The sequence below is a fragment of the Sarcophilus harrisii genome, chromosome 5, assembly GCF_902635505.1.
Source record: "Sarcophilus harrisii chromosome 5, mSarHar1.11, whole genome shotgun sequence".
NCBI lineage: Eukaryota > Metazoa > Chordata > Mammalia > Dasyuromorphia > Dasyuridae > Sarcophilus > Sarcophilus harrisii.
The window spans coordinates 107,582,333-107,870,690 of record NC_045430.1 but is presented as its reverse complement, the minus strand read 5'-3'; the positions used below and the strand labels follow the sequence as shown (position 1 = coordinate 107,870,690).

Below are 288,358 nucleotides of genomic sequence, written 5' to 3'. Positions count from 1 at the left end.
AAAGCAGCAACTATCCTCTAACTCCTACATTTGGCACCCATTCACTGCATCTGCCAAGTATTTAATTAGCATTAGGAACGTCTGTTTGGAAGTAATCAAGGCAAGAGGGTAGGAAGGTGGGTCTCCTTGTTCTCGCACTTGAGACCAAAAGGAAGCCAAACAGCTGGGGCAGGTCTCTGTCCAGATCCTTTCCCAGCAGGTGGAATTTGTATCAGTCCAACTTTCTCCTGGGAAGGGCCTGAACATCAGATGAAGCAGAAACCCCTGTCTGTAGAAGATGACCTCTCCCAATCCCAACTTCCCTTTCCAGTGGATAAGAAACCCATGCCAAGGGAGGCTACCATGGCGGGGAGCAACTGTGAGCAGGAAGTAACAAGAGCAGATTCAACCTGGAAAGATGTAGTGGCTGTATCTGGGGATAAATAATCAGAACACAAATATTCAGGTGGGAGGGAGATCCCTGGAACAGGAAGCAGCCGGACAGCAAATTGGACAGGAGCATGCAATGTGATCTGGTGACAAAGAAATTGCTAGGGGATTCAGGGGCTGGATGCATGGAGGTGATACCCTAAGGTGAAGGAGAAGGAAGTGGGGGTGGGGGCAAGCAGCTGTTCTCCATTTCCCTAGAAGCCAGGAATGGCTGGAATAAGGGTCCAAAACAACAGCAAGAGAGATTCTGGTCAGACACTGGAAGGAACTTCATTGCCAAAAAATACTAGGAGTCGTTACTTGGAGAGACTGAGAAATATCTGGAAAGGCTTTTGAAAATACAGGCCAAATGCTTTCTGGCCCAGGTGAAAGGGAGTAGACAAGATGAGCTCCTGACATCCTTTGTAAAAATCACCCAGGAGGCTACAGAATATTATGCATTATCCTGACCTGGCCCCAGATATAGGAATCAGTATATGGAAGAACCCACTCTGGAGGAAAATATTGAAATTTAATATCTAGGAGAAGTCACCTGATCCATTCTGAGTCAGAAATGGAATTAGAGAAGAACACAAGTCTTTAAGGCCTATTTCCCTCTCCTCCATCTCATAAAGCTAACTTTCCCTCCCAAAATCCTCCAACCCCCACCCAGGTTTGATCCTGGAACTGCACAAGGAAATGAAATTATAAACAAATCCTTCCATTAGAATTGAGGGGGTCAATCAGGCCATCCAACGAGCACTAATTGGTGAACGGTGGTGAATGAGCAATAGAAAGAAGCTATCTTCCTGGAAAAATCCTGGCTAGAGCTGCCTTTTATGTGCACAAGTCAACCCTCCACCCCAACCACATCATAGCTTCTATGACACATGGATGAACAACTTCAAAGAAATTTAATTTATGAAAATCCAGATAAATTACCTAGGGACTCTTGATGGGATTCTTTTAAATAGTTCCCAGAGTGCTTAAGGAAGAGTTATCTGATTTACAAAAATCGAGTTTCCTACAACCTTCCAGGCACCCACAAAGTCCTGTCTGTAGCCCCACCTAGGGATGAAATGACTTCTGAACATTTCTTCCCAAGCCCCAAAATTCTTTGATTCTGGTAATGGCCTCAGACACCAAGAGTTTGTTTACAGGGAATTTACTTTCCATAGTTATTTTAGAGGCGTCACATCAAAAATATGAAACGTCCCATGTCCCCATGATTATTCTTCTACAAGAAGAAAATGAACTCTAACACCAAAAACCAAACCAAACAACCACTGAGAGCATCAAAATTAAACCACATAGAAATGAATTCTGTGTGGTAGAGACAATGACTAGAATATCGAAGTATCCACGTAGAAAGCAACTGAGGTCAAGAAAAATTGCTAGTGGTGGAAAAACTAGAACTCTTCTGAATGATGGTAAAATACTCTTTCCTAGAATTTAGTGCTGGAAGGCACTTTCACAATTAAAAAAAGTTCATATGTTGCAGTGGAAAAGACACTGAACTTGGAGTCAGGAGAACAAATTTCAAATCCCACCTCAGTTACTTGACTGTATGATTTTGGACAAGTCCTTTAATCTCCCTGGTCCTGAATTTCTTCATTGAACTAGACAACCTCAAATTCCATTCCCATTCTAAAACTGTGAACCCATAAGGGAGGGAATAGTAGGATTGGGAAAGGAATTTCCCTTACACTTAATCTGGGTGGACTTCCTAGAAGAATTAAGATTTTAAAAGTTTCTCAAATAACAGAAGAAAAATAATGCATAGAATACAATGGAAACTCACATCATTAAAGTATACAAGGCCTATAGAATAAATAATGGAAATGTAGGGAAAAGGAAATATAACTTTTTTCTTTAGTTTTTTTTCTTTACAATTTTTTAAATTATGAAAACAGAACAATTCCATATAAAAGGACAGAAAAATAGAGTTGTAAGAGATGATGAATTTCTATTATGTAAAGTTTTAAATGTATATTTAATTTAACATGTTTATGTCTCCTCTGAACCTCCTTCTGTATATAGTTTACAGGGATGTTTCATTGATAATCTTTTTCTTTCCTTTTCTTTTTTTGTTATCACTATCACTGATTCCCTTCATTATCTCTATAACTTTCCCCACCAAAAAATACTCTTCTTTGTTGACAGAGAGACAAAGAGACAGAGACAGACAGACAGAGAGACAGAGAGAGGGGAGAAGGGAGGGAGGGAGGGAAAGGAGACCAAAAGAACTACACTTTGGCTATGTTTGAAAATGTGCATTTCATTCTGGGTCTCAATCTCTAATCCACTCAGATCTCTGTCAAGAGGTGAGATGCATGATTCATCATCTATCTTCTAGCTGTTATAATTGGTGGTTATATTATTTGGTCTCCTTTGAGTCCTTGTGTGATCTAGCTTCCAAGCCTAGAATTTGTTATACTTGTCACTATTCCCTCCTTGACTCTACCTTTCTTAACTTTTTTCTTTCTCTGTCCCTATTTTCCTGTAGAATTTAATTAATTCTGCACCAAACTCTTGAGGATATGTGGGTGCATGCTGGATATGTGTGTTCAACCTTCCGTTGACTCAAATAAAAAATTCATGGAACATTTCTTTCCAACCCTTTTCCTCCATGTTTGTATTCTTTCTTCCATGTACTACAATTATGATAAACAATAAGTTCTAATTCCTCATTTCTTTTATATTATATTCCTTCTTTCTTTTCTTTCCTCTCTTAAAACCAAAAATCCCTTACTAAGACTTTATATTTATTGCTTTCTAAAATCTTTGAAGAAATAAAATTCTAAAGGGACATCTATCTCTTCTCTTAAGCACTTCATCATTTATCCCCTTTAAAATAATCAAATGCATTTGTCTTTCTAAATTTCTTTTGTCTCCTACTTAATTTCAAATATTCTGTCTCATTGTGGTCTCTTTCACTGGGAATTCATGAAAAGTCCTCTACTTTCTAAAAATATTTTTCTTTTCTTTTTAGGATTCTACTCAGTTTTGCAAAGGACATTTCTTGGGTATAAGCATTTATCTTTTATTATCTGAAATATTATATTCTAGGATTTTCTCTCATTTGTGGTCAATGTTATAGAATTCTGTGATCATGGTCAAGATTCCTTGGTACTTGAATTCTTCCTTTCCATATTGTTATTTGATCTAAAAGCTCTGAATTTTGGCTATGGCATTGCTAGATGTGTTCAATTTGAGATTTCTTTCAAGATGTGGCCAGAAATTCTATTTTCTATTTTGTCCTTTGTTTCTAATACTTCTGAATTTTCTTTTGTGAGTTTTTTAAAAATATGCTATCTAGTAGTATTTTTTTTAATTTGGTCATGGTTTTCAAAGAATATGAAGAATCTTAAGTGGTATTTCTTCAATATGTTTCAATATCAGAAACAATCAGTTGTTTTTGATGATAGATAAGCATGTTCTATTTTTTTACAATCCTCTGAATTTGTTCTAGCATTTTTTGTTGCCTCACCGGATCATTGAGTTCTCCTTGCTTCATTCTATTTTTCAGGTAGTCTACTTAAGCAAAGTTTTATACCTTCTAATCTAAACTATTTATTCCCTGACATTATGTTATTTCCTTCAAAGACTTAACTTTCACTGTTAACCTTGTGCTTTTTTTCTTCCTCTCTTTCATTACTTTCTTCTTTACTTTCATTACTTTCTTCTGCTCTTGGAATGCTTTTGGCTAGAACATTTTCTTCCCTGAGACTCTACTTGTTCTTGCTGCAGAGTTATATGTCTCCTGTGGGTTAATCTCTTGGGTTTTTCTTAACCCATAGTATTTTTTCATTGTGTTCAACTTTTCTGTTTGCTTTTATCTCCAGTTATAGTTTCACATTTGGAACTTTATGCTACCGTCAGACTCTGCCCACTTCCATGCTCTTAGATGAGAGGGACAGACTCCGTTGGTTCTGTCACCTGTGTTCTCTAGAACAATACTCTGTAATAGGAATCTTTTCATTGACAAAAGATGCTAAAGTCAGACATGACAAAGTGTGATTATGATCACCAAAACATCAGGATTTCATAATCTCAAGTACAAAAAGTTTTAAATTTGAGGCACTAAGTTGCAGTACATCAGTATATAGATTACTGTTTTTTCTTTTAATAAATTGCCAATAGAACAATGTTAAATTTTTTTCATCCATAATATGCTACTAACTTTCATTTCCTTGTTTGCAAATAAAACAAAACAAAAATTAACTATTCACATGATAGAATCACATCACCTTGAAAGCGTTCCTCATAATAGGAACTCTACTTTTAAGTTCTTTGTGCTCAAATTTTTAATATTTCCATGGACTACTCAAAAGTTTTCTTGCATTCTTATGTCTATTACTGCTTTTTTTGAATGAAATTTATGTAGCCATCCTGTTCAAAGTACCATAATAATTTCTAAAAGGAAGTTATATTGAAATTTTTGCAGTCCCTCTTTGTAGTGGCTAGAAACTGGAAAATAAGTGGATTTAGGGTTAGGGTTAGGGTTGAGTGGCTGAATAAATTATGGTATATGAATATTATGGAATATTATTGTTCTGTAAGAAATGATCAACAGGAAGATTTTAGAAAGGCCTGGAGAGACTTACATGAACTGATGCTGAGTGAAACAAGCAGGGCCAAGAGATCATTATATACTTCAACAACAATACTATATGATGACCAATTCTGATGGACTTGGCCATCCTCAGAAATGAGATCAACCAAATCATTTCCAATGGAGCAGTAATGAACTGAACCAGCTACGCCCAGTGAAAGAACTCTGGGAGATGACTAAGAACCATTACATTGAATTTCCAATCCCCATATTTTTGCCCACCTGCATTTTTGATTTCCTTCACAGGCTAATTGTACAATATTTCAGAGTCTGATTCTTTTTGTACAGCAAAATAACGGTTTGGTCATGTATACTTATTGTGTATCTAATTTATATTTTAATATATTTAACATCTACTGGTCATCTTGCCATCTGGGGGAGGGGGTGGGAGAAAGAGAGGAAAAATTGGAACAAGAGGTTTGGCAATTGTCAATGCTGTAAAGTTACCCATACATATAAACTGTAAATAAAAGGCTATTAAATAAAAAAAAAACACAAAAAAAATTGTAGAAGATGGAAAAAATAAAAAGAAAGAAATTTCTGCAGTAGGATTGAGGGGATTAGAACAGCAAGTGTTAGTGGGAATTGGATGAATCACACAAAGTCCATCTTATGACTCAATTTTGGAGCTAGCTCAATTCTTTTCCAATTCATTTATGGAACTAGTTCAATTTCTGTCTTGTGAGAGAACTTTATTCAGTTGTGGGAATTGTGAGAAAACCTTATTTCACTGCTTGAATCTACCTTGGTGTGGCTGGGAAGTTGGACCACTTTTACCTATTTCTTAGAGACTTTTAACTAAGGATCTAGGTTATGCTGACCAAAAATCCAGTCAGATCCATACAAGGAGTTTTCTCACAAATATGTATCTTAAGCAAAATGTATGTCTTATCTGAAAATTGGCTTCGTACTGGTCAATCATGTCCCTTTGATTAAAAACACACTTGGGAAGAGTGGGGAGAAAGATACTTGGGGAAAGTGGTACATCTCTTTTTCTGATTTCAGAGCATTGCACCTGTTTGCTTTCCTCGTTCCACCTTGGAAAGTCCCTAACCTTTCCTTCAATTGAAAAAAGATTACCTAATTTTATATCCTGGTTAATTGCTCTCTTTTAATTAACTGCTCTTATTTGATTAATTTTTTAAATATTATACTATATAAAAACCTGTCTCTTCTTATATTCAAGAGCCAGTGCCAAAGCTGAGTAGCTCTGGTCCCAATTTATTGAGCTACTGGCATGTATTGTTTAATAAATCAATATGCTCAGAAGTTCAAACCATTGTTTCCACAGTCATTTCACAATGACCACAAGAAACAAGTTCTGGATGCTACTTTCATTGCATTGTGGGTGTGGTGACTAGAATCAGGTCCCACTGCCTTTCACAATTCTTGGCTTCTCCCTACTCTCCTAAAAACCCAATTTAGATGGGTGTGGCCTCTGCCCTTCCTGTTTTGTCTTCCTTGTAGCATCCTCAGCCAAGAGTTGGTTCCATCTTCTTCTATGAGCCTGATAGGATCTAATAAAATCTAATCAAAAAGTTAGAGATCACATTGGATTCAGGCTACCTGCAAGTCCCCAAAGCAGATGAACTAGATCCTTATATTAGCCTTTTTTCTTACTGAGGCTCGGAGTACTCAATAATGAACCATAATTCCAGAAGACTAATGATGAAGAATGAAACCTGCCTCCTAAGAGAGAAATAATGGGAATGAAACACATGTTTTAGGGTATGGTCAATATATGGTCAATGTAGAAATTTGTTTTACTTGACCATGGATTTTCATTACAAAGATTCTGTTTTTCTTATTTCCCAGTGCTTAGGGGTAAGAATTTAGAAGACAGGAGGGAAAAGTATATATTCAATGATAGAGAAAAGCTTTTTTAATAAAACTCTTAAATTCTTATGCCCTCCATTCCAAAAATTAACATTTAATGATTAAACTTCTTGTAATGGGCCTCAAGGAACTAAGTTGGACTGATCCTCAGACAAAAGACAGAAAGTACATTTCTGGGCCAACCGTTGGAGGGAGAAAAAGAAAGGAGGGAATAAAGGAAAAAAAATAGATTAAATGCTTGCTATATGCCAAGTCTTCCTGATTCCAAGCCCAGTTGCTCTATCTGCCATATACCTGCCCTTAAGAGGATCATTTAGAACTTGGGCTGTACTATCATATATCATAGTCTTTGAGGTTCTATACACAGTGGTTCTCAAAGTATGGTTTAGATTGCAGGGTCCTCAAACTTTTTAAATAGGGGACCAGTTCACTGTCCCTCAGACTGTTGGAGGGCCGGACTATAGTAAAAACAAAAACTTTGTTTTGTGGGCCTTTAAATAAAGAAAGGTCATAGCCCTGGGTGATGGGGATAAACGTCCTCAGCTACTGCTTCTGGCCCGTGGGCCATAGTTTGAGGACCCCTGGTCTAGAGAATCCTGGGGATCTCTGAAACCCTTTTAGAGGGCCTACAAATTCAAAAATAGTTTTTATTTCCAATATGGTAAATGTCTATAAATATAACCCAGATAAACAAAAACGCTTTGGAGAGATCCTCAATAATTTTTAATAGGATAAAGATACTGAAAACAAAAGTTTGAGAACCACTGGTATGGTCAATGCAGAACTTTAACAGAAGCCTCTGTAAAATTAGATGGAGAATTCTCTATAAAATGAGGATCTAATCTACCTAAGACTGAATCAGACAATTTATAGGTTCCTCAAACTCAAAAATCTAAATTAATAAATCTATAATTTACTTTTCCATAAGGGATGGGCAGGAATGGCTGACAACCCCCTAGAAATTCTAGATTGTGGTTTGGGGCCCTAGTAATTTATACATTATGTATAAATACATTGGGTAAGACTATCTTACCCAAATGAGAGGTCAGCCACATCCAGACCCAGGTTCTTCAGCCTCATGCCCTGATCAGAAGTTATAAATCATGATCCAGGCTGCTGTCACCATGTTTTGTTTGTGAAGAACCTCATTACTAAAGACAAGAGGCCCCAAAGGGAAATGGATCTCACTTAGAGACTGCTGCAGAACGACTGGGGCTAACACCAAACATTGCAAGAGACAGCCCAGTCCCTGGAAACCTAGAAGTTGCCTTGCCTATATGATTTATGACAAGTTTCTCAAACGCTCTGGGCCTCTCAGGAGCAATCTTAAGAGCATTGCAGTAACATAAGATAATGAAACATAAAATCAACAAATGTTGAAGGTAGAAGGGTTCTCTGAGAGGTCAACTCTAAGTCCTTTCATTTTAAAATTGAGGAAATTGAGATCCAGACAGTGATATACAGGAATGCTTCATAGTAACTCCAAAGAGATTAAAAGAAATAAATCAGATAATTCACTGACATTAGTCATCACGGAACATCTCTTTTAGAAGTTTCACAGGAATCAAAGTCAAACTCATCAGCCTATAGAGTATAAATAACATTCTTTTCCATCCTAACTCCCACTTTATTCTGACTGACTCTTAGAGAGTACGAGAAACAATGGGTGGAAGACCCAGGAAAGCAGCTTTAGGCCTCTCTATAAAGGAAAGCATCCTAATAATTAGAGCTATGTCAAAGTGGACTAGGCCGTAGGCTACCCCTTACTAGACATATTCAAGTAAAGGTTGCCTGACCACTAGTTGGGAAAATGGGAGAAAAGATTCTTGTCCTAGCAGGCCTTTAAGATTTTCCCTCCTAAAGGAATCCACATGTGCAAAAATGTTTGTGGCAGCCCTTTTTGTGGTGGCAAGAAACTGGAAACTGAGTGGATGCTCATCAATTGGAGAATGGCTGAATAAATTGTGGTATGTGAATATTATGGAATATTATTATTCTGTAAGAAATGACCAGCAGGATGATTTCAAAAAGGCCTGGGGAGACTTAAACGAACTGATGCTGAGTGAAATGAGCAGGACCAGATCATTATATACTTCAACAATAATACTATATTAGGATCAATTCTGATGGACATGGGTCTCTTCAACAATGAGATGATTCAAACTAGTTCCAGTTGTTCAATGATGAAGAGAGCCGTCTACACCCAGAGAGAGGACCATGGGAACTGAGTATGAATCACAACATAGCATTTTCACTTCTTCTCTTGTGTGCTTGAATTTTATTCTCTCTCTTTTCCTTTTTCATCTGATTTTTTCTTGTACAGCAAGATAATTGTATAAATATATATGTCTAATTGGATTTATATATATATTTTACCATATTTAACATATATTGTATTACTTGCCATCTAGGGAAAGGGGTGGGGGGGAAAAGGGGGAAAATTGGAACACAAGGTTTTGCAAGGGCTAATGTTGAAAAATTATCCATGCCTCATGGATAATTTTCCAAACTAAAAAGCTTTAATAAAAAATAATTTTTAAAAAGATTCTTCCTCCTAAATTCAAAAAAATTTTTTTTGCCTTTTGGGCAAGTATTCCCAAGTAGGCCCCCCAGGTTTATGCCTCTACCTTCTCCAGAATCTGGTCAAAAATCTCTTTTTCTGTCTCTTGGAATTTCCTCAGGGTAAGCCATCTCTACCCAAAGGCTACCATTGGCCTATTTTTCAGAATGACTTCCTGGACAGCCTTCTTGGGCTCTGTTGTTCTTGCAATGTCATCACGCTGGCTCCAGGGACTCTACTACCCTAGCTCAAGCCTCAGGCCTTCCCAAAACAGTCTCTGAGGCTTTCAGGAACAGATTAATAACTGCTGCAAACAAAGCCCATTGATAATTTAAAATGTTTCTAGGGAGCCAAGATCCAGCTGCCTGAGTAGCCTACAGCTGCCCGAGTAGGTTGGCCAATGTAGAGAGAAAAGAAGTTTGGTTTTATTTTACTTTTCCAAAGAATGGCTTTTAATTCAGTTCTACTTCAGAGTACTCTATCCCCACTGACTCAGTTTTAAAAACTGCTGACTATTAAAGAAATTGTTTTATCCCAAATTGTAACTAACTATCTGTGGGACTTTGGGCAAATTATTTCATGTTTCTAAACCTTAGTTCCTTCCTCTTTTAAAGGAATATTTCATATTTTATAATGAAGGGATAGGATCAAGTGATCTTTAAGAACCCTTGAAGTTCTAACATTTTTATGTCACTAATAACTTAAGCAAAACACCTTCTAGATAGAAGAGCAAATGCTCACTGATCCAGAGTCAATGAGCAGAGTAGTGTCCAATACCTAGGTAACTGATCATCCTTCCTCCTAGAAATGGGGAGGAAGTATATGTTTCCCCCACAGAACACCAGACAGAAACCAGATCCTGTCCTTTCACAGTTTCTGCCCACATTCATCTTTCTACAAACAAAACTTCTTTCTGCCCTTTCCTCTCTGTGGAAGAGATCTGAAGGTTGCCATGGCAACTCATCTCTCTTCCCCGGGTGGGAAATGAGGAGCTATTATTCCCTTTCTGCTTCACCCCACCTCCCAAGGGCAGAACAAAAGTAGGAAGAAAAAGATGCTACTACTAGGGAAGAAGAGTAGAGAATAGTGGTGTGAAAAGTAAGAAAGAGAAACAAATTTGTTCTAGAATGAAAAAGGGAAAGATGAGGCAAATGGCAATAGGTTTCCAAGGAGGAGGGGAAAGATAGAAGCTAGGAAAATTCTACTTCCTCAATGAAGTTTTCCTTGACTACTAAAGTTAATTCTCCCTCCCTAGAATTCTTGTGACCCTCATCTGGCACCTTTCTCATACTTGTGTTTTATGTATCCATATGTCAAGGAATCCTAGAATAATATGGAGCTATAAAGACTGGAAGATTGTGTCTACCCTCCTCAATTAACAGGTGAAAAAACTGAGATCCAGAGAATGATCTTCTTGACTTGAGTAAAGAGCCCAAACCTCTGTAACCCCAGTTTAGTCCTCTTTCCATCATGTCAGGACTCTGGAACTTACATATACCTAACAAAATTTAAAGAAATTCAAATCCCTGATTGGACTAGGGAATGCGTGTGAGTTATGCAGATTCTTTACTGGGTTCCAGCACCCTTCCCAGTATCCTGGGCAATCTCCAATCATTTTGATCTATATCTAGCCACTGGATAAAGATAGCTCAGGAGGGAAAATGAGGCAGGTGACTTTGCAAAGTCCTTCCTCACTTAAATCCAATTCATTTGTATGTCAGGGCACCACCTCCCTGATGTCATGGGCTTCTCCAAGAATGAAGGACAAACAATAACAGTAAGTGAAATAATTCTCCTAGTACCTGGCACATAGTAGGTGCTCACTAAGTGTTTATTGACTGAGAGTTTGACATTTATCTTCCAGCCAGAAGATCTAGCACTGACTCTAAGCTTTGACATATTATCTCAGTGATCTTGGGCAAATCATTAACCACTCCTCAATAGCAATTTACTCATCAGTCAAATAGCAATAATAATAATCCTCATCCCTCACTGAGTTGCTCTGAGGAAAGCCCTTGGTAAACTACTTTGCACACAGAAATGACAGATTTGTTTTTTTTAATTATCAGAGTTTCCAAACAGCAGTGATAGGAGTCTGTACCTGCCCTGTCCCCTTCCCCACCCCCCAGCCCTATTCCCTCCCATCCTTCTCCTGGGTCTGTGATGATTTGAACAACTCTCCAAATGTACTGTGAACAGTGAAAACCTAGCAACAAGTACAACATGATTTCTCAGGAGTAGTGGGCTGTGCTGGGCGTCAGAATTAGAATCCACACAAACTCCTGGAGACTGGAAAGCCTTGTGGGGCAGGGGGAGAAGAGGGAGTAGAGCCTGCTGACAACTGACCAGAGATTGCATATGGACAAACCCAACAAAATTCAATCCTTAAACAGCTTCCTGTTCCTAAGAAGGTGTTAAAACCCTATGCGCCTACTTCCAGGCCTGGGATAGCGCTGATCTCCAAACTGTCTATTCATGAGCTACGTGTAAGTGAGACCCACATGCAGAGAGGATTTGTTGTAGAAACATATAAATAAGGTGGGGAAAGTTCCTTAAGCGAAAGGAAAACATGGGTTTGGTAGAAAAACCCACACTGTACATAGCATAGGAAGGTCCCTAAAGCATTTAGAAACTCAGAAACATTTAACTTCCATTTCTTTCAGTTTCCTCAATTATAAAATGGGGATAATAACAGCACCTATCTCCCTTGGTTTTTATGAGCATCAAATGTGATAATACTTGTAAAGTACTTAATACATTGTAGGCACTTAATAACTGCTTATTTCCTTCTTTCTGTCCTTCCTCTGGGTAAGGTGATAACTAGGTGAACCCAGAACATGGCTTCTACTTGTTAAAGTCCTCCAGAAAGGAATTTTGATCTTTCAGCAATCCATTTTCTTTGTTAAATTCATCTTCATGTCTAAATCTACTAGACTAAGTCTTGTTCTTCATGTTTTATTCAATGGAGGTTGTAACTAACTGATATCTACCATTTATAGAACCATCTCACTGAGAGAACTGTTCCTCTACTTTTTCTTTTTTTTTTTATGGTCAAAAATACTCACTCTTCTAAACTCTCATTGTTACTAAAAGGTCCTTTCCTAAAATTCACTCTTGAGTGAGAAGTGAAAAACTGCCTACCTGGCCTTTTCTGCTACGTCAGGTTTAGACGTCTTAAATTACCTTATTACCAACTCAGAGGCAAGAAACCTCAAAAACCATTTGGTTCCCTCTGTAGCCAAATAGGAAATTTCTTCCATAACATAACAAGTGCTTGTTTACTGAATAATTAATAACCAACCAATGGTCATCTAGCCTCTGCTTTAATTCATCAGAGACTACCTCCACTTCCATTAATTACATTTCTGAATGAATCTAATTGGAGAATTTTTTCCTTCACAAAGTGGAAATCTGCATCAAGGGACTAAATATATGTGTTATGCACACAAATGTATTTATATACTTATTATTTATATATGTTATGCACATATACTATATATATCTATCTATAGATAGATGTGATAGATGGTATAGATAGATAAAATCCTTCCCCTCTTCCTTCTTCTCCCAACTCAGTCTCCTATTACCACCACCATCTCACCTTTGTGGCCATCATCAAATCTAACTAATTAGAGAAGAAAACCCCCAAACTTAATTACCGAGAAAACTATATTGTATGAATAGCCACCCAGAGAAAACCAAAATGCTGAGACAAGCTCAGCCCTTGTTTATGGTCTGTTTGAAATTAATTTTCCATTTTCCCCTTAACTCCCTGGTTCCCACCTCTAAAGGAAGTAGTTTATCCTAGTGAGAAAAAAGTTGTTTCTTTTAGATTAATAGAACCAAGGTATTGGATTAAGTTAGAACCCCTGGATTCCATTTCTAGTTCTACCCCTGGGTCTTTGCCCTAAATGACAAGAGACAGAATGTCATAATGAAATAAGCCCAAACTTACAATTTGAAGAACCGAACTGAAGTCCTGTCTCATAGATTCTATAAATATTTTACTGTATCCAAAATCTCTGATGATCTCTTAACTTTTCTTTCAGTCCTCATCGCTCAGTGTTCCCTCCTCTCTGGATGTTCATAACACATATAATCCTACCTCTCTGTTCCTTCTCAATCTCCTTCATTAGATTATTATCCATCTGTGATCACTTAAGTATGGGTGTACCCCACAGCTCCACAGCTCTATCCCGACCCCTCATTTTTCTTACTCTGTAACTTCATCAGCTCCAATGTTCAATAATCACCTATATGCAGACAGTTTTCATCTATTTATCTTTGTGTATGCATCTATATCCATATATCCAACCCCAGGCTCTTTTGAAGTTCATTTCCATATCAGCAACTATTAGATATTTCAAATTGTATACATCTCAAACTCTTGTCCAGAATAGAAATCATCAACTTCTTGTAATCTCCAAGCCTATCTCTCTTCCTAATTTTCCCTTTCCTAAAAGGATATCACCAATCTTCTCAGTCACTAGGGTTCCCAACTTTAGTATCATTTTCAACTTTCATTCTCCTTCATCCAGAATAATCAGTCGCTAAATCCTTTTGGTTCTAATGATCCAACATCTCACCAACCAATCCATTTTGCTCCACTCATGCAGCCATCACCCTAGTTCAGTTCCTCCATCTCTTGCCCTCTTTATATAGTTTTTTAAGGTTTGCTATATGCTTTATAGATATTATCTTATTTTATCTTCAGATAAAATCCCTTGGGGATGGGTGCTTTTATCCCCATTTTACAAATAAGCCAGCTAAGGCAGATGGAGGTTATATGACAATCCCTACTGTATTCATTGTACCATCTAGCTACTTACTAGTCTCTCTCTCTCTTTCTCTAGTTCAGTCCTTCTCCATACATATGCTAAAGTGATTTCCTCAAGTAGAAGTCTGACCATAGTGCTCCTGTACTCAGTAAACTCTAATGATACCTTGTTACTTCTAGGATCCAATATAACTCCTCTTTGGCATTTGAAGTCCTTCACAAACTGGATCTAGCATACTTTTCCAATCTTATTACACATTGCTTCTTTTCATGTACCCTAGTACAGCCAAAATGGTCTACTTTTTGTTCTTCATCTACCATACCCTAGCTTCTATCTCTATGCCTTTGGCTGTGACTGTTTCCATAGAGATGATACTAGCCAAAGCAAAAAACCTATTTTCAAACCAAAGATGATTTAAGAATTGGGAGATCAAAGAATCAAATATGGAAGTCAAGGCTGATCAAGAATCTAAGAGACTACTCCTCCTAGAACCCCTCCAATAATAAACTGGGGTCTCTCCCCAGCTTCATCCACTCAAGTGTTTTCGGAAAGAAGATAGGTGGTTTAGCAGAACACCTGCCCTTGTTCAGTAAAGAGGTGCAGGGCAAGAATCCTTAATAGTACTCTTAGTAAAATCTATAAACTATTCTTCCTGTAAACAGCAGCTTACTTTCACTCATGACTATAAAGATTAGGACAACTGACATTCAGTTTACCATGTCCTACTGCTATTGTTCAATTGTTCATTTGCTCTGAATATAGATTAAACGTCTAAAAGTAAACAGCATTAAACTTTGTAAAAGAATCACCACCTGCTAATAAAAAAAAATTAAAGTATAGCATTTTTATTTGACCTCGAGGCTTGGCTTTTAATAACTATTTGACAAAGGGTAAGTGACTTAACCTGCCCTGAGCCTCAATTTTGTCATCCACAAAATGAGAAAAATAATATAATACAAAAACACAATTTCTAGTTGGGGTAGAACTTTAGTGTCCATGTCTTCCTATCTATAGCTGAAAAAAAAAAGGAATGCAATGAGTAGTCCTCTAGTCTTTTCTCAAAAAACTCCAATGGAAACCAACTATCTCCAGGGGCAACCCACTACATTTATGATAGCTCTAATTTAGGAAGTTTCTCCTCATATTAAATCTATTTTGGCTTTTTTGCACATCTACCCATGACTCCTCAGTCTTCCTTCTGGGACTAAACAGAATATAGCATTTGGATTCTTGAAGATGGCTATCATGTCTTCCCCAAGTCATACCTTCTCCAAACAACTCCAATCCCTTCATCAATGTTCCTATGATATGAATCCCAGATCTGTCTTTCAGTATCTGGTTGACTTTTCTGGACAGCCTTCAGTTTATCACTATCCTTTCTAGAGTATGAAACAGTATCCCAGATATGTTTTAACTAAGTTGCAGTACAATGGTTCTCTCACTTCCTTATTCCTAGATACTGTTCTCTCTCAATATCAATTAATGGTATATAAGCTTCCTTAATGTCAAATAAGTAAAATCAGTAGGAACACAGGGAGACCTGGATTCAAGTATACAACCTCTGGATAACTACTAGTTATGCAATCATGTTCATGTCATTTTCTTGTAGAAAAGAGGCTGATCTGCATTGGTAATGGGTTTTTTATGCTGAGGAAACCACTGATTTAGACAAAAAAAAAAAATCAAATACCAATTTCTTTAGTATTACTGCATGGAAAGGAATTCAAGCCAACTTTGATTTTAGATACATGTTTCTGACCATATTAAACAAGGAGTCTTCCAAGCCCATATGTTTAAATAATTTTACATAAATGAATACTGTATTTCACTGAGACTTCTTTCTCCATCTATTGATATAATCATGGGTTGTTTTCTAACTAAGCTTTTAAGCATGATGTGGCTTTCCTGCTTGTCTCTCTTAACAGCAATCAATTTTCTTCTGTCTGAATAACACATTTTACCCTTTTATGTATCAGAGGAAAGATTTGCTATTGTCATACCTAAAATCATGATTGTAAGTCATGCTTTTTTAGAATTATCTGAAGAATAATTAATTTTGTCATTCCCTCATGATATCATTTTAGTTGTCTTTATGTTTCATCTACATGACTTATATGTTACAGATTCTTGAATTTGGTTTTCTTGTCCATTTTGCTATTTTCTTCTATTTTATTTGTGAATATAATCTGCTCACATTCATGGTTAAAATTGTTTATGTTGGGGTTTCTCCACCAAATTCTTACACACACACACACACACACATATTCCCTCCTGGTTTAAATCAGTACTAGGACCATATTGTTTGTTTTGTTCACACTAATCTGATTTCAGTCTTCTAGAAATCTCCCCCACCTTCCCTTACTCAAGCTTAGCCAAAAATGCTTTGAATTTTCTTTTATTAAGATACACATCCAACATCATATTTTGTGTGCTTTCCTGAGTTCTCTTAACCACTAGTTCCTTCCCTCCCAAACTACTTTGTATTTAACTACAATATCTGTGTGTATCATTTCTCTTATTTTTTTTACTTATTTCATTTACCTTAAAATTTTGCTGTATATATTTTTGAATGTGCTTATCTCCCCCAGGATATAAGCTCATTTTGTGTAGGGATTCACTCTATATTTGTGGCCTTAGTACATAACTTAGTACTTGGTACAAATTAGGATAGAGGGGGAGAGTAGGCAAACAAGGTTAAGTGATGTGCCCATAGTCATACAGCTAGTAAGAATCAAGTGTATTAGGCTGAATTGAACTCAGGTCCTCCTGATTCCAGGACTAGTGATCTATCCACTATTCCACCCAGCTGTCCCTACAAATTAGTATCTTAACAGATATTTATTGATATTGTACTTTCTTCTTTCAATCCTCTCTCAGCACTCTCTTACTCATATCACATAAGAGTACTAAAGAATCATCTCTATCCACATAGCTACAACAATTTCATCTCATTTCATGTAACATTCATCCATGGTATCTCTTTCTGAAAAAGGTTTTCTTAATTAATCCCATTCTTTCTTTCTGCATTCAAGAGTACTCCAAAATATTCTTGGGCTTTAAATAGTGATACAATGACTAAAAGGAGAGCATGGAATCAGGAAGACTTGGGTTCAAGTCCTACCTTTAACACATGCTAGCTAAGCTGTAAGAGCATGCTAGTCAACTATATGAAAAAAAATGCTCTAAATAACTAAAAACAAGACAGCTGAAAATCTAAACAACATGGTTTTACCTTATCTCCGTTAGCTAGGCAAAGACAAAAATGGTAAATTTTTAAGGGATTGTAGGAAGATATATCTATTGATAGAAATATGAATTGATCCAACCATTCCAAAAAACATTTGAGAATTATATTAGTGCCAAATTGTATATATTCTTTTACTCAGTGATAACACAAGGTAACATATACCTCCAGGGAGGTCAAAGACAGAGAATAAAGTTTACATATATACAAAAATATTTATAGATGCATTTTTGTACTAGCAAGAATGTAGAAACAACATTGGCATCCATCAATTTGGAAATGGCTAAACAAACCATTGTTTATGAATGTAAAGAAGAATTATGGAACTTTATAAAATTATGGACATAAATGATGGAAGGAAAATTGGTAAAAAAAAAAAAAAAAAACTTATATAAACTGAGTAAATGAACCAAGTAAAATTTAAAGTAAATAGGACCAAGAAAACTACTTACACTATGACCACAGTACATGTCCAAAAATCTTCTCCTATTCCTCATTTCCTTATTACTTTTAAGGGTAGCACCCTCTATCCAGTCATCTAGGCATTATCCTAAAATCCTTATTTTCTCTCATCCTCCATTTCTGATCTGTAACTAAGTCTTATCAATCTTACCTTCATAAGCTGTCCCTCCCACTTCCATTCTTTATATGTTATACTGCTCATCTCCATATAGTCTTTAGTCCAGGGACACTAACCTTTCTTTTCCTTGAATAAGGCACTACTACTCAAGATTCTGAGTATTTTCATTGGCTATTCCCTATACCTAGAATGCTCTCCCCACCTCATCTTTATCTCCTGGCTTTCCTGACCTCTTCCCAGTCTCAGTTAAAATACCCTCAGTGATTAAATGGGTGAATGAGTATAATTTGTTCCAATGACCATGAAGGCAGCTGAAGCAGACTCCATGGCAACCTTAGAGCTTGGTCAGGCATCAAAGTCACCAAGGTAATCCACTGTCTACTGGGCTACCATTAAGTCTTAGAGTTGTCCTGACTTTTCTTCTGCCAGTGAACTAAAGTCACTCGGGAAGAGTGAGAACAATGACTTTGTGTAACTCTGTCTCTTTTAAATCCAAATTCACACACAAGGCAAGACATCACCACAGCAATAAAATGCCACCTCCTACAAGAAAGCTGTTCCCAGTTCTCCTTAATCTTAGTTCCTGCCAGAGAGAATAAGAGAAAGAGACAGAGAGAAAGACAAAGAAACAGAGACAGGGATACAGAGAGAGAGACAGAGACAGAAACAGAAATAGAAATAAAGACAGAGACAGAGAGAGGAGAAAGGCAGGGTCTGAGAGAGATAGAAACAGAAAGAGACAGAGAGCCTCATTACCAGAAACTAATAATAACTGGAATTATATAGTATTTCAAGATTTGCAAAATACTTTATTTCCAGGATTTCATTTAAATCTCAATGCTCCCCTGCATAAAACAAATATCTCTCCTACAAATCAGTCCAATAAGTAGTTGGTGATATGGGACTAGAGTTCAAGTGAGAGAGGACAAGGCCTGAAAATATAGATTTAGTAGTCAGAAATGGTAACTGAATACATGGAATCTTATGAAATTGCTCAGAAAGAATATATAAACAAGAGTATCTAGGATAGAGTCTTAGGGTCTATCTATGACTCATTGGGGGAGGGGATGGTTAAAGGATGGAGATACAGAGAAGGAAACTGAGAAGTGAACACAATCAAGAGAACAATTACAAAAACCTAGAGAGGAGAGTATCTAGGAAGAGAGCGTAATCAACATTGTCAAATGTTGCAGAGAGATCAAGAAGGATGATTGGAAAAAGGCATTCATCCGATTTGACAATTAAGAGATATTTCAAATAACTGGGGGTTGTCTTTTTTTTTTTTTGGTCAATTCTCTTCACTATAGGTCCCATTTCCATCATTTATAAAATGAGTGGCTTAGACTAGGTGACCCTTAAGGTGCCTTGTAATTCTAATATCCTATGGTCTTAAGTGGAAATAAATTAATTTTTCAGACAAAATTATTGTTCATCTCTAAATCACTTTTATTTGACAGTCTCTTAAAGTTCCTCCAATAGCCTCTCTTGAACATTTACTAAGGACCAGAAAGTCTCTCAGGTTACTATATCCCACACCATGAGTGTCACAGCCCTCTTCTATTTTTTTCTTTCATTCTTTATAACACCGAGATCTCTTTCAGAGATAAAGATAAAGTGCTTATCTCTTTTCTTTTCCCATGAGAGATCACAGGCACTAGTTCCTTACCTTGTAAAATAATATAATCCTACTTACTAAATCATTAAGCTATGTCATTTTATTAACTCAGACAAGTAGAGACTCAATTCCCCAAGTACTGCCTCAATAACATTTCAAAGGGCATTTTATGAGGGATCTTGAGCAATTCAGATGGCCAGCTGATCAACAACAAAACAAAACAAAAAAAAAAATCAAGGCCTAATTTGTAATAAATGCCAAATTCTGAAATTACCCTAAAAATTTAACAATCAGCTCTAGAAATGGGTCTGGTATATCCCTCATTTTGTGCAAGTGATGAAAGTTTCCATTTAAAGGGACAAGCATTTCATCTTCACAGTTTTATTGGCTCAGAGAAATAAGGTTTGGATCACTAGAATTATTTCCTTGTCAGCTGAAGTAAAGAAATCCCAACAAATGGACTGCTGTACTGAGATTTAGTGAAATTCCTGCTGATTTATGGAGACATCTTTCTGAACTCATATTGTGATATCAGAGACAGAGAGCTGCAATTGTGACCATTTGAATTAGTCAATTGTGTCTTTTTTTTTTAATTTTTTTATTGTAAATAGATTTGATTTTTGTGGCATATAAGCCTGGCCAAGAACAAGAACATTTTAAATTGGAAGTCTTAAAGCTATCTAACTAAAACTCAATTATCAAAACCAGAACTTGTTATATATATAGCCACCCTCTTCTAAACTTAACTATTTCTGTTAAGGACACCAACAACCTTCTAAGTATCAGGTTTGCAACCTTTCAGTTGTCTTCAGCAACTTACTTTCCTTCACCTCATATGTCCAATCAGTTGCCAAATTGCATCTGTAGTCACATTCCTCATCTTTCTTTCTTTCTCTCCATTCACATGACCACTACCCTAAGTTAAACTTTTACCATCTTTTGCTTAGACTGTTGTCCTGATTGTTTTCCCTGCCTTTAATCTTTCCCTTCTTTAATCTATCTTCCAAATAGCTGCTAAAGTGATATTCCTACAGCACAGGACCCTTATAAACTTCAGAGCCCTCTTGTTTTCTCCAGGACCAAATACAGGTTTTCAGTTTGGCATTTCATGTCCTTTACAAGCCTGGTTCCAACACATCGTTCTAGCTTTATGAAATATTACTCCACTTCCATAGTTTGTTCATACTGCCCATTTTATTGTTCTCTCTATACAATATTTCATCTAGTGCTTTTTTCCTTCCCTTTCCTCCTCCCCACCTCTTCTTCTAGAACTATGAATCATGATCAAATTCACTCTCCTCATGTTGTAGAATATCTATATGTATACATGCACACATTATGTATGCATGTGTATATGCATAAGTTGATGTGTGCACATGTATGTATGTTTGTGTGTATATGTATGTGTGTGCACATCATGTATAAAATGTGTGCACACAGAAACATATATAACTTATACATCTATACATCTTATACATAATTATACATCTATACATATACCCATACATGTATATAGGATATATATACATAGGATGTTTGTATATATGTGTGTATGTCAATCTACTTCCGCTTAGTTCCTCATCATCCCTGTAATTTTCCTGATCAGACTACCATCCTTTTAAATTATTTATTAAATTAAATATATTAATTATTAAAATATAAGCTTCTTGATGTATATATATATGTGCATTTATGAATGTATGTATACAAGACTTTAGTAAAAGTAATTAATCATTTGACTAAAAACCATTACATTGAATTCCCAATCCCTATATTTATGCCCACCTGCATTTTTGATTTCCTTCACAAGCTAATTGTACAATATTTCAGTGTCTGATTCTTTTTGTACAGCAAAATAACGTTTTGGTCATGTATACTTATTGTGTATCTAATTTATATTTTAATGTATTTAACATCTACTGGTCATCCTGCCATCTAGGGGAGGGGGTGGGGGGGTAAGAGGTGAAAAATTGGAACAAGAGGTTTGGCAATTGTTAATGCTGTAAAGTTATCCATGCATATAATCTGTAAATAAAAGGCTATTAAATAAAAAAAAATTTAAAAAAAAGTAATTAATCATTGACGACATCTACATGAATAAGAAGAACATTGCTTTATCATTCGATTTTTTGAGGATAAGTAAAAATTTTAAAATAGAACATAACAAAAAAGAATTTAAGCTTCTTGAGGGTCATGATTGCCTTTGCTTTTGTATTTGCTTTCTTAAGTGTTTACTACAGTGTTTGCCAGTTGTCAGTATTTAATAAGTACTTTTCATGCATTCCTTCATTCAAATGCCATCTCCTTCTTGAGGTCTATCTTGATTCTAAGAATGATTAATGCCTCCCATAAGATTACCTCAAATTTATTTGATATCTATTTATATATGTTTGTATGTTGATATCCTGAAAGAGGATAAATTCTTTGAAAGAAGGGGCCATTTCTTTTCTGTTTTAGTATCTTCAGGACCTAGCACAGTATCTGGCAAATATCAGGGTATTGGTAATAACAGGTAGGTGGGCCAATGAAGTCAAGAAGATTCATCTTCATGAGTGTAAATCTGGTCTCAGACACTTAATAGCAGTGTGACCTTGGACAAATCACTTAACCCTGTTTGCCTCAGTTTTCTCATCTGTAAAATGAACTAGAAAAGGAAATGGTAGATCATTCTGGTATCTTTGCCAAGAAAATACTAAATCCTACAAAGAGTCGGGCATGATACAAAATGACTCAACAAAAGGTTGATTATTGCTAATTAATAAATACTTATATTTATTGATGGATTATAAGAACTCAATTCCTCATAGAGCCAATAAAGAATAAGAATTTAGCTGTTTGTCCCAGTTTCCTCAACTGAAAAATGAGGTTGTTATGGAATCAAATGAGATAATATTTGTAAAAAGCCAAGCACATAGTTGTTTTGTCCCTTTGCTTCAAAGAGAACCAATGTAACATGGGATGATTTGGATTTGGATTTAATTGAGGCAGAGTTGCACAAAGTCATCAGCTTCACTCTCACTTCCTGAGTCATAGAAGAGTCCAGTGGAAAGAGAAAAGTTAACATGGCCAGTGATGGCAAGTACAGTTCTAAGCCCCCCATAGCCTTGGCATCTTTGGTGTATAACCAAGTTCTAAGAACTCCACAGCACCTGCTTCAGCTTACTTCATGACCATGAACATTGAAACAAATTATTCTATCGGTCCATTTTGTCAGGGGAAATCCTCACATGCTTAGGGTAGACATCCCCCTAACTCACCAATAGGTTTGAGGGCTGTCAGTTACCCTCAGCCTGGTCTGGTCTATCAAGACCATTTTACTGAAGAGTGACCCCCATGCATGCTACACTTCAGAGTCACAGAATTTGAGCAAAAATAGTTCAAGAGCAATAAAAATAAACCAGGAATTAAGTTGCTAATTTCATGTAATTCAGGGATGATGCAAAGAGAGATAAGACTATTTTGAAGCCAATAAAATCATAATCTTTTCTCTCATAATTAGTCTCTCTCTTCTGGTGTTTCACTAAGTCACTTGCAACAAAAAGCCAGTTTCTCTCTCGTCCCCCATATATCCATTCAATTGCCAGTTTTGTTGATTCTATATGCACATCTTTTGTGTGTTCTTTTTTCTTTATTCTAACAGCCATCCATCTGGTTCAGGGCTAGATTTTGGATTCTGGAACTGTGCTGAGAGGTACAAGCCAAAAGTGTATAGAGAATATTTACACTAGAATTCCATTCCCTGTCAACTCTCAATTAGATATACTAACACAGTGTAGATGAACCAAAAGAACAAAATCCAAAAATCATTGTAATCTGGCTTTGGGATATTATGCAACATATTAAATTATGTTACAGACTTATCACCCTAATTGCTTCATTTGGTATTGCATTAGATCTTGAAGGTTTCTTCAGCTCTAAATTCTATGATCTTAAAAAAGAGCCTGACTGCCTTGGATTTGCCCTAAGAACAGTAAGGGGCAAATGTAACTTTTTCCATGAAAGTATATATTGTCATTTCATCTTTTCCAATGACCTCAAATGAATGTAAACATTCCTATATACAAATATTAATATCATAATCCCTATTTTGTAGGTAAAGAAACTGAGGCTGGGGAGGGGGAAGTATTTCCCCAACCTATACAATTAATAAATCATAGAATCAGGTCACACATCCAGGTTTTTTGATTCCGGGACTATTTCTTCTATACAACACAACTGATTTTGTTCATCCTGCTTTCAGTCAAATTGATCTACATGATATCTCCTATTCCTGATTTTCTCAAAATATTTAAAATGGGAGGGAACCTGAGATATCATCTAACATGATACTGCTTTTAGAGTACCACTTTCTACACAGAATCTTCTTAACTATTCCAACTACAAATGATCTCTTCTTTGTCAAATTTCTCCTAGCATTTCAACTCTTTCCTTAATTACTCATCATGGTCTACCTTTATCTACCTATTAACATATGTATATAATTACCTCATTAAACTACAAATTCCCGAGGGCAGGTTCTATGTCTGGGTCTCCCTCACTTGATAAATGAGGGAAGAGAATTTTGTCTAAAATCACAGAGCTAATGAGTAAAAGAGCTTGCATTTAAACCCAAGGTTTATATCTCAAAATTTGGGCTCATTGTACTTCATCATGCTGCTTACACTCATACTATTCCCTATGTATGAAACTGACTCCTCTTTATCTCTTGGAATAGCCACCATAGGAATTGCTTTCTCCTTCCTTCACCCATCTCTTAAAACTTAATAGGGAAAGTAATCAAATCAATCCTATTATTGTACTGGATGGAGAAAAAACTTGACAAGTGACTGCCCACTCACAATCCTTGTCCATACTTATATTTATTTATCCCCTTTTGAGAAATGTAAATTCCTAGAGGACAGAGGCTATCAAACTTTCCTATTTGTATTTACAGGACTTAGCCCAGTGTCTGACATAGAGTTGGTGCTTAATAAACTTTTTAAATCATTCATTCATTCCACTTTATTAAAAAGTCTCCCTTCTTTCAGAGCTCTGTAATGATAATACCAATATTGCAATAGTATTTTAAGTTTTGGAAAGTGCTGTCCATATTATCCCATTCATTCTTTACAACTAAGTTACGTAAACTAAGTATTATGATTTGTCTCCATTTTACACATAAGAAAACTGAGGCTGAGAGGTTAAGTGATTTGTTCAGGGCAAGTGTCTGCAGTAGCATTTAAAGGTCAGCCTTCCTGACTTCAGGTCTAACATTTTTATCTGCCATCCTATATTACCTACCAGGTGCTATTTCCTCCACAGAATTTTCCTTGACTGTTCCAACTATAAATGATCTCTATCTCCCTCAAATTTCTCCTAGCACTTTAGATCTCTCCTTTCTTACTTAACAGTCTGCTTTTATCATGGTTATTATATATACATAACTTCCCCATTAGACTAGAAACTCCTTGAGGGCAGGATTTATCTAATATTTTTCTTTGTATCCAGAGACCCTGAGCATTTTATATACATAATAGGAATTTAATCACTGCTTACTGAATTAAATTAAAATGAATTTGTGGTGAAGGCAAGAGAACAACAAGATATAAGGAGAGCAAATTTATGGAATGTTATTGAATTAAAAATGAGCACCTACTCCCTCCCATCAATGAACATCTCAAGTCAGTCATCCTTCATTCTCCTCCTGGCACTGTTTCTGACTCTGAACTTTGGTACCATGCCCCTAGAAGAAATATTTCCTCCCTCTCCCAATTTGTGGGAGTTGTTGTCTTTCCTCATTAGATTGTAAGCTCCTTAAGGGCACAGACCCTCTTTGTTGTAGCACCAGATCATTACACATTGAACACTACATAGTAACATTAATAAGTAGCCTCTCTTCCCACAAATCATCCCCTTCCCCAACCTTACCTCCAAGTCCTTCTCCAGCTCCAGCCCAGCTTCCATAAGGTTACGCTCAAACTCCTCTCTCTGCTCCTTTCTTTCCTCCTCCAAGGCATCCAGGGGTCCCATTTCAATCATCATGTCGCCCTGCCCACCAGCATTGGGCTCTTTGCCCATCTCCCCATTGGAGATGACAGCCAGGGGAGGTCTGTGAGGATCAGGGGACCCATGGCCAGGGTGGGCTCCTCGCTTCCGGTAGTGATAGGCAAGGACATAATCAACCTTCCTCTGGTTGTCATAGAAATGCATGCGGCTCTGACGGGCCTCGGATAATGTTGGCTCATTGGGATTCAGGAAATTGTTAATAACCTGGCAGGAGTAAAAATTTGACAATAGTAACAGGTGAGTCAAGAGTGCAAATCAGAGTAGGGGTCCTGAATAGGAGATAGTTAAATGCATAAGAGACATGGAACGTATGCCCAAAGAGAGCCCCTTGGGTAAAAATCATATATCCAATATACCAAAGTGAAATTCAAGACTGACAATCCAATCATCTACTCCTCATCTCTATCCCACACTGACCTACTCCAGACTCCATCCTACATACAAACCCTATATATAAATGCACACAAAAACACACCTATATCTGTGTGCACATGGGCACTTACACAATCACACACACATATCAGAATTCAATCAATACGTACCATATGCCAGACACTACACTAAGCACAAGTGGTACAAAGTCAAAAATGAAGATTTCAAAAAGCTTACATTAAAAGAAAACACAAACATATCAGTATAGATAAAGCATATATGATATACAAATTCATATGCACATATATATTCATGCATATGCAAATATATCAAATAAATAGGAGCTTATTTTGTAGAAAGAATATTAGCAATATGGGGATCAGATAGGGCTTCATGTAGAAGACTATTTGAAGGAAATGAGAAGGTCTGAGAACCAGATAGAGATTATAAATGACAGATATCCTGCATGTACATCCAAGCACACCCATCTGCATACTCACACATCCCTGCATCAGTCTACACACCAACTTTTACAAACATCTGAGTGTACACACAGCCACCTTTGCCATGTACGTGCACAGAATACTTACAGGCAGGTTCTCTGGATCCATTTGAGTAAAAATCAATCCCTAGCCTTATGTGGCCTACTGCTCTGTGCCCCTCCTCCCCAACCCACCGGTATTTACTTCCCACTGTGCTCCTCACAGCCCCACACCATCCTCATCATCCTCTGCTTGCTAATAATGAAGACCCTAGTCCTCAGAACTGACACCTGCTTCTCTCACCCCGCCCCCTTGTTGCAGGAAGGTTCAGAAAGGAGGAGGAGGAGGAAGGTGGAAGCAGGGGATAGACCCGCCTCTCTGCCTTTGGGTGTTTCCCTGTTTATTATTGTGGGCTTGGTACCCAGCTGCTTCTGCAGTCACCTGAGAGGTCACCTGGGCAACCAGAAGAAGCTCTGAGCACAGGGGAGAGGTATGAGAGAGCCATAGAGGCACCAGTATAAAAAGAAAAAGAAGGAGAGAAAGACAGACAAAGAGAGACAGAGAGAGACAGAAACAGAGAGAGGCAGAGACAGAAAGAGGGAAAGAAAGAACGAAGGAAAGAGGGAAAGAAAGAACGAAGGAAAGAGGGAAAGAAGGAAGGAAGGAAAGAGGGAAAGAAGGAAGGAAGGAAGGAAGGAAGGAAGGGAAGAAGGGAGGGAAGAAGGAAGGAAGGAAGGGAAGAAGGGAGGGAAGAAGGAAGGAAGGAAGGGAAGAAGGGAGGGAAGAAGGAAGGAAGGAAGGGAAGAAGGGAGGGAAGAAGGAAGGAAGGAAGGGAAGAAGGGAGGGAAGAAGGAAGGAAGGAAGGGAAGAAGGGAGGGAGGAAGGAAGGAAGGAAGGGAAGAAGGGAGGGAAGAAGGAAGGAAGGAAGGGAAGAAGGGAGGGAAGAAGGAAGGAAGGAAGGGAAGAAGGGAGGGAAGAAGGAAGGAAGGAAGGGAAGAAGGGAGGGAAGAAGGAAGGAAGAAAGGAAAGAAGGAAGGAAGGAAGGAAGGAAGGAAGGAAGGAAGGAAGGAAGCGAGGGAGGGAGGAAAGAAGGGAAGGAGGGAGGGAGGGAAAGAACCCTGTCATCTTGAACATAAGAAAAGGGAACTAAAGGGTCCCCAGATGTGAGATTACTTGTTTGGCCTTTTAATTTCTCTCCCTCTTTCTCCTTCTTCATTCTCCTTTGAAAGGAATGCACCTATCCAAAAGAAAACGATGGGACAGACAGAAGAAATGATGGTCCCAAACAATCTGGACTGAAATACCAGCATCTTTAGGAAGGAGAGAACAATCCTTGAGCCCCTTCCCCTAGGGTCATTAGCTAAGTAATTCTCCTGCAGGTTAAGAAGAGGGGCCTATGATCTTCCTAATTCACTGTTTCTCCCTCCCTATTAAAGAATGGGCGCCTGCAGCTCTCCCCATCCCCAAACAAATACTCACAGAGCTGCTGATGGGATTCCCAGCATGAGAGTCATGTTGCTCAGGGGCTCTGTTGATTCGGTTTGACTGGCCAGGGGACAGAGCAGGAGGCATTGTGAGGTACCGTCCACTGTGCTTTGGGCAAGGGGTCCCTCTGGCTATTGTTCGGGAAGACAGCCGTCGTGGGGAGCGGTGGAGCCTGGGAATGTCTAAGAGAGGGGAGAAACCTGTGCAAAGTGGAGAGAAAGTTAGATGGATGAAAAATCCTAGGAATTCTGAGAGGGGATATCTCAAGTCACACAGGGTGTCTTTGTTAGATATCCTAGAGAAAAAAAAAAAAAAAAAAAAAAAAACCCTAATCTTTACTTCTACTTGGTTTGCCTGTCACCATCTCCTTAGTAAAGTATGCTTACATTTTGAGGTATCTGACACACAGAAAAACGTTTAGTGATTGGTTGGTTGTTAACTGATTGCTGGGGGGGGGGAAGGGGGGGAAGGGACAATGTTAAAGGAATTGATTGAAGGGTAAAGGGTGAAAAAGAATAGGGACCTTCTGGATTCCTAATGCCTGCAGCCCTCCCTACTCCAGGGCTAACACTTTAACCCTGACCCCAGAAGCTCTTTCACGTTTCCAGTTCTCACTAAGGCTATTATCCTTGTATAGGAGGAGAGTAGTGATTTCATGCCAGGGAGGGGTTAGCTGGAAATCCAGTTGAAGAGGCACTTGAATTAGCTGCCCAGGGATTAGACTTTAAACCCAACCCCCACAGGAACAGGCTAACTAGTTTGGAGCTCCTCCCCCTATATTCTAGCCCCTCTGTACCCCAAACTCTGCTTAGATTAGGCCAGCAGCTATAAGAAAAACTCCAATAAGGCTCTCTACTCCCAAGTAGAAATAGGCACCTAGGCAAATAGACAGGCAGACTAGCAGACAGGCAAAAGGGGTCAGTCTGAGATATCTAAGAGATATTAGGGCTTACCCTGAAGCATAGGAGAGGAATATTAAACAAACAAATAAATAAATTACTCCAAATCTCTTTTAACTTTACTAACATTTCAGCAATATTAGCCCATCTTTTAAAACTCTTCCCACACAGTTCATAAGCTCCCCACTGAACACTACCATTTCAGAAAATTCAGGCATATAGGGAAGAAGGAGGGGAGCCTATAGGTTGAAAAATCATAATTTTAGAGCTAGAAAAGATGTCCTGAGGAATAGCAGTGTCCCATCCAAACTACCAACCCTTCTCTTAGCCTGACCCATAAAGCCACAGCAGCCCTAATCCTGACAGTACCAATAACAATCATCAATCCAACCACAAACCAATAAGGTTGGCAAGCCAGTTTAGCTTAAGCAGCAAAGTATCCTGAGCAAGAGACAGGGAGCAGCATACCCCATGCAAGTCAAATAGCTTCCACCAAACTTGACTATCATCTCCATCAGGAATAGAGACAGCCCAGAACTCTGTGCTCAAGAGCCCTGAGAATATTAACATTCCTCAGAGTACCAGCCTTGCTTGCAGCCTACCACCTACCACCATCACTTTAGGGGAGCAACCCTAGTAAAGATTTAAACTTTGGCATCTGCAAATGCTATAGCCCCTACCCCCTCAGCCTCCACAGCTATGGAAGATCCTAAAAAGGAAGTTCTTAGAACGAAAATCTAGTTTACACCATCAAATGGTTCAATGTTACAAACTTTTATCCATAGAAATGAAATTAAGGACGAGGAATTACCATGTGTTTTTCACTGCCCTAAGAACCACTGGGGCTTTACATTTGACCATGTGGCAAATCCCCCTGTTAAAATGTGACCGTCTCAAGAACAAGAATTGTCTTGCAGTTTTTATGTGCTTAGTACAATATTTTATTCAAAATAAGAGCTGAGTAAATATGATTTAATTAATTCATTTACTCTAAACCCCTCAATTACACACAAGAACACGAAGGGTCAGAGAAAAATGACTTGCCCAGGATGGGTCATATCATCCCTCTAGACTGGACTTCCCTTTCATCTCTCCCATGTCCCATTATTCCTTGGGAGGAATGTCTCCCAGGTCTTCTGTTATTTAAGAACTTTTCTTAAAAAAAAAACTTGAAAACTCTGGTCAAAGCATAGAGCAACCTTGACTTCAAAGAACTAAGTAACAAAAGCTTCTATAGTCTTTTCTTATTATTCTTTGAATATTGACATGTTTTTTGCTTGTTGATGGTTGTTAAACACACAATATGATTTTTTTTTTAATTTAACCAATATTGGAGACAATTTTAATGCATGTTTTCCGGATTCTGTCTTAATTAGGGATTTTAGTAAAATTTGAAATTGAAAATTTTGTTGGGATGAGGAGAGGGCTGACTCCAGGAAATCTGATTGGGGAAGAAACCCTAGGCATCTTCTCTATGAATAAGAGAAATGTTACAAGTACACCCTGTCAAAAGTAAAGCCTGGTCCCCCAGGGTGATCTTTCTAGATCAGGTATAGTCATGCTTAGCAAATGGTTAAAAGCAGTGGTTCTCAAAGTCTGGTCCAGTGCATCCTCAGAATCTCTGAAATCCTTTCAGAGAGTCTACAAATTCATAATTGGTTTTTATTTTTAATGTGATCAAAATCTATAACTATAACCCACATAAACAAAAACTCTTTGGACAGATCCTCAATCATTTTTAATAGGATAAAGATAATGAGAACAAAAGTTTGAGGACCACTGGTTAAGACTATTGCTTGTAGCATCTAGCCCTCAAAGCCTTGACATGGGCAGAGACTGACCACCAACTCTCAGGAAGAGAAAGAAAGTTGACAGAAGTAAGAGTACGAATAAGAGTACACAGAAAGGCAAGGAGGGAAGCAGTACCTAATGAAAAGACCTGGGAGCTAAGCAAAACTAGGAACAGGGGAATTGAACCTCTAAAATATATAAATAGCTGTGGATGGAGACAGGGACAGGGATTGGGATGCTTTAACCAAATAGGGATGGACATCAGTTTGGAGAGGTGGAGATGGAGATGGGAGAGGATAAAGGAAAAATGATAGAGATAGAGACATAAGATTTATGGTTCTCTGAGGATTAGTTACAGTCTGATGGGGAATTTTTGACAGTAATCCAAGGCAAATGATATAAGGGAGAATGAGCTAAGTAGGAGGGAAGAGTCCATGCAGAGGCCTAACCAGGAATGGTGAGTGGCCCTTTACTCCAAGCAGGGGCTGAAAATAAAGGGTGTTAAACTGGCCTGTAAATAAGAATGACAGGAAGGGGCAGAACCATCAATACTACAAATTCCTCCGGTAAATGCTCTAACCCTAATAATTCCATCAGGAACTGGGGTATCTGGAGTCAGCTGACTATCTTTCCTTCAGGATATCTCAGTTCTAATACCCTAGGTGACTCCCACATAAGCTAAATCCAGGTGGGAGCATGGAGACAGATGTAGCAGATGGCTTCTAATCTTTAAGTGGTGAATAGTGTTGTTCTTCTACTTAACTGTGGAATCCAAACTCGACCTGGAACCTTTTGACCTCCCAGTGATCAATTCAAGGTAGGAGATTGCAGTAAGAGGGGGGCAGTAGGAGCAACAAACATGACTATAGGACCCAGGAAGTTAGTTAAATTTTAGAAAATTCAGACCTGGGCTAAGGTGGTACAGTGTAGAAAGTCCCAGACCTGAAATCAGGAAAATCTAATTTTCAAATCTGCCCCTGGATACTTACTAGCTATAACACTGGCAGATCATTTAACTTCTGTTTGCCTCAGTTTCCTTGACTACCAGGTGGGAATAATAGTAAAACCTAGCCCTCAGGATTGTTGTAAGGATCAAATGAAATAATATTTGGAAAATAGCACATAGTAAGCTGGTGTTTAATACACTTTAATACTTTCTACCTTTCCATTAAAAAAAGATGAAACCCTGTGGATTCTGAGAAACATACCTAGAAATAGGGGAAAACAAACTACTTGGGCACCAGTTCTTAGTTTTAAGAACTACAATCAGCTCTCAGTTATTTATGCTGCTAAAAGAAAGAGTTACCAAAGAGGTGTGTAGCACACATTCCCCAGGGATCAACTCACTGGTTTATTTTTCCTAAGGTTTCAGGACTATAAAATATTCTGGGCTTCTAGGAGCCAAAGCAAGTAGAGGGCTAGCACTGGTTTTATTTATCATATTAATTTATTTAAGATAGTAGGAGTTCTCATTAACTTACCAATTCTCATATGGAAAGGTTCTTTGTCAGCTTCTGCTCTCCCATCTCTTTTATCCAGATTCATAGCTGATGCAAACATTTTTGCCTTCTTCTACCCCTCTCTTTATTCTCATTTCTGCCTCTTTAGCCCTGTCCTTCCAGAGCCTCTTCTATCCTATCAGTCAATTGTTTTCTCTGGGATTACTACTTTATTGTTTATAAATTCTCTTTTATCTTTTGTCTCTTTATTTTACACCTTTGCAAGCTTCTTGATCTAAGAGAAGATCCTGGATCTTAGTCAATCTCTCAAATATTAAATAATACTTCTATGTGCCTTGAAGCAATGTGCCAGGAGGAGCAAAGACATGCCTTGTTCTTTATTCCCATTTCCAAACTGTCCCTTTGTCACCACTTCTCACCAACTCCTCCACTAAGGTCAGAATCAGCTAACCCAAACTTTGTTGAAGTCATTTACCAATCCCTTAATCAATCTCCCTTCTTTTTTAACACCCATTTTACTGTCTTTCTTCTACCCCAATTCCTTCTCTTATACTTTGGAGCTTTAATATGCAGGTTGGTTCCTTCTTTCCTGGTCTGCCAATTTATCAATCTCTTATACTCCTATGATCTCCACCTTTGTTCTACTCCTACCATGCACAAGGATCATCACCTATAATAATTTTATCTCCATGATCCTTAACTCTGATATTCTGTGACCACAACCTCCCATCTTTACAACTTTTCTTCTTTCCCACTCCTCCTAAATATATTCTTTATAATTCTAATAATTATTATTATTCTAATAATCTCTTCACCTCTCACTCATCTCCCAGTCCATTCATCACTTCTGCTCTGTCATCACTGTCTCCATTCACAAAGTCAGTCTCATAGCTATCAGCTATGCTCTGTCTTCTACCTTTGAATCCTTGGCCCCATTGCTTACTATGCTTTGCCAAGCCTCTGCCCTAAGTTACCCCTATAATTTACTTTCCCCAGCTCCTACTCATGCTATTGAACAGTACTCAAGAAAATCTCTGGGTTGATAACTCTGTGGTTAGGAGGTAGACACTAACACTTCAGGAAATCAGGGAAATGCTTCTTGAATTAGGAAGCACTTGAGTTGAACCATGAAGAGAGCTAGGAGTTTCTAGAAGTTAAAAGAGATGATAGAGATAGGTACATAAGATATATGGCTCTCTGGGGATTGTAGTCTAATGGTAGTCTATGAGAGTAATCAAAGTTAAATGATACAAGGGAGGATGAGCTAAGTGGGAAGGAAGAGGTTAAGAGATAGGAGATCAAACACCTGAGAACAGCAAGTAAGTCAATTTGTCTTGAGCATGGTGAATTTGGTGGGTTAGGGAAGAAAAGGAATGATATTTAATCATCCTGGAAAAAATAAGCGAAAGCCAGGTTGTGAACAGCCTCAAATGTGAAACAGAAGAGTTTGTTTATCAAAAAGACAATAATGCAAAAATAAGGTCAAAACTTCTTGAGCACAGGAATACATAAGACAGAAAGATAGGAACTCAGGATATTCATAGTTAGTAGAGACCATGATAACCAGCCTGGTTCCTTCAAGCTCAAAAAGTCAAGACAGAAATGCCATGAATATTTGGCTAGGAATCAGCCTTAGCTATAATTCATCAGGGGGAATTGGAGTTTACCCAAGTAGCCAGATGAGTTCTGTATGCAATTGTAATATATTATATGTTGTATATAGCATGCTTTTTTACAGAGTATATTACTATGGTTATTAGACATCACTGATATGCATTATATATGTATGCTTTATTTCTGTATACTAAATTGATATGTCATATGTGTATATACACATACATCTCTCCCCGATGTTTTTATTGCATAAGTGTATTGTGATGTACTATTATCATATGTGCTTTTGATTGTGTATGCAGTATTCTGTCCATTGGGAATGATCCCAACATTTATAATGTGACTATATACAGTTACACATGGGGACAGTTACACAAACTATTATATGTTCGTTTTTGAAGCTTCTTATAGTGATGATAATTGCTTGTTACATCCATATCATTTGCTGGGATTTCATATTATTTACTGAGAAAAGAATGTTGCTGTTGTTTTTCAGTCCTATATGAATCTTGATCACTTCATTAAGGATCTTCTTGGCAAAGGTATTGTAGTAGTTTACTATTTCCTTCTCTAGCTCATTTTACAGATGAGGAAACTCAGACCTGCCCAAGATCACACAGCTAGGAAGTGTCTGAAGCCAGATTTGAACTCAGGAAAATGAGTCCTGACCCTAGGCCCAGCACTCTACCCTCTGTACCATCTAAAGACTCTGTGAAGAAGTCAAGGAGAAACTAGATTGTGCTTTGCCTCCAGGGGGAAATATGACCAAAGGCTTGAACCTTTCCATCATATTCAACATACCGAACCCTTTTAATCTGTATTGAATGGAAGATTATAATGGGTGGATACTGAAAGAAATTTCTCCATCACACTTTGAATCAGCTATTTTTCCCTTGACAAAAGTAGAACTTCCTGAGAATACTTGCCTCTGCCAGGAAAAGTGATGAAAATTAAGACAAAATAAATTTCTGACCAAAAGTTAGATCAAAGTTGAACTGAAGGACAAAAGAAGACAGAAGAAAAGTCAAAGATCAAAAGAAATCTGAACCTGTGTATTTATCACCTTTTGGTGTGACCTTGCTGAGGGAACATTTATATACACATAGTTGTAGGCACATGTACATATATTACACACGTGTCTATAAAATATTTGTTCAGTCATTCAGTTGTGTCTAAAAAGTCTTTGGTTTTCTTTTATATATTTTTCCCAAAGCATATCCACTTATTTCTTTTTAATTTTTTTTTTGCTTTTTATTTTCAAAATACATGCAGTTTTCAATATTCACTATTGCAAAAGCTTGTGTTCCAAATTTTTTTCTCCCTCCCTTCCCCCATCCTCTCCCTTAGACAATAAGTAATCAAATGTATGTTAAACATGTGCAATTCTTATATATATATATATATATATATATATATATATATATATCCACATATAATGCTGCACAAGAAAAATCAGATCAAAAAGGAAAAAAAGTGAAAAAGAAAAATCAAGCAAACAACAAAAAAGGTGAAAATACTATGTTGTGATCCATATTCAGTTCCCATAGCCCTCTATCTGGATGCAGATGGCTCTTTCATGAGGTTTTCTTGACAAAGTTAAAAAGATACTAAAGTGATTTGGCATTTCCTTCTTCAATGGATTAAGGCAAACAGAAGTTAAGTGAAGGGCAAGATGGAGTTGAAGAGAAGAGAGTTTCTTCCATATCCTGACTATCTTCAATGCTCTTCAGTATCTCTGGATTCAAGGACTGGCACATAATAGGCACTCTATAAAGGCTATTCCCCTTCCCTTTCAGACGCCTTAATCACTTCAGGTGCTTCTGGATCCCAGCTTCCAGAGATAAGATAGACAAAGGGTTTGCTAAAGGAAGAATAAGACTCTGGGAAGAAGCTGACATGAAAGAAGCCACAATCTCCATATACCCCTATTCCAGCTTGCTACAGTGGAGCCTTTAGGGAATTTCCCCTTGGATAGGATCTGGGCCTCTCCCTCTTGGTTCAGCTGAGTTACTTCTTCTCCCATTGAGGGAGAACTTCATCACTCTGCACTGTCTATTATCTGTGTACAGTTTCTCTGATTTCTGTTTTGTTAGTGACTTGGATAATGAGTTTCTTTGATATTTGCCACATATACGTTTTTGTATAACTGATACCTGATTTTTTAAAAGGGGGGGGAGGGGGTCAAGTCTTGAATATAGAGCTTAAGATTCTCCCTTCCTCTTTAATGACTACCAATCAGAAGTATACCTTAAACCTGAAAATCACCACTCCTAGACCAATAATATTTATAGTTACAGGTATTATTCCAACTGTCAGAATGGCCAAATTTCTAGACCCAACCTTCCACTTCCCCTCCTAGCAGGAAATAAAATCACCTTTGGAGAAGAGTTGGGAGGAGAAGAGGCTAGACTGATCATTCTGCCCCCTCTTCAAGCTGCACAATAGCATTCACGCGAATCAGGTTAGAGATAGCTTCACTACATAAGAGGTAATGAATGTTTAAGCTAATATTGTGCTGATGGAAGTGGTAAGGAAAATATTAAATAATTAATAAAAAGTACTTTACTTTTTCCCCTTCCTTCATGCTTCTGCCCTCCATTTTTGTTTACCTAAATAATTTCTCATTTTTAAGGACCAACTCAAATATTACTTCTTCTATAAAGCCTTCTCTAATTCCTCCTAGCTAGAAGTTTGTCCCCTCCTTTAATCTCTCTTTACTCTATGAACTCTCCAATGCCATATCATGCACTAATCTATATTGTAATTACTTGAGTACTTGTCCTATTTGTTACTAGATTGTAAAATACCTGGTAAGTGGGAAATAGATTAAAGAATGCTTACTTCTATAAATTCTTAAAGAAGCACAACAAAAAAGATATCACAGCAAAGGAATTATCAAGTATTATCAAGTATTTTGCAAATAAAGGAGATTTATTAAATGTTTAATTAAATTTTGGTAGAATCAATAGAAATTGACAATTAATTGGATGTGGAAGCTATGGGAGAGTGAGAAGTGCAATATAACAATGAGTTTTTAAGTCTGAGAGGTACCAACAAGGGAAATTTGGAAGTTAGGTAGAAAAGGTAGGCTTGGGATGACTGAATCTGAAATAGAATAATAAAACAACCATCGTGTCAGAGAATTCCTCTTGACAAGAAAACTGTAGTACAATTTCAGAGCCCTCCGAAATATTCTGTCTATCATGGCTTCACTGGGGGATACTCTAGGAACTTCAGTATCTGACACTTTTTCTTATCCCAGTGTCGCACAAAGGAATCCTTGGCTCCATTGCTACAGGAAAAATCTAGGTAAAGACATCTAACAGCCAGCTGAAAGTAGAGGACTGGAAACAAAAGGTTGGCTGGAGATGTAGATTCATCTTCAGCCCGGAGGTTCTCATTCAAGTCACTGAAAGTGGATAAGATAACCAAGAGAAAGATTCCAGGGAGAAAAGAGACACTAAGGAAGGAGCTTTGGACAAACCCAAGCAAGAGGGGATTTTTTTTTTAATGATTGAAGTATTTATTAAGCACTTGCTCTATGTAGAGCACTGTGCTGTGTCACATCTTGTTGTTCAATTTTTTTCAGTCATATCCAACTCTCATTTGGGGTTTTCTTGGCAAAGACACTGGAATGTTTTACCATTTCCTTCTCCACCTTATTTCCTTCTCCACCTTATTTTACAGAATTGAAAACTGAGGTAAACAGGGTTAAATGACTTGCCTGAGATCACACAACTAGTAAGTGTCTGGTCTCAGATTTGAACACAGGAAGATATATCTTTCTGACTCCCAGACTGGAACTCTATCCACTGTGCTACCTAGCTGCTCCCAGAGTTCATGCATAGGAATTAATTTGTTGGCTACCAGGCCAGTTTTCCAAAAGTCTTCACATGTCACTACCGATCAGTTGATTGTAATGAAACAGATAATGATGCCATGAGGGAAGTTTCAAGGAAAAGACTGAATGCCTACTAATTCAGCTCTTCCTCAGGAACTTTTCTCTGACATTTCTCCCTTGCAGGGCTGTGGAAATATTCTTATGCTGTGGTAACCTTGCTCAGCTGCTAATTCCAGATGAATCTGTTGATTTGGCACTTCACAATTAGAGGACTCAAAGTAGCAAAACTGAATGAGAATTCCTGGGTTCACTTCTGGACTCTGCTATCTATTAGCTGTATTGGCATTGGTTCCTCATCTGTAAAATGTGTATTATCTACCTCTCAGGACTGATATGAGGAAACCCTCAAGTGCTCCATAATTGGGAGCTCTTTTATTATTCCCCTCCAGGGTTCTGCTTGAGAAGCTTAATTCATTTCCAAGAATTCCTTTCATTACCTTCACAGCAGATGCTGCTATATACATAGGATACACTCAAGAGAGTCCTCCTTTCCCCATCAATCACTTTTTCTACCTAGTGAGCTCAGATGCTCAAAATGACACAATTAGACATTCAAATATTTAAGTAAAGATACTGTTCTCAATTAAAATATATTTCATTATCACCCTTGAGATATAGCAAACCAAACCATTATCTGTCAACCATACCTTGATGTTTGAAAAGTCTTTTCTAAATTGACAGCTAAAGCTAAAAGTTAAGATCAAAGGAAAAGGACCTAGATGCTTTGCTAGTGAGAAGAGGTAAAAATCTAGGCTATAAATGATGGGGTGAACTCTGAACCTACCCCCCTTGATTTTGGGGGTGAGCTCTGAAATTCTCCTCTGACAGAGACCCACCCTTCAGGGAAGTTAAGTGGTTTCATTAAGATCAGCCCAAGACCACTCCCTACTTACCTAGAACTTAAGTGGTCTCATTCAGCTGGAGATCTGAACTTGTTATAACTTAAGTGGTCTCATTCACTAGAAATCTAGGCCTGGGGGCAGTGACTACATTGAAGGAATCTTTTCTTGTAAAATGACCATTTTGAACTCCAAGTTTTGCAGAAGTCCGAAGTAGAAATTAATGCTTTGCCAACAAAGCTCTCTTGGCAAAGCTGCCTACCAGGACTCTTGCCCATTGTGAAGACATTTTCTTCTCGGTGCTAATCTTTATTTCCCTAACAGGACTTCTTGCCACTAAGAAGTCTGTCTTCCTAGCAAAACTGGCTTTTCAGAGCCAACAATAAACTTCTTTTTTGCCATTCAGACTTTTCAGGTTCATGAGTTCTTTCACGTTGGATCTGCATGCACCAGAGGGGATTCCTATAGTTCTTTGCACTGCCACTAACCACATCAAAATCTCCACTTACTCATGTGATTTTGGCACTTAGAGTCTCATTATCCTAATCACCTGAGAGTTGGATTCCCTAGCTATCAAATGGGGGGAATAAGATCTCAATACCAATCAGACCTGTGTCCTAATGCTGTTGTCTCATCTAAGAATTCTTGGTTCATATGAACTGTGTTCAGTCTTGAAGGCTAGACCGAAAGAGTCATTTTCTCTTTCCCATATCCCAGAGTTTTCTGAATAAAGTTTAGGTATAATAACTTTTATCTGTGTTTCTTCATATCTTAGTCACAGAGTCCCAACTCTTGTCCTGTTATTCAACACACAACATGGGTGGGTATTACATTTGGAACATTCTTTATTTCAAAAACCATAGAAAATGCATATGAGAAGCAAAAGGACTCACAGGAGTCCATGAACAAAAACTTAAAACATCCCAATATCTCCCTTTTTCAATGCAAATACACTTTTTTGTTATCCTGGGAGAACTCATTATGTTCCTTTTACATCACGCCTGCATAATTTAAGTAACTCAAGGTAACAATAAGGAAGAGCTGTCAAGGTCCAGATATCCCCTTCCTCTCACCTAGCTGAGAGCCAGGACCAAATGGAAAGAATATAGGATCCAAACAGATTGATAGTGAGAAGACTTGATTCCCAGACAGGATGATGAGAAAAATAATTATTTCTCTAATGTATTTAATAACCAATTATTGCATAGAACTAAGATTTTTCCTTTTTCTATTTTTTCATCCAGAAATCAACCAGTGTGGAAAATCTTGCTCAAAGACCCATTCATCCAGGAAAGCTAAGATCTAATCAAAGATAGTAAAGAAATTTTAAGTTTAGGTAAATGGGAAGATTTCTGCTCTTTGTGTTTATTCAGACAAGTAAGGGAAAATGTAGATTCTCCATTTTGTCAGATGGATGATATGGAAATAAAAAGTTTATTTGACTAAAGTGTGAATGCTCAGTGTCATATACTAGTGTCATCCATAGTATTTTATTTTTACACATAAAGATAGTTTTCAGCATTCATTTTTGTAAGATTTGGAGTTTCAAATTTCCCCCCTCCTCCCCCCCAGGCAATAAACAATGCAATATAGAATCTTGTTAAACATATTTCCATATTAGTCATATTGTGAAGAAGAATCAGAATAAAAAAAGAATCAGAATAAAAGAGGGAAAATCATGAAAAAGGAAAAAACACATTTTTTTAAAAAGTGAAAACACTGTTTCAATCTGTACTCAGCCTCCATAGTTCTTTCTCCAGATATGGATAGCATTTTCCATCAATAGTCTTTTGGAATTGTCTTGTATCATTGTAGCTGCAATAGACTTCCGATGGGCCACCCTGCATCATCATTCACCATTCTACTTCTTCATCTACTGAAACACCAAAGGCATTTTTCTAAAAATAAAGGTGGGATCACACCATCCCACTGCTCACTAAATCTCAGAGGCTCCCTTTTTCTTCCATGATGAACTATAAAAATCTTTGTTTGACACAAAGCTTTTTAAAACCTGGACCTTTCCAATCTTGTTATGCTTTACTACCCTCCATGCATTTTATGATTCAGCATCACTGGAATACTGGGGGAGGGGAGGTGTGTTATTCTTTGCTTGTTTTTTACACAACTTTGCATCTTCATGTTGACTGGCCCCCATCCTAGAATTCTCTGCCTCAGCTTCTCTGACATCCTTTAAGATTCATTTCAAATTCCACATCTGAAGAAGTCATTTGCCAGTCCTACCTTCCCCAATCCCCTTCTTTCCAAAGTACATGCCTTCCCTCTAAGATTGCTTTCCATCTACTCTGTATAAATCCTATATGTATAAAGTGATTTACATGGTATCTCCTCTATCAGAAGGTGCTTAAGAATATTAGACTTATAGAATATCAGACCTCGAAAATCATCTAATCTAATCTTATTTTAAAGATGAAGGCATTGAGAGATAGACTAAGGGAAGTGTGTTAGTTTACAAAGCTACAATGGTTCCCCAGTACATCAATTCCAAACTTTTCTGATTAGCATTAGAGCATTTAGGAATTCTAAAGACCAAAGTACCAGTCAGTAAATCAATAAATTTTTATTTAGCACCTACTATATGCCAGGGACTGTGCTAAAATGATAAGGATACAAATGGGTGTAGGGGGAATCTCTGCCCTTAAGGAACTTAGAATCTAATGGTGAAAGACCACATGCAGAAGAAACTAAAAAGCTGGGAGAGGGGAAGGGGAGAGTAGCAGGAAAGATACCCACAGCAGAGGCATTTTGAAGAAGTCAGAGAAGTCCCAAAGTAATGCAGATGAGAAATGAAATGTTCTGAGCTGAGCTCCCTTCTGAAATGGAAGTTTTGGAATCCAAGGCTTCACTCTCCATAGGAACAGAGGGGTGGGGATGAGTGAAATTGCAAGGCTGATAGGATCTTGTAGGATGATGAAGTTTTCCAAAAATGAGCTTCTTGGAACAGGGTAGAGAAGTCAGAAAAATCTCAAAAGGACCATAGCCAGGTAAGAAGGAAGTGTGTTCCATAGGCAGAAAGGGAAGAGTCATGCAAGAGAGTGGATGAGATCATGTTTATTCATCATTATCCAGGGACAGAGGAATTGGATATGATAACACTAGAAGTGTATACTCTGTATCTGGAATGGGAGCCATTGATCAGGCTTCACCTCGACTCCATTTTGCTTTGAATCCAGAATGAAAGTCATGTACTTGGCAAAGGAAAACAGAAAGGCAGATATGAAGAATTGTGCAGGATATGATGCTAACTAAGCAGCTTTTTGACTCCATGCTAAGTGGCACAGTGGACTTAGAGGCAGGCAAACCAGATTTCATATCAAGCCTGACACTAAGACACTACTAGCTGAGTCATTCTGAGCAAATCACTTAACTCTGTTTGCCTCAGTTTCCTCATCTATAAAAATAAGCTAGAGAAGGAAATGATAAACCATTCTATTATCTTTGGTGAGAAAATCTCCAATGGGGTTGTGAAGAATAAGACAGGAGAGCAGAGAAATTACTAAACAACATTTCCGTGGATCTTCAGTCTTATTGATATGGGTATACTTTTCAGTGGCACAGATCAGAAAACCATCTTTTCCTTTTTTTTTTTAATAGCTTTTTATTTACAAGTTATATGCATGGGTAATTTTACAGCATTGACAATTGCCAAACCTTTTGTTCCAATTTTTCCCCTCCTTTCCCCTACTCCCTCCCCCAGATGTCAGGTTGACCAATACATGTTAAATATATTAAAGTATAAATTAAATATAATATAAGTATACATGTCCAACAGTTATTGTGCTGTACAAAAAGAAATGGACTTTGAAATAGTGTACTATTAGCCTGTGAAGGAAATCAAAAATGCAGGTGGACAAAAATAGAGAGATTGGGAATTCTATGTAGTGGTTCATAATCATCTCCCAGAGTTCTTTTGCTGGGTGTAGCTGGTTCAATTCATTATTGCTCTATTGGTTCATCTCATTGTTGAAGAGAGCCACGCCCATCAGAATTGATCATCATATGTATTTTTGTTGAAGTATATAATGATCTCCTGGTCCTGCTCATTTCACTCAGCATCAGTTCATGTAAGTCTCTCCAGGCCTTTCTGAAATCATCCTGTTGGTCATTTTTTTACAGAACAATAACATTCCATAATATTCATATACCACAATTTATTCAGCCATTCTCCAATTGATGGGCATCCACTCAATTTCCAGTTTCTGGCCACTACAAAGAGGGTTGCCACAAATATTCTTGCATATACAGGTCTCTTTCCTCTTATGGGCCAGAACTTGAAACAGGGTGCTAACTCACTGGAATTGATAAAAACAATGCTTATGTACTTAAGTTCACACCTTTAAGAGTTCACACATTAGTTCACACATTAGCCTTCGAGATTCACAAGTCCAGGAGATTCACAATTCAGGAACCCACAATCCCACTCTCGGAGGAGGAGTCAACCTTTGAGTTCAAACCTTTAAGAGATCATATATAAGAAGCTCTTGGAGCCTCAGCCAGAAGTCAGTTGAGGAGATTGAGAAGCCAAAGACTGCAGTAGGGCAGGAGTGGGGGATTCAGAAGAAGAGAAGCTGAAGCTGGAAGAGGCAAAGGACTAGCAACAAGAGCTCTCAGAACCAAGGAGAGAGATAGGCCTCTAAGAAAGCTAACCAGGCTATTTTGAAGGAGACAATAAAGGACTGAACTTTTAACAGCTGGCTGCATTTGAGGTGATTATTGATTTGAACTGAAACTAAGGCTACCTCCAGAAGCTCCCCAAAAAACCTGCTCCCAGAGAATATTATATATTAGAAAAGAAGAACACTATACTTTCCCTTCTTTAAAATCTCTTTGGGATATAAGCCCAGTAGTAACACTGCTGGATCAAAGGATATGCACAGTTTGACAACTTTTTGAGCATAGTTCCAAATTGCTCTCCAGAATGGCTGGATGTATTCACAATTCCACCAACAATGTATCAGTGTCCCAGTTTTCCCACATCCCCTCCAACATTCTGTATTATCTTTCCCTGTCATTCTAGCCAATCTGATAGATGTGTAGTTATCCTTTCCTTTTTATGATTCATCATGTCCTCCAGTAAATCCTCCAAAGATGGTTGACTCAGTGTTGAGGTCTTTGCTTTCATGGACACCAAGAAAGCATGAGCATTATCTAGGGGGAAAGAGAAATTGTATCTGACAGAAAAAGCAGTCCCAGCATCAAGACTGGTCATCACTGGTAATCCCTGCTCTCAGTATATAACCAGCCTATTTGAATTATCCATCCCCAGTCATCCTTTATTTCATTTCTGTGCATTGGTTACATGTGATAGCCTACTCACATTCACTTCTCTATAGTTCTTGGAGAGCCCCATAATTTTAATTCTCTGAAGAACGTAGTATTTATTCCATAACTCACAGCATATGCCATCAACTAAAGAATAATGATTATAAAAAGATTGTTGTTTCAAGGAAAGGGGAAAGGAAGAAAACAAGCATTTGTTAAGCATTTACTATGTACCAAGCAGTGCTCTAAGGACTGTACAAAGATTATATTTCAGGGAGAAGCTTGCAATCACAAAGCATTATACAATTTTCTAAAAGCAATTCAACCTCTCCTCTTCTTCCTATTCAATTCTGAATTGAGTTCATTGTTCATCTGCAATGATTGTCCAAGTGATATATACTGACAGACTGCCCACTCATCTGGACAACATGGCCAAAGTCATCCGATTATCTTACCTTATCCTAAAAGCAGATAATTAGGATGAATTCATGGGAATTCAATAGAAATACATAAAAGAGAAAGGTAAATGCTAAGGCGATTGGAAAAGTTGGAAAGCTATAGAGACTTGATCAAAATCTACAGAAAAAAATATAGTCAGAAAGACTATAGTCTATTAATACACATAAGAACCATAATTGACCATAAAGAGAAGCTTAGATACAGTCAATGTGACTATAATCTTACCAATGAACAAAGAGATCAAACAGGTGAGGAAAAGTGAAGTCCATCTCTTTATTGTCTCTTGTATTTACAGGAAGAAGACAGAATCTGAAACCTGCTAATTACAAGGTTAGCAGTAAGGGGAGGGAAGCATACAAGCAAATTAGGCGTCTCCCCAGCCTGCCTGGGCCTCCTAGGAAAAATAGAGGTGTCCACAGGGAGGCAAAGATTCCTGAGAAAAAGTCCCTCTTGAGACACAGGAAATCTGTATCCCAAGAGATCTATTGCATGACCTTCCCCTCTTCCCCCCCACCCCCCTAAGGTTGGCCATGCTTCTCTTCCTACCCAAGGTGGTTATCAATTATGCACACTGCAAATGCAAGCAGGTTTCCCATCAAGTGAAAAGGGCAAATGAGCTTAAGGAACATTTCTTTATATTCTAAGTTATTAGAAAGGATTATGGGTTCCTAGATAGGGCAGAAAAAATAAATCCAGAAGGATTGTCAGGGGAAAAAAATTAATCCCTAGGGGAAAAGGGGGATCAAAACAAATGTCACCCAGAGGAAAGATGTAGGGAGGGAGGGAAGTTGGCAAAAAGCCTAGCAAGAAAAGGGAGGGTGGGAGAAAAAGGGAGGGAGAAAGGGATGGAGAGACAGAGACACACACAGAGAGACACACAGACACACACACACACACACACAGACACATAAAGACACACAGATACACACAACACAGACACACAATATACAGACACACACAACACACACACACACACACACACACACACACACAGAAAAAGCACAATATCAAGGCTAAATGATGGGTAAGAAGATGTTACTTTGTATAGGAATTGTAACTTTTCTAGAAAAGCTCCAGCATCCCATACTCCAAAAAACCCTAAGGATAATCTGTAGGTACTAATGGATAGGGAGAAATCCAGGAACTGCCCCCCCCAAAAAAAGAAACTTATGGACAGGATTTGTGACTCCCTGCTAATGTGTAGAAAAGAGGGACAGAGGCTGTCTGCCTTCCTAAAATAAATATATGAAAAATGACATCACAACTAAATCATATAGAGATTTGTCACTTTTCATCTTTTCATCCCCTCTGCCTAGCACAGTGCCTGGAACAGAAGTGTTAGCAGAATTGGGTTGATTTGTTTTAATCAACCAGAGGATTTTTTGAGTAGATGAAACCTGCAATGTGTCAGATGACTTTAAAATGTTGGCTAAGTAATAGAACCTCCTTACCACTACACACCTCTGAAATTGGTTAAGATGACAGGAAAAAAATAATGATAAATGTTAGAGGGGATATGGGAAAACTGGTACACTTGTTGATGGAGTTGTAAACTGATCAACCATTCTGATAGACTTGGCTCTTTTCAACAGCGAAATGATTCACACCAATTCCAATAGACCTTTGATAGAGAGAGCCATCTGAATTCAGAAAAAAGAACATGAGGACTGAGAGTACATCACCTTTTTGTTGTTTACTTGCATTTTTTTTCTTCCTTATTTTTTCCCTTTTGATCTGATTTTTATTGTGCAGCCTGATAAATGTAGAAATATGTATAGAAAAATTGTATAGTTAATCTATATTGGATTACTTGCTGTCTCAGAAGGGAATGGGGGAAGGGAGGAAGAAAATTTGGAATACAAGATTTTGCAAGGGTGGATGTAAAAATTATCTTTACATGTATTTTGAAAACAAAAAGCTATGGGGCGGCCAAGTGGCACAGTGGATAGCACACCAGCCCTGAAGTCAGGAATACCTGAGTTCAAATCTGATCTCAGAGACTTAACTAGCTGTGTGACCCTGGGCAAGTCTCAACTCCAATTGCCTCAAGAAAAATGTTGTTATTAAAAATAATAATAATAGTAAAGAAATAAAACCTCTTGAGACTATGGGGAAAGAGTGAGACTATGGGTGGTGTATATGTATATCTCTTTCCAATTGAAAGCCATGACTTGAAAAGAGAAGGGAGGATTCGAGAAATAAATTTTTGCCTACATCAAAGAATAGGATTTGGTTTGTCTAGCCATAATAATAACAATGATAATTGATATTTCTATTAACATGTAAGGTAGCACAGTATTATCATTCCCATTTGTGTTCAGATTTGTGACTACATCAATTCAATTCAGTAATTTAGTAAATATTTATTGTGTCTACTGTGTATTAAGCACTGTGTTAAGTGTCACTGTAGGAAATCCCAATGTGAAAACTATCTTCACCTTAGTAAACAAGCAACTTGTCTTTAACCTATAGTGTTATAGCCTGGGGTACCAATGGATTAAATGGCCACTTGGGGTCTTACATTCAATATGTGTCAGAAGAAGAAACTGAATGGGAATCTTCCTAACTGCAAAGCTGTCTATCTACTATCAAACTCCCTTTTCCTCAATTACACAGTAGAAAACTGATTCCTGGTCAGATGAAGTGAGATGTCTATAGTCACATAGCTAGTATATGTTAAAGCTGACACCCAAACCTAACACCAAGGCCACTTTTGTTATCATGTCCTCAAGACTGACTAGAATATGTATACTTCACAGAGGCCAAAGACAAGGTAGCTTGGCAAGGCACTTGCAGATTTGCTCACATTAAATTGGTATCTAAGTAAGTGAGGGAGAAAAAATTTTAAGCCAAACTATTAAATCTAATAATATGGAGGAAAACAAATATGGCAGAAAAAAACAAGAACACAGAAGAGATATCTAGTAATATCAAGTAAAAATTCCAGGATAGAGGCTTTGGCTATACTTAAAACTTCAGATGTGTGCATGTTATGTGTATGCAGATATATGTGAAGGTATGTACACAGCTGTGGACAAATTGTATTGTGCATCTATGCATATGTTTGTTGCATGTACACATGTGTAATTTGAGAGTGCATGTATGTCTATGAGTTTGTGTTGTGTGTATACACATGGACACATACATAGCTATAGCTTTATATACATGTCTGTATAAAATAATGCATATATGCATTCTGTTTACATATGTATATGTGCATATTTATATATAATGTCCATGTAAATGCATACATATCTATGTGTATGTGTGTGTATGCCACTGTAAATGTAAAAGAACAAATGATCTCATACGTGTGACTAAAAACATGGGTAATAGAACTCAGAGTAAAATACAAAAATGAGAAGATATAGATTGTTCCAAAGAAATAACTAGCAGAAAAAAAACCACAAAATTCCCATTATACACTAAAATGTATGGAAATCTGTGAAGATCAGGTAATGTTGTTGTAGAAAAATTGTATAGACCAGCTCTCCCTACAGAGGATATAGGCAAAAGTTTTCTTACATACATCACAATACTAGCCCAGAGGTAAAATAATTGTGGGAATACCTTGACTCTTTAGAGATCTCCTTCTGACATGACCCCCCCCCAAAAAAGAGAAAATTCTTGGCCTGCTGTGTTTACCATCTAATCTTACAGATAACAGAAAAAGCAACAAGAGAAACTGCTCCACTAGACTTAATCCTCACCATTAAGGAATAACTGAATTGAATAATTTTTTTTCTTAGAGTTTATAATATTGAAGGAAAGAAATACCAGGCAAGTATCCTAAACTTTAGGAAATGAGATTTCCCCAAAGAAAAAGAAAATCAGAGAAAAAACATACATGGTTCCAGAAGAAGGAGGAAAGGATCGAAGGGAATATGAGGCAAGGCAAGTACTTGGTTTCCTTAGCTCATCCAATAAAAGACTAGATTTGAATGAAATGATCTGTGAAAACTTTAGAGGCTCTGGATATAGTCATAGTAAAATAACTAATGGAGAGGGTAAAGTTGGAAAATATTTCAGAGGTCAACTAGTTCAAAAAATGAAGAGCCTCTACAGAATCTTGACAAGTGTTCAGTCACCACTTGAAAAAAATCTCCATTAATAGATTCAACAAAAACTACTGGGGGAACTGGAAAATAACATATCAGAAACTATATATAAACAAACATCTCACTCCTTATGCTGATATTAGTACCAAAGAGGTACATGATTTAGACTTTAAGAGTGAATCATAAACAAATAGGGAAGAAATTACCTGTCATATCGAGGGACAGGGGAAGAATCCATTATCAAATAAGAGATGGAGAGGATCACAATAGGAAAAAGAGGATAATTTTAATTACATAAAATTAATAAGTTTTTGCATAAACAAAAGCAATAAAGCTAAAATTAAAAGAGTAGGAAGAAATGGGGGATCTTTACAGTAAGTTTTTCTAATAAAGTTCTTATTTCTAAGATATATATGTATATATACATTATATATGTGTGTGTATATGTGCACATTGTGTATATATGTGGAACTGAGTAAAATTTATAAGAATAAGAGCCATTCCCCAACTGATAAATGCTCAGAGAATATGAATAAGTAGTTTTCAGAGGAAGATAGATACACAACCTATCATTAATCATATAAAAATGCACTAAATAATTAATAATTAGAAAAATATAAATTATTACAAATCTGAGGTACCATTTCATAGTCATCATATTAACAAAGTTAATCATCAAAAAAAGAAAAATAACAAATGTGGCAGGGGCAGTGAAAAAATAAGTATATTAAAGCACTGTAGTTGGAGTTGTTAATCGGTCCAACTATTCTGAAAAGCAATTTGGAACCATTTCCAAAACATTGTATATAGTTTTTAAGCCAGATATGCCACTATTATATCCATTTGTGTGAAAATATTTATAATAGCTCTTTTCATGGTGACAACGAGTTGGAATGTAAAGAGATACCCACTAATTGGGGAACAGTTTTGTTTTATGAAAGTAAAAGAGCACCCTTGTGATATAAGAAATGAAAGGGATAATTTTAGAAAAACCTAAAAAGACTTGTATGAATTGATCCAGAGCGAAATGAGAAGAACCAAGAGAATAGAGTATGCAATAACAACATCATAAAGACAAATTATGACTGTGTAACTCTGATCAACAAAATGACCATTGCATTTTAAAAGAACTCAGGATGAAATATGCCATATACCCCTATACAGTAAATTGATGAATTCAGAGTACAGACTGAAGCATTTTTTACATATTTTCTTTTCCCTTTTTGGACATGGCTAACCCTCCAACACTCTGAGGGACAGTGAACTGGCCCCCTATTTAAAAAGTTTGAGGACCTCTGCTTAGACACCTGTCAAGTTCTGTCCTCTTAAACTAACAAAAGTAAATCCCTTCCTATATATTTGTTCGAATCTTCTCAAGTCCATTTGCAAGATCATCTCCTCTTTCCCACACTACAACTATGATTGTTGCCCAAGGATTCTGTCCTAGGATCTTTTCTCTTTTCTCTCTCCTTCTCTCTCTCTCTCCCAGCCCCTTCTCTCTCACGTTCAACTATCATCTTTCTACCGATGATACCCATATTTCCATATCTCATATCTTTGCTGAGTTTTTATCCTATGTCAAAAACTGCCTATAACCTAGATATCCAATGGGTAGCTCAAACACAACATATCCAAAACAAAACACACCATCTCCTTAAATCCACCATACCACTCCTTCAAATATACCTGTTTCTATTCAGGCCACTATCAACCTTCCTTTTCCCCAGTTTCACAACTATCTTCTTTTCATCCCTCTCATTTATCCTCAATACACAATGATTTGCTAAGTCTTGTCAATTCTACTTCCAGAATACCTCTTGCATCCATCCCTTATTCTCCATTCATATGGCCATCACCCTAATTCAAACTCCTATCACTCCTTGCTAGTATTTCCTTATCTGTCTCCCTTTAATTAAACCTTTCCAATCCATCCTGCATGCAGCTGACAAATTCATATTTCTAAAGTATTGGTCTGGCTATATCACATCCATGCTCAAGAAGCTTCATTAAGCCCTTTTGCTTTCAGAATAAAGGACATATAAAGCACTCTCTTTTTACTCTTTCATAGACTCAATGGTAGATGCTCACACATAATAGTGGCTACGTGGGCTTCTTACATAAGCTTGAGTTTGGACTTTAGGAAGCCTCTTCTGCTTGTGGTTCTTTACCTGAGCAAAGATCAATAAATATGGTATTTAGAGCTCCAACAACCTATTTGAGATTAATACCAAATTACTTCCCAGGAGGTACTCCATGTTCCAGCCAAAGGATCTATTTACTATTCCTTAAACTTGATATTCCAGCTCCTATTCCCATGCCTTTGCTCATAAATCTTCTCTCCTATCCTCTGCCTCTTGGAATCCTTCAGAATTCAAGTGTCATTATTATGAGACTTTTTTCTTGATTGTTGTTCAATTGTTTCAATCGTGAATGACTTGTAATGACCACTTTTGGGGTTTTCTTGGCAAAGATCCTGGGGTGGATTCAGCTCATTTTATAGATGAGTGACTAAGGTAAACATGGTTAAATAATTTGCCCGGGGTCACACAGCTAGTGTCTAAGGCCAGATCTGAATTTAGGAATATGAGTCTTCCTGAATTCAGCATCCATACCCTACCCACTGCACCACCTAGTTGCCTTCCTCCTTTTTTTACTGCTCCAGTTTTAGTAATTTCTTCATCATATCACCATAATTCATTTACATTTATTTTGAATATACTTTTGAATCTATTTAAATATTTATAACCTATATGTTGTTTAGTGACCAGTTTTCCCTAAAAGGCTGTTTCTGGAACCTGATTAGCTCTTGCACCCCATGGACACTTCCTGGTCACCTAAGGACTGATTTAGTGGATATCAGAGGAATATAAGAGGCAGCATATCCTGCCCTGCTGAAAAGATATGTTTCCATGTTGTAGACAAAGGACAGAGAGTATAGATATAAGGTGCCACTGTATCCTTGTTATGTTAGAACTAAATGTATCTTTTTGTTAATTGTTTGATGACTTATGAGTACCTCATTCCCTCCCAACACTGAATCTTAATGATCAAGATACTGACATTAGGCCTACTCCAAACACTTTCTCCTTGGAATATAAACTCCTTGAAAACAGACTATTTCATTTCTTTTTCTTTTCTTTTTTTTTTTTTTTTTTTTTTTTGCCTTTCTATCCCCAGAAACTGATACCATGTCTGACATATAATAACAAAATAAATATCAAATAACAAAAGTTTTTCTGGTCCCTCAAGAACTTGAAGACAAGTAAAACATTCCTTATATCTCAATCTGACTCCCTTAAGTACTCTCTTCTCAAAGAGGACAGTCATCTTTAAAAGTGAAAGTATTATAAATAATTGTGAATAATTCCAATGAAGAAGAAAAAGAAGTGATTTAAACATGGTCCCATCAGAGCATAAGCTTTGCCATAAAAGAAATAGTAAAGAATATTCAGCCTCTCTCTAAAATTGCTTCCCCATATCATGACAGATATTATGTTGAGAAGAATGGCTAGTAAGCTGAATCTTAGCAGATCTTAAAAAGAGTATTTTTAGCCTCTGGCACACTCATACTTCCCATCTGCTAAGCATATGAAAATTGTGTAAACTTCTCTTTCATAGTTTCTCTTTCATAGACTCAATGGTAGATGCTCACACATGGTAGTAGCTACATGAGCTTCTTACATAAGCTTGAGCTTGGAATTTGGGAAGCCTCTTCTGCTGCTGGTTCTTTCCCTGAGCAAGAGATGAATAAATAATGATCCTGAAACTGATATGTCCAGCCTCAAAGGCACACTTGTAAGTTCAAGAGTTTGGGAGCATTCAAAGCTTTTGATGATCTAGTGTTCTTCCTATACCCACACCCCTTTCCCCAAACTTTTTACACTTTATACTTCACTACATATGCTTTGACCCAGCGGCTTCCTTACTGTTTGTCAAACAGAACACTATTTCTTGGCTTTGGAAAATGCCTGCAATGTTCTCTTCCTCCTTCTACACCTCCTGGCTTCCTTCAAGTCTTAGGAAAAATCTTCCTTTTTTACAAGGAGCATTTTCTAATCCCTCTAAATCCCAGAGTAGCTCCTATTGGTTATTTTTTATTTCTCTTGCATATGAAGATATGCATATATCTTGATCACATATAGTTGTTTGCTGGTTGTCCCCCCATTAGATGAAGAGTTTCTCAAGAGAACTATCTTTTGCTATTTTGTATCCCTAGTGTTACACAGTGTTTGATACAGAGTAAGCATTTAATGAATATTTGTTGCTATTAAGTCCTTCCTTTTTAAAGAATACTGATGACATCACAGTGGGATGGGGTGATGTCCTGACTTGCACATGAATTGGATTTAAGTGAGGCAGAATTGTCCAAACTCCTCATCCTCTCTTTCAAAGCCACAGAAGTGCAGTTGCAAGACAAAAGTCAAGACAACTGGCAACTGTCCAGGATGTGGTGGATGACCTCAGTGGTTTTCAAGGTCTAACCCAATTGTAAGAGCTTCACACCACCTTCGGCTGATTCATGATCATTGGAAAACTTCACATCCATCTATTCCATGGGGGAAGTTTTCAAATCTTTGGAGTAACTCAATGACAGGTTGTATGTCTGTCAATTATCCTCAATCCAATTTAACCCATATGCCAGGGTGTAGTAGATGTACACGCTACAGCATCTTGGAGCCCCCAGTGAGAGAGTAATAAATTCTTACTGACTGGATGATGGGGGAAAAAAATTTGGAGGTACCCAGTGATAAACGGATATATTTAAGCCAGGTGCTGGTTGGCCATAAAAAAATATATAGACTTTAAGGGAATTCTTCAGTTAGTGCAAAGAGGAAACTAAGGTATCTCGTGCTTTATTATTTTAATTATTAACCTCCCAGGAGATGATAATAGAAGTTATGGGTTATTGTTTGTGATGTGTGTATGCATGTGATTCTTTTGTATAACATTTCTTTTGTGTGGAGAAAATAAAAGGCTATTGTATACTTGATCTACATTGTACATTAATTAAGTACTTTTCTGATCTCATATTTTTATGCAGAGTTAAATTACTAGTCCAAGATCACACAGTAGTAATTGCCTGAGGCTTGATGTGCACTTAATTCCTTCTAACTCTAAAGCAAGTGTTCCATTGCACTATCTAGCTTCCCCATCTACTCCCTTTTAGAAATATTCTAGACATGAGTTAAGTGATCTTCCCTGTGTCATTTAAATAGGCATAAAAAAGGCAGAAGGGTGAGCAAGAATCTGACTCCTCTTTTAGAGACCAAGATCCACTAAGACTGAGCTCAAACCATGTAAACTTATAATGGGACTCCCCATCATGGGAGAATGTGCCCCAATCTCCCTGGGCCACTAAAGGAATCAGTATAACTGAATAGGGAATAGTTCAGATTTTAAAAGAAAAAAAATTCACAAAATGATGAAAGGAGGACCATATAACCAAGAATGAATGTAAAAAAAATTAGCAAAGACACATAAGGATAATGTTTGAAACACTAATGGCCAAAATGTGCTAAGGCTTACCAAAAAAAAAAAAAGGATTTCTTTTAGTTATCTTCTGAGCAAGAAGAAGAAAGGAGTGTACCTACTATCACGTAATGATAGTGTAATGTTAATAAAAGATAGAATTTAGGATTATTCTAATTTTGTTGTTGCTGCTCTTATTTCTATCTTTCATCAAGAAAATTGATCTTCAAACTGGAAAGGTTAGAATAAACATGATTAAACACTGAATCGAAGTCCATTATGGGAGAGAGAAGAGAATAAGAATAAATGTAGTAGTTTAAAATGATTGTCCAGAAGCAAAGAAATTATATTTGAAAATACTTATTCATTCTGGATGCCATATTTTAAAGGAAAATATTGACAAATTTGAATGCATTAAGGGTAAGAAGAATGAGATGCTTGGTAGAAGAATCAGATATGGTACAAGGGAAAGAGTACTGACTCTATAGTATAGGGATTTAAGTTCAAATTCAGCATCTAGCACCTTTTGAACTTTTGTCAAGTCCAACTCTCTAGGCCTCCTCCAAAATGAAGGAACCAAACTAGATGTTCTTTGAGATTCTATCCCATTTTCAAACTAACCTTTTATCTCAAGATCTTGATACTATAATCATTTCATATGAGAAATAGTTGCAAGAACTAAGGCTGTTTTAGCCTGGAGAAGAAAAGACTTAGAGGGCATATAATTGTTATCTTCAAATATTTGAAGGGTTGTAGCATGGAAGAGGATTGGAGCTGACTATGGCTCAGATCATAAGTTTCTTATTGCAAAATTCAGACTTAAATTGAAGAAAATAGGAAAAATCATCAGACTATACTGGTATGATCCAAATAATATTCCTTAAAAGTATGACATAGATATGATAAATACATTTAAGGGATTTGATCTGGTAGATAGATTGCTTGAAGAACTATGGACAGATTTCACAATTTTGCAAAAGAGGTGGCAAGAATACAGAAGAACTATATAAGAAAGATCTTAACATCACCTATAAGCAAAATTACAATGGTATGATTACTGATCTGGAACCAGTCATCTTGAAAAATGAAGCATTACTAAGGCTAGTGGAGGTGATGGAATTCCAATTGAGCTATTTAAAACCCTAAAAAGTGATGCTGTTAAAATATTGCACTCAATTTGCCTGCATGTTTGGCAATTTGAACAATTTTTGGCATTGATCTTCTTTAGGATTGGGCTGTAATTGGGCTGTAAATTGATCTTTTTTAATCCAGTGCCCAATGTTGTTTTTCAAACAATTGCACTCATTTCACATACCAGCTAGATTATGCTTAAGATTCTGCAAGTGAAGTTTTAACAATATGTGAACCAAAAATTACCAAAAGAGTAGACTGGTTTTTGAAGAGAAAGAAAAACTAGAGACCAAATTGCCAACATTCACTAGAATATGGAGAAAGCAAGGGAGTTCCAGAAAAATATCTACTTTTGTTTTATTGATGACACTAAAGTCTCTGACTGGATCACAACAAAATGTGACAACTTCTCAAAGAGAAAGAAGTATCAGATCATCTTCCCTGTTTCCTGAGGAACCTATGTGCTAGCCAAGAAGCAACAGTTAGAACCAAACATGGAAAAACAATTGGTTTAAGACTGGAAGAGGAATATGACAAGGCTATATATTATCACCTTAACTTCCATACCAAGTACATCATGTGAAATGCCAGGTTGGATTAATCAAAAGTCAAGATTAAGATTGCTGCAAGAAATAATAATAATAATCTCCAATATACTGATGATACAACTCTGATGGCAAAAAGTGATGGGGAATTAAGAAACCTTTTGATGAGAGTGAAATGGGAGAGTATAAAAGTTGGCTTAAAGCTTAACATAAAAAACTTTGAGATCTTAATAATGGGTTCCAGTATTTCCTAAGAAATAGAGGGAGAAGAAATGGAAACAGGGTCAGATTTTACATTTTGGGGCTCATCATAGATAGTGACTGCAGTCATGAAATTAAAAGACAGTTGCTCCTTGGAAGGAAAGCAAGTCTGGATAGTATGCTAGACAACAGAGATAAACATAGTCTGTATAGTCAAAACCATGTTGTTGTTGTTTTTTTCTAGTAACAATGTATGGCTGTGAGAATTGGACTATAAGAAAAGCTGAGCACTGCTGAATCAATGCTTTTGAATTGTGGTGCTGGAGAAGACTTCTGAAGGTCCCTTGGACAGCAATACTTGAAAAAATTAATTCACACTTGGAGTCAGAAGGACCTGAATTCCAATCTGACTTCAGACATTTAACACTTCCTAGCTCTATGACCATGGGCAAGTCACTTAACCTCAATTGCCTTGAGAAGAGAAAGAAAGAAAAGAAACTGCCAAACTGCAGAAGCTATATATAGACCAACATTTCAAATATATAGATAGATAGATAGATATAGATATATACACATATATATGCTTATATATACACATTTGAATTTATATATATATATATATATATCCAAATAAACTTCAAGTGGATATGTAACTTAGACATAAAGGGTGACATCAGGAAGAAATTAGAGGAGCAAAGAAAAAATTCCCCTTCAGATCTATGGAAAGGCAACTAGGCAACTAAGAATTCATGATTCCTGAACTATCAAGAGATAGAGATCACTGAACACAAAATGGATAATTTCAATTACATACAATTAAAAAGGTTTTACACAAAGAAACCAATGCAAATGAAACTTTAAAAAAAAAAAAAAAAAACAGAGAACTAGGAGGGGAAATCATTACTAAGTTTCTCGGATAAAGGTCTCTTATCTAAGATTTATACAGAATACCGTAACCAATTTGCCTGCTCCTGGGAAGCTACTCCTTTCTTTCCAGTCATACACTGCTGCCTGAGACAACTTTATTTCCAGATTAAATAAGTATGTATGATAACCTCCTGAACCAATTCCTCAATGATTAATATACTTTCACCCCATCTTGGTGATTCTGGACCCCTAACTGCCATTATTCAAAGCCCATTCTTGTTCCTTCACTGGCTGCTTCGTAATTTTTACCTAGAAGGTGGCCCAACAGATTGAGAACTGGGTCTGGAGTCAGGAAGAATTCAAAGCTAACCTTGGACACTTATTATATGTGTTACCCTGAAGCAAATTACTTAAATCGCTATTTGCTTCAGCTTCCTCTACTCTAAAACATGGGTAATAACAGGACCTCTTAGGTTTATTGTGAAGACCAAATGAAATATTTGTAAAAGTGCTTAGCACAGGCCTGGAACACAGTGGTATTATATAAATGGTTACTACTTTCCCCTTCCCTTCTCCCAATCTTCCCTAATCTAAACCCACCAACTTCCCATTCTAAGGTTACTCATTCTATCCACTTACTCTCTGGAGTCTCTGCTCCATAGGTTAAAAAAAAAAAAAAAAAAAAAAAAAAAAAAACTCATCTTAATTTTTTTTCCTTTTCCTGCTTCTTCTCCCTCCTGGCTCCATTCTGATGACACAGTTTCCCCGTTCTATAACTGTTTGCACTTTCATTCATAACCCCAATTCACAGTTGTGTGGAGATAATTAGAATATTCCTTGCTTCCCATCACCATTTCGATACTTTTCCTTCACCACAAGTACTCAACTTCTCTTCCTCTGCCGTTTATACAATCTATATATATATATCACCCAATCAATATTCTGGTGGTTGCTCCTACTCCTCTCCTTCCTTCATTCTCTCATTACTCCTTTCCTATGATCTACTCCTTCACCTCACCTAAATATACAGAGAGATAGTTCCTTTATCTGATCACAATCATCTTTCATTCTATTTGTCCCCTCTGCCTGGAAATCTGGAAACCTGTTCTTCATCATCAATGGGACCTCGACTACTTTATTTTTCAGTTCTTTCTCCCATCATCATTTCTGCCAATTTTTCTTCCCTTCCCCATTCTGAACCCATAGTGAGCTATATGGTTCTACACTGTCATTACAGAGTCCCATGACTGCGTATCTTATTGAAGATCTTGCCTTGCTAAAATTCAGTCTTGACTTCTCCATCTGCTGACTTTGCTCCTACACAAGTACTGCTAAATAAATATAGATAAAATAATGAAACTGCTAAGTCCACTATAAATTTTTGTTACATGGTCTCCTCTGGGCCCTCACTGAGGCAAGGCAATTTTTTTACATCTCCCTAATCATTTTGCTATTTCACTTACCATTATTTTTTGCAAACTTTTTCATACTTCTCAAATCTCCCATGGCCCCCATATTCTCATCCTCTTAGCTGAGAATTTCATGTAAAAAAAAATTTTTCACCTAGACCTCTCTTTTCTCCCCTCCTCTTACCACCACTAAAGAGGAGTGGTGGTACTCCACCACTACTGCTACTTTGAATGTCTTCACTTCTGTTTCACATAAAGAGATACTCTTCTTTTTGCTTAGGCAAACTCTTTTACATGCACAAGTGATCTTGTTCCATTCCATCTTCCCCAGCTTTTAAAACCTTGTATAATCTGGTCCCTTCTTACCTTTCTAATCTTTTTATACCTTAAAACACCAAACCCTCCAAACATACTCTATGATACAATTAGCACTTACTTCCTTGCTGTTCTTAAACAAGACACTCCCATCTGCCTGGAATTCTCTCCTTCCTCACCCTATTTCTTTCCTTCTTTTGCTTTTTTCAAGTCTCAGAAAAGTAGCATCTCAAGAGGCTATTCCTGATTCTTTTTAATATCAATTGTTGTGTCCTGCTTTCTAGAGCCCCCATTCCAGGATGATTAAAATATATCATCTTAGTGGAGAAGTGATGAGGCGAGACTCCTGAGGATGGTGAAAAAAAATGAAGTCCATTTATTACAAATTCTCTCCCCCTTATATACCCTCATACCCTTATGTAACCAAAACAACACTGGGCATGTGCCCAGTATATACTGCACATGTGGGATCACATGAACAACCTGCTATTGTATGTAGTTTGCCACCTGATATCATTCTGCTTAAATCACAACACAGGTTGTCACACACACCCCCCAGACTTCTTAGGAAGACCAATGCCCCCAAGGGGAGATGAGAATGGAACCAGACATTGTCAGCAGGTTCCCTCTGAGCTGAAGGGTCTTATACCTCACCCAGAGTTCTCCCACTTTCTGTATCTCTCTACAATCAATGTCTTCTTTATGTTGATTTTCCTCAATTTAGCCTGTATGTATCTTATTTGTCTTCCCCAGCAGATTGTAAGAACTTGAGAACAAGTCGTTTCTGACTTTCTTTATATCCTCAACACTTAACACTGTAGCTGGCATGTAGTAAGGATTTAATTAAGCTTAAATAACTGATCGAAATATATATTAGGAGTCATACTCCAAATGATAAATAGCTAAAGAATATGAAGAAGCAGTATTTAGAGGAAGAAATACAACTGATTAATAGTCATATGAAAAAGTTCCAATATCACTAATAATTAGAGAAATACAAATAAAAGCAATTCTGGACTTCTATGTCATACCCAAAAAGAAAATAACAAATAGTAGGGGAACAGTGGGGGAAATAGTATGTTAATGAATTGCTTGTGAAGTTATGAACTGGTCTAGGCATTCTAAAAAACAACCTGAAACTATGCCCAAAATATTATTAAGCATTTTATGCCCCTTGATTTAGCAATACTATTGTTACATCTATGCCACAAAAAGATCTAAGAAAAAGAAAAGGACTTTTATGAATGAAAATATTCACAGAGGTAAAGAACTAAAAACTTTTTGTGGTGGAAAAGAACTAGAAACTAAGTGAATGTCCAACAATTGGAAAATGGCTGAACAAATTAGAGGATATGAACATGATATAACACTACTGAAATGATAAAAAAAAAAAATAAGGAAGAGAAATGTTTCAAAAAAACCTGGTAAAACATGTGTGAACTAATATATATAATGAAGAGAACAAAATTTGTAGAATGACTTGGTACACTGTAAAAATAAACAACTCTAAAGATTTTAGAACTTTGAACAATGAATACAATGACCAGCCTTGATTCTAGAGGACTTATGATGAACATGCTACCCATCTCCTGACAAAGAGGTCATACATAGACTCAGGATAAAGATTAAGGTATAGATAGATAGACAGGCAGCAGAGAGTTTTGGACATGTAGAAATTTGTTTTGTTGTCTATGTATAACAGTTAGTTACATTGATTTTGTTTCTTTTTCTTTTTAATTTTTTTTTTTTTGGCTGAGGCAATTGGGGTTAAGTGACTTGCCCAGGGTCACACAACCAGGAAGTGTTAAGAGTCTTAGGTCAAATTTGAACTCAGGTCCTCCTGACTTCAGGGCTGGTATTCTATCCACTGAACCTCCTAGGTGCCCCAATTTTGTTTCTTTTTTAATTGGAAAAGGTGGATAGGAAAGAATTTTTGTTGATTAAAAATAAATAAATTTTTACAAATGGATTCTTTTGTTAATATAGAGATTAAACAACTGTTCTCACAGTATTTCAAATACCTGGACCCTTTACTCCATTCAAATACCAATGACCCCAGTCCAGTACTTCATTACCTCTCAATTGTACTCCTAACTGGTCTCTGAAGATTTCCCTCTCCTCCCTTCCTCCTTCCAAATCTTCCCCCTAGCTGCTCAAATACTTTCCCTAAGGCACAGGTATAACCACACATGATGGACAACAATCTATCCTGCCTCCCCAGCCATCACTGTGACAACCTTAAGCCAGATAGTCCAAATTTCCAATTCTTTATAGAAAATTCCTACAAAGGTCTACCATGAGGAGTATATGACTTTAAAAAAAGTATTCAAACACTTTATGTAAGGCAATGAGTTACAGCACTTTCCTTGTGGTAGAAAAGATTCAATTATGAGAAAGTCAAGGATTACTTAGCTCTGGACTATGATCCCTAACAGGATCAAGCACCCCTCCAGCTGTAATAGCCCACCTTATACTGCAGCATAGACTTCTTGGGGATGAGCAATTGTGAGATGGTATGACTTTCTCTTGATTTTACACATTCTTTACGAACCTCATCTAAAAAGCAACCATTAGTGCCTCACATGATAATTTTCTTCACCTTCAGAACTTATAATTAGGTACACCAGCACAGGTTATTCATCAAAAACTTTCCATGATTCCCTATTGACTCTAGGATAAAATACAATCTCCTCCTTTCATTTAAGAGCTTCTGCAATATGGGCCATGGGAACTCTGATTTTTGTCTTCATATTTTCCTCAGTGTCTTGTCTATGGAAAGTGTTTAATAAATGGTTGCCTAATTGAATTAGGCTAAGCATACTGCATTTCTTTCAGATGCATTGTCTTATTTTCACCTGGACTTTCAGTTTGGGGAACTATGCTTGCATTCACTTTTAGGAATTTATTCTAGCCCTCACTCACCACTCTTAAAATACAAGAATTTCCCAAAAATATTTAAAATGTATGCATTTTAATAATAGTTTATTTTTACATCACCTCCATTTCTAAATATAGTGCTCTCTTCTTCTTCCCCATCAAGCCAGCTCTTGTAATTACCAATTTTCCTTCCAAAAAAGAGCAGGAGATGGGGGAAGAAAGCAGCTAAAATAATCTACAATCAAAACATCATAAGTCAAACAAGTATGTGATGGTCTGTACTCCTAGTCTCCCACCACTCCAATGAAGGTGGATTATCATTTATTCTTTGTGGACAAGCTTCTCATGGACCTTTGCACTATTCAAGTATTACACGGAATGAGATACTCTGACACTAATCTGGGCCTGGTACTTTCAGGTGCAGATAACCAGCAGAGAAAGTGGGAACCAAACAGAATGAAGAAAAGGATAAAGTAGCAGTCTCTTAAGCCCCTTTATTGGAAAAATGAGAATGAACAAAATTAATCACAACAGCCAGCTCTCCAAATGAGAAATTTTGCAACCTAAAGACACCTACCATCAAAGATAGAAGTGCTGTAGAAAAGCACTGGACTGCCTGTGACCTTGAACATGACACTTTACCTGTATAGGTCAGCAAGTAATCACCAAGAGATGACTTCTAAGATCCTTCTCAGTGCCAACATTCTATGATTCTAGGAGGAGAGTTGTGTGAGGGCATCTTTGTGTATTTTAGGACTAAAAGCAATTACTATGACAAGTCAAAGTGATGTAAGCAGACATCCAGCCTCCAGAGGATGGAGAGTCCTTGGCCTTTAGAATGAAATTAGACCTTTTCCCATTGAGATCTGTCTGGTCTGGCTCAATAAACACCAAAGTACAACATAGTTTACATAGGTTCCTTAGATCTTTTCCCACATAGCACCCCAAAGCACCAAGACTGTAGTGAGAACTGCATCTAAGAAGTACCACATTTCTCATGACATTCTGTCTACCTAAATCATACCAGAGACAGAACAGAAAACAAGGCCACAAAAGCCATGGTCCCCTGCAGGAGCAGCCTTAGCTGGAATGGCTGTCTATGCCTGGGATTTTAGGGATCCTGTACCACAACACACACTTCCTCAGTCTGTCAGTTTGAAGAAATTACTTGAACAGGTGACAAGACCTTCCAATCTGGAAAACAAAGCCTCCACACCAAAGTGTAAACGACTGATATTTTAGGGTCCCTGGGGGAAAAATCCGGGTTGGGGTAGGAGATAAGGAGGCAGTGAATGGAGTAGGATCCTACAACTTCTAAAAGGGAAAGAGGCCCTTAGAGGAGCTTGAAGTAAGCAAGGGGAAAGAGGACTAAAACCTTATCTACTTAACAATTTCCTCCTGGGGTAGGCATAGATCTCCGAGTCTCAAGAACACCACCAGATTCCCAATTCGTTTTTGCCCAAGACAATAGGTTCTCCTTCAAGTTTTCACGGGTCCTGGAGTCCGGCAGGATAGCTCAGAGAACCAAAGGAATTGCTGCCGGGTCCCTGTCCTCCACTCTCCACCCTCACTTCCCCGCAGGGCGCCCTCTCCTTAAAACTTCTCCCCTTGAAATCTTCAAGTGTGCCGGGCAGTGATTCCCTCTTACACCTGCTGAGCCAGGTTTAGCCTCCACCCCAACCCAAAAAGGGGGTCTCCCCCTACCCCCTCCACTCACCAGTCTGCGCTGTGCCCAGCGGACACTCACCATGCGCCCTGGTGGCCATGGTGCTGGACAGCGGGGTCCTGGAGTGAGAAAACCGGACAGCCAAGCTGCTGGCTGGACTGTGCCGGTTTATCTCAGCGAGGTTAATTCCATCGCGGCTCAACCTGCTCAGGACTAACCCGCCCCATCCCCTACCACTGCTGCAGCCGCCTCCTCCACCTCCTCCTCTTTCCCACCCCGCCCCCTTCCCCCTTTTTCCTTCTGTCTTCCTCTTCTCCCTTCCCCTTCCCGGGGCTGCTGGCTCAGAGAGGCCATAGGAAACCCCTCCAGCTCAGCACCCCAGGCGCCAGACTCCGTTAAAGTACGTGGGCAGGGTTAGTGGTCCATGCGGATGCTGACTTCTTTCCCTCTGGATTGAGCACTTAAGTCTGCAGAACAGGAGGGAGAGAAAAGGAAACCTCCAGTCCCCTCTTCCAGGCTAGTTTCCTCTTCCCTCCCCCGCCTCCCCAGGACTCCCCTTTACAAACTCATCCCACTGTGAAATATTCTAACTGATTGTAATCCATCAGAATCATCTGGATCATTGACCGCCTGGAGAGGCATTCCTCCCAAGGGAATAATAGCAGATTACCCTCGTGGGGCCCCTACTCAGATCCAGTCTCTACCCTGGCCTGATCCTCTCTAGTGCTGAATAATGAAGCAGAAGGGGGTGAGGGGAGGGGAGGGAAAGAAGATGAAGAAATTGGGTGAATTATAAGAATAGACAGGAGAGGAAGAGTGCTCCGACTGCAAGAGGGAAATTAGGTATAAGAAAGAACTCAGCTGTAGATTGTCAGTTTCTAAGACACTAAAAGGTTGAAGGAAGAAGGGTAGAACCTTCTCAAAAGTCAATGTTGTCTGTCTCTGTGATGGTTAAAGTGCATTTCTGACCAGAGAACAGGGAAAAGGATGACATTCAGCCAAAGATTCCTTTTAAGCCCATCTAAGAGCTCAAGATGCCCTAATAATGAAATATGCTTCTAAATGAAATAGCATTTCTAGGATCAGCCATCTCATCATTGTGATTATTATTTTTCCCATTGAGGCAATTAGGGTTAAGTGACTTGCCCAAGGTCATACAGCTAGGAAGTGTTAAGTGTGCGACTACATTTGAACTCAGATCCTCCTGACTTCAGGACTGGTGTTCTATCCACTGCCCCACCTAGCTGCCCCTCATTGTGATTATTCTATTCAGGCAGATCAAAAGCCTCCTGTTCTTTAATAGGTGGGTGATATTAGGGATTTGCTGAAGGAGGGTTGGGGTTGGGGGAGTCATAACCTGGTAGATAATTTTAAAGTTATGTACCTCTCTGAATTTCAATAGTTGACACTGATATCAGATCCATCTTTATGTGTTTGCTAAATAGTTTTTACTATAATAGTATAACTGCTGAGAACCCATTATCATTTCTATGTTACCTTGATACATTTGAATAGGACTTGAGGGGAAATTTTTGTAATGGGATCCACAGATCTAGTGGACTGGGATCATCCCACAGAGCATATGTGGAGAGGGCTTTGCATCCTGAATACTTGCTAAAGAACAGACATGATGAAAAGACTCCTTGTGGGTTGCCATGGTCACAATCATTGGGAAGACTATCAAAGAGAACTGGCCTTTGAAGCAGGAGGAGCAGACCACTTAGTAGAGTTCAAAAGGAGTAACTCTGCACTCTGTTGCTCTTTTCTTCTCTTTGGAGTGTATTGCTCGGCACTCAGGCAGCCTGTCCTTTGAACTTCCAACAAGAGGAGAGGGCACCTCTTTCTCTCTCTTATTATCTCCCCAAAGTAGCGGGTGAGAACATGTACTTAAGAATATCAAGTCCTTAAGGTATCTTCTGTTATGTCTTTTCCTGAGCAAAATAGTGGTCCTAAGGATGTTTCTTAGACTTGCTATCTGACTTGGAAATTCAAGATTGGAACCTCCTGGTTCCAGGAGCTACTTGCCTAGCAAGAGGACCGGAGTTGAGGAGATCATGCCAGGAAGATACTAAGGATGAATGAATGAATGATAAGAAAGAGTAAAATATGCCTTAGCTTTCCAAGAGATTCAGACTTATGAATTGAGCAGAAAGTATAGGTCTGAAAGTGATATCTGTTCAACAGAACCAGAAGTCTTTGCCCCTAAGAGAAAATAGAGGTGATGGGCTTCTCTGAGTCCTGTGAATCTCCAATATTTTCTTTCTCTGATTGTGACTCCAGGAGCCTTTGTTATGGGAAAAGAAGAAAAAGGAAAAATAGTAAATACTGCAATGTAAAAACCAAGAACTAGAAGACCTAAAATGGGAAGGAGAATCCTGACCTATGTGTGAAGAATGAAAAGTAGAAGAATATGGAAAAAGAAAAGGACAGGTAGCAACAGATAATTTCTTCCTGTAGATAATAGGTTCTTCCCACAGAAGAGGGAGCTGATTCTGTTGAGGTTGGGAAAGGGACCCCAAAAGTTTGGAGTCCAAGACTGATGTTGTGAGGTGTCTCAAAAGAATTTGCAGGCTTGACCATTTTCCTAATCAAGAGGCAAAGTTTTATTGTAATTATAATGTCATTACAAATAGACTAAATTCCAAGAGAATTTAGCTAGGGATCTGAGAAAAGGGGATAGATTTATACAGAGTTGGATTAGAGCCTCATGTTACTTATTTGCTAATTTAATGGCTTACAAGTAGGTTTGAGGAGTGGTCTCAGGAATCTGGTTATCACTGACCAGCAGATCTAGGACTATCCTAAGGCCAGAACACTTTGAAATCATTCATTGACAGATAGATTGTTAGTACAAGAGCACTCTCAGGTCAGGGGGCTTCAGGATTACTAATACATCTAAGGGAAATATATTATTACATACCTAAGCCAGAGAACTTTTATAATCATTGATAGATAAGAGCACTTTTAGGTCAAAAGGGCTTCAGAATCACTGCTGTCACTGCTACATCAATTCCATGTGGATCAAGATACATCATCAGATAAAAGGTCATCTAGTAATAGTCAGAGGAAGAAAGGATGAGAAATGGTGGTTGATGATTTCTCTAGCAGTAACAAGATAAATGTCTGCTGTCTTTCCAATGTGAGTATCCAAGACATGATAAAGACTCTCCTAAGACTTGCCCAACCTGATGATTGCTATCCATTTCTGATAATACCTCTAGAGACATAAATAATACTGCTCAAAAGAACCTAGAAAGCATTGCTGAAGACTGTGAAATCTTAGACAAGAAATTAATGAACCTATAAACACAAAGAGTGTTTTATTTCATCACTAATGCCAATCAAATTCTAGAATTCCAAATATAAAATGTAGGAAGAGAGACTTCTGGCCAGGAATAAAGAGCATCTAAAGTACTAGAGTTGTTTAAATTCACTTTACCTTGAATCTTGACAATATAACCAAAAGAGCTTTTCAATAGAAAAGTATGGACTAAGTTCAATACCATAAGCATATCTATGATGTTAAAAAAAAATAACAGAGATGACCAGAATTACTGAAAATCAACTCTGAGAAAGAAGCCCCACGATAAAGCCCATGGCTTTATGTCTGCACGCAAAAGCATGCTGTATAACTAACAACCAAGGCTGGATTTTCAACTAACACAAAAAAGTAAATGAGACTGAGAGAGACGTTGTGTTATGAAATCAATAATATATCTCTGGAAAAGTATACCATCTGAAGAAGGAACTACATAGCTAAAGAGCAAAAGAGAGTGCGTTGTATATTGAAAAGATACATACACTCAAGTAAGGAAATCCAGGACTCAGAAAAGTGGAGTATCATGGACAGATGAAAATAAGCAGTGGAAGTAACAGAACTTATCATCAGAATATACCATATTATCTATAAAGTGGAAAGGAAAGGGGTGGGAGCTGAGATGGTAGAACCCAACTGAATTTTCCCACCATTTCTTTCTAAACAACTTTAAAGTAACACTTCAAATCTAATTTTGGAGCAAGAGTGTTAACTGTTACTCCAATAAAAGTTCATAAAGAGATATTTTTCCAGCCTGAGACAACTTAGTGGATCCACAGAAAAGGTTTGCAATACTGGGTTGGGCACAGATGGAAATGCACAACAGGAGCACTAGCAGTAGGTCTTAGATGAGGGCACAACAACAATAGTGGCTTAGAGAGTCCTCAGTCAAGAGACAGTAAGAGGGTCGGATAGCTGGTCAGAAAGAGATTATAGAAAACCCTTTACTGGCACTGATTGGCAACTCTATTGTGCCTACCCAGTTTAAGGATACAGTTCCCAAGCCTAGAAGTGTACTTGTGAAATGCTATTGTAGTAAGAAGCAGGAGCCCTTGTCTCAGTTCCATAAAGAAAAAAATGCTAGCTCTTTTGGTGTCAAGTGACCAGGTACTGGGCAGGAAGGCAATAATCATACTTTTCCCAGGTTTACATCATTTTGGAAACATCAAAAATGTATAGAGCTCCAGAATTACTTCTGAAAATAGTAACACCAAAAACCCTGACACAGGGCCTCCCCACTTCTACTACCCAACTTTAGCATAAAGTTCAGAGTCAAGAAATAGACTGGGAAAATGAGCAAACAACAAAAAGAGAACTTGGTGAAAAAAAGCTACTGCAGTGGCAGAGAAGACCAAAATGGAAACTTTAGAAAAAGTCAACAATTTGAAAACAGCTGCAAGCAAAGCCTCAAAGACAAATGTTAATTGGACACAATCTCAACAAGAATTCCTGGAAGAGTTAGAGAAATAAATAAGATTATTGGGAGAAATTTTAGGGAAATAAATGAGAATGATTCAAGAAAAGTATGAAAAGATAATTAATAGTCTGAAAAAATGAGGCATAAATAATACTTTAAAAATAAAGTTGGCCTAATGATTAAAAAAAGCCACAAAATTTCATTGAAGAAAAGAACTCCTTAAAAAGCAGAATTGACTAAATGTAAAAAGAAGTACAAAAGCTCATTAAATGAAATAATTCCTTAAAAATTAGAACTGGGCAACTGAAAGATAATGATTCCTTGAGACTTCAATAAACAATAAAACAAAGTCAAACAAATGAAAAAATAGAGTGAAATACCTCATTAGAAAAACAACTCATCCAGCCATTCTGGAGAACAGTGAGGGAGTAATGCCCCCAAAACTACAAACCCATAAATATCCTTTTATCTGATGATACCACTACAATGTCTATATCCCCAAAGAGATCAAATAAAAAGGAAATGGATCTATATATTTAATTTTTTATTTAAATATTTTAATTTAAATTTTGTTTAAATGTTTTATAAATATTTATACCAGCTCTTTTTGTGGTGGCAAAAAAAAAATTGGAAAATGGGGGGTGCTCATCAATTGGGAAATGGCTGAACAAATTGTGGCATATGATTGGGATGGAGTGCTATTGTGATAAAAAAAAATGATTATGGAGGAGGAGGAAGAGGAAAGAAAGAAAGAAGATGGCAAGACTTATATAAACATAAAATGAAGTGAGAACTAGAAGATCATTGTGCATAGTAATAGCAATGCTGTAATGATGATCAATTGTGAAAGACTTAGCTACTCTGATCAACATAATGATCCAAGACAAGTGCAAAGGATTCATGATGAAAAATGCTTTCTACTTCCTGAGAGAAAACTGATGAACTCTGGATACAAGTTGAAGTAAAATTTTCTTAATTTTTTTTTTTGCTGTAATGACGAATATGGAAATATGTTTTCCATAATTTCACATTGATAATTCATAGCATATCATTTGCCTTCTTAGTGAGTAGAGAAGTGGTGGGAAGGGAGAAAATCTGAAACAAAATTTTAAAAGAAAAGAATTTTTAAAATAAATAAATAACAATTTTTTTAAAAAATAAAGAGGAAACATGTAAGTTCTAGAAAGAGATTAGAAACCTGACACAGAGGTATGAAATAGCAGTGACAGGGGACCTTAATTATCTAGAAATCTGCTGGAGTACTCTCTCTCTTTGCCAAAAGCAGATCAGCTAATTATTTCCTACTTACCTTAATGATAATTTCATCCTTCAAAAGGTAAAGAAACCAACAAAGGAAACTGGCAGTTGAAGTAGAAATTATGGAAATCTCATAGGGAGGTGACCACACCACCTTAAAGTCTGTGATAGAAAAGGACAAAAAAATGGGCATAGGCTAAAATGCACTATAGATATTTGGTGAACAGATTTAAAAAGCTTAAGAGAAAAAATAGGCAGGAGCCTTAGATCAAATTTCTATACTGAGAATCAACTCAGTAGAAGGGAAAGCTCTCAAGAATGAAATTCTGAAGACACAAAGAAAACAATTTAGATGAGGAAGAAAAAGACGGAAAAGGACACACAGAGAACTTAGAAACTTAAAAAAAGGCATAAATCAAAACAAGAAAAGAAAGCAAGTATCAAAAGATAAATTAAAAAATCATAGTCCCATAAGAATAGTGCAATATGTTCTAAAGCTTAGAATGAACTCAGGCTGGCAAGGAAACTGGAGGAAAACAAAAAGAAGTATTTTTTTCAGTATTGTAGAGAAAAGAGGGAAATCAAAAAGAAAATTTGCTGTCCAGTGTTGATGGGATGATGATAATAGATGACACAGAGAAGACTGAGCTGATGAATTCTTACTTTGCTTTTATTTTCTCTGTCAAAAAGAATAATCTTTGTATTTGGAAAGGACAGAATAACAATGATTAATTGGATGTTGAAACTCCAGATAGCAAAAGAACACTGATCTGCCCTGGATGAGTCCAAGTCACTTGGCCCAGATGAACTCTACTCCAAAGCACTAGAAGACGTGCCAGATGTGACTGCTGAGCCACAATCAATGATTTTGAAAAGATCATAGAGAACAGAAGATCCATAGAGTTAGAAAAAAGCAATTTTCCAAAAAAGAAAAGAAAGCATACTATACATCTCTGGATTTCAATTTACGGAAAAATTCTAAGATGGGTAATTAAAATGATGTTTAATGAACACATAAAAATGATCATGATGATCAGGAAGAGCCTGAATGATTTCATCAAAAACAAAATGCTGCATTAACCTTATTTTCCTTTTTGACTGATTAGGGAATACTAGTTTGTCTAGACAAAGCAATGGACAAAGTCTTTCCGGGCTAGTCTTATCAACCTTATGGATACATCTGAGCTAGAAAATAAAATAGATGAGCCTAGAATTTATTGACTGACTAGATCTAAAAAGCAATCATGAATGGGTTAATGTCAATATAGAAAAAGGTGTCTTATTCAGGACTGCCAGGATTATATTCTTGGGCTTATGCTTCAAACAAAACAATAATAAATGGGCATTATTTGTCAGTTTGTTTATGACACAAAACTGAAAGAGACAGGTAATGGTTGGATGAGAGTATGAGCTTCCAAAAATATCTGGAAAAACTAGAACATTTGGGTCACATGAAATAAGACAAAATTTAATAAAAATAAATGTGAACAATAGGTGAGAGGGAAAGTGAAAGATAAAGGTTAGTGTGAGAGTGTTTAATCCCCTGCTCCCTACCCCAAGTAGGTATAAATGTTTGTATTGGGTTCAAATGTTCATCTAGGTTCAAAAAATCCACTTCAAAAGTATAAGATGGGGAAATCATAACTATACAGAAGCTCATATGAAAAAAGAATTTAAGGGAGAGAGGCAGAAAAAATGGAACTCAAAATCTTACAAAAATGAACGTTATATTTAACATGTATTGAATGACTTGTCATCTAGGGGAGGGGTTTGGGGGAAGGAAGGGAAAATTTGGAACAGAAGGTTTTGCAATGGTCAGTGTTGAAAAATTACCCATGCATATGTTTTATAAATAAAAAGCTTTAATAAAAAAAATGAATCTTTGTAAACTATCTTTGTAAAGACTGAAGGTAAATCAACACATGCTATGTTCATTTTTTTTCTCTTGTGGTTTTTCCCTTTTCTCCTGATTTTTCTCTCTCAACATGATTCATAAAGAAATGTATATTTAAAAAATTTAACATATATGTATAACTAAAAAAAAGAAAACAATAAAAAAGGGTGGAAAGGTTTTAAAAGGAACTATCTTTGTTTCTTTCTGGTAGCTTGTATCAAAGAAGTAAAGAAAAGAAAAAGAAAGAAAAAGAAAACTATTTTTGCATGTAATTAGAAAAATACAAAATACTGTTAAGTGAAAAATAAAGAAAAAGAGTTAAAGGTTTTAGTGAACCTTAAACTCATGAGTTGAAAGAATTAAGAATGTTTAGTATAGAGAAGTTTGAATTGGTAAGGGACATGATTGTTACTTAACCATTTTTCAGTCACAGATGACTCTTTGTGACCCTTTTGGGTATTTTCTTGGAAAAGATATTGAAGTATTGTGCTATTTCCTTCTCTAGCTCATTTTACAGAAGAAGAAACTGAGGCAAACAAGGTTAAGTGATTTATACAATGTCACACAGCTAGTGAGCTGCCCTGAGGGACATGATAGCTATTATTAAGTATTTGAAGGATTATGAAATGGAAACAGATTAGACTAATTGGATGGAGTGGTGGTCTGGAGTCAAACTGACTCATCTTCCTGAGTTCAAATACTTCCTCAAATACAAAAGCTATATGAGATATATATAGGACAAGGCACTTAATCTCTGTTTCAGTTTTTTCGTCTGTAAAAATGGGGATAATAATAATACCTACCTCCTAGGATTGTTTTGAGGATCAAATATGATTGTAAAGCACTTAGCACAGCACCTGGCACATAGTAGGCATGATATAAATGCTAGCTATGATTACTGTTATTTTTATTATTTCTTATTCTTATTATTTCAATTTAACCTCAAATGAACAAAGACCCCCAAAAGCAAGTTACCACACAAACAAATAAATACTTGAATGACCTTTCAGGTCTTAACTTTTGCTACTAAATCACAGAACATTAATATTTTAACCCTAATTTCTTTGCTAAGTGGTAGTAGGTGTAACAGTTTTACCTCTGTTGGGACTGGAGAGAGGGAGAGATACCAGAAATTCCTAATAAGAGAAAAATAGATTAAGGAGATACTGAAAAGTGTCTGGACATAGTCAAGAACATATAGGTTTATAGAACTATTAATTTCTTCTTTTATTGCCCTTAAGAGTCACTGCCTAAAAGTCACTAAGGGCATGAGGAACAGGAAAATACATATAAGCTGAACTGGAGGATCCTTGCTTGACATATGAATCATTAGAAGCAAGATTGGAAAATGGGATTTTGAATTGCTGGTGGGAGCAATTTTTCACTCTCTGTGAAGGATTCACACTCATGTGGTGAAAAGAAAGGTGGGAGAATATGAGAAATATGGGGGTTACCTGCTCAACATATTACCCTTGCATTGCTTTGCCTGTCCTAGTCCATGATCTAGAGCCATAAATCAGCACATTTTCTCTGCCACCCTAGGTTCACAGTCCCATTGCTGAGGTAGGATCCAAGACGTAGCTCCTTCCCCTGATCTTTCTCATGATCCATGGAAGCTGAGTGCTTTGAGACTTTTTTAAGTAACTTGGGAAACAAAGAGTTGGGAGGGCAAGCAGGAGAAAATTTCTAGGGGACAATTAGGTGGAGACTTCCATGTGGATGCCAATTATGAAAGGTTTTTCACATTTTTTCCTATGTCTACTAAGTATGTGGCCACAGTGGACAGAGTGATTTATCCTATGAAAATGCATAGGAAATGGGGAGGGAGAGGAAGGAGAAATACCTAATTGAGAAGAGAAAGGCTGAATGGGTGTTAGAGCAAAGCCATCGATTGATTATCCAATAATTTTCCCATTAATTCTTTATCCTAATTTATCATCTTTTAATCTAGATTCAAATTCTGATCACTGGATTTTAATCTTGCTTTTGCTCCAGCCTACCCCAGCACCCAGAGTTATGCAGTTTGTCAGCATGATTCTACAAACCAATGAGACTGGGACAAATATCACGTGGCTGCTATCTTAAGCAGAACACTTGATGAACATATTACACTTTCTTGCTGGGTAATCAGTATTAACACTGCCTTCCTATAAGTTTAAGGAAGGCAGCACATGAACAAATATGGACTGCTTTTGCTATAACAGCAACTCAAGAGCTACATGTATACCCACCAAGTCCACATACAAATAACAGACGTATCAAGCTCAGGTTTAGTTCCCTCATCCATAACCCAACTTCAATCCTTCCCCAGTCAAGGCAATCCCCTAATGTAACAAGAAGAATCATTAAACTCTTTGCATGACAAGGTATGTGACTTTATTGTGAGGATATGGGGGAAAGGGGACCCCTGTACAGAAAGGCTGAGAAGCAGTCCCAAGGAGGTAATGAGGAACCAAAAGCTTCATTTCTCCAGCAGCAAGCAAATGCAGGTCTCCTCCTCCATTGCTGAAGAGCTTCATGTAGTGCATTTCCGGGGAGAACACTGGCACTTCAAGGCATTGAAAATATCGTGGTATATCACAGAGCCATTGGTGCACTTTAGGGGGACCCTCACAGGCTCTATTTGAGTTGGGGAGCAGCACGAACACTGGTCTTGTACATCCTGGACATCAATGGAGTAGATGGCCTTGCTGGGACATTTACCCTAAAATAGGGAATATATAAAATAAGGAACAAGAAAGGGTCAGGATAATGATTACAGCATCCACAGACAGGATGGGTCTTGTGGCCCATCCTTTTGCTTTCAAGATAATGCCCTTCCCCAGGAAAATTGAAGACATCTATCTTATTTCTAAAGATCTCTGGGGAAAGGCCACAATCCATTTCCATTTTTAATAAGTCTGACCATGTGTCTTACTCAAATCACTCTTGGGACAATATTAACCTTGTTTTATCCTCAAGGGACATGGAAAAGTATGTGCCCCCATTGTCCTTCCATTGATTTCAAGGCAGTTATGAAGCTTTTGCTGTACCCTTCTTTGGGGACTCAAATAATCCTAAATTCCTTTTTCTTTTCTTCAGTTTTCTTCTGCCCTGCTTCCCTTCTTTGGGGACTCAAATAATTCTAATTCATTTTTCTTTTCATTTTTCATCTGCCCTGCTACCCTTCTTTGGGGACTCAAATAATCCTAATTTTCTTTTTCTTTTCTTTAGTTTTTTTTCTGCCCTGCTACCTTTCTTTGGGGACTCAAATAATCCTAATTCATTTTTCTTTTCTTTATTTTTCTTCTGCCCTGCTACCCTTCTTTGGGGATTCAAATAATCCCAATTCCTTTTTCTTTTCTTCATTGGTCTTATTTGCCCAACTTCTCATAGCCATTTTCCACATTCTTCACGAGTTGTAGGCCTTGTTCTCAACAATGGCAGTCAAAGGAGAATATTCTCTCCACCCTACCCTCACCCCTATGATGGGATGGGGAATTACAGCTGGATCTCTGAACATTACAGTCCCCACACATTTACTTTACCTCACAATAATGAATATTGACTTCCACTTCTGACTTGCAAGATCCAATCTTCACATACTGTAATTTAGCAGTGATATCTTTGCATTCACGCTCAATACCTAGAAAACAAAGACAGAGATAGACAGTTAAATCCTTGGCAATAAACGAGGCTGCTTCTGAGAAATTTTGTGCATTTTTCAGACACAATTTCCTGCACATAAAACTCTCTAATCACATAAATGAAGAAAAGAATGAATGGCAGATATGAAGCACTTGCTATGCACAAAGCACTGTTCTAAAGTGCAAGAGTTACAAATAGGAAAACTAAACTGTCTTTTAATAGAAGAAGACAAGAAATATAGATTTCCACCAAGTCAGAGGTCTTCTGGGTACTATGACAAAGCAAATGGTAGCAAATCTTCTTCAGGATTATTTACAATAATAAAAGTGTATTTGTTTCCAGTGTGGAACTCTGGCAATACTGAAAACTTTAGTACTGAAAACTTTCTTCTCCAGGATGGAGGAAACAAAACCAGCATTACACAGGTCACATCTTCACAAGAGTTGTTCCCCTGGATAATGCTTGTGGGAAATAAGCTGGAAAAGTCAGAGGCAAAGTCTCATTGCTTAATTGTTTTCAGTCATGTTTGAATCTTCGTGACCCCTTGGCGGGGGAGGGTTCCTGAGAAAGATGCTGGAGCAGTTTGTCATTTTCTTCTCCAACTCATTTTAGTGATCAAGAAACAGGCAAACAAGGTTAAGGGATTTGCCCAAGATCACATGGTCAGTTCATGTCTGCAGCTGGATTTGAACCTGGGTTTTCCTGACTCTAGACCTTGCACTTTATCCACTACACACATAGATACCCTAGGCAAAGAAAGGAGAAGACAATTTTCTTCCTTCCTTTCCTACAGAAAAGATTAGTCTTCATTTTCTGCAAACCTCATGATTAAATCATTCCTTTCCCATCATACTTTCAGTTGCATTGGGAAGCTAATAAGCAAGAGATATAAACAAGAAATTCACCCTTCTCATAATTAAATTTGGACTTTGCCCCTGAGATTGTAGGCTTTTTAAGGGTCATCTTTTACTTTATCTTGTCCAGAAACAAGCTGCCATTCCACTCCCCAACCATTTTCAAACCATGTTGTTCAGCTTTCCTCTCTAAATCTAGTTCACCTTTAGGTATTATCTATTTTCTTAAGCTGCTTAAACAAATGAAAGGCATTAACTGGCTTATTTTTATACCTATGCCTGACACTTAATAAACATTTGGTAAATGCTTTTTCATTCATTCGTTCATTCATTTTCAATCATTTATTCAATAAATATTCATTACTTTATTAAGCAGATATCATATGATCAGGCACTGTACTGGGTTCTGTTAAAGTAAAGGACTTTATATTCTACTGTATTCAGGGTCTCTAAAGCAATTCAATAATTTGCTTAATAATTACTTATTATCAATAATTAATTATTAATTAATATCAAACCACACACAATATACAATTACATTAATAATTAATGATATTAATTAAATCAATTCATTAATCATTGATAAGCAATTCAGTAATTATTTGTTAAATGCCTTCTTTGATCTAAACCTTGGATTAGGCAATATGGCATATAAGAAGCTCTTAAGGAGCCTTCCTCTTAGGTGGCTGAGCTTTCCAGTCTGCATTTTCTTATGTCTATGACTGCAATAACTAACAATGGCATTCTACCTGCCTTCGAAAAATGCAGGATTTCATACACAATCATGACATATGCATTTGAGAATCTAAGAAGCTGAAATTTAATAGACACTTGTCTCTAGGCTTCGTTTCAATAAAATCAGAAAATCAAAAATTCATTCTAAAAGCATAGAATGAAGGGGCATAGCTAAATATTTGTTTATGCAAAAATATGAGGAGGTATGATGTTGAGGACACTATAAGTTAAATGAATCAAATGTATGATATAGTTACCCCCCCCAAAAGTTAATTGAATTTAAGCTATATTAATAAAAATAATAGGTAGTATTTATATAATGTTATAAGGTTTACAAAGTGTTTTTAAAATATTATTTTATCCTTACAAGAAGGGGAGAATAGGTGCTATTACTAATTGTCGTTATTATAGCATTCATTAGTAATTAATTGGTATTGTTAATAATTAATATTTTATAACAATACAGATGAGGAAAGTGAGAAATAGGGGCTAAGTGATTTTCCCTAATAATATAGTAATTAAATGTCTTGGTCTTCCTGATTCCAGGTCCAAAACTATTCAGTGTGCCATTTAAATTCCTCTAAGAGAAGACTAGTACCCATAGAGACAGGGTGGGAGATGTTTTGGATGATAAGTCTTCTCTACTTTACTCTGGTCAAATCCCATCTGCCACACTTTTAGAAGAACATTGACAAACTAGCACACGTTTACAGCAAGGTAGAAAGGTTGGTAAATGATCTGGACAGTGATCACTCCAGACAAGGTTCTCAGAAGAAACTCAAAATGTCTCAGAGAGAAATAAAAATTTAGCAAAGGAGATGTGATAGTGACCTTCATGTATTTGAAGGGCTGTTACATGGAAGAGGAATTAGACTAATTCTCCTTGGAGAAAGATGGAAAAACTAGAAGCAATGAATAGAAGCCTATTTAGGAAAAAAAATTTCCAAAAAAAATAGCTATTTAATGGTAGAATGTATAGCACCAAACAAGAGTGACTCTTACATCACTAAAAATCTTCTAATACAGACTGGAAGACTAGAGGAGGGACATCATGCTGAAGCACAAGTTTAATTTAATGAACCTTTGAGACGCCTTTCAATTCTGAGATTATATTTCTATTTAATAATTCTAAATACAAGTCTACCCCAACTTATAAAGAATAACCCCCTCATCTTATGTAGAGATGGGAGATTTGTGCCTAGAATCAAGAAGACCTGGATTTGAATTTAGCTTCAGACACTTACTAGTCAAACTTAGAAATTACCTAATCTAAAATCCTCATTTTTTCATATGAGGAAATTGAAATCTAGTTATATTAAGTGAATTGTCTAAGATCATATAGGTAGTGACAAAGACATATATGAACCTCAGTTCTCTTACTATTAATCTAATCTCTTATCATTGTGCTATTTGACAAGACTTTCAAGAGAGTGACTCAGAAAATCTCCATTTACATTCACAGCAATATAATCATCTCCCGTTTTCTGTGACTATGACTTGCTTTCTTTTTTTTTTTCTTTAGTTTTTGTTTGTTTGTTTGTTTTTTGCTAAGGCAATTGGGATTAAGTGACTTGCCCAGAGTCATACAGCCAGGAAGTGTTAAGTGTCTGAGGTCAAATTTGAACTCAGATCCTCCTGACTTCAGGGCTGGTGCTCTATCCAGTGGGCCCCTAGCTGCCCCCTTTCCTTTTAGTTTTGATCTTAAAACAGCATAAACACAAAACTCAATAAAAGTGTCTTGTTTCTGTTGTAAATAATTTCCCCTTTTAACTAAATAAATTATAGGGTTTATCCATGGAGATTTAAATGTTTTTTATGGTTTCCTGACATCCTTTTCTTCATATATGAAACTTCAGGAGAAAAGGGGGAAAATAATAATTTTAAAATTTTATTTCCTCAACTTGGTGTTTGGTTGCAGCATTCCTTAGGACTGTCCCTGAGTTTGCTTTAATTGAAATCTTAATTCAGAATATAATGGCTCTTCATAATCTACAAAGCACTTTCATAATAGTGACTGAGAAGTAGAAAGAGTAGATTACTATCTCTTTTTTGCATGAGTAAACTAAAGCTAGTAAAAATTAAGTGACAACTTTAAGGCACAAAGTTAATCATCAGCAGGATGAAAACCTAGTTCTAAAGCTACTATGAGATATTGAGAATCAGATTAAACACAATATAGCTTCTCATTCAATGAACAGACAAGACCAATGGAGAGATAATCAGCTAAAGCAGTAGGAGTCATACACCACTAGGTGGCACTATAGTGTATAGAGTGCCAGGCTTAGAGTTCAAACCTAACCTGAGACGCTAACTGGGCGTCATTTTACTCTGTTTTCCTCAATTTTCTCATTTGTAAAATGAGATGGAGAAGGAAATGGCAAATCATTCTAGTTCTTTGCCAAAGAAACTCCACTTAGGATCATGAAGAGTCAGACATGACTAAAAATAATTGAACAGCAACAAAAATACAATAAGAACTAAGTGAATTATATAAATGAATGCTATGGGAATAGAAGGAAGGAAGTTACAGTAGGAAATGCTTCTTGGAAGAGGTAGAATTTGATATGGAAAAATAAAATTTCATTAGAAAACACAAAAGATGGAATTGAAAAAACACTGGCTTTGGAATCAGGAAATCTAGATTCAAGTTCAAGTTCTTTCTTTCATGACTTTATGTGACCATCATGGGAATGTAGGAAGTCACTGACTTTTTCATTTAGAATGACCCAGAAGTGACCTTTAAAGGTCTGCCAGCCCTAATTCATGATTTTATGAACATTCATTTCAAAGGAACACATATACCCCACTCCCTGCTTCGTTTTGAAATGTTTTGAAGACTATGGCATTGGGAATAGTCATACTCACATGTATCACAGCAGGTACCTTGAATTTTTACAATTTTACCCTGAAAAGATACCACAAAATCACATATTAGGCACAGAGAGCACATGTCATCCAAATAATCAATTGGAGTTTAAAAAGAATCTTAAAAGAATAAAATGGCAGAGGTCCTTGGGCCCAGGACCCTTCCTCTAAGATCACTCTTCTGAATCCTTTTTCATCAAATTATTTTCCCCATTAGCAAAAGTGAGGGACATAGATATTTTCACAGGATTTGGTTTCACCAATTTGGATTGTTCTGATTTCACTTGGACCATTAAGGCAATTATTCCCAATACAGACTAAAACATTTTTAGCTATCATCCTCTCAACTTAAGAAGCATGGGCACAGTCACCCTCAGAGAAGCTTTTAATATCTGTAAACATTCACACACACACACACACACACACACACACACACACACACACACATATATACATATATATATACTAGGACTTTATATATATATGAAGTTTATATATATATATATATATTTATAAAGTCACAGTCATTTACAATAATAATAGTCTCACATTTATGTATTACTCCAAGTCTTACAAGATTCTTTTGTTTATAGTTAATACATGGCTCTCATTCAAGGTAATTATGATAGTATAAAAATAACTCACATTTGTTACTGCATATATATGAATTATTATATATCCCTCACATTTGTATATTATGTTATTTTCAGATTTACAAAAATACTTTCTTAACAGCCTTCTAAAATAGGCAGTGAACATATTATCAATTTTAGATACCAGAAAATCAAAGATTCAGAAATAAAAGGGAACTAAAATACCTTCTCTTATTTTTTTTAATAGACAGGTAACTTGAGGTCAAGAGAAAGTAGTGACTTGCTCAGGATCACACAGTTTCTAAGTATTACAACAGGGATTCCTTACTCAATAATCTTTTCATTATGCTCCTCTGAAACACTCAGAACCTGAGTTGCCCAGGTTCATATAGCCATTAAGTGTCCAAGATTCAAATCTAGTTTCTTCCATTGTTCCCTCCACTATTGTATGCTGCTTATAAAAAAGCAGAGTTGTTACCTAAATACCCTTAATGCACTTATTTGTTCTTTATAAAATTAAGCCACTATTATTTCTAGGAAATCACATCTAAGTTGTGTTGACTATGATTCAAAGATGGGGCAGGAATGAAGATTTTCTTAAATAGAATATATTTCACCAGTTTCAGTGTTAAGTGCAAATCCAATGTCATTAAGCTGCATGATCTTGAAGACCATCTTCTGAGTTACAGACTACAATCTATGACCAAAATAATGTTAGATCCCTGAAATTTTATATATCTATATATATACATATATATGTATATATATATATATATATATACGTCAGAAAATCCTTCAAAAAGTATTTATTAGGTGCCTACTATGGATTAGACACTGTACTAGGTGTTAAGGAAACAAAGGAAAACAAGATAATTTATTCCCTCAAGGAACTTGAATTCTATTTGTCCTATTTAGAGTTATTACTTACTCCATCAGCTAAACACTTCAGTTGGTTGAAGGGTGGGCACCCGGTGACTCTCCGTTCCCAAATAAACTCTCCTTTCTCAGTGATCCTGCAGTAGTGGTTATCACAGCCATCCTGGAAAGTCTCATTGGCCTAAAAAGAATGATAGGAAGTGAGTAGAGGAAAAATCTGAGAAATACCATTGGGGAAAAGACAGCAGCTCAACCCTGACCCTGGTTACAACTGTATATTGGCTGCAAGAGATAATCCAGTGGAGAAACTTATAAAAATAAACATGGTATAGGTGAATGAGGAGTTCAAGCTTGGAAACCAGAAGACCTATATTGAATTCCCAGTTGTATAACTGATTTGTGATGCAAAGGGCTGTTCAAAGTTATGAAAGCATGGAGATTGTCCTTTCACATTTAACTGGGGTTAAATCAGGCCTGCAGAGCAGGTTAAGTAATGAAGTGAAAACTAGATTGCATGCTCTGGTCACATTAGCTGGTTCTTTTGAAGGGTCTGAAATTGTTCCTTGCAGTTCAACTTTAAACAGACCATCTCAGAATAGGAAAGGACTTCAAACTTTCAAGTTCAAGTTCAAGCAACTTCTTCAAGAATGATCTTTATCATATCCTTTGACCATTTATCAATTGGAGAATGACTTGTATTCTTATACATTTAACTTAGTTCTTTATGTACTTTAGAAATGAGACCTTGATCAGAAACACTGGCTGTAAAGATTCCCAAATTTGTACTTCCCTTTTAAACTTGTTTCTGTTGGTGTTCTTTGTGCAAACCTTTTTAATTTAATATAATAAAAGTGATAATTTTCAAATGATGAAATTAAAGCCATTTATAATTACAAAAAATGCTCTAAATTACTATTGATTGGAGAAATGCAACCACCTCACACTTCTCAAATTGGCAAAGATGGCAGGAAATCATAATGACAAATGCTGGAGAGGATGTGAGAAAACTGGGACACTAATGCATTGTTGGTTGAGTGGTGAAATGATCTCACTGTTCTAGAGACAATCTGAAACTGTGTCCAAAGGGCTATAAAATTGTGCATACTCTGACCCAGAAATGCCATTACTGGGTCTGCATCCCAAGGAAATCATAAAGGAAGGGAAAGGACTCATATATACAAATTTTTGGAGCAGCTCTTTTTATAGTAACAAAAAATTGGAAAATGAGAAGATGCCCATCATTTGGAGAATGGCTGAATAAAGCTGTGGTATATGAAAGTAATGAAATATTATCGTTCTATGAAAAATGATGAACAAGCTGAATTTAGAAAAGCCTAGAAAGATGCTGAGCAAAACAAGCAGAATCAGGAATACATTGTACACAATAACAGCAAGAATGTACAATGATCAACTATGAAAGATTTGGTTCTTCTCAGTGGTTCAGTGATGTAAAGCAATCCCAATAAAAATTGAACAGAAAATCCCATCTATATCTAGAAAAAAGAACTGTGGAGACTGAATGTAAATCAACACATGCTATGCTTACTTCTTTTTTCTGTTTTTTTTTTTCCTCTCCTATGCTTTTTCCCTTTTGTTCTGATTTTTCTCTCCCAACATGATTCATAAAGATATGCGTATTTAAATAAATAAATAAAAGTTTTTAAAATTTAAAAAAAAAAAAGAATGATCTCTATCATACACTTGAAGACCTCCAGATATAGGACACTCACTACATTATAAAGCAATCCACTTCACTCTTAAGCAGCCTGAATTATTGGGAAGTTTTTCCTCATATCAAGCCTAAGCTGTTCTTTTTTCACCTACTACCCATCAATCCTTTGGGGAAGCAAAATAAAGTTTGATATTTCTCTCCTGCATCACATACCCTCAAATACGTGAAGATTCTTATCATTGAGTTACTCATTCAACTTTTCTTTTGTTTTTCTTTTTGGTTTGTTCTTGTTTTTGTTTTTGTTTTGGGAGGCAATGGCAGTAAGTGATTTGTTCAGGGCCACACAACCAATAAGTGTCAAGTGTCTGAGACTGGATTTGAATTCAGGTTCTCCTGACTCCAGGGTCAATGCTATCCACTGCGCCACTCAGCTATCCCTTCAGCTTTCCATAGAGAAGATTTTTAGTGCAAGAACAGAAAGAGCTGGAACAAAGCAATAAGTATTAACTCAGAGATATACCAGTAAATGTCTAACAATCAACTCTTCAGAGGGAAAAATGTACACACAACAAATTTTTAATTTAATCTTCATTAGTAATATTTTCTCTATCAGTTCTTTAAGTCTAGACGATGCACAAGAAAAGAAATAAAGTTCTAATTTGTAGCATTTGCCCATTTCTAAATGTTCATATTGAAAACTTAACAATTTATTCTCATGAATTTCCAATAGGAGCCAGCTTGAATACATTTCTGATTGCACTTTACTCTGCCTTCATCTGAAGTATAATGTTTAGTTTTGGGAGTCACAGTTTAAGAAAAACATTGATAAGTTGGAGTATGTCTAGGATAATGAATTAAGATGATGAAAAGCTTTGAGACTATGTCATAAGAGGATAAGTTGAAAGAACTGGACATGTTGACCCTGGAGAAGAGGTCTGGATTTTGACTGGGAGAGGTGGGGGGAGAAAGGAAAAAAGATGGCAACTGGGTTCAAGTTTAGTCCTATAGGGCAGAATTAAGAGAAATGGACAGAAGCTGTAAAGAGAAAAATTTAAACTCAGTGCAGAGAATTTCTTAATAATTAGAGGTGACATACTTAGAAGGTGAACCAGAGGTGATATATCCCCTCTCCCCGAAGGTCTTCAAGCAGAGGCTGAACAACCACTCATTGGATATGTTACAGTGGAAAGCCTTCATTTATGGATTGGACTAGGTGACTGCTAAGGTGCCTTCCAACTTTCAAATTCTGTGATCTTTTATTGAACTAAGTCCCTACTTGATAAGAAAAGAAAAGAAAAAGAAAGGTCCCAAAGGGGAACTTGATGAAGAATGACACAGAAGTCTCAGGTTAAGTCTGCACTTACCTTTAGTGCCATGATTGTTCCCCTTCTCAGTTGGATGGTACAGGCAACAGGTAGACACTTCCCACAGCAAGAGCCCTCAACTTTCTCCTCCTTGTAACCCTGTACAAAAGAGTAGGGCAGCTATAGTCATATTTCCTTAAATTTCCTAAAAGTAAAGTTGCTTCTACTCAACTGGAAAGTCAAAGGAGCAGGAATCATGTCTCATTGGTTCTGTCATCATGGGCAATTCCTTTGCCCCAAAATGCTTTAGGCCAAGGGTGGGGAAGGTCCAGCCTGTAGGCCATATAAGACCCACAAAGTCATTTAGCCTGGCCCTTCGAAGGCAACCACAAGTGATGATGAGCTGAAAGCTAGGTATAATAACCTCCCAATGCTTACATTTTTAAATTGATAATTTTGTATGGTCCACAAATGATGTATAAATATCCAGAAAAAAGGTTCTCCAACCCTGGTCTAAGTTATTCTCTTAAGACTCTCAGTTATAGTAAAAGTGCAAGTCTTGTTTTGGTAGAGGGAGTTTCTCCATCCAGGACTTCCCTCTACCAATGAAGGTCAATCCCCATCCCTGTCCCCCTGTCTTCCTACATCCAAGCCATCCACCAGGATTCTACCTCTAGCTATGAGAAACACTTCTTTTGGGAAATGAGGAGGCTACACTAATTCACTTCTAAATCCCCTTCTAGCTCAAAATGTATGATCATCTATTTCTCTTTCTATCCAGTATCTAGCTAGCTTCCTAGCCATCTCCTGAATAAGCCAATAATTTGAATTTTAATTGCTGAAGTTTTGTCCTTCTGCTCCATTCCTAGTCCCTGGTAAAAATATATGGGTGAATGAATACATAACACAGACAGGGAGATAAAAGAAATGATAAATAGCACTTAAAAATGTTTGTTTATGCTTGATTAATTAATTATGTATTTGGTGCTAAAGAGGAACTTGAAGATACTTGGTCCCATCCTTTCATTTTATAGATGAGGAAACTGGTTTAGACTCTTTGAATGACTTGCCTTAGCTCATTAAAGATATATCTCAATCCTATGATTTAATCAGGTTACCCACAATTATACCATTAGAGATTAATTCCTAGTGGCCCTAAAAACTTTTTGGTGTTAAAGACCCTATTAATACTTGTTAATTATTGGTGGAGTTGTGAATTGATTCAACCATTCTAGAGAGCAATTTGGAACTATATCCAAAAAGCTACTAAACTGTGCATACTCTTTGATTCAACAGTATCTCCACTGGGTTTATATCCCAAAGAGATCACAAAGGAGGGAAATGGACTCCCATGTGCAAAAATGTTTGTGGCAGCCCTTTTTGTAGAGTCAAAGAACTGGAAACCATCAGTTGGAGAATGGCTGAATAAGTTATGGTATATGAATGTTATGGAATATTATTGATCTAAGAGAAATGATCAGGAGGATAACTTCAGAGAGTTCCAGAGAGACTTGCATGAAATGATGCTAAATGAAGTGAGTGGAACCAAGAAACTATTGTGCACAGCAACAATAAGATTGTATGATGATCAACTGTAATGGACGTGGCTCTTTTCAACAATGAGGTAATTTAGGCCAATTCCAATAGACTTATGATGGAGAGAACCATCTGCATCCAAAAAGAGGACTGCAGGGACTGAGTGTGGATCACAATATATTATTTTCACCTTTTTTGTTGCTATTTGTTGCTTTTTTTTCTTTCTCATTTTTCCTTTTTGATCTGATTTTTCTTGTGCAGCATGATAAAATGTGGAAATATGTATATAAGAATTACAAATGTTTATCCTATATTGGATTGTTTGCTGTCTAGGGGGGGAAGGAAGAAGAAAAACTGAAATACAAGGTTTTGCAAAAAGATGAATGTTGAAAACTATCTTTGCATGAATTTTGAAAAGAAAAAGCTATTATTTAAAATAATTAAAAGATCCTTTTACTATAGAGAGAGATTGTGTGTCTGTTTGTATGTGTAGAATTTTGTATAAAGTTTGATGGCCTTTTGGAATATGATTGTGTTAAAGAGTAGATAAAAAGGGGAGGAGAGGATGGTTTCAGAAAAGCATTTAAATGGCATATATAATAAAAGAAGAAGTGGAAAGGAGGTAAATTGTGGGTCAATTGAGAAGATTAATATAAGTGACTTAAGAGAGGAATAAGAAAGGCAGCAACCGGGAATAAAGCTGGGTTCAAACAGGACTCACCCTCACTGGTTCTCAGACTAAGGACATTACTTGTTGACTATGGGGAGGAGCTGAAGGAACGAACACTTCCTTACCTGACCTGAGAGGGAGGAAAAGGGCTGAAATCTGGAAATGAGGCAGGAGGGAATCAAGAGAGGCCACAGGAACAGAGGGGACAGCTGCTGAATTTGGAAGAGGAAGGCAGAGAGAATTCAAGTCCCTGCCAGAGGGTGGGAAAGTCAAGAACAAGGGCAGAGAGGTGAGGAGAAAAAGAAATTAATTTAAGCAAAATGAAAGATAGAAAGAAAGGAGAGAAGAAAGTGAGAAAAAAGGGAGAAAGAAAGAAAAGGAAGAGATATAGACAACAGAGTAAAAAGACACAAAAGAATATATTTTCAGTCTTGCAAGAAAACAGACACTCCTGCCTTTCTCCTGCTCTGTTAAAGTGAACTCACAGGTGCACACTATGATTGAAGATTTTTTTTTAATCCAAGCTGGATTTCCAGGGTTATTCCTGATAGGGGGTATGTGTTCCATATGCTGCTCTACATGAAATAGGGCAGTACATAATGTGCTCAAACAGGAACCACTAAATCATCAGCAGTTTTATTCTCTTTCCTCTTAGGGGCAGCCATTTCCCCCTCCTGCAGAGCAGTACCCCCAAACCTAAAGAACAAAATATTTTTGTAAAAGTTTACACAATCAAAATAACTGTCCCCTCCCCAACTACACCCATCCAATCCACACAGTATAATCTTCTCACACAAAAAAAAAAAAAAAAAAAAAAAAAAAAAAAAGCTAGGCAGTTTTTGTAGGAAAGCACCTAGTATCTCCCTTTAAGTATAGTCCCACATTATCAACTGACTACTGGACCTTCAAAATGCATTATCTGGAGGTATCTCAAACTCAAACATTGTCTTTCCTAAAAAAATATACTCTTCCCTCTCCCAATTTTCCAATTACTGTCAAAGACACTATCATCCTCCCAATCATTCAGGCTCTCAAATTCAGAATTATCTTAGATTCCTCACCTTCACATGCCCCATATATCCATTAGCAAGTTTCATTGTTTCTGCCTTCACATCTCTCATATATTTTCCCCACCTCACCCTTCCTCTTCATTCACACAACTACCTTCAGGTTCTCATTACCTCTCAAGCTTTCCATTTGGTCTCCATGCCTCAGCCCTTTCCCCACCCTAATCCATTCTCCACACAACTGCCAATATGATTTTCTTTAGGAAAATGGTCTGAATATGTCTCCTCATCACCCACTGATCAACTTCAGTGACTCCTTCTTGTTTCTAGGATCCATATCTTGGTCCTTCCTGCCTTTCTAGTCTTCTTACTTTTTAATCTCTGCTTCCCAGTTTATATCACAGCCATGCTGATCTGCCTCCTGCCTCCATGTCCTTGCATTATTTAGCTATCCCTCATGACTAGAATACAAACCCTTCTCACCTATACTTATTAAAATCTCTAATTTCCTTTAAGACTCCGGTCAAATGAGTTTTTCCTAGTCTTCTCAGTTTTCTAGAGCTCCCCTTACCCAAACTGCCTTGTTTTCATTTTGCATGTATTCTGCATATAAGCATAGTAGTATATATGTTATTTTCTTCAGTAGAATGTAAGCTGCATGAGGATAAGGTCTATTTCACCATTCTTTGTAGCGCCAATACTTAGCACAGTACTTGGACTATAATAAGTTCTTATTAAATACTTATTGATTATTTGTTGGTGACAATGGATTATTATCTAAGCTATAAACTATAGCTATAATTATAAGTGCCCCCATTTTCTTTCATGATATCCCTAATCTACTCCTCTCACCCGGGAACAGGCTGTCTTCTCACTCACAAGACTATTTTTGAAGATGACTAAGAAAGAAGCACGTTTGAAAATATGTGTATTGTAAGACATTTCAATCTGTAGTCTACTCCAATAAGTACTGGTCAAGTTGATAAAATCATATCAAAGTTCTGTGTATAGGGTCCCAGAACTAGGAGCTGCAGATTCTAAACTCACTTGCTTAATTAAAGGAAATTAAGTAAAAACCCTACACTATTGTTTTGCCTTGTCATGGCAATCAAGCCCAGCAGAGCAGGGATAACAGCTACATGAAAAGGACCCGAAAATATTTTGGTACCTTTGGACCAAACACTTATCCACTGGAAGCAGGTGACCATCTTCTGACTACTTAGGTCACTGAATGTGATAGCTTGTACAGTTTTCTCCTTCCCAACCAAAGGAGAAGCCTGTCTATTTTATGTGGAGATATTCCTTGCATCACCCAACTTGTGATCCTGCTGACATATTATTTTGCTTATTTTAGCATATACATCACATGACAATCAATTCTATATTTGGAATAGCTGTTCTTGAATGCCTGGATAGTTAGCCCTACAAAAATAGGGCCTGGAAGGAGGAGGCATCTCAGATCCTGAGGAAAATCTGTGGTCTACTTCATTGGAGGGAACCACTGACCCTTTAACAAAGAGGCATTGATTGGCTCAAAGATCTGTCTCAGTCTCTTTATTATAAATGGATAATTTTAATTCCTTCATTGAATTGGTTACTTTGTGTTCCTGTCTTGTCTTTCACCTAAAGCAGGTAGTTTTCTCACATACTAATTATATTGAAAACTAGGGTCGGTATTGGAGAATGACCATGGATCTTCAGTCCTTACCCAGTTCCAGACCTCCTACACACACATAGAGCACACACAGACATACAACACACAGGTTTCCAGGCCTTCCCTCAAGGTCTCACCTGGGGACAGGGCTGGCAAGTAGTCTTTCCACACACCAATTTATACTTGAGAATGATATCACTCTGTACACTGCAGTGGCAGGTGGTACACTGATCCACCATCAGGCTGCTCCCTGGCTGGAATGAAAAAACAAACAGATATGAGTCTTGGATGTTCTCCCACCCTCTCTTTCTCAGAAACAAATGTTACTCCATCTCTTCCCTACTTTATCTCAATCCTTTGCTCATGTTCCCAATTCCCTTCTCTTATCTCCCTCCAAAAAGAGTGAGGATGGTAAAAGTGAGAATTCCTGTTAGCCCCAACCCTCACAGAGGCAGCTACAGGTGGCAGGACGTCAGGGCTGTCTTGTGGATAGAGACAGAAAAACATCCCACCACGCACTGGGAGAACCCTTGGTGGAGAAAGGATATTAAATGTACATAATGACTTATTCCAGATGATTAATTGCAAGGGGTCCCTGAAATAGTTCCTGAAATAAAAGGCTTAGAACAAGATGACGAGGACAAAAGGAATGTAGGAACAATGGAGTTAAGGGTCAAGAGAATTTAAAAATATAGTCCTGGCCCTAATTTAGAAATACAAAGGAAAGGAAAGAAGCAAGACTGAGACTCACAAGAGAAAGCTTGAGGAATAAGTTCCGGATCCTACTTCCTTCTGTTTCTGATCATATACAACTTTGTTATATGAGATTTCCTATGCCTCCTTTAACCTTCATCCTAGCAGTTATGAAAACCTTTTGCAAGAATAAGCAGCATCTTACCCTAATGATGGTGTCATTGACCAAGCAACCCTGAACAGGTTCTGCAGAATGGAGAGAAAAAGAAGGAAGGCATTAGTGCTCCTTAGCCATAATTCTGCAAGGCAAGTCCTTCCTCCCAAGATAAATTAGTGGGATGCAGCTGGAGATGATGTGAGGGGCAGAGGTGAAGGATCTGACATTTGTCTTCAGTCCTTTTCCATTTCCCCTTTCCATAATTCTCCCACTTCATTTTTTCTTCTGCTTCCCAAATATGGTCATCCTGCCCAATTTCTTTTCTGGTAATGCCCTAAACTTTTCTTTTGTCCCCCCATAAAAAACATTCAAAATACTCATTTTTAGGAGCAATTAGATGATGCTGTGGATAGAACACCAGTCCTGAACCTGAATTCAAATCTGGTCTCAGACACTTAATACTTCCTGACTGAGTGACCCTGGGCAAGTCATTTAACCCCAACTGCCTCAGTAAAAATAAAAAGAAATTAAAAATTTTTAAATACTCATTTTTAGAGGATATATAGGGATATTGTTGTTCAGTCATTCAAGTCATAGCCAACTCTTCATGACCCTGTTTGGAGTTTTCTTGGCAAAGATACTGGAGTAGCTTGCAATTTCTTTCCCTACATTTGAATCCAGATCTTCCTGACTTTGGATCTGGCCCTCTATCCACTTGCCCACCTAGTTACCTTGTAAAGGGTGGAATCAGCAAAATGTCCTGAAGAAAGTGCCTAATTAAACTTAGTCACACGAAAATGTGAATAACTTATATCTCTTCTCAGGGACACTTGCATTTTAAAACATGAGATTTATAAATGTATGTATGTAAATGAAATTCTAATGGTGGAATTTCAGGCATTGTAACAAGGTCAGATAGATTCAGAAAATGTGGACGTTCTTTCTACCATTATACCAATTCTTATGATACCTAGAAAAAGTGAGAGATTTAAAACCAAAAGACCTCTTAGTCCTTGGATAAACTTGAATGAGCTATTTAACTTTTTAAGAACTCAATTTCCTCACTTGTGAAATGAAAAGATTGGACTATATGACCTCTCAGTTTCATTCCAGCTCCTCTATACTTTTAGGAACTATCATGATCATTCCCAGAAAAAAAAATATATAATGGATGATATTCAATTCTGGAGTGCTAGAAGGGTAAAAGATGTGCCATCCAGCAGGGGAAGGAGGAGGAGAAGCCAGAACACTATTTCCAACACACACACACACACCCCACCCAGCCAAAGACTCCCGTGCTCATCCAAACTGACCACAATGGCAGGAAGGACAGCATTCTGCTGCCTGACTACAGCTCAGCTGGAAGCCCAGAGGGCAGGTGGGGACATCCAGCTGAGGGCAGGAGACATTCCTCTGCTGGATAAAGACTTGCTCCTTCACTCGTACACACTCATTGATGAGGCAAGGGTTCTCAGGGGAGCGCCATTGTGAGCCAACCTGTGGAGGAGCAGAGTAGGATGTATCAGTAAGTCTTTATGGTACAGTTTTTCTACCTACAAAATGGCAACAATAATACCTATATGTCATATTTCATAGGATTCTTATAAGGAAAGCACTTTTTAAAACTCAAAGTGATAAATAAATATGAGTTAATGTTATTTCATAATTTTCATGAGTATGTGTGTTATGATTGGGTTCAATCTGACACATCTGGCTGTGGATCTGGCTGTGGAATCCTGGGCAAATCATTTAAGCTATCAATGCTTAAGAAGTCCCAGCTTCTTAAAAATTTTTCCACTTGTGACCCATTTTTGCCCAAGAAATTTTCATGGAACTCTAGGTTTATAGGTATATAAAATATGCATACAAACAAAACATTTACTGGTAATAAATCATGATTTCATGACCCCCCATATTCAGTTACATGATCCCATAGTGGGGTCATAATCCACTGTTTGAGAAGCTTTGCTCTAGGCAACCTACTCAGACTATAAATTGCAGAGAAATTAATGAGTTACATTATTAGATAAAGTTTCTCCATGTTGGCTTTTCCTATATCCATGAAAAATATGACATAAGATGTAGTTTTTATCCTATATTGCTAAAGAGTAGTGGATGATAGCTATTGATCCCATCTTTTTTGATAATAATACTGCTAATTTAGAACTATGCCCAAAATAAAATTGTGCATACCCTTTAATCCAGCAGTGTCACTACTGGGTTTGTATTCCAAAGAGATCATAAAAGAAGGAAAAGGACCCAAATGTGCAAAAATGTTTGTAGCAGCTTTTTTTATGGTGGCAAAGAACTAGAAAATGAGTAGATGATCATCAATTGGGGAATGGCTGAATAAATCATAGTATATTAAAGTAATGAAATATTATTGTTCTATTAAAAATGATGAACAAGGTGATTTTAGAAAGGCCTGGAAAGATTTACATGAATTGATGCTGAGTGAAACAAGTAGAACCAGGAATACAATAACATAATAATACTAAAATTGTGTGATCAGATATGACAGATTTGGTTTTTCTCAGTAGCTCAGTGATCCAAGGAAATATTAATGAATTTTGACTAGAAAATGCTATTCAAATACAGAGAAACAACTATGGAGACTGAATGTAAATCAATACATGCTATGTTCACTTTATTTTTCCTCCTGTTTTTTTTTCTCTTGTGATTTTTCTTTTGTTGTGATTTTTCCCTCCCAACATGATTCATAATCAAATATGTAAAAAAAAAAAAAAAGAATGTACATGTATAACCCATAATACTGCTTGTGGGTTTTTTATTTAAATGTCTTTCTTTCTTTCTTTCTTAAAAATTTACTCTAATGACTAACAGAAAATTGATATCCAAGATAAGTAAGGAGATACTAAAAGAACCTAACTCCCTTAATGAATTCACATCACCTGGCCCAGATAAATTACATTCTCAGGGCCTGAAAGAATCGACAGATGTGATTGCTGAGCACTATAAGTAACAGTGGAAAATGGGAATGGTCCCACAATATTGAAGAGCACAATGTTGTTCCATTTTTGAAGAAATGGAAAACAAGAGTCTATCAACTCTAGCTCAGTGAGTTTGAATTTAACTTCAATTCCTGGAAAACATGCTAGAATAGATGATTTAAAAGATATTTAATGAACATTTTTATGGGAAAATGTAATTCCAATGACCCAGCATGAATTCATCAAGAATGGTTTACATCCATGGTTTACATCAATTATGAGCTATGTAAAAGCAATTCTAATAGACTTGTGATGGAAAGAGCCATCTATAGAGACTGAATATGGATCAAAGTATAGTATTTTCACCTTTTTGTTGTTCTTGTTTATTTGCTTAGGTTTTTTTTTTTCTCTCATGTTTTTCCCCTTTTGCTCTAACTTTTTTGTGTGTGCAGCATGAAAAATATGGAAATATGTTTAGAAGAATAGCACATGTTAAATCTATATTGGATTACTTGCTATCTAAGGAAGAAGGAGAAAGGGGGGAGAGAGAAAATTTTGAAGCACAAGGTTTTGCAAAGATGAATGTTGAAATCTATCTTTGCATATATTTGGAAAAATAAAAAGCTATTATAAGACTAGGTCACATCATGCTAAGTTCATTTCCATTTTTAATCAGACTATTAAGCAAGTAGAGGAGGATGCTGTAAATATAATTTGCCAATATTTTATCAAAATCTTTTACAAAGTATCTCATAATATTGTTGTGGAGATGATGGAAAGACATAGATTAGACAACACAATTAGATGGTTTCAGAGTTGAATGTATGATTGCACACAAAAAGCATTTGTTAATAGTTCAACATGATAGGCAGCATTCAGTATGGGAGCTCATTAACTTGTGCTTGGCCCTGAGCTGTTTCCCATTGTTATTAATGACATGGATATAGGTGTACGTGGTATTCTCATCAGCTTTGCAGATAACAAAAGGCTGAGAGGGAGATCCAGTGGATGATGGAATCAGGATCCAAAAGGATCTTGACAAAGTAAGCCATGAGACTGAATCTAGTAATATGAAATGTAATAAGAATAAATGTAGTCTTGCATGTGGGCACGAAAAGATCAATTCCACAAGTATATTATGGAAGAAACCTGAATATATAACAGTTGTTCTGAAAAAGAAATGGAAGTTTTAGTGGACCATAGATTCAAGTTCAATATGAGTGTGAATCAGTAACTCTCCCCAAAAATAGCTAATATATTTAGCTTTTAGGAATAAGAAAGTACTCTGTCCTTGTTGATTTCTTCTGAGATAGTGTATTCACTACTAAACACCATATTTTAAGAAGGAAATTGATAAATGGGAGAGATTCCCAAAAAGATTGGTAAAGTGCCTTGGAACTATGGTATGGGGTTTGGTAGAAAGCAATGGGCATGTTTAGCCTAGAAAAGGAAAGACTGAAGGAGAACATAAGAGCTATTTTCAAATGTTTGAATTGTTTTTGTTCTATCTGGCCTCAGAAGACAGAAGCAATCAATCAAAATAGTCAACAAGCAGGTTTAGGCTTGAGGTCAGGAAAAAATTCCTAATGATTAAAGATGTCCAAAAATGGAATGAGTTATCTCCAGAGATGGTAAGTTTTTCAAGAAATCCCATCCTCCTTCCTTGGAAGTTTTTGAGCAAAGACTGGATCACCACTGGTCAGGCATGTAAGACAGGGAATTCCTTTCACATATGGGTTGGATTAAATGGAGTCCACTTAACTCCTAAATTTTGTGATTCTATGATTTGTCAAGTAAGAGATCATTTGTAACTTTGGAGATAGAATAATATTTGTTCTGTGTTATGAGACTCAAATAAAAATGGATGTGAAAACAATTTGTTTTGTAATCATAACAAGTTATGGTAAGCTTAATGTAAGCCAGTGGGACCAAACTCAAAAAATAATAATAATAATAATAATAAGGGTGGGCAGCTTATTGATTTAGAAAACTACATATTCACATTATCTATGTTAAATTGTATTTGTATTTATTTTGGTAAATAATTTCCAGTTATAATTTAATTTGTTTGGGCTGCTGCTGCTGGCTCAGATATGACACCTCTGAAAATGAAAAAAATACTAAAATGCAGCTGAACTCAGATTCATTGCAAAGACCAATCTTGGTTCTAAAAAACAGAGAATGAAGCATTTTTTCTTCCTCTCAGTAAATAATTATGGGATTATGCATATAATATGTTGGATATTTGGCCAAATATAATTGTTTTACCCATTTGGGTCTTTTCTTTAATAAATGTTATTGATGGCTTTAGTTTATATATCAATCATTAAAAAAAAAAAAAAACCTGCCTCACAGAGAGCACCCTCCTTTATAATAAAGAGCAAAACCAATCAATACAATGACAGCATTCCATATCCAGTCTTCTACCTTTCTACTAAAATAGGGGAGATCTGCTTTATCTGATCTGCAGAACCAAGATTACTGATGATAATTATTTCATAATTCAATTTAATTCTCTCAATTTATATTATTATATTCATTAACTATATCATTCTTCATGTTTGATTCATTTCGCTATGCATCAGTTTATGCAATCCTTCCCATGTTTCTCTGAATTTCTGATTGTACAATAGGAGAAAGGAAAGAAATAAATATTTATATAGTACCTACTATATGCCAGGTATTTTTCTAAGTGCTTTGCAAATGAACTTATCGGATCCTCCTAACAACTCTACAAGATAGGTACTATTATTATCTCCATTTTACAGTTGAGGAAACTGAGGCAAATAGTTGTTATGTGAGTTGTTCAGAGTTACACAGCTAGTGTCTGAAATCATATTCGAACTCAGGTCTTACTCCAGACCCAGAGCTCTATCCATTTAGCCATCTTATTATTATTACTCAATCATGTCTGACTCTTCATGACTTCATTTGCAGTTTTCTTGGCAAAGATACTTGAGTGGTTTGCCATTTCCTTATCCAGTTCATTTAAATTCAGGTCTCTCTAACTCCAATGCTGGCATTCTATCTGCTGCATCACCTAGCTGCCCACTCAGCCATCTAATTTCCAATAATATCTGATTACTTTTATATACTATAGTTTGTTAACTATTCTCTAGCAATATTTTTGATTTTTTGATTTTGTTTTTTTTTTTTTTGGTTTTGTTTAATATTTTCTTTGCTATACAGGAAAACTCAATGTAGGGACTGGTTATAGTTAGAAAAGACTGGGAATTTAAAGAAAAAAACTAAAATTATTTAACAGCATATCACACACATGAGGAGCAGGAAGAATGGAGGTATGAAGGCAGGATTTTCCTAAGCCCCCACTCTTCTTCACTTAGCGGGACTAAACACTGACTATCCCATCTGCTGATTTTAATGCTGATTTAAATCCTAGCACTCCAAAAGCAGTGGTTGGTCACTTACTTGTATACTCAAAGGACCTGGGTCACCCCTGCCATCAAACTGGGGGGTTCTTTCCCCACTTGACCCAGCACTATTTTTGGTTTCTTGAGCCTGTCCTAATTTTATGTTAGATTTCCTAGATTAGAGACGTCCTGAGATCGCAGTCACAGACATGGTCTAAATGAAAAATGGTTTTGTGAAGTTTAAAATCTACCTGCATCTTTTTGAAAGTCAGTCCTCAAAACCACTCATCATCAGCTTAGTACCAAACCTAAAACTATATTACAAAACAGCAGTCATCAAAACCATTTGATACTGGCTAAGAAATAGAGTAGTAGAGGAGTGGAATAGATTAGAAACACACAACACAATAATCAAGGCCTATAATAATCTAGTATTTGATAAATCCCCAAACTCAAGCTTCTGGAATAAGAATTCACTATTTGACAAAAATTGCTGGGAAAACTGGAAAATAATAGGTTAGAAACTCGGTATAGACCTACATCTCGCACCCCATGTGAAAATGGATACATGATTTGGGAATAAAGGATGATATCATAAACAAATTAGGAGAGTAATAGATAATTTACCTATCAGATCTTTGGAGAAGGGAGGAATTTGTGACCAAAGAAGAACTAGAGAACATTATGAAAATCAAAATGCACAACTTTGATTATATTACATTAAAAAGGTTTTGTATAAACAAAACCAACAGAAACAAGATTAAATGGGAAGTATAAAGCTGGGAAAAAATCTTTACAGCCAGTGTTCTGATAAATGTCTCATTTCTAAAATAAATAAAGAACTGTGTCAAATTGATAAGAATACAAGTTATTCTCCCATTGATAAATGGTATGTATGTGTATGTACAGACAACTTTCAAGTGATGACATTAAAGCCATCTATAATTATATGAAACAAAATGGTTTAAATTACTTTTGAGTAGAGAAATGTAAATTTAAAACAACTGTGAAGTACCACTTCACACCTCTCAGATTGGCTAAGATGACAGGAAAAGATAATGATTAAATATTGAGGGGATGTAGAAAAATTGGGACACTAATGCATTGTTGGTGGAGTTGTGAAATTATCTAAACATTCTGGAGGGCAATTTGGGATTATCTACAAAGAATTATAAAACTGTGCATGCCTTTTGACCCAGCAGTGCCATTACTGGGTCTGTATCCCAAGGAAATCATAAAAGAGGGGAAAAGGACCCACATGCAAAAAAAAATGTTTGGAGCAGCTCTTTTTGTGGTAGTAAAAACTGGAAAATGAGTAGATGCCTATCAATTGGGGAATGGCTGAACAAGTTGTGGTATATGAAGGTAATGGGTTGTTCTATAAAACTGATGAATCAGCTGATTTTAGAAAGTACTGGAAAGATTTACATGAACTTATGCTGAGTGAAACAAGCAGAACCAGGAATACATTATACACAATAACAGCAAGAATATGCAATGATCAGCTGTGAAAGACTTGGTTCTTCTCAGTGGTTCAGTGATCCAAAGCAATCACAATAGACTTTGGACAGAAAATACCATCTGCATCCAAGAAAAGAACTAATGGAGATTGAATATAAATCAACACATGCTATGTTGTTGCTATGAAATGAAACTGTTGCTATGCTATGCTATGAAAAAAAAAAAAGCGTCTTCTTTTCTGTTGTTTTTTTTTTTTTTTCTCTTTCATGGTTTTTCCCCTTTGCTCTGATTTTTCTTTCTTGACATGATTCATAAAGCAATGTATACTAAGAATAAATTTACTAGAAATTTTTTTTTAATTTTTAAAAAAGAAATCACTTATCACTCTGCCTCTCTTCAGCCATCACTCAGGTAAACTCATTTCAAATACCCCCATGGCCAGAGAAAAGGGTGCTATTATTATCATTATTGTAATTTCCAGAGATATAGGGCCTAAGGATTGAATGAGGAAAGAAGGGGAGAATTGGGGGATTATAATCCAGACAGAAATACCTAAACCAGAGAGATCCTTAACTTTTGTCATGGATAGCTTTTGGCAGCCTATTGAAGCCTATGAATTCCTTCTCAGAATAATGTTTTTAAATGAAGAAAATAAAATTCATATAGTTATAAAAGGAACCAACTTTTTAATAAATATATCAACAAAAATTTTAAGTTCACAGACCCCAGGTAAGCTCTAGACCATATTGACATTCCTCCTACAACCACAGTTTATCTGCACCTCCCTCAAATCCCATATCTGCATCCTATTGGTTTCTGACTTCTAACTCCATCTCACAAACAAACTATTGGGAGAGAACATAGGGCAAATAACTGTTCTCTTCTTTCAAGAGGAACCCTGGTACCTGTACCAGGTATAAAAAGAAGGAAGAGGAAGAAAGTGTATTTGTCCCCAATCCCACCCCTGTTTTCACACATACTCAACGGCATGTTGACCTCAAGACTTACATTCTGCCAATGAATCTCTGAGTCTCCCCGAAACGAGCCACCCTCTACCTCACAGGCTGATGGTAAGCATCTCCCACAGCATTCACCTTCCTGAGAGACGTAGGTAAATCCCTAGAAAGAGAAGGAAAAGGGACACGTTAATAAGAGGAATAAAAGTAGCAATATAGTATTCTTATCAATCAACAAGCTCATTAAACGCTTGCCAAATGCCAAATACTTTAATAGGTGCTGGGAAGACAAAGACAAAAGTGAAATACTCAAGAAGCTTACATTCTATCTGGCAAAACAATATGTGATGATACAAATAGTTTCAAAATATATACAATATAAGTGCTTTTGATTCAATTCTCAGAATTGTCTCATTTCTCAAGAATATTCTTCAATTCTAGAAGGTGAGAGGATTTCAGAGAAAATCCTGGCTTGACAGTAATCATCATTATCATTAATATTACCTACCTAGCTTGGACTATATAACCTCCAACTTTCCATTCAACTCTAAGTCACAAGAGTTACTTCATTGCCCTTCCATTCCACTGAATTTGTCTTAATTAACTTTTATATTATCTTCACATTGTGGGTTTCAAAGTCAATTTAAGAACAATTCAGTCATAATGCTGCTTATTCAATTTAGTGTAACTAGTCCCAAGCTGTTAGTCCTCAATTAACCCAAGTGCCAAAATCTCTAGTTACAGATCTGCCCTGCTATTTCTCAAATATATTGTTTGATATTACTGTCTCTTAGCTATCCCTATTCACCATTATTTAAAATGCCAGACACTTTTTTTTTTACTGGGATTTTTTTTTTACATTAAGTTCTTAATAAATGATTAGTTCTTAATAAATGATTGCTCTCTTGTATAAACAGAGAAAATATACAGACATCTAAACCCAAAAAAGCTAATAAATTCTACACAATTATGGGTAATTACTTTCACTACATGCAAAACTTTAAGTGGAGGCTACTAAATGAAGAGGATTGATTTTCTGGAGTTTTACGTTCAAATAGGATGATTTGACTGACAGGACATCATAGAATCTCAAACTGGAAGGAAACTCAAAAATCACTTAATCTAACCTGTGCTTGAACCATGAAGCTTATATGAAATATGCTTAATAACAAGTTTTCTAGTCTCTACTTGTAAAGAATCCCAAGGACAGGAAATTCACTACTTTATTTAACTTTGGGACTAAAAAAAAACTAATTGTTAGGATTCACACATCCCTAGAACTTCTATCCATTGTTCCTAACTCCTATCTCCATTTATTCCCATCTCAGCTCTGACTTTTAGTCAAAACTCAACTCGGGGGAAAAAAATTAAAAAAAAAAAAAAACCTTCTATATGACATCTTTTCTGATCCTTCCAGGTTCTAGAGTCACTGTTCTAAAATTACTATGGATTTTCTTTCTATATATTGTATATTTGCTTATCATGACACCCCCACACACACTTTTACCCCTAATTGTATGTAAATCCCTAGAGCATTGGGATTATTTGGTTTTTATTTTTGCAATCCTAGCTCCTAACTATGAGACTAATCACAGCAAATATTCTACATGACAAGTCTTCACATTTAAAGGTCTTAAAAGAGTATCATGTCTCTCCTGGTTTTCTCTTCCGAAGAATTAAATACCCTAGTTCCTTCAGCTAGGCAATTGCATTCTCCTTCAATTATTTTGTGCAATGTGAGGAGCTAAACCTGAGACTGGGATTGAAATATTAAGGAAGCTCTCAGTGCTACATTTCATAAGGGCATGGCTTAGGGAAAGTTAAGAAAACATTAATTCAATCTCTTCCTCCAAAGATCCAGGCTGTTTAGAGTTGTTCAGAGCCTATTCTTCACTGAGAACCCAGTAGTCTATCCTTATTAGTGCCACATTTAGAGCCCCACCCCTCATAAATACCAAATGCATGGGGATCCCAGATTCCTGGATTTTACTCCCACTTATTCTATTGACTTCTGCATCTACATGTAATAGAGATAGCCCAGCTCCACCACATCCCACCTAAGCACAGGCTAGGGGGAAACCAAGCATTTGTCCATTTGCCCATGAGATAATAGCATTTTCCAAAGTGAGAAAACCTCACAAGTGGCCTAGGATCATCGACATTTCCCTGGTATAACTTCTCCTACACCTTTCTCCATTTTATGAACTCTACCATACAACCATACTGCCTATTTGATGTCCTCCAACATAGGACATTCCATCTCCCTTTATTCCCATCTCAGCTCTGACTTTTGGAATTTTTCAAAACTGAACTCAGGTGACATGTATATGAAGTCTCTTCTGATCCTCCCAATTCTAGAGCCTCTACTCTAAAATTACTTTGGATCCTTTCTATATATTGTTTATCTGCTTATCGTGACCCCCTTTTACCCCTAATCGAATATAAATCCCTAGAGCATAGGGATTATTTGTTTTTTATCTTTGCAATCCTAGTACATAGCACAATGTCAAGAACATAACAGGTGACCGATAAATGCTTGTTGGTTGAATTATTGATCGGCCTGTTATATCCAGGTTATTTAGTCTTGATGAGGGGATATACTCTGGTATTTTCCTCTGAAAGTATGAAATGATAAAAATCTTAGAAGTAGATCTGAAAGAAATCTAACCCAACCCTCTCCATTTACCATTAAGGAAACTAAGGTCCATGGGAGTGAGATAACAGGGTTAAGTGAACTGCTCAAGGACACAAAGTCGTAAGATAAGAAAAAAATGTGAAGCCAGGTGCTCTACCGCCATGCTCTTTTTTGGCTGAACCATATTGTCTTAGTTACTTAAGCAATGACGTCTTTGTCTATGTCAGAAGCCATTGAAGAAGGACCCAGAGCAGTTCCTGGTCTCAGAGCAAAGTCCTCACTAGGGAACGAGCAGTCACAGATGTTCAGAAGCACGTACATGAAGGATACATTCTATTCTCCCAACACTCTCTCAGCCTTGGGACTCTCTGATAAATTGCCCATTATCCTTCACATTAATGGGCCACTCTCTGGAGGAGCTCCTATACTCAGGAGGCCTTACTGAACTTCACGGCATCTCCTTGGGACTGATGATCAACCTCACTCTTATCACATGAGAAAAGGAGGAAGAGAGAGGGGCCATCATTTACCAAATGCAGGAGACCTTGACCTTTTTGAAGCTTTGGCATCAGATCACATAGGACAGGAAGGAATGTGGGCACTGGTTTAGTCCCTTCCTTTTACAAGTGAGGAGTTGATGAAATAACTCATCTTCACCTTAGAGAATTTACCAAAGAACTTAATACAGATGCTCTCCAAGGCACTGAACAAAGCACAAGGACAGCTTTGTTGGGCTAATTGCAAGAACTCACCCTTGTCTGGCCCCTTTTTCTTCTCCCCAAGCCAAGGCCCCATTGACATAAAATTGTTATCTCCAGGCTCCTCACTCTTATCATTATCATTATTATTATTATTTATAAAACCGAAATAATGTATATATTGTTCCTGTTAACCCTAACTGTTCTCATAGCATTATTATAAAATATCATAAAAATAAGTTATTTTATGTAACTAAAAGGAACTGAAACTACCATTTTCCTACTAGTTTCTCTTCCATGGATCCACTCAGTTAGATTTGATTCAGAGAAGAATCTCTCCAATATTGACTTAAGGGCTTTAGGACCAGAAGATCATCTAGTATTCTTATCAATCATCAAGAACATCAAGCACCTACTATGTGCCAGATGCCATTCCAGGTATTAGAAAAAAAGTCAAAAATTTAATAGTCTCTGATTTCAAAGTGTTAGAGACTGGGGGTAAGGGTAGGTAAAGGGAATAGAACAATGAATAGGACCTATGATAGAAAAAGGCACTTGGAGTAGAAAGGGAAAGGGAGTATTCCCATAGTTTTCCATTCTTTCCATTTCTTTGTTTCACCTCCTTTCTATTTCATTTGAACTAGTAGAGGCTCATACTTAAACTTCAACATTTCAACAGATTTCATGATTTCAGAGGAGTAGATTCCATTACTACTGACATGGATTACAATTCTTCCATTTCTTAGCAAGCAATTCCCATGCACTACCATTTTTATGCCTATTGGGCATCTTTATCTGAATGTCCCTTAAACATCTTAAACTTGACATGTCCAAAATCAAATTCATTATCTTTCCTTCCAAACTCTTTCTTTTCCTAAAATTACCATTTCTATTGTAAATAGCACCATCAATTATGCTCAAAAGGCTATAAAATTGTGCATTTCTTTGCTCCAGCAATATGACTACTAGGTCTGTATCCTAAGGAGATCATAATAAGGGAAAAGGATCCATATAATATAAATATTTGTAGCAGCTCTTTTTGTGGAAGAAAGGAATTGAAAATTGAGGTGATGCTCATTGATTGGGAAATGGCTGAACAAGATGTAGTATATGAACATAATGAAATGCTAATATTCTATGATAAATAATGAGCAGCAGATTTCAGAAAACCCTAGAAAGGCTTATATGAACTGATGCTGAGTAATGTGAGCAAAACTTAGGTATCCTCCTCAACTCATCACTCTCTCTCTTTCTCACTCCCCATATTCAATCTGTTGCCAAGGCCTGTTAGTTTTATCTTTACAACATCTTTCATATAGCATAGGGATGTAGTAGGCACTTTATTTATTTTCATTCATTTATTTACTGATGTTTTCTCCTAATTTGTCTAGTCTGATCTCCAGACAACAATCTATTGTTTAGCCTGCCCTGGAAGTATCTCCAGCCTAACAAGATCTGCCAAATGTTTCCCTAAAGCAGCTTTTGAGAACTTAAAAAGTCACAGCATCATGAGCAATCAGAGTAGAATTTTAGTTCATGTGGAATCCCTTAACTGATTCAAAATTTGAAGAGGGATTTAACTAATGCTCAATATGATAAGAGGATGGCCCAACATTTCTTTCCCAACCCAGTTATTTTTTACCCAGTTACTGTCAATATTCCAGTCTTAACCCTTGCCCCACAAGCTTTTCTATGTCTCTCTCCCTCTGTCAAGCATGTCATGTTATGCTTCTAATGATTGTTAAAGAATAATGGCTGTTAAAAAAATGCTGAACAGAGAAAATTAATGTGGATTTCAATTCAGGGACCTCCTTCTTCAAGTCTTCTTTTTATAAAGGTCTACTGCCCCAGCTCAAGGATGCCCACCTGGCACCCTCCTTACCAGTTGGCAGCTCTCCTCACAGGGCTTGTCAGAGCACTCGGCCACATGCAGGCCCACGACAGCATCCTCCATGTCAGTACAGGTGCAAGTTTTGCAGCCTTCCTCCCAGAACTGCCCCACGGGATAGACAGTACCATGGTGCACACAAACCTAGAGACATAAGGTTTCATCTTGTTTATATCTAGAATGAGCTACAGGCAAGGTGAAGCATCTTTAACCAATCATGCTAATTACATTTCAGAGCTGGTTTGTTGAGAGTTTGCAGAGGAGACTATTGTCCTTTCTGCATCTCCCAACTCTACCCCTAAAAAGAACACATTAGTACTCCTATAGCGAAGCAGGCTCTGTGGGGCACATATACCCTGGTTGGTAGTCTTTCTAGTGAAAGGGCAATCATGTCAAAGTTCCTGCCCTCGAGTTGCTTGGAATCTAGCAAGGGAAATGACATATGAATGTGAACCAATTAGAAAAAGAATCATTTATTCATTTGGATGTGGTCAGACCACATCTAGAATACTGTATTCAATTCTAGGTTCTAGTTTAGGAAGGATGTCAATAAATTGAAAAGTATCCAAAAGAAAACTGATAAACTGTTACATAAATTGATGCTGAGTAAAACAAGCAGAACCAACAATACATTGTATACAGTAACAGCAAAAATGTGTCATGATGAATTATGAAAGACTTGATTTTTCTCAGTAGTTCAGTGATCCAATAAACTTTGCATAGAAAATGCCATCTGCAACCAAAAAAAAAAAAAACTATGGATATTGAATATAAATCAATACATGCTATGTCCACTTCTTTTTTCTGTTTTTTTTTCCTCCCCTATGATTTTTCCCTTTTGTTCTGATTTTTCTTTCCCAACATAATTCATAAAATAAGGTATTTTAAACAAATAAGTAAAATTTTGAAAAAAAAAAGTCAGTTAAGATATAAAGAGTCTTGATTCTCTGTCATAGGAAGATTAGTTTGAAGGAACTGAGAAATGATTAGACTAGGAAAGATATAAAGACATAACATCTTTTCAAATATTTTTATCATTCAGTAACCAACATTATGAAGATGATCCTTTCTGAATTTGACTTAGCTGGTCCTCAAACAACATAAACACACAAACACACACACACACATACACACACACACACACACACACGAGTCATATAGGACCTGGTAGACCCTAGGGGACACAATCAGGAGTAATGCATGAAAATTTTAAGGAGGCAAAAAACAATCTGATGTCAGGAAAACTTCCTAATAATTAGAGTATAGCAAAAGTAAAAGAAGGAAGAAGAGGAAGAGAAGGAGGAAGAAGAAGGAGGAGGAGAAAGAAGAAGGAGGAGGAGAAAGAAGAAGGAGGAGGAGAAAGAAGGAGGAGGAGAAAGAAGAAGGAGGAGGAGGAGGAAGAGGAAGAGGAAAAAGAAGAAGAAGAAGAAGAAGAAGAAGAAGAAGAAGAAGAAGAAGAAGAAGAAGAAGAAGAAGAAGTCCTTTATCTTATAATTATTGTGTGGCCATGAATAAGTCATTTAATCTCTCTGAGCCTCAGCATCCTCATCTATAAAATGATTATAAATAATACTCATAACTATATCTCTTCAACATTCCATTTATAAAATAAGAGCGTTAGACTTGGAAGTATCTAAGGTCCCTCCCAAATCTAGTAGAACTCTAGTCCTGTTCTCCAGGTTTTGATGCCGGGAATATACTCAGAACTTGATCTTCTTTTAAGAGACCTTGCTAAATCTGGCTCCTGCTTCTTCAAAACATATTCTCCTATTCCTTGGATTAGGAAAATATTCCAGAGAATTCATCATTTTGCTTCCAGAAGGATCACTTACATCAGGCAATTCGATGTCTGTTTTATACTGAAAGGATAAGAAAAGCTTGATGATTTTCAACACATATTCCCATATTCTCTGGGTCAGGCCAAATCAAATGTGATAACATACACAAACCACTTTTCAATCTTTACAATGCTACATAAATTAAATTACTATTATGTTTGTCCAAAAGAAGGGCATGGGGGAAGGACTCCCATGCAGGGGAAAAGTCCATCTTGGGTTCTTTAAATTTCATTCTGGTCTTTCTATAATTCTTTTTTACCAGAAAAGAAACATTTGGGGGCATAGAATAGGGAAAAGCAACTGGGTCATTTGCCTGTAACTTCCTAATGCCCTCTCATCTTACTTAATACCTCTGAAGTCTCTAACCCCCATTGGATGCAGGCATGCAGTTATTCTAAAACTGATTCTTCAGTTATAGAATATTGTTCAGTCACCTTCAATTTTGTTTCACTCTTTGTGACCCCATTTGGAGTTTTCTTGACAAAGATACTGGAGTGGTTTGCGATTTCCTTCTCCAGCTTATTTTACAAATGAGGAAACTGTGATAAATAGGGTTAAGTGATTTACCCAGGGTCACATAGCCACCGTTTCTGAGGTCAAATTTGAGCTCAGTTCCTCCTAACTGCATGCACGTAGTGAGCTAAGTCAACCCAATCCAATTCTGGAAAGCTGTCGTTAGCAGGAAATCCTTCATTCTACTGAGGTTAAAATCTCTTTTCCCATAATTTCTGTACATTAGCCTTCTTTAGTCAAACCAAATGAGCTCACTTTCTCTTCCACAAGATGATCATTAAAATATTTGAAGACAGCTATTTTGTCTTTCCTAGGGATGCTGTCAAAAACTAGGTTATCCTAGCAAAGGAAAAATCTATATAACTATTAGAACCATTCTATCATCAGATACAGTAATCCTCCATTAGAATATACTCAAATATTTGAAGAAGATGAGGAAAGGGGAAGGGTAAAGGGAGGAATTCTCTTCCTCATTGTTGAATAAAGCCAAAGCAAGTGCAGGGGGGGGGAAAAGGGAAGTTTTACAACTGCTTAACCCCATCTCCTACTTGCCATATCAAAAAAGACAATATTTCCTGGCTCTGGTTCTCAATATTTCCATCTATAAAATAAGAGAGTTAAACTAGATATCTAAAATCCTTCCCAAATCTAGAACTCTAATCCCTTTTTAATCCTGTCTTCAATGCTGGGAACATATTCAGACCTTCTTGTAAGAGACCTTGCTAAATTTTGCTCTTGTTTCTTCAAAACTTATTCCCACATTTCTTGGGCCAGAATATTCCAGAGAATTCATTATTCTGCCTCCAGAAGAGTCATATATCCAAAGCAATGAGATGCTTATTTTACTGGAAAAATAGGATGAATTTGATGTTCTCTCAGGTCCTTTCCAACTTTAGAATTTTATGCTTTCCCTCCTAAGGAGGGAAAGATATGTCCCAGACTCCCTCAATCACCTATCAGGACTTATTCCCTGAAAATCCAAAAGTTTGCTATGTTTTTGGTCCAAGATTGTGTGACCCTCAGTTCCTCCTATTTCAGTTTCCTTCAAGTTTTTCCTTCACCATGAAGCCTTTTTTCTGGATTCCAGCCAATACAGTATTTTTCCTTCCTGACTTTTCACACACTTAATGCCAGCATTATGTGTGTGTTAGATGACTTAATTCAGTTTAGTCTGGTCAAGTCAGCAAATATTTATTAAGTGCTACTAATGTTTATTAAGTGCTAGGCATTGTGTTAAGCACTGGGGATATATTGAAGAACAAAAACAATACCTGCCCCCAATAAGCTTCCAATCAAATGGGGGTGACAATACCCAAACAACTATGTACAAAGAAGATGTAAACAAGATAAATTAGAGATCATCTCAGAGGGAAGGCACTAGCACTAAGGGGAAACAAACAAACAAACAAACAAAAAAACGTTATCATTTATTGTCTATTTTGCCCTAGATTACGCAGGTTATAAACTAGTTGTTCATAGAGACAATATCTAAGTTCTACTTATCTCCCATAGGAGAGTGCTTTGAACATGGTAGGCTAACTACCATGTAACTCAGTAACTACCAGATGGATAAATAAATAAATTGTTTTCTAATTGGTTCTTGTGCTTGCCTCTTCAACTAGGCTTTAATTTCCTTAAGGATAGGAACCTTTTCTTCCATGTATTTATACTATGTCTTCTGCAACAACCTTAGAAGTACTAAGCACAGAGTAAATATTCGGGGGCGGGGGGGGGGGAGAGAAAGGGGGAGGGGAAATCTGATGGATTCAACTGAATTTCTGTTTAAGGTAGGTGCAGAACTCAGAGGTCCTGAATGTATGTTTATCCTCAATTAGGAGACCAAGGAATCAAACTGGGGAAGACAGATTCTAAATATTAGGAACCCAGAAGCTGCAGACACCTTACCTTGTCAGGGATGCAGGTGGTACTGATACAACCACAGTCATTAGTGATAGAGGAAGACAGGTAACCCAGAGGGCAGCTCACGGTGGAATTGAAACAGCTACAAACACATTCATACTCAGTGCAGCATTTTGTCTTCCGGGGAGTCAGTGTTCGGTGCGGAGGGCATGAAGGGATAGGCTCGTTTTTACACTCCTCCTCCTTGCAGGCTGAAAGGATGGAGAAATATTCAGGAAATACCACTGGGCTCACCCTCTACTGAGAATGTCACCCAAGAACAGTTGGCAGTGTGATGATAAAGTAAAGCAGAGAGATTGCTCAGAATATTAAATAGGTGATATATATATATAAAATCATAGACCCCTCCAACTCAGAATCTGAAAGAAATTAAATAGAACTTAAAAGAAATTAAGCTTCAGGGAAATAAGGATTAGTTAAAGTTGAAAACAACATTGCCCTCTTTCTAAACTCCAATAACATCTGACCTTTTAAAAATTACTGAGGTTTAGTAATATCACATGAACATCTATGATTTTGGAAGGACTCAGAACAATATATCCTCAACAATTATTTTCAGGATCATCAATTATTTGAATCTCCCAACATGCTTGCACTAAGTGATATAAATGTTATTCAGAGAGCTATATTTTCATCTCCATGTTACTAATTCCTTTCCCCCTCTTTTATTCCTTCTTCCTTCTTTCATACCTCCCATAATCTGTATAACTAGTTAATCCCCATTCTCGGGCCCATCAAATTTAAAATCTCTTGACAAGCACCAAGTCTGTATCCCATGCCCTGTGTCTACCTTTGAAACAAAATATTCTCTTCTCCTACCATCCAAACACAGATTCTTCAGTAAATGCAATATGCGCATTAGCAGAGCATGGATTCTTGATAGGAGATTTCTATTCCCTAACAGATTTCATTTTCTTCTCATCCTGTGTCTAAATGATGCTTCTAGATGCTATTTCCAGAGAAAGAACTGATAAATATAAGTGTGTATAGAATGATTTTACATGTATACAATCTGTCTTAATGATAGCTATATAGGGTTAGGTAAGGGAAGGAAGAGAAAAGGAAAACGATTTTACAAAATAACTTTATATTAAGAAGGAATAGCAAGCTGTACATAATAAATTAGTAGTTTCATGTGCAGTCATATGCTTGTTATACTATGTTATGGAAATGCTTATTTCATTTCCTAAATTTAAAAAAAATTAAAAATTAAAAAAAAATAAGTAATACTTCTAGAAAATCCATAGAAGTTGTCATTGCAAATTCTCAGAACAGAGAGGAAATTAATTCTTGATCTTGTGCTTTATATTTTATTTTATTCTATAATCAAATTCTATATTCTATGTAATAAGCCTGGGAATCTTCTCTTGTTTCTGGATAAAGCAGATCATATGTGCTAAAGCTCAGCCTCCCCCTCTCTGAAGAGAGATATCAAGGACACAGTTGCTGCTAGTTAAAGAAAACCTGTTCTCGATACTCTCATAAAACATTGTCTCAGCATTTCCTGCAAGATTTGTGGGGCATCCCTGAGAAGATAGGAGTACATGACCTTATCTCATCTTTAACTATTAAGGCAGTCTTATCTAATTTCACAGTCGCCAGTAAGCTTGCCCTCAGCAGTAGCCTCAGCAAGCAACTAGGACCCATAAAATTCACAAAAGCATTTCTTAGAGATAGAGAAATGGTCAGCATCCCACCTGGGCCTGGGCCTACTTTCTTTGATTTTAACCAATAATCTCTCTCCTTTGGAAAGCTGACCAATTACCTGATTTTTGTTCTGTTCTTTGTTCTCTATGCATATAAAAGTATTGCACCCTCAATTCTCTTGGCCTGAGACAGGGCCATTAGACTCATGTTTTTATTATGAGGTTGCATGCTCTTATTAACAAATGATATTTTGTTTGGAGAATTGTCTCAGTTTACCTTTTTGTTAAATTTCATTTGCTATAGTAGGTTTATCTGGGAGACAGAGACAGAATGTAAAGGGGGCCAAGTAATTTTTTAGAGGAGAGAGAATAATTTATCTCTTCAGATCCTTGCATGGGAGCAGAGTAATATATCATGTGACTGTAAAGTGGATTACATATGCCCCCTTTGTCTGACTTTCCTTTGGAAGGCAGTGTGATGCAATGGAAGGAGATTCAGATCCTGTAGAGGGTGACTTAATCTTGGTCTCAGTTTCCTTACTTATAAAATGAAGAGTTTGGATAAAATGGTCTCTACAATTACTTCCAGCTCTAAATTATCCTCCTGTGGTCCTGTTAACCTCTAAAAGATCACATTCTAGCCAGCTGTCTTCAAAGACTTCTATCTATACAGACAATAACTTAGCCCAAGGGTTTGGACGCAGATACTTCCAGGAATAAGAATAGAAGAGGAATGTTTAAAAAAGAAAAAAAAAAAAAGGTTTTTTTTCTCTGAGATGAAAGATATTCATTTCCCGGGGGCTAGAGAGAACAAAGCCAGCATAGATTTCATTTCTTATTTTGATGGTCTCCAAAGTAGAGGCCCAGCCCCATGGGGACGGTAACATGACTCCAAAACATATGTGACTTACAAAATACAGGGTGAGAAGTTGGATCATATCCTACTCTACCTTCAATAGCCAGTCTCCTGGATTATTTCCAACACAACTACATTTACTCACACTACCTCCTTCCCAAAGTTGTGTAAGCTCCCAAATTCTCCCTTTCTGCTCAGGCTTGAGCCCCTCAGAGCAGTTTTAACCTATCCATGACTTGACACACACACCAGCAGCTGAGCCCATATTGCTGGGAAAACTCCTTCCCTTTCCCTAGCTCATCCAGAGATTGCACTGAGAACCCTCACCTGCCTCAGGATGTCCTTGCTGATCCTGGACTCTGGGGCAGCAACCAATGAGTAATAAGACCCACAACATGGGAAGTGATGACGTGTAATCCAAATCACTGATCTCATTAGCTTTCTCCCCCCTTCTGAACCTCTCTGTTATTATTCAAGGTATCACCAACCTGCCAGTGACTCAAGTGCACAACCTCAGCATCATCCTTGCCATTTCACTCTGGCTCACTCACAAATAGAATCAGTTAGTAAATCTTATCATTTCTACCTCCACAGAGTCTCCCATACAGCTGTATCCTTGAGACTACAGACTCTCATAGCTGAGCTTTTGCCTTATTTTGCCCAACGCTGTCTTGCGTAGAAGCAGGTATCCACATCACTTTCTAGAAATCTCTACATCAAGCCACCACAATATGTGACCCTTTTATTCTAATTCTTCTTCCTTTGTGCATGTCTTTTCCCAATGAAGCGCTAGCTCTTTGAGGACAGGGACTGTCCTCCTTGTTTATGTTTTTGTCTCCATCATTTAGCATGACTCTTGGTTCATAGCAAATATTCATTAAATGCTCTATCATCTATCTATATATCATCCATCTGTCTATCTATCTATCTGTCCATCTGTCTATTTACTTATTTATCTATCTATCCATGTGTCTATCGAATCTTCTCTTCACTCACATAGTCATCAATCTAGTTCAGGACCTCACTATTACATGGTCTGCTGCAACAGGTTTCTTATTGGCCTCCCACCTTCAAGTATGGGATCCTCTCTCACACTACCCAGGAATGAAGCTCCCACAGCATTTCTCTGTATAGCCTTGACTGAGTAAGAGTAGTTGAGTCATCAAGAGATAATGGAGTGTGAGGGAGATTCCTAGAACTACAGAGAATATCAGAGTTAGCTAAGGTAAGGGGCGCACAGACTTCCAGAATAAAATGAGTCAAACTTCCAAGAAACAATTTTTGAGTTTGGACAAGTGGCTGCATTTAGCTTCCCAATTTTCAGAATATTCTCTTGGTTTCAAAGTTATTAATCAGAAACTGACTCCTATATTCATCTCAATCCCTTGGATATCTAATGATCCACAGTTGCTCAGATATCTCATCTAGCATGGCCTCCAGAATAGACTTTCTTTCCTTTAATCTTGAACCTTACTTCTTCCATTCCAGAATAGGTTTAGCTTTCCCATAAATGCTCCCTTTTCCCAACCAGAAGTTTTCTTAATTACTGACTCAGGCAAGCTCTATCTCAACCCATGACCATCACCATAAAAGACTGACCAAAAAGTCTTACCACAGATATAATTTGGTCTGCATTCCCCTGGATTGGTCAGCACTAACTGAAGACCATCTTCACAGTGAGGCACAGGGGGCAGATCACAGCTCCCTGGGTCACAAACTAACGAAAAGAGAAAAGGAGAGAGCTAATTAGCAACAATAGGCTGTCATACCTTTAAAAGACTGATTGAACTGACCAATGGATTAGCACCAGGTATTCAGTTTAAACCCATCTATACATGTTCATCTAAGATGAACCTTTCCAAGTTCTCAAATAAATTTTCTGCACAGGTCTGGCAACCTTCCTCTAAGCTCTTTTGAAATCATGTGGCTATCAGGACATCTGAACATTTATTTCTCCTTCTTGCTCTATGTTGGACCCTTTTGTTTTTGGACCCGCTCTCTTTTGTTGTTTTTGGTCTTTTATTTCTTTGAGGTCATTCTTTATTCAGCTTTTTGTGACCAGGTTCTATTTACAATGTAGTACAGTCTGTTCACACTCACCATTCATCTCTCCATTGCCCTGTGGTTGATTCCCAACTTCAGTTAAATCGTCATATGATTTGTAACCGTACAACATCACCAAAAAAATATTGGTATTAAAAAGATGAGACTTTGTTTTGGAGAAACATTTGGGGTCATTAAAACACTGCAGTTTTACAAAGACAATATTTTCTAATTCTGTGGACTGGATCTGATGACCTCTGAGGTCCTTTGAAAAGGGAAATTATTTATTATTAATTGTGATTTTGATTCTAAGAACTTTACTAGGTTTTAATACTATATTTAGTAGGGCTATTGACTGGACATTTAAAGAATGATTAATTAGTTTAAAAGTTACTTCATTTAAATTACCAATTTGGATTTTTTTCCAATCATTAAATAAGATCTGGCTTGAATTTTTTTTACTTTTGTTCTTATAAGGGGGAAAGGAGTGACTGACAAGGAGGAACCAGTCTTTAGAATAAGAGCAATATGCTTTGCCTAGTACCAACTTACATGGAAGTTTGGTGAGCCTATATCTGAAAGGTCCCTTTCCCCACTTCAAAGCATGAATAGGTAGGTGTTCTCTGATGGAAAGATACCTTTTAGTCATCAGTCAGTTTTATTGTATGGTGATAAAAAACCTTGTAACTGATTGAAAAGTCTGAACTGAATGTATGTACAAAAGACAGAAATAGAAGCTAATTCACCCACTCACTATCACTCATTCACTCACTCACTCTTACTCTCTCTGTCCACATACACACATACACATTCACACACACACCCATCCCATCTTCCTCCTTTCCTTTCTTTAAATTTGTGAGTTGTGACTCTTAACAGCTAAACATTTTTGTAGCTTTCTTTATACATGGAAATGTTTGTGTTTATTAATAGTTTTCAAATTTATAATAAAATAAAAATAAAATTTAGAATGTTAGGTGGACCCCTTATGAAAAATATATGGAAAAATACACGAGTCATATAGTATGAGAAAGCATGAATGGATGAGAGGAGGTTGTATTAATAGCTGGGTGATTCAAAAAAGTCTGTTGAAGGCATCTGCTCAATAAGAATAGTTCATATTTATGTCTTATTTTAAGGTTTACAAAGCATTTTTCTCACAAGGGAAAGGAAGAGATAGGCAGAGCCAAATTTAATGATCCCCTTTCATTCCAACATCACTCACATTAATTATCACTCTCAGTTTTGTTTCATCTATAAAATTGATGAGCATCCCTTTTATATCTTCATCAAAGTAAGTGATAACAATGTTTAATAGATCTGAGCCCAGGGCAGAGTTTAAATGATTGAATTAAATATCCAGATTGAGAACAAACCATAAATTAACAATCTTTGGGTACAGTTGTTAAAAAATCAGGAAATCCTTTTAGTTGTATAATTATATAATTCATATTCCACTACTGTATCCACAAGGACATCATGAAGGACTTTTTGTTAAATGCATTGTTAATATTAACATCCACAGCATTTCCTTCATCTCACAACTTAGTATAGCAATCAAAAAAGGCAATGAAGTCAGTTTGGCATAATTGTTCTTAATGAACCCATGATGGTTCATGGTGATCACTACTTTCTTTCTTAAATGTTCACCAACCATCCTCTTAATAATCAGTTCCAGAGGTTTCATAGGCATCAAGCTTATTGAACTACACTTTCTAGATATCAGATTTGCCATACTGTAATTTCCATAATTATTCTTTTTTCCCTTTTTTAAAAAGTCAAGACAACAGTAATAATTTTCCTTTCCCTATTATTTCTCAAAGCTTATAGTCAATGGTTCTGAAATTACATGTCAGTGATTTCAACACTCTGCCATATAATTTGTCAGACAAACGCAAAGCCTCAGTGACTTTATGAGATATCATAAATTTGATAACATACCACACTCATATTCTGGGCAGCATTGGTCTGGATTCTGATGCAAACGGGCTACTTCACAGGAACCGCAGGTGATGGCTATGGGCAAGGAGGTAGAAGAAAGATTTCTTTTTAAAAGAGAAAGAAAGAAAAGCCAGCAACAATTTGGAGAAACTTTATGTTGGAACAGGGGATCAAGGGAAGCAAAGAAGTCTCTTTCCATGGAATTCTTGATGAACTAAATATTTATCCCTCTGTCTAGGATAATCAACCCTTAAAAGAAATATGGGGCCAAGAAATATGGAAGAAATCATGCAATAGGACTAATGATAAAGTAAACTTCCTCTTATGTTCGGCTTTCCTAGGACTCTGTGTATGTGAAATGAGGAATTTATTCTGAGAATGTCTGTTGTATATGAAGAGAGTAGTGTCCTCAGAATGAAGATAAAGGTAGCAATAAGTCAGCCATTGGGCTGTGGAAACAGTAAAACAGTCCTTAGTTTCAAGGAATTTGTGTTCTACTGGTTGAAATGGGCATGGAAATACACATATGCATATAATACACATATGCATACACAAAGTAAATATTCTGCAACTTGGGTAAGGAATTAGAAGTCTCTTGAAGATATCTGCTCAGTAAGAAGGGTTTACATTTATATAGCCCTTTAAGATTTACAAAGCACTTTCCTCACAAAAGCCTTGTGAGAGAGGTAGAGCCAAGTTTGATGATCCTATTTTTAAAAATGAATCTCATAAATAAATTATGGTACACAAATGTTATAGGACATTATTGTCCTATAATAAATGATGAGCAGTCTGATCGCAGAAAAGCCTAGAAGTACTTACATGAACTGATGCTAAGTGAAGTGAACCCAAACCTAGAGAACTTTGTACACAGTAACAAGATTATGTGATGATCAACTTTGATGGACTTGTCTTTTTTCAACAGTGTGATGATTCAAGGCAATTCCAATAAACTTGGTATGGAAAATGCCATCTTCATCCAGAGAGACAATTATGGAGACTTAATGGGAATCAAAGCATAGTATTTTTTGTTATTGTTTGTTTGATTTTTTTTCTTTCTTATGTTTTTTTCCCTTTTGATCTGATTTTTCTTACATGGTGATGAATATGGATGAATATGGAAATTATGTTTAGAGGAATTGCCCATCTTTAACTGACATCAGATTGCTTGTTAAAGGGAGGAGGTAAGGTAGGAAGGGAAAAAAAATTGGAATACAAGGGGGAGATGAGGCTCAGAAAGGTTTCCCAATGTCACAAAGCCAATGGTAGACTCAGGACTGCATCTTGTGACCCCTAAGTCTAGTCCCCTTAGAGCATACCATAGTGCCATGGTCTATGGTGTTATAAAAAAGTAGTGGACAAGCAGACTTACATTTGGCTGTATGGCAAGGCTGTGAGGTACAGTTGATCTTCCGGTTGTTGAGACATATGCAGATCTGACAGGGCTGGCCAAAAGGCACCCATGTTTCCAGATACTGTATGAAAAGTGAGAAGCAGTGAAGTCATATGAAATCAAGCAGGACACTATTCTGTCTAATCTGAGGGATTATAAGTAAATCAATTCATCCCTCCTGTGACTCCATTTCCCTTTTAGTAAATGGAAGTGATCACCCCCTCTTAACCTCTTTAATAATTTTTCACAAGAGCTTGCCCCTCATATATATCACTTTAAAATTTGCAAGGTAATTTCCTCATTATAACCTTGTGGGATGTCATACCATCACTATTATTCCTATTTTATAGATAAGAAGACTGAGACTCAGAAAGATTGAGTCAATTGTCTATACATACAAAATTTGAAAGCACTAGCAATAGTATTCGAATCTATATCTCCTGTTCATTTTCCAGGAGACTCCAAATCAAGTTTCCTACACTCTGATCTTCCTCCCTTCAATTAGGACTTTTATCCCTAGGCCCTGGCCTTTGATAAGTGACCTTTTGTTTTTTCTTGCCTGGAACCAGACCACCAAGCCACTGTCTGACCAATATGCTTGTCCCTTCATCCCCCATTCCTCACTTGCTAACTCTATCTCCCCTCAATGTGTTGTCTTCCCCCATTAGAGGTAAGCACATGGAAAATGGGGGCTATCTTGTTCCTGCTTGTATTTCCATTCCCAGAGGTTGGCTTGAAGATTGGTACAAAGTAAATGTTTAATAAATGCTTGCTGATGTGACTTACTGACTAAAATACCAAGTAGCAGATGACCTCTGATGAACTGTAATGAATAATTTTGCTCCTCATGAACAGGTAAAGAGACATACCTTCCTACCCTCAATAAGGAGGGAGGACCTGGAGATATCTGGCTTTGCTTAAATATTTTCTTTTTGTTCCAAAGAAGGGGGAAAGGCGATCTAAAGGGGAAATGGCTGGCATAAAAACTAAAGGGAAAAAACAGTTTTTACAAAATGATTTGATTGGATAAAGAGGAAGGCTGAAACAAACAGGGAGAAAGAACAGCAATAACACAAGAACCAAAGGCTGGGCTGTAATAACCTACTAGTCAACCTTACCGCCTCATCATCTCCCCTATGCTCTACACTGATACCAAAATGAATTCCCTAAAGTGCAGGTCTGACCCTGACACCCACACATCCACACTCAAAAAAAAAAAAAAAAGGAACTGCCAGTGACTTCCTATTATCTTTAGAATTAAATCAAACACCTTTCTTTGGCAATTTAACTCATTACAATCAGGATCCTTCCTATTTTACTCCATAGTCCCATCGTTCTCTATCCACATATTCTGCAATCCAGACTATAATCCAATCTATCATCCAGTAATGTTTTACTTGCATTTCCTCACATACAATCAGGGGTTTGTGTGCTAGTAAATGTTTAATGACCAGTCCTCTGAAAACATGACAGACTTTTAATTTTCATTTTCATTAACATTTTCTCCATCATTTTCTTAAGACTTGACAATCAACAAAACAATAAATGAAGCCCTTTAATGTTCTGTTTGACAATTTCTGAGGCATAAATACTCACACTGAAAATCTAACAATTGACTCTCCCAATCCTGTATTAATTGGCTCCAGCATACTCCTGGATACAATATTCCATTTCTAGTTTCTAAACCTTTGTATTCACTATTGCATGCCTAGAATGTTGTACTCCCTTTCTCTCCCTATCTCTGTCTTCCTCCTATTTCCTCTGGGTGTCTCTCTGTCTCTGTCTCCGTTTCTGACTTTCTCTCTGTCTCTCTGTCTCTGTCTCTGTCTCTCTCTCTCTGTGTCTCTCTCTCACAAACACACACTCTAAGAATACCTCTAATCTTTCTATTGACCTCTTCTTCAGAAGGATGTTCCTGAATGCACTATTTCCCCCTCATCCTAACATTAATGTCTTCTCCCTAAATGATATTTCATCTACTCTGAATGTATCTTGCCTACATATATATTTACTGTATCTCATATTAGAATGTAAACTCCTCAAAACAGGAACTGTTTAATTTTTATCTTGCAGCCCCAGTACTTAGCACAATATCTGTTAGTAAGCAATTAATATATACTCACTAAGGTTATAAAAGCCATTTGGGGTTGACTTGTAACCTGAATGTCAAGTCAAAAAACTTTTAACTTTATCCTACATAATGGGAAGCCATGAAAATGCTTTGAGCAAGGAAATAATCTAATAAAAATGGTGCTATAAGATTGATCTGACAGCAATTTACCACTTAAATTATAAGAGGAAGAGGCAAGATAAGAAAAAAACAGTTAAAGAGCTATTGTAGTAATCCAGGCATGAGATAATGAGAGCCTGGACTAGAGTGGGGCACCAACGGGAATAGAAAGAATAGAAATAGAATTATGAAAAACCAACAGGATTTGATGACTGAATGTAGACAGTGACAGACTGAATGTAGACTGAGGAGTGAGAAAGAGGAATCAAAAATTACCTTCTCTACACTAGTATTTTTCCAACCAAGGGAGAACAATAAATTTCTAAAAGGACTAACAAGCTCCCAATGTGCTGGGTGATTCTGGTAGCCTGGCCACAAAAGGCTAGATTTCCAAAATAGAGAAGCTCTGGCCACTTCCTGAGTCCTGTTTTTACCCTCTCTCCTTCCCATCTCTGAAATCTACCTCAGCTGTAAGAAGAAAACAAGCTAAAGGATTTGGGGAGGGGGGAAATTGAAAGCATATAAATTAGGAAAGGTAAAGATAATGGGATTAAAAAAAAAAAAAAATTAATGAATCCCTCAGACTTCCTCAGACCTCCTTTCCTATGGGTTTTTAAAAGTGAAGGTAAATGTCTTTCTTTTTAGACTAAATTAAATAGCTCTTACCATGAGATAAGATGGAATACATGTGTTCTGAAATACCCTCTGAACAAATTCTCCAAAGTTCTATCTTGGGGTAAAGCCTTGTCAGACTGACACCTTCCATCCCTCAAATGGACCAGCAGATGGCACTCATACACCAATCACAAAAGAGTCCCTTGCTTAGGAAGGGAAAAAGCCCTGATCTCAAGTTCCCAGGATCAAGCAACAAACATTTAAGTGCCTACTCTATCCTCGATGCTGGGAATATAAATATCCCCAAAATGATCATCTCATTTCTCAAGGAGCTCACATTGTGTGGGAATAGATGCAAGGTAGAAAGATAAATAGACAGATGATAGAAGACAGATCATTTATAGATAGAGGATAGATTAGATAGGTAATTGATAGTTGATAGACTAATAATAATAATAATAATATATATATATACATACACATGTATAAATGTACACACATTTATACATACATAAATATGTAATAAACCTTTTAAAACCTAACTCTGAAAGAAAAATTAAATCAGTAAGCCTAAAGAAATAGGAAATTATGTTATCAGTATGAAAAATGGGGCCAATTCTATCATTTCCATTTTATGGAAAAAGAAACATTAGTTCAAGTTGAATGATAGGATTTCAAAGTTTGAAAAGGCTCTCACAGCATCTATGCCAACCAACAATTAGAAAAATATGTAGGCAGCCTGTCTTTATCTGAAAACCTCACATAATAGGTGAGGAGGTGAGGAGGGGGAAGAAAAGGGAAGAGGGAAAGATTTGCACAACCTCCCCCATTCCACCTTCAGAAGGTTTTAATTATGAGAAAGTTTTTCTTTGCTTTAAGTCAAAATTTGCCCTTTTTTGCAGTTTTCAACCATCATTCTTAGTTCTGATCTCCTAAGCAAAGCAGTCTAATTTCTCTTCCATATTCCAGTTATCACATTTTGAAAAATCTTCTCCAAGCTAATTATCAACAGTTATTGAATCAATCTTCCTAGGGATGATCTTGAGGCTCTTTACTATTCTAGATTTTGAAATATATGAGTAACCAGAATCAAAGAATAGGAATTAATGAGGTCATTAGTAAAGCACTCTAAGGATTTGTCCCTGGGTGCCACAGCTGTTTAACATTTCTATCAATGCTTTAAAAATGGCATGCTTGGCAATTTTTCAGATTAGCTTAGAAAAACAGCTAATATATTCAAAACTCAATTCAACAAGTAGTTAATAAGCACTCGTGCAAAGCACTGGACCAGGTGCTGGAAATAGAAAGATAAAATGAAAATGAATTAAAAATAGTTCCTGCCTTCAGGGAGCTTACATTCTTCTGGGGTGATACAACATGTATACAGGGAAATGCATACAAAATGATATAAGAAGGGAGAAAGTAATAATAACTAGAAGGATCACCAAAAGAAGGTAGAGGAGTGGGACAATGTAAAAAAAACCATCAAGAAGGGAGAGACCTGAGAAAAGTCCACCAGATTTAGCAATATAATATTTGTAATCTTGCAGTGGGAGTAGGTAGTTTCAGTCAAATGATGGAATCAAAAGTTAGGTTTCAAGTAAATGACAAGAGAGTGCTAAGAAAGTTGAACATATAATGGGTATATACAGTTTTCCCAGAATTATCTTTGCAAGATATGACAAGATAAGATAAAAACATAATGACTACCACCTCTCCCTTCTCTCCTTGTTTTTCTTCAAAATTCTTACCATAATGGATAGAAAACCACTATCCCCATTCAAAGCTGACCTCATGTTAATATCCTTTCTTTCCAAGATTCTATTTTTCACCATAGATACTGAAGAAATCAATGGGAGAGTGTTTATATATATATATAGTGTGAAATAATTTGTTTTTAATACTTTTGATTTAATAGATTAGAATCTAGGGTATCTTTTTTATCTTATTAAATAAATTATTATATTTAAGATCATCAATTAATCATCCTCCTGCAAATATTCTCCAGTTCATCAATTCTCTTCTTAATATGAAATGCTCAGTACTGAACATAGGACTCAAGATGCAATCTGATAGTGGTGAATTATTCATCAGTCCTGGAAGTTTTAACTCTCTTAATATGGTCTCTGATTGCATCAGCTTTGTTGACTTTCTTATCGCATTGTGTTAAATCATATTGGGTCTGAAATCCACTAAAATCTCTCACTCTTTTTCAGACAAAGTATAGTCTAGCACCATCCCTCCTCTGAACCAACATACAGACATCATACTTATGTATAAAACTTTACATTATTATATTTAGTCCAGTGCTTTATCCAGTCATCATTTTTAAAAATCTGATGCTATTATCTATTATATTAACTCTCTTCCCAGTTTTTTTTGTCATCTGTCTGACAGACATGCCGTCTTTACCTTCATATGAATCATTAATAAAACTGTTAAATAGCAGAGGGTCAAGCACAGATCCCTGAGCCCTTCCACTAAGAGAACTCTTTTGGAGTTGACACTCATCCATTAGTGACTTTTCTTTAAATCTAATCATTTAAACAGTTCTAAATCAATCTAAGTACAAAATTTCCATTTTGTCCATATGGATAGCAGGGGAGACTTTGTCTAATTATTTGCTAAAAATCTTAGGCAAACTATTTTGATAGAAATCCCTTAGTATAGCAGTCTAGTTCAAAAAGAAAATTAGATTAGTTTGACAAGACCAATTTTCAACATAGTTATGCTGACTCTAAGTACTGCTTTCTTTCCAAGAGTTCATTAACCCTTCCTTTAAGGATCTATCAAATTCAAGATCACAATCCCATAGTTTGCTGACATCCATATTATTTTAAATTGGCACACTTGCTCAGTTTTGCGGTACTGCTTTCATCCTCATTCTCTCTTGAGGGGAGATAAGGGGTGATGAGGAGAGATTTAAGGCTGTCAGAGATAAGAAACACCAATCAACTACATGAGACTCTTCCTACTGAGTCCAGACAGACGAGAAAGTTAAATCAAGACCATAAGCTCTCACCTCATGATGGACCCCATCTTCACTGATGCACTGGGTACAGATTTCCTTGGGGACACACTTCCCTTCTAGCATCACCTGCTCAGGGGGACAGAAGCAGCCTTCCGAAGGATGGTCCACACATGTGCTTGAGTTACCATCACAATTCTGGGGGCAAACCTTCTGGCAGTGATGATACACCATGGAGGGTGGACATGTCATTGCTGCAGAAAAATAGGCATTAGAATTCTCAACTTAATTATTTGCATGAAATATCAATAATAATAATTCTCTTATTAATAATAGTAAGTTGTGTTCATATAGCACTTTGGGATTTATGAAGCATTTTCCTCACTGTAATATCAGTATTATTTGTCCCCATATTACAGATGAAGAAACTGAGACTTAGAAAAGTACTTGCCTTAAAGCACATAGGTAGTATGTAAAAATAGATGGAAAATACAAAATGACAGATAATCTCAATGGCACACGTATTTTTCTTAAGAAAACGTTTTACTTATGTTGAACATGAATGTATTTAGTATTCTATAATTCACATAAGACAAGGAATCTTTAGTTTCAAAGATCAGGCCTAGAAGGAGCACAAGTTGTCCAGTTTCCCCATGGGGTCACATGTTCAACTCTCCTGACAAAATCACGTTTTGGAAATTAATTTCCAGAGAAGGTTGAAAATGGCGTTAATATCAAAGGTTTCTCTTCCTACACAGTAAATACTCAAGACATAAATATACTAAATACTAAGGAAATACTACCAAATCACCCCGAAATCAGTATTTGTATTCTGAATGTGCCAGTAGATTGATACTATTGACATTAATATAGAATCAAAGACAACTAGACATCTAGAAGGAACCTTAAAGGTCATCTAGTCCATTGATTTCCAACTAATTTAAGCACAGAATAATTTTGGGCTTAAAATACATTGATAAAAATCTGCAAATGATGCTCCATCAGGCTAGATATGTAGAATTCCAATAATAAAAGGAAGCAAATTTTGAAGCAAATTTTTTTAAAATGCCATTTTCATAATAAGAAATTCTGTGCCATATATATTTTTAAAATTCATAATTTCACATTTTTTAAAAGGATTAGCAGCAATTTTACAGAAATCCTCTAGTATCATGGTAGCTTTTCTTACTATACAGAAGATCAGAGATTGATGGTTCAGAATGGGAAACACTGATCTAGTTTAAGCTCATTATTTTACAGACAAGGAAATTGAAATCTAGAGAAATAAACTAGTTTTCCCAAGGTCATGTAGCTAGTTAATGGAGCCAGACCTAGAATCTAAGTCTCCTGAGTTAGCCATGTGCATTTTCTAAAACTCTCCTCAAAGATGTTTTCCTATTTTTCATCTTATGTTCCTCAAAATGACAAGATGACTCGTTGACTAGAATTATGATTAACTTTGATAAAACAGGAACCTGAGAAACAGATTGATTAAAGAATTTACACAAAGTCAGCAAATCCAGAATGCAGAACTTCTTAGGCAAACACAACCCCTGGAAGTAAAGAACCCATACAAAATGGAGGGGAATAGTCTAATAGAACCTATCCCACCAATAATTGATTTTCTAGGAATTTCATTTGTGAGGATCAAATGAGATAATAATTGTAAAGAGCTTAATACAGTGGCTGGCTCCATAGCAAGCACTAAAGAAATTATAATTTTATTATTATATAAAAACTGTTATATTATATAAATATATAAAATTTTATTATTATATATTATATAAATTAATTTTATTACTATATAAATATGTATTATTATTAAACATACAGTGAGTTTATTCAAAGCAAGTTATTCTCAGCATAAAATATGTGGAAATTGAGGTATATAAAGATTAAGTGATTTCCCCAAGTTGGTCCATGAGAGATGGACTTACGACAGAAATCTGTTGTCCTCCAGTTGATGCAAACGCCATGTGTCTGGCAGAGGTGGACATAAGAAGAAATCACTTCACACACTTGGTCTTTCTGACAGCTGTTTTGCTGACAAATGGCATAAAATGTGGCTGGAGCAAGAACTTGATGGCACTCGGCAAACACGGAGGACATGAGGATTTGGCAATGGCTGCCACTTGAGTCCAGACACTGTTCCTCTGCGACGGGTTCACATGTGATACCGGGTTGCTGGATTGTCCACTCCTGGATGAGCTGGTTGTGGTCTGTGGTAACTGTGCCATCCTTCAGCATAAAGTCATTAGCCCCATTCTCATCACAAATCCCTAAAGAGGAAGAATGAAAAAGGATTGTACCAGCTTCCCCATAGACTCAGCTGCTGATCCGTCTCCTTTACACTCAATAGATCATCCTACTGTCTCCAGGTGTGTAAGGACCTAGAATTCTCAGAAAACAGATAGATGAAATTCATAAATTAAAAGGTCATGGATTAAAACAACAAATAAGCCAAGTTTCTCACCACAGAGTCCATAGGTTTTAGAGGCAAAGGTCTTGGGACTGAGTTGCAGCTGAAATTCGTTGTTCTGGGGTGTGAACGTAAAGAGGTGGTTCAAGTGTAAGAACCTGATCTCATGCATGATGGCACCATAGGTGTTGACTTCCATATTTTCATCCACATAGGGAACTGAAACCAATCTGCCATTCACAGTCACCTGCTCAGATAAGAAAGAGAAAACAATGCCATTGATGGAGTGTTTTCAGGTTCACAAAGTACTTTCTTCTCAACTCTTCTGACCAGGTAATTCAGGTTTTTTTATCTCTATTTAATGGATGAGAATAGTGAAGATCAGAAAGGTGATATGACTTGCTGTATGTTTGCAAAGTGAGGGGAAAGAACTGCGACTTGAACATAGGTTCTCAATTCCAAATTCAATGTGCTTTCCATTAAATAATGCTACCTTTCTAAGATGTGTCAACCAGTGAGGATCCTGTCAGAGCTTGATGCTACAAAGGAACAAGGTCTTTTGTCCTCATTGCACTTAACTTAAAGTCCTATTTACCAACAACAACTGATAGGACAACAAGACTTTAAAAATATTTGGAAAAGAAAAGAAGAAGCATTCTACCTGAAAGGAAATGGCTTGGAATACTGAGTGTAAATGTAAACCAGGGGTTTTCCACCCTTGTGCTTTATTTTCAAGAGTAGGGACAAGCTCCCTCAAAGAAAGTTGGGAGGAAAATCTTGCCATTCTTGGTACCCACAGAGAATTTTCAGGGGTATCAGGCCCCAGAACTTTTTACTCCATTCCTAGAAATTTTCCTGAAGTATGTTGTACCCTAGGAAAAGGCCTCAAAGCCATCTTGCATGAAAAATATTGCTTTCTTAATAATAATGATAATAACTAGCATTTCTATGGTGCTTTAAGATATGAAAAGCATTTTACATATGTTTATTCCATTTAATCCTTACAATAAACTTTCGAATTAGGTGTTATTACTATATTTCATTGATGAAGAAATCAAGGCAATCAGACTGTTAAGTGATCTGGCACATAATAGATGCTTAATAAATATGGATTGATTAATTGATTGACTTGCCCTGGGTCACTCAGCTAGTAAAGTGTCTGAGACAAGATTTGAAGTCAGATCTTCCTGATTCTAGTTCTCACACTCCATACATCTATTTGGACACAATAAGAAATAAAATAGTTCAACCCAAGAAACACTGATGGAAGCTAGAGGGAGAATAACATAAGAACAGCCTGAGAAGAGAAAAGACATTGGGATTCAGCAGGGCTAGAAGTATGAGTTGTATTAGCCACATGTTCCTCACATATTTTTCACTTTATTAATTTACTAGCTGTGTAGCACCATAGTGCAAAATGCTGGAGTTAGACTCATCTTCCTGAGTTCAAATCTGGCCTTAGCCACTTACTAATGTTATGACCCTAGACAAGTCACTTAACCTGTTTGTCTCAGTTTTCTCATCTGTAAAATGAGCTGAAGAAAGAACTGGCAAATCATTTCTGTATCTTTGCCAAGAAAATGCTAAATGGGGTCATGATAAGATGGACAGAGAAGAAACAACTATCCCCTAAGGGATGAATATTTTGAATAAACAATAACAATAGTTTATTCTACGTGTTCCCATGCTTCTCAGTGATATTGTAGGTACTTGTGGGCAACTGTACCCCAGGTTTATTGGGGGCCACACTGTTACTTCATTTCATGTTATATCAGTTCATTAAATATCTTTGCTGTTCTCCTCAACAATGAGATGAATCAAATCAGTTCCATTTGTTCAATAATGAAGAGAACCAGCTATACCCAGTGAAAGAACTCTGGGAAATGAGTGTGAACCACATTATAGCATTTCCCATCCCTCTGTTTTTGTCCACTTGCATTTTTTATTTCCTTCTCAAGTTAATTTTATCTTATTTCTAAGTCCAATTTTTCTTGTGCAGCAAAATAACTGTATGGATATGTATACATATATTGTATTTAACATATACTTTAACATAATTAACATGTATTGATCTACCTGCCATCTGGGGGAGGGGGTGGAGGGAAGGAGGGGAAAAGTTGGAACAGAAGGTTTTGCAAGAGTCAATGCTGAAAAATTACCCATGCATATATCTTGTAAATAAAAAGCTATAATAATAATATAAATAAATAAATATCTTATCTGTAAAGGGGAGAAATAAAGCACAAGAGAAAACTATTTTGTCAAGCATGTAGGATAGGAAATCACCCTGAAGAACACCTTGTCAGCACAACCCATTGGGTTAGGTCCAGAGCCTCCATTTCTGTCCTGATCCAAAGGTCCCCTTTCATCCCTCACCTCCATGTCACTGTGGAGATGGACAGAGAGGCCCCTGTGTTTAACTTCAATGGACTTCATACAGGTGGGCTTCATCCCAGGGTTACAGGCCCCATTTTGAAGGTTGATCTCCAGATCTTGCTCTTTGCTATCAAACAGAACATAGGAACAGGTGCCAGTCAGCTTGAAGTCCTGGCCATCAAAAGTCACAATGTGCCGGGTTGAGCTTCCCATGCATACGCCTAGGCAGAATGAGAAAGAAGAAAGACCATGAGATTAACAGAATTATTGAAGATTGAATAACAGAATTATTATTATCCTGGTATGAGAAGAAGGGTAAGTTTTACTTGGAGTCAGAGGACTTCTATTGGGGTATTGGTTCTGCTAATTACTGCATATGTGACCTTGAGTAAATTATTTAGTCTCTGAATATCACTTTATTCAACCATAGATTGTAGGTTGGACTGTTTTTGTTCAGTGGTTTTTAAGGTATATTCAATTCTTCATGATCCTGTTTGAGGTTTTCTTGGCAAAGATACTGGAGTGGCTGGTCATTTCCTTCTCCAGTTCATTTTTACAGATGAGGAAACTGAGGCACACAGTGTTAAATGACTTGTCTAGGGTTACACAGCTAGTAAGTGTCTGAAGCTGGTTTTGAAATCACTGCATCACCTACTTGCCCACAGATTGGACTATTTGATTTCTAAAAATCTCTATCAATTCTAAATTTGGTGACCTAAATTCTAAGGTAACCCTAAGGAGTATATTATCAAATCACTCATGTTCCTGCAGCATGAAACACAGATAAATAGAATGTCACAGATCATTTATTCCAACTTCTACATTAAGAAACTGAGGTCGAAATTCCAATAGCCTTGGGATGGAAAATGCCATCCATCTCCAGATGGAGACTGAATGTAGATCACAGTATTTTCACTTTTTTGTTATTGTTGTTTATTCATTTGTCTTTTTTAAATTTCATGTGTTTTTTTCCCCTTTTGATCTGATTTTTCTTGTGCAGCATGACAAATTTAGAAAAATTGCATATGTTTAACCTATTGTTGTCTTAGAAAAGGGAGGAGCAGAAGGAGGGAGAAGAATTTGTTTTGCAGAAGTGAATGTTGAAAACTATCTTTGCATGTATTTGGAAAAATAAAGTATTATTGGGGGAAAAAAAGAAGCTGAGGCTCAATACAGATAAAGTCTCACAGTTAATTAATGGCATTCTAAGCCCAATTAAAGGGTTTTAATGACCTTTCAAGACTTTTTGAAGCCAGTTTGAAAGCAGAGTACATTGCTAAAGAGACATACATTTCATTACCTACCCCCTCCAAATTAAAATGTACAAAGTGAACAATTCACTCTACAGGGATGCCTTGGCTTAAGAAGCAAAATCAGGTTCCAGAGGTATCATGGATCATTGACATTATAAGTAAGCATGAGCTCATTCTGAGGAGAGTTCAACAAAAGACAAATGTAGTATATTGGCTGCCAGATGACTCATAGTACCAGTAGTAATTTTGACTTAATACCTTAAGAGATCTTGTAACAAGGCATGTTTCTGGAGCCAAAATAAATAGTTAAGTCTCAGCACTCTTTCCTTCACCTCCATTTACAATAATCAATAAATTCTAAAAATTCCAATTAAAATACCATTTGCGAGTTTTAATTATCATGAAGCTAGAGAAAAATGATTCTGTGAAAATTCTTACACTGAAGCAAGTGTAACCATAAATCACTCAAAAAAGAAAAAGCTCAGGTTTTTACTTAAATCACAAATACCATGTCCACACTCTCAAATGAAAATTTTCAGAAAAAAAAAAAAAAACCACATAGGATAATAGCATCCCCAACACAGTAACATCACTTCCCATACAATATCACTTTTATAGGATATTATTAACTAAATGCAGATTAGAACACAGGCTTTTGAAAAATTAATGTTTGATAATAGAATTTATTAATGTTAATTAATTAATTTTAAACTCTATTGCAAAGATTATGACATACATTTGACTGAAAAATCTACAGAGCTTGCCCAGAGCTTACAATGTATATATCTGAGACAGAACAAAGATCAATGAGGAATAAGAGAATGTATGTCCAAGGTCACACAGCTAGTAAGTGATTGAGACTAAGTTTGAATTCAGGAAGAGAAGTCTTTCTGACTCCAGGTCTATTCACTGTACTAGTTAGCTGCCATAAGATAACCAATGAGGAACTTCAAAAAAGAAAAAGAGCAAAAGATTTTTGTCAAGGAAAAGTATAACAGAAGACAAACACATGCTGGTTACATGGCAAGGGTGAAGGACACCAGTAGATAAACAGTTAACTCTACTGGTAACTTTGCTATTATCAAGACAAAGTGAGAGGGGCCTCTGTCACATTGGATGGACCCCATGGTGAATTTATGAGAGAAAATGGACAAGAACTGCATAGGAGGGTTAGATACAAGATGACTTCTGCATCACTGGAGGGAACCCTCAAGTCAATGAGAATGCAGAACCATTTGATTATACACAAGTATTAAATATCCAATATACACCACAAATACCAATTGACAAATAATCAAGCCGAACCTGGAAAAAACTATAACCAAAACCCAAATTTGAATCATTAACAAACATCTTAACTAATATAGAAGGGAAAATACTTTAATACTACCTATTTAATCAAATAAATCTTTAAAAAATTAACAAGATATATTTGCTTTGTCTTTATCCCTTTCTAAATTTTTCTAACACTCCATAGTTTTAACTTGTTTTATTTTTTTTTATGTCACTATAGCACAATGATATGTATGACTGGGGGAAGGGAGGTAGTCACATTGATGAGGTTATAAATCCACTAAGGCATTACTGAAGTATGATTTTAATTCTAGGGGTAACCTATTAGTATTCAGTCTGCTATTATAGCAAGCCTATAAATTAATTTGCAAAATATTAGAAAATGAACATATATTTACTATTTTTGCTTGTCCAAACCATAAGGAGAAGTCCACATGTTCTTCGGTTCTTCCTTTATTTTTGTCAAAGATCATTTCGAAATTGTCCTTATGTGATCTTAATGAACTAATACCCATATTTTGAATTTTGTTGTTGCTGTTTAATCATTTAATCATGTCTGACTCTACATGATTCTGTGGACCACAGCATGCCAATACTTTTCATGGGGTTTTTTGGCAAAGATAATGGAGGGCAGGTAGGTGATAGAGCACCAAGCCTGAGTTCAAATCTGACTCCAGACACTCAGTATTTGTGTGATTTTGGACAAGTCATTTAACTCTGTTTGCCCTCAGATCCTCATCTATAAAATGAGCTAGAGAAAGTGATGGCAAATGACTTCAGTATCACTGCTAAGAAAACCAAATGGGGGTCACAAAAAGTCAGACATAATTAAAATGATTGAGCATTGCCATTTCCTTCTCCAGTGCATTAAGATAAACAGAGATTAAATGACTTGCCCAGTGTCTGAGGGCATATTTGAACTCAGGTCTTTCTGACACTAGGACTGTCAAACTCCCTCATTTGTTTGTCATTATAAATAGTATGTATCAATCAGGTTTTTTTCCCTTCATTTTTATACTAGTATATAAAATGCAAGTGATTTTGAAGATTGATTCTCTAACTAGGAATTTTACTCCAGTCATTCACCAGCTTCTTTATTAGAAATTTGTGATATAGATTATCTTCATTTCTTTCTTTCTGTCTCTATATATGTATATATAAATACATGTATTTATGTATGTAATTATATATATATTTATATGTCACTTGCTTTTCATAATTTTAGAAAATTAATTTTTTTCCCTGAAATACCATGCTCATGTTCCATTTTTTCCCCTTGGATGTCAATAACCCTAGGAGTACTGCATTTTGACCTGCATTTTGAAAATATGCTGCATATTTTCCAGCTCTCTTAGCATTTATTTCCTAAGGCAGCTTTTATATTGTCTGCAATTTTGTTTTTCACTTATAGGAAACACATTGTTGTTTACTCCTGTTTGTTTTTTTCAGGTTTTCTATTATGGTCTCCTTAATAGTAATTTTTTTTCATCATTTTCTCCAAATATTTTTACCATCTTCAAAATGTAGCTTCAAATTTCCCATAATTTGTTAAATTCCTAAAAATTCTTCTTTTATCTGTTTTTTAATTGTATTACTAGTGTTGTTTCATTTAAATTTCTTAAATCTGTCATTTATCTATTTGAGGTTATCTTTTAGGATATCTTACATTGTTTCTTATCTCTGTTGTATCCTTCAACTTAGCTTTTTCATTATTCCCAAGTATTTTTTAACTGAATTACCACTATTAATCATTTGATCATTTTCTTTTGACTAATTTTAAAGCAATACTAAATTAGCAATCCTCCTAATTCCATGCTGGGTTAGCAAGAGAGACATGGAGGACCAGCATGTCCAGAAACGAGAGAAATCTTCCTTCTTCTCTTTCTCTCCCAGTGACTTCCCCACATCTTGCATATATGGCTATTCAAAAAGCCTTCCAATGTCAAAAAATAGACACTTGGAGAATTCTTAGTAATGACTTAGTAATAACTTCATGTTAGCATTTCTGCTCTGTCAAATTTCTTTGACAATTTCCTTGGGAGAGAGATTACCCCATTTTCCTGGGTAGATAATTCTAGATTCATGGTCTTTGCTTATTAATTTCATGTCATATTATAATTTCTCTAATCATTCATTGTCTTTTTTGAGAAGTCCGCTGTGATTCTGACTAATATTCCTTGGTATAAAATTTGTCTTCCAACTTGCCAAACTTTTTCTTGTCAGTATAATTCTGAAGTTAATGTCAGGATTTGAAGTTAGGTCTTCTGACTCCAAATCCAGTGTTCTTAAGCAAAATATTCAAATTACTACCATAGAAATATTGTAGCTATAGGATGATAGAATCCTAAGAATTGTCAGGGATCTTGGAGACCATCCAATTCAATCCATCCCTGAATGAAAATCTTCCTTATAACCTATCTGATAAGTCAAATATAGACTTTGCTTGAAAAGTTGTTAATGAGGGAAAATCCATCATTTCTGCCCATTCCACTTTTTGTTAGTGTTTGTGTATGCATCTGAGTGAAAATATTTTCCACCGTCTAACCCTAACCCTCCCCTCTGCTCTGTCCTAATCATCATGCCTCAGTTACAATTGACTTTTATGATGCAAAAAAGAGCCATTTGAATCCAGAGAAAGAACTATGGAGACTGAATGTGGATCAAAGCATAGTATTTTCACTTTTTTTGGTGATGGTGTTTGTTTGTTTTCTTTCTCATGTTTTTTTCCCTTTTGATCTGATTATTTTTTCATTGCATAGTGAAAATGGAAATATGTTTAGAAGAATTGCACATCTTTAACATAAAATGGATTCCTTGCAGTCTGGAGGAGAGGGGAGGAGGAAAGGAGGAAAAAAAAAATGGAGCACATGATTTTGCAAAGGTGAATGTTGAAAACTATCTTAGCATGTATTTGGGGGGAATAATTTTTTTTAAAAAATTAAAAATCATTATGCCTCTGACCTCCTTTTCTCTGATCTTAGGACATGTTTTAGTACTGAGAGTTCATATCCCCTTTCCACTGCTTTTACAGGGGTCTAGGCTTCTAACTAATATCCAAACTTAAGAAAACAAATAGGAAGTGCCCTCAAATTTACACCACATACATATATATATATATATGTATATACATATATATTCTTTGAAGGAATGAGGGCTCAATTTAGAGGGATTCTGAAAAGGGACACACACATATACACACACACGTGCACACACACACACACACACACACACACACAAACCAGTTTCATGATTTCCTCACCTACAATTTGTCCCAGATAAAGGTTGTAACCTTGAGGTTACAAGACAAATGGAGGAAGAAGATTGGGGAGAATGAGCAAAGGAACATGAGGGGAATAAGAAAGCAATGATTTTACTCTGCCCCCAGATCTTGAGTTTTGCTCAATGAATGTCCCCCAATATGGGGACAAAATTTTGTTTTTATAATCTCCTATAACAGGATCATCTTCACGAATTCATATCCAGCTCCTGGATGAATCACTTCACTCTGCCTCAGTTTCCTCATCTCTAAAATGAGCTAGAGAAGGAAATGGCAGACTACTCCATTATCTTTGCCAAGAAAACCCCAAAGGGAATCACAAAAATCGGGACATCTCTGAAATGACTGAACAACAACAAAAATTTGTTGCATATTCTATAGTAAATTCATCTAAATAATCTAAATTCCCAAGGATTTACTCTCACATTACACTCTCCTTCCTCTCTCCACTTGCTGGAGGCCCCCATCCCCTACCTCCTTCTTGGGTAAGCAAATGTACTGATCTGCTGATCTCATTCCATCTATTTCATTATTGTACTCAGCAAAACTGGACGCTGCTGATTTATCTTCCTTCATAATGTAGCTTACACTCCAATACTTCAGGTAATAGATCAATGATTTTGTGACCCTAGACACAATCCAAACCCCTTCAAGGGCCTGAGATATGAATGCAGACCTAGGGGGTTCATGAAAAATTTATTATTCAATGAAGGATATGTGAATTTTGAAGAAGTATGAAAGAAACACAGCAGTTTGTAGTAACACTAGTATCCAGGCCTTTACAAGGCAGGATTTTCAAAGGTCTTTCCATTTCTAGAATATAAAATTATGTCACTTTCCAACTCCAACTGATTTCCCAAACTCCCAAAAAAACCTTTATCAGTGAAATAAGGGAGCCTTCCAAATTAGCTCATGATGTTTTGCCCTTGGTTTACCCAAAAAAATGTCTTGATCCAGTAATCTATTTCTCTATTTGTCTATCTATAAGCATTTATTAAGTTCCTATTATCTGCCAGGGACTATGTTAGGTGTTATAGATATAACTACAAAAATTAAATTCCCTATTTTGAAGAAGCTTATATTCTGATAGGGGACATTTTATATATATAATGTCCCCTATCAGAATATATATATATATATATATATATATCAATCTCATATCTATATGTATAAATATGTATATGTACGTGTGTGCATATCTATACAGAAAATATAAAAAGTACACATACAAACTAGTTCAATACAAAGTAGTTTGGAAAGAAAGATGCTAGCAGTAGTGAGTTGAGGGGAATCAGCAATGGTTTCAAGTAGAAGGTGTGCTCATTTTGCATCTTGAAGGAATACAGGGATTCTATGACTTAGAGGTAAAGTAAAAGGAAATTCCAAAGCAGGGGGTGGGGATGGGGATGTTTCCTTCCTTGTGAGCTATTTTCTCTTCTCTCTCTCTCCAGTTCATTCTCTTCCCAGTATTAATCTAACTATGTAGTATCCCTTAGGCCTATAGGCCTATAGGCATTTTCCTGGTCAAGCAGCATCCAGTACTGCATCCTCAACCCCAGGGTCTTCTGGATGAGGCACAGTGAGGCTACATTGACAACAACCACACTCTATATTGGCTTTTCCCTCACCTCCTTTGGACATAAGCTGGAAAGGGGCCATAGAGCTGTAATATTGAGTCAGATCAAAGGATTAAAAACTTCAAGGAAAGTATTTAGAGTTCGGGTCCAATTCTTTGATTTTACAGCTGAAGAAACTGAGACCTAAACATCTGAAATGACTTACCCATAGTCATATTATGGCATAGCTGAGATCAAACCCAGGTCTCTAAACTCCAAGCTCACTACTACTCTTTCCTTTATATCAAACCATGTCTTTCCAAAGGAAAAGAGGGGATAAGAGCCCTCAGTGAGTCTTGCCATAAACAAACCCTTCAAAACTAGTGTAGGTGAATATTCATGGTGGAATGATAGCATTGATGAATGTAGGTGAGGAAAAGAACATTATTCTGGACTAGCAATAGATTTTTTTAGCTTATTTGTAAAATTGTTTTTAAAATGGCCATTCCCCAATGGAGCAGTAATGAACTGAACCAGCTACCCTCAGAGAAAGAACTCTGGGAGATGACTAAAAACCATTATATTGAATTCCCAATCCCTATATTTATGCCCACCTGCATTTTTGATTTCCTTCACAAGCTAATTGTACAATATTTCAAAGTCTGATTCTTTTTGTACAGCAAAATAACATTTTGGTCATGTATACTTATTGTGCATCTAATTTATATTTTAATGTATTTGATATCTACTGGTCATCCTGCCATCTAGGGGAGGGGGTGGGGGGGTAAGAGGTGAAAAATTGGAACAAGAGGTTTGGCAATTGTTAATGCTGTAAAGTTACCCATGCATATAACCTGTAAATAAAAAGCTATTAAATAAAAAAAAATAATAAATAAAAATAAAATAAAATGGCCATTCCAATTCAATAGACTTGTGATGGAGAGTCATCTGCATCCAGAGAGAGGACTGTAGGGACTGAATGTGGATCACAAAGTATCTTCACTTTTTTTGTTGTTGTTTGCTTGCTTTTTTTCTCTTTCTCTTTTTTTCCCTTTTTGATTTGATTTTTCTTGTGTAACATGATAAATGTGGAAATATGTATAAAAGAACTGTATATTTTTAACATATATTGGATTACTTGCTATCTTGGGGAGGGCATGTGGGGAAATTTGGAACACAAGGTTTCACGAGGGCGAAAGTTGAAAACTATCTTTCCATGTATTTTGAAAATAAAAAGCTATTATTGAAAAATCCAAAAAGTAAAATTTAAATTTAAAAAGGAATAAATAAATAAAACAATAAGTAAGCAAATAAATAAGTCACCTTTTTAGATGACCAGAAGTAGATGAAAAATCATAAAGAATAGACTCACAGGGGCAGGTCCATCGACAACCACAGGTCTCCTCTACCTTCACAGCAGGCTGGCTGTTAGGACATGTGGGTTTGGGTCCATTTTCACAATTGACCCGATGACTCTCCATCATGGTCTGACCATCTGATAGACAGGTTACAGTATGGCACTTATCAGCCAACATCCACCTATCCCCAGGCTGTGTGGAAAAAGAGAACCATATTCAGACAAAAGCATAAAGTAAGGATTGTTTTAATAGAACTGCTATTTACCAGTCTTTTCCCAAAACCCACAAGCAAAGTTCAGTCTCCTCTTCCTGCCCTAATCCTTCAACATTATCTTTCCCTAAAATGAGACAAAACTATCCCCAAGATCTGACTGGCTTATTTTCTCCAAGGCAGTTTCCTGGTCCCCTAAATGCACAAAAATGTCTCAGCCACAGGCACCCTCCCCTAGGATTTGGTGGATCTCTGAAGACCATACAAACTTAGGAAGTGATACCTGGGAAAGTAAGAGAGAAATAGGAGCCAAGTCACAGAATCATGGATACAAGGAACAAACATTGGTGAGAAAGAATAAGACAAAGATTTGAGTTAAGAGTTATTTGAAAAGCTTCCCAGTACAAATAATGTCTCTTAATACAAAATCACAATATATCCTTCAAAGTCAACCAGAAAGCACTTACTCTCTTTTTATTCCCATCTTCATCCAAACAGACTTTGGAGAAACCTGAAACAAAAACAATGTAAGATCACAACCCACCACCATATAATAATTCACTATATGGAGAATGTTCTTAACCTTTTCTTTTAAATATGAATTCCTTTGACAGTCTAGTAAACCCTTCTAAGAATAATGCTTTAAAACAAATAAAATCAACTACAGAGGATTTTAAAAGGAAACCAACTATATAGAAATATATTTTTTAGCTTATTTGTAAAATTGTTTTATAACCAACAATAAAAAATTAAAACCAAGGTCACAGAACCCCTATTAAAAACACTTGTTTCATCATTTTCAGTTACCTGAACTGGACCCAACTGAGTAAAACCATGAGTTACAAGGGACCAGAATGTAAACATCCATTGGTAACCCCACCATTACCCTCCAATCTCTTAAATGGACCTATTATCTGATTCTTGGGGAGTAGCATAAGGCAGTAATTAATAACCATGACCTGTTTGTTGTATGACCTTGTGAAATTTCTCTAAGCTCTAACTTCCTCATCTATGATCTGAGGAAATAGATCTCAGTGACCTCCAGGGTCCCTTCTAGCTATGATCTTTTAACTTCTCTGGATATCAGTTTCCAGTAAGATGTTGGAGGTAGACTCAAAAATTTCTTATATCCTGTCCAACTCTAACTTCTATAGTCTTTATGATGCCGGAAGTGTCAAGATGGACTTACCATAGCATAGTTTATACATAAATGTGTTGTCCAAGGTGATCATAGTAGTGAGATCTTCAATCCGCTGGAGTTCCATGATGTTGGAGGAAGAAACTGATCCTGCCAAAGCCCTTATCTGGGATTTATCATATTGGTGGCCAATTGCAATGGGGTATACTGACACTCCTATAGTGAGCAAGAAGAAAAAATATATAATGAAGGGAGATGAGAAAAGTTAGAAAACAATTTGCTTTAGATAGTGGAGTCCCAAAAGGACTATTTGGGTGGGGGGAAAGATTGTTTGTTTTTAATCTATTTTCTATAGACACACTTCTTTTATTTCTCAAGGGTGGAATAGAAAAATCTTCATTCTACAATTTATTAATTGTAACAATTCCTATGAAGGTACAAGTACTGGATGTGAGCTTTGGATTAGTTCTGCTCTCCCAATTGTAACCTTCTGGCTCTTTGAGATGGGAAGTTAACTGAATTTCAGATGTATTTTTCAGCATTTCCTATCTGAATGATTGCACAATAAAATAGGAAAAACGCTTGTCTCAAACTTAGAAAACCTGGAATCAAGTAGGACTTTCTAACAAGAATACATGTGACAGAAATACTTGAATACTTTTATCAATTCTATCAAATCAAATAGTCCAGTAAATTAATCGTATTGGTTATTGATAACACACAGTAATAAGGAACAAAGAATGGCCTTAAAAAAAAAAAGGGAGACAGTTGAAAAAATATTACTCTGATGTCCACCAGATATAAATAGGAACCAGAGGGATTTCCCTAGTATGGCCTAAAAGACATGAACTACATACTCAAGTTACTAATGGAATGAGAATGAACAGACATACATGGACATATGGGAGGCACAAATACATATTTTTGGAGCAGTTAGTTAGCATATGCATAGAGCACTGAGCCTGGAGTCAGGGAGACTCATTTTCCTCAGTTCAGATCTACCCTCTGAAATGTACTACTTGTGTAATCCATTGCCTCAGTTTTAATCATCTCTAAAATAAGCTAGAGAAGGAAATGACAAACCACTCCAGTATCTTTCCCAAGAAAACCCCAAATGGGTCCATGAAAAGTCAAATATGACTGAAAAATGACTAAAACTATTTTTATGTACACTGAATAACACACTCAACCAGATCTAATTGTTGGCAATTTCCAGGATCTAATAACATCCTCTGACACTCAGGATAGAATATCAGTCTTGAACTCTAAAATAAACTGGCACATTTCAAAACCTGAAATGATTTTCATTCTCACTATAGAGTTCAGCAAAACCCAAATGGAGGATAAATAATGCTGACTGCCCAGATTAAGGTTTGCACTTACATAGATAACCCATAAAAAATAGTTTGATACATATTGTACCTGTGCATATACACATATGCATGCTTTGTACATGTATGTACATAGTTTGATATAGATCTCTCTTGAATAGACACATAACCTAGATATTGACATATATGGGAATGCATGTATTCATAAATACACATGTATGTGTGTACTGTGTGTGTGCATCTTATGTGGACAATGGACTGGATCCAGAATGGAATGGGAGAAAGAGTGCAAACTCAGTTCCCTTGAGAAATGGCAAAGTGCTTTTAATAATGACAAGTTTTTTTTTTTAAACAAAGACCCATCTTTTTGACCAATATTATTCTTCCAATATTGTAAATCTATGAGTCATAGAATACCACAGTTCCTAAAGAGTTAAAGTTGGAGGGTCTCCTCAAAGAGCAATGGAGTCTTAACCATGAAGAATGATCCAGGAGAAAAAACACAAATGAAAGTTGTTGGATACAGAAGTCATCAAAAAAGAATGTTGGTCAGTCACTGAATGGAAACAAAGTATAACACTGGTTGAGTCTGAATATTCCAATAGAAATATCTATAGAAGAATTGCACATTTTTAACATTTATTGGATTACTTTTCTTCTAGGGGAGAGGATGGCGGAAAGGAAGGGAGAAAAAAGTTTGGAACACTCTTTTTGAAAGAGTGAATGCTGAAAATTATATATGCATGTGTTTTGAAAATAAAACCTTCATAATCATTGGTGGTATCCATTTACCAAGAGATCTATAAACCCTAGCATGTTGGACAGGCTCCTGTGGCAGATTTACAGAAGGACCAATGATATCACACAGAATAAGAAAGTATGGATAGATAGCGTCCTTGAAAAAAGACCCTACACCAATCAGATCAAAAATCCATCAAAGGAATATCTTAGTCTTGCTTTAAGGGAATTTAAATGGCTCAAGATTATATTAGAAACTGAAAAAAAAAATACCACCTTTCCTAGAGGGAAGAGAACAAAAGAGGAACACTTACGGCTGACTCTGGCTGCATCAGCTGCTAAATTCACAGAATCCACAGCAATAGCTGTTACCAAGATGATTATCACCTTGGAAGCATCTGGCCTTGCACCATGGACTTCTGATGTGACATATCTGACAGCAAAATTCAATGCATTCCCTGAGAACAAAAAAGCAGACCTCATACAGTCAATATTAGTAGCAATATTACAAATGTCATAGTCCTAATACTTTTGTACCGAGGATGAGAAATAATGACTTCTGCACTTGTTTCAACCAATTAATCAACCAGTTTTGATTAAGTACCTGCTACATACCAGAAACTGATCCTGTGGATTTTAAAAATTTATGCCAATAATTTATGTGCATTTTAGGTCCAGCAGCCTACTCTGCAAATGGAAATATCTAGATGACCCCATCATTTTCCCTCTTCTTTCCAAGCTCCACATCTTATTTCTTCCCCCTTCATAAATACTCCTCAGTCCCTGAATGGCTGATACAAATTCAATTAAATTTTAATTCTGTTCATAAATTATTTAGTAAGTACCTGCTTAGTGTAAAACACTGTGCCCTCCCATTTTGTGGAGAAGTCCATAGTTCCAGGAAAAATCTATGCCCATTGATAGTATCTGAATCCAATTTATTTGGTTCTTGTGTGATTATATAGTAGCTAGGATTTCACAGATTCATAGAATGTCAAACTAGAAATAGACTTCAGAAATCATCTAATCCAAACTGTACATGAAACAGGAATCCTGTATTAAATATCCCCAAAGGGTTTTTTGGCACTGACCAAGTACCTCTAGTGCCAGGAAAATCACTCCCTCCTAAAGCAACATATTCCAGTTGGGGAAACTCTATCTATTAAGAAGCTTTTTCTTATGTTGGGCTAAAATCTGCCTCTCTCTAACTTCTACCAATTATTTCAACCTACTGCTCTACCTCTCAGGGCAAACAAGTACAGCATCTCTTCCATATAACAACTCTCTTATTATGTGAAGGGCTTCAAATATAGCTTAAGTTATAGCTTAGGTTTTCTCTTCTCTAGGCTAAAAGTCCTTAGTTTCTTCAGATGAGTTACTGCTTTCTCTTTCAATTATTTTAGACAAGTTTAATGGTTGAGTCAGGGAAGTCTAAGAAAATGAGTTATTTGTCCAAAGTCCCACCTTAGTTTCAGCAATAGGGCTTAGTTGTCCCAGTCCTCAACTTTGTTTTTTTTTTTTTTTTTTTTAAATAAAGCTTTAATTTAAAAAAAAAAAAAGACTTTACCTCATTCAATAAACTTATAGAAACTTTGTCACCAGTATAAATTCTCTCAGGAAGAAGGCTACCCCACAGTCCTGGCTTTTTGTAATCTCTCATCACCTCACAATTATCTAACACTCTAACAACTGCAAAGTGCTTTATATATGTTATCTCATTTTTATCTGCACAACAATCTAGTGAGGTAGGTGCAATCATCTTTATTTTACAAATTTGGAAACTGAAACTTAAAGATATTTTGATTAGCTCAGGGTCACATGGCTAGAAAGTGTCAAGAGAGGATTTGAACTGAGGTCTTCTTGATTCTAGATGAGTACTTGTATCAGACTGCCCCAAACCACAAGCTCTCTGAAAACAAGTCAATCAAAAACCATGACAAAAGCTTCCCTTTCAATAATCAAAGGCTTATTCCACAGAATCAATTTCTTATTAGTTTTCCTCCCTGGCTAAAGGCTTTTGTTCATTCATTTCACTAGTAGGCTTTCTCTCCATTATGAATTCTTTGATGTTTAATAAATGATGATCTGTGGGTAAAGCTTCACCCACAGTTAAGACATTCCAAAGGTTTCTCTCCAGTATGAATTATTTGAAATTTAATAAGTGATGGTCTATGAGGAAAGTTTTTTTTCACTCTCCTCAAAAGGCTACTCTCCAGTATGAATTCTCTGATATGAAATACTGAGGTCCTATAGCTGAATTCTTTTCCACAATCATTACCCAAAAATGGTTTCTCTCCAGTATGAGTTTTCTGATTACTGTAAGGTGGGAGTTCTGGCTAAACATTTTTCCACATCCTTCACACTGATAAGGTTTCTCTCCAGCATAACTTCCCTAACTTAAGACTAAACTATTATCTGATCTCTCAGTGAGAAAAGTAAGCAACATCTACAGCCAGCTAGGGTGGGCATTCATAGCTCCTGGGACAGAGCTGGACATCCCTCCCCATGATCATTAGCTGAACCTGAGACCACAGTTAAAATATTAAAGCTCTCAGTGCCATCTTCCATAAAAGTGTGACTTAGAGAAAAGTGGGGCAGCATCAATTCAATCTCTTTCTTCAAAGATCCAGCCTGTTTAGGGTTCTGCAGTGCCCATTCTTCATACAGGCTTTTTCTGATATTATAACCAGAGTAACTCTCAAGTGGTTTTCTTTCATATATATATACTTTTATATACATATTCTTTCATACATATATATGTATGCAGACACACATGCATATATACATAGGTGTGCATGTGCATACATTTATATGTATATATTTCAGAAAAAGGTAATAATGCTGGGAGCCTACGATATCTCTATCTCTGTCTCTCTCTCTCTCGCTGTCTCTCTCTCTCTCTCTCTCTGTCTGTCTCTGTCTCTGCCTCTCCTTCTGTGTGTATGTGTGTGTGTGTGTGTGTGTGTGTGTGTGTCTATTTCTTTCCATGAGTGTGTATCTCTCTCTGACTCTCCCCCTCTCTCCCTCTCTTTCTTTCTCTCTTTTTCTCTTTCAGTCTTACTCTCTCTCTATCTATTTATATATATATATGTGTGTGTGTGTGTGTTTCTATATACACAACATGCATAGTGTATATATACATGTATGTATGTATATACAAGACATAGGCAGCCTCCAATATTACTACCTCTCATTGCCTTTCACCTCTGTATCCTATCCCTCCCTGCCTCCAGTAACAGGATAATTTCACTATACAGTCTACTTGACTATGAAACTACTGTACATTTTGTTTTCAAGATTGTCCAAGAAATTTTCATACCTATACTCCTTGGATATATTTCATTTGGAAATCAAACTGCCTTCCTTTAAGATGTTCGTGGGGGGGGAAGGTTTGTGATTTTTTTTGTGAGAACAGAGAGTATTCTTTCCATTTTACAGATTGGAAAACTGTATCTCATGTAGGTCACATCAATTGTTTCAGTTCAGCCAATAACTCAGGGGCAGAACTAAAAAACACTGATTCATCATCCCTCTTAGAATATGTCCAGTTGAATACAAGAACAGAAAACAAGGAAACCATTCATTAATATCATATGTTAGGAACAGAGAAGCCCAAAACTGAATTTATTTTCTCAGAAATTCATTCTGAATCAAAGAGAGTTGGGATAGGCTCAGAATTCCCAGCCTCAAATAATCCTTTTGTGATGATTTCTTGCTAATATGGTGTTTGAATGCTCATATTGCTAGCCTGATTTATCACAGAATTTAGATTTATAAAGATTATATAAGATATAAGGATTATAAAGATTCTTAAAGAACATGTGGCATTACAAGTTAATTTTATAGATGAGGAAATTGAAGCCCATGAGGTTGAAAGAATTATCCATCATCATATATCTAGCCAGTATCAGAGCTGAAACAGAAATCCAGGTCTCCTGACTTTTTCATTACTACCCCATTACCTATTTGGCTGGGGCCCCCTTCAAGCTGCATGGGGTCCACAAGGCTCAGTAGATATTCTTTATTCTGGGGTACATTCCATGGGATGTCAATGGTGGTGATACTTCCATACTGAAGCACTGATATTTGAGTGTCACGAGGACCTAAAAAGAAACAAAGAACAGACTGTATCATCCTCCAGATCCGTTGGGATCAGTTCATCTAGAAATCCAAATTTCTCCTTTATCCTCTTTCATCTCACCTCACCCCTACTCACCCAGATTAGCCTTCTTAATAAAGGCTTTGGCAAAATTCTTCATTTCTTCAAAATGAGAAGCCGGGACATTTGAGGATCCATCCAAGAGGAGTACTATGTCCAAAGGCTGTGTGCAATCTGTAAAGATGAGTACATTGTGGAGCTTAGTCCAAAGAAAGTGGTCCTCAAATGCTTGACAAACATTGGTTGTATTGTCTGTCTGCACTGTAGCATACATTGTATTCATAGACTTCTATCTATGTATCCAGGCTAGGTTGAAAGGAGAAAAAAGATAATCTTCAGATTTAGGAGTGTTGCAGCTATTAGGGCATGAAGAAGTCTCCTGATGACATATTACCTTCCTATTGCCACTAGTATTGGATAATACTGCCTTGGAGAACAGAAGACTACAATTCTGGTATAGATGAAAACAAAGGCATATAGGTATGGGTAAAGGACAAAATTGGAGTGGGCAGACAATTGTAATTCAGGGAAATTTGAAAAGGCAGCTTGAACAATGGCAGATTGAGGAAAATAGAATTAAAATATAGTGACCACATCAATGTAGAGGAAAATAACACTAAAAGAAAATAATTCAGATGTGATATGCACAACTCAAACATTCTTGGAGCAACATGTTTGCAAGTTCTGAGCTTTAGTCTTTTTTTAGTGCAAAGTCAATGAGAAATACATTATTCTACTAATAAAAAATGTGATGGTAATAATAATAAATGGGATGACACCATGTGAACAGATCATTATCATCCAGACCAAGGTGTAAAGAAGCTGCTCTTGGATAAAGTGAAGGTATCACTTTGTTTTCTACTATGAAGAAATGACCCAAGAAGAGGTCATGGGATCACAGATTTAGACTTTTGAAATCTAAACCAACCCCCTAGTTTTACAGATAAGGAAAGATGAGGTCTAAGAAGTTAGGCGGGTTACCCCAAGCCACATAGCTCTTCAGTGTCAGAGAAGGGATTGGAATCCAGGTCCTTTGACTTAAGAGCCAATGTTCCTTCCACTGTAGCCTAGTCAGTAGATCAAGATGATTTAAAAGCCCATAAGTCTGGGGGGCAACAAGGTGGGGCAATGGATAAAGCCACTAGCTCTGGAATCAGGAGGGTCTGAGTTCAAATCTGACCTCAGACACTTTACTAGCTGGATGATCCTGGGAAACATAAGTATATAAAAAGGAATAATAATAAGCTAATAACTTTGGAAACTAGGCAAGTTTCATTATATACAAACCACTTAAACAAAAGAGCTGCATTGCAATAGCAGACAATTTCAGCTTGCTCTCTGAAAGATGACAGAAAATCTGCTTGATAAATTGGCACAACTGAGATGTTAAAAGAATGATAAAAGGAAGGATCCCAGTGGGCTAAGTGGAGGATTTATTGGAAAATGCAGGCTAGAGTCACATACAACTAGAAAGTCCTGTGTTTGATCAGCCAGAGCCAGGGATCCCCTAGCAGACTTCAAGAATTCACAGTGAGACATCAGAGTGGGACTATAGAGGAGAAAAAAAACTTACTCCATGAAATAAAAATGAAAGAATAACTTTTTGTTTTTCTCCAGGACTTTCCCCCAAAAGGGTCAAACATTTGAATTGATCTCATGCATCTTTTAAGACACTTCTGGAAGATTAAAGGGTTTTAAAAGGAGTGGAAGGACTGAATTGTAGAAATTGAGTGATGAAGAGGGAGAAGACACTTTCCCAAAGTCATAGCAATAATCAGTGATGAAATCAGGAAGAACCCAAAACCTGCCTCTAACCCAGGCCCTTTCACCAAATTAATGATATTCTTGGCTCTAAATCTTGGAGCATCAATTAAACCCAGTTTCCTCTATTTCTTCCCTTACAAAGATAGAAAGATATTACCCAGGGCTGGTGGTAGTGTGGGTAGCCTCAGTCCCTCCTCAGAGCAACATCTCTGCAGAACCAAATCTGGAGCCTCCCATGGGAGTCTTTCAAAGTCATTTATCAGGATTGGAGCATTGGGACGACTGAGCATCTCCAGTTCATGGATGTCAGCGTGGGGACCCACACCAATGGGGATCAACTGAATGTCCTGGGGTAAACGTTTGATCTCATCAGTGGCAGGATTGCCCACTACCATGTACACGAGATGAGGTGCTTGCTTCCGAATGCCTTGGGTGGAAGAGAAGGTATTCTCAGAAAGGTATTCAAGGGCCTTCCCGGTGTTGGTCTTGTTGCCTCCCTGATAGCGTATCTGCTGCACTCTCTCCAGGATATAGTTCTTAGACTGAGTTTCATTGAAGGAGAACTCCACATTTACTGCATAAGAGAATTGTAAGATAGAAATGTGGATGCTACGTTGACTCACGTCCATTCGTTGAATCACCTGCTCCATGAATTCCTTGCTCTTGTTGAAATTAGCTTCCCCAATTTTGTCCGAGCCTTCTAGCACAAACACCACATCCAGAATCATTTGGCTACTATGTAGAGGGGTTGGGGTGGCCAGGAGTTCTGGACTCCTAGTAACCTGTCCCACCTGGGAGGGAAGGGAAGTAACAGGAATATCGGGTACCAGGTCACAGAGGTTGCCCAGAATCTCATCCCGCCTTTGCTCCAGCTCATTCACACCACTCAGCAAATAGGCTTTGTTTTCTGGTGCCTGTTTCTCAATGAGCCGAATCTGCTTCAGGCTAGCATGGGGCCCTAAGCCCACCGGGATCACAATTGCCTTCTTCTTCTTCAGACCTTGGACATAGCGGGCTATGCTCCTGGCTGTGGGAGGGGGCTCCTCGCTGGCCGTCAGAAGCAAGGCGATCCGAGATGCCTCAGGGCGGTCCACTTTGCCAAAGATGTGGAAGAGGGTGTACTTCAGGACCTCACTGGTGGAAGCCACCTTGCTACCGGCGTATCTCACAGAACTGGCGATCCGACGAAGTTCCGAGGGCCGCTTGCGGTCTTTCAGATCAATGTAGGAGTGGGTCCCATCGTGGTATTCCACCACAGCCACGCGGATGCGTCTCTGGGAGATGTGCAAACGCTCCATCACATTGACTACAAAACCCTTCAGCACCCCAAACTCATTCTCAGACAGCTTGGAGGATCCGTCCAGCAGGAAAGCCAAGTCCAACATTTTACTGCAGTAGAAGCTGTGTAAGGGAGGCTCAGGGGTTTCCTCCAAGTATGCTGTGGTCGGGGCTGCAGTTGTGAAGAAGGTGGGCAGTTGCAAATCTCCTGGCTTCTGGCAGGCTTCACAGGTCAAGTTCACCCCATCACAGTGGCTGGGGGGGAGAGACAGAAAGGGTTGGAAATGCAGGAGAATCTAAGAGGGATCTCTAGCTCAGTTTGTCATCATTGGAATTGTTGTAATTGTTCACAGTATGAACACACTTTTAATCATATGCACCCCTGAAATTAGAGACAGCCACATCTCTGCTGTAGAAGTAGAAAGAGGAAAAAGCATTGCAGCTAGAGTCAGGGTAGACTTAATCGTTCTCATTCTTAATTTCCACATGGCAAATAAAATAAGGTAATTGGATTCAATGGCTTCCAAGGTTCTTTTGAATTCTAAATCTCTGTTCCCATATTTCAATCATGCATATATACTTATCTGATCTGAACTTTCATACTATATACCTCATTAATGATTTGCCAACCCCACAAATAGATACCAACTACCTATCGGATAGAGGCATCTAGATGTCACAGTGGATAAAATACTGAACCTGAAGTCAGAAACATCTAAATTCAAACTCAGCCTCAAACATTTAGTAGCTGTGTGGTCTTGGGCAAGTCATTTAACCTCTGCCTGCCTCAGTTTCCCCATTTGTAAAATGGTGATAATACCACCCACCTCCAAGAGTTGTTTGTTATTAGAATCAAATAAGACAACACTTGTACAATGCTTAGGTCTAGCATGTAGTAGGTGCTTAATTAATACATCTTTCCTTCTTTCCTTCCTTCCTAATTAAACATTCTTATATGACTTGTGAGGCAGCTAGGTAGCTTGGTGGATTAAGCAATGTACCTTGAAACAGAAGACCTGAATTCAATTCCCATCTTTCTAGCTGTGTCCCTGGGCATGTCACTTAACTTTTTTTTTTTGCCTTAATCCACTGGAAAAGAAAATGGTAAACTACTCCAGTATCTTTGGCAAATAAATCTCAAAGATAGTATTGGCATGATATGGGCATGGGGTAACAAAGAGTCGGAAATGACTGAAAATGATATGACTTTTATTCCTACAGTAAAAAAAACTTTAAATTAAAGGGAGGAAAGTCCTAATTTCTTCCATGTGCAAAGAAAACAATGTGTATATTTGGTGTTTGGACTCATAACACATGGTGACTCAAAGTTAATTTATTTTCCTCATGTGTCATCTTAAATAAAAACATGCAGTTATAAACCAAACCCCATTACTACCATTTCCAAGGAATTATTTAAATCATTTTTTTTGTTCTGGAACTTGGCTTTCATCAAAGAATACACACACACACACACACACACACACTCATTCACTCACACATTTACACAGGTTAAAACTTGGAAATCTTCCTTATAGAGAAAATTAATGGGGTCTTTGTTGTAATAGGATTTTATAAGTTTATTTAGATTGTTATAATAATAAAAATAATAATTCTCATCTACATAGAATTTTAAGATTTACAAAGTATTGTTTTATTTTGTTTTTCACATGAATGATTGGCAGCAGAGGTATTAGTTCCATTTCACAGATAAATTTATTTGTTCTATTAGTAGCTATCCTAGCCCCCAGTAATTGCTTTGCTGGCTCATTTCATAGATGCAAGATACTTGAATGTAGGAAGCACAGGAAAAAAAAAATCTCAGTGAATAACAATTCACAAAAGGGGACACAAAAATCCTGGCTCTGCTGATTTATTACCTAGAAAGCTTGAGTCAATTTATATAACCTATCTGAAACTTGGCTTTTTTATCTGTAAAATAAGGATAATTGTACCCAGAGTATGCCCTAGAGCCTGGAGTTTGACTCAAAAAAATAGACAAATTAGAACTTAAGGCCATTAACAAATTTTTGTTTTATGCATTGCCATAACACCTTTTTATGAGCCAATGTCCAGTCACCTGTAGTAAGGACGGGTTCCCAGACTCTGGGAAAGGTTCCCCATGTTAAAGCCATAGAATATTCAATAGTAATCCCTTTCTCTAAAAGAATGGCCCAAAGTCAGCAATGAGGTAAATGGGAAGGGGCAGTCATACGCTTTCTTTTCTCCCTCATCTGCCCCATCAACCAATTATTATTTTCAAAGAATTATAGAAGCAGAGTTAATTATTCTTTGCCCCAATGAGATACTATCCTGCCCTGAAATTCCCTAGAAATCAAGGAAAACTAATACAGAATACAAATGGGACCTTCCCCATACAAAGGGGGACTTTAGTCTTTGGAGATGCTACCAGTTCTGGATTTTTTTTTTTTCTGAGGCAATTGGGGTTAAGTGACTTGCCCAGGGTCACACAGCTAGGAAGTGTTAAGTGTCTGAGACCAGATTTGAACTCAGGTCCTCCTAATTTCAGGGCTGGTGCTCCATCCACTATGCCATCCAGCTGCCCCTCAGTTCTGGACTTTTTGGATTTTGGAGCATTCCTCCATTTTGTATTAGTCTTCCTGAAGTCTAAACTGGCTATAAAGAACACCTTCAATAAGTTTTAGTTTCATAGATTATTTTTGTGAGCATTCTTTTTGTTTTCCTTTCCCTCTTGCTAGCTAAGTGCTCATTTGGAGAAGCGTTCACTACCAAATATAGGAAATAAAAGGAGTATAAAAGTTAGATCAATTCTTCTCATTTGAAGGAAAAATCCTGCAAACTCAGAAAAGGAGCATTAGTTCATTAGGAGCATTGCACCTTAGAGGCAAAATAGCAGAAACACCAGAGAGGGAGACAGTGCTTACTACACAAAAGGTTCTGGGCAATTCACAGAACCTGTCTGACTCTCAGTTTCTTCATCTATAAAATGAGGACAATAAAAATTGTCTTAGGTATTTGGAAAAACTTTTGTGAGGAACAAATACATAAGAAAGTATTTTCTAAGCTATAATATAGTGTATAAATATCCAGTGTTTAGTATGTGTTTATTCACTTGAGCAGTAAAGAGAAAAGTAGGCTAAAGAAAAATATATTATTGATCTTTAGTAATAAAAATGGGCATAAATATCTGAATTTCTTTCTTTATTTACCAAATTCTTATGTTATAAAAATTGTAATATGATTAAATGTGTTGTGGAAAATAGATTCTTCCCAGAAACAGATTTAAAGAAGAAAATGAAACATTCTATTTTTCCTTTAAACTGATTAAGACCTTGGGAAAACATAACACCCACTAAATTTTTAAAGGCTTCCATATATAACAAAGTGTTTGTGACAAATATATGGTAACAAAGTATTTGAAACAAAGCAGATGATTATTGACTGGGGAATGGCTAAAACACACTGAATGTTATGACCTATCAATGTGTACTGCAGAAGCAGTGAATATGATAAATATAGAGAAACATAGAAAGACATGAAATGATGCAAAGTGGAGAAAGGAGAAACAAAAAAAAAAAGAACAAGAAGAATATCTACAATAACCTAAATGGGGAAAAAAATAACTTCCAAGACTGAAAAGAAATAAAACAAGCATGACCCCAAAGAAGAAATATAATAAGACCCATATCCTCCACCCATTCCTTTGCTGGGGGAAGGAGGAAGAAGGGGAAGAGGGAAGGGGTGGAGCATGGATGTGGGACATTGTTCTCAGAACTTTTTTTCTCCTTTTTCCTTTACAAATAATTTTTTTTTAATGGAATGGTTCTATGGGAAAGGATATGTATGGAAAGATAAGGATATGCTTCCATTTTGTATTTATTGAAATAGTTGAATTTTTAAATGGTATACTATGGGTTGAAAGTTCTGTCCAACTGGACAATTCTATAATCCTATAAACAGGATGAGATAAAAGTAGAATGGCCAGTTTCAAGGCCAAGTTTTCAACTCTATGTGGCTGGACACAACTGTAGTTCCACTTGTTCTTTCCATATGAACACAATCCAAAAGTAAGATCTGCCCCCATTAGAGAAAAGGCACAGAGGCTTGCTTTCAGATGTTAAAGAATGACCTCAACATATAACCCTGTGGAATATCATTAACATTGTCAGAAACCCTGCTGCTACTCTGGTCAATTAAATAAAGATTAAAAGTTCAATGCTTGATGAAGACATCAACCCCTTGCAATGAGTCTGTGGCCCTGTAGGAGCCCGTAAAACCTAGGAACCAGTGGACTAAATGATCAAAATTTTATTATATCCAATTATCACCTTTTGTCACCTTAGATACCCATATACTGAGTAGGATTGTCCCAGTGGGCCGAGAAATAAAGGGACATGTGCTTTTCAAATGATCAGAGAGAAAACATTAATTTCCTAAGTCCCCAGAAACACAACCCAGAGGCCAGGCTACCATCATGAATGATTTCTCCAGTCTACCATCCAAATACTTACTAGAAATGAAATTAAACCTCTATTAGCAATCCTCTCCCCCTGTTGCAGAGAAGGTAAGGGATATGTCTATGTTCTATTGCCTTTACTTCTTGAGATTCCTAATCCAGCCTCTATTCTTCATTTTCTATCAGTTTTAACTTAATCATGGGGAGGAAAGTGGGACAGAGATTCATTAGGAAGTTAGTTCCTACTTTCCATGGACTTAAGAGTCCATAGGATTTATTGCTTTAATCCTTGAGTTAACATTACGTGAATGACATACTTTCTAGTTTCCTGTTTCCTCTGGGTCTTTGCTTAAAAAAATCACTCTGGGCAACATTTGCTCTTGTTTATACAGATGGTGGGGTCAGGATCTGACTCTGGTAGCTGTGGCCAGAGCACACACCCCCAACCCACCTCAGTGGGTTAAGTTCTCGGAAGGACCGATCAGCATTAAGGAGTGGTGTTGAATGTATTGACATCTTAATATATGTTAAGTTACTATGAAAATGGCTTCAGAAAACTCAGATCTCACTACTAGGAAACTGTACTGTACTCTGGGATGTGAACCCAAGGGAGGTAGATATTGGCAGAAGGATTGGGGTCAGGGATCGCTATACATAAAAATTAATCTGTGAATTTTCAGTGATCCTGTGCCCATAGCTGATCTCTCCACCCAAGGTGTTCTTAAGGCAATAGGAATTCCTCCCTTCCTTCTTTCTCTATATACACTCATTACCAGAAAAAGTCTAATATTTATAAAATCCTTCCTGTGAGGCAATTAAACAACTCCCTAAGAAAAAATCCCCAGGACCAGATGGATTTACATGTGAATTTTACCAAACATTTAAAGAACAATTGGCCCCAATGCTATATAAATTATTTGATAAAATAGGGAATGAAGGAGTCCTACCAAATTCCTTCTATGACACAGACATGGTACTGATACCTAAACCAGGTAGGCTGAAAACAGAGAAAGAAAATTATAGACCAATCTCCCTAATGAATATTGATGCTAAAATCTTAAATAAGATATTAGCAAAAAGACTACAGAAAATCATCTCCAAGATAATACACTATGATCAAGTAGGATTTATACCAGGAATGCAGGGCTGGTTCAATATTAGGAAAACTATCAATATAATTGGCCATGTTAATAACCAAATTAACAAAAACCATATGATCATCTCAATAGATGCAGAAAAAGCATTTGATAAAATCCAACATCCATTCCTATTAAAAACACTTGAGAGTATAGGAATAAATGGACTTTTCCTTAAAATAATCAGCAGCATCTATTTAAAACCATCAGTAAGCATCATATGTAATGGAGACAAACTGCAACCATTCCCAATAAGATCTGGAGTGAAACAAGGTTGCCCACTATCACCGTTACTATTTAATATTGTATTAGAAACGCTAGCTATAGCAATAAGAGCTGAGAAAGAGATTAAAGGAATAAGAATAGGCAATGAGGAAGCCAAATTATCACTCTTTGCCGATGACATGATGGTATACTTAGAGAACCCCAGAGATTCTGCTAAAAAGTTATTAGAAATAATCCACAACTTTAGCAAAGTTGCTGGTTATAAAATAAACCCACATAAGTCATCAGCATTCTTATATATCACTAACAAAATCCAACAGTCAGAGTTACAAAGAGAAATTCCATTTAAAGTAACTACTGATAATATAAAATATTTAGGAATCTATCTGCCAAGGGAAAATCAGAAACTTTATGAGCAAAATTACAGACCACTTTTCACACAAATTAAGTCTGATCTAACCAATTGGAAAAATATTAAATGCTCTTGGATAGGGCGAGCAAATATAATAAAGATGACAATATTACCTAAACTAATCTATTTATTTAGCGCTATACCAATCAGACTCCCAAAAAACTATTTTAATGACCTAGAAAAAATAACAACAAAGTTCATATGGAAAAACAAAAGGTCAAGAATTTCAAGGGAATTAATGAAAAAAAAATCAAATGATGGTGGCTTAGCTGTACCAGATCTAAAATTATATTATAGAGCAGCAGTTACCAAAACTATTTGGTATTGGCTAAGGAATAGATTAGTTGATCAGTGGAATAGATTAGGTTCAAGGGATAAAACAGTCAACAAATATAGCAACCTAGTCTTTGACAAACCCAAAGATCCCAGCTTTTGGGATAAGAACTTACTGTTTGATAAAAATTGCTGGGAAAATTGGAAACTAATATGGCAGAAACTAGGCATTGATCCATACTTAACGCCGTACACCAAGATAAGGTCAAAATGGGTTCATGACCTAGGCATAAAGAATGAAATTATTAATAAATTAGAGGAACATAGGATAGTTTACCTCTCAGACCTGTGGAAGGGGAAGGTCTTTATGACCAAAGCAGAACTAGAGATCATTACTGATCACAAAATAGAAAATTTCGATTATACCAAACTGAAAAGTTTTTGTACAAACAAAACTAATGCAGACAAGATTAGAAGGGAAGCAATAAACTGGGAAAATATTTTTACAGTCAAAGGTTCTGATAAAGGCCTCATTTCCAAAATATATAGAGAATTAACTCTAATTTATAAAAAATCAAGCCATTCTCCAATTGAAAAATGGTCAAAGGATATGAACAGACAATTCTCAGATGAAGAAATTGAAACTATTTCTAGTCATATGAAAAGATGCTCCAAGTCATTATTAATCAGAGAAATGCAAATTAAGACAACTCTAAGATACCACTACACACCTGTCAGATTGGCTAAGATGACAGGAAAAAATAATGATGATTGTTGGAGGGGATGCGGGAAAACTGGGACATTGATGCATTGTTGGTGGAGTTGTGAACGAATCCAACCATTTTGGAGAGTAGTTTGGAACTATGCTCAAAAAGTTATCAAACTGTGCATACCCTTTGATCCAGCAGTGTTACTACTGGGATTATATCCCAAAGAGATTATAAAGAAGGGAAAGGGACCTGTATGTGCACGAATGTTTGTGGCAGCCCTTTTTGTAGTGGCTAGAAACTGGAAACTGAATGGATGTCCATCAGTTGGAGAATGGCTGAATAAATTGTGGTATATGAAAATTATGGAATATTACTGTTCTGTAAGAAATGACCAACAGGATGATTTCAGAAAGGCCTGGAGAGACTTACACGAACTGATGCTGAGTGAAACGAGCAGGACCAGGAGATCATTATATACTTCAACAACAATACTAGATGATGACCAGTTCTGATGGATCAGGCCATCCTCAGCAACGAGATCAACCAAATCATTTCTAATGGAGCAGTAATGAACTGAACTAGCTATACCCAGAAAAAGAACTCTGGGAGATGACTAAAAACCATTACATTGAATTCCCAGTCCCTATATTTATGCACACCTGCATCTTTGATTTCCTTCACAAGCTAATTGTACAATAATTCAGAGTCTGATTCTTTTTGTACAGCAAAATAATGTTTTGGTCATGTATACTTATTGTGTATCTAAGTTATATTTTAATATATTTAACATCTACTGGTCATCCTTCCATTTAGGGGAGGGGGTGGGGGGGGTAAGAGGTGAAAAATTGGAACAAGAGGTTTGGCAATTGTTAATGCTGTAAAGTTACCCATGTATATATCCTGTAAATTAAAGGCTATTAAATAAAAAAAATAAAAAAATAAAAAAATAAAATCCTTCCTGTGGTCCAGATATGACATATTTTAGATGTGAGAGCTCCCATTCCTATAGCACTTAAGGTTTACAAAGCACTTTCTGTGGAATAATCTTGATCAGCAGTGCTAATACTATTGTTCCCATTTTACAATTAAGAAAACTGACATGTAAAGAGATGATCTTACTTACTTACACATCATCATAAAGTTAGGAAAACTCAGAAACAGGATTCAGACCTAATGTTCTTGACACCAAATTCAAAATTCTTTCCCCTATGCCATTAAGTCAACTGCTATATTCAGTCAGATCTATCGCTAAATGTTTCGAGATCCACAGAAGATGGGAAAGAAATAGAAGTTTTTAAGTTTTTAAAGTTTCACTGAGAGTTCTTAAAGGTTTTAAAGATTCACTGGAAAGTAAAATTCAGAAACTTTCCCTTCTGACACCATCTAATAATCTCTATCCAGAGATTATTATCTCTGATAATAATTGCAATTACACAATTGTAAAAGCTTACTTTATGCAATAATAGCAACTAATACTTATATAGGACCTACAATGTGCCAGACATTGTGCTGGGTGCTTTACTATTATTATCTCATTTGATCCATATAATAACCATAGGGAGTGGGTAATATTATGAATCCCATTTAACAAATGAAGAAACTGAGGAAAATAGGATTAAGTGGCTTGCTCAGGATCACATCACCTATATGAGTCATGCAGGTCTTCCTAACACAGGTTCAGCACTCCATCCCTAGGCCACCTAAATGCCTGATTATGTGAAATTATGTGCAATTAAAACCTCCTATTCCTTCTAGCTACAAATGAAAATCATTTATTAGCACCCCACATAAAATTTCACTTTGTCCCTTTCCATGATGAAAAAATGATACCTACCTTTATAGAAATAACTGAACAACTCTGCTCAAAGATTGAAGCACCCTTTTCCCACTGGTTTTCTTGCTTTTTCTATGTATTTTTTTTTGGCAACATGACTAAAATGGAACATGACCACATATACAACTGATATATTGTTTGCCTTCTCAGTGGGTAGGAAAGGAACAAGATGGAAAAAAAGAATATGGATCTCAAGATTTTTAAAATTAATATTTTTTAAATTTTACATAATTGGGAATGTTTAATAAAATAAATAAATATATATGTGTGTATGTATATATAACATACACACACACACACATATATATATTTAAAGCATTTGTTATTTTGTCTAAGTAATATGCATCTACTTTACCAAAGTTTACAGAGTTTGGGATCATCCTTGTTCAAGAAGATTCTCTTTCCCTGTGAAAAGCGTCGGCCTTCCAACTCACATACAGGACAGTCCATAGGATCAATACAGGTCTGTAACAGTTCATCCAGGATCTTTCCTGCCCAAAACACCAATTAATTTATTAGAAGTGTGTTAACCAATATTAACCCCAAACTAAGAGTAAAAATCCTAAACTCAAACTCTGGAGCCTATTCTTGCCTCTTCCAATGATTAGCTGAGAATACTGAGAATACATAAAGCTCATCTGCTTTATTTCGTGGGGCTTGTGTTTCCCTTTCTGCAGAATAGGAAGAACAGTAAATAAAAGGCTATTAAAAAAAAAAAAAAAAAGAATAGGAAGAACAAACTTCAGTCTAGTACCTTGTGCCTTAGGACAAATAAAATTCTAATTATAAATCCCTATAACTTTTCAGAAGAATGATGCTACATAATCTAAGAATAAAAGGCAAGATATGGGCAAATGAAGCATAAAACCTCTAATATGCTCAAAGGTCTTACTGAAATGAATAATTAGATCTGCTATTAACTTTATAAGATGAGATATGTGAAAAAGAGCCTAAAATAAGAGATTTGGAGCTGAAAGGGAACTTAAAGGTCATCTATCAACTCTACCATCATTTGATACTTGAAGATTTTAAGTGGACTTGCCCAAGGTCATATAGGTAGTGATAGAGACAGAGCTTGAAACTGGGTTCTCTGACTTTAAATCTAGTCTGACATTCTAAAGTAAAATAAGAAGAACAGCTGAGAATACTTAATATATAGAAATGGGCCCAGCCTACCATATTTAGATTCCTTGGCAAAGGATGGTCCCAGGAAAAACAGGCTACATAAGGCTATCCCACATGGAAGGCTAGCCTACTCCTCTAATCTAGTACCCATTCAGGGGTTCCATGATGGGGTAATTACCTGGAGGGCAGTGTATGTGACATCCTTCCACGCACTGCACCGGACATGAAAGTGGCTCAGGGTGCTGACATGTGATGGGACAGGCAGAAGCACAGCTATTATAGCGCCATTCACACTCATGCCCGTTTTCTCGCTGATTCTTCTCTTCACAACTTTGTGCTGTTTAAAAGAGAAGAAATTCACAAATATGATTCTTAAAAAACCATGAACCATAGGGTGATGCTATAGTGAACTTCATGACTTACGGCACAATGTGTCAGTCCTCCAGTTCACCACTGTACCATGCTGGGCACACACGTGGGCATAGGCAGCAATGGCATCACAGAAGCAGGCACAGTCCCCAATGGATTCACAGGAACAGGTGTCGTATATGCAAATATCCAGGTAAGGCTCTGGATCCACCTACAGAAGATGTCAAATTTGTACAAAATGGGTGGAGAGCAGTAGAGAAGCATGACCCATGGTTCTATCCTGTGGCCTTTCTTACCAGGGATTCCCTTCCAGTGAAACAATTGTTGCTGATACCTTCATCCCTATCATCCCCCTAAAAAAATCCCTTTAGGATATAAATGTATGATGATATGAGTCTTTCCAATGAAGATCCATCGGGCCTTGAGACAAACAGGGCAGAAAAACAGGTCTAGAACTGGAGAACAAATGTGATCCAATGATTAAAGGAATATAGATATGCAAAAAATCCCCATTTTTGAATCTGGGGGATGGTGTTGAATCAAGCAGAATTTCTCATAAGATCTACATCTGAAACACCAGATCTTTATGGATCTATCTGTCTAAAGCACATTTTTTCTACATTTACACACTAGCAATTGTCTTTCTCCTTTCCCCACAGTTCCTCTTTTCCTTTGCTTTTCTGATTTTAAAATTGACAAAGGTATCAAGGAAGCACAGGCCATCAAAATACACCAAGAAGGTCTTCATGATCCACTGAACAAGAATTATAGGTCTAGAACTTACCATAAGGTTAATGCTGATAGCTCATATTGATATCTCTTCATAGTTTGCAAAATGCTTTCCTCACAACAAATATTATCATCTCCATCTTAAAGATGAAAAAACTAATATTCTGGGGGGGGAATCAGAAAATTTGCCCAAAGTCACATAGCTACCAAGTATTGGAACCTAACTTTAAACCTAGGTATTTTGACTTTATCTCCAGTATTCATTCTACTATATCACAGGATGAATTTTTGGTCCACTTCCAGCCCAGATGGAGTCATGAAAGTCCCTTCTCTCCTGAGTGGTACATTAGAAAGAATATTGGATTTTTAATCTGGGACTATGGGTTATACTGAGTGATGTGATGGAATCAGCTTGAACAGAATGATGCTATTTGGGGCAGCCAGATGGTACAATGAATAGAGCACCAGCTCTAAAGTCAGAAGGACTGGAGTTTAAATCTGACTTCACACACTTAACACTTACTATCTGTGCGACTCTGGGCAAGTCACTTAATTCCATTGGCAAAACCCCCAAAAAACTCACATCAAAATGATGCTGATTCTATTTTTGGTGTGAATGTTTATACCTAGAAAATCAATCAATACTACAAATCAAGGGTTGATTTATTGTTTTGTTGTATACTTTAAAAAGTAATGGAGAAAAATTATGCAGAAAAATTATGCAGATTAAACTTAAAAGTATGTCCTATATGCATTCCATTTTTCCAGGTAGCCATTTGTTTAACATTTACCAGCACACTTCTGGTTCTATTCCAGGCTGATCTATCTGCCTACTACTGCAAATGAAATAGTCTATGTAAAATCACTTTACAAACCATAAAGGATTATAGAAATATTAACAATTTGTATCATTAGCTGTGTGACCTTAAATAAGACACTTTCTTCTTTATGTCTCACCTTCCTTATCTCTAAAATGTAACAACCCTAACATTTGTTCCTAAAGATAATATATCATATAACTGCACTTAACCTCTTAATACTCTAAGTAAACTCTTTCAGGTATGAATTCCTAACATGGAGTCCATGAACCAGTTTTTATAGAAATATTTTGATAATTGTATTCTGATATAATTTATTTCCTTTGTAATCTTATGTATTTTATTTTATGCATTTAAAAACATTCTGAGAAAGGATCCATAGGCTTCTCTAGATTGTTAAAAAAAAAAAAAAAGGGTCAATAACACACAAAAAAAGTAAGAGTCCCTGCCCTAAGACTATAATTTTCAGAGCAGATAATAATTTTTATTGATAGAGGGAATTTCCTAACCAGGAACTCCCTTTACTCATTGTTCCAGATACTTCTACCCCACTTACTTAAAAAAAAAAAAAAGTTCTTTTAGGTTTTAAATTTATGATGGTATGGGTCTTTCCAACAAAGATATACTGGGCCATGAAATAACCTAAATGATTCAATGATGTGGATAGACTGATATAGCAGCTAGAACAGAGTCCTGATTTCCTTCAGCCTTTTTCATGGCATTTGATCTAGTCCCACCTATAATCCTAATCAAGAAGACAGAGCTTTCTGTAAAGCAAAAGACTATTTGGAATCTTATAGTATATAAGCCTTCTCCTAAGACTGAGAAGTATGATAAAAGAAATTAGGGATTGGATTAATATTATAATAATAACTGGTATTTGTGTAGTACTTTAAAGCAAAGCACTTTACATATTAATTAATTTGATACTTACAACAACCTTGGGACATATTGCAGATGAGGAAACTGAGGTAGTTAACTTATCCAGTCTCACACAGCTATTAAGCTTTTAAGGTAGATTCAAACTCAGGTTTTCCTAACTGCTGGCCTACAACCCTAATCCCTGGGATACTCACTGTTCCATCCAACCCTCCAAAGTTGTACCCAAAAAGGAAAATTGCTACTACAGTTAACTTTGCTTTGAGAATTCCGTGGTACATCTTGAAATAAGTGGAATTATTCTAAATCTTGGTGATTCTGGTTTAGAATAGACTAGCAGAGGCTTAAAAGGAGATAGAGATTAAAGAGATTTGGGAAGGGAAAGAGCAGAAGATGATGGACAGCAATTGGTCTTCTGAAATTTGAAGGAAGAGATTTAAATCCTGAAATTTATTCTGAATCCAAAGGAAAAGTCTAGATTCGGCTAAGAAAATGAGAACTAAGCAATTATTGTACAAGTAAACACTTCTGGTTAATTATATCTCTCTTTCCTCATGAATGGGTTGGATCATCTCAGAAAGGATGAGTCTACTCTTCTCTGTATTCCCACATGGAGAAACATGAGATGTGGATGGAGAAAGGGACCTGGCTCTTGGCATTCAGGATATTCTAAGGACAGAAGTCAGGACTTGAACTCCCCACTTTGAAGTACTCAGGTCATTGTTCTGCCTTTACAATTCCTCTGCCTCAAGTTACCTCCCCCAGGTACTTACCAATTTGTTGCATTCCCGGAAGGTATCACTAGTCAGGATCCTACATGAGGAGTCCACCATTGTCTGCTTCATGATATTGTTTTGGCAGTTGGCAGGGGCATCATCCAGCAGTGCCTGGGGGACATTGAGGAAGAAGACAAAGAAAATTGGCTGAGCTCAGCCCAGACTGGAGGGATACAGTCTGTTTCTTCCTTCTGCCATCACCTCAATCCTTTCCCATCAGCATCCCACCTTCTACCCCTAAGATGAGAATCAGGGAGGAAGAAAAAGAAGCAGGCTTCCCTGAGCTCAGCCAACAAAAGCAAGTGCTACTCACTCCGCTGGTGTCAGCACACTGTGGGTTCACTTTCCAAGAATTCCCAAAGTCCACTGGACCCATCTCCAGCTGCAGGCTGCTGCTGGTGAACTCATTGTTCTGGTTGCCATCAAAATTCCCACATAGACCGCACACTCTCTCCTGGCAAAACAAGAGTTAACAAGGACACTGAGACTCTTTCCAACAGTGAGATGACTGAGGCTGGTTCCAATGATCTAGTGATAGAGAGAGCCATCTATTCCCAGAGATAGGACTATGGGAATTGAGGGTGGATCACAACAGAGAATTCTCACTCTTTTTGTTGTTATTTGCTTGCATTTTGTTTTCTTTCTCATTTTTTCCCTTTTTGATCTGATTTTTTCTTATGCAACAAGATAATTATATAAATATAGATATATATATTGGATTTAACATGTATTTTAACATGTATACATATATTGGATTATTTGCCATCTAAGGGAGGGGGTGAGGGAAAAGAGGGAAAAATTTGGAACACAAGGTTTTGCAAGGGTCAATGTTGAAAAATTATCCATAAACGTGTTTTGAAAATAAAAAGCTTTAATTAAAGAAAAAAGCAAGGACACTGAAAGAAACACTTTTTGGAAATGCTGAGTAGGTTTGTGAAACAATAAATAAGGTATGGCTGAAGAGAGAAGAAACAGAGATCCAGGAACCATACTTTCCTCAGGGGCAGTGGGGAAAACATTGGGCCTGGAATCAGGAAGACTCATCTTCCTAGATTCAAGTCACTTACTAGCTGTATGACCCTGAGCAAGTTACTTGACACTGTGTACTTCAATTTCCTTATCTGTAAAATGAACTGGAGAAGGAATAGTGAACCGCTCTAGTATCTTTGCCAAAAAAAAAACAAAAAAAACTCCAAGTACAGTCATAAAGAGTTGGAACTGAAATGATTCAACAAGAGACAAGAGTCCTCTCTTAAGTGAATGCCATTAAAAGTTAGGAAAAGTAAGAGAGCTTATTCACCAAATTCTACAACTGGAAAAGTTACAAATAATCTGGAGAAACCAATATATTTTGCATCTGCATATTCACATCTCATCCATGGCTCTAATTGGCTTCTCTAACTGGAGGTCAAGGCCATGGATTCTAGGGGTTCGATTTAAGGAAGGGGCTTAGCATAGTCTTCTTCCCATTTATTACTAACTACATTGCTCTCAGAGTTCTTCAAACTTCTGCATCATATCCCCACATCAGATACCTTCCTCCAAACTTCCCTCCCCAGCCCCTGCTTTTCAGCTGTCATTATTTATGTGTTCTCTTCCCTTAGTGAACTGTAAGCTCCCAAAAGGCAGGAATTCTCTTTGTTTTATTTGCATTTCTATCTCCAGAGCTTAGCAGAATGTCTAGCTCATAGTAAACATTTAATAAATGTCGACTGACTGTCTGTCAGTAGATAAAGAAGTTGGGGTTTAGAAGTGATGTGCCTCAAGTCTTACAACTTGAGAAGCAGAGCAGGGTCTTAAACACAGGTCTCCTGACTTGACATCAGTTTATTTCCCATTACCCCACATTGTCTGCCTTACTAAAGAGATTTAACTTCTACCAGACCTGGGCCAACATTGACCATGAAATCTCCAGTGTGACAGTTTATCATGTCTACTGAAGGAGTAGACAGAGGTGGGCGATTTGTGGGTAAGTAAGGAGAATAGGAAAGGCATTTATTTGTTTAGTAGTGATAACACTTTATAATTATGTTTTCATTTGATCAAAAACTGACTTAGCAGTATTTTGAACTAAGCTTTGTAGAATGGCTTATCCATACTCCATTCACTTCTGTGTTCCACATCTCAAAAGGAACATTGATAAAACTACAGTATATCCAAAAAGTCTCAAAGCCATGAAGTCTAGGACAAAAAGAATTTTCCATAAATCTAATATACTCAAAGACTAACAAATCAATAATGTTGGTCAGTTATTTTTAAGTTGTGTCCAACTTTTCATGACCCCATTTAAAATTTTCTTGGTAAAGATACTATAATAATTTGCCATTTCCTTCTCCAGCTCTTTTTTCATATGAGGAAACTGAGGCAAAATGAGGAAAAAGAGAAAGAAAGAGAAAGAAAGAAAGAAAGAAAGAAAGAAAGAAAGAAAGAAAGAAAGAAAGAAAGAAAGAAAGAAAGAAAGAAAGGAAGGAAGGAAGGAAGGAAGGAAGGAAGGAAGGAAGGAAGGAAGGAAGGAAGGAAGGAAGGAAGGAAGGAAGGAAGGAAGGAAGACTAATCTTCCCTCTTACCAGAAGAGTTCAAGCATCAGTCAGAAATGTTGCAGAAAAGATTTTTATTTGGGGGGAGGGTGTGAGACATTGGACTAAATGAGCTCTGTATTCCTTTACAACACTGATTCGGTGATTCTATGAATGTGGGTGGATCACATACCCACAGTCAAAGAAAGACCAAATGAATAATGGGAAAGGGAAATAGGAAACAGAAAAATGAGAGCCACTTACTTGATATGTTTGTTTCAGAATAACAGAAATTCCCATGTTCTTATCCCATATAAGAGAGATCCCTTTGCCTAGTAACAGGATGTAATAGCGACCTGACTCCACCATCTCAAAATGAGTCTCATCTTTCAAACGCTTTTTCACATTCACCTGAAAGAGAAAATGGGTAGTGAGATGAGGATATTGTATTCTTTTCCAAAGTTTCAGAGAACCAACCAATTCTTCCTCAAAGTTGTTAGTCCTTTGCCTTCAGAACAATGATTGTCCTTCCCATATGTACCCCATGTTCATTCAGAAAACAAAAGTGGAAATGGTGAGAATCTGAATCATAACATGAAAGATTCAGGAAAAATAATTGAAGGGGTAATCTTATCACTACCATGACAAAAAGGAACCTTTATAAATACATACTGTTTGAATGCATACAGCCCCTTAAACAGGTTCTAATGGGATGCTGATACCATTAACTGGCAAGTAAGTAGAAAACATATCAACCCACAACATAGTTGTATTAGTCTGCCTACTTTTCCCAAATTTTCTCAAATTGCCCAAATGTTGTGCCAATAATGTATCTAATGGGAAGGAGCAATGGCCTGGGAAAATACATGATAATATATGAATTATCTTTAATAGAGAACATACCTAAAGGAAACTTCCACCCTGGGACCCTGCTCTTATAATTGGTGGCTGCCTCTCTTAAAAACTATTTCAAGAAAGCCCCATCCATACTTCATTTTACCTCATTTTCTCTGCCATCCATTTATGATTGTACACATACTTTTTTCTCCTTACTCCTCCCCTAGTTGCTGAACCAAGAACCAGAATCAAATCAAGTCTGCCATTGTCTATAAATGAAGTATATCATCTTTCCTTTAAGGCTACAGTAACTTCCCAAAAACGGCTCTTTCTATAATAGGTGTTGCTCCCCCTACTAAAATATAAGCTCTTGAGGACTATAATTGTCTTTGCTTTCAAATTTCCATCTCCAGTACTCAGCACAGTGCATAATAAATCCTAACTATATCCCAGAGCAGAGCCTAATATTTTTTCACTCACATCTTAGTGCCCCAAATAGAGATATTTCCCCTCCTTTTTGTCCATATTTGATTTTCTTGATTTAACTTTCTTGTCTTATTGTAATAGTCTAAATTTCTAGCACTCCACCAAGTAATAAGAGTGACAGTGAGAATTCCTATATCTTGTATCCTGATCTTTCTGGGAAAGCTTCAAAGTGTAAGGATGAATTAATACTAGTCATAATTACTTCATTCTGTTTTGGAAGAATATACTGTTAGTTATTTCTTTGAATGATTATCTATCTACTGCAGAGCTTCTTTTTCTTGTTTTGTATCATGAACCCCTTCAGAAATCAGATGAAGCTTATAATCTACTCAGAAAAATATTCTGCTACCTACATTCATAATTGAAAGAAATTCTAAATATGTTAGAGGTTAATGCAAATAAAGATTTTTTCCATCCATTTCCATTCTGAAATCTATCAACAGACCCATTTGTCTATAGATCCAAAATTAAGATACTTTAGACTACTGTGTAGAGTCTGTATGTGTAGCTTGTGAAAATGGATTATTCTCACTGCTTCTACTTCTGTTGCCTTTAAAACTCTGGTAATGTGACTTTTGAATCTACTTTAAATACTTTCCCCAAAACTAACAAGATTTTTATTAATTATTCCATCCAGTGACCTTTTCTCAACCCTCATCCTTCCTGACTTTTTTGTAGCTGTTGCCACTGATAACTACCTTCCTTCTAGATATTCTTTTCTCACTGACTTCTGATACTACACTCTAGTAATTCCCATTTCTTGTCTCTTGCTAGATGGAAGAGTAGATAGAACACTGGACCTGAAGTCTAGAAAATGTAAATCTGGCCTCAGATATTTACTAACTGTAGGACCCAGGTAAGTTACTTAGCTTCTCCTTGCCTCTGTTTCCTTATCTGTAAAATGGGGATAATGATGGCAACTATTTCCCAGAATTGTTGTTAGGTTAAACTCAATTTCATGTTTGTACAGCATTCTACAAACTATATAGATTCTAGGCTATTATTTCTTGTATATTAGCACAGTTGTTCCCCATAGCTCTGTCCTGGTTCCTCTTCACACCTATCTCTGTGATCTTTCCTTTAGGTCCTCATCTGCTCCCTTGTGTTCATTTATTATAAATGGACTACGCAAGTTACAAAGTGAGTTCTAATTTTTCTCTTAACTCCATAGTGTCACATTTAATCATTTGTTAAATCTCATCAATTCTACCTCTACAATCCCTCAGATATCCTGAGATTGGGATAGCAGTCACTAGAAATTGAAATCAGAGGAAACACAATCATAATCACAGCAACTTTCCAAAAATGCCTTTTTCTGGCTGGAATAGGGGCTCTCTACTCCCTACTTTCCATTTCCCCATTAGGCTATAATGATTGAAACTGTTTTGTCTTTTTGTCTTTGTATCTCTAGAGCCTGGCACAATCCTTGGCACATCAATCAGTTTATTGAGTCATTTTTCAGTTGTATCTGACTCTTCATGACCCCCTTTAGGGTTTTCTTGGCAGAGATACTGGAGTTCTCATTTCCTTCTCCAGCTTGTTTTGCAGATGAGGAACTGAGGCAAACAGGGCTAAGTGATTTGCCCAGAGTTACAAAGCCCATGTTTGAGGACAGATTTGAGTTCAGGAAGATGGGTCTTCAGATGGAAGACTAGGGCTTTATCCAGTGTGCCTTTATCCCCCCCAGTGTCTTATCTGAAGTGTCTTTATCCACCTAGATGCCCCATCTATCTATTTATCCATCAAGCACAATAATGTAAAGGGCAAAAACACTGAAAGACTTCGGTGAAGTTTCCAATCTTGACTTCAAAGCATTTCTTTATGGTAAAACATGCTTTTTGCAGCTTAGCAGAATTCATTTTTGAAGAGGACCAATGACATCACAGGGGATATCTTGACTCAAGGGTGAATTCATATGAGGCAGAGTTGCATAGTCATCAGCCTCTTTATGACTTCCAAATTCAGTGGCAGGACAAAAGTCAAAACGATGGGCAATGACCTAGGATACAGTGAATGTCCTTGGCAACTTCAATGTCTGACCAAATTCTAAGTGCTCCACAGTGCCTTTAACTGCACCATTGGAACCAACTGTTCTCATCCTCCCATTCCTCCAGGGGAAGTCTTCACATGTTTGACAATTCTAAGACCTGTCAGTTGCCCTCAACCTGGTTTAGCCCATATACTGGGACAGTTTTATTAGGCTGTTTTCATTATGCATGTTATACCTTCTTGGAGCCACAGGTAACATTTGGGTGAAAGGAAGATACCAAAAATGAATAAGAAGCCTTGAAAAGGACTCAGCAAGTCTTCACACCAAAGGTACTGGTTCTCCTGAATACCCCATACGTCCTCCTTACCTTAGAAGACTTGAACATTTGCACTTTTGTTCTATTAGCAACACCATACTTTAATCAAGGTCATTAGCCCAAATCTAATAAGACAATAATCTTGTAGCAAATAGAGAACTCAAGTTTATCAAATTTCTTTTGTTCAAGAAAACTAAAGTCAGACTAGTAATGAATAAATGTTTCTTGAGATCATAGATCTCAAACCTAAAGGAACTTCAGAAATCATTTGGTCCAAACCCTTCATTTATAATGCTAAGTGATTTGCTCAAGACCACAAAAGTAGTAAGTAATTAAGGTTTTCTATTCCAAAATCACTTTGGGAATAGATTAAATATTAAAAAGATTAAAGATTACTTCAGTAAAAGTATTAAAGATTAAAGAGCAAAAGATTTAAAAAATCAAAGGAGAAAGGGATGAGCTTGATACCTACCTCCCCATCAAACAGTTCGATCTCTCCATCCTCAAACAGAATGGTGACCCGCTTACTGCACTTCACTGAGGAAAAACTGCAGTCTTCATTCTCCACCAAGATACGAAAGGTTCCAGGATTGTTGCCACAGTGGTCCTAGAAAGGGTGGGAAATAATAAAACCTCAAGTCCCAGGAGCATTTTATGGTTTGTAAAGCACTTCCCTCACAACAGTGCTATGAGGTAAGTGCAAGTATACCTCCATATTACAGATGAAGAAACTGAGAGGAAGAGACATTGAGTAATTTGCCCAGGTAGCTAGTAAATATTGGAATGAGAATTTGAACCAAAGTTTGCTAATTTTGAACTCCAGTGCCATTTTCACTATGTTGAATTGGAAAAAGTATCCATCTTCCTCTTAGTTCTCTTTTGACTATAAATCAGAAAAGTCACATGCATATTTCTGAGGTCTTTAAAAATGGTAACAGGAGTGTGTGTGTATGTGTGTGTGTGTGTGTGTGTGTGTGTGTGTGTGTATGGGGAGTTAGTGAAGACTAATATGCTTTGGTGTGATCCACAGACCTCTAAAATATTAATACAAGCTTGTGCAATAAAGGAGTAGAGTGTATTATTTGGTTGATACAGCTGGGTGTTTTTTTTTTTTTTTTTAATGATGTCTACCAAAAGAACAGCTAGACGATATAGTAAATAGAGCGCAAAGTCTGGAATCAGGAAGACATCTCCCTGAGTTCAAATCTGTCCTCGGATACTTACTAGTTGTATGACACACAACTAGTGACCCTGAGCAAAAAACTTAACCTTTTTGCCTCAGTTTCCTCCTCTGTAAAATGAACTGGAGAAATAGCAAATCACTCCAGTATCTTTGCCAAGAAAACCCCAAATGACATCACAAAGAGAAGGATATAATCAAAAAGGAACTGAATAACAACTAAACCAAAAGGTACCTTTGATAAGTACCTATTAACACAGTATCTTGAATCAACTACCTTTCTTAGGTATGAATTATTTCAGTTTTGGAGACTGAGGTTGATTTGTGGTACTTCCTTCAGACCATCTCAATATTACTTCTGCTTCCAAGGACAAAAGCATTGAGTCCAAATTTGTTGAAAATTTCTTGAGAAAAAAATTTTCCCACTCTAGTTATAATGAAGCCTACTATAACTCCATGGTTACCTAAGATTCACAGGAACTTAGATCAAGGTCAGAGTAAAAGGAGAGGTTATTGATAATCACTTGCTAGAAGATTGATTTATGTACTTCATTCAGACCATCTCAATATTACTTCTGCTTCCAAGGACAAAAGCAGTGAGAGCAAATTTGTTGAAAGCTTCTTGAGAAAAAAATTATCCACTCTAGTTATAATGAAACCTGCTATACCTTCTGATTACCTAAGTAAGACTCACAGGAACTTACCTCAAAGTCAAAGGAAAAGGAAAAGTTATCAATCCTCACTCACTCACTAACTAGATAAGGCTTCTAGAGTTCTTCTCACTTCATTAGGCAATATTAGCCTTTCTCCTCTACAGCTCCCATCTCTCCTTCTCCATGACCTCCCCCCCACCCCAATTATACTGTATTGAAAAGGAAATTTTTGGAAGAACCAAAAAAATCTTGGGATAGAAACAACTTCCTGAGGTCACCTCATATATCCCTCTGCATTCACAATGGATTATATCAAATCATTTGGAGAAAAAGAAAGCATCTTCCCAAGAAAACGTCAAATAGGTTCTAGTTTACCTTCCTTGAAATGTTATTGTTGTTCAATTATTTCAGTCATATCTAACTCTTCGCAACCTCATTTGTGGTTCTTTACTTGGCAAAGGTACTGAGGATTTCCATTTCCTTTTCCAGCTCATTTTACAGATGGGGAAATTGAGGCAAAAAGGGTTAAGTGACCTGTGTAGGGTCACACAGCTAGTAAGTAACTAAGGTTGGATCGAAATAGCAAGCATTATTATCCATCTTTTCAGATGAGTAAACAGAAACTCATTAAGAATAAGAAGCTTACCTATGTTCCCACAGGTGATATCAGAGCTACAATTCGAGTCCATGTCCTCTGCAAGTTAAATGTTCTTTCCAACATGCTACAAAGCCTCTCAAGGTTCCCTTCTCAATAGAAGGGATATGGACCTATACAAACTGGACCTCAGACTCTTTCTCTATAGAAAGCATCTAATGATCCTACATGAAAAGCCCTAAAATTACAGAAAACACCCGCCTCTCAAACCATACCCCCAAACCGATATTCCTCTTTCAACCCCAGTTCTTACCTGCACAAGAATATACTGACATTTGCCTGGGAATGTGTATTTGAGGCCATCAAAAGTCAGGTAATGGGCCATACCAATCACTGAGCAGGTAGCATCACACACCGTTTCTGTACAGTCCCACCTTCTATTCCGGCACACACTTGGGAGAAGAGAGAAAAAAGAGGCCGCTCAGTGGGGAGAAAAGCAGCATGGCAGAGGGGAGAGAGCACTGGACCAAGAACCAAGTCTTTGTTCAAATCACATCTCTGACATTCGCCAGCTACAAGATCACACCTGAGTCCATTCAACTTCTGTGACCTTCATTTTCCTCATCTGTAAAACAGAGCTAATAATTCTGTGGCCAGCCCAATAACCATGAGGTTATTGTAAGGAAAAATCTTCTAGACAGGAAGGGACATCAGGAGCCATATTGTTCAACCCCTCTCCCATTTTACAGATGGAGAAACTGAAATCCAAAGTAGTTGTGACTTGCCCAATGTCATTTTTGTAGTAAATATCAAAATTCTTTGCCTTCAGAGTTAATACCTTTTCTACTCCACTTTAAAGGGATGTGTAAATTATTATTTCAGTAGAATATAAGCTTTTTTAATATGGGGATAGTCATTTTTCATTTTTGTGTTCATACTCCTAGCACAGTGCCTTGTATTAGATTGCTCAGTGCATAGAGAATTGGGCCTGATGTCAGGAAGATCTGACCTCAGATACTTATTAGCTATGTAACTCTGGGCAAGTCATTTAATTTCTTTCAGCCTCTGTTTCCTCATCAGTAAAAGGAATAATAATAATAAAACCTTTCAGAGTTATTGTGAGGATAAAATTTAGATAATAGTTGTAAAGTATGTTGTGAGCAGAAATGTTATGTAAATGCTACCTAATATTAAATGAGTATGTAATTATTTAGTTAATTAATTATTTAATTAAATGTTCTTTGATTATCTGAATTGATGGACAAAGAAAGTGATCTGTAGCTTATAACAAATAGTTTGTATAGATGATTTCATCTGGTTTTTTTAACATGGCACACAGTCAAGAGAGAGGCAGAAGTCAAAGGCTTGCTGAAGAAGAAACTGAGGCATTCCATAAGGAAGACTTGTGCAAGATCACTTAGTCAGGAAGGTGAGAAAATTGTAACAGTCAAAACCCTCCATCCCATTATAAATAAAGGGCCCTACAAGGGTCTGGAAGCATAACAGTGCAAATCAAGGGGTTGGAGTAGCTCCCAGTGCAAGGTGGCAAAACACTGCTGTCTCAGGTAAAGGACCTTTAAGAGACAATCCTCATTTTTCTGATAATATAAACACTTCTCTTTGTTATCACACCCTCTCTTATTTCAACCATCAGTATGTTCCCTACTTAGCCCCTCCATTTGATTCCTCATTATAACCCAGCTGCTTTCTCAAATCATAATTTGGAGGATAGCCTCACATCTTTTGCTCAGATTCTGTAATTTGTTCCTAATAATCAGAGCTTGTGAGCCTTCTCATCCAGCAGTGAGTAGGAATTACTTAGCTATTTATTACTACTATTACTTAAAAGGCTCAATCACAGCCTTGATGAAACAAGCTCTACAAGCCACTCTGGACCTAAAATGAAAAAATAAATGGAGGCAAAGCAGAAATTTTCTTAGCAACACAAATGACCAAAGAAAGACTGAAAAACATGAGCCCACAATCTCAAAATTTTATACCTGAATATTAGACATCTAGTCCCACATCTTTATTCTGAAGAACAAAAAAAGAAAATTACTTTCTCAGGGACATTCAGCTAGTACATAGTAGAGACTAATAGAGTCAAGTTCTCTGACTGCTTCCCCTAAATCACATATTTTTCCATTACAAAGTCATGTGTGAACTTTTTCAGGAAGATGGAAACAGCTAAGGAGTAGAGCTAGATTTGTCATCTGAAAGATGGGGCTTTGCATCCTTCTCCAGACACTTACTAATTGAGTGTTACTGGACAAGTCAATTAACCTCTCCAGATGGAGAGGTTTCCTCCTCTGTACCTCAGTTTCCTCATCTGTACAATAAGATGGTTGAATGTGATGGCCTCTAAGGTCCCTTGCAGCTCTATCATGCAGACCCTGAGTATAATGGTATCAATAGCTTTAAAACCAAAAGGATTAAAGCAATTTCTCCCAGCCTAGACTAGCCCCTGTAAATTTAACGAATATCAGAAAGACTTCAGGTCTAGAAAAAAAAAGGGAAAAAACTTCAAATTGGAGTCCCAGCCCTCTCTGGGCCATCTCCCCATTGATGTTTAACACACTCCAGAAGCTGACAATGAAATGTATACAAGTGGAGATGAGAGAAACTTCAGAGAAGAAAGAGTGATAGCTCTCCTAAGGAATTATTCAATGTCCCTTTCTTGAGCCCAAAGCTCTCCAGAGGGAAGGCCTTTCATCATGTACTTATGGAATGGAAGGTTAAGGAGAACAGTGAAAGGGACAAAGGACTGGAAGTCGGAACACCTGGCTTCTATTCCCAGTTTGGTCATAAACTTGACGGTTCATTGTTGAGCAAATCATTTAACTTGCCTTAACCTCTATATCCCTGCAGACATCATAACTCTTAGGACAATGCTCAAGAGATCAAGCATGCAAGAACCCTGATGACAATGACTCTTCAATACTTCAAGGATATATGACTTCATCACCTATCATTTCTGCATCAACGATGCAGAAATATCCACCCTTAAGCAGAGAATCTTGTCACCAAGAACCTTTATCTTCCAGAATCTCTCCCTCGAGTGATGGGTCTCTCTAAGCTTATGTCAGTGGACAGGAATTGCACCAAGGCCAGATAGACCTCAGGCCTTTGCAGATTGGAAAGACCCGATAGAGTTTACGCTCCTCCTGCATAGATTTAGAGAGTCTAGGATTACCTCCACATCACAATAATAGATATTTAGGCCAGATGCCTTTTGATGTCCTTCCAAACCGGGGATAAAGAAGGCCCTAAACGAGCACAGCCCCCACTGTTTGCTTGGCTGATGCAAATCCTTCATATGGAGGAGGCTAGGGAGTTTTCGTCTGGGAGAATCAGGATCATGAATAAGGAAAGTACACCAGGAAGACTGGGGAGCAAGTGTAGACCTTCTGGAGATGGCTCTGGTTGGCTAAACATGTGGAAGAGAGGAAGCTCATTGACTGGCTGGGGATGCATCCAAAAGTTGAATGCTTCAGCGACTTCTTCTTTGGCTTCCTTTGCTCTTGGGGACACCCAGGGAAGGGAAGAGAGTCTGTGACCTTGACCTTGGAAGTTTAGATAGATAGGAAGACAGAAATCTGGACATCAGAATCCAGACCAAAGACTGTGGTCAAAACCCAGTCATCAATATCCCCCTGGAGCAATGGTATAACCTTTAAGTTGATATTTGGGAATCTTAGCCCAACAGCAGCCAAAACAAGAACTCCTCCAATAGAGACACTACCTTTGGATAGATATTTGAAAGGATCAAAGCTGTGTGTGAATTGAGCTAAGTTTTATACTGACTCCCCAAAGATGGAGGGGAAAGGGATCTAGGAGAGAGTGTGTCCTTGAGTTATTAGGGGAAGTTTTTTTTATTATTATTATTACAATATCTTTGGAAAATTTAATTTAAACTTATATTAAGTTTTTGAATGAAATTGGGATATAGTCATTGGCCCTCCTAACAATGGGAATGAACACAGCTGATAAGGTCTTAAGACAAAAGCAGTAGAGACAGTTCAATACCTCAGTGCCTTACTCTGGAATCCTGAGGAGTGATTTAATAGGACTGACTCTAAGAGGAAGGGCCAGAGCACATGTGCAACATTAAGTTTCTATGACATTTAGAGGCAAATCTCTAATCCTCAAGAATCTCTTTCCATTTGAAATGATGAGTCTGAGTCATAAGGAGGGGAAAGGTGTGTCTAAATTCCCACAATATGAAGGTAAGAAGTCCCTGATTATCCTGACTACCCTTCTTTTAAATGGTCATCTTGATGTCTCCCATTTCTTCTCTCCCTCACACATTTTCATTTCCTAAAGCCCTTTTCTCCTGTCTCTATAATTCCCACATTACATCTTACCAAGTGTTACAGTCAATCTTCACCGATTCTCCCGGGGCATATTCTTTGCCCTTATGGAAGCAGGGACATCTTTCTAGGGCGACACATTTGTTTCCATGCCGGACCTAAAAGAGAGAATCCAAAGAATTTATGGATGACATGACTTACCTAAAACCTCATTGTGGTAGAATACACTAGATAGCTAACACTGGGGCTGTGAGAATGATATAGGGAAAATATCAACTAAAGAGAAGGTACTAACCTCAGGACTAGAAATTTTTAAAATATATAGAGAGATTTATTCTGAGCCATCAGTTTCTCCATTAAGAGTGTTTTGTACCCTAAGAGTCAGAGCTCAGTTCTAGAAAAGATGGGGTAAATGAACAAAAGGATTTAGAATAAGTGGTTAATTCTCTGGGGAATCTGTGCTAGAGAATGGAATCCCCCCAACACTCACATACACATGCACCTCCCTACACACATATACACATACCTCAGGGTCAATAGAGTTTATTCTTTTTTAATTTATTGATTTTTTTCTGGTTATACATGTATATTAACTTTTATATATACATTTCTTTATGAATCATGTTGGGAGAGAAAACTCAGAACAAAAAGGAAAAACCAAGAGATAAAAAAAGAAAACAAACAAAAAAAAAGTGAACATAGCATGTGATGATTTATGTTCAACCCTAATAGTTCTCTTTCTGGATACAAAGGGCACTTTTTATCCAGAGTTTATTGGGATTGTCTTGGATCATTGAACTGCTAAGAAGAACCAAGTCTTTCATAACTGATTATTATACAATCTAGCTAATACTGCGTACAATGTATTTCTGCTTCTACTTTCAGTTCATGTAAATCTTTCCAGGCCTTTCTAAAATCATCTTGTTCATCATATTTTATAGAACAATAATATTCCATTACCTTCATATACCATAATTTATTCAGCCATTCCCTAATTGATGGGCATCCACTCAGTTTCCAATTCTTTGACACCACAAAAAGAGCTGCTACAAACATTTTTGCACATGTGGATCCTTTTACTAGGGTTAGTTCTTTTCTCTTTTTTAAAGAAACTTAATAGCTTTATTTCTTGTTCTTTTCTTTTTTAATAAATTTTTAACACACATTGCTTTATAAATCATATTGGGAGAGAAAAATCAGAACAAAAGGGAAAAACCATGGGAGAGATTAAAAAAAAAAAACCAGAAAAAAAGAAGTGAATATAGCATGTGTTGATTTACATTGTGTCCTTAGTTCTTTTTCTGGTTGCAGATAGCATTTTCTGTCCAAAATCTATTGGGATTTCTTTGGATCATTGAACCACTGAGAAGAACCAAGTCTTTCATAGTTGATCATTGTACATTCCAGTTGTTATTGTATAAAATGTATTTCTGGTTCTACTTGTTTCACTCAGCATCAGCTCATGTAAATCTTTCCAGACCTTTCTAAAATCAGCTTGTTCAGCATTTTTTATAGAATAATAATATTCTGTTACCTTCATATATCACAAGTTATTGATCCATTCCAATAAGGTTAGTTCTTAGTTCTTAACCCAAAAAAATTCAAGTTTGCACTAGGACAGATCACAAAACCAAAGACTAGACTCATAGCCTCTTAGAATGTCACTAGAGGTCTTCACCTGGAGCCCCTGCTACCCTACCACTACCCCTATTCATACCTCCATACACACCCCTCTATTGCTTCTGGAAAGGAAACTTCATTCACTTGTTTTAAGGCTCCACTGTGATTTCCTCCTTCCCTAGCCATCACTCCCCTATATTTTTGTTTCCCCAATAGAAGAAATTCCTCAAGGGCAGGGACTGGCTCTCTTTTTTATTGTTATCCCTGGGGCTTTGTACTGTACCTGTCACAGAATAAGACTTTAATAAATATTGTGTTTTTCATTAATTCATGTTCAAAATAGAAATAAATTTTTAAAGAAAGATGATGATTTTTGTTCGGAGCACACCAAGCTTGTGATGATTCCTGAATATCTATTTGTAAATGTCTAATATGTAGTTAGTGATGTATGACTGGTACTCAAGAGAAAAAGCAGGGTTAAATTATGAATTATAGATGATTCTACTTTTTAAGAGTATTTGTCTTTTAAAAGAGTATAGTTATTAACCTAAATGAATCTCCTACTGGCATGGTTTCTGTCAGTTTGATAAAATAGGAACTTCAGAAGGTGTGGGAAGTATAATGGGATCTTGGCTAAGGGGAGTTCCATTCTCAGAGTACATGTAACTCTACCTGCTGCTTGCTGCCAACCCATGTGGCAGGAGTCTGGATTTTAAAAGGCATAGCCACTTAAAATAGAAGGGTCCATTCCTTGAATCAAAGTATGCACACATATTCTGTTTCCATTCCCAGCACATCCAGACTTTTCAACTGACCACTGAATCAAAAGGCACCACCAGGACAAGGAATGAATCTATGTTTGATAGTTCTGGGAAGACCTGAATAATCAATGTGAATGTAAGCTGAGCTAAGAATCCCCAGAGCTTTATAAAGGCTACTTTAATGCTCTTTAAATCATAATCTTAGGATACTATGTAATCTGCCTGCACGCAAAGCAAAGTCTAACTGGGTGCCTGTGTTTACTCTCTGGATGAAAAGTAATCTAGTAACCATCCCACACTCCAAATAACTCGACATAGATGAGGAAGAGAAAGGATGGAAGAAGAGAAGAGAAGGTGATAGGAAAAAAAGAAATCTAAGCAAAAGGGGAAGTTTCCAAAGATACAAAAAATATTAGCAGCACTAATAGTAAAGACTAGAAGGAAAGTGATTGTAAAATGAAGAAAGAAGTTGTGATATATGAATGCAATGAAATATTGAACAATAAAGACAAATAAGAATTAAGAGAATTTTGGAAATGTTTGAATAAACTGATGTAGAACGATCAAATAATGTAAAAGAAAACGAAATGACCAAACCAAACTTTGGAGAGTGAAGCAGGCTTTTTGCTTCCTGGTAGAGAAGAGGTGGACATTTTTTCAGTTATAACCAGGGTTGTTTTGTTTTACTTATCTATACTATTCATCACAAGGAAAGGCTTGTATTGGAAGAGGAAGGAGTTACTAGGTGGTTGTAGAGATGCAAAAAAGAGCATCAATAAGATATTAATAATAAATAAAATATTCTAATTTTAAAAATAAATAATAGCAAAGAAGAAATGGAAAGAAAAAAAGGTGGTATAGTTTAAAAGATCAAGGGATTTTTATTTGCTTTTTGGACAGGGGAAAGATAATGAATTCTGTTTTGAACTTGTTGAGTTTGAAATGCCTATGAAACATCCAATCTGAAATGGGTGATTAGGAATTCAGGTCTGGAACTCAGGAGAGAGATTGAAAGAAATAATGAAGTTAAAAAGACAGGTGGATTTGGGGGAAAAGATATAAGTTTAGTTTTGGAAAATGTTGAGTTTGAGTTATCTAAAGGACCACTACTTCAAGATGTCTAATGAGTAGCTGGAGACAGGAAATTGCAAGTCAGGGGAAAAGTTAAGGCTGGAAAAATAGACCTGAGAATCATCTGCACAGAAATGATCATTGAAGCCATGGGAATTAGTGAGATATACCAAGTGAAATAATATCATTGGAAAAAAAGACAAGCTATAGTAAAGGAGACTGGGGAGTGATTAGACAGTTAGTAGGAGAAGCAAGAGAGAAGACAGTGATTAACAATGTCAAAGGTCAAGAAGGATGGGGATTGAGAAAAGGCCATTAAATCTGAAAATTAGAAGATAATTGGTGGTGTTGAAGAAAGCAGTTTCAGATGAATGATGAGATTGGAAGCCAAATTGCATGAAGTTTTAAACTGAATAAGAGGAGAACAAATATATGTATTTAGTTTTGTACCTTTATCAAAGATTTAATCAAAAAGAGATAGCAAGTACTCTGATTAAGACAATGATTCAATTCTATTCCAAAGGATTCATGATGAAAAAACGCTATCTACCTCCAGAAAGAGAACTGATAAACTCTGAGTGCAGGTTGAAGAATACTTTTTTTTTCACTTTCCTTTATTTTTCTTGCTTCTTTTTTGCTTTTCTTCCAACATGACTAATATGGAAATATGTTTTGCATGACTTCACAACTATAATTTGTATTATATTGCTAGCTTTTTTTAGTGGGTACAAGAAGGCAGGAAGGAAAGAGAGAATTTGGAACTCAAAATTTTTCAAATGAATGTTAAAAATAAGAGGAAGAAATTTTTTAAAAAGAAGTAGCTAGGATGATTGGAACAAATGAAGGATAAGGAGACAAGCATGGGCAGGGATAATTAAAGATTAGAGAGTAGAGATGTTAGAGAAGGCAGTCTGGAACTAGTTTGGAACTATTGAAATAAATTTTTTAAAAAGCCATTAACATAGACAATAAATAATAAGTATTCATCTTTGATCAGAAAAATACTGGCCAAACTGTTCAAATATCATGTATTTGACAACTAAAATTAGAATTAAATCCTTAGTTTTAGTGATGACTTTGTGAACTATATTGTACAACCATATATGTCACTTAACCTCTCTACCCAATATTAAAATATATATATATATAATATAAAAACAGGGAGCTGGACAAGTGATCTTCAAGATCCCTTGCAGAGTTGGACCTTGTGCTATAACTTAGCCAGTTGTACTCTGTCCCCACCCTGTGGCTGAAACAGGCAATAGTTGGATGTCAAAAAAAAGATTTGACTCAGGAGATTGCTTCAAGAACCTTCTCTTTAGGATCTCTTTTTAAGAACCTCTGCCAGATGCTGGGAATACAAAAACAAAAGTTAAAATAGTCCTTGTCCTCAAATATCTTATATTCTTCAGGGGAAAAATAGCATGTACACAGAATATATGGGGAAAAACACTTATTGGAATTACAAAGGGATTTGTTGCTGCTTGGCTGTTTTCAGTCATATCCAATTCGTTGTGAACTTGTTTGGGGATTTTCTTGGCAAAGACTTTGGAGCAGTTTGCCATTTCCTTCCCCAGCTTATTTTACAGAGGGGAAACTGAGGCAAACAGGGGATGTCATTTGCCCAGAGTCACACAACTCGTTCAAGAAGCACCCTAGAGAACAAAATTCTGACAACACAAAAGATCCCAGTGAAAGAGAAAATGGAAAGCTATCGTGTATGTACAGAGAACATGGTAAACAGCTTTTGTAAAGGCAAATGAACAGGAGATAAAGGCAAAAGCAGGTGACTAAACAGCAACACAAAAGATTATCACAGATATAAAGAGATAATGTCAGTCATTCTAAATCTTACATGAAGCCAAAGCTGGCACTGAGGATGATAAAAAGTAGTTTTTGTTGCTAGTTTGGTTTGGGATTTTGCTCTAATGAAGGTACATAAAGATGATTCAATGAAGGTGGAATTATTCACTTCATTAACTTCTATTTTTTTCACTAAAGAAAAAAACAGTCCTTTAAAAATAGGTCAGAAATAGTTAACAGAGATAGAAGCCAAGATAGGTGAGGAAATAGCAAGAGAGCTGCCTTCGATGAGATTGATTGATTCACTAGGTCGCAAGATAGACCCTAGGATGCAAAAAGTACTGATGCATGTGGTCGCTGAACTATTGTTGTTAACCTTGGAAAAAATCGTGGAGAATAAAAGAAATGCCATGAGACAAGGGACAGGGAGATAGCTCAATTTTTTAAAAAGAGAAATAAGGTATTATTTGTCCTGTGGGACAAGATATTTGGAGCAATGAAAGCAAGATTCAAGAAAGAGTGATGGTGGGGGACTGAATGCTGGTGCAATTGGGAAGAAGTGATATCGATCAGCCTCCAAAGCTGAAAAATCCAATTACAATTTTGGGAGCCAAAAATGTGAGCATACACGAGCATAGACTATTTGCCTAATCTCTCCCAAGTTTTTTTTTTTTTTTTTTTAATTCTAGAGATTTTTATGTCCCGTTCCTGACTGATATTAATGTTCAGTCAGAACTAAAAAATAATCTCAAACAGAATATCAGCTGGGCCCAAATTGGAGGTTTCCATTGTAGCCACAATTTCAGTTGAGAACATGTGACCTATACTATAACCAGTGTACCATTTGTGCTTAAAGAATTACTCTGCCTTTATTACTCTGATTAATTCAATCAAAGCAAATTGGTCATTAGCCTTGTTTTCTAATGATGTGAACCAAACAATAATCCAATCTGTAATAACATGGGCACCAGCTAAGTACATTATAACTACCTGTTGTTGGGGTACAAATCTCCCAGTTATCTGACAGGAAGTCAGCTCTTTCCTCTGAATCCATGCCAAGTATAAGAAATCATCAATATTGTGCCAATATTATTTTATTCTTTTAGACTGGCCATCCATTCAGGATTTGAGATAATAAAATCATCAAATGAAAGGTAAAAATAAGAGGAAGAATGGTGGTTATTAATATTTAATCATATTTATTCTCATTTGTCTCCACCAAAATAAAAAAGCCCAACAACAATCTCATAGAAATTCATTCCAAAGAAACCAGGATTTTTGGTTCCTATTCCTGGCATTTATCCAATATCCTAAATGATGCTTAAAAATTTCTTTCCTCTCTCCAAGCCTCATTTCCCTTCTCACAGAGAAAAAACTGTATTTTCTAGGGATTATGTAAGAATAAATAAAGCTATATTTATTAAGGATTCTGAGCCCTTGAGGCAAGATGCTAAAGATGGAAAGAAACTCCTTACCACACTAGCCTCCACTCCATTTTTCTGCTTCTTTCACAAACCTGAGGTCTTCCGTCTGGATTGAGACTACAAACACCTTGAGAACAGGGAATGTTTTGAATTCTTTGTCAGTACCAAGCAACATCTAACATAGTATTTCAAACACAGTGTCCAATAAAAATCTGTCAGATTTAATTTAATTCAAGTGCCATCCACTCTAAATTACTGCCTTATGCAAAAGCATCAAAAACAAGGTTTTCTTGGGGCACCGTAAGTGGGCGGTTAAATTCTATCATCAATATGGCCCCTGAATTATTAAATTCTATAAACATCAATATGGCCCCTCAATTATTTCCATTAAGTTTTCAGTCTTTTCAAAGGCCTGGTAGGGGACTATAATTCAGAGGAGAATTGGCAAGAAATATCCCCTAGTGGCTCTTCTGGCAAGTTCTGAAAGATTTGAAGGTGGGAGACATGTAATATATAACTCTCTGCAAGCCCTAAATTTCATCCTTCCTATCAAAACTTACTTTACAAAATTCTAGTCACAAATAACTGAATGTCCAGGAATTATTAATAAGTCAATATAGTTAGCTGGGGTTCTCCCTTTCAAATCTCCAGGCATGTATCCTTTACTTCTATGTTCTAAACATACAGTATCAGTAACATCATATAGGAGAGAAAAATCCAGGGAAATTGATCATAAGCTCTTTAAGAACAAGAATTTATTTCCTATTTATCTTTTTATATTCTCAGCACCTAGTTGTCATGCTTTCTACATAAACAGTGTCAATAGCCTACTTAGTGTTGAGGGAAATAAAAAATATATAGATAAGATATGGTACAGGACCTGTATCTTATCAAAGTTTACCTAAGAAGGAGATGAGACAAAAACACTGATAACCAGAATAAGCAATTTTATATAAGTGAGAAATATGCAAAGGAAAATGTGGTCCTAAGGGGAAAGTTACTACTGATAAGACAGGGGTAAGAATGAGGAAAACTTCAAGGAAAAAGTAGACTGATTTTTAAAAACTAGGAAAGAATCTAAGAAGCGAAGAGAGAAAGAGTAAAAACACTCAAACATAAGAAAAAGTCTTAACAAAAGCAGAGAAACCAGAAGAGTCAAACCATATTGTTAAACAAACAATAGTCCACTTTAGTGTCAGGAGTTGTACCACAAAAAAAATACCAGGAGTGGATAAATATAAGGTAAGGCTGGAAAGAGTGCTGTCCAATCATGAAAGGTCTTGAATGCCCAGTAAAAAAGTGTAAAATTCATTTAGTAAGCAATAGGAAACTTCTCGAACTTTTTGAGCAAAGAAACAACTTGAATTGATTTGTAATGAAGAAAGATTAATCTGGCAATAACATGAAAGATGGAAAAGCAACTAGGTGACACAGAAATAAGTGCCCAGACTGAAGTCAGAAGACTCATTTTCCTGAGTTCAAATCAAGTCTCAGACACTTACTATCTGTGTGATCTTGGGCAAGGCACTTAATTCTGTTTGCCTCAGTTTCCTCATCTGTAAAAGGAACAAAAGAGGGAAATGGCGAACCACTCTAGTATCTTTCCAAAAAAAATCTCAAATGGGGTCACAGTTAGACATGACTGAAAAACAAATGAATAATAGGAAGAACAGAGTGGAGGAGGTGTAAAGTAAAAACAATGAGATCTGTAAGGATGCCTTTGCATTAATCCAGGAAAGTAGAAATTTGGACTTGTGTTAAGATGGAAGACAAGAGAAGAAAGGAATAAGAGAGGGGTGGAGATAAGCTTTTGTGAGAAGGAGAATTTGACAAGACTTGGCAAATGAATAAATATAAGAGGTAAAGAAAAAGTAAAAATGGCACCAGTTTTCCCACTTTATAAAAAGTGAAAGGGTTAGGGTCAGCATTGTGAAATCAGGATATGGAACTGGTTTAGAAGGAAAGATAGTAAGCACAACTTTGAAAATCTTGAGGTATTCTGAAGTTTACATTAGTGGCAGCTGGCAATATGATTTTGGGGTTCAGAAGAGATTTTAGAGCCAAAGAGAATAGAAAATGATCTAAATAGGGATGTAAAACTAGGAGAGTGAAGGAGATTTCCAAGGGAGAGAACACAGAGTGGGGAAAAGAGCTAATGATGTAATCATCTTAATAAAGGTCCCTCTTCAGTATTCAAGAAGAAAATGTAGAAATAAAGGACAGTGAAAGATAGGTTAGAGAGATAGGAAAATCATGAGAGTAGGCTTTCTCTGAAGTCTAAATATATATTAGGAAGAAGCAATCAACATCTTACAGGCTTTTTTATCTTTATTTTTATTTTTTGCCTTTCATTTATTTTACAGAATCTTGGAATATTCTATTTGGAAGGAACTTGAGGGATAATTTCAGATTTCACCATATCCTTAAATTCCAGTGGTTTGTCCTTATGAAGAAGATTAGGTGGAAAAAATAAGAGAGACACACATTTTCACAGCCACAAATAAAATCCCGTCTTACCATTTCTGGAGGGCAGAGGCAGCCAGAGACACAAGCATGACTAATACACTCCAAATCATAGTTCTGACAGGTCTTGGTGCATTCAATCCCTTTAGCTTGGGGGTTGTCAACAGGACACACAAATTTGACCATGGGGGGCCGGCAACTTAGGCTCCTTTTGACTTGGAAACAAAAAAAAAATAGAATTGAAATTAGTGGATTTATCTGCAACTGCTGGAGCAATCCAATTAAGGGGCTAGACTGGAAGATTTCTACAATTTCTTCCATTGTTCTGTGATTCTACAACTTAGTGACTCTCACAGATGGGCTAGCTACATGAAAACATTAAGCCCTACCCCATAAAGAATATATATAAAAAGGTTCTAGAATAGAACTTTGCCTCAGTACCGAGCTGGTCTTACTGCTGTCAGACTAATCAGGGCCATCTTAACCAAGAATAGTTCGGATGATCTTTTGTTTCTGGGTTTTTTTAATTTCTGGAGGTGCAAGATCCCAAACCACACATGTTTTCTCACTTAAGGCAATGTTCTTGCCCATGCTCTCATCAGCCCTCTGTAGAAAATCTACCCAGTGCAGTGAAAGAGGGTTTTTTTTTTAAGGTTTTCTAATATTCTGGGGATACCAGTTTATAACTTGGACTGTCCATCTGCCATCTTTCATTTTCACTCCATGACTGGCTCACTTTCTTTTCCAGGATTAGGTTTCCTGGATAATATTTTTGCAACTTCTGGAGCACATCATCATTAATAATAATACATTGTAATTTTTTTAGAACTAGCAAGCATTTTTCTCCACTGTCCTCTGAGATACCTGCTCTTTTAATTCTTTGTATTGTGCTCTAGAATTTACAACTAGACTGCATCACTGTGAGAACATTATCATCATCATCCTTATTATAAAGATGGGCTTTGTGTCTGAGAGTAGCTTGGAAATATTGAAAATGTTATACAATTTCACAATCTCCTGCATATTATAGAATATCTTCAGTGAGATACATTATTATTCAAAAAAAAAGATAAGTGCATCTCACTGAGGATGCTCTATAGTACTCAGGAGATTGGCATAAATAATATCATGTCACTTAGGAACCATAGCATTTAGAGACCTTCACCATCTATAGGAAATAATTTTCATTTGGGCTCTGAACAGGTGATTATATGGCTCCCTATTTTATTTCACTTGATATTGATAACCAGAGAGTAAGAATGATTGGAGAAAACCATAAAGATTATTATTGCCCAAATAAAGGCAAGGAGGATGCCAGTAGTTACTGATTGATATGCCATTTTCTCATTTCCTTGGTTAAAATATGAGAAGAAAAAGGCTTTACAAATTATTTTCTATATCAGATCCCATTCACAGTCATACAGATTGACTAAAAGATATAGAAGATACAGTATGTAAAATCCCATCATGTTTATTGTTCGGTTTTTTTAAAAAACTAGCAGCAATTTCTCAAAAAAAAAAAAAAGGTACCTCTCAAACATAGGTTAAGGATATTCAAAACTGTTTGATAGATAACAAACACAAGAGAAATTCTGTTCAGATCATACTTTTTCTCTCTCCCAGTTTTATTGCTGAGCTCTTAAGAATTGGGTTCTAGGTCTACTCAATTCTGGGATCAGATGGAATTAAGGATGTTTCCTTTGCCCTTGAGTCCTTTTTTTGTCTTGGATTACTACTTTTCTGAGCGGCAGCTAAGTGGTTCATTGGATAGACTGCTGGGTCTGGAGTCAGGAGGACCTAAGTTCAAACTTGACTTCAGACACTGAATAACTGTGTGACCCTGGACAAGTCACTTAATCCTGTGTCACTGAATCCATTGGAAGAAGAAATGGCAAATCACTCCAGTTTTTCAAAAAGACCCAACCGACAGGGTCATGAAGAGTCAGACAAAAATGCATGAATGAACAATAATACCTCTTTTCTCAGATTACGTTGTAGTTGTTTTTTCTTCATCAATTACACTGAGGTCTCCCCACTTCCCTCTGAGACCTGTCTTAGTTAAAGTCCTTTTCTTAGAAGGTCTTTTTTTCAATCCAATTCCATTAAGTCACAAATTAACCTTTTCTGGTTGAAAAGATCTATTTGAAGCCTTTTTGTGATTTTTGGGGGGAGGATAAAACAGAGAGAAGGAACTTTTTAATCTCACTATGCTGTGATTCTATTCTGTAATTCTAACTAATTAAAGCCAACCTGCTCATCACCCTCCCCCCTTTTTTTTCCAGGAGACAAATACTGAGGTAGCCAGAGCTAAGTTTTTCTTTTTGAGGGTTTTGGGGGTTGGGTTGGGTTAAATTATATTTTTGTTTTGTTTTTGCTTCTTCTAAATGAGGTTACTCTCTTAGCCCTTAGAAATTCTTTGACTTTCATTCTCATCTCTCAAGGGACCTGGATCATACCTACAGCCAAGGGAGCTAAATTATATGATAATCAGGTATTTATTTCTGTAGTAGGACTGAGCCATACCATTTCCTACTATCCTGCCATCTTGGTCTCCTGTGTAGTGAAATATAAAGGCTATCCCATAGCCAATTCTTTATTTATTACCTTGAATGCTTGTAGGAGCTCTGGAGTTCATGTTACCCACTTTTAGGGAAACCTATGTAGGAGCTAAATCAAAAGTATATTATATTTTCCTAGAGCCACAACAGAGCAAGGAACCAAAGAGAGAAAATTACCTTCTTGGGGTTAGCCCCAATATTTATATGAGTCCACAGTCTTGAGGAGGCCCCTGAGTCACAGATTACAATGTGATTTTACTAACAGGTACTAACACAATTACAGAGAAAATTCAGTCTCTATCTTTCCCCTCTGAATATTCAAAGAAATCTTGCTCTTGTCTCTTTTTCTGGACACACAGAGGCACGTGTGGGTATAGAACACACACAGATTAGTCCAATGAGGAGTCTGCCCACTGAGTAGCCAGGACTCAGAGCATGGCCAGTGTTCCATGTTCCCTCTCTCTCTGCATACTGCAAGTTACAGATCCTTGTGGATCAGGTAGAACTCCTGCTCTGAGGACTGGGCCCTCGCTGGCCAGCCCCTCTAGAACATGTGGATTATGTGGTAAATGAGGACAAACAAGGACACACTTGCTCATCACAGACAGCCGTACTCACTTCGAGCAGAGGGGCGACTCTCAAGGATAGCATTGGGCAACGTGCCCCCGGGAAGTCCATTGGTACTACAGTGCATAAACCCGTCTTCACAGTAGCTGCAGAAAAATGAAAACTCATTTAAATGCTTCCCAAAAAGAGATGAGCGGACAGTCCCAGGTTTTCTGGTTTGTAACTAAGAGCCTGGAGCTACCTCTCTCCCAGGATCTACCTGCTAACAAAATATGCCCAGGGCTTAGCATTTCAAAGGAATATTGGAAAAGACCTGATCTGACTTCCAGCCTTCACTTTAGTGGCTAGTAAGACTTTGCAGATTGGGCTCACAACCATTCTCAGACACAAAGGTTTTTATGGGCATCCATCATATTTATCACCACATCCACTAGTTCTCCCAAGAGCTGTTTGAGAAATGAATAAATGAATGGCTACAATAGACAGAAAATTCTCTGCTGAAAAAAGAAAGGAAAAAAATGGGAAAGGAAGAGAAGGCCAGAGATGGAGGGGAAGAAAAAATAAAGGCTTGTCTCCAAAAGACTGTTAAATTACAAAGCACTGGGCAAAGACAAAACATGAGGAAAATAACACAGTAAGCTAGAAGAAAAGATAGCATGGAAAAATTCAGAAGGAGAACACTCAACCAGAAAGAATCCTGTGTCCAGAAGATGTCTTTTACAATTTCAGTCCATAAAATGAAATTACAAATGACAGAGGTCTGGGTTCTAATGCTGGTCCTACTATAAATTTTTTTAGACTTTTTTCTAAAGCTTTTTAATTTCAAAACATATGCATGGATAATTTGACAACATTGATCCATGCATAGCCTTGTATTTCAGATTTTCTCCTCTTTCTCCCCATCCCCTCCCCTAAAAGGCAAGCAATTCAATATATGTTAAACATATTAAAATATATGTTAAATACAATATGTGTAAACATATTTATACAATTGTCTTGCTGCGCAAGAAAAATCAGATCAAAAAAAAAAGAAAGTAAATGAGTAAGAAAACAAAATGCAAGCGAACAACAACAAAAAGAATGAGAATGTTATGTTGTGATCCACACTCAGTTCCCACAGTTCTCTCTCTGGGTGCAGATGGCACTCTTCATTACAAGATCATTGGAACTGGCCTGAATCAGATCATTGTTGAAGAGAACCCCATCCATCAGAATTGATCCTCATATAGTATTATTGTTGAAGTATATAATGATCTCTTGGCCCTGCTCATTTCACTCAGCATCAGTTCCTGTAAGTCTCTTCAGGCCTCTCTGAAATCATCCTGTTGGTCATTTCTTACCGAACAATAATATTCCATAACATTCATATACCATATCTTATTCAGCCATTCTCCAATTGATGAGCATCCACTCAGTTTCCAGTTTCTGGCAACCAACAAACATTTTTGCACATATGGGTCCCTTTCCCTCCTTTAAGATCTCTTTGGGATATAAGCCGGATTAATGGGTATGTGCAGTTTGATAACTTTTTGAGCATAGTTCCAAACTTCTCTCCAGAATGATTGCATCCATTCACTGTTCCACCACCAATATATCAGTGTCCCAGTTTTCCCAGATTCCCTCCAACATTCATCATTATCTTTTTCTGTCATCTTAGCCAACCTGAGAGGTGTCCTACTATAAATTAATTGAATGACATTGGTAACCCTATTACAACAGTTTCTTATTTCTGCGTTGCATGAAGGAAAAGGAACATCGCAGAGCCACTCATTCTCAAAATGGACCCCATAAAGTTTAGCAGCATAATGCCATGGTAGGCCAGTCACATTATCTTTAAAGATTATTGTTATTCCTTCTCACTCTTTTTGTTGTTGTTCGTTTGCATTTTGTTTTCTTATTCATTTTCTTTCCTTTTTGATCTGATCTTGTGCAGCAAGATAATTATACAAATATGTTTACATATATTGGATTTAAATTGGATTTAACATATATTTTAACATGTATAACATATATTGGATTACTTGTCATCTAGAGGAAGGGGTGAGGGGAAGAAGGGGGAAATTTGGAACACAAGACTATGCAAGGATCAATGTCGAAAAATTATCCATGCAAATGTTTTGAAAATAAAAAGTTTTAATTTTAAAAAAAAGACAAAAAAAAGATTATTGTTATTTCCTAATACATTTCGTTTTTTCTGGTCCCTCCCTAAGAAGCTCAAAAATTTTGCCTCACAATACCAGTTAATAGCCTGGATTTATACAGCACTTTGTGAGGTTTAAAAAGCATTTTACATAAGTTTTCTTATCTGGTTCTCACAACAAACTCGGTGAGATAGCCACTATTATTATCCCCATTTTAAAGATGGAGAAATTGAGGATGAGGAAGGTTAAAGGTCTTGCCTAGATAATATAGCTAGTAAATGTCTGAGTCAAGATTAGAATTCAGGTCTTTCATGAAGACTCCAGGTCTAGCATTCTGCCTGTTTTACCCCTTAACTCTGCTTCTTTATCATCTTCAAGTCCCTTCGCATTAATTAAGGCCAGTAAGTAGGACCAAATAACCAATATGAAACAGGAACAGTAAGAGAATGTGAGCTGCTGGCTCACATTAAAAAAAAAAAAAAAAAAAAAAATTTCTAGCCTGGGCCTGTAATATCCCCAAAATGTCTGTAAAAGAGAGTCACTCAATTTATATCTACCATTAAATACAAAACATGATCTTGAGTGAGCTACTTTATCTGTGTATTGTACTCTTCATTTGTGAAATAAAAGGGAGGAAGGAAATAAGTATTATTAAGTATCTACTATGTGTCAGACTCTGTTCTAAGCATTTTACAATTATTTTATTTGTTATTATTATCTGTATGTTAATATTTATTGATATTATCTTATTATCCTTACAATAATCTTGGGAGGTAGATGTTCTTATTATCTCCATTTTATAATTGAAGAAACTGAGGCAGGCTGAGGTTAACTCTGACTTGCCTAAGGTCATTTAGCCAATTAAAGTCTGAAATTGAATTTGAACTTGAGATTTCCAAGCCCAATATCCTATCTACTGTACCAGGTAGCTGCCTCTAGATTGGGCTAGATAAGCTCTAAGATTCTCTCCTTTGATGTTGTCATTAGGTACTCACCACATGGTGTGATGGTCTGAGAAGATATCTTCAGGCTGAAAGATCTCACCATCATAATAACAGGGGCACTGGGCTTTGGGCACACAGTTCCTCTTCTCATCAGTATACAGCCCAGGAGGGCAAAAACAGCCCTCAAGGCAGACTTCATTGCATTCCATGTCTGGATAGGAGAGGGAGCGGCAGGTCTGATTGCAAGGAGTCCCACACTGATGATAAACCTGGCCCTCTGGACAACTTAATGCTGGAGAAGAGAAAGAATAGAGTAAGAATAAGGGGTTTGGTCTTGGCATTTGTGAATAGTGGGAGAGAATGGGTCATTATATATTCTTTTCCCTAGATCTACATGCATCATTTCCTGAAGTCATGATTAATAACCCTTCCCTTCCCTTCCCACCTTTTCTTTCTCCTTTATTTTCTTTTTCTTTCTTCCTTTCTTCCTTCCTTCTTTTATTCCTTTCTTCCTTCTTTTCTTTCTTTTTTCCTTTCTTTCTTCCCTTCCTTCCTTCCTTCCTTTCTTCCTTCCTTTCTTTCTCTTTCTTTCTTTGTTTCTTTCTTTCCTTCCTTCCTTTCTTTTCTTTCTTTCCTTTCTTTATCTTTCTTTTCTGTAGTATTAGTAAATATGATGGAACCGCCTTCCCCAATCCATGTGTATTGACACTAATACCTCTTCCTACTATATGAAGTTATGTTGTACATCTTGGTATGAAAAGGAATTTTGAAGATGCTGCTTTTATCATTAGCTAGATGCTAATGGTAACATCATCAGAATAATAGGGAACAAGAAAAAGAGAGGGTAGGATTGCTCTGGGAAGTACAGAGAGGAACTGTGGGAAGGAGGAAGAAAATGAGAGTATAGTATAAGCTTGGCCCTAATAATTTTCTCTGGTAACCCATCAAGAATTTGTTGTTAATTTTCACTCATTTTCCCCTACTATCTGACTCTTTGTGACCCCATTTGGTTTTTTCTTGGCAAAGATATTGGAATAGTTTGCCATGTCCTTCTCCATCACATTTTACAGATGGAGGAACTGAGACAAACTAGAATTAAGTAACTTGCCCCAAAGTTACACAAGTAGTATCTGAAACTAAATTTAAACTCATGAATTCCTGATTCCAAGCCCAGGGCTCTATCCATTCTGCTACCTAGCTGTCCCAAGTACAAAGTTAAGAATTAACTAATTATTTTGGTAGAAACTATAAAAGTAGAACTAATTTTTTAGGCTTTCTAAGTGAACTAAATAGCAATATTTAGTAATATATTTATACAATATATATTATTATATTAGTAATATATATTTAATATATATATACAATACTAGTATATATATATTATATGCTAGTATACTATACTAGTATATATATACTATTATTAGTATACATATTAATATATATTATTATAGTATATATTAGTATTATATATTTATACTAAATATTTAGTATAAATATTTAATAGCAATATTATATATTAAAAAATATTTATTTTTATAGCTCTGAAGAGAAGGGACCACCTTCCAACCACTTCCTTCCCACTTTGAGCTATCTGATGATTTGATTTGGGATGATTTGAGATGGGAGGAACTACAGGGAAATACTCTAAGGTGTCAGAAAAACCCAGCTTCACACAGTGTAGTCAGGGGCAGGATCTGGCATTCTGGGCAACCACAATACCCAGCAGGTTGGCATGGCATGATATATAGCCATCAGGCTTAGGGATGCCCCTTGAGCAAATACTTTGGACAAATATAAACAGCAACGGTTACTTTAAATTTAACTCAAGTACTAACAAACGTAACAAATTTAAATGTTACTCAAAAGGGGGACAGTTCTTTTGACATGTAAACAAACTTACTTAGAGGATAATGAAATACACACAAAACATTGTAGGCCTAAAAGCAGCCACTAATTAAGAAAACGTTAAAGCTCAGAGAAAACATTGTGGGGCAGTGGAAGAAAGTCCCAGCTCCAGCATTAATTAATATTATTTGAACATGTCACAACTTGGGAGACTCAAATGAGGTGCACACTAATGTACGTCAAGGTCTTTGTAATTCTAAGGCAGTATATGAATAGAAATAATTCCCAAGGCACTGTTATTTGTAGCATAATTTTTTTTTCCTTTATTCAATGTGAGAGTTCTTTTCTTCCAAATTAGTCTTCTCAGGCTAGCTGAAAGCCACAAAGAAAGCAAACATTTTCTGTAGCTAAAACAGGTTACTGCAGCAGGAGAATGTTACTCATTCATTCATTCAACAAACATTTATAAAATTCCTGCTATGTTCAGAACCCTCTACTAGGCCTTAGGGAAATATAAAGTTTAACTAAGGTAGTCTTTGTGGAGAAAAGACAAATATACTATTATAATATTGCTATATCAGAGGAGTGTAGTAGATAGAAGGCCAGCCTCAGAGTCAGAAAGGGTTTCAGCTAGGAGTATGAAGGTAAATGTTTAACAACTAGACTTGAGGGAGAGGGCAAGGGGCCAAGGAGTGTATATATATATATATATATATACATACTTTTGACTTTTTTAACAGTCTAGACAATCACCAAAACAAAAACAAAGCAAAAACAAAAACAAAGCAAGGTCTGATCTTTATCTAGTGCCTATTTCTGAACTGTAAATACTCTTAATGGGCATTCTACAGAATCTACAGATTCAGCCTTAATTCTGACAAGTATGAGCTGTTTAACAAAGTTCCCCCCAACATCCCCAAGCAACTCCTTATGATTATAAATTGACAAAGAGCTGTGGCTCTGCCAGAACAAAGGGAATTTCCCCAAGATGAGTCCCTCCACCAATGAAGTCACAGGTCCAAACCAAATATAACCACATCACACAACATCTTATAAATTCATTAGAGTAATACCAGAGTGCTGTGGGTCTGAGAGGAAAGTCATTAAAAAGGGTCAGGGAAAGTAAAGGACATTTTCATGGGGGAGGTGCCACTTAAATTGGACTTTATAAAAGCTGGGTAGAATTCAGCTGGCAAAATGGAAGAGGGAGTTCATTAGCAACAATCTGATCCAAAACAGGGAGAGAGAAATGTGTTTAAGAGACTGGAAATTGCTCCATTTTTTTTTTGTCTGGGGGCAGTGTATGGAAGAGAATAATAATACATAAGGTATGAAAGTTAGGATAACATCAAATTATGGAGAGCTTTGAATGTCAAATAAAGTATCCAAAATTTTCTTAGGAGAAAATATAAGGAGATCATTGTCAATGTTCAAGCAGAGATGTTTCAAGACACTTGGGAAATTTTCTGCAAAAGAGAAAGAGAGCCCTTTGTTTTCTCCTGACTGATCTATCCTGCCTGACCTGAAAGAGCATAATACAGTAGGAAAACAACTGGTTTGGAAGTCATAAGGCACAGCTCTGCCATTTACAAACAGTGTGATTTGGGGCAAGTCACAACCTCCCTACATTTCAGGATCTTCATCTGTAAAATGAAGGTGTCGGCTTAAAGAAGTTTAAGATCTCTCTTCCAGCATTATAATCCTAAAATTCCTTTAGATTTGGAATGTCTGATTACTGTTTTCTGTAGAGTATCAATTAGATTTTAGATGGCCTTTATGCCCAGAGGCCTATAAAAACCATACATATTCTTTGATCCATCAATACCACTGTTGGGTGTGTATCCCATATAGCTAAAAAAAAGGAAAAACATCTATTTATACAAAAATATTTATGGCAGCTCTTTGTAATGGCTAAGAACTGGAATCAAGGGGATGCCCATCAATTAGGGAATGGTTGAGCAAATTATGGTATATGATTGTCATGTAATATTACTATACTACTAAAAAAATGACAAATAGGATCATTTCAGAAAAACCTAAACTTACATGAACTGATGCAGAATGAAGTGAGCAGAACCAAGAGAATGTTATATATAGTAACAGTATATTGTACAGTGAAGAACTGTGAATGACTTCAGTATTCTCAGCAATACCATGATGCAAGATAATCCTAAAGGAATCCAATGAAGCACTCTATCCACTCCCAGAGAAAGAACTGGTTTTGTCTGAATACAGACTGAAACATGCTATTTTTCACTTTCATTTTTTTTCATTCTTTTTTTATTCAAGTCTTCTTATTCAAAGTGACTAATATGGAAATATTTTATATAATTGCACATGATTAACCTATTTTGGATTGTTTACCATCTCAGGGAGGAGGGAGAAATAAATAAGAGTTACAATGGGTACTTCCTGGTGGAGATAAAGATGAATATGATAGAGAACACAACAGGTTCAAAAGAACAGGAAAATTCGAAGGAAAGTTTTGAAGGTGTAGGGAAAAGAAAGGCTGGTATTCTTAGATTCTAACCACTGTTCAAAGGTATGCTCTTGGATCTCTCTCAAGTATTTTACTCATTCAAACTGCTTTCTCCACTTTGACCTATAATACTAGGTAGTACCTATAGTACATACTACTTATAGTACCTATAATACAAGTAGTAGTAATGCTACTAGACCTATACGCCAAAGAGAAAAAGAATCCATGTGTTCACAATATTCATAGCAGCTATTTTTGGGTTAACAAAGAACTAGAAACCAAAAGAATACCAAAAATTAAGAGAAATCAGTTCAAAGACTAGCTGAACAAATTATAGTATACAAATTTAATGTGCTGTAAGACATTATTAAAGGAAGAGTTTCAGAAAAATCTGGGAAAACCTGTGTGAACTGATGCAGAGTAAAGTGGATACAATCAGGAGAATAATTTATTTAATAAAATTATAAAGACAGACAACTTTGGAAAAACACAATGATTTAGTAAGTAAAACTGATGATGAAGCATGCTGAAAAGTCATCATCTCTCCCAAAAGAGAGATGGGACTGGAATACAAATTGAAAATTATTTTTTTGGACATGACCTGGGAAAAATTTGTTTTGTTTGACTATGTGCATTTGTTAGAAGGGTTTTGATTTCTTTTCTATCTTTTTCTTACAGTGATAGGGAGGCATTAAGAAAGGGAAGAAAATAGATTTTTGTTCACATTAAATAATTTATTTCACATTTAAAGCCTTTCATAATCTGGCTTCCTACCTTTTCTGTCTTCTTAAACCCTTATACCTACTCTGAGATTCCGTGACACTGGCCTTCTTGGAATTCCTCTCACAAAACACTCCATCTCCCACTTCCAGGCATTTTCAATGACCATTCTCCTTGCTTGAAACATTCTCTTTCTTCATCTCCTCCTCTGGCTTCCTTTTGGTTCCTGTTAAAATTCTATTTTCTATAATAAGACTTTCCCAACCTGCCTTAATTCTAATACCTTCCCTTTGTCCAATTTATCCCATATGCATCTTGTTTTTACGTAGTCATTTGCATGTTGCTTCCCCCATTAGATTGTAAACTCCTTGAGAACAAAATTATCTTTTGTTTTTCTTTGTATTCCCACTGCTTAGCAGTGTCTGATATGTACAAGACACTTAATAAATAATTATTGACTGACAGATGGATTCCAGAACCTAAATGTCCAAATAATACTGAATTAGAAAGCAGATTGATGCCAACCTGAAGCAAGAATAGCTTGCATTTTAGTGAAAAAATTTTATCTTATCCAATCTTCCAAAGAGCTTTTAAAATAACTGCTTCTAACTATGAAATTAATGAATGTTGACAATAGTTAAGTCTTTCCTTATGAATATCTGAATACTCATGAAATAATCATCTAAACTGTCAGCCAGTGCTTTCCCAATCTGAATAAACTCAACCAAAAATTGTTGCTTTGGACTTAAAATACAAATAATTCTAATTCACTGAAGGATTATCATATAAAAAGATAATTTGGACTTTAAATTCTCATTAATTTATAAATCCCAGGGGAGAGCATATCTTTTCTGTGTAATTGAACTTTTATATTTAAATAAAAAGAAATTTAATAGGAGTTGAGAAATCATGCTTTGAACAGAAAAAAATTAAGAAGAGAACAAAAACAAGTATGGCAATTTTGTTATCACCATGTCAAATTTAATATATACTTTAAGAACTATACCTAACAAAAGTTCATAATTTCATATACAATATGTTTTCTATTAAAACAAACCTTGTCAAAATTTACTTCCTGCAGAAAGCTCTCTGTATTTATATCCAACTTACTCTCATCACTTCCCAGAACTTATTTACTCAAATGTGGTATTCAAAGCCTAGGTTGCTGAACAAACACTCAAAATATTGAATATCAATTCATCTTCCAGCTGCTTTCTGCATCTGGCCTCTCTAATTAGCTTTCCAGCTTCTAGGAGTAAGAACTTCAGCAGGTATTTTTTGAAGATCTCTCCCCTCCCTGCAACTCACAAAGAGCTACTTAAAATTAAGCTACGAAAGCTTAAAACTACATTAAGACTTTTGGGACACTCTACATAGTGGTCTGGGGCAGCTAAGTGGTACCCTGAATAGAACAATGGGTCTACAGTCAGGAAGACCTGAGTTCATGTACGACTTCAGATATTTACTAACTGTATGACACTAGGCAAATCACTTAACCCTGTCTGCCTCAGTTTCCTCATCTGTAAAAGGAGATAAAAGAAGAAATGGAAAACCACTCTAATATCTTTGCCAAGAAAACCCCAAATGGGGTCACAAAGAATCAGACTCCCATGAAATGAAATATAGTGTTCTAAACATAGTGGGCAATCAATTGCTCAAAGGTCAAAACACGATGATCACTCAGTGTTTGAGAAGTCACAGGAGTCTAGGATTCAGAACTAAAAGGAACCACAGATGGGGAAACTGAACCCCTCTGACAAAAATGAAAGGATTTCCTATGATCCCATATCTAGTAAATGTCAGAGTCAAATTGGAATTAGGTTCTCCAATTCCAAACTCAGTGCTCTAGTCATTATATTAACATAGATATCTTGGCAATCCCTGTTTAGCTCCCATAATTTTCAATTAAGGTCCCAAAGGCATAAGGAAGATATTTTCTCCAGGCTATGAGCTGATGAGCATTCAAAAAAAAAAGTCACCCTGTAGCTTTAAATGGTTGTAATCTTGCTAGAGGAGTAAATATAGTCATGGGAGGGAACATCACCTGGGAAATTTAAGATAAAAACCATGAAAGAATAGTTTCTTTTATTTCCCCCCATGTTTTTCAGTTCTAATTCACTTTCTAATTTGACTTCCACATCAGGAATAAGAGGGCACTAGACAAAGGGAATTTCTGATACCCAGGAAAGCCAAAGAAGTGTCTTGCCTTTGACAAAATGTCAAGCAAGTCCCAGGAAGACCTCTGGTATATGGGGCAGATCCTTTCCCTCAGAAAGAGAAGATATGGAGGGATTCTGATCTTTACTAATGCAGAGAAACCCCTGACTAATAAAATCAGGAGATCCTCCGAAATAAAACTCAAACAGGACAGAACAATATAAAGCAGGGTATTTTCATGATGATTTCCCAGGAACATATGCCTCCATTGTTCCAGTCCCAGGGGTACATAGATGGAAGACAAAGTTGGCTGTGTTTGAAATAATACAGTCTTAACTCCTGAAAGGCCCCACTCTCCAACTCTGTTCAAATGAGATCACGTCTAGGAAAGTGTTTTAGAAAAAATAAAATGTTCTATACAAATATAGAACCAAGAACACATAGCCAATATGAATATTATTTTATTTTTATTTTGCATTTCCCTGCATCCCCAGATGTTTCTTAAAAATAAAAATGTATGTAAAAATATGTAAAAAATGGATGAAATAGTGAATTTAGGTGACATAATCCCATGCGTTTGAATTTTAAAAATAAATATTGTTTCAGAAATATATATAGAGAGAGAGAGAACCAAAACTAGGGATTTCTGTAAGAGCACTGAGTATTCCTGTATTTGGAGATAGGAAGAAAATGTTTTCCCCTGCAGTTGAGATAGGCAGGAGCAGAAGGAAGAGGAGAGCACACTCTGGCTTTCATCCTGGTCTGGCAACTTTCTATTTTACCCAATTATTTTTCTTATCTTGGTGTTAAGCTCTGTTGTTTTTAAGTAACCAGAGAACTTCAAGTGCTTTAGCACACTCTAAATTTAGCACCCTGGAAAAAAGTTCCAGTTACTCCACCCTAGTTACAACTCTGCAAATACAAGTCATTACTATGACTTGGACCAAGCTGAGAAAAGCCCCATATATATATCACTCCTCAGGCCTCCAGGAAACTGCTCAGTTGGCTCTGTGCATCAGAAGGAAATAGTACCCACCGCAGAAGCCTGGTTCTCTCCACTCGATCATAATGCCCTTCCTGGCACAGGCTGAGGCATAGCTGGCCACTGCGGAGCACAAGCAGTCTTTCCCACTGGAGCAAGAGCAGACATCATAGTGGCAATTTTTCAAGTAGGGAGTTGGGCTGATCACAGGATGGCATGGCTCAAACTTGGAAGACGTCAAGAGAGAACAAGATTCCTCAGCATATTTGGCTTAAAGGAAAGACAAGCAGAGAGCCTGTTGTAATGCTTTTCCCCAGACACCATGGCAGATGTTATACACCAGTCGTGCACAAGGATTATTCATCAACAAACCAAATAAAAATGTCAATTCTCTATTATGGAAGAATGGATAGAAGAAATAATGTAATTATTTACATTGATGGAATGATGGAAGAAAATGTAATCCAATATAGCAATTGATCCATAAATAGTAAAAAAAAAAAAAAAATGTTTTTAAAATAATTTGTTTTTGAACTATAATATAAATAATATGTATATATACATACACATGCATATATACTATATATATATATATATATATATATATATATGTGTGTATATATATATATATCCTCAGCTTGATATGTCTTCTGACTCACAACAATACAATTCAATACTGGGAAGGAACTTCAATACCTAGTCCACACTCATTTTACGGATGAAAAAACTCCCAGAGAAGGGAGTTATTTGCCCAACATGACATGTAGTAAGCAGCAAAGCCAGAATTTGCATCCTGGCCTTCTGACTTATTCTGCTGTTTCAGACAGTCTATTATAAGGTGCTTGACCCAGGCTTTTAATAAAAGAGAATTTGTATTCCTTGGGTTAACAAAGATTGGAGTAGATGGACCAGAAGTTGTCAGTTGGGGTGTGATGGAGAAGGACTATATTTAGTATCAGCAGGCCAGGGTTCGAATCTTGATCTCCTGTTTAACCTGGACAAATCGCCCGTCCTCTCCAGATTTCAGTTTTCTCATTTGTAAAATGAGAGTAATATAATCATTGCATAATTTACCTTCTAAAGTTGTTGGGAGGAAAACATTCCATAAAATGAAAAGTACCTTATAAATATGAGTTATTCTCAATATTTCTCCATTTGAATCCTATTCCATTTTCTCATTGTGTTGTCCTGGCTGTAGCAAGTCCTACTAAGTTTGAAAGGTTCATAAGATTCCAGAATAGAAGCTGTAAGAGACTTTGAGCTCAGTTTGGATGAAGCCTAATGTGTCTAATGTCCAAGGGATTGTTGGCTAAGTTTCACAAAACATGATCATGAGACAATAAATTTTTTCAGCCACAGCAATTTCCAAAGACTATCAATTAAGATATGGACAGACTGGCAATCTGTGTCAATTAAGAGAGTACTCCCACCCATAGATCATCAAAGTTTTTAAGTATTATTTTCATTATCATATCATTTTTTTATGAGATGATAGGACAAGGATGCTTACCTTAGGGTCCATGAATTTTTTATAGATAAACTATTTCAAAATAATTGCTTTGTAATCCCCTGTACTTTATTCCATATTCATTTAAAAATGCAATTCTAAAGAAATGTCCATAGTTTATAGATATGCTCATCAATTTGCTAAAGGAATTAATGATACAAAAAAAAAAAAAGGTTGAGCCTCTGTGATAGAGAAAAGCCAATGGAAAGTTTTTTTAAAAATTGCAGATTTGCCTAGAAAACACGCAACATGAATATAATTAAGAGTTGACTATAAAACAGGTGCCTCAGCCCAGTCCTCCCTTCTGTACCCCACTATTACACACAATTTAAGATAATCACATTCAGTCACTGCCCAGTCTCCTTCCGGGAATACATACTTAACCGAGGGTTAAGATTACAGGGATCACTGTCCTGTTTCAGCAAATCTTGGCAATCTCCATTGAGTTTCCAGCAGTTTCCAAAATCTTCCACCAAAGGCTCTATCAGCCCCGAAGGGGTGAGAAAGTCATCTCCTTTGTTGCCATTGTAATTACCACACAGGCCGCAAGTCTTCCCAGCATATACTGGAGACAGCTGAGGAAAGATTTGACAAGACTGGCTGAGAGAGCTCTTCCAAGCAGCAACCATTTCATTTTGCTAATGATTGTTATAATCAAATGGCTTTCAGATTCAAAAATAAATCTAAATTTAATAAAAAGCAGCTGAACCTCAGGATACTGGAAAAATGAGAGTTCTCTGCAGTTCATTTGCTCTGCCAATCTATTTATCTGCCTTCAAAACCCTGAATAATAGAATTTTGGATTGGAGAGAACAAGACAACAAGCATTTATTCTAATAATAACAACTCCCACATATATAGTACTTTATGGTTTACAATGCACTTTCCTCATAACAACTTTATCAAGTAGAGCATGTAGATATTACAGTCTTCATTTGTAAAATGAGGAAGCCAGTGTCCCAAAGGGAAGATGTCTTACCTACTGTCAGATAGCTCATAAGGGTCCCCTTCCTCCAAGAGGCAGCTATTTGGTAGGTAGAGTACAGGACCAGAAGTTAGGAAGACCTAAATTTGAACTTCAGTCATTTAATTATTTAGCTGGATGAACCTAGGAAAACCACGTAGCCTGGCTGTCTCAGTTTCCTCAACTGTAAAATGAAGATAATAATAATAGCACCTCTCTACCACACACCAGGGTTGTGTGAGAATTAAATTAAATAATACTTATATAGTGTTTAACACAGTACCTGGCACATAGTCAGCATTATATAAATGTTAGCTATAATAATTTTTATTAATAATAAATACTTATTTCCTTTCTTCAAGGTCTAGTGCACTTCCTCTATATTAGTTCCTCTCAAAAACAGAGACCTTTGCTCAAAGCATGTCTCTTCCATATTAATTTTCCTAAATTAATCCCACTAGCCTGTGGTCCCTCAGCATTTATGTATTTATCCTATGCTGAATTCATAGAAGCATAAGTTCCAGTGATGAGATGATCTAGTTCTGCCTCTTCATTTTACAAATAAAATAACTACCTCAATCATAGTTCTAAAGCTGGAAGGCACTTTAGAGGCCAAACTAATCCAATCTGCTCATTTTACACATGGAGAAACTGAGGCAAGGTAATAACTGGATGAAACCTAGATCTTCTGACTCTAAATCCAACATTCTTTCCATATACTCCAACTTGAATATTTGTTGAGTGCATATATATATTCTATTTGTTGTGTGGGATTTCTTTGTGTAAGCACTCTGTCCCTCCTATCAGATTATTAGCTGCTCAAGAACTATATTCTTCTCTAAGTTTCAGGTTTTTTTCAGCTCTAATGTGATACTTTTAACTACCTTCTCTGTGAAACTCAAATGTAATGAGAAAAATAAAGCTTTACTAAATAGGAACTCTCACTGTCTATCTTATTTCTTTCACTGCTCTCCATAGCACCAAACAGAAGGCTTGGCAAACAATGGGCATTGAGGATTCAATCTTAAATGACTGACCTTTCCTCAGGGATCTCAAAGCATCTAATAACATTAATTCAGTTCCACTGGACAAATTGTACATCTGAATGACTGCCAGCATACTTGTGGAGAGAATGGAGAAAGAAAACACTGCTTCTCCCTAATTCAAGGAAGAAGATTGGGAAGGAATAAGTGAAGCATAAGTAGGGAAATAAGCTTGGATGACTCATTCACTTAGGATCAGGATAAACAATTACTTTAAGATTAAAGAATAGAAAAACAATCCAGAGATAAGAGTGTCTCTCCAGATACACGTATTAGCCTTCCCAAAACCCATTAGCCCCTGAATGTCAAACAGTAGACAAAGCATCAATGAGCCCCAAATGGTTCAGCTTTGAGGAGTAGAGGGCTGAAACTAGAGGAAACAGAGCAGAATGACTGGCAAGGAGTCTGAGGGCATGTGCCAGGAAGACTATCTCAATTCTGAAGGACATAACTCCCTTATTTTACAGAAACAAAGAGCATTTTGCCCAGGGGGCCACACAAGTAGTAACATTCAAGGCAGAATTTGAATCTCAGTCTTGACTGAAGCTGACTGAAGCTCAGTCAATCAGCTCTATCCTGATGACCTAGGAGATCCATGACTTTAGAAACCCCTAGACTATTTCTAATTTCCCATCATTCATGCCTTTATCAGTTTATGCCCACAATAACCACTTATTAAATTTAAATTGAGACCCCTTTCCCACATTGTATAGATGAGATTTTATTTGGCACCAGGACTGGGAAGTACATCCAAGAGGGCTACCTCCTACTCTTGTGGGTCTTCCACAAAACCAAAGGACTACCCTGGGGTCCTCCGAGTTCCAAGCCTAAGCCCAATTGGGATACATTTTAGGATCCTTTCCAAATTCTAAGTTATAAATCTTTGTTTCTGTAAAACATGAGATTAGATTCTCAGAACATTACTTAACATAGGAAATCATCTCTGGAAAAAATGCAAAGTAGTTGAAGTATAATTGTGGATTTCTTGATTTTACTAACAATGTTCCTCTTCTTTCTCCTAACATCCCTTTTTTTTCTACCCTCTAGGCCAGAGGTTGTTAAAATGTTTTGAGGTCATAGACCTCTGATTGCCTGGTAAAGTCAATGGATTACTTCTCAGAATGCTTTTGGATACATAGAAAAAAAAGCATATAGGATTATGAAGGAAGAAATCATATAGAAATATATCAACACTTGTATTTTTTTTAAATAAATTCATAGACTCTATATTAAGAATGTCTATTCTGGCTCTGACCCTGTGATAAAAGATAACTCTATCCTTAGGGTTCATCACCTTGGGATCTTCTGAATCCCTAAAGCTAAAGTATTTCAATGAATGGCAGCAGCCAGAAACCAAAAACCAGATTACAGGAAATAAGAGAATCCTGTTCATAACTCTGAGTGCAGAGGCTTAGTGTAGAAAATGAGATTCTTTCCCCATTGCACAAAGCCAGTCTTGCTTCAAGCATAAGGGGACATTGTGAGGGCCCTTGGCCGTTGGACATGAAGGGGGAGGCTCTCAAAGGAGACTTGCCTTCACCAGCAGTTTCCCACTCCCGTCCCAGTCTATCTGCAGGTCCTCTCCATAGGTAAGGCGCAGGGAGGCCATCACGGTCCTCTGGATCCTAAGATCTCCTAAAACAGAGTAGGCAGCAGGATTTAGGCAAGGCAGGGTGAAGGGGAATAGGAAGAACAAGCAGATGGCTCTTACAATGGAAAAACGCAGCACGATGTAGGGAAGGTTGAGCATCTCAGGAAAGAAGTCAAAGTGAGTGGAGTTTGGGGGAAGATATCTGCATTCCCACATCTTGTACTGTCTCTCTGTTGCCACCAGAGGGTGACAGAGGCCACTGTGTATTAAGATTGACTAGCAGAGTTTGCAATAAAATGCTTTCATCTGTATTTTGAAATTAAAAACTAGATTTGTGATTTCACTGGTTAAAGGAAACACCCAGATGAAGAAACTTCTTCTATCATAGCAGAATCTGTGTCTTTTTTGCGTGGCGATTTATAGTTTTTTTTTTTTACAGATAGCTAGATAGGTAAATAAGTAGGTAGGTTAGGTAGGTAGATAGGTAGGTAAATAGGTAGGTAGGTAGGTAGGTAAATAGGTAGGTAGGTAGGTAGGTAAGTAGGTAGATATGTAGGTAGGTAGGTAAGTAAATAGGTAGGTAAATAGGTAGGTAGGTAAGGTAGGTAAGTAGGTAGGTAAGTAGGTAGATATGTAGGTAGGTAGGTAAGTAAATAGGTAGGTAAATAGGTAGGTAGGTAAGTCGGTAGGTAGGTAGGTAGGTAGGTAAATAGGTAGGTAAGTAGGTAGGTAGGTAGGTAGGTAGGTAAGTAGGTAGGTAAGTAGGTAGGTAGGTAAGTAGGTAGGTAGGTAGATAGGTAGGTAGACAAATAGGCAGTAGATAGAGATAGATAATATATAGGTTTATACATATATGTGTGTATTTTTTAAAATCTCTGTCATATATGTATAGTGTTTTACAACTTTAAAAGTCCTTTCATACACATTAGTTCACATGATTTTCAAAACAACCCTATGAGATAACTCAGTGAGTTTTATTCTGTTGGATTCTAAGCCCCACTTTACAGATGTTGTGGTTTGTCCTTCATTTTGGAAGAAAACCATGACATCAGGGAGGTAATGCCATTATATGCAAGTGGATGACAAACTGGTTAAGTGATATGCCTAAGGTTCCATGATTAGTAAAGGACAAAATGAAGACTGGAAGCAGATCTTCTAAAAGCTGGTCTTCTTTTCACCTAGGTAGCTAGGGAACAAAGTGCCTGGTGTTCTGGATCTGGAATCAAAAAGACCCGAGTTCAAATATAGCCTCAAATACTAGTAGTATTATCCTGGATGATTCATTTAATCTCTATCTCAGTTTCCTCGACTGCAAAATTCAAATGATAACAGCACCTACTTCCCAGGTTGTGAAGATCAAATGAGATACTGTTTATAAAAAGTGCTTAGCACAATACCTGGAATATAGTAGGCACTTAATAAATGCATATTTCCCTCACTATACAACACTAATTTTAAATACAAGGGCTTTGCTAGAATACACAAAGAGTCCATGAAGATGGAGTTAGTTTGAAAAGAGTTCATACAATTTTGAAGAAACAAAATCTTAAACATGAAAGAGAACAGGTAAGAATATGGGAAGAATTGAGCCATTCAGAATGGAGGAAGAGAGGGGGAAGTACTAACCCTCCACTTGAGATACAAGGGATGTTTACCTTGCATTAGGGGGATCTGAATGTCCTGTCCATCCAGTGAGACCACCCCCCCATGCTTCAGTTTCACCATGCTGTTGTGCAGATAGAGGAGCCTGAGGGTGACAGAGCGAGTGCAAACAGCGTCTGGGTCATTGGCGCACTGGAGAGAGAGAGAAGCAGGACGAGGATTTTACACAGACACAAACAAACAACAAATGTATGTGTGTATATATATGTAACATATGTAAATATTATATATAAAGAGAGGCATAACAAAGTTATATATCTATTATATAAATATACTTAAAATTAAAATACCCCCATCCCATTATCCTTAAAACTGTCCCCACTCAGGAACAGAAATTTCTCAACTCCCTAAAGAACCTGTCCCTATTCATCACCCAAGTTCCCTCTCTTTCCCTTGCCACCATTTTTGGGGGGTCCAATGTTCACCACTGCTACGTTGTTTTATATATATATATATATATATATATATATATATATATATGTATGTATGTATGTATGTATGTATAAATGTGATTAAACTCTTATAATGCTCTTTGACCTTTGTTTGCTATGGCAAAGAGAAAAGACTATTAAATCCCAGCAAGTGCCTAGAATACAAACCATTTAAGGCCTCTTGATTGTAACCTAACTGATCTGTCATTCCTGGAGCCAGGACAAACTAAGGGATTTCTTCAAGTTCCTTCCAATAAAGATAACATGGGGGATTTCAAACTAAAGAAGAGGCTGGATGAAATAATGAAATCTCAGACCTCAAAGAGATCTGGCCTCTTAAAGATCACCTGGCCTAACCTAACTTAAGGCAGGGGGTTAGATCTGATGACCTCTAAATCCATAAACTTCCCTGAAAATCAAGATTCATGATTCAGAGATGATTTATGATTTCCTAAAGTAGCCCACTTCCTTTATAAACACTTCCAATTGCTGGAGGTTATTCTTTAAATCAAACCAAAATCTACTTCCCTGTTATTTCCACACACTAGTCCTAGGACTTTATTTTGGGCCAAAGTAATCCTTCTTCCACATAAAAACCCTTCAAATTCTTGAGGACAATTATTATATTCACAATGACTTCTCTTTTATAGGCTAATCACCTCTAGTTCCTTCAACCAATCATCTTAAGGCATGCTTTTGTGTCTCTTCATCATCCTTTGGACTCATTTCTGTTTGTTCTTGTCTTTCCTAAAATATGACCCCTAAAACTAAACATATTAAATGAGATAGAATCTGAGCAATCTTACTCTAGTACAATGAAACTAAAACTTCTCTAGTCCTAGACACTATTTGTCTAATGAACACAAAATAAAATACTTGGAAAACAGATGTGTTTCTTTCATATAAATACAGTGCCTCTGTGCTCCCATTGCTCCAGAGGGAGTTTTCACTATTTCCTCTCCCAACCATTCATTTGGACATAAATAGCAACTCACCTGGACAGTTTCTATGATGATAGAGAAGGTATTATCCTGGCAGTCCCGAGCCAATAAATATTGGCAAATTCCACTGAAGGTAAAGTACTTGTTGTCAAAACTCTTGAAATGGGACTGACCTGTTACCAGACACTCCCCTGGAGGAACACAAAGGAAAGGAAGAAGAAAAGAATTTCATAAAATATGGAAAAGGTACAAGGCAAAATTATCAGCAAATCAATTTTTCCACATTTCTAAGCATATTCCTTTCCAATGCAACCTGAGAAATCATCCTCTAAAACTTTAAAGGAATTCACTCATCAAACCTTTGTGGAACACTGCCAGAAGCAAGACAGAATACTAAGATGAATAAAATAAAGGTGTAGTCTCAAAGACCTTACAGTCTGATAGGAGAAATAATAAAATCCTAAGGAAGTCTGAATCTCAGATCCCATGCAGTCCAAATCCCTTTAATTTACAAATGAGGAAACGGAGGCCCAAAGAAGTTCTTTGGCTTGCCCAAGATCATAGGTAAATATCAGAGAAGGATTTGAATCCAGGTTCTCTAAGAGGCTAGATAGAAGAGTGAGTAGAGTAAATACTCATCTTCCTGAGTTCAAATCTCAGGCATTAACTAGCTGTGTGATCCTGGACAAGTCACTTATTCATGTTTCCTCATAGGAAAAGACCAAAAAAATGGCAAGCTACTCTAGTATATTTGCCAAAAAAAAAAAAAAAAAAAATAGAATTAGGAAGAATCAGAGTAAGCTAAAACAAGTGAACAACAATAAACCTATGACTCCAGAGGAGCCAGTGTTCTGTTTGATGACCTGATTATCACATACAAAATCAGCACAACACAAGATAGATTATGATAAGTGCCATAAGAAAGAAGTTATGATATAATTGAAAAGATCATTAAATCTTGGTCTGGGAATTGCCAGGGGCCATGCATCCTTGCATCTCCACAATCATTTTCTATCCTACTGCTACTGCTAATGTTCTGCCCTCCCCATTATCACTCTGGAGGCCATTCAAGCCCAGAAGGAACTGAACCACTCAACTCTGAACTTCATGGAGCCTTGCATCCTTATTTTCTCCCTAGCCATCATCTTTCCCCTTATTCTCACTTTCTACCTCTTGCTCTGAGAATTATAATTAACATTACCATTGCCTTCAGATTTGGGGGACATGATCTCAATTTCAGACACATAGAATGACATCAAGGATTTAACAAGAATGAGAAGGAATTTTCTACCCCCAATTCAGATACTTGCCTGGGGCCAAGCATCTTGATTTGTACCAAGAGTAAATTGCTCAAAAGAAGACATAAAATGTCTGCTTGGTACATTCTGTGGGATTTAGCTGGCTGGCTGACTGGGTGTGGTGGCTCACAGTTCTAAGCAATGCCCTAAAACATCTGGCTGCATTATTCCCTGCTACAAAGAGATTTTGTTGTTGTTGTTGTTCAATTATTTCAGTCATGTCCAACTCTTCATGACTGCTTTTGGGGTTTTCTTGGCAAAGGCATTGTAGTGATTTGCCATTTGCTTCTTCAGCTTATTTTTACAGATGAAGAACTGAGGCAAGCAGGTTAAGTGATTCACCATGGATCACACAGAGGATCTGAGGTCACTTAGCTGTACCCCCTTTTTTATTAGTTGTTATACCCCAGTAGGTGACAGCAAAAAGTAGTAGATTCATGTGTTATCAGACAACAGGTCAGAAGAAATGATGGTCAGAAAAAAATAGTAGAGAGGAACACAGGGACACAGGACATCAGCAGCAGGTATGGATCTAATGTGTCTGGGTAGCCTCTGGGGTTCCTCCTAGATGAAGACTTATGAACCTAAGATCCATGATTCTGTATGATTTCTCTCAATCATGAACATACTCTGGACACACTGATCTGTATATTTGGGTACTCCATACATGTATCCTGATCACAGTAGTTTCCTGGAATGTGTATCCTTCTGTCCAATAAATGTTCCCTGGACACAGAAGTTATCTTTGTGGGAGCTCTACAAATGTTTTCCTTAATTATGCATTTTTATATGTATATGCCCTCCTCCACTGGAGGTATGGTCATTTGGGAAAAGGTACACCTGATATATGCATAGGAGACTTTTCTTTATTATTTTATTTGTTGTATTATTTCATAAATGTCTATAACTTTGAGCTAATATGCCCTCTACTTGACTTATAAAATAAATACATTAATGAGGGGTTATTAGCTATGGTTTGAGATGCTGACCCATAGAATGCCTCAAACATCAGGTAGCTTTCTAGGGGGTCCAGGTGCTACATTCATAAAGAGTGTTATTTTTAAATGTCCTTGAGTTGTGATTTCTGGGCTAGGTTTGCAGGACTTCACTGAACCCATTATTATAATTTCTCAATGGAAAAATACATCACCAGGTATTTTGAATAGCAAGTGAGCAATACCAATGATCCCTAGGAATTCTTGAAACTCCAGAGGAGAGTTCAGTACCCTATACTTTCACCAGGTCTCTAAAGAGACAATTCTCAGAGCAACTTCACAAATCCCGGCTCCCCCCCCCATCCTGTTCATATGCCCCAGCTGCCTTCCTACAGTTCCAGCCCCATGACTGCATCCTGGACCAATAAAGGGCTAGGAACGCCATCTGGCCATGATCTCATCACCGGTGCCTGGGAAGTACCGACATCAGCAACTTAAATACCCAGCCCAGGCTGACACTCTCTGTAGGTTAAAAACTAAATCCTTTCCCTACCCCAAAATACTCCCTTAGGCCTACTATGTTACCTTAGTCTCTGTGTCCCAACCTTCTGGCTCCCTGGAATTAGTTTGCTGCCTTCCAGGCATACCACATTCTAGGGGACATTTGTCCAGAGTGGGGTCTCTGCCAAAAGTCCAATGCTCCCTACTCCTCCCCTTTGCTCAGGGCACCCCCTGCTCTTGGCCTGAGGCAACTGCCCACAATGGATGCATTGAGGCTGAAAGAGCAGCCTGGAATTCTTCCCAATTTCTCTTTGTAGTGTTTCTTCTGTCTATTCTCATCTTTGTCCCTATAGTTGTAGACTTTAAAGAAAAAGAAAAATAGGTGTAAAGATTTTTCATCTCTAAAATAAATAACATCTATACATTTATTAGTGTATATATATAAAAAACATATATATATATATATATATATATATATATATATATATGGATAGAGAGTACTGCAGCTACAATATAGATACACACATACACACACACACACACACACACATAAACACATGATAAATAGATAGACATATATACTATATCATTTCTAAAAAAGGAATGCCTTAAATACTGAGTTTTAGGGATTGAAAAAAACAAACTAGATCTAAGGACTGGGGTCCCTTTAAGAGATAGTCCTATAACCAGCAACATCCTGGCTTCTGTCCAGAGGCTAACAATAGGCCCTGTCAGACAGCCAGGGAGTCACCAAGGGCAACAAGGGAGATTCCATCTATCCTTCTGTTTAAAGCTGGACTCTCTGATGAATCTAGGCTGGAGCCTTTCTCTTTGAATCTCCATAGACCTGTTAGTTTCCCTGGTTGGAACCCTCCCATACCCAAAGACAGTCAAAGTATTCATCAGGTATAAAAGTTAAAAGCAGACAGTCCAGTAGATCTTAGGAAATGAGCGACTCTTTTATCTGTTAAGAAACTAGAACTGCCCCTCAGATAGCTAAAGAAATGAAACTGTTACTTATACTTCCAAGCTTCTACTTAGTCTTTTTTAGAAATAAGGGAAAGGGAAGGACATCTGACTTTCTCCTATGAGCAGCAATCCCATAGGTCCTGATAAGGGTTGAACCACTAAGATCCATGCCACAGGATCTATGTATGAGAGGACACTCACTGTCTACTCTCTTTAACAATACAGCACCAAATGCTCCCCCACATCCCTAACTACCTTAGGGAAAAACAGGGAAGAGAAGGAGTAGGAAGTCATTATTACCAAAGACTCTGAAGGAAGCCTTGATTGTAGATATGATGGAAATACACAAGAGCAGGGGGAAGGAATAGAAAAAAGGAGAAAGTCTGGTTAAAAGAATGCTAGACAGGACCAGGAGATCATTATATACTTCAACAACAATACTATATGATGATCAATTCTGATGGACGGGGCCCTCTTCAACAGTGAGATGAACCAAATCAGTTCCAATAGAGCAGTAATGAACTGAACCAGCTACACCCAGTGAAAGAACCCTGGGAGATGACTATGAATTCCCAATCCTTCTATTTTTGTCCGCCTACATTTTTGATTTCCTTCACAGGCTAATTGTACACTATTTCAAAGTCCGATTCTCTTTGTACAGCAAAATAACTGTATGGACATGTATACATATATTGTATATATGTATGTTAACTTATATTTTAACATATTTAACATGTATTTGTCAACCTGCCATCTGGGGGAGGGGGAGGGAAAGGAGGGGAAAAATAGGAGCAAAAGGTTTTGCAAATTATCAATGCTGAAATATTTCTCATGCACATATCTTGTAAATAAAAAGCTATAATAAAAAAATTAAATTAAAAAAAAGAATACTAGAAGTGTTGAATCCAGTGATATGGCTGGAAAAGTATCCAGGAGGTTTAAAAAAAAAGCCTTAGGAAATTAGTATTACCGTAGATAGACAAACAAATAATTCCTGTCAAATGCCTTGGCCCCTTTGCAATGAAATGGGTGGGAGTTCCTCCCTGTCCCTCTCCTTCTTCTGGATACCGTTCTTATCTCAAAAAAAAATTAGTCCTCTTTCCCCTTAATGGTGCCCAGGAAAAGAGAGGTCATTAGATGATTTAGAAATCACTGAAAGTAAAATGGTCCCAGAGATGCTATCTGATACCCTGAGCCAGTTTCCTGTTCAGACACTTGTAATTTAGGGGTCCTAGAGCTCAGAAGAAGTAGAAATCTAAATATTGTGTTTAGCTTATCTCATTCAAACAATCCATGGAAGAAGCTGGAACTGCAGGAAACCAGAGAACCCCCTGGTCATTGAGATGTTATGTTGAATTTGTCCTTGACTGCTGCCCTTGGTTCTACCATAGATCAATATCAGTTATTATAAGGGGCCAGATTTTGCCAGACTAACTAACACCCACCCTCTTCCCAAGCAGACGCCTAAGATAGTGGAGGAGCCTGAGGAATGAGGAGGAAGGTTGAAAAGAATCATTCCCCAGTACTCCTGGGCACAACAGATCTGGTCAGTAAAAATGAACTAGGAGTGGGGGGAAGGTTCTTACTTGTTGGATAAAAGGCTGTCGTTTCTACAGAATCTTAAGGTCAATCAAGTATTTTCAGAACCATCCTTTGAGGAAGGTAGTGTAGGTATTTTTATCCTCATTTTATAAATGATAAAAGCAAGAAGTGAACTTTCTTGCCTAATTAAACTCATACAACTAGTACCCAATATACCTGGGATATAAAGACCCTCCTTTGGACTTTACATGCAGAGCTCTCTTTGTTAGGCCATGATGTTAGCAGGAACTCTCTGGGTTCAAATGCCAGCTCTGTCATTTACCAACTGTACAGCTATTGGCAAGTCATTTATCCTCTCCCAGTCTTTCTTAAACACAAAATTAATAGTTGTAGTAGTAGTAGTAGTAGTAGTAGTAGTAGTAGTAGTAGTAGTAGTAGTAGTAGTAGTGATGGTGGTGGTGATGTAGTGGTAGCAGCAGCAACAGCAGTATCAATAACAATAGCAGTAGTAGCAGCAGTAATAGCAGTAACAGTATTACAGCAGCAGCAAGAGTAGCAGCAGTAGCAGCAGCAACATCAATAGCAATAGCAGTAGTAACAGCAGTAATAGCAGTAACAGTATTACAGCAGCAACAGGAGCAGTAGCAGTAGCAGCAGCAGCAATAGCTATAGTAGCAGCAGCAGCAGGAGAAGTAATAGCAGCTGCAGCAATAGCAGTGGGAGAAGGAGCAGCAGCAGTAGTAATAGTAGTAGTAGCAGCAGCAGCAGCAATAGCAATAGCAGTTGTAGTAGCAGCAGCAATAGCAATAGCAGTTGTAGTAGCAGCAGCAACAGCAATAGCTGTAGTAGCAGCAGCAGCAAGAGTAGTAATAGCAGCTGTAGCAATAGCAGTGGGAGGAGGAGGAGCAGCATTAGTAATAGTAGTAGCAGCAGCAGCAACAACAGTAGCAGTAGCAGTAGCAGCAGTAACAATAGTAGCAGCAGCAATAGCAATAGCAGTAATAGTAACAGCAGCAGCAGCAGCAATAGCTGTAATAGCAGCTGCAACAACAGTAGTAATAGCAGCAGCAGCAATAGCAATAGCAGTAGTAGTAGCAGCAGTAGTAGTAGTAGTAGCAAAAGGATAATAGTAGCAACAGCAGCAGCAACAGTAACAGTAGGAGGAGAAAGAGGAAGAGTCATGGTAGTGGAAGTGGTAGTAGTGATAGCAGAGGTAGTAGTGGCAGCAGCAACAATAGCAGCAACAGCAATAGCAATAGTAGTAATATATAATTAGCATTTATATAGGACTTACTATGTTCCAAGCACTTTACCATTATCTCATTTGATCCTAACAAGAACTCTGAGAGGTAGGTGCTACTTAACTACATTTGTATTATTGTGCAGTCATTTTCAGATGTGTTCAACTCTTCATGATCCCATTTGGGGCTTTCTTGTTAAAAATGCTAGAGTAGTCTGCCATTTCTTTCTCAAGCTTATTTTCCAGATGAGGAAACTGAGAAAAACAGGGGAGGCTGACTTGCTCAATCACAGAGCTAATAAATTCTGTGGTTGAATTTTAACTTAGTTCTCCCTGATTCCAGGCTGAGTTCTCTCCATTATAATACCAAGTCTTTCCTAGTCCTCTTTCATTTTAATGGCTTTTCTCTGAGATTAATCCCAAATCATCTTTGTTTGCACATAACTGTTGCATGCTGTCTACCACATTAGACTGTGGGATGCTTGAAAGCAGGGATTGTCTATTTCCTTTCTTTGCATCCCCAATACTTAGTACAGTGCCTGGAACACTGTAGGCCCTTAATTAATAAATGCCAGTTGACTGATTGATTAAATTACATGATTTAATTGCATGATTAAAAGGGAAACATTCACAAGATGTGTAGCATCATAGAAATCTAAGGTTTTTATTCTGAGAATACACATTTAAGATCCCTGGTTTTTGTCCCTGAGTCTCCAATTTAGTGCTCAGTTATTTGAGTTAATTTAGTTTTTGTCCAAATCATCTAATCCTATTGTTTCTCATATAATCCAACTAAGAAAATATCAATATCTGCTCTTAGCAAATTTACTTCTTTCCCCATGACAGACTTTTTTGTGAAACAAACACAAAGAGATCATGGATGGGAGCCTTTAAAATGTCCTATCTGTATTTCTTTAAGAATCACTCTGGTGAAATGAGCAGGACCAGGAGATCATTATATACTTCAACAACAATACTATATGATGACCAGTTCTGATGGACCTGGCCATCCTCAGCAATGAAATCAACCAAATCATTTACAATGGAGCAGTAATGAACTGAACCAGCTACGCCCAGAGAAAGAACTCTAGGTGATGACTAAAAGCCATTACATTGAATTCCCAATCCCTATATTTATGCCCACCTGCATTTTTGATTTCCTTCACAAGGTAATTGTACAATATTTCAGAGTCTGATTCTTTTTGTACAGCAAAATAACGGTTTGGTCATGTATACTTATTGTGTATCTAATTTATATTTTAATATATTTAACATCTACTGGTCATCTTGCCATCTGGGGGAGGGGGTGGGGGGTAAGAGGTGAAAAATTGGAACAAGAGTTTGGCAATTGTTAATGCTGTAAAGTTACTCATGCATATAACCTGTAAATAAAAGGCTATTAAATTTTTTTTTAAAAGTTAAAAAAAAATCATTCTGATATCACTTAGATTCCAGAAACATATGATATATGCAGAAGCTCAGAGTTGTCAACAAGTCTAAATGCATATATGTTTTCATTAGAATAAATATCTATTTAAAGAAAGATAATGTCTTAGATTTAAAAGAAGATGATTATTAAATCTAAAGAATCACAAAGGACTAAGATGAATTAGGGGTAGCTAGGGAATAGAGTGAATAGAGTACTAGCCCTGAATCCTAAAGTCAGGAATACCTGAATCCAAATCTAACTTCAGATACCTACTAGTATATGACTCTGGGCAGATCACTTAACTATTTGCTTCAATTTCCTCATCTGTAAAATGAGCTGGAAAAATAAATGGCAAACCCTTCCAGTATCTTTACCAAATAAACCCCTAAATGGAAAAGTCAGACAAAACTAAACAAGAGCAAAGATAAATTGCATACACAGTCAGGGGATCAGTCAAAAACTACAAATAGTCTCATCATATACCTTGGAATTTATATCATTGGCATTTTGGAGAAGTCCTCGAGGAGTAAATTTTGTTTTGGAGACAGAGACATGGTTAATTCCTTCCGGTAATAGACCATGTAGTCAGCTGGAACAACTAAGAGTAGATATGTGTGTTTGAGTCCAGACACTACCACTAAATTGGCACAGTACTTGAACAGTGCTGGCACCTAAAAAGGTCCTTGGTAAATGGGACACTTTTCGGTGTCTCAGTTTACTCATTTCTAGTTCAAAATAGACAATCCTATTATCCTATGAATCTTTCAGTTCCCTTTTATTGTAAGGTCTACAGTTCTAAAAGGGGAGTTTGGCTAGCCAATTGTCGGAAATGCTGCCAGGATTAGACAGAACTTGAATCATATGTAATTAAAGGGAGATGTTAGAACACATTGGAAATTGCTCTGAAAAAAAGGGGAGTAACGACTTCGCCTAGAGAGCTTTTCTCTTTACTAGGAAAGTATGAGACGTTTGAGACAAATACCCAGAACTTCCTCTTCAGATTACAGAGCTCTGGCTCAGCCCAAACCCTGATAGTCTCTTCAGCGTTTCTCCCACCAGGTTTCATTGTCTCTGTCATATTTTCTTCCTTTCCCTTCTGCCATGACTCTTTTTCCTAAGGCTAACACTTTTTTTAAATACATGCAAAGATAGTTTTCAACATTCACACTTGCAAAATTTTGTGTTCCAAATTTTCTCCCTCTCTCCTCTCCTAGATATCAAGTAATCGGGTATAGATTAAACACGTGCAGTTATTCTAATCATATTTCCACATTTATCCTGCTAGACAAGAAAAATTAGATCAAAAGGGGAAAAATGAGAAAGAAAAGACAAGCAAACAAACAACAACAAAGATAAAAATACTATGTTTTGATGCACATTCAGTGCCTATAGTTGCTCTCTAGGTGCAAATAGTTCTCTCCATCACGTCTATTGGAATTGGCCTGAATTCATTACTGAAAAGAACTAACACTTTAAAAAATAAAAATAAAAATCTTTAAAATTGATGTGATCTATAACATTAATTTACTCCTCTGTAATTTACTCTTTACCTATAAAATTGGCACAGTGTTTGAACTGCTTGCTTACCTTACAGAGCTGTTATAGAGAAAGATATTCAAAACCTCAAAATACAATATAAATGTACACCAATCTTGTTATTATCAGCCCAGCTATATAGTACTGTCTATATTAAATGCTTTAAATATTTACTCTCAAAGACAGTATCCTAAGTAGGTAGCTGGCCACATGAAATTAATTCAGGAACATTAGAAAGCCCCAAGGGCTTTCTCTTTTTGAGCTCAAATTTGAACTCTTTTTGAGTTCAAATCTTACTTCAGACTCGGTACTAGTTGTGTATCCCTGATCAAGTCATTTAACCCTAATTACTTCAGTTCCTCATCTTTAAAATGAGCCAGAGAATGAAATTGCAAACCATTCCAGTATCTTTGTCAAGAAAACCCCAAATGGAATTATAAAGAATTGTACATGACTAAAGAAAATGATTGAAAGAAAACCCCCAACTTTCCCATATGAAAAAAACTCCTTCATCTTTAAGGTGATGCTTGAAATTCTACAGTTAGAGCTGCCCCCAATTCATCTTAGTTCTTTCTGATTCTTTAAATTTAATAATCATCTTCTCTTAAGTTTAAGGCATTATCTTTTTTTTTAATAGATGTTTCTTTGGTTCATGACTGTATTCCCTGTTAAAATGCAAATCTCCCTGGAAGGGAGCAACTTATTAAGTCAAATTAATCATTCATACCTCAGTGTGAATTCATTTACTAAATCTTTTCCTGAGGGTAACTTTTTTTTTTTTTTTTTTTTTTTTTTTTGTCTCGTAAGGAAGGATTCTGGGAAGTAAAAAAGGAGGCAAGAACTACATTCAAATCTTACCAGCACAATTTTGCTCAGGACCAGATCTATCATCCTGTCTTCACATGAAGTCACAGCTACACACAAATCAACTTCCTTTACAACATCACCTTCTCCCTCCTCCATCCTTCCTCTCCCTAACCCTTACACTAGAGTTTCTTTAGTCTTATATTTCTTCTATCAATCTCTTTTGCAATGCATAGTCTCAGAGAGCTACTTAGTGGGCTACTGAGAAGTTAAGTGGCTTGTCTAGGTTCACATAGCCATCATGAGTCAGAAGCAGCCTTACTGCCTCAGAGGTCAGCATTCTATCCATTATCTATCCACTGTCATCGATAGTGTAACCATAGGTAATGTTAGACTTTCTAAACAGGGTGCTTTGGGACTGTGGTTTCCATGGCCAGTTTTTCTGTTTGGATATTTAGAGGAATCCCCTGTCTACTTTAAGTACAAGATTCCACAAGGTCTCTCATCCCTCCAAATCTAGAATGTACGCTTTTAAAACTACATTTCCTGTTGGCTGCATCAGCACTGACTATTACAAATCCCTACAGCCCCACCCAAAATTATTCCTCTGGGCAAGCAAGCAATGGAAAAGACATCAAAGACAAAAACCCAACTGTGTTCTCTCTTTTAATCCCTAAAGTACAACAGCTTTCTGAAAGGAGTCCATTTGTCCAATGGAATAAAACAAAAACTGTAATTGAGTCCAATTCCATTTTCTCTTTTAATCTCTATAGCACCACTCCTTTCCTTCCCTCTTCCCACCTCTATCCCAGATGCTAGAACATCAGATCTCTATTAGCCCAGACACATTTAGTCTTTCAGGCTTCTAAAAGCTAACTTACTGCAGAATCTAACTAGTAAAAAGAGGGAATGTCTTCTCTATACATCTATAGCTGTAGCTAGTTGTTCTTTAGTCTTTTTTTCAGTTATGTCCAGCTCTTCATGACCTTATTTGGATTTTTTCAGCAAAAATATTGAAATAGTTTGCTATTTCTTTCTCGGGGCTAATTTCACAGTTGGGGAAACTGAGACAGACATGATAAAGTGACTTGCTCAGGGCCACACAGCTAGCAAATGTCTGAGATTTAAATTCAAAGGAAGATGAGTCTTCCTAATTTTAGGTACACCATGGGTACTCAGTATACATTGCCACTGGGCTGCTGTAACAAAAATTCTATTCTCCAATTCAGAAAGAAAAGAGGACTTGCACAAGACTTACCAGGGCAATCTTCATTACTGCAGACCCACAGGCTGTTCCGACAAATGCTGTCAGGGAGGGAAAAAGAAACACATGCATGTTGTAAGTTTAAGAGTACATAGATGAATTCCAGCTAATAGCTAATGCTTCAATCCCAATAGAGACTGCCATGATAAAATGCTAGGAAATAAAATCAGGAGAATTTCTCCTACATAAGACCTTCTTTGAGATTCCCCTGGTTGCCAGGGTCCCACCTCTTGCCTGCCCCTCCCCAAATGGTCTCATATGTAAATGGTTTCATGTTGATTCCCCAATAAATGTAATATCCTAAAAGGCAGGGACAGATTCATTGCCATCTTATTCCAAAGCACCTAGCTAAGTGCCTGGCAAAAAGCAAGCTCTTTACATAAATGCTTGTTGACTAACTGATAAAAATTGATTCATTAAGAAGCAAGAACCACAGGAAACATTAGGAGAATGGAACCAAAAAAAAAAAAAAAAAGATAGGACTTTTAAAAAATCAAAGAAATCTTTGGGGGTGACTCCCCAAAAATCTTAAAGTTTTAATCTACTAAAAAAGCTTAAGAAGTCTTACTATAATCTTAAACTTTAATAGCTTAAAACTGCACCAAATAGAAATATTCATGATCTGTGAAACAACCATATTTTGCTAACAAATCCCAATTACTCCCTGTCTGTAGTCTTAGAGGTAGAAAACAAGTCAGAAAGCCATGACTGCGACCCCTTTTACTGGCCATAAAGGCTCTGTTTCTTATCTATTTTAGTTATTGCTCTGATAAGTGAGGAGTCCCACATTGCCACAGTTTGTAGATTAGCTTAATATGCAAGCCCAGTAAGGTTGGGTCATCCATTTCCCTAATATTGGAGGTACCAGGCAAGCCACATTGAGAGAGAGAAAGTCTAGTTTTTTGTGGCAATTATTTATCGCTTACTCAAGTTAATTGTTACATTATAATAAAATGTATTATGTATAGCATCTACCATATTGGACTATTAAAAATAGAACTACTATTTTGTTAATGTTTTCTTTTCTTCCTCTTTTTCCTGCTGAATATATATATATATATATATATCTTATTACTTTATTAAAAACTAAATTAAATTTTGGCATAAGAAATGTATTACTTCAAATAAATATCATTAAAAATTTTTAAATTTTAAAAATGTATCAAAATTTTTGGGATCTATATCATTAAGGGGGGATACCCTTAGCCATAAGGCAGTACAGAAAGGAAAAAAAAAAAAAAAAGAAAACAGGAATGAAGATCCCAGAGATACAGTTAAGTGCCAAAGGACTCTTGCTAGGAGAAGTTTAAGGAATCTCTGATCTCTGATGACTCTGGAATTATTAGGATTCCAGAATTCTTATCCCTGAATCTTTTGCCTGATCCACATGAGACAATTATAGGGAAGGCCTCTCTCAAAGAGATGAGAGGGAAAAACCAGGAAATGAGGAATTCTTAGAACTTTTGAGAGATAGCTGTCCCATCACAAATGCTGAGCTCCAAGTAAAAGTACCCAGGATATCAAGAAATAGAGTAAGCTGATGGAAAATAGAATGAAAAAGGGTCCCTGTAAATGTGATTAAGTAGAGACAGCTTTCAATTTTTTTCTCTACTGAATTGTTTTTTCCTATTGTCCTGTGTGAGGTTGATTAGGAAGAAAACCATTCAGTTAAGATAATGACACATTTCAGTTGACCAAGTTTTTGGTTTTTACTTGTTTATTTATTTTTAAAGGCCTGAGATGAGAAGCCAAGCTTGCTGTTTGCATGTCAGCTTCCTTCTTAAATCTCCAGAACAGAAGAGTCTATTCCACTTTAGCCTTAGGCTGGTCATCAGATGACTTCTGGCCCCAAATTTGTCCCCTTCTCAATCCTCTGCCATTTACAGCCAAGTCTTCCTAACATATCACACGTTGCTAGTTTTCAGTCTTCCTTATCCTGTCCCTTACTCTGTTCCTTTTCTTCTCTCCCAGATGCCATAGTCCCTGTCCTGTCCTCATACAGCTTCCACCTTCTAAAATGGGTCCATCTTTACTCTCAGGTTTTTCCCCTCTACCTACCATGTGTTGCAGTCCTGGGAGATGGAGGAGCCAGGTGGGTAGTGTTTCCCAGAATGCACACAGGAACACTCTGAGCTTTCCACACAAAAGCCATTATCAAGCAGCTTCCCCTCTGTTTCAAGGACAAAACATCAAAGAAAATTATATTGTACATTATGCCATATGGAATAATCTTCAAAAGCCTTAGAAGTTGGAGCTATTAGAGACTTTAGATATCATCCAATCCAATCCAATCATTTTATAGATGGATAAATTGAATCCCTGAGTAGGTCAAGTCAATTTTCCAAGGCAACACAAGTATTAAGAAGTAGAGCTCAGTTCTCAGTTTCTAAATCCAGTGTTTTTATAGGGTTTTTCTAAGAAAAATTCTCAAAGCTTACATGATCTTATTCAATCTTACCTCAACATCTAAATCTACAGAGTGAACAAAAACAGTTATTCCTGCAATGGAAAGATATTGAAGCCTAAGGGGGAAATGATTGTCCAAGGTTTGTCCAAAGTAGCATGGTCAAAGCTAGAGGTCCTCAGATCAAGGTCACTGACCACACACATACTTTCCCCAAAACTAACAAAATGCTTTCTTATTGTCAACTGTCTTTATATCTGGGTCAAAGCTATTTTTCAGCTTAGTCAAAATGACTAGCTCTGGAACTATTTGGAAGAGTCTTCCGTCCAATGCCAGCCACGAGTTTCACTGCTGATTAGAAAAGACAAAAGGGTAAAACATAAACACATGCTCCCTCCACAAAGTTACCTTGGGAGCCGGGACCATTTCCCCTTTGTTGTCTTAAACAGAAGCACTTTCATCCACACCAACAAATGGCAAAATTTAAAAGAAAGTACCAGTGCTATCCTGATCACATTGTACAAAGGCTTTAAATAAAAAAGAAAAGGCCTCTGATTTCAGAGACAGGAGAATAAAACACAAGTCGCCTTCATCTCACACCCCAGAATCAAAATCTCTGCCAAGGGATCTGATAAGTAAATAAAGCGATAAATTTATTACCAGGACAGCTGCAGCCATCAATGCATTGATTCTGACATACTTCATTGATGTGTAGACTTTGACAGGTTCTGGCACAAGGTGACACACACTCCTTATACTCCATGTCAAGGGGACATGCTGGCCCTTAAAACAAAATATGAAATAAGTCTCCCTTTCCTCCAGCATAGTATCATATATAAAAGCTTGTCCAAGGCCCCAGACTTATCCCAGTTATCTATGGGATTGCAGCAACTCATCCTAACTCAAGACTCCACATTTCCCCCATGGTTACCCTGTCCTAGTTCAGCTCAACTTTCCCATCTCTGTTGAGATTTGCTTCTGTGGCTGCATGACCTTGCATAAGAACCAGCCCTCTCTGTGGATTATCCCCTACAGAGAGTGTGAATTCCCTAAACAAATGCAAATTTCTCCCCATTCCACTCTGAATTCTGTCATCACCAAGTTCATATTTCTTGAGTCAGACTTTGGGATTGGCTTTTAAAATGGGATGGGAACCAGTCTGAAACAAAAATAGAAGGAAATAAAGACTTGAAGAGTCTTAGAATAAGGTGTACTCCTTCTGAGAGAATGAACACCACAAGCTCCAGAGGTACTTCCCGAGACAGAGACAGGAAATGGAGAATGAAGATATATAGACATATAAGGGAAGATATACACACAGAAGGAGAAACCCTCCCTCACACAAATAAACACCAAGAGAAGATAGAGAGATGCTATGAGGAGCACAGCCCTAGAGATTTCAGACTGCACGTTGGCCTGCAGGCTATGCACATGCATGGAGATTCTAGAGGGAAGGATATAGCAAGGGAAATAGAAGAAGAGAGAGAGTAAGAGAGAGAGAAGATGAGAAAAAGAGACACAGAGAGAGACAGTGACAAAGAAGAACTGAGAGACTGAGAGAAACAGAGAAAGATAAAGAGATACACAAAGAGAGACAAAGGGAGGAGACAGACACAGAGACACAGAGAGACAGTGATAGAGAAAAACTGAGAGACAGAAACAGAGGCACACAGAGAGAATTGGAGAAAACCATCAGCACTGAGAAGTAACTCAGATCCCAAAAAGAAGTTGGGATCCACCAGAGAGGAGGATTGTTTAATGTTCTGAAAAAGAGAAAATGCTTAAATTCTTAAGAGAATAAATCAGTTTTTTCCCCAATTTTTTGATTCTTAGGGGGGTTCCTATGAGCTCATTCTATGTTTTTATTTGATAAATTAATCTGCCCTATATCTATCTGATTGATGCCTTGTTATTCTAACTGCTTAAAAGAGAGGTGAGAGCCTTTTAAAGAGGTTTCTAGAAAAAAATTGAAAAGAAGGTCCCCCAAATCAGCAGTTCTGGTAAAAACCTTGGCTGGGGATATGAGATATAAAGGTTTTTATTGTGAAATGCTCTCAAGATAAATACAGTAGAGAAGTCTAGCTCACAAGTGACATGTCTTTTTAATTGGACCCCTATGCAAGTTTACAAACATCTTTAACCCTTTACTGATTGCTCTCTCTGTCCAATTAATCCATAAATTCTACTTCCACTTGCTTCCTATGCTGTGCCCTTTTTCTCTATAAGTAACAACCATGTAATCTCTGATCAACTCCCAGTTGCAACTACTTCATTACAAACAGTTATTTCCTATAGCTTGGTACTGTCCCTAATAATTTTCTCACCTATTGCTTCTACTATATCACTCCTTTTCCATAAAAACTCATTAATGTCTCTCTAGAACATACTATATTTGAGCTAGAAACCTACCTTTGGCTTAAAAGTTCTTAGTTTATATTCTCTCACCAAGTTATTTATAAAGTATAACATTGTGAATGGTCTCTACAATCACTAAATATTATCACTTACATAGGCCTGCCCTCTTACATTGTTCCCTTTAAGCAGAATAAATCTAAGTGTAGACTCAACTGCTCATGAGTCATGTTTTGTTCAAGATTGTACTAGACTCAGGAGCAGCTAAATGGAACAGTGGATAGAACACTGGCCCTGGAATCAAGAGGAACTGAGTTCAAATCTGACCTCAGACACAACATTTCCTAGTTGTGTGAACCTAGGTAAATCATTTAACTGAGTTCAAATCTGACCTCAGATACAACATTTCCTAGTTGTGTGAACCTAGGTAAATCATTTAACCCTAACTGCCTCAAAAAAAAAATAATTGTACAAGACCCAGAACCATTCTGGATCAAAAAAAGACTTAATTTTAAATTAATTCAAAGGTTCTTGTGGGGCCCTCAACCAAATCCAACTTCCCAGGGCTCTTTCCAAGTACATATAACATTCTCCATTCTGTTTTGCCTAACCTTCAAAATTCCATCCAAAATTCACCTTCTCCACAAAAACTTCTTTAATTAGAAATCCTATCTAGTATTGGTCACTCTGCATTTCTATATTTCTCTCCACTTTCATTTTGCCTACCTGAAATTCATTACACTTAATATTTATATCTTGCTGTGGGACTATTCTCAAATCTGTAAATCTGTCTCCTGTTAACCCTTAAATCATAAATTCCTTCCCGGTTAGGATCCTACCTTCTTCCTTTCTATACCCACATAGTGAGAGGGCAATGGCCAAGATGATAGCTTATAGGTCAAGGTACCAAAAAAGAGATCTGATCCTTCATTTTATAGATAAGAAAACTGAGGCCCAGAAAGGTTAAGTAAGAAAGAATTTTTTTTAAAAACAAGATTTCGCTGGTTATAAATATCAAAAATGGGATATGAACCCAAGATCTTTCACTCTAGGGCCAATGCTATTTCCAACATACTGTACTGTTGGGAAATGTGATATATAGCACTGTCTAGAACACCACTCCACCCCAGTTCTACCCTTCATAATATCCTCCTCACTTTCAAAGAATTCCACCCACGTCAGGGCTGAGATGCTGATAGTCACCTTTTTTCTCACCAATGGGCTATAGATATTTTTAAAAGGACACAATTCACAAACAGCCAAATGAATTGCATAAATATTTTTGTTCCTATCTTTGCTTTTTTGTTTCCATCAGATTATATCCTAATTTATAGGTTTATCTGCATTGGTCATAACCATTTAAGAATATAATATATATGAACATATTGTTAATTATTAATTAATTAATATATTAATATATGTTATATATGAATATATATATATGAATGTAATAGTAAAAAACAGAAGTTACTCTATAAAATAATGATCACAGCTCCTTGTTCAAAAGGGCAGTTAACTGATGTTACCATTTGAAGGTTATGAAGATTTGTTATTTAATAAGTAAATTATAAGAACAAAAAATTAGGATCTATGAACAAATACCTTAAGAATGGAAACTATTCCTCCTAGAGAATAGAAGCCTGCCTTAATAAAGACAGCAGATCGTAACATGAGTCTTCAAGCTATTATGTAGTAGTTTTGATCTATTCCATCCCCTTCTCTCTCTCTCTCTCTCTCTCTTTCTCTCTCTCTCTCTCTCTCTCTTTCTCTCTCTCTCTCTCTTTGTCTTTCTCTCTGTTTCTCCCCTGTGGACAGTTAATGGCAGAAATAGACTAGAATTACAACAAAAGACATACATTAGATGTGAAGAGCTTCAGCAAAACCCCACAGTGCATTACCAATAAATCATAGTAAGAGAAGCAAGCTATAATGGAGGTAACTGCATATACTGGAGGCTTTTCACTCCCACAATTTCTATGAGTTCTGTGATTTGAGCCACTGTCTGTGGGAATGAGACTTGTTCTGACAAATAGCAGAGTCATGATCAGGAAATAAGAGCAGAAGGTTGGCAAGGGACCTTTGGGAATTCTGGTTAAGAAGTTAGCTTTTATGGACTGATCAGAGATTTGATTTGTTTACATTGCTTGGGGACAGAGTGCTTCCTTAAGAAGTGGATCTGAATGTCTGTCTTTACTTTTCTTTTTTTCTTTTTTTTTAAATCTCCATGACTTTTCAAGATCTGGCACTTGTTCACGTAAACCCTAGGGATTAATAATCACAGACTTGATTTTCCAGAAGTACAACTCATCTAATGGTAGAGAAATCATAACCCTACAAGCAGCCCACTATACATTTGAACATCCCTAATTATAAGTTTTTCTGTATACTAAATACTTAATAACACTTATTGACCAACTGATATGATATAAGGAAACAATATCCCCAAAATGCCAAAAAAAAAAAAAATACTCAGTAAGAAGTATCTCATTAGAGTGGATGACAGTTTGCTATAGTACGAAGGTCCCTTAAGCCAGCAAGAAAAATCACAAGAAAGAAGGTATGTACCCAGGTGAGCATTTACACCTCAGAATTTGGTACATCCAGGATTTCAGAAAAACCTGGAAAGACTTACATGAACTGATGCAAAGTGAAGTGAGAAGAACCAGGAGAACATTTTACACAGTAACAGCTCCATTGTACAATGATCAACTGTGAATGATTTAGTTTTTCTCAGCAATATAATGATCCATGACAATTCCAAAGGATTCATGATGAAAAATACTCTCCACATACAGAGAAAATACTGATGGAGTCTGAATGAAAATTGAAGCATGCTAGTTTTCACTTTATTTTTCTATGAGGGTTTGTTTTTTTGTTTTGGTCTGTGTCTTCTTTCACAATCTGACTAATATGGAAACATGTTTTGCATGATTGCATATATATAAATTATATCAAATCATTTACCATCTCAGGAAGGGAAAGAGGGAGAAAATTTGGAATTCAATTTTTTAGAAGAATGTTAAAAAAAACTTTTATATAAAATTGAAAAAATAAAATATTATTTTAAAAAGAATTTGGCACATTTACAAATCTGAACTTGACTTATTGCTTTCCAACTTAAGAAAATGATGGAATAGATATAAATTATGTAAATTAAACCAGAGAACTGGTTGTTAAACATTTACCAACATATCACATCATATATTCCACTTAACTTACTGCATTTGCTATCATGAGTCCAATCATTCAACACCATTCCCCTCTGGGCACAATTCCGGGCATACTCCAGGAAAATTGAGCAGGCACATCCTTGTTTCTGAGTACAGTGGCATAAGTCTTTTTCACAAAGAGCAATAAAGGGCTCAGGATCCACCAGGGGATGACACTGGGCAAATACTGAAGAGCTTTTCAAGATCTGGCACTGTTCTTGTAAACCCTAGAGAAGCAAGATTATGTGATTAATAATCACAGACTCCTGGTTTCCCAACATATAACTCTTCCGGTGGTAGAGAAATCCCAAACCAACAAGCAGCCCATTATACTTTTTTATATCCCTAATGATAAGTTTTTCTGTATACTAGGCCAAAATCTACCTCTCTCTAATTTCTGCCCTTTTGTCCTCCGCAAAACTGATAAACATGAGACAGTCTAGTAATGAATGAAGGGGATTGCCAAAATGAACTCCTTCCTTCCCATTTCACAGCCCCTTTTGGTTTAGCTCATAGATCTGTCCCTGGAATTATATGGCTCAGTTAATTTCCAATAAATATAGTCAAGTAGGTAGATCTTTCCTCATAAATATCTATTCTTTCTTCATAAATATCTATATCTTTCCTCATAAATATCTATTGTGGCTTGGGCCTAAGGTTAAATTTCAAGACTGCTGAAGCTTGTGAGCTACTGGAGATGTCAGTCATAGAAAAACAGTAGCCCTGTTAATGAATTTTAACACATATTAAATATTAACAGAGGTTATCACATTGCTAGACAATTAAAAATACAAAGGGTTATTAGCTGCAAGGACATTGTCTAGAAATTTCTGAGTTTGTTCAGCAAACATTAAGCTCCTGATGTATGCAGACATTGTACTTTCCACTGAGAGATACCCAGTTAAAAGTAAAATTTCTGTCTCAGGGAGGTCATAGCCTAGGAGGCGGATAAGATACGTGAATAAAGAAATATAATGCAGATTATTACACGGTAAGTACATCAGTAAATTAAAAAGAAAACTGTAGGTAAAGTTAACTGTTTTTATACAGAGTTCTCAAAGGAAGAAATGCCTCTTGGTACTGCATATCACCAATTATTCTGCAAGGTATAGTCTTAAACCGTTGATGTTTTGTTACCCACTATGCATTGTTCATGCAATATTAATAATTTGTTAAGGGAGGTGGTCTGTATATACTCTGATTATTAGGCCCTATGAACTCTGAAGAACCAATATACAAAATTAGTCCAGGGCAGCAGCCCCAACTTGGTATTATAGAAAAAACTCAAAAGACTTGTATTCAAACCCCACCTCTGAAATTTATTAGCTGAGACATCAGTTCCTTCATCTATAAATGAAGGGTTTGAAGCAGAGGATCTTTAAGGTACCTTTCAGTGCAACAGTCATGTCTCCCTCTTTTATGATTCTATCTTGACCCAAAGGACAATATTTCCCAGTCATCCTCACAAGTAATTTATGCTTTCTGCTTACTATACTTGGAAATTCTGCCAAGTAGTTTGAGATTGAGGCTCTGTATAACCTGCTGTTTGAGGGAGTCACATCTTGATACTTCCCTCACCCTCTGAGACAGGAGGTTAGCAATGTTACCACTTTCTTTTTTTTTTTTTAATAGCCTTTTATTTACAGGATATATGCATGGGTAACTTTACAGCATTAACAATTGCCAAACCTCTTGTTCCAACTTTTCACCTCTTACCCCCTTACCCCCTCCCCTAGATGGCAGGATGACCAGTAGATGTTAAATATATTAAAATATAAATTAGATACACAATAAGTATACATGACCAAAACGTTATTTTGCTGTACAAAAAGAATCAGACTCTGAAATATTGTACAATTAGCTTGTGAAGGAAATCAAAAATGCAGGTGGGCATAAATATAGGGATTGGGAATTCAATAATGGTTTTTAGTCATCTCCCAGAGTTCTTTTTCTGGGCATAGCTGGTTCAGTTCATTACTGCTCCTTTGGAAATGATTTGGTTGATCTCGTTGCTGAGGATGGCCAGGTCCATCAGAACTGGTCATCATATAGTATTGTTGTTGAAGTATATAATGATCTCCTGGTCCTGCTCATTTCACTCAGCATCAGTTCGTGTAAGTCTCTCCAGGCCTTTCTGAAATTATCCTGTTGGTCATTTCTTACAGAACAGTAATATTCCATAATATTCATATACTATAATTTATTCAGCCATTCTCCAACTGATGGACATCCATTCAGTTTCCAGTTTTTAGCCACTACAAAAAGGGCTGCCACAAACATTCGTGCACATACAGGTCCCTTTCCCTTCTTTATAATCTCTTTGGGATATAATCCCAGTAGTAATGTTACCACTTTCTAAAGAACAGTCCCAAAAATCCAAAACTTAGTTAACAAGTAATTCATTAACTAAAGCCAAAGGGAGTTAGGAAAAGCAAGAATATCTACATTGTAAAGGGAAAAGTAGGCAAGAGTAATCTATTTCCAACGGTAGAAAAGCAGGAAGACAAATTAATGAGGAAGACACAAAGTAGATATTTTATAGAGATAGAAATCTGTAAGAGTCTAATTCATTCAGGTATAACTTTTTGATAACCAGTTGTATCCATTATCATTATTGTTTGGCAAAAAGCTGTTCAGATGTTCTCAGATAAATAACATGCAGTGATTCCATTGAACCAAGATCCAGGCTATTTCAATCTGAGTATCTCTGGACCTCTCCTTTCTTGGCGTCAAACAGGTAAACCCGCCATGGAAAGCAACATATACATGTCCAGGTATCCATATGTTTTTCTGATCATCTACTTTTTAAAACTGATGTCTCTCTAATTCATTTTCATGTACTAGATTAAAATTATTAGAAACACAAAGATTTTTAATATCTATAGCATCCTGAATAAATAAAAATAAGAGTAATATGGATTGTATTATACTTAAATAGAAAAAAATATGCACTCAATTTAACATTTGCTTAGCTCAGGGTTTCAAGGACCAAGAAAGACTCAAAAGAATTCTTTTAATTGTCAAGCCATCCTAGAGGATAGACAATCCTTGATCTAGATGCTTTACAGGCATTCTATAAATCAGAGCTCTGCTTGTTTTAGGTTTCCTGTAGTCCTCCTAAAGAAGGAACTTCTGCCCTGATTTTGAGGTGCCAAACAGGGGAGACAGAAAGGCAAGAATTGAGACAAAAGCAGATGAAGATACCAACCAGATAGTAAGGGAAGAGAAGATGGGCATGTGCCAGGAGGCTAAGATCAGGCTTAATCAGCAGTTGTGGCATTTGGTGAGAGTCAAGTTTAGTCATCACCAGCTCCTTTTTTCCCCTATTTTTCCCAGAGCACAAGACTGGGAAATTTTCTACCCATACTTCGTATATAAACCTCTTTTTTCTTCCAACAATTACCATTCTACCTAATGAAAATATGGTTTAAAAAAAGAGAAAGAGAAGTGTATCTCTAAGTCTCATTGCAGTCTTCTGTAATGTGTTTGGCTGTCTGCATTTCTATGTTACTGGATATTGCTATTAAGATAAATAACCATTAGCTGTGACTTTTCTAAGTGTATAAATTTATGATTTGAGACTGAAAGAAGAAAATCTCTTCAGAGAAGATATTTCTCTGATTTTAATCCAGAGTTGGGGTAAAACACTTAATAAGACAGTTTGTAATTTTGGAAATTTACTGAGATATTCTAAAACATTCCTACTACTACTGAATCCAGAGAAAGAATTAATAAGGAGCTGAGCCAATAGTAGAGGGTAGGGGTTGGTATGGCTGTCTTTAATAAACTCTATATCCTACATCTACACCAAGATAGCTACACTTCTTTTCAGAAAGATTGTGGAGGATGATTCGATTATTCTGGATTAAGGGTGGGTGAGGGTGGTGGTGTGTATCCTGCCTGCCTAATTAAGAAATGACTACGATAATCAACAATGGTACCAGATTCCAGTCTCCCCCACAAAGCTGAAAATAGACTCAAAACAGGTATTAATGGAGCTCAGTTAGTTGGGTTCAGTATTCTATGATAGTTTGAGTTTGTATGTAATCATATAAACACTTAGAATGCTGCTGATCTATTCTCTATTCCCTTTTCTATATAATCTCTAATATATGCATGAAATAGAAGAAAAAAACTTTGGATTTAGAGACAAAGGATTTAGGTTCTAATATTGGCTCTGCTACTTAGTACCTTTGTGACCCTGAGCAGGTCTGGACTTGAATTTCCTGATGAAAAGAACTTTCTTTATGAAAGGAAACTTTCCAGGCAACTCCCTACTTTCCATCAGCAACTCTGCTTGCTTTTGACTTGACAGAAAGTCATACTCCTTCGTGCTCCACCTTCCCCCTTTCAGCTTCCTTTTATACATTGTCTTCCCCATTAGATTGTAAGCTCCTTGAGAGCAGAAACTCTCTTTTTTTATTTGTATCCTCAGTAGTTGGCACTGTGGCTGGCACATAGCAGCTTTTAAAACACATTTATTGAATTATATTAAAAGGGTTAGATAAGATAACCCCTAAGATCAATTCCAACTATAAATTTTATAATTCTCTAATTCAATGATCCTAGTAGAGAGAATAAGGTTCTCATTGAAATATAGCCCAGGATCCTCCATCCTAGAGTATTGATTCCTAAGCACTATAGAAACCATTACAGAAGATTTCTCTCATCATGCTCAAACACAAGGTTTCTCTGGTTCAGAAGACTGAATTCCTAACCCATTCAAGCCAGGTTTGTTTAACCTAAAGGCAAGTCAAAATAACAAGACTGAGCAGTTGTCCATCTTACTACTTCATACCACAGTGGGGAATATTAGAAGGGCATAACTTCTGCCCAGATCTAGACTAATCAAAGCTATTAATCCTCTGACTAGCTAAGATTTAGTTGATTCATTCTTTGTACTATTATCTCCAGTAGAAATTGTTTACATTCAAATTCTTAAAACAAAAAGTAAAACTACAGAATGAGGTATACTATATTTGCAGCCACATGACCTGAGATTGAATCCACGCTCTACCTTTCACAACCTATGTCATCTTGGACACGCCATCCTTCTCTGGACCTCAATTTCCCCATATATGAAATGAGGAAATTGTACTGGATATCTCTGAGGTCCCGGCCAGCTCTAGATTATGATCCTATATATCCTTTACTTCCTATGTGTCAAGAGTAGAAGGCAATAGGGGAGGAGAACGGTGAGAAAATTTTCCTTCCTGAGGTCATTGTTGCAAATCACTATTGCCCCAACAAGGAAGTCAGCTCTGTTAACTTTCTAGTTATCTTACATCATTTTCTTCACAAAGAATATTATCACAGGTTGTATTATTATCAGAATCATCAATTATTAGTAATTGCCCACACAATTGCCTTTCTACAGAGGGGAAAGCAGAAGTCAAGAATTGGGGAAGAGAGTAAAGGAACAAGACTATGACAAATCTAGATACAGAAGTAACAATTTTCCCCAGAAATCCATCCCCCCCCCCCTATCTTGGCCATTTCATTCCTCTTCCACCTTTCTTCTATAATTCATCCCTAGCCTAATGATTATACACAGTACATTTATCCACTCCCTCCAGTGATTAGTGATTGATACTGCTATTTTTCCGCCCCTTTCCAGTGATTGGTGGTTGACATGGCAATTTAGCAATTCTGCCACCATTTTTAGTAGCTTATGAAGAGTGCCAAGCCCAAGTAAAGTTTTAACTTAGACAGAAGGCATTGACAGCACTGTATTAGGACACGTATCTTACTTTTCCTTTCCTCCTTTCTCTCTGTTTCCATACCCCAGCCCTCTGACCTTCAGAAAGAATCAGTTCTTCAACACACTGAGGTGTCCTCGAACTAGCTTCCTTCCATTGGTGGCCACACTTTGGGCCACCCCAATATCCCCAGTAGAAGCTGGGAAGAAATATCTCTTCCAAGAGTGAGCTTCTTACAGCCACGCCACAACATTCTCTCTTGCTTCATGGTTACCCCCTACCCAATTATACAGTTCTAGGAGAACATTGTGAAAGACATTGTGCTGAAAAGAAAAAATAGTATTCTTATCCAACTTTGGCTTTGTTGCTCCAGATTATACCAGAAGAGGGAAAGTTTTTCTCCTAGGAATCCCACTTTTTTATTTTTAATAAATTCAGACCTCTCAGATCTTGGTACATCATAGTGACAGAGTCAAAGAGGTATTATTATTTCCATCTTATCACAACATTTGGTCCTCAGAAAAGCAACTCATCACATAAGGAAATTATATTTTTATCATGTGACTTAGAGTATAATCAGTCAGCATTTATAGTTCCTGGTTTCCCTATTCTACTCCCACCCCTAAATAGACCTAAAGAAAAACTCTACAAAGTGACTTCATAGGCATTTTCCTCCAGAAGAGAGCAAGTTTAATTTTCCAATTAATCCCTGACATCACTATTGAAAGTGACTTGGAATGGTTCCAGCACCACAGCTACCAATCCCTGTAATAAAGGACAAACCTGAAGTACAAGAAGGAAAGGCCTTAGTATTAGCTAAAATGAATTAACATAATTGCAAAAGGGCCTCAGTTGCCTCAGGTCTGAAGATCCCAAAGCTCTGCTCCAAATCTGGCTTTGTAAATAATGACTTCTCATTAGCAGAGGTCCCATGTGACTATTGCTCCGATTCCTTCCCAGTTCATAATCTGCACTGCAGTCTATGTAAACTGATGGAATACAAAAGAGATAGTCGGAATCCTAGGTTTGGGGAATTTTTAGTGTCTCAGCTACCTTATAAAGGACAGAAAGTAAAATGGAGCTTCCCAAGATAAGACAGCAATGACAAACACAGAAGTCTGACAAAGGTAGCCTAAAGCCTCCTTGCTTTCTGGGGAATGAAACTAATTGTGTGAGTTCCTCCAAAGTCCTATGAGATAATATGGAGGGCATTTTCTTTTTTTTTTTTTTTTTAATAATAGCTTCTTATTTTTGATATGCAAAGATAGTTTTCAATATTCACCCTTGCAAAACCTTATGTTCCAAAATTTTCTCCCGCCTTTCCCCTATCCCCTCCCCTAGACAACAAGTAATCCAATATGTGTTAAACATATGCAATTCTACTATACATATTGTGGAGGGCATTTTCAAAGATCATATGAGGGAGGAGGAGTTTTCTTTAGAAATAGCAATCTCCCTTATTAAGCCCAACCAACTAGGGCCAATTGAATGAGTGACTTTATCCCTCATTCCCACCCCGCAAATTTCCAAACCAAAGAGGGAATGGAAATCTATATGCATAAAGAATTCCCACAGAGAATTCACATGTTGTCATAATAACTCATGTTCATAAAGCACTTTAAAGGTTACAAAGCACTCATTTTTTCAACAACCCTGTCAAGTTCAAAAATCATTCATCTCATTCCCTGAGAAGGAAATTAAGCTAAGAGAAAAATAGAGCGAGCATCCCTATTATTCAAAAGAGCAAAGATTCAAACACAGTTCCCTATTGGATTCAGTTCCAGCACTCTTTACATTATACTCCACTGCCTTTCCACACAAGCCTACATTTATTAAGTCTAGTCTGGGGATTATAAGAACTGTACGGTTTATCTCACTGGGTTGTTTTGAGAATCAAAAGAGATAAGATATGAAAACCACAAAGAGCAGAAGGTAGGTGCACACCAGAGAATTACCTACACCAATGAAATTACAGGTTTGAATTTTTTAAAGCACTTTTAAAATATTGTCTATCATAACTATTATGACCATTTCTCTCAACAAATACTAATTATATTTGTTTGAAGTACTGACCTCAGGCAAAGAATAATGTTAGACAAGGAAGGGGGTTTAAAGTTTATATGAGGCATAGAGCCCCAGTCTAGTAGAGAGATAAGAAACATACCCAGATAATTAGAAGATATAATGTATGAATTGAATGCCTTCTTTAGCTATATATAGAACATGTGTAAAGTGTGGTGCATATTTGGGATGGCCATTACCATTGTCCTTTTCCCTGAGGGGAAAGCCCACTTTTTTTTCCCATGTATACTGAGCCTTCTATGTAGCAGGTATTATACTAAGCTAGGACAACTTGGTGGTGCAGTAAATAGAGGGTTAGACCTGGAATCAGGAAGACCCTTTTTCCCAAGTTGAAATCTGGCCTTCAATACTTACTAGTCAAGTGATCCTGGAAAAGTCCCTTAACCCTGTTTGCCTCAGTTTCCTCATCTGTAAAATGAGGAAATCATCATCCCAATATCTCTGCCAAGAAAACCCCAAATGGGGTCTGAATAATCAGACATGACCGAAAAGACTGAACAAGAACACCATACCAAGTAGTGGGAATAAAGATGAAAATGAAACAGTATCTGTCATTTGGCATTTGTCTATATTTTATGTGTGTGTGTGTGAGGGATGTACATAGGAAGGATACTTGAAATAAAAACAAGGTAATTGTCTTACCTAAGGATGGAGGTGGAGGTAGAGGTAGGGGGTACAGACAGAGAGGGTATTAGCATCTTAGAGAAGGTGGGGTAGGGGTGATCAGAAAAGACAACATAGAGAAGGTAATACTTGAGCTGAATTTTGAAGGAAACTAAAAAGATAGAGATGATGAGGGAGTGAATTACAGGAACAAAAGACCAGCCTGCCCAAAGGCATAGAGTTGGGGGATGAAGTATTATCTCTTCATTGCTCAAGAACCAGAAGAAGGTTTGTTTGACAAAATGGTTTAAGAACAGGAAGGGGAGTAATCAATATACAATAAGACTGGAAAGGTAGATTGGGTCTAGGTTATGAAAAGAATTTAAATACCAAAAAGGGGAGTCCATATTGTATCTTCAGGGCAATAGTGGAACATGAACAGGTCTGAGCATTAGGGAAATCACTTTGTCAACCAGTGAAGGATGTGTCGGAGGGGAGGGACTTGAGACAGGGAGAGCAATAAGGAGACTTTTATTCTTATTATTTGTTCTTCATTCTTTAAAAGGACCAATGACATCAGGAGAGTGATGTCTTGACTTGCAAGCAATTTGGGTTTAAGTCAGGCAGAGCTGTGCAAAGTTATCAGCCTCATTCTCTCCTCAGGAGTCATCTGAGTCCAGTGGCAAATCTTATGTCAAGATGACTGAAGATGATCCCAGATGTAGTGGGATTCTTTCCAAAGATAGCAATTAGTCTGAGGCAATGACCATTCAATGATTTAAAGCTAGATAAGAAATGAACAAAAGATGGCCTAGTTTGCACACGCGTGCACACACACACACATACACACCCCACACATATCAAACTGGAAAAGGAAGATCCTCTCTGGGTTTTGCTATTTTTGCTAAAGGAGTCTATTGTAATATCCAGAGAAAAGATTAGGGCCTAAAATAGAGTGGTGACTGTGAGTTGAAAAAGGGGAGAGTGGGTTAGAGAGATGTTGTAGAGGTAGAAATGACAAGATTTGGGAATTGACTGGATAAAAAAAGGAGATAAAAATAATATCAATGGGGTAACTAGGTAACTAGGGTAAGTAGGATGGTACTGGTATATTTAACAGAAATTGGAATGTTCAAAAGGAAAGTGGATTTACACAGAAAGATACTAAGTTCTATTTTAGACGTATCGCATTTGAGATGTTTGTGACATTTATGGAACATGTAATTTAAGTTGTCCTACAGGTATTTGGAGAAAAAAAGACTAAGGTTGAATATGACCCTGGGAATCACCTGCATAGAAATAGTCATAGAACCCATGAAAGCTAATGAAGTTACCAACTGAGAGTGTTAAGAGAAGAGGTACCAGGTAAGAGCTTTGATAGATATCACAGCTAGGGGCCATGATAGGAATGATGAAGAACAAAGCTAGTAGAGAAGAAATAATCAAATCAGACCAGCAGGAAGAGATTCGAGAGAATACTTTTTTTTCTTTGGTCTCATTTTTAGCAAGAATTTCAATATCGATATGTATCATCTTGCTCATTATTGGACAAAGACATCACATGTGAAAAAATAATAGTAATTACTGTTTGGTGATGGTTTAAAAATTGATTTGGTATTCTCTGTATCCCTTTTAAACAATAATTTCATTACTACAGAAGCAAAATAGAGTCCCATGACTAGGAGTCATTTGGCATTTGTCTATATTTTCTTAGGTGCACTCTGGCCAAGGGATTCATTGAATGGTGCTCAACCCATAAAGTAATAGTGCTGAGCTTCTCTTTACTTAGCTAGGATGGTATTCACATAGCAGGAATAGCCTAAGACAAGCATTTTGAACCTTTAAAACCTTTAAACCTTTAAAAAAAATTGTCTAAGCCATCAATGAACTCCTAAGGAACATAAAAACAAAGACAAAATGGATTTACAAGTATAAATCCTGCAAAGTATAATTAATTTCTATATTATATAAATTGTTTGGAAAAGAGAGAAAGAAAACATCCTGCTAAATTTCCATAAGAACCATAGTTTTGAAAGCTAACGAAGGAAGAGATAAAACAGATTTTGGATGGCATGCAATATTTACAGCAAATATTTTCTCCATTTCTTTTCATTATAAAGTTAATGTTTTTTGTTATGCCACTGATTCATTATGATTGTATTTTCATATCCAATATTATTATTGAATAGCTATTATCATATCTTCCATTTCTGATTTACAAAAATGTCCCTCTTCACTATAGCTAAAACAAGTATATTATTCCTTGTTTTCATTTTTAAAAAATAATCCTGTATTATTGAATATAAACTTTGAGGATCCTTTTTTTAAAATTGAAATTTCAATGTCCATAAATCAATTTTATTGGAACCTAATCACACTTAATAATCAATGTATTGTCTATTTTTACTTTTTTTTTTACTACAATGGAGACTATTTGTGACCCTTTCATCACTTCACATTGCTGCTCAGAATAATATAAATTTCAGTAATACAGTTATAACTTGATAGGCTGAGGTTGAAATTTTTCTGAAGAAAAAACACCCTCAACCACTATTATCAAACACTGATGAGCTTTCGAAATTTATTCTTCAGACTTGATAATGCTTCTTAATTAATTCAATCTAAAATAGCATTTATATGTGAAACACATTGTGATAAATCAGTTTAACAACAACTAATTGTTTGAATCAAAAGGAAAGTCAAGCTGCTTCATACATTTCCTATACTATCTAAAAAATAAAGTTGTCAGAGAGATCTCCTTTCTCATACAAATTTGCAGCAAATATAAATGATTTAAAGGTTGATTTCAGTGGTCATTTAGTCAATCAATCACCAAGCATCATCAAATGTCTATATATCAAGCACTATGCTTGATGTGGAAGATACCAAAAAAAAAAGTCAAAGATGATCCTTGTTCTCAAGACTAATGAAAGTAGACAGCAAGCATGCAAATCACTATGTACAAAAAAGATAAATATAGACATACGATATAGTATGTGTGGTGTATGTGTACACACATACATATATGGGGAATGAGAGAGAGAGAGAGAGAGAGAGAGAGAGAGAGAGAGAGAGAGAGAGAGAGAGAGACGGGGTGGAGGGGCAGAGGAGGTATTAAAGACAAAAAAATAGAAAAGATATGTTTCTATTAGTATTCTGAGTCCATCAATTCTCTGACAGCAGGTAGTATGTTTCATCATGAGTCCCTTTGGAATTGTAATGGGTCGTTATATTGAGCAAAGTTACAAAGTCTTTTTCATTTGATTATCTTACAATATTGATGTTTCAAATTCTTTGCTACCATAAAAAAGTTGTCATAATTATTTTCAAATATCTGGATCTTTTTCCTTTTCTCTTTAGGATACAGACCTAGTAGCCTAGTAGTTATTGTTGTTTGTCCTTCATTCTTGAAGAAGGCCAGTGACATCAGGGAGGCAATGCCATGGCATGCAAGTGAATTGGATTTGAGTGAGGGAGGTCTGTGCAAGGTCAACAGCCTCACTTTTTCCACTGAATCCAGTGGCCAGATATAGATTAGGGTAAGTGGAGATAGCCCTGGATATAATGGGAGACATTGGTTGGCCTTTTTAAGTTAATGTCTTTAACGGGTCTCAATTTGACTGAGGCAATGCCAATCAGTGATTAAGGCCAGGTAGGAAAGAAATGAGGTAAAAATGGCAAGAGTCTGAACAGTTCACAATTTTTGGATATATTTCCAAATTGTTCTCCAGAATGGCTGGACTAGTTCATAGAAAGTTCTAAGAATTTTTGTCAACTTCTACTCATACTGATGAATTCTATTCCCTAAAACAAGGCTAAATCCTTCCTTTCAAAGTTCTAACTCTCCTAAGAAGTTGGGGGTTGTTCTCTAAGAAGTTAGCTTGACCCCAATTAATTCCATTAGTCTCACTATGCTATTCCACAAGATTTTCAGGTGAAAACCATTTCAGTCAACCAGCCTTAAGTAACTTTTAGAAAGGAGTGTTTACTAAAGGGGTACAGTAAAAAAAAAAAAAAAAAAAAAAAAAAAAAAAAAAAAGTTGATTTAAACATTCCCTCAAAAATCCATGACACATTTTCCCTTACATGCAGAGCTGAAGGGAGAGTGGGCTCAAGCTTGGCATGTACTCATGGCAAATAGTTGATAGAAATCTGTTCATCTGTGAGTTACTCATGAAGTTTTCTTTCAGCTGGATGGGGTTTCTTTGCTGGGGTTTTGATAAATCTGTCTAATCTCTCCTCAGTTCCCAGTGCAGACATTTTTGAGAGCTGAGTCTAAGGATGAAAGGACTGGCAGCCCAACACCCTCTCTTTCAAGTTTTTGGGCTCCTTCTTTGGTCAAAACAGGGGAGGGAATTGGAAGAGACCTGGCTAGGTCCTTTCTGTCCCTTCTTCCCTCAGTCATTTTCTCCTCAGCAATTTTATTGGAAAGCCACCCTTTCCCCAGTCTCTTAAATGACTTGCCACTCACTGAAACTACCTAATTCTAATTAACTTGGTGCTTTTGTACAGTAACCAAAGCCTATGAACTTACTCAGACAATTGGAACAGACCTTGTCTGAAATCATTGAACTTCATCCAATGGTTTTCAAAGACTTTTCACATTTAGTTTAAAGCCTATAACCAATATCAATTGATTGGACATCTTATCACTTTCTTTAAGTGAGGCAGGATATCTTAATTGAGTGGCTGTCAATCAACCCTTACCATTCTACTTGAAATTTGTGCCAATTGAGGTCAAGTTCTGGAAAGTTTAAACAAGTGAAAAAGATTTTGAATTTGGATCCGGCCTTGAACTACAGCTAAATATATTCATTCTATTTGTGCCATTAATTTTATAGATTTCAATTCTGAGTATTATAAGGAGACTATCCTCTGGTTTAATTGGAGATAGTAATTATCTGCTCATTTTTTTTTCTAAACTGTGAAACTAGTCAAGTTGTAATCTCTTCATATTAGAAGTAAACTCCAAAGATCATCTGGACCATTCCATTGTCTAGGCCATCCTAGACAAGTAATTATTTTGTCTGACAGCCCTGAGATAATATTCTTTCTCTTCTGCCCTTTCCCCAAGCCTCCTGTTTCATTTTAAGTCTTTATCCTCTTTTTCTGTCATTAGTGGATACAGAGCACATAATTCTGAGGCAAAACCTTCTTAAATATAAAAAATAAAAAATAAAACAAGTACATTGTTTGGAGCTCCTCAAGAAAAAGGTTAGAGAAATAGAAGATGGCATGACCACAAATATGGAAGCTGAAGCATAGTGTAAGCTGATATTGACATTGAATTGAACTCTCAATGCCATTGACAATAAACTCTCATTTTGGAGATCAATGCCCTGCATCTGCATGAGTGGCAGGCTGGGGTTAAGCAGAGCAGTACAGGAGAACTCCAAGGTCTTTGAAATTTCATGGCTCCCTTCAGTTTCTTTAAGCATTGCTGTCATTTCAGATGATTCTGGCTTCTAACTTCAAGAGGGAAATGAGTGGTCTCAATATCATTTAAGTTGCTGAAGGGAGAATAGGATTCTGGGAAATATGAGAGAAACTCACAGGTTCCCTCATGTCTCTATCTCCAACTTGCTACCCTAGAGATTTCTGGGGAAATCTGGAATTATCTCTTTTGGTTAAGCTAAGTTACCTTGCTCTCAATGAGAAAAATCATTCTGTATGGTGTGGTATATATTAACCTATGTATACTTTCTCTGATTTCAGTTTTGCCATTGACTTGCATAAGTGGGTTGCTTTACTCTCTCTCTCTTCCTCTTCATATGTATATGTGTGTATATATATATATATATATATATATATATATATATATATATATATCCTTCCTATCAAATAACTATATATATATATATATATATATTTATTTGTAACAGTTATTTGATAGGAAGGAAATCAAGCCTTGGAGGTAAAGTTCGGGGATCCTCCTCTTCTCATTAATGACTAACAATCAGAAGGTTAACTTGAACCTGAAAACCATACCTTTCATATTAATAACATTTAGAGGAAAAGAGAGATATAATTCTAATCCAGTCTAGACTTCCTTTGCCCTCATTTCCTACTTCCCTTTTGAACATAATTAAAGTAACTCTTCTCAGTGGTGCAGTAGATAGAGCACTGGACCTGGAGTCAGGAGGATCTTCATATCTGACCTCAGACACTTATTAGTTTTGTGACATTTAAGTCCAATCCTATTTGCCTCAGTTTCCTCATCTGTAAAATGAGCTAGAGAAAGAAATGGCAAACCACTCTAACATCTTTGTCAAGAAAACTTCAAATGGTATCATGAAGACTAGAACATGACTGAAAAATGACTCAATGACAACAAGAATCCATACCAATGGGCTTTAGGACTCAGGTTAAATAGAAAAGAGAAGTCCTGGCACAAGGATTAGATCCCAGGAATTCTTAGTGAGGCAGCCTAGACACCTGCTATTCAGATCCTACCTCCCTCATCCTGCTTCCTGAAAATGAGGGCAGCTGTACCATACTAGAACCACAGAAAGCCAAGCTCCTTGTAGAATCCTCCTTATAGGTCTCAGAATTGGAGGGACCTCAGAAGTCAATTAGTCCAACTCCCTCATTTTACATAGAGCTACAGAGAGGTGAAATGTCATGTTTAATGACACAATCAGGAATAAAGAAGCCAGGATCTGACACTGCCAGAGCCTTTTATTCCAACCAGTGATTTGTTTTCCTTTATACCACTCTTATTTTCTAAGCCCCTTGAAAAACCAAACTAGGCAGGGTTCAAAATGGTGGTAAACAAATCAGCTCATTCCCAACATGCTCCTTGCTTCATTCAATTCCTGGCATGAGCTAATGTTGTCTATGGGGTGCTGGAGAGCTAATGAAAGAGTCCTGGTCCCTCCCATTCTCCCTACCCAGTTCTCTGCAGATGATACCATTACTTCATCCTACCCACCCCACTGCCTGCTATACAGACCCAATTGTGGTCTACTTTAATTATATTTTCAGATCATTTAAAATGACCAGACCTCTTCCCTGGAGACTCTATTCCCATCCAAAGGGATGGGAAAGAAAACAGAGTGAAGTATATCTACTCTAAGGCGGGTAAGGGAAAGAAGGAAAAGCAGTAATTGGAGATATGAAACTGGACTATTGTCTTTCTCTTCTAAACAGCTGACTCCATCTGAAGGGGGCTGAGAGAAGGAGGAGGGAAGCATTCTTTGCAGTCAAGTTAACAAAGAAAGATGACTATGATGAAAAGAGCAAAATTCTTCAGCCTAGTCTTGTTGCAACTACTGCTATAGGGGGCCCAGAGGAATGAAGCTGACCCTGACCCTGAGGGAGGTGCAGAGGCAATGCTGTAGGCCCAGGAATTCTCACCCCAGGGCAAGGAACTGCCCCATTGGTGAGCCAAGGAACTGGATATGCACAGCAGAAATATCCTAGCAGGATGAAGAGGAGGATTTCTAGTTCTATTTATGGGTCCTTCCCACATACGATCAGGGTACATCTGATCAGGCTTTCAGAGCTCCTTTAATATCTTCTTAATGATTGCCATAGAGGAGGTCTTTTTAAAAACAAATAAGATCTGTGCTCACATTTCTGAAAAGATTTAGATACAACATTAGCTTCCATCACTGATCCCATTCTAAATCACATGAAACTGAGCAAGAAAGGGGTAGTCTAAACTCCCTTTGCTCAAGGAGTCTGGGGCTGTGGTTTCTCTCTCCATAGCAACTTAAGCTTTAATTACTTCAGGACACTGTGGACAAGAGGTTCTCCACAGAGATCAAACAGGGTCTTCCTCTTTGCTGACTTTACTGTTTCTGAAAGTAATTATGTATTGGAGGTCCTAAATCAGAAACCAAGTTAGCCTCAGGTCCCACCTAAGAAACTCACTTTCTGTTCTAAGTCATTCCCAAACAAAGTGGCTCTTGCCTTATGACATCTTTTGAACTGAACTCCCATCCCTATTATTTTTTCATATGTACATGTTGATTATCCCTTATTAGACTCTAAGCATGTTCTATATCACTTGGTAATTCCCAAAGAGTCCAGTCCACAGTGGACATTTCTTAAATAAATGTTTGTTGATCAATTAATTTATCATCCCCCTCTAGCCTTCTCCCTCCTTAATGAAAATAAGGGCATTTTGATAAGGGATATTGAGAGTCTGAAACAAGAGAGACAATGTTTAATTGGAAATTGGTAGAAAGCTATTCCACTCCCCAGTTTTTTAAGTTTAAATAAATCACTTAACCTTGCTCCTTCTCAATATCTTCACCTACACAATGAGGATACTACTTTATATACCAACTTAAGGATAAAATGGTATAGTGTATCACAGATAATGGGTATTGAATTTGCCTTTTTAATGGTCCACCTTGGAACTGGAGGGAAAAAGAGAATTTGGGACTCAAAATTTTAAATGGATGTTTAAAAATTGAATGTAACTTCTTTAAAAACAGAACCTATTTAATGTTTCAATGTATCCTCAGTTACTGGTAAAATATGATAACATTGTAGTCCATAAACAAATGTTTTGTTCAATTGAAAGGATATACAAAAGAAAATTAGATCATGTATATAAGCAACAAATAAATATGAGCTATTGTATTTTTTAGAGAGAGCACCAAGGAACTTTTAAAGATTCCTCTTAGTGTAAACCATATTTGGGGTCGTAGGGATGCTATTTTTTAAAATTCCAACAATCATCTGCAAAGAACTATTTCACCTTAAAAGAAGATTCAGGGGAATATAGTCCTAACAAATTTCTATTCTGTATAGAACTTAAACTTACATCCTCTGAAACCAAATCCAATGCTTCCAATAAGCTACTTTGCCTCCAAGAATGATAAAGTCCAGCTGGAGAGCTAAGAACCCAATTTAATAGTTCTATGTTATAACAACATTAGCTTCTATCACTGATCCCACTCTAAATCACATGAATATAGAGGAAAATTCTATTTTATGGATCAGGTCACTAGTAGGACAAATTTTGCTGTTCCTATTGAAGGACATTAAGAAAATCAAGACAAACCAAAAACTGCAGCCAGGTGCCCCAATGACCACAATTCACTGCACATTTACTTGACATACTCTTTAGCCTGCACAGAGTTTGTTTTATAAACTGTTGTTGAGGGAACATGTGGTATACATGGGGGAAAAACAATAAGATTGGCAGACAATTCAGCTTCGACACTGGCTGAGAGTGTCACAGAATAAAAAAAAAAAAATCTGACATTTGGGATGGACCCAGGGGTATAATGGAACCAGATCTTTCTGACTTGGGTAAGCATTTGCAAAATGAACTTTTTACAGCTAAAAAACTGGCAAACACTACTATAGATCAAGACTTGATTTGTTTTGTTTTATTGACTAGCTAGATTTAAGAGAGTGATGGAGAAAATGTTGATACCACATTTTAAACGTAAAAGTATATCATGGTTTTTGTAGTGTTGTTTGTTAAATATTTATTAGCACAACCCTGAATCTAACCCAAACCTGAACAAAAATCCCATCTAAAACATGCCCAATAAAAGGGTCATCTATCTTTTCCTTGAATACCATTAATGAAAGACAACTCACTATCTCCTGAGAGATTATATTTCACTTTTGGGGAGTTCTAATGGCTAGGAAGTTTTCTTAGCATCCAGCCTCAATCTGTCTCCCTGAAACCTCTACCCATTGTTTCTAACTCCACCCTCTGTATGGACCAACCAGTACAAATTTCATGCATCTTCCACATGGTAGTCCTTCAGTCTTTTGCAGACAGGTAGCAATCTCTCCCTGTTTCTTCTCTTCTGCAAGATAAATATGTCCAATTCTTTCAGTTTAGGTAAGATATGTTCTCTCATTCTCTCACCATTGCATTGTGTCTTATGGTCATATTTATTCTATGTCTTTTCTAAAATGTAATGCCCAGACCTGAACACATACTCCAAATTTGGTCTAATCAGGAAGAAATATAATAAAGCTTCTTTATTATTGACACTATATCTCTCTTAATAAAGCCTGATATTCTCATTACCTATTTTGATGATCAACCAATAAATATTTATGAAGGGCCTACTCTATTCCAGGCTAAGCGCTAAAGAATATAAAAAATGATTAATTAATTAATTAAAATACAATTTTTAAAAGGAATATTTAAAAAATCAAGATAGTCCTGCTCCTCAAGCTTACAATCTACTAGGGGAGACAGTAAGTAAATAAACACAAATAAACAGGCTATGTACAAGATAAAAAGACAATTAAAAGAGAAAAGACATTATATTTAAGAGAGATTAAGGTAGACCTCCTACCGAAGGTAGGGTTTAAGTTGAGAGTTATAGAAAGCCAAGGAAGCCAATAGGTTGAGATGATGAGGAAGAGCATTTCAGGAATGAGCCCCAACTAGAAAAACAACCAGAGCTAAAAGATGGAGTATCTTGTTTATAGAGCAGCATGGAGATCAATGTCTTGAATCAAAGAGTATATGGTAGGAAATAAATTGTAGGAAGATTGAAAAGTAAGAAGGGGCTAAATTATAAAGGGCTTTGAACACCAAACAAAGGGTTTTTTTGTTTTGTTTTGTTTTGTTTTATCCTAAAGGTGACAGGGAGCTACTGGAGTTTATTGAGCAAAAGTGACATGGTTAGAGGTGAATTTGGTAATTGAATGGAGGATGGCTTATGGTGGGAAAAGATATAACAGTCTTTTATGCATGTAGAGTGGTTAGCTTTGGTTAAGAAATAAGACTATCTCTTCATGGAGATAAGGATGAAAGAGATGATGGCAGAAGGTATTTGAATGATAGAAGATGTGGAAGAGGGGGAAAAAGGAAGTTCATGGCAAATAGTCTTAATTTTTTCAATGAAATATAGAGTAAGTTTATCACCTGAAGAAGGCAGGGATTTAAATAGGGAAGAAAAGATTTAGAAGAGTTGCTGTAGAAAGTGCTGAGGAGAGTAACAGATTTCTATCTTAAGGTGACATGGAAGAGAAAGAAGTCCCATAGGTAGAAGCATAAGGTGGAGGCCAGAAAGAGAACACAAGTTTCTGGCAGAGTTATATACACTTAGTTCAGGGCAACTAAGTGACACTGTGGCTAGAGAGCCAGCTTCACAGTCATCCTGAGTTCAAATCCAGCTTCAGCCATTCACATTCTGTGTAACCTTGGGCAAGTCACTTAACCCTGTTTGCCTCAGTTTCCTCATCTGTAAAATGAGCTGAAGAAGGAAATGGCAAAGCCACTCCAGTATTTTTGCTAAGAACAGGACTGAAATGACTGACAGCAAAACCTTTAGCTCACAAATTATGAGACCATAACAAAAGACATTTAGTCAGAGTATCTGGGTTTAGGTCTCAGCTCTGCAATTTATTCCCTATCTGATTTTGAACAAGTTACTTAACTTCTCTGTAAACTAGATAACTTTCTAAGGTTTTAGGTTTGTAGAGAAGGTGCTGATCTGCATTTCAAAGGATTAAATCAATGCTTCTTAAACTATAGGTTGTAACCCTATATGGGGGTCCCATAACTGAATATGGGAGTCATGAAATTGTGATTTATTATCAATAAATGTTTGATTTGTATACCTATATCCTTGGGATTATATAAACATTTCTCAGGGGAAAAGGAGTCAGAAGTATAAAAAGTTTAAGAGGACCTGTGAGATTACTGCTGGCTCTCAATCTGTGAATTATGAATTAAGTTCTCTGGATCTTGCTAATTGCAAATTATTTCATATTTTCATTTGAATCAATGAATCTACAAACATCTATTAATCACCTACTGTGTACTAGGCTCTGTGCTAGGTGTTGGGAATTCAAAAACAAAAATAGAGACTCCCTTCTCAAGGAACTAATTCCATTGGTTGAAGCTCATGTACAGAGGGAAATAAATTCCAAATACAAGGCCTCTCAAAAGTCTTAAAGTTTTAATCTTTAATCAATCAAACTACTAAAGTACTTCTTTATCTCTACTTTAGTAGGTTAGGCTCCTACTACTTCACAAGACACTAAGAATTTTGAGACACCTTAAATAGACAGTACGAGTAAATACTTGAAAACTTCTACATGAATGAATCATCCTCCCCAATGTATTCACCTTCCCCTCATAGATTTACCTGAATATCAACAACATAATCTGGCAATTCAATATTTAATTGTTAATGAATAAATGAGGTACCTCCTTGTCTCTCTTAGTAGAGATTTAAGGTTCTAGGTAGAGAGAACAATAAAGATTTTTTTCCTTTCTTTTTTTTTAATTATAATAACTTTTTATTGACAGAATCCATGCCAGGGTAATTTTTTACAACCATTATCCCTTGCACTCATTTCTGTTCCAATTTTTCCCCTCTCTCCCTCCACCACCTCCCCTAGATGGCAAGCAGTCCTATATATGTTGAATATGTCGCAGTATATCCTAGATGCAATATATGTGTGTAGAACCAAACAGTTCTCTTGTTGCATAGGGAGAATTGGATTCAGAAGGTAAAAATAACCCGGGAAGAAAAACAAAAATGCAAACAGTTTACATTCATTTCCCAGTGTTCTTTTTTTGGGTGTAGCTGCTTCTGTCCATCCTTGATCAATTGAAACTGAGTTAGGTCTCTTTGTCAAAGAAATCCACATCCATCAGAACACATCCTCATACAGTATCGTTGTTGAAGTGTATAATGATCTCCTGGTTCTGTTCATTTCACTTAGCAACAGTTTATGTAAGTCTCTCCAAGCCTCTCTGTATTCATCCTGCTGCTTATTTCTTACAGAACAATAATATTCCATAACATTCATATACCACAATTTATCCAACCATTCTCCAATTGATGGGCATCCATTCATTTTCCAGTTTCTAACCACTACAAACAGGGCTGCCACAAACATTTTGGCACATACATGTCCCTTTCCCTTCTTTAGTATCTCTTTGGGGTATAAGCCCAGTAGAAACACTGCTGGGTCAAAGGGTATGCACAGTTTGATAATTTTTGGGGCATAATTGCTCTCCAGAATGGTTGGATTCGAGAACAATAAAGATTAAATGGAAACCCAACTTTTAGTAAAAAGAACTTAAAGACCAAGAAAAGGAAACAATACTTAGTTGGAAATGGGATACCAGATGAAGGAAGAATTCCATAGTATTTGGAGTAATGTAGAAATGAAGAGAATTCATATTCTTCAGAGATTCAGACAATAGAATCCTTGAGCTAGAAATGGAGGAGCTCAAAAAAGAGTTGTTTTTAGTGACAGGAATCATAATATTTAGAGGCAATTCCTGACTCTGCTACTTATAGAAGTATAACTTTAAATAAGTTATTTCTATTCTCCAAGTCTCAGCTGCCTTCATCTATAAAATTAAGAGATTAGACTAGATCAAAAAGACTATTTTTGTGTCATAGATCCCTTTGGTAGTCTGGTGAAACTTATGAACCCTTTTTCAGAATCATATTTTTAATTGCATGAAATATAACTTAGATGATCACAAAAGAGACCAATTATATTGAGATGGTTATCAAAATATTTTTAAAAGCAAGTTCATCTTAAAACCTATTCACGAAATCTATCCATGGACTCTTTGGCATTTCTTCCTAACACTACAAATAGGAGATAGACCTCCTAAGCTTCTGGTACTTTGCAACTAAGATACATCTTCCTTTTCTCTGGAGTATAAGAGTGTATTGCTGGTATTAAACCTGGAAAGAGGCTTCTTATTCCCACACAGACCCCACACATACATACACACCCTGATTTTTTTCTTTCCCAGGAGTGCCAGGGGCTTGGCTAGACAGCACCTCAGTATGCCTTTGTCTCATCTCCTTTTTCTCCCCTGGGTTTCTCTCCCCCAGATTCCCTAAAGACCATGATTTAGGTACTTTTTCCTTCTACTTCATTTTATCGTAGCAAAATGTCTTAGAAGAAAAAGAAAGTGTCAAAGTTACAAAAAAATTGTCAAAATCAGTGGTAAAAAGCCTTGGCTTTTAATGATATGGAAATAGAGCAAGCCAAAACTTTCTTGATTTCTTTCTTCTTTCACTGACTCATCTTTTTCATTCCCAATCTATAGCTAGGGCCTATCTGAATACTCTAGCTTTCTCTTCCTTCCTAGAACCAAAGTCTTAGATTTCCCATCTTTGCTTTTGTTCAGGAAACAGAAGGAAATCTTCCCCTTCCTTTTCCTTCATCCCTAGATCACTGGGTAGCACATGCATGACTAGCAGGTTCATTTGCCTCTCTGGAAACCATCAGCAATCAGATTCCATGTCCCCCTACTTACAGGGGAGAGTGTTGTTATTGTTGTCCAGTGATGTCTAACTCTTCATGGCCCCATTTGGGGTATTCGTGATAAAGATACTGGAGAGGTTTACCATTTCCTTCTCCATCTCATTTACAGATGAGGAAACTGAGGCAAACAGTTAAGTGACTTGACTTAAATGTCACAGAACTGGTAAATATCTGAGGCCACATTTGAACTCAGGTCTTCCTGATTCCAAGCTTGGCACTCTATTTACTGTGCCACTGTCCTTTGTAGGGGAGGAAGAAGCCTAAAAATCCAAAAATCAATTCCACACATAAGAAAATAAAATTGATTGGGAATGGTTTCAGCTCTGTTGCTAAGTGATCCTCAGCCTCCTGCAACTCCAGGGCCTCAGAGATGCCCAGTTCCATCTGGCATCCCAGAAATTGCTCTGGGCTGCTTAGAAACAGAGGCTTCTGGGGCCTTTAAAGCATGAGCACAACATTTTAAAAATGCAAATAAACAGAGAATGTTGTGCAAAACAGCTTTTTCTCTGCCAAAGGTTAAAACAACTGCAGAATAATAACATTTCAGGCTAACAAGCCACTCTAGACCTTGTTGAAGAGGAACCCTGAGGTTTGTTACCTGACAAGGGAACATTTATTCCCAAAGGGAAAATAGTAAGACTTCAGCTGTTTTTATCTCCCAGTGAGTTGACTCATTGCCTTATTAGTTCTTAGCAAGTTGACAAAAGGTGAAAGAAGGTGAAGGGGAAGGATTGGTTAAATGTATATTTATTTAAGCCTAAGATTCTACAATGCTAGTACCTTTTGAAACTCACAACAGCCAGGTGTGGTAAATAGTGAAAACACTATGATTTGTTTTTACAGATGAAGAAATTGAGACTCAGGCAGATTAAATGTCAAGTTGTATCTCCAAATTCCATACTTCATTCATTTTTTACACTCAGTTCCTGGATCTGGTGTATTTCCCTTTAGAAGAATACTCTGTTAAGCAGAGAACTTTCATATTCTAAGAAAACCATAGTAGATTAGAATGCAAAATTCAAAGGACAATGCCTCCTTTAATAGGGCAGGCTTTTGAAACAGATCCCTAAGTGGAACCAAGCTGCTACAAATAGTTCAGAAGATAATTATTAATCACTTCCCAGGAGATTTCATAGTCTTTCTCAACCAATTATGAATTTCCTCTCTTGGTCAAGTCCAATCCGATTGGCTTAAATAGTGCAAGGTCTCCCTTCTCAGGTAAACAACCCAGTACTAAAAGTTCTGAAGAGGGAGGTTTGGGCTCATCAAGGGAGATGACCTAGTGTTTGGAGGCCCCGAAACAGTCTGAAGAGCCTGAGACTCAACATTCCCAGAAGGATGGTTGTTAAGACTTTAAATGTACCTTGGGGACAAAATGAGTAGTAGGCAAACAGCTCAAGTCAGCCGAAGAGAATGACTGAAAGAGACAAGCAACGTTTTCCCTCTGATTTTTGTGTCTTTGTTAATGCTAAATGACAGGTAATTCAGTACAATTCAAGAAATCTCTCTTAAACCCAGGTCTAGTCCTCTGATTCCCTATATATATTGGTTGGGGGCAGAGGGGGAAGAAGGTAAGAGACAGAGAGAAGGGAATAAGTATTTATTAAGTATTTGCTATGTACTCGGCTAAGCTATTTTGAAAATATTATCTCATTTGATCCTTATAACAATCCTGAGAAGTAGGTGCTATTATTATTCCCATTTTATAGTTGAGGAAACTGAGGCAGGCAGAAGTTAAGAATTTGCTACAGATCATACAGTTAGTAAATGTCTGAGGCTGGATTTGAACTCTGTTCTTCCTGACAAAACTGCAAACATAAATAAATACAATACACATTAATCTGAAGAGGAAGAGAAAATATATTAACAATGGGGGAATCAAGTATAGCTTCAAGGAAGAGCTAATCCCTGAAGGAAGAGAAAAATTCATAGAGGCAGAATTAAAGGGGGAGTACATGACAGATATGTACCACATCCCAAGTGATGCAGAAAATTGGGAGATAAAGTATTAAGATTAAGGAAAAATTAGCAATAGTCAAATTTGGCCGACTGTAGGATATACATAAAGGATAATAATAATAAATTGGGCTAGAGAGGGAGGTTGGAGGCAGATTGGGGAAGGCTATAATGTGAATGCCAGGCTAAAGAATTTGTTTTTTTATACTTAAGGCAACAGGGAACTATTGAAGGTTTTTGAGCAGTTGAGTGATAGGATCAAGCTCATACCTAAATAAGATTATTTTGGCAGCTATGTGGAGAAAACAGATGGTAGAGAGAAGAATCTACAAGAATACAGAAGAATTAGAAGATTATCACAATATTCCCAATCGGAAGGGATGAAAACCTAAATTGGAATGACAGCCATGTGAATGGTAAGAGGGAAACAATGAAATTTGCCCTAGATACTGGAATTGTTAACTGAGATTCTAAGAAGATTCTTTCCTCTCCAACTTCTTCTTCCTTTCCCTCTCCAATCTTCTGTCTTTTTCCTCTCTCCTTCCCAGTCCTCCTGCACCAGATGGCACTCAGTGCCCCAGACTCAGAAGGCAGGCTAGTATCATTAGGACTACATTTAAGCAACATTATGAGTTAATTAGCTTTCCTAGGTTCACGTGGGAATCTAGCCACCATTTGTAGCATTGTTTCTATTAGAAAACACATCCCAAGTTTTAGCAAATGACTTGCAAAACAAATTGCAAAACAATCTGTTCATAGCTGGGATTTTTTAGCTTAGATGATTGGTTTTGTAATCAAATCAAATATTTCAGGAACTCCTTAGTTCAGGACATCAGTTTGCTCCAAAGACACTGAAAGGCTATCATTAAATAAGTAACTTAGAAAGAGGAGGACAACTGGGTGGTACAGTTGTGGTACAGAGTGCCAGGCCTATAGTCAAAAAGACTCATCTTCAAGAGCTCAAATCTGGCCTCAGGTACTCAGGGTCCTGGGTAACTCACTTAACTTGTTTGCTTCAGTTTCCTTATCTGTAAAATGAGCTGGAGAAGAAAATGGCAAACAGCTCCAGTATCTTTGGTAAGAAAATACCAAATGAGGGGTAGCTAGTTGGAGCACCAGCCCTGAAGTCAGGAGACCCTGAGTTCAAATCTGACGTCAGGCACTTAATATTTTCTGGCTGTGGCTGTGTGACCCTGGGCAAGTCATTTAACCCCAATGGCCTCAGGAAAAAAAAAAAAAACACCAAATGGGGTCACAAAGAGTGGGGCTTAACTGAAACAATTGAACAACAAAAAAAGCTAAAAAAAGAAAAAAGCATTTATCAAGTGCCTATTGTGTGGCAACTACTAACCTCCATAAGACTTTGCTTGCTAATGCTTCTTGGACCATACATTTGTCTGCAGAGGTTGGATAAAGATGGAGACGAGTTATAGAGAGTTTCAGTGAGGAATATTTTTTCTCCTCATTCTTACTGACAGGCTTCATTCATAACCCCTGAAGGAAGGGTTCTGAACTACTATTGAATTGATTATCCACTTTGGACTGTGTAACATGGGTCTATCGACCTCAAGGAGTCCCTAAATGTTGTCTAAAAATTAGAAAAATCAAGAACATTAGATCTAGAAAGGAATGTGAAGATTACTTAGTCCACATTGTACAAGTAAATAGAAATACTATAATTGTGGGAGAAAAATATACAATTGGAAATCAGTCCATGATCATGGATAGGGGATGCTTAAAAGCAAAATTCTGACATGAAGAGAAACAATTCCAACAAAGGAGAAAAATTGAGTTTGTATGAAAAGATATATGGAAACTTACTTATGGATTTAAAAAATAAATGTACAGATGATAGAGGCAAGGTCAGGTAAGGGAAGATTAAAAATAAGAGAACACAGTTTTGCAAAACTATGATAGGAATGCATGAGTTCAAAATGAACTGAAGCTACTGGGGGAAGCTATCAACAATGAAAAAGATTTATCTTAGATATTTTAAAAGAAAAAGGAGGATCAAAGAAAAGAAATATGAAGTGTGACAAGAAGAGAGAAGAGAGGGTTGCTCAATTCTTGTACTTTTTCTATTTTCTCTGCAAAAGAAAATGGCCTTCCCATTAGAAGTTAGAGAACAAAAATGATTAACAGGAAGTTGATATCAAAGGTAAACATGGAAACAGTAAGAGAACACTGAGATGCCTTTGATAAAAAAAGAACTACATGCCCAAGTACTGAAAGACTTGGCAGATGTGAGATTACTAAACCACTTTCAGTAATATTTGAATGATCACAGAAAACATAATAGTTACCACAAGAAAAACAAATATTGTCCTGACTTCCATAAAAAGGGGGGAATTAAGGTCTACAAACTAGAGGGCAATGAGTCTGACTTTAATTCATGGGAAATGTTGAGAAAGGATCACTAAAAAGATAATTGGTAAATATCTAAAAAGGGAAGTAATGATTACAAAGAGCTATTATGCCTTCATCATGAACAACAATCATATCAGACTACCCTCACTTGCTTTTTTTCATGAGGGTACTAAACCAGTTGATGAGGGGAGTGCTTTGTATGTGTTTTGCCTAGATTTCTGCAAAACTTTTGATGAAGAAGTTCCTACTATTCTCATGGGAAAGATGGATAGATATGAATTAGATAAGACAATCATATAAATTCATTAGAGAATGGAGGGCCTGACTCAAAGAGTAGTTTAGTTATTAATGATTCAGTGTCAACATGTGGCAGAAAGTCTCCAGGGGAGTTACCCAGGGATCTGTCCTTGGCCTTGTACTTTTCAATATTTTTATCAATGACTTGGATAAAGATAGGAAGGATAGCCAACATAGCAGATGACTAAAACAGGATCCAAAAGGATATTGACAGGCTAGAGCATTGGACTGAATGAACCCAGATGAAATTCTTTAGAAATAAAAGAAATAAATGCAAAGTAAAAAAATTAAGTCCACTAATACAAGATCGGAAAGATGTGGCCAAACATCAATTATGTGTGTATATATATATATATATACACACATGTACAGGTTAGACTCGATGGTCATTAAAATGCCTTCCATTGCTCAGTTACTATATAAATAAAATCACATTCAAAAATGTGATTCTAGGACAAAAATAAAAGACAGTGCCATTAAGAAACTTCCAATCTATTGGGAAAAGTGATCTAAAATATATAAGAATAAGCAAAATAAATACAAAGCAATTATGAGAAAGGCACTATAAGTTGGAGGAAGGAGAGGATCAGGTAAAGCCTCAGGTAGAAGGTGGTACCTGAGGAGAGTTTTGAAGGAAACTAGAGATCCTAGGAAGAAGATATAAGGAGGATTATGTTCCAGACATGTGAAAAGTCATGGGTAGGAGATGAGATGTGTGAGAGAGACAGCAAGAAGGCATTAGAGGAGAGCTTTGTCCAACATATTTCTACATATGAAAGCAACATAAAATGAATGCAAAGAGTGCCTTTCAAGGGAAATGGAATTCTCCACATGAACTATTTGCAGCCTGAAAATAAAAGTACAGTTTCCAACCTAGGACTTGATGATGGGGCTTAAAAATGATGAAAAGGAGCTGAGAAGGAGTTTGTTTTGTTATTTAGTAATGTTGGTCATGTACAATTCTTAGTGACTCCATTTGGAGTTTTCTTGGTAGAGACACTAGAGTAGTCGGCCATTTCTTTCTCCAGCTCATTTTACAGATAAGGAAAATGAGGTAAACAGGATTAAATTTGCCCAGGTTCACACAGCTAGTAAGTATCTGAAACCATTTGAATTAGTTCTTCCTGCCTCCAGGCCCAGCACTCTATCCACTGAGCTGCCTAAGTGAATAGATCAGTTTAATTGATCTAACTGTATGTTTCAGGATCCAGGACTTATTAGCAGGAGCTGGCTAGAGCTATATCCTTCTCAGCTTGTGACTTCCTTGAGTTCCTGCCATGCGCTAGCAGCAGGCTCCTGCTAAGCCTAGGAACTGGGACATAATTTGCTCCAAAAAAGGCAATACTATGTCCTAGCATTTATCAGCAATAAGATTTGATAAGAGAAAGTTAAGGATGAACGAGGGGTACAAGCAAAGAGATTGGTGGGCAGAAGAAATTTAATGGGAGAGAAGAGGCTGACGCCAGGAAAGAAGCCAGCTGGGTAACCTTGTCTGCAGTGCCCACATGTTCTCATTCTATGGAAGTATTCTGGGGCTTTGTGGTAAAGGATGAGTTTCTTTTGTATGTTTTTAAATAATCAAATGAGTGCAGCACTTATCTCCCAGCACAGCCCTGACCACATCTCTGACAGCTAGGCAAAGAAGGCTAATGTGGGGTTTTCCCTACCAAGGCTCTCTTGTGATATTTAATTCAACTTCAAAAACTCATTTCCTTCTTTTTCCTTCACTTCATAAGACTATAGAACAGGAATTTAAAAATCATCTGGGAACAGCCAGATGTTTCAGTGGATAGAATGCCAGCCCTGAAGTCAGGAGGACATGAGTTCAAATACAGCCTCAAATACTTAACATTTCTTTGCTGTGTGACCCTGGACAAGTCAGTTAATCCAATTGCCTTGCATACAAAAATAATTAATTTTTAAAAAGTTAATTTAGATCATCTGGCCCATCCCTCTCATTTAATAGTTAAGTGAAGCACAGAGAGATAGAATAATTTGCCTCAAAATTACAGAGGCAGTAACAGAGGCAGGGTCCAAACTAATATTTTCTCGTGCCAAATCCAAATTGTACTATACCACACTGAAGTCTTCCGTCTTCCATCTCTCACTTCCATAGACATCACTTCCAGACAGATTTTAGAATGATTATGTTAAGAATGATACATTAATAGACTCTTAGTAGGGCTGCAAAGGTTTCCAGTGGAGGTCCAACATTTCTGGAAACAATTTGTAACTCTGATCTCCCAAATCACTGTACCCCTTAAACAAGAAATGTCAATACTCCAAAGAGATTGGAGAAAGAAAAAAGACTCATATATCCAAAAATATTTATAGCAATTAAGGGAATTCCAATCAATAGAAGAATGGCTAAATTTTGTTATATTATTCTGAATTGTATTCAAATCATGCTATATGAATATAACAGATTCTAATATACCCTCTTAAAAAAACCATAATATATGAATTCAGAGAAACTGAGAGAACTTACATGAAGTGATATAAAGAAAACTGAGCAAAACTTGGAAAACAATTTATGCAATGACTACATCATTATAAAGGAAATCAGCTTTGAAAGACTTAAGAACTATACCTATGCAATCACCAAATGGAACTCCAACAATATGGCAATGACTAGCTTTCCAGCTCTTTGCAGAAAAGTGATGAATTTGAGATACAGAATGAGACATACATTTTCAGACATGGTCAGTGTGAGAATTTGTTTTGCTTAAGTATGCTTATTTGCCATAGAGAGGACTTTTTTTATGGGTAAGAAGAGTAGGGGAATAGTAACAGTAATGCCAAAAAATGATTTAAAAGGAAAATAGATGGCAAATTTCAAAGGATATGAATAGACGATTTTGATCTCTAAAGAAATTAAAGATAAAGAAATTAAAACTATTTCTAGTCATATGAAAAAATGCTCTAACTCACTATTGATCAGAGAAATCCAAATTAGGACAACTCTTAGGTACTACTATATACATCTCAGATTGGCTAAAATGACAGGAAAAGATAATGATGAATGTTGTAGGGGATGTGGGAAAACTAGGACACTGATACATTGTTGGTGGAACTGTGAACAGATCCAACCATTCTGGAGAGGAATTTGGAACTACACCCAAAGGGTTATCAAACTGTGCATACCCTTTGATCCAGCAGTGTTACTACTGGGCTTATATCCCAAAGAAATCATAAAAAATGGAAAGGGACCCCACATGTGCAAAAATGTTTGTGGCAGCACTTTTTGGAGTGGCTAGGAACAAGAAACTGAGTAGATGCCCATCAATTGGAGAATGGCTGAATAAGTTGTGGTATATGAATGTTATGGAATATTGTTGTTCTATAAGAAACAATCAGCAGAATGATTTCAGAAAGGCCTGAAGAGTTTTTAAATGAACTGAGGCTAAGTGAAATGAATAGCAAGAGAACATTGTACATGGCAATAACAAGAATATGTGATGATCAATTCTGATGGACGTGGCTCTTTTCAACAATAATGTAATTCAGGCCAGTTCCAATAGTCTTGTGATGGAGAGAGCCATCTGCATCCAGAGAGACAACTGTGGGAACTGAGTATGCATCACAACATAGCATTCTCACTTTTTTATTGTTGTTTGCTTGTATTTTGTTTTTTTTCTCATTTTTTTTTCCTTTTTGGTCTGATTTTTCTTGTGCAGCATGATAATTGTGAAAATATGTATAGAAGAATTGCACTTGTTTAAACATACATTGGATTACTTGCCATCTAGGGGAGGGAGTAGGGGAAAGGGAAGGAGAAAAAAAATGAAACACAAGGTTTCCCAAAGGTGAATGTTGAAAACTATCTATGCATATGTTTTAAAAATAAAAAGTCTTATTAAAAAGGAAAATAGAGTCAATAGAACATTTTTAAAATACACAGAAGAAAGTAAAAGGAAGTTTTGAAAAGGCATATGTTCAAGCAGGTCAAGCTTTGGAATTACTGTAGTGTAACTATTTTTAAGCTATAAGCAATAGAGATTTATAGTTTTATATGTAATCCCCTTTTCCTATTCTTTATATTTGGAAATGTTCATGTTTCTATATGTTTGTTAAGCTCAAAATAATAGAAAAGAAAATCTAATTTAAGAAATAGAATAAATCTTTTTAAGGTACTTAGTTGATACAAGGGAGGCTGTTGTCATAGAATTATAGAAATGGATTTTTAGAGCTGAAAAAGAGCTCAAAGATCACTTATTCTATCCCCTCATTTTTAAAAAGATACAACAGGAACTTAGTAAAGAAAGCTTACTAGTCCATGACGAGATAATAATCAGCACTTTATTTTGCATAATATATTCAAGGAAAAAATTCCTATAAGACTCAAAGGATTGAGTTTTTAGTGGTAGAATTTCAGAGACCATGATAAGTGCTTGTGGAGGCAATAAAGTTCTTGGGGTAGGGAGGGGGGAGGCTCATAGGGCAAAGGATCATAGATGCTCAAAATGAAAATTTAACAATCTTCTCTTGAAAACCAGTATGAGCTCTTATGTCACAGTATGACTTTTGTACATCCCTGTATATATGTGTATGTCCATATGCACACATAATATATATGACATCAATTTTGCAGATGGAAAAACACTTATTTATGTCAGCCCCATGATGGATCTACCTACCGTCTCCATCTCCACGGAGGAGACATTGCATGTGCCACTTGGAAGAGAGACTCGCTTACACCCATGCTCTGCACTGCGTAAGGCCCAGGAGTTGGCAAAGTTGTAGGGATCAGAAGTCAAGATGCCTATGGAACAAAGTTTGGAAGAGAGAGGAGTTATCAGGTATCCCTGCCCCATTTCATTTCAATGTAATTCCTCCCCTTTATGTAAGTTGGCTTCTGTCATCCTCTCATTCAACCATAAGCAATTCAGGATAAGATTTTGAGGGCAGAAATCCCTCCTTTATTTGGAGTAATTTTTGTATTACCTGCTTGAGGAGCACTTCAAGATGGAATATCACTAAATGATGATGAAAATGACAATGATAGCAAAACAAGTAAGTTGTGGGGGGGAAGAAGATAGCAAAAGAGAGGGAGGAAAGGGAGAAAAGAAAGAGAAAGAGAGAGAGAAATGGAGAGAGAGAGAGAAATAGAGAGAGAGGGAGAGGAAGGCGAGGAGGAGGAGGAAGAAGAAGAGGAGGAGGAGGAGGAGGAAAAAGAAAAGGAGGAGGAGGAAGAAGACGAAGAGGAGGAAGAGGAAGAGGAGGAGGAGGAAGAAGAGTAACAGGAGGAAAAGAAAAGTAGAAGAGGAATAAGAAGAAGAAGATAAGAAGGAATGAGGAGTAGGAGAACAACAAGAACAACAGGGAAGGAAATTAGGAGGAGAGTAGGAAAGGATAAATTTTAAAATGATGACAATGAGGAAGAACAAAGAGAAGAGAGATGAAGGGAAAGAAGGAAAGAAAGATAAAAGAAGGGAGATATATAGGGAGAGAGAGAAGTCTTTCACCAAGGTGCAAAGCAGCATGATTCTATGAAGTTTCCAGTTACCTTTCCCTTTGTGTTTCTATACATTATGTGTATAAGTCTCATTTGAGAAATATGCTGCCAGCTACCAGAGGTCTTAGTCACAGTACACACCAAAAGACTGAGTAATCATGATTCCTCATTCAACATCACAAAGTCATCAATACCTGAATGCCTGACAAACCTTTTGAGCCCTTCCCTCTCCTCTGAAAAGTCAATGGGACCCTGGCAGTCAAAAGTCATAGGACCCCAATAATTACAGTAAAAATTTAAATGACCTAATCAGTATTGCCCAACAATTTAATGAGGAAAAATAAGGCAGAGATTCCTGTTTGCCATCATATACATTAGTAAATAGTACTTGTGATTTATTTAGACCAGGTTTTCTTAAACCTTTTCCACTTCTGACTCCCACATTCAGTTATACAACCTCCATATCGGGTCACTACCCACCATTTAAGAAACTTTGGTTTGAACCATGCCCAGGGTCAGAAAATGACTGCCAGAATGGAAGAAATAGCATAGCTCAAGGTTTCTTAAACTTGTTCCATGCCCCACAGAGAAATTTTTAGGTGACCCCCCCCCTCAGGTATATAGGTATATAAAATATGTATAATATATAAATATTAAAATATACATAAAATAGAAATCAAACATTTACTGATAATACATCATAATTTCCTGACCCTCTCATTTAATTACAAGACCCCAAATGAAGTCGAGAATCACAGTTTAAAAAGTTGGAGCACAACTGATGGAATTGACCTTTCTTTTGAGATGAGAGGCAAGATACACAGAGTTTTGTAGCTAAGGGGAAAGGAAAATGAGGAACAGGAGATGTGGAGAGACAGTGGGGTGTTATGGAAAGAATGCAAAACTAAGAGTCAGTAGTGAGGCATTCTGGTCTCAGCTCTGTCACTAATTTCTTGGATGTTCTTCAGAAATTATTTAGTCCCTCTGGGTTTTACTTTCTACAGTTAAATATCCCCATAAAATGAGATGGTTGAACTAGATCTCTAAAGTCACCTCTAGCTTGAAAACTCAATGAAATGAAACTAAAATGAGAGCTAAGAACTCCCAAACAGAGCTTAGAAATATTATTATTTTCTAAGCTTATATCTGCACATTGGTTTCAAATTTATAAAGCATTTTTTCAATAATAACTTTTTGAAGTATATAGTATAAATATTAAAATGCCCATCTTGTTTTTGCTGTTGCTAGAATATTTTTTAGTTGTGTCCAACTCTTTGTGATTCAATTTGTAACAAAATAGCTTTGTATTCATCTTCCATTATGTATTATGTATTATCCATTTTCTGTCTTTGTTGTACCATTGTATCTGTCATATCCAACTCTTCATGACTCCAGTTGAGGTCTTCTTGGCAAAGACACCAAAATGGTTTGCCATTTCCTTCTTCAACTCCTTTTATAGATGAGGAAACTGAGGCAAATGAGGTTAAGGGTCAAATAGCTAGGAAGTGTCTGAAGCTAGATTTTAACTCAGGAAAATGAGTCATTTGACTTCGAACCTAGCCTTCTATCTACTGTATCACCCAGTAACCCATCTTCTATATATTTCTTTAAAATGTAAGTTGATCACTATGAAAGACTTAGCTATTCAGATCAATACAATGATCCAAAACAATTCCAAAGGATTTATCATTATTAAAAAAATGTCCACCTCCAGAAAGAGAACCGATGAATGTTGAGCACAAATTGAAGTATAATTTTCTCACTTTCTTTATTTTTCTTGCTTTTTAAAGAAAATATGAGTAAAATGGAAATGCTTTACATGATTTCACATGTATAATTGATATCATATTGCTTGCTTTCTCAATGTGTGGAAAAGAAAATGGGAGGAAGGAAAAGAATTTGAAATTCAAAATTTAAAAATAAAAGAATCTTTAAAATATTTTTAAAAATGTAAGTTTCCAGTACATTTATGTCAGTCTCTTTAGATACATTGTCTTTTTCTTTATCACCAAAATTATTTTTGTTTCATCTTTAGAATTTCTTTTTTTGAGAACTTCCTATACCTGTTGGATTGGCATTCTCTGTAATATTTTAGGCCAATGAACCAATCAATACTTTTTATGAACTCTGAAATCTTCTCTCCCCAAATCAAGAAGGCATTAAGACTATGCCCAGCTTTTTGCTCATTCTCTCTAAAAGATTTTTAAATGGAATGGTCCATTTGCCTGCGAGTCCCTATCTTCTATATCATAGCAACCAACCACTTCCTTCCTCTTTGTGTGTCAAAATTAGATCCAAAATAGTAGTTGTTCTCACTTCCTCCACGTTTTAAAAGATGAAATTATCATTATGATAAGCCAAGAAGTAAAAGGCATTATTGTTTTTGGCACAGAGAGAAACATTCTCATAGATGTCTCAATAGCAGTTCCCAATCATTATTATATAAAGCTTCTCTGCCAGGTTTACAATCTATTTACTAAACTCTTCAGTTATTTCTATCTTCTGTCCTGTTTATTCTCACTCAAATGTGTTATCTACCACATATGCCATCTGAGCTTCATCACTTAGTATAACTTCTCAATGAGTATGCCATTTTGAAGTGAATGCTGCTATCCAACATCCCACTTAGAAATTCCATGCCTTTTCAGAGTCTATTTGAGTCTTGAGTTCCATACTGCCGAATTTCATAGATCCTTTATAATTCAATACATCAACTGATCGATGATTTCATCAATGTGATAATTCCTTCCAATGGCATAAAATGAAATAAACTCATCAATGTTTTCTCTTTCTTTGTGACTCTGTATATATCTTCCTATAAATCCTCAATAGGATTTCTGTCATATGTGCTGGAGACCTTCCTTTGGGTCTTTCCACATTTAGTGGGTCCCATTGTAGTACTTAGACTTTTCTTCATTTTCACTTTACAAGACTATTTCCTTTTCTAACCACACATTTCCTGAAGATCTTTTTTGCCACTTATTCCTTAAAAGTTAAGTGACATATGTGATCAGATATCAAAATGTGCATAGACAACTAAGGCCATGAATATGTTTGCCAACTCCCTGGTTGGTTTTTGTTACCTGGGAATTACTTGACCTCTATTGCTGCTCTTTTCTCTGAATCAGCAGAAAGATAAGTTGCCCCATTATCCATATAGTTTGGTCACATATTTACACTATGTGAGTGCCTCGCCACACTCGTGCCCCTTTGCATTTGTGTCCTTTGTGTAAACTACTCTTTCTACCAATGTTATATACATTTTGGGGGTAGATAGGTAGATAGAATGCCAGGTCTGGAATCAGAATCATTTTCATGATTTCAAATCTGGTCTCACATTTACTAGCTGTGTGACCCTAAGCAAGTCAGTTAACCCCATTTGCCTAATTTTCCTCATCTGTATTTTTTTTAAAAAGCAAAAGGAAGTAAATGGCAAATCACTCTGGAATTTTTGCCAAGAAAACACCACATGGGATCAAGAATAATCAATTATAACAACAACAAAAACAAAATTCCCCTATATTTAAAGAGAAAAATATTTCATTACTACTTTTTCGTTATTTCATAAAATACTTATTGTTTGAAGTAATGTATTCTGGTTAACTAACAAAGCCAAATGTGTGTTGAGGAGCCAATATATATATTTGTTTTAGGATAAATTGCAAAAACACAGAATGCACTGAATCCAGAGTATCTCTGAATAAGGGACTATCATGTAAGTGGTTGGATACCCCTCAGGTACTTTAAAACTTTTAGTTTAGAAAAAGCATTCTCTTTGTGGCAGCCCTTTTTGTAGTGGCTAGAAACTGGAAACTGAATGGATGTCCATCAGTTGGAGAATGGCTGAATAAATTGTGGTATATGAAAATTATGGAATATTACTGTTCTGTAAGAAATGACCAACAGGATGATTTCAGAAAGGCTTGGAGAGACTTACACGAACTGATGCTGAGTGAAATGAGCAGGACCAGGAGATCATTATATACTTCAACAACAATACTAGATGATGACCAGTTCTGATGGATCAGGCCATCCTCAGCAACAAGATCAACCAAATCATTTCTAATGGAGCAGTAATGAACTGAACCAGCTATACCCAGAAAAAGAACTCTGGGAGATGACTAAAAACCATTACATTGAATTCCCAATCCCTATATTTATGCACACCTGCATTTTTGATTTCCTTCACAAGCTAATTGTACAATAATTCAGAGTCTGATTCTTTTTGTACAGCAAAATAAAGTTTTGGTCATGTATACTTATTATGTATCTAAGTTATATTTTAATATATTTAACATCTACTGGTCATCCTGCCATTTAGGGGAGAGGGTGGGGAGGTAAGAGGTGAAAAATTGGAACAAGAGGTTTGGCAATTGTTAATGCTGTAAAGTTACCCATGTATATATCCTGTAAATAAAAGGCTATTAAATTTAAAAAAAAAAAAAAAAAAAAAAAAAAGCATTCTCAAGAATAGAGATTAAATCAAAGTGTGGGCAAAGCAGGTAGGGGAAATTTTCGTAATGGCAGGTTACTAGATGAAATGCTCAGAAACAAAAAAGAAATCCTTAACCAAAAATAGTCAATAAAGGAGTCATCTTGCAGTCAGGAAGACCTGGTTCCCGGCCGAGTTTTTGACATAAACTAGCTATGTGGCTCAGGACAAGTCACTTTATTTCTTAGACAATGATCTAAGAGTCATAAATTACAGGTAAATTCCTGGTCTATGTTGGTGGATGGAATTTCCAAGTTGAAGTTCTCTACATCAATGAAATAATCTCTCCTTCCCCATCAAAAAAAAAAAAAAAATTATCTGCCTCACATGTCTATTGTGAGTTCAAATGAGGTGATTTTATGTCGATGTATATGATTTTACTGATAAAGACAGCTATGGCCTAAAGAGGTTAAATGATCATCATTACCACAGTATAAGGTGCTATCAGTAATTACCCAGTGTATAATTAATTATTCTAAATTCTAATTATTCTAGGTTCTGACTTCTCTTTTTCTCTTCCCTTCTGCTAATGCCTTCAGAGCATATCCTTGCTTACTAGAATATCTACTGAATAGGAGCAGGGGTGGGGACAAGGGGAAAAGAAGGAAGGGGACAGGTAGGGACAAAAAGAATAAAGAAAAACTCTGATTTATCCATTTTGGCAACCATCTGATTAAAAGAGTTTGCTGATTATAATTACCAGACAAAATGAGATTTAATAATTATCAGTGCTTTTCAATTATTCACGCTATACTGTTGCACATAAATGTATTTATTATTAGTATTTATTATGTTCTTACAGTGTGCCAGACACTGGGCTTAGCATTGGGATTACAAATTCAAAATATCATGACTATTTCTGCTCTCTAGAATTTTACCATGGATAATCAAACCTTGGTTTCATTGATCATGGTTCAGGTCAATAACAATAAATCCTATTTCTAAGTTGTCTTAAGGTAAAGGGTGTTTCACCCACCATATCTTTGTGAAGTAGGTAGGGTGAGTGTTGTGAGCAGGTCCCCATTTTACAAATGAAAAAAAAGTGGCACTTGAAGAATAAAAGCATCTTGGCTACAGTTACAAAGTTAATAAATGTCAAAAAGAATGAATTCATTTCTTCTGAATGAGTCCTTCACTTTTTCCATTACATTCTACCACCTCTCTATAACTTGTTTGTCCAGAGCATCAGTATTCAAAGTGTGGTCTGGGTAACTCAGGGGGCCTTTCAAGAGATTTACAATGTCAAAACAATTTTCATGAGAATGCTAAGATATTTTAATTTCTAATATGATAAATATTGATAGCTATTAAACCACACAACAAAAGCTCTTTGGAGGAGACTTCAATAGTTTTTAAAAGAATAAAAGACTCCTGAGATTAAAAAGGGGATGGGAGTTTGAAAATTTTTCATCTAGAGTTGAAAAATTTAATCTAGAGGTGGTAGGTGGAACAAGCATTTGTTCCTACTATGTGCTGACACACTATGAGAAGCATTTTATAAATATTATTTCATTCAGTGGAGTCTGTTTCAATCACTTCACTGTTAACTTTTTCTGAGGAAAAAACTAGCTCATTAAATCTTACCTTCCTGGGTTATAAAGTCATCTTCTGCAAAGTCATTGAAGTTGCCACATAGTCCACAGGTCTTATCGAAGTGTCTTTCAGGCAGCAGAATTTGGAAGTTCCCATCAGCATCAATCTTGGCCACAAAGCCATAGATCTCACTGGACAACTTGTAGTAACCAGCCTCCATTTCTAAATGCAGCCCTTTGGAGGCATAAGGAATGGAGATTCTGCAAAAGAATTCATCAGCTTACCAAGTAACACGTTTATATCTCAGTCTCCACAATTGCTCCCCCAATTCTATTCCTTTCTCTTTTAAAAAAAATTATTTTATTTTTAATTCATGGAATAAAACAAGGCACAACTTAGTACAATAAAAAAAATGACTGTACATGAAACTGCAAATCTATTATGTACAACTTGCTATTCCTTTAAAATATACAACAAAATTATCATATTTCTTTTTTTTCCTTCCCACCCCCTCTCCATGTCCTACCATTAGATACAAATAGGTGTATATATGTCTGTGTATATGTATATACATATTTCATGTAAGTTTTTCCATGTTTTTCTAAATCACTGATCTCATCTTTTTTATTATTATTATTATAGCTTTTTATTTACAAGTCATATGCAGGAGTAATTTTATAGCATTGACAATTACCAAACCTTTGGTTCCAATTTTTCACCTCCTTCTCCCCATCCCCTCCCCTAGATGGCAGGTTGACCAATTAATGTTAAATATGTTATAGTATAAATTAAATACAATATAAGTATACATATCCAAACAGTTATTTTGCTGTATAAAAAGAATCGGACTTTGAAATAGTGTACTATTAGCCTGTAAAGGAAATAAAAAATGTGATCTCATCATTTCTTATAGCATAAGTAGTCCATCACAATCACATACCACAATTTGGTCAGCCATTTCCCAATTCCTTTCGACAGATATTTACTAACCAGAAGCCCTCAGTTTCCCCACTTTGCTGTTTATAAGCTTTGGTACTACAAACAAGGCATTTATCTCCTTCTCTGTAAAATGGAATTGATATTTTGTGCAACAGGCTTGTTGTAACCATAATATTTTATAAACTCTGAAGTGCTGTATAAACATGAGTGCTTGTTATGAGGACCTTCTATGTACAGAGTAGCTCCAGGAAAGGGACAGAGTTAGAATAAGACTTGGTCCCTGAATACATGGAATTTGGTCCCAATTCAGCTAAGTAAATAATTATAATCTTGTTCTACTTCGTTCCAGAGGTTAGAACTAATAGCTACAGATAGAATTTTCTAATAGGTAGATATGTAGACTTAAATTAAGAAAACCTTCTTATGACTTTAAGTGGGCTAAAGTGAAATGGATGAGTTACAGAAGTGGTGAGTTTTCCCATATGAGGCCTTTAAATAAAGACCTTTACAGATGCATTATAAAGATAATCTGCTTTCCTTTATGGGCTGGACTATTTGGCTTTTACTTTCCCTTCTACTCTGAGAGTTTCTGCTTGGAAATGGGAGGAAACCATAGTAGGAATTAGGAGACCTGAGTTCTACTCCCAGCTCTTCCTTACATTACATGATATTAGCCAAGTCTGGATTCTACCATTTACCTAGTGGTAAATGTCATGTCACCTCTCTTGATGAAAATTTTCTTTTCCTTAAAATTGGGGTGTTGATCCTACATCTAAGCCAAAGACAACAGAAACTGAAAGGTTCCAATGTGCATATTCATAAAAGAAATTGAGCAAAAAAATCTAAATGGGGAACACCTAAATATATCATGCTGAATGAGTGCACCCTAAGAAATAATGAGCATAACAAATTCATAGAAAAAAGATTTTTTATGAAGAGATGAAGAGCTAAAAGAAAAAATATGCACACAATGCATATATGATCACAATAATGTAAATGAAAATAAAGCTAAAAGACATCAGATTTCAAGTAAAATGTAATGGTTCCAAGGATTTGATGATGAAGTACCTTTCTTTTCTCCTAGTAGAAGAGGTGCTAGACTACAGGTGCAGAATGGTAAATATGCTCTCAGATATAGTAGTTTCACTTTTTTTGTTACAAAGAAGGGATGTATTGCGAGAGAAATATTGAGAAATAATAATTGTGTCAAAGACAAAATTCATCAGTAAAACATTTAATATTAAAAATAAATAGGTCAGGTTAGATTATTTCTAAGGTTCTTTTCATCTCTGTAACTTTCTATGAGTCCTTGGCTTACCTCTGGTCTCCCTGTGTCACAGTGCCATTGATAAATAAGTGGATATCAAAAAATTCCCCAAGATACACAGAGAGGCTTTTCCTCTTGCCATTTTCAAAATCTCCTGAAATATTAAAAAAAATTAGTGGATGAAAAGAGATGTATTTTCTTGTTTTTCTTAAAGTTGAAATTTTGAAATAGAGACCTATTTAGGGAATTCTTTAATCTATAGAGTATTAAGTACTTTGAGCTAACAGAAATTCTTCCAAGGAAGGACAGGGAAAGACACTTTGGAATCATCTTCAAATTCTCTCTTCCTCACAATCCTAGCCCCCACATCCAATCAGCATGGTCTTCCTCTAACAATCTAACAATTAGAGATACCCTAAGGGAGATTGACTAGATGACCATTGGGTGGGTATTTCATAGAGTTAATTTTTGTTCAAAAAGGATTTATAGGAAATGACCTCTGAAGTCCTTTCTAACCCTGAGATTCAATGTTTCTGAGATTCTTGTTCCCTTCTCTTTCCTATAGAACCACATATCACGCACCAAGGATATGAATAAAGTTAGCGAGACCCCATATACCAATTTAGCTGCTGGAAATGAGTTCTTATAGAGGCTTAAATCTAGCTGGATTTAGTTAACAAGTCATCAGGACCAAAGCACAAATGGGTTTATGAATCATAATTCTAGGAGCTGAGATGATTTCAACTGTGATTTCTCCCTCTGATGGAGGGATTAAGAAAGGAGCTAGTGTGGTATGGTAGACAGAGCTCTGGATTTAGTACCCAGAAAGACAAGATTCTGGAGTGGAGAAATCTAGAGGCAAAAGACATGAGTTTAAATTCCACAACTATTACTAACTGCTTGAGTGATCTTGGACAAGTCATTTAACTTCTAAAGCCATAATATTAATTTGAGGGATGAGGGGGGGAGAGAGATAGGTAAGGAAGGGAGGAACACTAAATGATTCCAGTTCATATGACCTTATGACCTTTCTCAAATCCAATTCCTTCATAAAACTCTCCCATTGGGGCTCTCTTCTCCCAATTACTAATATCAACATTAACCAGTTTAGCACTTTATCATTCCCTAATTAGTTCATATATAAGACTTATCTCTTCATCTAGACCATCATGCTGCAAGGCAAAAATTGTCTCATATTTCTTGGTATTCCCCATAATACTGAGCACAAATTTAGCAGATACTACTAGTTATAACAACTGCTAACATTCATGTAGCCATTTTTAACAATATTATCTCATTTTATTTTTTTCACCAAGTCTGGAAGTCCCCATTTCACAAACAGGAAACTGAGCCACTTGCTTCAGGGCCAGAGAGTAAATGCCTGAAGTCAGATTTAAACTCAGGTCTACACATTTCCAAATCCAACACTATCTACTGCACTGCCTACTATAGTGATATTGAGTAAAGACTGAAGTTGGAATCATTGTTGAATCATTCGGTCACATCCAATCCTTAATGACCTCTATGGGGTTTTCCTGGTCAAGATACCGGAGTGGTTTGTCATTTTTTTCTCCTGTTGTCCCCACTTTACAGTTGAGGAAACTGAGGCAGAGAGAGGTCCAATGACTTGTCTAGAATCACACAGCTAGTAAGTGTCTGACACCGGGATTTGAACTCAAGAAAAATCTTCCTGACTTCAGGCCCAGAACTCTATCTATTGCACTACCTTAGTTATCACTAAAGTTTGTCACACACTTTAGAATACTCAAGCTGCTATAGGAAATTTTTCTAGAGCCTCCTAGTTGTTAGTACTGTCTCTTCAATGTATATATTGTATACATACTTATATATACAATGTATACATACATATGTATACATACATATGTATACAATGTATACATAAACATACATATAGATGTATATATGTCTACAATGTAGACATATATATATATATGGGTGTATGTGTATCTGTTTAAATACCTTTCCAGTAGAATATAACCACAGAATTACTTGTTTTTGCATAAAACAGGGAGATACCTGCTTAGCTAAAGTATTTTCCTGTGCAAAAGACAGGAGGAATTTCCTATAGATAGTAAAGTCCCCTACATACTCCTGTTTATATGGGATATTATACTTGTTGCATCAAATCCAGAACACTACAGGGCTTCCTCAGTGAGAGTCCATGTTTACTTAAAAAAAAATTCAATTTAATAATCCATAGAGGAAAAACAAGATGGATTTAGAACACCTGGGCTATAGATAGGCAATTAAAATGCCAGTCTACCAAGTTATAAATTCAGACATGTATCTGGAATAGATGCAACTACTGGACAATGAATTGAACTCAGAATTAAATAGGTGGAAAGAAACAAGTTAAACTGCACTTGGGAAATTATATATTGCTCTTAATGATTCCAAGTTGTTCACCCGCACAAGAATCAATCTTTTTAACAAAAATGCTATAGGGTTATAAGTCTTAGCACACAACAATGTCCAAATAACTAAAGTTGCCGTTAACCCAAAAGTCAACCAGGTGAATGGGGTCAGTATATTTCCAGTGATGGAAATCTGCTCTAGAAGTGGCATAAAGAATATCATTTTTTGGGGGCAGCTAAATGGCTCATTGCATCAGCCATGAAGTGAGAAAGACCTGAGCGCAAATCCAGACTTAGACACTTAACACTAGCTTTGTGACCTTAGTTCAGTCACTCAGTCCCAGCTGCCTCACTCTTCTCCCCCCAAAACAAAATATCATTCTTTTTTTTTCTGAGTCAATTGGGGTCAATTGACTTGCCTAGGGTAACTAGGAAGTGTTGAGTGTTTGAGACCATATTTAAACTCAGGTCCTCCTGAGAAGGGCTGATGCTCTATCCACTGAGCCCCAAAATATCATTCTTAATCTTTAAATCTAGAGGGAATCTCCCTACCCCTCTACTAATGTTGTATAGATTTAGTGGAAAGAATTTAGTTTCAAATCATGGTTCTGCTACTTACTGCCTATGTTGCCATAGGCAATTCATATCACCTCTCATTTATAAAATAAGTGTGTAGAAATATATGATCTTCATGATCATTTCTAGATCTAAATTCAATTATTCTGTAACTCCAACTGATAAGTCATAGAAAAATCATTCCCTTCCTCTCATAATTGCTTTGGTATTCTTATCTAAATCATTTTGGACACATCATTACATTAAATTTTGACTCCTCCATTTAATGCTTACTCACCCAAAATGGAGAAAGAGTGTTTCTGGCAATCTCCAGTCAGAAGGTAACTGCAGTCTCCACCAAAGCTGTAGAAACGGTCATCAAAGGTTTTGATATGGTCATCTCCAAAAAAGCTGCAGCGCCGACCTGATATCTCACTCTTCTTGCCTTCCACGAAGAAGGATGGAAAGGAGGCTGGGAGGATAGAACAAAGGTCAGTGCTACCACACCCACCAGCCCAAGCTGCATAAGTATGGTGAGACTGAAGGAAATCCACCCAAAACTAGACTTTGGAGTTAGAACTAATCAATCAAGAAGTTTTCATCAAATGCCAGTGTGTGCCAGGCTCTGTGCTATGGGACTTAGATAATTGCTGACTAAAAAAAAGTCATCATCCTATGGCCTAAATAATGAAGGACCTAAACTAGTATGCAGTAGACACTTAAAGGTTTTTCAGTTGCTTGTTAAATCAAGATAATAAAAAGTCCATTTATTAAATTTTGCCATTTAATGCTATCCAAGTGCAGAGAAAGAGCTAATAGTCTGAATACTGATCAAAGAATACTATTCTTCACTTAATTTTTCAAAGGTTTTTTTTTTTTTTTGGTTTTGGTTTTTCTTACAACATGACTAATACAGAAATATGTTTTGCATGATTGCCCATGAATATCCTATATTGAAAAGGGAAAGGAGAGAGAAGGAAGGAAATGAGTAAATTTGAGGACTCAAATTTTTAAAAAAGAATTTTAAAAATTCTTTATACATATAATTGGAAAAAATATATAGTTTTTATAAAATTTTGCCATTTCAGCTTTGGACCCATCAGGTACAGGTACCTATAGAGTTCTTATTTCCTCCTAATTTGGGGGGACTGTAGGGAAGATCAAAATTGGGGCAAAATTGGAGTAGTCTGCTGTCTCCTAATTCTGGAAAGCTAGTTATTAAATTTTCATTGTAAGCATTTACATTTCAGAAAAATAGCAAAGGTAAAAATCAGGACTTAATTTATTGTTTTGTTGATTTTTAAACTTAAAGGAGTGGATGAAGAAAATGTCAATAAGCACATTAAACTAAAGTGTATTAAAATTTTGTTCCACATACATTTTTCCCTCAAAGAGTCAAATTATTAAACATTTGCCAGTACACTACTGAGCAAGAGATCTGCCAAATTACCACAAATTTCAAAATGGAGAAGGAAGACAAAGCAAGACAATAAGCATTTATTAAGTGCTTGCTATGTCCGGGAACTGTGCTAAACATTAAGATAGCAAATAATTTAAATACTCTGCACCAGAGAAAAAAAGAAAAATGATTCCTTACCTGATGTGAAGAGATCCAGAGCAAGAGGTATAAACATAAGCTTAAGGCAGGTCATCTATGAAGAGAAAGAATCCTGTCAATAATGTTTGAGGTTCACTATAAGAATATATCAGGGGAACAAATATATTGGTTCTCCTCCTTCTCTTCTTCCTTCTCATTTTCCTCCTCCTTATTTTTCTTGTCCTTTTCCTCCTCTTTCTTCTCCTTCTCCTTCCTTCTTTCCTTCCCAAAATGAGACCCTCCTGCTTTTTGTCTTAAGGCCCATCACAGCCCTAAACTTGAGAGGCAGCTGTTGGTGGAAGGATATTTGACTGGGAATAAGGTCTGGCTTCAAACCCTGTTGACTCACTAGTGAGATGACCATGGGTAAGTCATATAACTACTATGAACTCATCTATTAAATGAGGATATTAATAATTATACCACTTAGTTCATTGGCTATTGTAAACTAAAATGTACTATTAAAATGAGACAAACATGGTAAGAACTAGAAGACACAATGGATAAAGTATTGAGCTTGGAAACAGGAAGATTACTCTTCATGAATTCAAATCCAGTTTTAGATACTAACTGTGGAACTCTGAACAAGTCCCTTACCCTTGTTTGCCTCAATTTACCCACTTGTAAAATGAGCTAGAAAAGGAAATAGCAAACCACTCTAGTATCTTTGCCAAGAAAACTCCAAGTGGGGACATGATTCAACAACAAGGGCTCAGGTTCCTTGAATCCATAGTCAAAAGACCCAAACCAGTGACAAGTTTCTTTCTTACTTTCTTTCCCATGCTAATCACTGATTTTTAATATACTTCAGATTTTAGAATCATAGTCTTAGAACAGGGAGGAATCTCAGAAATCACCCTGTCCAACACCCTAATTTTATGGATGAGAAAACAGACTGAGTCAGAGTCAAAATCAATAAATATTTATTAAGCACCTATTGTATGCCAGAGGATACAATGAAAGTCATTAAGTTCTTAAGAAGCTTATAGTCTACTGGGGAGAGAAATAAAACATTTTTTTTTTTAAAGCTGAAATGGAGTAAGGAAATGAAAGAAGGCTACCCCATCAGGGATATAATAAAGACCTGCAGAGGAGGGAAATGATCCAAAGAATTAGGAATTTCTGTATTGATTTCACATCGCAGAATGGTAAGTTTCTAGAAATCACAAAGAACTTAAAAGAAGCGTGGTAGGAGAGAAGTGAATTCCCTAAAAGGATAAGGTCTCCAATACCAACTCCACAAAGTTAAGTGAGTTGCCCAACATTAAACTGAAAAAAGGTTAGAAAAAGTCATTTTTCCCCAAAACGGCTTAAAACTGTGGCCCATAAGTTCCTGGTGTGCCAGTGATGGGTGGTATTTTTGTTATTCAATCATGTCTAATTCTTTGTGACCCTGTTTGGGGTTTTCTTGGCAAGATATGGAGTGGTCTGCCATTCCCTTCTCCAGCTCATTTTATAGATGAGGAAACTGAGACAGACAAGTGACACAGATAATAAGTAACTAAGATCAGATTTGAATTTCCATCTTCCTAACTCCAGGCTGGACTATCTAACTACTGTGCCACCTCACTGACCCTACTACTCACAATTCAGTTAAGCACATACCCACATTAGCCCAATTTTAGATTGCTTTCAAATATAAGAAAGGCAAATATGACATTTCTAATAGAAAAAAATATATAAATAAATGTTGGAGTGAAAAAATAAAAGTAATTATAATTTCATTCAAATTTTATAGTCAGGTGTATTCTGGGGGTGGCAAAGGAGACAAGGTTGAGCAGGCCTTATTTTGAAGAACTAACAAGGTAATTGATACTCAACAGCCACATACAGACCACAGGGAAAAGATCTGACTGTTTTCTAGGGATGATCTTGCCCAAGAGAGCTACAGACAAAGGAAAAACAGACAGTCAGAAAATCAGGAAAATTAGATCCAGGACAGACTTGAAAGATAATCTACTTAAAGTTGTTCATTTGAGAAATGAGGAAACTAAGGGCTATTCTCAGTAAGCTACCTCTCAAAATTTTTGCTCATAAACTAGCTTCCAGGCTGCTTACGTGGGCCACTGTAGAAAATGTTAATTCATTTTAATGTGAATCTATGTCAAATAGTTTGCATTATATGAAATTTTTAAAAAAATATTTTCTCTATCACAACCCAATGATATATAAAATTAGTTTTATAGAAAAAGAAACAGACCTTGGAAAGTTAAGTGATTTTCCCAGATTCAAACCAGGTTCCTCAATTTGAGCTATAATTTTCAAACCTGGGACCAGGGGAAAACCTGCAAAACCCAATCATGGGACAGATACAAAAAACCAATGTCCAAGACTTTGGGTCATCTGATGTTAGGGATTGGATGCTACCAAAGGGAAGCAGCTGTGCTATATATAGGAAGAAGAGGCTGTGTGGTACTGTCAATTGGTAAGTCAATAAACATTGGCTAAGCACCTACTGTGTGCCAAGCAGTGCACTGAGGTTGGAGATATAACAAAAAGTAAATTGTCTCTGCTCTAAAGAGCTCCCAGTCTAGTGGAGGAGACAGCATTGAAGCAGCTTTGGAGAAATAAACTCCCTATAGAATAAATAGGAAATAATCAACAGCGGAAAGGCATTAGGATTAAGGGGGATTGGAAATAGCTTCCTATAGAAAGTGGAATTTAGTTGGGACTAAAGGAAATCAGGGAAGCCAGAAGGTAGAGAGGAAGCAGAGCATTCTAGGCGTGGGAGACAGCTCAGAGATGCAGTATAATTTTTAATTTATTATTAATTATTTAAAATTAAGATAATTTGGGGAAAAGCAAGGAAACCATCAATAGCTCTAAGAGAATGTGGGAGCAGGGGTGTAAGAAGGACTAAGGTATAAGAAGGACTGAAAAGGTAGGAACTGATTAGATTATAAGGGGCTTTGAAAGCAAAACAGAAGATTTTATATTTGATCTGGAAGTAATAGGGAGCTACTCAAGTTCATTGAGAGAAGAAGGGAAGAAGTGGGGAGTGACATGATCCAAACTGAACTTTCGGAAAATGACTTTGCCAGTTATGGGGGAAAGAGTGCTGGATTTTGAGTCACAGAACCTGAGTTCAAATCCTGACTCTACTATTTCTTGGCTGAGTAACCTTGGCAAGCTGCTTTAGTTCAATAGGCCTCAATTATCTCCTCCACAAATACTGAGGGTGACCCAGATGACCTCTGAAAACCTTTCCAGTTCTATGAGTCTAAGATTTGAAATATTAGATTTCGAGTCAGAAGACCAAAATCTAGCTGAAAAAGCTTGGGCAAATCATTCCACTAACATACCTTCATTAGAGAATCACTTAATCTCACTGAATCTTAGTTTCTCCATCTATAAAATGAAGACCATACACATTACAAACCACAAAACCATATATAAAAGTGAATTATCTTTGTTGCTTGGGATAGCAGATAAACAAGAACAAGCCTCCTTTCCATCAGGTCGCTTCTAAATCGATTTATCCCACCTCCCCTCCCTTCTCCCTCCTCCCATTGTCAAGTCTCCTCCACTCCCTCCAGGCTCATGCTCAGCAGTGAGATTTTCTCCAAACAAACTATGCCTTACCCTGATGGATCTCTGAGGCCCTCTGGAAAACAGCCTCCAAGATAGTTGACAAATGTCCTCAGGGATCCATGCTTTCCAGTATGGGGGGGTGGCTCAATCAGAACTCTTTTGCCTCTGAGTTGACTGGTTACTAAGCAGCCCAAGAGTCTAGATCTTTATGCAAAAGGACACAAAGTCAAAGTTGACGTCAGTCAGAGCATCCCCCACCCCCATCCACAATAGCGCCAACCTGCTTCTGGGGGGAACTGGCCTCCACTTAATTGCCAGAAGAGAAAAAAAAATCCAACAATGGAAGGAAATGGTATTAGACACCCCATGGCGCTGATAAGACTTTGAAGAGTTTGGTGGGAACCCTCATTGGCAAGGCACTTAATGAACTGAAGTTGACTTCTTCAATTTTTTTGCCTCCTCAAAGATCTCTGAGGAGGAGAAAGTAAGAAAGCAGGCAATGCCCAAGGAGAACCAGGCAGCAGACAATCCATCTGGCTCCTGGCCATAGTAGGGCTATGGGTCCAATGGGAAAGAAAACACCGAGACCAGAGCCAATTTGGCAGCTGTGTTCTGAGGGAAGTGGCTCCCTGACCTCTCCACCCCCACCTCCTCCACCTCACAACTGCACGTCCCAATCACCAGAATTTATGGATAATTTGTGAGGCTTTTCCAGGGATGGAACTCAGCAAAATTATGAGAAGTCATATAGTGTAGTGGAAAGTGTTAGATTTGAAGTCACAGTCAAATCTTGATTCTGCTGTTTACAAGTTGTGTTAAATAAGAATAGTCCAGTTGCATGAAATTAGTCGATTTTTTTTCAGCCTTGGCCATCTTCCTTCCATACCCTATGTGTGTACTCCTTCCCTTCTGAACATTTCCTTAATTTCATATATATTTCCAATTACCTTGGTGGTTCAGGAGCAGTAAAATAGATTCCCAATAAAGTTGAGAAGCTTTCACAAAATTTGTGATTTGGAAAGATTTTTAAAGATCATCAAATCCAATCCTTTCATTTTACAGATTGAAGGCAAGAGACATCAACTGATTTGCTTGAGGTTACACAGATGATGTGTAGTAAACCACACTTTTTACTGTTTGGTCATTCTGTCCAACTCTTCATGACCTCATTTGGGATTTTCTGGGCAAATATACTAAAATGGTTTGCCATTTTCTTCTGCTCATTTTACAGATGGAGAAATTGAGGAAAACAAAATTAAATGATTTGCCTATCGTCACACAGCTAGAGAGGTTCTGAGGCCAGATTTGAGGTCAGAAAAATGAATCTTTCTCATCCAAGGTCCAGCACTCTATCCATTGTACCACTTTGCTACTCCTAAACTATATCTTACCAGTACCAGAATTCAAGCTTCTTAATTCCAAATTCCAAAACCAAATATCTAATATGAGGAAGATAATAGCACCTCCTTCCTAGGATTATTGGGAGGATCAAATGAGCTAATAATTGACTTTTTAAAAATAGTATTTTATTTCTCCAAATACATGCAAAGATAGGTTTCAACATTCTCCTTTGCAAAACCTTTTGCTCCAAATTTTTCTCCCTCCTCTATTTCCCCTCTCCTTAAGGCAGCAAGCAATCCAATATAAGTTATCTCTACATGTTCTCTAAACATATTCCCATACTTATCAGCTGTACAAGAAAAATCAGATCAACTTGTGGATGAGAGCCATCCACACCCAGAAGGAGGACTGTGGAAACTAAGGTGGATCACAACATAGCATTTTCACTCTTTTTGTTGTGGTTTGCTTGAATTTTATTTTCTTTCTCATTTTTTTACTTTTTGATGTGATTTTTCTTGTACAGCAAGATAATTGTATAAACATGTATGCCTATATTGTATTTAACATATTTTTATCATGTTTAATATATATTGGATTACATGCATCTAGGGGAGGAGGTGGGAGGAAGGGGAAGAAAATTGTAACACAAGGTTTTTCAAGGGTCAAATTATCTGTGCATATGTTTTTTAATTTATTTTTTATTAAAGCTTTGTATTTTCAAAACATATGCATGGAAAATTTGACAGCATTGACCCTTGCATAGCCTTCTGTTTCAGTTTTTCTCTTCCTTCCCACCATCTCCCCCTTAGATGGTAAGCAATTTAATATATATTAAACATGCTAAAAATATATGTTAAATCCAATATGTATAAACATATTTACACAATTCTCTTGCTACACAAGAGAAATCAGATCAAAAAAAGAAAGTAAATGAGTAAGAAAACAAAATGCAAGCGAACGACAATAAAAAGAGTGAGAATGTTATGTTGTGATCCACCCTCAGTTCCCACAGTTCTCTTTCTGGGTGCAGATGACTCTCTTCATCACAAGATCATTGGAACTGGCCTGAATCTTCTCATTGTTGGAAAGAGTCACATTCATCATAATTGATCATCATATAATATTGATGTTGTCGTATACAATGATCTGCTAGTTCTGCTCACTTCACTTAGCATCAGTGCATGTAAGTCTCTTCAAGCTTCTCTAAAGTCATCCTCCTGATCATTTCTTGTAGAACAATAATATTCCATAACATTCATATACCATAACTTATTCAGTCATCCTCCAGCTAATGGGCATCCACTCAGCTTCCAATTTCTTGCCGCTACGAAAAAGGTTGCCATAAACATTTTTGCACATGTGGATCCCTTTCTTTCCTTAAAGATCTCTTTGGGATATAGGCCCAATAGAAACACTGCTGGGTCAAAGGGTATGCCCAGTTCGGTAACTTTTTAAGCATAGTTCCAAATTCTTGCATATGTTTTGAAAACAAAAACTTCAATTAAAATAAAAGTTTGAAAAATAAATAAATTCAAAAATCAGATCAAAGGGTAAAATAAAACACTAAAAATAAAAATAGGAAGCAAAGAAACAATAACAAAAGGTGAAAATGCTAGTTTTCCCTAGTTCTTTCTCTGGATGCAGATGGCATTTTCATCCCAAGTTTATTGGAATTGTCTTGAATCAACTCATTGCTGAGAAGAGCCACTCCATCACAGCTGATCATCACATAATCTTGTTATTGTGTACAATGTTTTCTATTATTATAGAAAGAACATTACTCACTTCACTCAACATCACTTCAGAGAAGTCTTTCAGATTTTCTGAAATCAGTCTGCTCATCATTTCTTTTTTTTTTTTTAATAGCCTTTTATTTACAGGTTATATGCATGGGTAACTTTACAGCATTAACAATTGCCAAACCTCTTGTTCCAATTTTTCACCTTTTATCCCCCACCATCCTCCCCCAGATGGCAGGATGACCAGTAGATGTTAAATATATTAAAATATAAATTAGATACACAATAAGTATACATGACCAAACCGTTATTTTGCTGTACAAAAAGAATCAGACTCTGAAATATTGTACAATTAGCTTGTGAAGGAAATCAAAAATGCAGGTGGGCATAAATATAGGGATTGGGAATTCAATGTAATGGTTTTTAGTCATCTCCCAGAGTTCTTTTTCTGGGCATAGCTAGTTCAGTTCATTACTGCTCCATTAGAAATGATTTGGTTGATCTCGTTGCTGAGGATGGCCTGGTCCATCAGAACTGGTCATCATATAGTATTGTTGTTGAAGTATATAATGATCTCCTGGTCCTGCTCATTTCACTCAGCATCAGTTCGTGTAAGTCTCTCCAGGCCTTTCTGAAATCATCCTGTTGGTCATTTCTTACAGAACAGTAATATTCCATAATTTTCATATACCACAATTTATTCAGCCATTCTCCAACTGATGGACATCCATTCAGTTTCCAGTTTCTAGCCACTACAAAAAGGGCTGCCACAAACATTCGTGCACATACAGGTCCCTTTCTCTTCTTTATAATCTCTTTGGGATATAAGCCCAATAGTAACACTGCTGGATCAAAGGGTATGCACAGTTTGATAACTTTTTGCTGCTCATCATTTCTTATGGCACAATAATATTCCACTACATTCATATACCATAACTCATTCAACCATTCTACAAATGATGGGCATTCACTCAGTTTGCCACTGCTAAAAGGGCTGCTACAAACATTTTTGCACATGTGGGTCCTTTCCCCTCTTTTATGATCTCTTTGGGATATAGATCTAATCGAAATACTGCTGGATCAAAGAATATGCACAGTTTTATAGTCCTTTGGGTATAGTTCCAAATTGCTAGAATGAGATAATAATTGTAAAGTACTTAGTATAGCATAGCATAAAGTACTTCAAAAGAAGCACTGTATAATGTGAGTTATTTCCACATTTCAATTGTTGTTAAAGGTAGAATTTCAAACACCTTGACAGGCACAATGTCAAAGACATTTTTGGTTGGGGGACCCAACTCAGTGCTAACCAATTCCATTAAAGCCAATTTATTAAATGCAAAATATAGTGCTAGTTAATGAGGGAAAAGTGCAGTTTAATTAAAATTAGGTCTTTGCCTTCTTGGACTTAACAGTCTAGTCAGGGAGAGGAAATATGCACAATTAATAGATAGTACCTATTCCTGCATGCAGTTCTACAAGTAATTTCCTCTTATTTCTCAAGGAGTTCAGTACCTATCTTCATTCTTGGAGAATAATTTCCAATGTGACATATCTATGTCACCTCAAACCCCAAGACTTTCCAGTTCATCAACCTCTCATGACCTGTACTTTTACTACAAGTAAACAACACAGAGAGATAATCTCATCATTACCCATAATTATTCTACTACCCATGATAAAAACTGAAATTCCTGTCCCTAGTCACCACCTTCTTTCTCAAACTCCCCACAACTAGTTTTTGTCTTCCCTAAAACCACTCATCACTTCTCTCTGCTCCCCAATGCTTATTGTCTAAATCCACTACAAAAAAAAATTTGTATCTAGTCTAAACATTGCCCTCACCACTGCATAATTTACTCATGAATTCATTGGATTTAGTGCTTTAAAAAATACCTTAGAATTTTTTTCTTTATCTTTCAAAGTTTTTCTTAAATTTACTTCTCTGTTTACATGTTATCATTCAACGGTATATAAGGTCCCTGGAAGCAGAGACTGATTTTTATATTGATCATCCACAATATCTTGCATGTAGTAGTTACCTTATAAGCATTTACCAAAATGTTTGATGAATTTTGAAAAGGGCCTCCCTTACAGGACCATCTTCCTCTGACCTATCTCATTAGGTTAGCAAAAATGTACTCTGCTTACTCAGGCTGGTCCTGAGAAAGCCTCTTAGTGTTGTGGAAAATACAGTCAAAGAACCTGGCTTAGATTGTTACTACTGGGATTATATCCCAAAGAGATTATAAAAAAGGGAAAGGGACCTGTATGTGCACAAATGTTTGTGGCAGCTCTCTTTGTAGTGGCTAGAAACTGGAAACTGAATGGATGTCCATCAGTTGGAGAATGGCTGAATAAATTGTGGTATATGAATATTGTGGAATATTATTGTTCTGTAAGAAATGACCAACAGGATGATTTCAGAAAGGCCTGGAGAGGCTTACACGAACTGATGCTGAGTGAAATGAGCAGGACCAGGAGATCATTATATACTTCAACAACAATACTATATGATGACCAGTTCTGATGGACCTGGCCATCCTCAGCAACGAGATCAACCAAATCATTTCCAATGGAGCAGTAATGAACTGAACCAGCTACGCCCAGAGAAAGAACTCTGGGAGATGACTAAAAACCATTACATTGAATTCCCAATCCCTATATTTATGCCCACCTGCATTTTTGATTTCCTTCACAAGCTAATTGTACAACAGAGTCTGATTCTTTTTGTACAGCAAAATAACGTTTTGGTCATGTATACTTATTGTGTATCTAATTTATATTTTAATGTACTTAACATCTACTGGTCATCCTGCCATCTGGGGGAGGGGGTGGGGGGTAAGAGGTGAAAAATTGGAACAAGAGGTTTGGCAATTGTTAATGCTGTAAAGTTACCCATGCATATATCCTGTAAATAAAAGGCTATTAAATAAAAAAAAATAAAAAAGTAAAAAAAAAAAAAAAACAAAGAACCTGGCTTAGAATCCTAGGTCTGACATTGGATTTATGAACATGAGAAATTCATCTAGTTTCCTTGATCCTCAGTTTCCTCACCTGTAAAATGGGGATAATACTTAAACACCCTAGTTCACAGAGTCATTGTAAACAAAGTGCTTTGTAAGCCTCTTAAGTATATATAAAAATATATTTATATTACTTTTACATAAATATAACTATATGTATCTATGATATATATTACCTTATCTTTATATCTATATATAAAGACTTATAAAGATATACGAAGATAATAAAATATAAATATATTTTATAATATGTAGATATAATATATTTATATGTAAATATTATATGTTATATAAATGACTTTTTAAATTTACCTATCCAGCTACCATCACTTTCCATTCTAGGGAATGGAGGGATGTTCTAGAATAATAAAGATATCAATATGGCAGAAGAGGCAGGATTTACATGATATTATTTAACCTCTCTGGGCCTCATTTACTTAACTTAAAAATGCAAATAGTGCAGTCCATAATGTTAAATGTCTTGTCTAGATCCAACAGTCTAGGAATTATAAGAATGTCTGGAACTCTCCTACACCATTTCCTTTTTTTTTTTTTTTTTTGCCTTCTTTCATTGGAGTGGCCAATCATAGCCTGTTCTAGTTCTTCCCCAACCACAGAACTCCCTAGAACTTACTGAGGTCATACTTCGCTCCTTTTTCTGCCCTTCCTTTCCCTCCTATCCTTTATCTCATTTGTACCATGGAGCAAAAAGACCAGGGTTTAAATCCAGCTTTTCTATTTGCTAAATGGATGATCTTAGACAAAATTATTTAACTTTTTTCTCCAGGCCTGCTTCTCTCATCTATAAAATAAGGGAATTGGACTAGGCTTAGATTAGACTAGCTCTCCCATTCTATAAGTATTTCAACTTCAAAGGCTGTATGGCCTTGAGTTTAGTATCTAGAGGAAGAAAGCATTAGTCAAGGAGATTGAAATAAAGATTGATAGTGAAGATTGAAGTAGGCTGTTAAATGGGCAGGATGTGTTCACCCCCAACATACTAGTGCAGCTTGGAAGGTTGTTAAGAACAGGAATGGGGGAAGGAAACAAAGGAAACAGATGGGAGTATCCCCGTCTGGATCAGCATAGTGGACATGATGGCGCCAGATTTATTGACAAGAAGCCCAGCTGAGTTATGAGATCCAGCTTATGTCTTAGAGAGGCTGAAACTAATTCATGAATTTTTTGGATTTAGTGCAAAAATAAATAAATAAAAATAAACCCTTAGAAATCATGGGATCCAACTTCCTCAGTTCAACTATTTAATTAAAATAAACTCCCCCTTGTGCCAGAAACTATGCTCAGCATGAAAACATAGCAAAAAAATGAAATTTTCTCTGCCCTCAAGGAGCTTACATTCCCCAATATCACTTTTTAAATGAGGAAACTTGGGTTCAGTGACTTATACCAAGCTCAATACTAGTAAGTAATAGAGATGTGATTTGAACCCAGTTCCATTGGCTTCAAACCTAGCACCCTTTCCATTAAATCCCTTTGCCTTCACAGACAGTCAAAGAGCAGGGGAAGCTTATTAGGTTTGTGAGAAAAAAGGAAGGACTTAGTAGTAGAAAACTATAATCAAATCAACATTTTTCGCTCCTTGTAGATTGATCTCTATTGAGACATGTGGCTAACAAAGGCTTGCTGAACTATTTATAAAAGACTCTAAATTTTCTAACTATGAGTGTTGAACAAAATTGGAATAAACTGTTTTGTGCCACTCCCATGTCACTAAAATTTTTGAGCTAAAGACAGATGAACTGGGAAGTCATCTGGATAATCTCTAAGATTTCTCCAAGTCTGAGATTTTAATCTATTGCCATAGCTATTGCCATGAGTCTTTTGAAGCATACACATCTCTTCTTCCTTCCCATCATTTCCTTACTATAAAAAAGGAGAGAAATACTAGGAGCCAGAAGAATATTTAAAAAAAAAAAAAAAACAGAAGGAACATCATGATATGCCCAAAAAAGGAGCTTATGTATAATATTTTACATTTTTGTAGGGGCTTTGCAGATACCACGCCTTAATAAATAAAAAAGAATAACTAATGGTCAAGAAATATGTCCAAAAATGATTGGATGATTGATTTTTGGACTAGAATCTAAAAGTGAGGTTCTTCAATTTCCATTCTATCTTCTTATAAGTCACCTTTACCAAAGAAATCTGATCTCCATAGTAGAAAACTTCCTCCAAACACAGCAAACAATTTTCCAGGATACCAGAACACTTGATTGAGCTTCTGAGTGAGGGGTCACAGAAGTCAGGATTGGAATTATGATTATAGCAAAGTTGATATTTTACAGTACAGTAATTGCTTTCCCTTAACACTCAACCACCCATCTGTCTTATGGAAAGTCCCAAGTTATCCCACAGACCACAAAGCATTTGCCTTCTGGGATTAGTGTGCTGTAAGTATCTCTGTGACATACTTAAGTGCTGTAAGACCCAAGCTCTAGACAGAGATAAATGAAAATATCAGGACAATTATCAGAAGAGAAATTTATACCTGATTATCTTTCTTTAGGAAAACCTGGGACTTCTCAAGAAAGAGAGGAGACAGAGTACCCCTGGAAAACTAACCTTCATACCAGCTGCTTCTTCTCCCCACATCCCTTATCCCAAGTAGCCTAGTTCAAGCTTCTAATTGGAAATCACTACAAAATTCCAACGTATATAAATTTAAGATCAGTTTATGAACTTCTCTCTTGATTCTTAGCTTTGGGAATGGGGCAGCTGAGATATAGTTTCTGTCTCACACGCTTTTCCCAGAAAGCAGATTTAAGTTCAGCATAATGCTAAGGGTGTGGCCAGTGTATTATAGCTGGTCCCTAGAAAAGACTTCTTAAAAATGTCTATATAGTCATATCCAAGGGATCTTCAACTGCCCAAGTGAAAGTTCTGAGAATGCACATATAATGGAAATTTATTGATTGGCATAGAAGGGAAAGGGAAAAAGAAACTTCTTTCATTGGAAGGAGCTTGAAAATCAGTTGACCTGAGTCCAAATTCAAACCCTTCTATCTAATATCATGCAATGGTCGAATTATTAAATTTCTCTGAACTTCAATTTCCTCATCTATAAAATATGGATAATAATATTTGCCCTAAATACCTCATAGGATTTGGGGGAGAAGTACTTTGAAGATCTTAGAAGATTATACAAATATGAGTTTGCTGATATATGAATGAATGAAAGAATCAATGAATGAGAAACACATATGAAGTGTCTACTGTGAGCCAAGAACTATGGTAGGTGTTTGGGATTACAAATATTTATCTTCTCTGGGATTCAATTTCCTACTCTGAAGAATGAAAGGCTTCATGTAGCTAATTAGATGATCCTCTCCAGCTGTCACTGTAACTACCATAATTTCAGGGGAGTTTAGATGGTAAGCCATGGTTTACAATACCCATATGAGGTATGTGCTTCTGTGATGCTCCCTAGGGAAGGGAGAAGGTGATGAAGGCTATGTTTTATGTGTGTGTGTGTTGTGTGTGTGTGTGTGTGTGTGTGTGTGTGTGTGTGTGAAAATTTGTGTGATGGAGGGAGGGAGGGAAAAGCCACCATTTAGATGGCTTACAATTGTTAATAGCTGGAGTGGCAATATTTATAATAAAACCACCAATGATCTAAGTCCAGTTAACAAAAGCTGGACACAGCCAAGGCCAGCAGTGTGAAAAACAACAAATAACATTCCCAGCAGGAAACAAGGGGGTGGGGGAAGTGGAAGCATCCACTTTGAAGGTCCTAGTTCCTGATTAAGTCATCATAATGGAGTCCCTGAAATTGAAGAGCCAAACTCCAATCCCAAGAAAAGTTGGGGGTGAAAAGGGAATCTAATTTATGTGGACTTGACATGGCCTCAGACTCAACCCACATAGACACTACCACTCAGAGATCTGGTTACCAACATGTCATCCACATTTGGATTTTCCCCGCCATGGTTGCAGGGTGAAAGGCAATCATCTAACACCAATTATACAGTTACAATTGAACTGCTAATGCTCATAACTCTTTCAGGGCACTGGGGATAATCCTGGTGTAGAAAAGATATTACTCAACATGGTAATTCCTGAGCCCCTACCGGTGTGCTTCCTATTTACCCAATATCAGTCCCCATAAGATTATTAACTTTTAAATATAAAATTTTCATTTACTTAACAATGCAGCAAAAACATTCATATTCAAAAATATTCATTTATTCATTAGACAAAAGTAAAAATAGTTCTATTACTCAAAAGAAGGCAAAAGTAGAAATAATCAAAATATCACAATTCATCTATAAAATCTTGATCACAGTCTCCGATGAATACATACAGTATCCTTAGAAGTTAGTGGGTACATACTTATAAACACCTGGCAGGGAAACATGTCAGTGGAGGAATTCAACTCCAGATCCTAAGTCTCGATGTCCTTGTTTATTCCAGGAACAACATGAATCACATGAAACTGCTTCTCTGCTAGGTATTCCTTTCCAGATTTTTACCACTCTCTTGGGAAAAACCACTCCCTCTTTTGCTTTCAAAATGAAACAGCAACGAATGACCACCTCTTTTTTTGCCTTTACAGAGCACTGGGGGGGGGGGGGGGGGGGGGGGGGGGGTATGTTCTCATCTCAAGGACAAGCAATTAGTTCCCTTCAGTTAAAGAACTGTCAAGTTACTCAGATCTGAAGATGTCAAAGGTTTGTCCCATTGAGCACAAACTACAATCAAGCAATATAGATACAAAGTTTATTTCTGCCCTCTCTTAACTCCTTCTCAAAGACAAGGTGGCAAGAGAGGTTTTCACCTTCTCAGACTAGAGATGGCACTAGAGAGCAATAAGCTCCAGTGGCTAGGTACACCCAGATGCAGAATTCTGCTCTCCTCCAATCAGCACACAGCTGACCCAAACTTTATCTAGCCAATCAGCAAAGCAAGGACTCTGAATAAGCAGGATCCCACCGGAAAATAAAATAAAACAAATAACAAGCTGTGAAACCTTCCTGCCACTTAAGTTTCATTCAGGTGCTACATTCTATCCTCTGTAGCCTTCTATATCTTCTTAAATCTCCCCTGCAAATCAGACCATCTTGATTATTAATATAAAGGTGACTTAGCTTTAGTTTAAAAGGATAAAATTCAAGAAATTGGCTTTTATGTCAAGTTTTAATCTTGCAATCCTTAAATATCTTGAGCCCCCACTGATGTATCCACCTCTTACTAATCATAAAGAGGATTCAGTTCTCTAATTGCAGTCTAACTTACTCCCAAACCTGTTTTCATCTTAGATGGAATCTAAACACTTTGGGCTTGAAGTCAGGAAGCTGAGTTGAAATCCCATTTCAGACATTTATAAGCTATATTACACTTAACTTCTGTTTGCCTCAGTTTTCTTATTGGTACAATGGGGATAATAATCTGTACAATAATGCTTCCCAGGGCTATTGTGAGGCTAAAACTAGATATTTGTAAAATCCTTAGAATAATTCTTGTAACCTAACAAGAACTATATAAATAATAGTTCTTTTATTATTGTTGTTATTGTTATTATTATCATCTTCACTGGAATCTCCACCCCTCAAAACTTCCCCAAACCATCACTTCTGCTCTGAGTATTCTTGTTCCTTTCCAATGTGAACTCATAATAAATCAATTCAACTTAACACTTTACTCTCAAATCCATTACACTCTTGGCCTATAACCCTTGCACACTTTGCCAGACATGATATTTGATTACTCTTATCATTTCCTTACTCTACTTTATTCAAATGTTGTTGAACTAATATAGAGGAAATCACTCAATGACACTGACTGGGTCCATGACAAAAATCTATCATATAGTCTCAACCGTGATCTCGTGGCAGTAGTACAATTTTTTGTTCCTCCCTAATTGAGTTACTATTCCATTCTACACAAAGGCTATTCCAAACCTTCTCTTGTCTTCTCAAGCTTCCCACTATACTTTTCCCCCATCTTCCTAAGTACTTCATACTTTATTGAGAAAATCAAAGCTATTTACTTCAAACTCCATTTTTTTCCCCTCTTCCTCTTCTCACAACCTCTTGATATCATTCTCCACTAAGTCTTCTTTCACTCCACCTGATTAGTAAATGGCCCTTCTTTTCATCAAGACAGACCCCTATGTATCTTCGTCTCTCTTTTTTTCTTTCTAATAATCTTCATTATCTCCCCATCTTTTGATTCCTTCTCTGATGCCTAAAAATATTCCCAAGTCTTTGCCTACCTTGAACAAAACCTTCTTGAATTGCACATGTTTAACATATTGAATTACTTGCCATCTAGGGGAGGGGATGGGGGAAGGGAAGGGAAAAAATTTGGAACACAAGGTTTTACAAAGGTGAATATTGAAAATGATCTATGCAAATGTTTTGAAAATAAACAGCTTTAATTTTAAAAAATTTTAATAATCTTTAGGGAAAAAAAGAAAGAAATCTTCTTGAAGACAAGAGACTGTTTTTTGTCTCTTTTTGTATTCCCAGAATTTAGCACAATGTCTGGCATATAGTAAGCCCTTAATAAATACACTTAATAAATATTAAAAGGCATCTGTTTTCAGTATCTCCACTTCTCTCACTTATTTCAATCCCTTCATATCAGTTCTATTTAAATGTCATTATCACTAAATAGAAACTGCTCTCTCCAGTTTATAAGTAATAAAGTTGCTGAATAAACCCCAATTCTCTTGATCTCTTGGCTGCATTTGACCACTGCTCCTATATAAACTTTTCTCTTCATATTTTAGATACTGCTGTCATATTGTATTTCTGCTATCTATTTAACTCACCCTTTTCCATTTCTTTTGTGGTTCATTATTCATATCATTCCAACTGTGGTATTGTTGTTTGTCCGTCATTTTCAAGGAGGACTATGACATCAGGGAGGTGATGCCATAACATGCAAGTGAATTACTGTCCTGGGCTTTCTCTTATTTTCTCTCTACATTTTTTGATAAGATGATCAGCTATAATGAGTTCATACACATATCTATATATCTATTCTACCTCAAATTCAAGATACTCTCTAAATCTGTATCCAACCAAAGATATAGCATATTCTTTCTCTTGACCTCTGGTAGTACATCACCTACTACCTATAAAACACTTTATACTGGATATCCTATATACATAATTTATCATGTACAAAACATCTTAAAATGGAAAATTTTTGATTCCATTAAATTTAAAATGTCTTGCACAAATAAAACCAAAGCAACCAAGATTAGAAGGGAAACAGAAAGTTGGGAAACAATTTTTACAGCCAGTATTTCTGATAAGGACCTCATTTCTAAAATATACAGAAAACTGAATCAAATTTGTAAGAATACAAGCCATTCCCCATTTGATAAAGGGTCAAAGGATATTATGAACAGACAGTTTTCAGATAAAGACATTAAGGCTATCTACAATCATATGAAAAAATGCTCTAAATCACTATTGATTAGAAAAAGTCAAATTAAAACAACTCTGAGGTGACATTTTTGTCACATTGACTAATGTGACAGAAAAAGAAAATGATGAATGTTGGAGGGGATCTGGGAAAACTGGGACTACTTTTAGTAGAATTGTGAATTGAATCAAACATTCTGGAGAGCAATTTGGAATTATGCCCAAAGGGCTATAAAACTGGGCATACCCTTTGATCTATCAATACCACTACTAGGTATATATCCCAAAGAGATCATAGGAAAGCGGAAAGGATCTACAGGTGCAAAAATATTTATAGCAATTCTTTTTGTGGTGACAAAGAATGAAAATTGAGGGGATGCCCATCATTTTGGAAATGATTGTACAAATTGTGGTATATGAATATAATGGAATATTGTTGTGCTATAAGAAATGATGAGCAGACTGATTTCGGAAAAACCTGGAAAGACCTATTTGAATTGATGCTGAGCTAACCAGGAGAATGTTGTACACAGAAATAGCAACTCTGTGTGATGATCAACTCTGATAGACTTAGCTCTTCTCAGAAACATAATGATCCAAGATCCAAATGATCCAATGATCCAAAAGACTCATAGAATACACTATCTTCCTTCAGAGAGATAACTATGGAGTTTGAACATAGATTAAAACAAATTATTTTCATTTTTTTCTTCCTTCTGGTTTTTCCCTTTTGTTCTGACTTTCCTATCACAACATGCCTAATATGAAAATATGTTTAACATGATTTTACATATACAACCTATATGGGATTGCTTACTCTCTTGGAGAGGAAGAGGAAGAAAAATCTAGAATTCAAAATCTTATCAAATGAATGTTGAAAACTATCTTTACAAGTAATTGGGGGGAAACTACCACCAAGTACTAAAAATAATAATTTGAATAGAAAAAGCCTTATTATATTTTCCTAAAATTCACCCCTCTTCTGAACTTCCCTATTACTGTTGAATGTGTCATTACTTTCCCAGTCACCTAAGCTCATGTCTTCAGTATTATCCTCAACTTCTCACTCTCACACAACAGCTCTCTAATGCTTATCTTTTGACTTTTGTTCCTGCTGTAGCCCCTGCCTGAAATGTTCTCCCCATTCACTTCCACCTCTTGGAGTCCTTAACTTCCTTAAGATTCACCTCATCTATGACTCCAAAAAACTGTAGCATGGACAGTGATCACATACCAATAAAATTATCTCGGAAGTTGGACCAAACCACGTTGAGGGTAACCAACAGACCTGAAACCCACTGGTGAGTTAGGAGGATGCCTACCCCAACTCTGTGAAGACTTCCCCTGGTGAAAAGACCATGAAGACACAGAAGCAGAAACTGTGGAGTATTTAGAGAGTCTGATCAGACATTAAAGATGCCAAAGTCATCCACTGCATCCCAGGCCATCATTAATTATCTTGACTTTTGTCCAGCCGCTAGACTAGATTCTTCCAGCATGAGACTGATGACTATGCAATTCTGTTTCATTCAAATCTAATTTATGAGCAAATCAAAACATCATCCTGTGATGTCATGGTTCCTCTTTGAAAATGAAGGACAAACAACCACAAAAAATACCAACCTCTATAAGCAGGCTTCTCTCCTTAGTACCTTACATTCTAAGGTCTGCATTATATTTGTTTTAAATATACTTATATACATATATATTATCTCACCTGAGAGAATATGAGTTTCATGGGGGCAAAAACTGCTTCATTTTTGTCTTTAAATTTACAATACCTAGTATAGTATTTTGTACATAAGAAATGTTTAATAGATGCTTATTGATAATTAAGGGTATTTAATGAAATAACTGAAAAGGTGGAATTGATTTACTTAATCAAGTCATCCTTTTCCACTTAAAGTAAGTAGTCAACCAAGTATTCGCAATCATAAGCTTTTGACTTAGTATGAAAAATCCTTAGAACTGGAGTAAAGTTGCACAGGAATTGTGTTTAAATAAACTGAAGAAATATGATCATGCCTCAAGTGTTGTCTATAAATTAATTATCAAGCTAGTTTAGAACTGAAAACATTCTGAAGTTAGCATTCCAATAAAACCACTGATAAAGAATTGCCTCAAGGAAAGCTCAACTACTGTAGTGAGTGGAATAATGAATCAATTTGGAGGGAACAAAATGATTGTCTTATTGCCATGAGGATACACTTTAAATTGTATCATATAAATTTGTCATGGACCCAATCAGCATCACTATGTGACTTAGTATAACTGACTAAATAAATTTGAACTGATAATCTTGTGGGGAGGTATACCAGTGGAGGCTCAAGCCAATGGCACAAGAAAAATCACCCCTGCCTCTTCATAGGTAACCCTAGAAGTCCAAGAGGAAGATATTACATTGCTCCAATTTTTGAGGGTGAGTGTTGGAATAAAGATCCTCTAATAGATCTAAGATAATAGAAATTATACTATTAAATTGCATCCTTCTAGAATTAGATTTGGTTCCTTCCAATTTCAGAATTTACTCATAATAACATATGTAATCTACCCATGGAAGTCATCCTTAGAGCTCAATAAATGTTTGTTGACTAACTTTTGCAGATAACCTGAGAATTCTTCCCCATATATGTGCCTAATAGATCTACCACAGACTCTGCAAATGTCAACTTGATTGAGAAAAACTCCACGTCTCTACTGGATGTGTATACCAAAGATATCATAAAGGAGGGAAAGGGATCCACATGACCAAAAATGTTTATGACAGCCCTTTTTGGAGAGGCAAGAAACTGGAAACTGAGTGGATCCCCATCAATTAGAAGATGGCTGAATAAGTTATGGAATATGAATGTTATGGAATATTATTGTTCTGTAAGAAACTTTCAGCAGGAGGATTTCAGAAAGGCCTGGAGAGATTTACATGAACTGAGCAGAATCAAGAGATCATTGTACATGGCAACAGCAAGATTATACAATGATCAGTTCTGATGAATGTGGTTCTTTTCAACAATGAGATGATTTAGGGCAGTTTCAATCTATACCGAGGGAGAGGACTATGGGAATTGAATGTGAATCACAACATAGTATTTTCACTCTTTTTGTTGTTGTT

The 288,358-nt window shown here is 36.7% G+C and overlaps 1 protein-coding gene across 2 annotated transcripts; it reads right to left on the bottom strand.

The window, feature by feature from the left end:
* Nucleotides 1–73,035: 73,035 nt before the first annotated feature.
* VWF (von Willebrand factor) lies at nucleotides 73,036–271,972 on the bottom strand. 2 transcript variants are annotated; one of them, XM_023504571.2, is made up of 52 exons: nucleotides 271,801–271,972; nucleotides 268,219–268,273; nucleotides 266,920–267,093; nucleotides 263,743–263,845; nucleotides 261,537–261,745; nucleotides 254,643–254,767; nucleotides 222,774–222,990; nucleotides 217,863–217,985; nucleotides 216,857–216,968; nucleotides 214,793–214,839; nucleotides 203,335–203,471; nucleotides 201,902–202,040; nucleotides 200,190–200,290; nucleotides 197,028–197,223; nucleotides 195,196–195,411; nucleotides 187,010–187,250; nucleotides 183,925–184,019; nucleotides 180,803–180,963; nucleotides 171,661–171,764; nucleotides 167,610–167,748; nucleotides 165,341–165,475; nucleotides 161,504–161,650; nucleotides 159,037–159,177; nucleotides 158,721–158,834; nucleotides 155,576–155,732; nucleotides 155,331–155,489; nucleotides 154,383–154,518; nucleotides 143,882–145,257; nucleotides 142,018–142,134; nucleotides 141,764–141,904; nucleotides 138,116–138,259; nucleotides 135,784–135,948; nucleotides 135,062–135,105; nucleotides 134,398–134,575; nucleotides 125,647–125,867; nucleotides 123,325–123,517; nucleotides 122,789–123,130; nucleotides 120,906–121,105; nucleotides 115,018–115,120; nucleotides 113,646–113,720; nucleotides 111,274–111,378; nucleotides 107,145–107,350; nucleotides 102,883–103,032; nucleotides 97,720–97,830; nucleotides 90,242–90,425; nucleotides 88,977–89,017; nucleotides 88,216–88,332; nucleotides 83,272–83,370; nucleotides 80,288–80,416; nucleotides 78,767–78,806; nucleotides 74,213–74,310; nucleotides 73,201–73,389 (listed from the first exon to the last, which is right to left on the bottom strand). In XM_023504571.2, exons 2-52 carry the CDS (start codon nucleotides 268,271–268,273, stop codon nucleotides 73,201–73,203), a joined length of 8,451 nt encoding a protein of 2,816 aa, XP_023360339.1. In that variant the 5' UTR covers nucleotides 271,801–271,972. The 2 variants fall into 2 exon arrangements, with proteins under 2 accessions (XP_031794162.1, XP_023360339.1); XM_031938302.1 differs by lacking the exon at nucleotides 271,801–271,972 and having other exon boundaries at nucleotides 73,036–73,389.
* Between the last annotated feature and the right edge of the window lie 16,386 nt (nucleotides 271,973–288,358).

Coding starts and splice junctions, on each gene's coding strand:
- VWF (XM_023504571.2), bottom strand. CDS start 268,273: ATGACCTGCCTTAAGCTTATGTTTATACCTCTTGCTCTGGATCTCTTC. Junction 197,224..200,189: donor GTGGGAAACTGCTGGTGAAG/GCAAGTCTCCTT, acceptor ATCTTTCCTCAG/CTGTCTCCAGTATATGCTGG. Junction 115,121..120,905: donor AAGATGGGGTCCATCATGAG/GTGAGAGCTTAT, acceptor CTTTTCATACAG/TATCTGGAAACATGGGTGCC.